This window comes from Lepisosteus oculatus, chromosome 11 (assembly GCF_040954835.1).
Source record: "Lepisosteus oculatus isolate fLepOcu1 chromosome 11, fLepOcu1.hap2, whole genome shotgun sequence".
Classification (NCBI taxonomy): Eukaryota; Metazoa; Chordata; class Actinopteri; order Semionotiformes; family Lepisosteidae; genus Lepisosteus; species Lepisosteus oculatus.
Genome location: NC_090706.1, coordinates 10,594,172 through 10,837,964, shown reverse-complemented (window position 1 = coordinate 10,837,964; position 243,793 = coordinate 10,594,172). Strand labels below are relative to the sequence as shown.

Here is a 243,793-nt window from a genome sequence, read left to right as displayed (position 1 = left end):
ACCCTGGGTGCGAACTCACAGACTCCTTCCTTCCCTGCTAAAAACAAACGGCGGGAAGACCGTATGTTCGCTGCAGATATTCCTGTTCCTGGTGCCAGTCAGGACTCTTTTCTCTCCTTCGTTGCGCTTGTCTTTCCAGAAGTGTCTGACATGCCTCGGCTCGTCTTCGAGCCTGGCTGCGCGCCTCTTGCGCTTCGATGACAATTGAATCCCCAAAGACGGGAAAAGATCAAGGACAGGAAATAAAAATACAGGCTGCAAATGCTTTGAGTGTGTGACTTTTTTCCCCCCCAAAATCACCTTTGTGGGATTAAGATGAAAACCAGTGTGCGGACGACTGTGCACTAGCTGCATACGAACTCCAGGCTCCAGTGGTTACGGACACTTTCGTCCTCCTGACTCCATCAGCTAGTGTTGTAAAAACTGGTTTGCAACCTCTCCGGGCGCACCTAAACTGTATCCAAGGAGCAACGGCTCGACAGCTGGTCCCAGTTTTAGGCGTCAAGTTAAAGAAGCCTCTTTGCCCCACTTAGGGTCTGCATTAAGAGTGTTCTTCCTCTTTTGTGCACAAACAGCTGTGCGTTTGTGGGGGGAGGAATCTTAATAAGCAGTACATTCCTGTGTTGCTTCCCACCAGCAACCAAATAAAAAAAAAATACTGCACACAGAAACACAACTTTAGGAACTTTGAACAAAGCTTAGAATCTTTGGCACACAATTGATAAAGCCTAAGCAACAAAGCCCCTTTGTATTACTATGGAAGTAGTAATGAAGACCACTTGCTGAGGGTTTGAATTTCCAACACAGTCTAGATTTGGCAAAGAAAACTTTCAAGTTCTGGTAATAAAACACATTCAATACTGGACACGATCATCAACAGGTGGGGCTAAGAATGCTTCCCAGTCAAGACAGGAGGGACTGTTTTCTATGGATTTGAACTATCAGGATTCCGCACAGTGTGACATCAGTTTCCAGGGAAAAGCTTTAGTCATGCTCCTTTTGCAGGACAACTGACAAACTTTTTGGCTTTAACACTGCCGAACACCGAAAGAAAGAACTTTCCAGAAAGAGCTGCCTGTTCAGGTACATATTCTAAATCCCTTTAGGGGGCCTTTCTTGAAGAGATCTGAAAGCAGTTCTAGCCGTGTCAAATGGCGGAAAAATAAAGAACTGGACAAGCAGGTTACCCAATACCCTATACGACACTTTGGTCGTAAGGTGCTTTACAGAGTCCCAGTTCCACAAAGCACCTTAAAATCCAGAACTAAACGGACAATATCCAGGGCATTACAAAACAGGTGTATCCGACAGCTAGCAATATGGGGAATGTTAAGATGGTTTTCTTCTTTTATGGAAAAAAAAGAAAAGCTCAATATCCTACAATAAGTTGCCTTCCAAAACAGAATTGGTCCAGTCTGGCACACCAGGTCCACAGAAAGAGATCTTTATGCTGTTCTGACATAGTTTAATTTAAGACCTCGCAGAACCGCTGTATTTCCACTGGTAATGTCTCAGGAACCTCCTCTAACTTGGAGCACATGATGTGGCCCAGTAGGACAGCGACAAGAGCCAATAACATTTGAAACTGCAGAACAGAAGCCAAACCCCCATCCCAAAAAGCAGACATTTCTCTCGAAGAAATGAAAGAGGTGGACTCCCATTGATGAAAGGGATAAAATTGAACTCTACCACCTTACTGAAGCCTTTCAGCTACTCTTTATCGGAAAAAAAAAAGCTCAATATCTTGTCAACTCCATCCTGCAAATAAACCAACGGTACGAATACTTTCGCTTAGTGCCGTTGTTATCCAAAGCAGCCTACCGAGGCCGAGGGCGTTTTGTTTGACAAACGGCTGCTCCAGGGAATCACCAGCATGGGGATCTCCTGTTGACGTCTCATCCAGAGGGTCAGTAACCAGTTCAGAAAGCTAGCCCAGTGCACTCAAAGCCTTCAGAACCACATCTTCATTCTTACCACTGGACCCATCTTCTCGTGTTCCGACTGCTGTCAGGGCTTCGGAAAGCCGTGAAAGAAAAAGTAGGCTTCTGCTATCATCTCTGCCGCCAGAACATCTTCTGTAGCAGAACGCGTTTAGATCCGGGGTGTGTACATGTTTATAGAACTATACTGCAAAGTCTATTATTTGAACAAAACCAGCAGCACCTGGGGTTTTAAACCTCTAACCTGCCTATTCGGAGCGTAAACCCTGGCAACTACTCCACACTGCCACTCAAGTAATTCAAGTGGAAAAGCTCCTCAGTAGACATCCCGGTTCTGTGAAGGAGGACGCAGTGCAATGCTGAGATGATGATTAAGACGATAAAATTAGTGACACGGAAAGGTGGCCCACTAAGTTCCAGTGCAGGAAAAGACTCCACATGTTTCATCATGGCTTCAACGCTTTATTGGAAAATTAAAGACCAAAAAACAAATGCAAAATTTAAGTGCCACACATTGAGTCAACTAAAAAAAAAAAACTTACTAGTATTACAGTAAGAATACTAGAATATGGCAGTCACAATGATGCAGGAAACTGCACAAAAATAATCCATTTTTTTTATAAATACAATCTGTACAATGTCACAAAAAATGACTCCTACCCAAACATCAATGAAAATCGAGCACTTACAATGCTTACAATACCAACCTCGTCCTATATGCACACACACGCGTTACAACTCCGATGTTTTTGCTCATACAGAAAAGAGATTAAAAAACCACTTATATACAATAGGAAAAAAGTTTTACTAAAACTTCAACATCCACACTCTGGCTGAAGGCTAATGCTTATTCCCTTGTTTCCCCAGCAACAGAGCTCAAATTCCAGAATCTTCCTTCTCCCTCCATGAGCACACGGAAGGCTGGGAACCAGCCATCGCTTGTGCAAGCGGAATACAGAGTCGAGGAAGAAAATTGCGAAAATTGCTCGGATCAGACCTCGAAGAGGACGTCTCTGAGCTCTGGGGCCGGGCCAAAAAACTTGAACACAGGCTGCACAATGTGGTTGAGACAGGCGGGACAAGGACTCATTTATTCCTCAGTACGAGGAACCTAAGGTTTTACTTTACCACAAGAGCCCTCCTGCCCCAGTATCAAACAATTTGATACTGTTCAACTCCTGAATATAACTTGGTGACTGGCACCTGGAATGGCTTAAAACGGAGAACTGCTGCCTGACTGCAGGCCAAGACAAGCCTGGAGTTTGACCTCAGTGGCTCCGTGTGTGCCAGTGAGCGACTCCCAAGGCTTTATAACCACAGACCTGAACCAGAGGAGCTTGTTTCACATGGAGGGAAGCATGCCAGCCTGCACACTCAGGTGAGACCCCACACAGCGCTCGCCTTGACATTGCGATTCCAATTCACATAGTAGCTCAATTGAATTAATTACTGGCCCAATTGGAGCAGCTTTCCAAGCTCTTCAGGCGCTGCTGTGTCAGAGCCCTCGGAAACGCAGTGGACTGCGGCCCTGTAGGACTGGAGTTAATCACAACCACAAAGGGAAAAAAAAAACCTTGAAGCTGGGCTCGGTGCGGCCCTTCGTCATCATCTGCCGTCATTTCGACCCACTAGAGGGACAAGTTGCATTGAGACATAACTGATCTTAACTTAATTCAACTCGGTAGTTTGAGTGTTGAGCAAAATGTTTCGATATGGTTTCACACAATGGGCAAAACTTCACTTTTTCACCGCAGCGACAACCACCCAAACTAACAATTTCCATTTTTCGTGCCATTCAATTTACGACTTTCGGTATGGAAAAATACAAACCGAGCAGCTTGATGTATGGAACCTCTTCATAATTCAATTTTAATAAAAAAGTTGCCTTCCAAAACAGAACTGCTCCATTCTGGCACACCAGGTCCACAGAAAGAGGTCTTTATGCTGTTCTGACGTAGTCTAATTTAAGACCTTGCAGAACCGCTGTATTTCCACTGGTAATGTCTCAGGAACCTCCTCTAACTTGGAGCACGTGATGTGGCCCAGTAGGACAGTGACAATAACATTTGAAACTGCAGAACAGAAGCAAAAATCTGTCCCAAAAAGCAGACATTTCTCTCGAAGATATGAAAGAGGTGGACTCCCGTTGATGAAAGGGATAAAATTCAACTCTACCACCCTACTGAAGCCTTTCTGCATCGAAAAAGAAGGGAGAAGAAATAAACTTGCCACCAGTTTTCCCCGGTTTTAAAGCCTTCCGGTAAATTGAATTTTATGCATCTCTCCAGCAGTTCAGCTCGTCAGTTTATCTGTGGTTTTAACTGAAGGGAGGCTGGAGGACATACATAAAATCAAGGCAGTACAGGGTCACTTCTGGCCTTCAGCTCCAATCAGTGCTCAGAGCCTGGGTCTTCCATACAAACACTGAGCAGAAGATCAGCATCTTTCACCGTCGGCTCCACACTTTTCAAGCTTGTGAGCAACTTGGCTCAGAGGGATCCGCAGCAGAGCAACTGCTCCTGCACATTTTGAAGACATTTTTCAAGCACCAAAACATTAAGACTCAAATCATTAATTGAATTCATTAACATAAGCCATTGAGTGATAAAAGCACTCAGCCCTCTTCTATACTGCATTTTCAACTCATAAAACCCCCCAGATTCACAGAATCGTAGCTTATAAAAACATCAGAATTCGCCACCGAAAGAAAAACACTTTTTACAATTTAAAAAAAGAACAAAATCTGTCTTGAAAAAATAGTTTCAGATTTACCACTCAAAGAGGCAAAACTTCCAGAGTGGTTAATTCTTCAGGTGAAGCCTAGCTGCCAACTACTGTCACAACAGGTGAGCAAGACCTGCTGTGAATCTACACCCTGATAAAAACAAGCAGCTGGCACTGATAGACTCAGCGAAGCACCAAGCATATTCACACCGGTCACCAGTTAAAACCAGCTAGAGGTAGCAGAGCGATAAAGGAGATACCATCCCTCTCTGCAGGCTAGTGAGGTGAAGACAACCCAGTATAATTATAGCACCAACATACTCTCCAAGGAGTTAGAACCAAAGGCTAAGATAATACCATATGGTCAGAAGATGGTTCAAATGGGACCATTGACAAGACTGCAAAGGATAACTGGTCACTCTGCAGCTGATCAGTGCTTTGCAATTCTGGTCAAGCATATCGGCTTTAACTATACTCCTGGGCTTCTAAAATAAATCCTCAGTTGAGAAGACATTTTGCTTAAGGCTGCGTAGTTTAAACAGGGCCTAGAAAGTGCCACCATATAAAGACACTTCTGAATTACGGAGTTCACGTTTTGCATCACTGTTTCACAGCTGAATACAACTCAAAACAAGGCTTGGTGAACAAATTATAAGGCAAAGTTTAACAACCTAGCAGAAAGCTACATATAATGAAAACTGAAATTATAATTCGTGAATGAAAGAGGCATTTCACAGGGCGTTTCATGTTTCTTTTGAAATCGCAGATTGTTGAGGAATTGGATGCATTAGTTACTTTCCAAATAACTGCAGTCAGTCATTTCTTTTTCATGTAACCTGTGGCAATGCGTAAGAGATCCTACTGCACCAGAATTACAGCATTGTGAATTATATCCACCATCTGGCCACAGTGAAAAAACAGTTCCTTATTTATCCTGCCTAACACCAGCACAATATACTTTTCTTTTCAGTAGGTTGTATTCAGGATAATTTGTTAACACTTAGTCTAATAATCAGCAGCTGAAGTCTGTTCTGCAACTCTGATATCTATGTTCAAGCCCAAAATATTAAAGGCAGCTATACACACAAAATAATGGCAGTGGTTCCCTCTTCAGAAAAACCTGTAAAAGTAAATGAAAAAAGGACCACTAGCACAGCCAAACTAACGTCCCCCTCTAGTGGCTGAATGTTTACGCAGATTTAAACAAATCTCCCAAGTCTCACCCAGAGTTACACACAAGAAGGGTTACTAGCATCTGTAAGAAATATTATGTATTTTGTCACCAGAGGATTATAGAATATTATTCAATATTCTATTCGGCGTGACTGTTTCTAAAATATCAAGGTCTATTATTCATGTCTCATTTCTACCAGTTGGTACAATTTGACAGAAGTAAAACAAGCTCCTAATGTTTAAAAATGAGAAAATATGTTAGGAAACACACCATAGGAAACTGGAGATCTGAAAGACTTCCGTGATAGCTTGATAAAGCTGGCCAGCCTTGCTCCGAGAGAGAGGGACAGCCCGGCAGATTTATAGATCACCCTTAAACCTGAATTTACAGATTGGAACATAGGCCAACTAAGCATGGAATCTTCTGCAATAGAGGTGCAAACCACATAGTGTATAAGTACTAATATACACTGGAATATTAACTTCATAATGTGTTATTTTAACCAAAACAATTCAAACAGGAAATATTTCTGGGCAGAGCTACCCTGGACTATCAATAACCAAACTGCTCAGAGAGTGAGTCCTCATCACTAGTTTTTTGGGTCCTACCAGCACCATGATTTCACGAATTATCAAGAACGGTCATGAATCATCATGAACTGCGAGATCTGTGCCAACATCAGAGCTGGTTTACACCACAGTCAGGACAACCCCGAGACAGACCTGTGCCAGCTCTGCAGCAGTTCAAGCCTTGGGGTGTTGAAGGCACATCTGGTCACTTTTACAGGGTCCCGAGCTCCCCAATATCAGGGTAAAAGTCTACGTGAGGCTTTAATATGACAAAACATATTTCAATAAGGTGCTTGAACCTCTGCTTAGGCAGAGAAACTTAATTCCCTACAGCAGCAGGACTGGAAGGATTTACCGTACATGGCAGCAGGACTGGAATAGACACAGTAAACTAAACGTGCAAAATATCCAGTCCACACTACCACAGAACCCCTGGGCTACCAGCTCTTTAATTGCCATCATTAACCCAGAAAGCCAATTAAATCATTCAGGTGTTAATCAAAGCCGAGTTCTGTAACCAAGAAGACCGAAGAGGTCTAGAGTATGGGTGGAATATGGAACATCCACAAATCAGTGTCAGAAATATCTACTACACCTGAACACTCAAGATACCACCTCAATCTGTAGTTTTGAGGCTACAATTTTTGAAAACGGGTTTAAGGCGAGATATAAAAATCTGCGCGGTGAGGACTGGACTCCCCTCTCTCAGAACTTTAACACCTGGGTTTCACATTAAAAATAATGTCCATTTAAAATGGTGTCTATGGTTTTGTACCTGAAGCCTCTACCCATGGAGAATCTATTTCCCCACTGTCTGCAAACCACAGTAGGCCTCTCAGTGCAGTGCTCAGTGAGCAAGACCGAAACTACCACACACTGATAAAATACCTGCAGCGTCAGAAACATTAGATAAAGCTGCTGTACATCTTCTGTGTCTTGCACAGTACACAAATCCGACAGACTGACGGTCAGCTACATGCAGATTTTAGGTTTAAGACCTGGAGTTGTTTTCTGACAATTTTAAAAACCAACCATGGCTACTCATCTGAACACACAGTCATCGCGTAGCATCAAAAAAGGTTTGGATTCGGCAACCAAAAACTTTCAGAAATCCACAATCTTCAGTATCCCGCAGAGAAAGTGGATCCGTAAAAACATTTTCACAAAGTGCTCTTCAAGCACAGTACATTACATACAGGCAGATAAAACATCCTAGAACAACTCTTGACAATTTCCCCAAAGCAACAACAATAAAACATATGGCTTAAAAAATTCCATCATACAGTGGCTTATTAGTCCATTTCATTCGCTTGGGGTTTAATTGCAGAGAATTAGGGGTACAACCTAGGATGGGTTAGGAGAAATCAGACCCTTAGTGTGAAAGGACTGCACCCTGCTTTTTAACTCCTGAGTTCTGGGAATGGAGGCATACCTGTAAGAACCTACAAATAAAAAAAGAAGATCCCTTCATCTACAAATGAATCTTTGTATCAGCACAGAAGGGTGCACCACTGAAGATCAACTCAACTTAAGCATTCCAAAATGTCCCATTGGAATATTCTCAGATTCCTGCTTGCTGGATTCAGAAAACACACTGCGATCCCAGCAACTCATTCAGACTGCTGGCAAGGGACAAGGTCTCCTCTCAGTTTCTGAAAGCCCGTTACTCAAGACCAACACTGCTGAGACGAGTAACCTGTTAAAAAGTACACAGAATCCATGATGCACAGGAATCAGGCGGAATTAGTTTTGCTGATGGAAAGAGTTCTCAAGTAATCAGAAAAAAAAAGCCCTCACCATTAAGGCAAGGTTTATATGGGAAATAATTTTAAAGCAATTCTGTTAGGCAAATGGCTACTCAAATCGTATTTGAGCACCCAGAGTAGAGTGTCCACATGAGTCTGTATCACTCTGTCCGATAAAAATGGACTTCCTGGAGAATCAGTGCTGTGACCACAGGAGGAACGTCTCAGGTCACGACGAGAATTTTTGTTTTTTACTTTTCTGGTGTGGGAGGCGAGGAACTTAACTTAATCGGTGATAGTCCAGACACCGACGAGTTCCTATAAGAAGGTGCACACACAAAAAAAAACACAAAAGGAAAAACTGAATCCTGAATAGAGGGCCAGAGACCTAGGAGATCTGATGTCTCAGGATCTGCTGCCCTCAAGCAATGCCATTCAGAGAGCCGCTGAGGAAGCCCTCAGCTCTTGAGTAAGTCACCCAGGTCGTAGGTGTTGAAGAAGTCCGAGACCCCCTCCCCATCCTCCAGCCCCCAGAGGTAATCCTCGCTGTCCAGCGGGGGTGAGAAACAGACGAAGGGGGCGCCGTCAGCGGCAAAAGAAGAGGTCGAGGGCAGCTGGTCCTCGGTTATCTGCAACAGGCTCGGGGGCAGACCCAGGAGCCCCTCCACATCCAGAAGCACGCTGGATGCTGGGGAAGGTTTGAGGGTATCTGCGGAGGGAAATACATCCCAGACAGGGGAGAGGAAGGGGTTAAACTCAAGGAGCAGGCCCGTGGGGAGGCCACACTCTGATGTATTCTGGGACACAGCTGCTAAACAGAAGTACAGAACCCCTGCTCAGCTATCCAGGTCTGGCAAATCAACCAACGCTACCTAGCACAGGCAGCGGTTTCGCTTGCTCTGTTTTATGGCTGGGGTTGTATCTCAGAAGGTCTTCATTTGTAGAATGCACAAGAATAAATCAAATTTAACAGCACTGTCTTTAACAAAGATAATGAAGCCTTAACCATGGCCATTACTTTATCTATCCACTTATACCAAACGGTGTCGTGGGGCCATGTGTACTATTACCTATAAAAAAATCCATCTTATTTAAAATTTAGCATCCATGGTGTCCACCTTATCGTATAGGAGCAGCCTGTGCATACTCTGAAAGACAAAACGACTCCAGTGCTCTCTGCTATACCACGTTTTGGTGCTCCATGGTGAATTTGAAGTGCTGTCGTTACACACCCTCAAAGGTTTTTAATATACAACAGGTATAGGGTGATTACCTGGACCTTTAACATTCAATACACTGAGACAGGCAGGAAAGTCTGCAGTTGCCTTTAAACCGCAAGCACCCTCACCACATCTCCCAGGAAAGGAGGAAACCAGCTGGCAGTGCCTGAGCAGAACCGCATACTGTTCCACTAGGTAGCTCATCAAAAACACGGAGGTGCCCTGTGCCTGTGCTGTACGACACAGCAAAATCCAACAGCCCTTTACAGATCACCCTAAATTAGCTTTTTATTTAAAAAGCATTGATCAATTAAGCTAGGAAAACACCAATTTGTTGGAATTGATCTCTAAATTACTTGTTTGCCCCATCACAGTTAAAATGAGAAATTCAGACTCTGGTGGTTTGATGGAACTGGTAAGGCCTGCCAGAGCTGGAGCTCACCAGGACCAGAACACACATAGATGAAGCAGCTCTCCGTATTTACCCTCCGCAGGCTCCTGTTTCCCAGGGGGGGACTGCGGCGTGGATGGGGTCCAGGGTTCCTCCTCTTTGATGGGTGTGCTGGTCTTGACTGGGCTGCCGTCTTGCAGCTCCTGCTCTGGACACAGGTACACCTCGATGGGGCCGTTCTTGCTCTTCAGGTAGATCTGGAGAGAGCCCTGGAGAAGGACAGACCTGTCACCACCCATGCCACAGCCCTCTCCCAGCCCCTCAGACCAGGCAGGTCTGCAGAGCCTTGTCACATCCGGTGAGGACCGAGAGCCTCACCTGGAGCTTAAACAAACGAAACTTTTCACGATTTAGGCCACAGTGTAAAACAGCTCCCCCAATTCAAAGGGAAAACATTAAGTATTATATCAACTGCATAGAGTACCCCCAACCTGTACACCTAGATTCACATAATTCTTTACTCTTTTATTCACGCTTTTCTGGACACCCAAAGTGCTTTACAGGTAATGTTTAGCAGCCATATCACCCTGCAACTCACAACTGGCAGCCCACTGAAGCTCAGCAGGTGTGAGCCTGGTCAGTACCTGGATGGGAGACCTCCTGGGAAAAACTAAGGCTGCTGCTGGAGGAGGTGTTCGTGGGACCAGCAGGGGGCGCTCACCCTGTGGCACCCACAGTGCACCAGCACGCTCACCACACACCAGCTATCAGTGGGGAGGAGAACAGAATGATAAGCCAGTTCATAGATGGGGATTGTTAGGAAGTCATGCCTGGTAAAGGCCAGGGGAAACACCGAGACTTTTAATGACAATGGAGAGTCAGGAGCTCAGTTTGACGCCTGAACCAAAGGACTGTGCCCTTTTAACAGTACAGTGTCCCCATCGCCATACCGGGCATTAGGACCTTGCCCCATTAACACCTCTTCGAGCAGCAACCTTAGCTTTCCCTTAGAGGTCTCTAGCAAGGAGATCACTAGTCCCATCCAGATCTTGTAGTTGCTAGTAGAAAACTAATTCAATAATCTCACAGAGCTGTTTGTTGAAGGCTCCCAGGTTATTAGTTCCTACATCATAACTCAGGCACCAACACTCCTCTGTGCAACAAAGCACCCAACCAAACACCCTCTACATCCTATAGACTACGCTCCAGGGACAACACTCGAAACTCATACCCCTCTCTCCCCTTGGCTTGTCCACATGAGAATACAAAGTTACTAGGCTGAGCGATAGACAATCCATGACACCTACATCTGTGGACTCTGGGACCTCCAGCTTGGTCTCCGATGGGGCTTTGACAGCGATGACCGTCTGATCCTTCAGGCTGGTGATGGATCGGATGTCTTGATAGGTGACATACCCCAAGGTAGGCAGGAGTTAAGGGAAGCCAAGAGCAAATGGGTCACCTTCAGCAGAATGCACTATTTTACAGAATAGAATCATGGACACATGGGGAGCGCTTGTCTTTGTTATAGTATCCCGAGATCCATACCAGATATTCAATCCTTTTCCCCCAAATCATTAATGAATATTCCCAAACAGACTCTGCCTGGGACCGGTACGGTAAGACGGCAATTTTCCCCAGTACCCTTTCCCCTTTCTTCCGTTACCAGTCCCCCAGCCCACCCCAGCTCAGGAGCAGCTCCTGGCGGAAGGATATCGTTGGTTGTCCTTTTGCTCCGTCAGCTCCTTCAGCTGGGCGCTACTGCTCCGGATAAGGTCATCCAGGGCCTTTTCCGCTTTATCCAGCTCTGCCAGCTCCCTCCGCAGGCCGCGCTGCTTCTCGGGGCCTGCAGGCGAGCCCCCCAGCACGCTCCCGCCCACCCTGAAAAAAATCAAGAAGAAACGGGATCGTAAATCTCCATCACTCGCAAGCCTGAAGACCTAAAACAAACATTTATCCAGCTATCCATTCATAAACCAGCAGTGGGCAACCACCATCAACCTGGCACCAATCTATGCTGCTGGGTTTACGGGACAAAATGGAGTACATTACAACCCCATTTAACAGCTCCAGACCAGGAACTCATCCCGAGTTCAGAGCACTTTGCCTTTCTCCACACAGCTCTGTCTGGGCTGGGATTGCACAAGATTACATTAGAATGGTCACAAACGGGCTATTCAGCCCATCTAGCCTGCTTGGTAGCAAGGAGCTAATTGATCAGATGATCTAATCAAAGAAGCCAGGGTATCGGCTTAGTCCACACGGCCCCCGAGGAATCAAGCACAACGAGACACTTGGTTTGGCTGTAGATTTACACAGGATGCGTTATGGAGAGTATTGCATTTGAACTAAAAATCAGATTCCTTTTCCTTTACATAGGGTTATAGTTATCGTGTGTGTTCTGCAGAACTCCAGCAGCAGCAGCGCTTGAGAATTTCGGCCACTCCTGCCGGAATCCTGCTTGCTGCTCCCAGCCCAGCTGCAGACAGATGCGGGTTCGATGGCCGCCGCGGCGGCCGACCCAGGGGGAAAGCGGCCCAGGCCCAGCGCGGGGGTACTCACACCCACTGGATGTTGTTCTTGGATTTCTTGCGGATGAGCTGCACCCCCTCCAGCACGTTGGTGATGTCGTAGATGCGCCGCTTCTGCACCTCCAGCACCTCGGCCGCCCAGTTCAGGTCCAGCACCCCATCCGCCGACTCGCTCAGGAGCCCCACAAACTTCTTGGTGAGCAGCCCCAGTGAGGTGTCGTACCTGGTGCGCTCGCCGGGGGACTTGGGCGCTGTGAGGCAAGGAGAGAAAGAGAAGAATTGCCTTTGAGGACCTCTTTCTGCCTTTGAATTTTGAAGCATTGGGAAAAATTCAGCGCCATTGTCCATCCATTTTTTAAACTGCCACCATCTTGCACCCATTGCTTGCTGGGATAGGCACCGGCTCCCCCATGACCCTCTATTTAGAAAACGGTTGGAAGATGAATGGATGGATATAGAGGTTTCTAAATGGCCATGCTATACATGAGTACACCAAACATCAATACAATGATGGGTAACACGATATTTAATAAAAACAGAAATTACACCAATATGGGAAATTGCCCAGCTCAAGAGCTGTGATGAAGCCATGCAATCTCTTACAATTTATAGAGCCTCTACAAAAATCCTGATTTTTTTTTACAAAGTACAATGAGTTAAACTGAAGAAGCCCTACAGACAGCCTACATCAAACCAAGAAATGAGGAGGAGACACTGTAACAAAATCAAATATGTGCCAAGTGAAAGGTTCTAAATCCAGTTCCACATCTGGATTTCCAGCCCTCACTCTGCAGATGAGTCCGAGCCCCACGCCCACACTTCCACCTGTCTCCCGTTCCAGGATCACTCAAATGTTTGAAAAGGAATCCATAAGGTTATGGACAGTAAGCCCAGGAGCCCTAACCTAATCTCCACCCCCTTGTACAGCAGGATCTGTTTAGTTTTTAAACAGATCCTGCTGTACTTTCAATATCAAAACTGAAAGAAGCAGCCACTCTGCCAGTCTTCCACCCACTGTCTGCCAGGGAAGTCTCACTGAGCCCCAGGACTGGACCAAGAACTTCCTGGCCTTCTGCACTTCAGGCAAGGAGGAAAAAAATCAGTGGTTCTGCAGTAACAGTCGCCGATTACTGACCCAGTTCAACCTGCATGAGCAAAACTTCTGAGCTTCACACTGGGATTAAAAAACAACAACAGAGAATAGAGATGATAAAGAAAGCTTTAAAGCATCCCCTCTGGGTTAAATGTCCAAGCACAAACCCAGCGCTGTTACCAAACTCTCCCCGATCACTCACTCTTCGGGCTGGGCAGGCGGGGCACAGTCCTGCCCTTTCCTTTGGGGGTGCGCAGGTCTGGCAGATACAGGGGATCATTGCCTTCCAGGTCCAGCTTCCTCTTCGCCTGAGGGAGACAGAACACCCATCACAGTCGGCCCCCCAAAAAACCACAGCCGTCCCCGTGCCCCAGCTCTTCAGCAGAAGCACGACGCGGGCCCACTTTTACAGGTGACAAAGACGTACCGCTTCACAGAGGTGCCACAGAGTGGGTTGGTAATCACCTAGTGACAAACCCAGAGAGCCCCCAGTGCATCTCCATTATGAAACAGAGATCTCACCTCTGGGTTTTACCAAACGGTACACATCATGATCGCCCATCCCCTTTCTCTTCTGCTGCAAATGAATTCCAGTTTGGTCTGCAAGTAAAAAGTATCAAACCTTTAACCAAATAAACCGAGAATACCCATTTCTCTCGCGTATGTTGTCCATCAACCTGGCCAGTTATTTTGCACCGGGTAATCTGCCCTTGTTTTTTGTTTTTGCTTCTCTTTAACACGTGGAGTAATTTCTTTGCGATTCTTTAACACTCTTCCACCACCTCAACCGATTCTCTGGTTCACAACGGCAACGGGCCTCAGACCAGCTCAGCTGGCTGTTCTCTTTGTGGGTTTATAGCCATGGAAAATGAAAAGAACTAGAAAAAAAAAGTTATTGGCCACTTTTCGGCTTGAAGTCTCAAGTGCCAACCCACCACACACACACTTTCTCACCTTCTTTCAACTAACAATAAAGCCACATCCTTAACCACTTAAAAGCACAGCCTGCGCCTGACATGAGGCGAGTTGCCGTAACTACTTCCCGGCAGGAAGTCGCGTTCCCTTTGACTCGTACAGGGGCCTGAATAGAGCTGAGCCCCTCACACCCCCCCCCCACCATGAATGTTTCTCAGCACATCACCGCAACTAAGAGAGGCCCCCCCCAACCCCCAACCCCCAACCCCCAACCCAGATTCACCAGACCCCACACCCCGCTTGTCCCGAAACGTGACAAAATAAAGAACACCCCTGCCGCCGTCGGCAACACAGAACTCCGCGATGGGCTACAAAAAGCACAAACCTCAACAAGCCAGGTGGTTTGCACTGGACCGTTTCTTTATAATGAACAGACTGGAGGGCCAGCAGGGGTTTCTCTCTCTCTCTCCCCAGCAGTCGCTGCTCCAGGCCCAGTACGAGCAGGATTAAAACCTGGGATCGCTCCAAGGCACGCCCCAATCCACGCCGGTCCAGGGGCTACGGTTAACACAACCCACAATCCTCCTCCTCTTGATCTCAGCCCCCCCGGGATGAAACCTACACCAAAAATCAGGGCCTCAGGCTTGTTGCCAAGAAACCGGCAGCAGTGCATTTAGTTAACCCTGTTTAGTCGAGTTATTTCCGGAATGTAACTAAAAAAGGGCTCACAGGTAGCCCTGCAGTGGAGGAACTGATGACTGAACTCATCTGCATAGCAAAGGTGATGGAATTCAGCTGGCGGGCAGGTAACTGAATTGAAAGTTTAAAAAAGAATACTGAAGGCAAAAGGTTGTTTGTTTGAATGCAAATATGCACCACAAGCACACTGGAAAGGAGTAAACACACAGGTATTCCCCAGCCATTAACAGTTTTGGCTTCAGGTAAGGATTAGACAGCAAGGGGGATTAACCACTGTCCTGTAAACTCCATTACAAAAGAAGCATTGGAAATGCCCTTGAATGGATATATACATTCAATGCATGCACATACAGGCATCCAGACATGCTGTAACTACATGAGTGAGGACTGCAGCTATAGGGCATGACTATACCAGCACATCTAACCAATCTGAACAATTTCATCACGCCACAACACCCTCCTTAAAGTACATTGAAACTTAAGGTCCAGACTGTCGGTACAGTGCTTCGACTGTGCAAATCGGAACAAAAGGCCTTAGTCCTGGGAACACATCTTGATCGGAAATTGACCGGTTGGTCTAGGAGGTAAAAAGGCTGCTCTTCCACTACAATCAAGCTGATCGAGTCTGGGTCGAAGAGTTAAAGACCAGCAGCTCACCCTGATGGCTTGTCCCCGTTTAAAAACGTCAGCAGGCGAGAGCCAGCAGCGAGCAGACATGTCAGGAGTGAGCATGCGGCACGGCCCTCCAGAGAGGATCCAGCAGGAGGGAAGAAACGCTTCTTTGTTCCACCCTAGATTCCCAGGCTCCGCTCCGCAGCCACACCTGCTAGCGACATCTGGGGGTTTCCAACAGGTGGGATGAGGGGCCGAGCTGAAGCAACAGCAGGGAGCAGCTTTAGAGCTCCACTTATGCTCTCTTCAAAAGCCCAGTCATTGCCAAAGTAAGAGAGGCAAAAAAATTGTGAATAGAAGGTGTGGTGGTGGTTTCTGAAGGGAGGGAACAGGTAGGGATAACCAGTTTTGCTTGGTGTGCTGGCTATTCTGTAGATCCCCAGCAAAGTCATATAAAAAGGTAGCAAACAGGCAAACAACAGGGTAAGCCTCCTAACCCACCCCGACAAAACGACAACCTGCTTTAGTTGCGGCTGCATTGAAACTACCCTGTTGCGATACAGACCAGGGCATTTCTCAGAAAAATCAGACTCCTTCCTCCCACACACGCACACAGAGACGGCCAACACAGAAGGGCATAGGAAAAAAAACTCACTAGATCTGCTGACTTCACCATAACCAGTACAGCTTACACCTCTACTGCAAAAACAAAAAAAAGACACCCAAGAACAACTGCAGCTGATGACTTGCAGGAATAAGCAGCTCTTAAACATTCAGACACATTCCATCACCTCCACATGCTGTTCTTGTGCAGTCCAGGCTCAGTGCCACAGCTCCAATAAGATCCTACGAAGAGCAAGAAGATTGTATGCCGGTGGCTTACAATAACACAATCAATTTCTATGTTATTGTGTATTTTGTTCTTAGAAGTACAGGTAGAAATCAAGGGTGGAAAATGCCTCAAGGGCAATACCACTGGATTGGTTTAGGATTTATTAACCCATCCCACTGTTCCTTTCTAAGACCTGAGAGCCAACTGCAATACATTTAAATCTCAATAATTTCAATTTCAATAAGTCTGTGCTGTGCACACCAGCCTTTTAATTTAAGGGTTAGCTTCCTTAAATATTCTTAGTTTTTTTTTTACTTTGTTCCAGTTATAATCAAAATTCTTGTTCTTAGAAACAGGCTCCAATATGACTTTAATGAAGCAACTTAATACTTAACTGAATAATTGCTTTATCTTTAGAAACATTCTCCTGCAAGACTAACTGGAGCCCTGCTCCGGTCTCATCAACCACATCTTTAAAACAACTTATCGTGTGAAACGGCACAGAAGCCACCGAGACGTGCCAGGGAGGCAGGAGAAGCAAGATGAGAGTGGCAGGGACAGGTCAGCGCCACAGGCTGAGAGCTGTGCTCAGTTTCAACACCACTGCCAATTGCTTAATGAGTGATGCATAGCTCGGCCCCAGAACGAGCTGGAGAAACTCGGACCGACGCAGTAACCACAGGAAACAACTGCAGCAGCCCTATCACCCGCCTCCAGTCATTTAGCGCCATTTGCAAGCTGAAAAGTGTCAAATCCGTGCTTATGAAATTAAACAAATGAACTAGAAAAGACGTACTGGTAGGTTAATCGGCTTCTGGAAAAAAACGGCCCAGCTGTGAGTGTGTGTCTGTCTGCCCTGCAATGGACTGGCATCCCGTCCAGAGTGTACCCCACCTTGCACCCATAGGCTTGCCAAGATAGCGTTTGACTCCCCCAGTAATCCTGTACTGAATAGAACAGAAAATGGATTACGTGTCGAAGCACAAAACGATGATATTCCCTCAAGCCTGTAAAACACATCTACTGTAACACGTGGAGCTCACATCATGAACTTGAACAGAAGCTATGAGGCCAGGCGAAGCTTTACTCAAGGTTAAGGATTGCAGATTTTTCTGGGAACATGGCAGTTTCTGTTTCATCGGGAAAAAAAAGGAGAGGCACTTCCACCCACTGAAGAGAACAGAACCTCTTACAACAGAATCCATCTGTATTTCGCAGCCTGCCACTAAAGGAACCTGCAGTTCTTACAACATACCTGATGCAGAGACCATTACACTCTCACACGACTGTTTTTCCACCAACCCTCCTACTGCTGCAGTATCAGACTGTGCACGTGGACACGCCCTTCCCACAATCCTTCACAGAGAAACCTGGGGTCTGTGGGACAATCAGCTCCTTTCAAAGTGCAATCGGTCTGACAGTCTTATCAAATTCCTTGAAAAACCTATGATATCCATCCATCCATTGTGTTACCACTTTATCCAATACAGGGAAGCCAGTCTATCCCAGGAAGCAACAGGCTCAAGGCAGGAAACACCCTGGACACGCTTAGGCGCACACGCACACGCTTAGGCGCACACGCACACTCTGAGGCAGGAGAGCCAATCACTGTGCCACCCACACCTGTGACACTAGCAAAGAATATACTGCAGGGGTTCTTTCTTGATCGCCATGACACACCTATGAACAGATTAATCTTTTCCCACTGATCTGCACTTATGAACAGCACAGCCCACTGCTGCTACATCCTAAAGGAGGAGGGCTTTCAGAAGCTCGGCAGGCTGTGACTGGAGAGGTCATCCAGCAACCACATCCGCAAAACGGGCAGGGCGGTCACACTCACACGCGAGCAGCTTCCTTCTCTGAAGGGCACTGGCCGACAGGAGGCCAGGCTAACAAGGGCCAGCCCCGGGATTAGTGAGAAATCCGCTTTGAGCACCAAATCTCTGAGCAAACGACCAGAGCTCGGGATGACAAGACCACGGCACAGGAGAGAAAGGAATGGGATCACCTTCCCACACCAAATATCAAGGAACAGACAGATCCTGAAAATGTATTGGATTTATGTACTAGAATGAAAACAGGTTGTCCACACTTGAGCCTGGGTGCAGGGGGGTGGGGTGTTCAAGATCTCAGCAAATCTGTCACATTAAGCCGACAAGGAGCTGACTGAGCTCGTTTAGAGCCAAGCTGGGATGTGCCAAGATGTCCACCTTGCAGGACTGGGGTTGCTCTTCCCTGATCCAGGGGTGCAACCATCTGGAATTTGTCCAAGAACCTGTGGCTTTAGAGTAGGACTGAGTGATCATGATCCCTCTGTCCTGGTAGGCAAGTCTCTTGAATAATCAGCACTTCCAAGGAAACCCTGAAGAGAACCCATTTATCCAGCAGCCTTTTACTGGAGCAATGATGCTCAAGGCTACCATACCAGTGCCCCATCTGGGATTTAAACCTGCAGCCCTCCCATTAGTGCCGATCACTGTGCCACACTGCTGAACCCCAAACAGCAGCAATACCACATGTACAGCCCAGAGAGCTGCACAAATCGGGGTAGCCCACCTCCAAACATCAATAGCTTTTAGGAGTACAGTGCTTTAGCCACCACTCTGCACTGCCCCAGAATAATAAGGGAGTGTTCCCCACTCTGCATACAAACCTGGGATCTGAACTCCCAATCCTCCAGTTACTGGCCCAGACCCCTGCCCACTGCTGCCCCTTAAAGAAACTTAATTACTATGCAGTTGTGTTGTTCACTGTATTGAGATCCTAATCAAAGCACTTACACTTTTATACCTTTACATCACGATTTTTCTAGTAGCACAACGCAGACCTTTATTTTTCAGTGACTTTCCTGTTTGAGAATAGTAATAATCCATGTTCCTGCAAACTACTAATTTTGGCAGTAGCTGTACTAACAAATGCACCATCTCACAGCTGACAAAAAACACAGAAATTTCAGAATAGTCTGTGAAGAGGTCAAGATGCAGTGCTTTCCTCTCAACACAACAACTTAAAAAGACGACCTGTAATAGGAACAAAGCATCACATATTGCTGTGAGTTTGAGCAATTGAGGACCAGAATACTGCACACCTGTGTAGTTCAATGTAAATCCGGCTGGGACAGATGCAATTACTTCCCTGTGCTTCAATCCAATCAAAGGTTAAAAATAATTGCCCTCTCCCCTTCAGGCTTACCCTATACCAGAAAAAATACAGAGCAGGTTTGAGTGACACACTCCTACATTCTCTCATGCAAATCAACTGTTAGTTGATAGGGCAGACATGAGCACCCAAGAAAGTCAAATCAAGTGCTATTTTCATAATGTGGCACCACCAGGTTACGCTGCAAACATCACTTCAACTGACGTGGTGCACCCAGGAAATCTGATGTGCACCACAAAAAGCTGAAGACCATATTTTTGTAGTTCTTGAAAATTTGAAGTGAAGGGGCAGGGAGGCACCCTGAACTGCGCAAGTTCCAATTGCTTTTTCTAAACATCATCTACGTCCATCTGAGGCTATATACAGTCTCAGCACTTCTACTCAAGCAATTCATTCATAAAGGAGAAGCAAAAAAAACTGCTCATCACACTTCGATCCAGTTACCCCAGAGGCTTTTAAACTGTTGGTTTTTTTTTTTTGTTTGGAGTAGAAACACCTTCGCACGAACTCCGCCTTAAACTGGCTTTTCCTTGCGAACAGCTGAATTCATCCGAACTACACCTGCGCAGACCTACCCCCGAAGCCCTCCTGCCCACTGCAGCCGCAAACAGGGCTTGACCCCTGACCTCTGCACTCTCCACCCTGAAGTGACAGCGGCAGGTTGTGTGGATGTGAACGCACTAGGAGTACAGCAGGTGTCACACAGAGTGGCAAACCACCGGAAAAGGACACCAACAGCTGTGCAGAATGAATGGAGCAAGTTGGTCAAAATTAGCGGATAGCGCACACGATTCAACTGTCTCGTTTTATTCATATTTCATCACGCTCTGCTGTATTATTTGGGAACCATTGGAGAGGTTTCATTTCCGTTTTAATGACGCACATCTCCCGGTCTTGTGCCTCTGTCTCGGGCTATTCTTATGGTACCCCCCCCCCTCTTCAGGCGTGTCTCTGGTCCTCCACTGACCCCCTCTCTCAGGCTGTAACAGCTGGGATGCGAGACCACGGCCTCTATCAAAGGGGAGCCGCAGCCTCCTTCCACGCCGCCCGCGGGAAAAGCCCAGACCTCCTCTTCCATCTTTTTACTGCCGCTTCAGAAGGCGGCCCCACTGACTTTGCGTTCGCTTCCAAAGCGAGTCACCGTTTAGAGCCCTTCGCCACTTGAACGACTTCTGGGCGCCGCAGACTCGAGCACTGCACAATTAAACAAATCTCGCAATTTTTTGGGCCGAAAAATTAAACCATCGCTCCCCCCCACCCCCCGCACATACACTCACATTTAATAACGCGACACGGATTGAGCTCTAAACTTGTGCTCGCAAAATTTACGCATCCAGCCCAGTTAAAGCGATCAGTAAAGTCAATCTGAAATTCTCATATTGACTCGACGTTTCGATTGAGACGCAACATTAAAGTTGCATACAAAACGACACGCCTTACAGCTACGGGGGTACCATCCTAGACCGCAAGGTGTAAGAAAGGGCACTTTATTCAAAATAAAAGGTTAAGATGGAGCGCATTAAATCATTGCGGACTTACCGGTAGCCTCCCGGAGGTAGCTCTGATGGGCTTCGCTTCAGGCCCGTGGGGGGTCGAGTACAGACAGCTCGCCCTCTGATCCCCAGAAGCGGTGTTGCAGATCTGGCTGAGGTAGCCGGACGATAAAGAGTTGATCGGAGGACTCGACAGTTCAGTACCGAATAATTCGGTTCTTGCCCCGGCTAACACCTTCCTCGTCGACCCCGAAAAGCCAACTGCTCCCTTACCGGAAGCCGGAGAGACCCCTCTGGGTAACCGCATCATCTTTTATTCTGCTCTGCTAAAAATTCCCCACTCAAGTCTGCCACTCAATCGGGGGAAAAAAATAATAATGCGGTATATCCTTTTTGTGTGAACGACCGGCTTCCAGAAGCTTTAGCAGAAATGTGCATTCATAAAAACGATTAAATATTAAAAACAATGCAGCTGACTGCTGCTCTTGCCGATTGTCGATAAACAATAGGTTAAAATGCTAAAAATACGCAGAATACACACAAGTAATAAAGTCTTAAATAATCTATCTGTAGTAAACGCCACCTCTTTTAAGATTTCAGTATTTTTAAACTAATCTAAAACAAAATTGCTTCGTAGACCTAGATCTGGTTACTGCATCGAAAAGCAAGAGAATGAAAGTGGACTTCCAACTCTAATAGTGTCAAAAATCCAAAAAATACCGCCTATCCCTTCCAATATAGGCATATCCAGATTCAGCAAAGTCTGCAGATTCACAATCCTGGATCAGAATCCCTAATACAAGTGTATTTTGTACAGGATGCTTCGGATTTTCATCGGAGTGCATGAACAGTCCTGCTGAATTCCTGCTATTTCAAAGTTACAACAGCTTCAACTCCCCAGCTGATCAGACCTGCAGTTTTAGCGCCAAAGTGCGTCCCGCGAAATTTGGATCTCCCGCGGCTGGAGCTCGGCTCTGATTGGTCACAATGCTGCCCGTTTGTTGGTTATTTGCATAGAACTGTTGGAGCGCGAGGGGAGGGTCCCTGTCTTTAAAGAGACAGAGGCCGATATTCTGGACTAAGCTTGAACTCTTTATTTACCTGCTGCATTTAAATTGCTTACAGGCAGCAACTCGAATCAGACATTTGGGGACCTGAAGAAATGCGCAGGATTGCATCGTATTCAGTAGAACTTTGTTAAGAAGCAGCTTGTGGGAGCTGCCTCCCATAAAAAAAAAAATCCGATTATTTACCAACGTAGTTCAGCCTGAATACCACCAGGAGGACTGTAATGTAAATATTCTTCAAGCCTCAGGGGAATCGTACATCCGGGGGTTGACACGAAAAACTGAACGCTTCGGATTTGTTTTTCTTTAAAGTGAATTTCAGGCTGAGCTCGCTTGTCCTGCGCCCCAACCTTTTCTGCTACCTGGCTTTCTGAACGCTTAGCCAAGCAACTGAGTGTGACCAGCTCTTTATATACATGATGTACACGTATTTATTTATATATTTACTTATATATTGCTGTGTGTAGAGTATACATTTTGCAGCAACTGAACGTTTAAGTCTTAATAATAATATTAGTATTAATAATAATGTCCTCTCCTCACTGTGCCCACTAAATCACGGACTTTTGGCGACTGTTGGTTCTGTCGCTACTCCAGCGTTGTGGGATGACCTTCCTCAGACTCTATGAGACAACTTCTTTAACTCTCTTCAAATCTCAACTTAAAACTGACCTTTTTACCAAGATCTGCGTCTGCTTGCCTACATTTGTAAACACCTGTATTATTATTTTTATTCTTGATTTACTTTGTATTGTACTTTTTCGTCTTCTTATTAATGATGAACAGCGTCATTAGAAGGCATTTTATAAATAATACCTTTCAAAGTTGTTCGTACACAGAAAAAGACCCAAAAAGTACAATAAAAACTTTAAAAAAATAAGAACACATGGTATCATATAGATAGAATATGGTGGATGCTGCACATTGGTGGTGGTGGAGGGGAGTCCCCATTACCTGTAAAGTGCTTTGAGTGGAGTGTCCAGAAAAGTGCTATATAAGTGTAAGTGTAAGCAATTAATAAAGGTCAATCAAATAAAGGCTGTGGTGAAAAAAGTTAGTTTTGATTTTGGATTTGAAGAGAGTCTTGAGGAAGGGCTCTCCAAAACATAATGGCAGTGATAGAAAAAGCACAGTCCCCGAGAGTCCGAGATCTAGTCCTGGGTACTGTGAGCGGAGGACCAGTCTCAGCTGAATGGGGCTAGAGGAGGGAGTGTAGACATGCAGGAGCTCAGAGAAGTATGTTGGAGCCTTGAACAGTAATAAGATCTTATCTTGAATACATGATTCTATAGGCAACCAGTGTAGAGACTTGTGGAGGAGTAATAAGATGCTAGCATCTGGTGTGAGTTAGTAGTCTAGCTGTCTAGAGTTTTGAACATATTGCAACTCACTGAGAAGAGTGTTAGGGAGCCCATTGAGTAAATAATATAGATCTAATGCTTTATACTTACCTGAAACAGGACTTTCCTATTGGCCTTTATCTTTTCATCTTTCAGACTGTACCAAGCTGCGCGAGAATCATGCAGGACTGGAGCTCTCAACTTACTCACCAAATGGATTAAAAACATAAAAGAGATCCAGCTCTTTTTGTGACAGTTAACTTGGATCTGAGAATTGTTTCTGGTCAGTTCTTAGAGGATCTCCAAGAGGCTATATAATATAATAGGGCTATATAGCATGGAGGTGCTGCTTATTTCAGACCCCAGCCACTCTTTGTGTAAAGAAAAGCTTCTCACTCTCCTATGGGTCATATGAGCACACCTTCTTAACTTCGATGTGGGTCCCCAGATCCTTGGTGATCTTCTTTACTCCCATTGCTCTCTGGCATCTTCTGTACACAATAAGCACTAAACAAATTCCAGCCTGAAGTCTTCAAGTGCTTATAGCAGGTCTGTGTTTGTCCCTCGTGCAGTAGTAACAGCAAAAGGGAAGGCCCAGAAAACGACCCCATCCCCACTCCCAGTGCATGGCCATGTTGTGATTTTGTGCCTCACAGACCTGGGCTCTTGGGTTCGATTCCAGCCTTGGAACTTGCTAACTTTGCAAGTTCATCCCCATGTTCATGTGGGGTTTCTCTGGTCACTCTTTCACGTCTTAGGCATGGCTGGCCACTCTAAATCGTCCCTTTTTTTTGGAGGGTTAAAGGCAATTTCCTTCATGGAGGGGGGTTTTCTCCATGTTAGTATGGAGACGAATTGAACAGAAATGAATGAATGTGAATATGGTGTGTCATATGGCCTCCTGTCAGTTATGCTCTTTCCGACATATAAATGCACACATCTAAACTGTGCGTACCTGGAAGACGCTTGGGGCCAGACAACTGCACATCAGTGGGGAGACCACAGCGACAGGGTTTCTGAGTGGAAGCTCCTAACTTGCTCGGTCAAGCAGAAAGTGATGCTGCCTCCACAGGGGAGTGATGTGGAGTGGTGTGAGTGGATCTTATAATGAATACATTAATACATGTACTATATATGAATACAGAATAATTGCTTACACTTATACAGCGCTTTTCTGGACACTCCACTCAAAGCGCTTTACAGGTAATGAGGACTCCCCTCCACCACCAACCATGTGCAGCCCAATCTGGATGATATGACGGCAGCCAAAGTGCACCAGTACACTCACCACACACCAGCTCTCAGTGGGGAGGAGAACAGAGTGATGAAGCCAGTTCATAGATGTGAATTATTAGGAGGCCATGATTGGTAAAGGTCAATGGGAACTTTGGCCAGGATGCCGGGGTTACACATCTACTCTTTTCGAGAATCGCTCTGGGATTTTTAGTGACCACAGAGAGTCGGGACCTCGGTTTTAACAGTATAGTGTCCCCGTCACTATACTGGGGCATGAAGACCCACACAGACTGCAGGGGGAGCGCCCCCTGCTGGTCCCACTAACACATCTTCCAGCAGCAACCTTAGCTTTTCCCAGAAGGTCTCCCATCCAGGTACCGAGCAGGCTCACACCTGCTGAGCTTCAGAATGGTTGTCTTTCAATTTTCAAACTGATTAATGTAATACAGGGTGGTGGGGGAGCCGGAGCCTATCCCAGCAAGCAATGGGTGCAGGAGAAACCCTGGACACACCAGTCCATCACAGGTCAGATACACACACACTCACACCAGGGCCAATTTTCGCTAAGGCCAATTAATCTACAGTACCAGTATGATTTAGCTCTCTGGGAAGGAACTGGAGCACCCTGTGGAATCCCACGCAAACACAGGATGAAAATACATACCCTATGCAGATCGCACCCCAGGAATCGAACCCAGGGCCCCAGCACTAAAAGGCAGCAACCACTGCACCATGCTGCGGACTCTCCTGTACTTGATCATATACAGTATAATTCTCCTCCATTAGGAGGACACCTTTAGAAACTTGTCTTCTGACCTTCATAAATAGTGCCGTTAATTAAACATCTCCCTGAAGATGTCAATCAGTTAACTCATATGTGTATGACCTCCGTAAAAATATATATAAAAAAGATGCAATACCTATCGTAGGCTACACCTACAGGACAACTGGGACACAAGATTCGATCTGTGCTACCGCCCTGGGCCGCTAGGTGGCGCTCCAGTCATGCAAGACAAATCCACCGTCCTGGCAGGAGTTATATTTACATTGATTCAGATATAAACACCCCAACTTAGTACGACCACCGAAGCTGAAGGTAACAACAGTAGACATGAATCAAAACTACAAAGGAGACTTGTATAGAATAAGAAGAGTAAAACTTGTCACAATGAGGAAGTCTGGCTGACTGGGCATTGGGATTAATAACAGGACACAGGGTCTCTTTCACTGGGTGGCGCTTAGGCCCGTGGAAAAAAAATACAAAACGCACTGTACTTCGACAGTATGAGGGTATTTACAATACACGAACTAGCAAATTTAGATCAATCAAACATCATTTAACCAAGCTATTAGGCGTTTCGTTTCGAGAATTACTGAGAGTGGATCGCCGCGATCAAAGAAATGAATACATTATTATTATTTGTAATGAGCACTTAAAAACTCAAGAGGATTAGAGAAGACAGTGATGTCACTAAAGGCCTACCCGTACGATCAAAGTAACAAGTTAAAACTACTCGTGTAATCTTAATCTGAAATTGAAGCGACGGAGTTCAAAGGACATAAACGGGGGTTTATAGCAGGAGCCATCACTCCTGTCTTTCCAGGACGCTTGTGACCTCTAATGTAGGGCAGAAACGATGCACGTGGGTCTTTAGCTCACCAGTGGGGAAAAGAGGTTAGTGTGCGTACAGCACTGGGACCAAAAAATAGATTTTTTTTTTGTTTCTGGGTTTTTTTTTAACTGCAAGGCGGGAGCGATCTGAGGCAGACTGCCCGGCGCCAGTCCGCACCTGCGAGCGAGTTACAAGCCCCAAGATGAGTTACACAGGTGCGCTCCGGCCTCGCCGTGAAAAAAAAAAACAACAAACAAAACAAACATCTCCCTGCTCCTCTGTGTCCAGAAGCTCCCGGGACAGGAAAACAGGGGGTGTTAACGACGAAACGACGGCAAATGAATAAAAGCAAACACCGGAGCCGTTAAGTCGTTCACGAGAGTACGAAACGGAGCCCGAGTGTCATAACACACGAGCAGAAAGCGTCGGCTGACACCGGGATCCCACGAAACCGAAGGCAACTTGTGATACCAAACGGGATCTCTCTCCGGCAGGCGGAGCAGGGTGCTGTCTTGGTGCAAAAGTCAGAAACCAGGGCTCTCGAGGAGAAAGGACAGGAACAAAGGGGGTGTTGACGACGAAACGACGGCAAATGAATAAAAGCAAACACCGAGTAACTGCGCATTTGATCTCGAAGCTCTGCGGGATATCCAGTACAAACAACTCGGATCAATGGAGGTTAAAAAGCAATATCTGGGATTAAGGTCCTTCATAAATCTTATTTAAGCCGATTCATGACGTTTCTCGACGTCAGCTTTGCTCACGGAGTGTGACCCATACTGAGTTTTACAGGCTAAAAACAAAGGGTCACTAAATTATTAAACCCGCCTTAAGAGAACCGTAACCCTGCCAAGTAAAAGCAAAACTTGTATCACTTAAAAAGAATGAGGAAGCCACACAACGCAGAAGCCTTTTCCCAGCACAGAAAAAAATAACCAGGCGAGACGGGCAGTTGAGAGAGTTCGCAGAGGAGTCAAATCGCTGAAATGCAAAGAATCAAGGACGGTTTAGTTCCTCATACCAGCTGAAAACAGGAGGCTCCTTCCTCGACAAAAAAATATGTTTCGAGGAGTAGGAGGATGCAGATATTACGTTCACAGAGCAAGGCTTTTTAGCGCAATCTCAGCCATCAACCCATCCACAAACTCCTTCTTCCGACTGAGTGCCACCACAGCCTATCCAGGGGAGCAATGAGCACAACACAGGGTATGGGACACCAGTCCATCACAGGGCACACACTTACACCAGGGCCAGTTTCCCCAGAACTGTGTCTTCTGACTGTGGGAGGAAACTAGCATACAGGGAGAACATACAAGCTCCACACAGATGGCACCAAAGGGAATCGAACCAGGGGCCACAGTGCTGCGAGGCAGCAATGCTAACTGCTGTGCTGCCAGATTCATAACTTATTTGAAAGTGTATTGGTCAGCTGTGGGATTTAGAGAGGGGCTTCCATCTGAAAACAGCACTAGAATCGAGCACTGGGCCATCACCAGATCCCCCCTGTGTGCAAGGTGAAAAACCACCCACAATCTTGGCCTCGATCCTTCAACTGTGCAAAGTGGTCAGCTACACTGTCCCCTGGGCTCTTGCAGCAGAGTAATGTGATGAAACAGAGGTTAGCCATCAAGCAGAAGAGCAGGGGCTGCTGGCCAGACTGTTGCCCACAGAATTTCTGTGTTGCTCAAGACAGAATAGTGACCCCCCCTCTTTAGTCCACTCTGATCTGTAGCGATCCAGTGAAGTGACGTGACTTTCCCGCGGCACATATTCACCTCCGTACCCTGCACAAGTGGAGAGTGTGAACAGGTTTAGTTCGGTGCAAGAAGATGCAGTTTAAAGAAGAAAGTGCCAAGTGCACTGAAGTCTAATGGGACTCTAGCAAAAAGCCAGAAACATATGGCCTGAGCCATTTGAGAGAACTACACAATAAGTATTGCTGCTACTCTTACAACAGCTGCCAAGTTTCAGAAAGTCAGAGCATTCAGGGACACAAGTGCTGTTGAAGAGCAAGTGCATTTTGGCCTTAAAATCCTCCCGAAACTCAGTTATTTGCACTTATCAGCATTAGACTGAGCTTAGTACTGGTGAGAAAACGCAAAAGAACAATCCATATTATTGTGTGTGCAGTGCTGCTTCCAGAGGCAATTTACAAGTGTTCAGTTCCTCTCTAAAAGCTGCAAAACATTCTGAAAGGGACATATTACAATGTACTCTTATGGTCCCGGTGTGCACACTGTATTTCACTTTTCACTCCAGTTATTTGTCATTCAGAAGTAACAGAGTAATTGCCTTAGTCATTAGAATTACTTGATCATGTTTGGTTTTTACTGTTCTAAACATTTGGTTAACACCACACAATGTAATCTTGCACTACTGAGTTTCATGGAAATGTTTCACAAAATAAGTAACGCTGATAATGCCGTCAACGCTGATAAATCTACATACTGGCGAAGAAAAGCCATTCAGCTGCAGTTAAACAGCAAAAAAAAAAGATCAAACTTGCATAAATGTCTGCAAAGAATGTCCTTTGCAAGCACTTTCAACAAAATCCATTCAAGCAATTCCAATGCTGGCCAGCTGCCAAGCACGGCTGCGAGGATTTTTACAGCTGTATCCTAAACGGTTCGGAATATGTGAGAGGAGTGAGTTTTCCTTTTTCCTTAATTTATTCAGGATATAATTCTACATCCTTGAAATGTGTTATATACATCAGCAAGCACAGGGGGTAGTGCAGTGGTTTGCACTGCTACCTCACAGCACAGGGGCCCTGGGTTCAATGCCTGGGGTGGTATCTATGTGGAGTCTGTATGTTCCCTTCAGGTTTGCACGGGTTTCCTCTCACAATCCAAAAAAACACTGGCAGGTTGATCCGCCCTGGTGTGAATATGTGTGTTTGTGTGTGCACTGTGACTGATTGATTGTCCAGGGTGGATCCTGCCTTGCACCTGTTGCTTGCCAGGATAGGCTCCGGCTCCCCCACAACCTGCTTTGGATAAAGCCGTTAAAAAGAAAATGGACAGAAATGCGGCGAGACACACCTACATTTCCACCTTCCGCCAAGAAACTGAACCAATTCTCACTTTTCAGACTAAAATCAGAATTAAACCACACCACTCACATCATACTGAACTATCTCCTGGAGACAATATTTGAGGTGTACATGAGCCATGGTTACATGAATCAAAATGTATAAACCTATAATGGAAAGAACAGTCCAGCCTTAGAAGAAATGTAAAACTTTCTGTGACACTGTGGGAGCATTTCACAAATCGCCTTCCAGTCTTCGGTCTTCCAAGGATTGGTTTCAGCTCAAATGACAGTAGCATTTGCGCTTGGGCAGCCTGATCTCACAGCTCCAGAGGCTGTGCTCCGGCAGGATCAGGTTCGGAGAACGACTTGGAAAACAAGATGGACAATGGAAGTGTTCTGGTGGACCACTAGGTGGCCCCCTTTCCCCCAGACCAGAATTTCTGAAGTAGAGCCCCAGCATGGTGGTGAGAGATTGTACTGCAAGAGATGCTGCCCTTCAGTAGAGCCCTTAAACTGAGCTCCTGATTATATGGTTGTTGAAGATCTCCCATGCACAGCTTGGAACAGCAGGGACATTACACCAGGGGGTGTCAGCCAGAGTGTGCAAATCCAAAATTCTCCCCTTAATTTTCCCCGTTCTACATTGATTCTCACACACAACAGGGATGCTGGCACCTAATGGCCGCCTTGCTATTGGTGCAGCATTGGGGACAGCAGGCCCAACACAAAGCACTTCAGATGGAACTTGAATCTGAAACCAAAAGCCACCATCAGACACCACCTGCAACTGAAGCATGACGATGCTGGGATTCAGCCAAATTCCACCACACAGCCAATGGGGAGCAGAGAGTTTCTGCTTTGACAAATGAAGTAACTAATGCTAATGGAAAAGATTCCAGGAAAAAAAAAAACATTTCATTACAACTGCAACCTACTGGAATGATCAGGTGTCTAAAAATGCACACAATCACCATAGCCTTCTTTTCTGTTTATTATGTAAAAAGGTAAATGTAAAGCATACTTTTATAAAAAGTTTATAAAACTCGGCATATAGACACAGTCTGTAGAAATCCACATCTCTACAAACAGCCAGAATCAACTCTATTATAGAGTTGTAATTAACATTTGGGTAGTATCCCTAAAGCCCACCCACCCCCTCCCACCTCTGATACCCCCCTTAAAAAATTTGGTATATACAATTTCATTGTGACCTAGATGCATTATAGCACAACTCGGGGGAGAAAAAAAAGGGCTCCCCAAAATAACCTTATAGACAAATCAGCAATCACTTTGGGACAGGGAGAAAGATCATACATGGGAAGAACAGCCCTCCGCAGCAACTTACAAGTTTAAGTGGAAGGTGATATTAAATGTATAAAAAGTGGTTTAAAGGGACTGAGGGGGGGGGGGGGGGGGGGGGGGGGAGTCAGGACAAGCTTTGTCGGTTCTTAAAAACAGATCAGGGGCTTTGGAGAGTCCGATGCGCGATAGCCGGAAGTGCGGTCGTTAAGCTTGTCAGCAGGAGCCCACCCCGTCTCTGCCGGGCGACTCTCGCCGCCTAACCCCTCCTCCTCCTCCACACGTAGCCTGGACTGGAGCCTTGTGTCACGGCGCACCTGCACAGTGAATAGGGAGAAAAAGGCAGCAGCCCGTCAGTTCTCTCTCTCTCTCTCCCCCCACATGGCAGACAGATCACAGGCAGGTCCGCAGACAGCCTGGCGCCTGCGAGGAAACTTTCATTAACCTCCAGCTGATAAGGACAAATCCACAACAGCACACACACAATGTTTGCTAATTTGGCAACCACGGCGGACGGGGGCGGGGGGGTAGCGAGGGAAGACAGGGCTTGCAAGCAAGGGGGTGGGGGGTTGGAGAAAAAAAAACCCGAAGATCTTGTGTTCCTAACTCTTTACAGATGGATCTGCAATTATTCTCCTCGGAGGGAGGAACCAGATTCTCGGTGGCGCCTTCCTGGGTATTGGCAAAGCCATTGACTCGCGCCGCTGCCTGAACATCTGCACTGTTAGCAGAAATCCCCCGGCGGATCAGCCTGTGCAGCAGATGTACGCGCGGTGGGGGCCGTGTCGGAGCACGGAGGATTAATTCATTCCGAGAACGGATTCCCGGCCTCGATTATCTTTTGTTGAGCGCTCGCATTTATTAAAAAAAAAGAGGAACCTCCTCCACACACACCTTCCACAAGGCATTTCAAGCCGGAGAACCTGTTACTGTAACCCTGCTCATTCGTCGTCAGGAATATGCAAAAAGGAAGCGAGACAGCTGAATCACTCACCGTGTGTTCTGTAGGAAGCGACGGTGCGGTCTGGTTAGTCGCTCAACCCCCTGCTATCTTCCGATAAATCGCAAGCGAAGTCCGATGCCTGCAATAGAATAAACGTTGTGGGAAAACGTTAAGAACATTCGCATTAGACGGGTTGACAATGGAAAATATTGTACATGACACGCCGTGTACTTGTACCATGCCATCATTCCCCATAGTACAGCTTGTGAAGAGGAGCCCGTCTGCCTTCGGCCAATTAAGAGCAGACAAATCCACACCATCATTCTGGAGCCTGACGACCCCCGATAAACGCGCATCGCGGAATACTTCGGAGGCAACATTTTAGCACAAGTCCGCTCACCTTTAGGGACAGCACAACCTCCGGTGTCTTGTCGGGAGATTCGCTTTCCAAAGCGATCTGCAGGTCGAAGATGTAGTCGATGACGTGCTGCAGTATTTCCACCTGACTGACGGACTTGTTCTGCGGGATGCTCGGAACGAGCTCCTTCAGTTTAGAGTAGCAGTCATTCATGTCGTACAGCACGGTCATGGGCTCATCCACGGGGTTTTTACTTCGGGAGATGGCGAGACTCTGCTCCGACACGCAGCACACAGCTTCGTAACAGCTCCTGACCGACCGGACTGGGCTGATGGCCTTCATCATATAATCCGCAGCAAACCAACAACAGCGACGCACTAGGAAGAGTAGATCACAGAAGCCACAGAAATCGTATTTCTGTACCAGACAAGCGTGTCACAAACAGTTACCAGGTATCACAAATCCCAAAGGCTGGAGTCCGTTTTTTTGTGTTTTTTTTTCCCCCTCGTTCCTCTACACCCACAATAATCGGTGTGAATACTCCGTGCTGCGCGGATGCTGCCCTTTTATACTACACCCTTGCCGTAGCCCCACCCATGCCCACCTTACAAACAAACCCTCATGTTCCTTAGAGCCAATGAATAGGTCGGCCGCAATAGTCCTGGGCGTGGTCAGGCCAGCGCTCGCTTCCCATTGGCTCCCAAATCACGCCGGGTTGCGAGGTAACTCGAGGAATGAGGAAGTAGTGGCGGAGAAAGTGCAGTCAGATGTGAAACCTCGGCACAAATCCCAAATGGCTGCCTAGATAGTCTCCCTGAAAAAATGCCTGCGTTTTCCTCACTTGCTTGTCTCAGACAAACAAGAGCCCAAGAACAGCGCATTAACACTCCTTAAAGTAAGACAGTTTATAGTTCCCAGCCTTTCACTGGCGTCTTGTAAATAATTAGTGACGCCTAGTTCACAGATTTGTTGTTCACATGACCCGTAGACATCCTGGCGTCAGAAAATCTTTTTTCTCCTCGTCTCTTGCCCTTAGTGCACAAAAATAAAAAGGGTCATTGTGTTCTAATGGGAGTTAATGCCATAACACCAAATAGGGATAACTTCAACCGTAATTCTCAAGCAAACTGGAAAAGTAATTCTGACATGTTTTAAAAGTCAGATCGTTCCGCTCAGTTAGTTACTTAAGCATTTTAATTTTAATGAACGGGGAGCTACTGTTTGCTCTGCAAATAAATGCTTCTATTCGGAAAGGCCTTTCCAACTACACTTCAAAATACATAGGTTGGACAGTAAACCTTAAACATTTTCTGTGAAGAAAAGTATGTTAGTGGTATTACTGATTTTGTCCTGCTTCTACTCAAGTGAATTTAAAATATGATAAAAACATCAATTTAAATGAACGAGTCGCAGTCATTAAAATGAGAGATGTCTAAAACGACTTTCCGTGCAATTACTGCAGGTAAAACACTGCTCAGGCATGTTCGCGATTTAAGCGAACCGACTCTGGTCTTCTGATCCACGGCTTCACATCCAACTACTTTCAACGATTCAAATCTGGGATTTATTTTTCCGAGGAAACTTCCACCTGCGAACCGTGCCGAGTGACTTCGCGAACAACCACTCGCGGTTATTTCGCGAGTCACGCCAACCAAAGTTGTTTTTCGCCTCAGTCAACCGCAGGAACACGAGCAACAATTTCATTTCATTTTGGTCTTTTCATTTCATTTTGTTTTTTGTCAAAAAAAAAGCACAACTACTCAATCGCGGGGGAAAATAAAATAATGATCAAGTACTGTGACGACTCTGTTCTCCAGCTGTATTTTAGACGGCCTACAAAGAAATCGTAGAATTTTTACAAAGAAAACGCAGCATTTTTAAGTTTGCATCAAAGCGTTTTCCCCTCTGTTCCTATTTGGTCTTATTTTCCCTTTTCTCACAATCCTGTTTTTGTTGAGGAATGCACTCCCTGGCCAGCTGTGTGTCCTATTCCTTCGCAGCTGTGTTGATCTAACTAGCCAGCCCCAGACAGCACGGCGCCAGTCTCCCGACGTCATCCATTCACCCGCTCCAACGCGTCGCCCTGGCAACCGGCCTGCCTTGACCGACCAAGCCCTCCCATTCGGCCGTCACTCCACGGCCTAACCCCGCCCCAAGGCCGTGCAAGTCAACGGGAACGTCGCTGTCCATCAAACCCTTGCCCCCGCCCATTTCCAGATGTTGCGCTGTGCAGTATTCTCTGCTTTGTCATTCGGTCGGTTATATCTCGCACAAAGCGGATCTGTTCAGTTTTATTGATTTGACAATTAATCCTTTATGCCTATGTTATGCACACATACTTCATGCTGTTATTCTGATTACCTACGTGGAAGCTTCTTATAGTTCTTCTTATGAATGCAGTATGGTCTCTTGAAACTCATGGCACTAAAATGTCTTGTAACATACGATGACAAAAAAAATACATTTTAAGCTCATATAAAGTGTTTAAATATGAGAGGGGAATGATTCGCATCAAAGCTCTGGAATGTGGGGGTATTAAAATATGTTTCGTCTTTTCCTTGACGATGATTCGCCTATCAGCATATTTGTCTCCCAGCAGCAGACAGACAGACGTGTTGCATTAACCTCGGCTCGGATAAGGCTGTTTCGCGGCGTTACGAGATGTGTGTGTGTGTTTTTCTGTTGGTTTTTTAGGAGACTCCTAAATTGAGAGAGCGTGTCGGGCCTGAATGTTGGAGCGGGGGCACCCGAGGTTGTGAAACTGCGTGAAAAAAAACGAAACCCGCCACATTGATATTAGTAATTACGGTAAACCAAAAGAATTATTTAAGTGTGTTGAGCCAGTGATGAATTCATCTGGGCTTTTCTTTCCATGCTTGCCTGCGCAACGAGGTTATCGCTCATGGTGACGAAGAGTCGAACAAGCCTTTATTTCATTGCGTGTAGTGAATAGCTCCTACGGCTACAGAAAGTTCAAACAAACCCTTCCCGAGACAAGTTAATGTGCCAACCGCAGCAAACTGTGCTTGCCCTTTTTTTTTTAATTCCATAGCTGTCTGTCACTAGTGTGACTGAGCAGGAATCAGGTGTTCCGACACAGGGCTGCCGGGAAAAGCCCAACAATCGAGAGTCTTTTCCAATGGATGGGAGAATTTGGAGACTGGCGTCAGTGAGTCTGCCTCCCCTCGCGTCTCCGCCCTCGGCTCTTCCCCCGGTTCCGTGTGCAGCTGTACGCGGACAATCAAGCCATCAGCGATCGCCATGCATAATTAGCAACACCCCCCCTCGCCTTAAGAAGACCTCTCACAGCGGCTTTGCTCAATCTATGGTCAACAAAGCCGCTCTATTCCTTTGCTGGTCACAACAGATGAAAGTGAGGAATTCAAAAACGAAGTGTTTTCACACATACGGACGCGGAGCCTCTTGGACAGAACAAAGGAGACGATTAAAAAAAAAATACCCACGTCTCGAGTGCGTCTCGGGACGCTGGGGCTGTACAAGTGTGTGAGTGTGTGTGTGTGGGGGGACAACAAAAGCAGCTCAGAGCGACGAATAACCGTGTCGCTAAAAGGACGCAGCCCCAACGCCTGGAAGCTGTCATTTGGTGATGGGTTTATTTTCAACGTCAAGACTGAAGAAAAATACATTCCGATGCTCCCCCTCCGCCCTCTCCACTTCAAGATACACAGCAGTCTCGGAGTAACACTTAACGCACTTAGGGACTTGGAGATTAAAACAGGCTACTGCCCTCTTACAAAGACGTTTGACATTATCCTACCCATACGTTACTTCGGAATGTTAAAAACACATTTAACACACATAGCAGATGCCTCTATCGCCATCCTATTGTGCAGGAATTCATTTCAAACCTGCGAAGAAATCATAATTTAAATCGTAAACACTTGATTGTACTTCGGGGAATCTACACTTATCATCTTCATTCATCATTGAATAATGCAATAAAGGCAGAATGAATACGTATTACAGTCGCATTTAACTCATCATAATTAAATACGTCGCAAGCTTGAAATTAAACATTAAATCGCAATACTTCCCGCCTTTCATAAATGATCTACAAGGTTAAAATTGTTGCCCCCTGCGAGGAAAACAGGTACGTCATCAAACATTGATGCCCAACACTCGATTTACAGAAGCCCGCACTCAAAAAAACATGGCATTTTATCCGGATCATACCATATTATTGTGTGTTGATTTTAATTCAAAACTGTGTTGTACTTGTCTGAAAGCCAGAGCGAACCATTTCTTAAGCGCAGGGACATTCCACCCTCAGCTTCCTCACTGTTAAAAAAAATTAAATAAACATTCAGGCCTAATATATCCTAGTAGTTTTTTGTCATAAAGCACAAAAATGTACATACGTGAGATTTTTAGAACACGAGTTACTTTTGAAAGATGTTTGCGTGTTGATTTTAAGGTACACACAATTGCACTGAAGCGGTTGTGGGGTCTCGGTGGACTAACCCGACCTGCAAATTGCACATGAGTCCATTAATGAATAAACAATATCTTCTGCTCAAGTAGAAATTTTACGGCATGATATAATCCAAACAAAAAAAAAGGGGGGGGACAATAATAGATTGTATCATACTTATCTTACTTCAAATCCAACTGTATTTGATTCCGCGTCATTAGTACCGGGTTGTATCTAATTTACGCTCACACGCAGACCTTCGAGCCGACTTGCAGGCTCGGGAAGCGCGCCAAAATGGATTCACGAGTGCAGGTGGTTGTCGCTCCAGGCTACATCGGAAAACGCACAATGTATTGGCTATTGTTTTTGGGATTCTGGGGCTCCAAGATCCTCTTTCGGTAGCATTGAAGCCCCCACCCAAGAAAAACCCAACAACAAACAAACCAGTGTGATCTGTACAACTCACTGAATTTAAAAGGACCGGGAAAAATCCGGAGCAAGAAAACAACAACAGATATTTGTATTTTCTTAAACCGTCCCATATCTAGAAATTGCTGTTATATGACATAATATGATACGGTACTAATGCTACCAGAGGAAGAATTATGAACCTTTTCCAGTCATTCCAAGAAATCATTCTTTAAATCGTCTTCGTATGTCCATCATTGCTTTTCTCCTGGGACACAAATCCAGGGGAATGGGGTTACCGATATCCATCTGTTCACTTTAGATATTAGGAGTTCCAAGGGCTTTGCCCTTGTATTTAAAATCAATGCCCAAAAGAATTTCGCTTTTTGATAGGCAGAGGGTGTTCTTAAATGAGAACCATTAGTTTTGTCCTGGGACACAATTCCAGGGAACAGGAATCCCACTCCGCAGTTGTGTCTAATGCTTGCACGTGGTGAAACAACCTAACTGACCTAAAATATGCATGGTGGCAATCAAGACAGTTTATGTCCTAGTGACACCATCTGCGAGACAAAGTGCATCACTGCAGCACAGACGGATCATATTAACAAAAGATAGTCCACAACATTAAAACGTACGGAAGAAAACTAAATCTAATCACGTAGCTGATAGGCTACATTAGCGATGGGGCGACTGAAAAACTCGTCCCAGAGGCTTCGAAAAATCCACCTGCCCAAGTTTTTGCTCAGGGTTCTGAGTGGCTACAGTGCAGTCCGGAACTGCTTTTAAGCTGCTCTCTTTCAGGGGTGCCTGTACTTTCACCAACACGGACACTGCTTTCTTCACCAGTAGACCATGTTGGCCATAATCCAAAACAGGGTCGTTGTGGAGTTTGAGCTTATCCCGGCAAGTAATGGGCACAAGGCAGGGTACACATCCCTGGAAGGGGATGCCAGTCCATCGCAGGGCACACAGAGACATCGCCACACACTCACACCAGGGCCAGTTTTCACAGAAACCAATTTACCTACTAGCATGTCTTTTGACTGTGGGAGGAAACCAGAGCACCCAGAGGAAACCCACACGAACTAGGAGAGAACATACGAACTCCACACATAGAACCCCAGGAATTTAACCCAGGGCCTCAGTGCAGAGAGACAGCAATGCTAACCAGTGTCACTGTGCCACATAAGCCATAATATAACGGCCATTTTAGTTTGGTACCCTTCAAAAATGAGCCTCTGCCTTCAACGTGTGACCACATTCTTAAAAAACAGTCTTTTGGTTTGTCCTTCGCAGAGCAAGTTGTTATTTAAAAGTAAAGAAAAAAAAACACACAGAACAGGTAGCTCTGATAAGCTTACTCTGCAGTCTATCTCCTCAACCTCAGTCACAGCCTGAAGTTAACTGATCTTAAGATGCTGAAGGAAGTAAAAAAAAAAAACCAATACCTGATAAAAAAACAGAGGAAAAGAAGCAGTTGGTGACTGCAGCCACTGCAGAGGACAGAAAGCTTTTTGAAGTCTGAAGCTGTCCTAGCTGAATGTATGTCACTGAAGCTAACAGAGTCCATGTTTGGATTGTGAGATATTCACCAGGGAAAGCCCCGTGTGATGAGTCATGCTATCACAGAGGTCTGTCACTCAGAGCGCAAGCAACAACTGAAGACACATCTCGTCTGACACCTTAATTTCAGGCCAACTGAAACACGCACACCTAGTGAAATCTTCTGGTGTATCAGGTAACAAAGGTGTGCACAGGCGGCCTCCAAACTTTCAGCTCTGAAAGTCCACACTCTCTCTGCATTTGTGGCAGCTCATTTCTGAGGAAAAGTGGATTTTAAGACGCCTGAAGTGAAAAGACACAGCTCTCTCAGTGACAGGGCAGTAAGAAAGGAGGGGAATGTAATTAGTAATAGTGGTTTGGGGAAGTTAGCCAGACTATATTTGGTATTTGTGGAAAAACTAAAACAAGATAAACTGTCCCTTTTATTGTGAAATCGTGTCACACCCCAAATAATCTGAAAACAATGGTAAAAATTGTATTTGTAATGTATGTTGTAAGATGAATGTACACAGTATTTGTCAGACGTATATTTTGCGGTCAGAAATAATCACATATTCCGATCATATATAAGTCTAATATAGCAATAAGTGTAAATCACTGTGGACTTCCACTGACAAATATTCAGAATGTGTTTCAACTAAAGAAAAAAGCAGATATTGAAGATGGTCCTGCACCCCAGAAGCACAAGTAGTACCGCAAGGAAGCAATACCAAGCACCGTACGGCCGTGCCGCAACCAGGCAGGATAACAATTCATACAAATCTAGATTTGTGGTCATTACACCAAAATCCTCCAAGCATTCGCTGTGTTGCCTGGATGTTAGAGAAAGGTATCTCTTGACAAATATACGATATGCAATCATACTGAAAAGATGAGACACATCCGTGTTCACAAGAGCACCCTTTACCCGCTCTCGCTCAGCCACACCGAGGACCCGGTGAAACGCGCTGCTTGCCTGTTGCCGAGTTTCAGCAGAACCGCACGCCCGGCGAGGTGCGAGCGGAGCTCTCGGTTCCACGCGGCAAGTCCGCGCCGGTCACAAGGACTTCGGAACGGGGGAACTACACGGCGCCTCCATTCGGGTGCTTTTGTAAAGGTACGCAGGCTCCAGTGAGATAGGTACTTTCCAGAATCCGTCGTTAAAAAAAAAGAGCAAAACAGATTTGACCTTTTCATACCAGGATTAAGTGATATTGCAGTTTTCTTACATCAAACATGAGTGGATGCTATGCATTTATACAAACTGCCAGATTTTCATAACACTGCACTAAATGCTGTTGATTTTGGATAAATTGGAATGATATATTCCCCATAGTGTTTTTTAAGGTGTTCTAGGCTGCACGGCGACATACTTAGTGGTGTCTTTTACTGGTCTGTAGTCCTGGGCCACATCTCTGTGGGGAGTTTGCATGTATGGATGGGTTTTCTTCCAATACTGCAATTTCCTCCCACTTCTGAAAGACATGTTAGTTGGTGGGTGACAGTGTGGCAATGATTAGCATTGCTTGGGCTGTGGATTCAGTTTTGTTCCTGGGGTGCTATCTGAGTGGAGTTTGCATGTCCCCCCCCTCCCACTGGTTTCCTCCCACAGTCCAAACACATACTGGGTAGGTCAATTGTCTTGTGGGATATTTGGCCCTGGTGTGAGTGCGTGTTTCTGTCTGTGTGTGCTCTGTGATGATGTGATGGGGTGTATTCTGCCTCGTGCCTGTTTGTTTGCTGGGATAGGTCCGGCTCCCCTGCGATCCTGTACTGGATAAAGCACAACGAAAACGGATGGATGTTGCGAGCTTAACAGCTGAATTTTCAATTCCTTTGAAAAGGGTTCTTAACCTGACTCATCATTCATGCTGTCAGTAGAGGCTGGGGTACAGACGGAGCCCAGAATACTTGAAATACAGTTCAGATAGTAAGGTTTGTTATTCCTCTGCAGATATATGATTCTCTTTAAAGCACAATAGGAATGCTGTACTGAGACATAGTAAAGGTTAAAGCAAGGAAAGAGAAACACCATGTGAAAATGCAAAGAAAAGAATATTCAACCCATTCAATCCATACTCAGTCATGCCAGGAGTGTGTTACTGAACTGGAAGTCGTGCAAAGCTCAAGGACTTCTGCAGGGGATATTCCCAGTCATGAAAAAATAAATACAAACTCAGTTGCAGGCACTGAGTAGGTGGGTTCGGCTCCCTCTTGGACTACTTCTGACTGAGGGAGCAAGTACTTTCCCTTCTCCCTGACTTCTATTCTATTCAAACAAACAAAAAAAAAGCTTATTTTTCAGAAATCATCTACCCACTTGCAAAACAGGATGGGTATGTTAGATATTAGGTATTTATTTTTGATTGAGCAATGCACTTCAGGCAAAAGGTCACTCAACCTGCTAATGCAGAAGTGCTGAACGCGCGCCCTTCCCCCAGCCGAATCTCCACAGCGCCTTTGTGAAAATAAACAGCGAGGATCCAATGTTTTGTTTCTTGGTGTTGTGTACCATGTCACCCCGGGAAAAAGAAGAAAAAAAAGGACTCTTCACCTTTTCTTGAGGCTAGATGGGCTGCTGGGACTGGGCGAAACCAATCTTTCCACACTTCATTTTAGGGCAACAAAGAAAAGTCAGGTTTGATCTGGCCTTTCCCCATCAACAAGTGAGCATGGGGATGAAATTCCACAGCATTTCCCCTGTTTGCCCTGTTTCCCTGGCCTATAGAATTACTGCCATCACTGCACTCTCCTGCAGCATGACTCAGCCACGACTTTGTTGCCTTTTCAGACATTTCAGTCCTTCCTGAAGAAATCAATCTTGTTTGAAATCCCCCCTAGTTTTTCCAAAGGCTTAAACTGGTGCTCTCATAATCATTTACTTTTCCCCCCTCTTTCTTTTATCTCCTGTGGAGTTTTTAGCTGCAGTTTTCTGCAGCTAAAACCTTGCCATGACTTAAAATTAAATTTAAATGAAATCACATTGACTCTTAATTGTAAAAAAAAAGATCTGTATGTCTCCTCATAATCCTGGGGCCCTGGGTTCAATTCTGGATCTGGGGTGCTGTCTGTGTGGAGTTTGTATGTCCTCCCCAGGTTTGCTTGGGTTTCCTCTGGGCACCCCAGTTTCCTCCCCCAGTCCAAAGACATAATGGGAAGTAATATGGCTTCTGGAAAACTGGCCCTGTGCATATGTGTGTTCGTGCCCTGCCATGGACTGGCGTCCTGTCCAGGGTGTAGCCTGCCTTACGCCTGGTGCTTGCTGGGATAGGCTCTGGCTCCCCTGCAACCTTGAATTGGATAAAGGAGTTAGGAGATGGCCGGCTGGGTGGATCTGTATGCCTCCACGCACACGAGGTGCACATTCCCTTCCTTTTCTGTGTGATCTGCGTAAAAAGTCCTATCTGTTCAAAAACGATCGTAAAAATGTGTCACGTGCGTTCCATTTGTTCTGCTGAAGCCGGCAATGCAGCAGACAGCAGGAACTGGGGCTGCATGCAGCACAACTCTGCAGCCCCCCAGGCTCCCTGCCCCCACCCACTAGTCTCCCAGCTTCAAGCATGCCCTACAATGCCTGGAAATTAATAAGACAGCAGTCAATTAGGCAGTTGCTGGCAGTGTTGTTTCCCAGCTGTGTCCAGGAAGGAGATGAACCTGTGCACAGTCTGGAAGGGCTGAAAGACAGAGCTGGGCCAGACTGCTGATTTGCATAAACTGAGAGGGGGGTGGGGAGGCTAGAGCCGAAGGAGACCCTGCCAATTTCCAGTCAACCTCCCTCTCTGGTTTCCCAGGAATAGGAATGTGAAGCCAAATGCTTTACAAAGACGCATCTCAATAACGCAAACTTTATAATTTAAGCTCTGGCAACTTTACACATTTAAAACAGGCATCCGCCCAAAGATTGTGTAATTGTCCAAATTTCCCACCCACTGTCTAAATACCCGCTCCCTGCAAGGCGTCAACAGGCCCCAGGTGCTTCACAAGGCCAGACTCTCAGGTGCGGTTCTGGTTGGGTTTGCTGTTTTGTGTGCTTCAGCTGATTCACCTCTGTCAAATGCCTCATTTTAATATGGCAGGGCTGTGTGTACACTTAGAATGTTTAGCCTACACAAGATCCCATTTGTCAATTGCAGGGCCCTGCTGTTACGTGGCAAGGTAACACGTAACCTTGTTACCTTGTCACGTTGCCTTGTGACGTAAAGTCACAAGGGCAGCCAAAGGAAAAAGAAGTCTCCAGGTCCTTGCTGGCATATCCCTGCGCCCAGCACTAAGGACAAAAGGAACTGAGTGCACCTGTCTCAGGTGGAACTATATTTCCCCAGAGCAGGAATCTAAACACAAAAGAAGCTGCATGCTTCAGAAACGATCCGAAGGTATTGCATTTCAACAGCTGATCAAACTTTCGTTAAAAAAAATGTCACGGTCCGGCTGGTTTTGGCGTTCAAGCTGTTTACATGTCATCCTCCGATTCACGGAAAAACGACGTTCTTCTGAAATTGCAAATCAGTTTCAGGCCTTTTGGAAAACGTCAAGGCAAACAAAGCCACAGAGTGTGGCATTCACGGTGGTGATTTAGGCATTTTGTTTTACTCTTCCATGATACTTCTCAAAGCAAGACGGTCATGATCCTTCTTGTTATTATTGGCAGGTATGTGTGAGACTGCTGTTTTCATGTCTGTGTCCGCGGCAGAGAACTAGGAGAGGAGAGAGCACTGTATTCCTGTAGCAGCACTGTAATCGCTGAACCCTGTCAATGGGCCCAGCTTCCTTGATAGGCCTCAGAGCAAGCTGCAGCAAAAACGCTTCAGGAATGCAAGAGAGAGGGAGAAGCACTGCCAAGAAAGAAATAAGTCCGTCCAAATCCACAGTGGCCTCTCAGCACCCTCACCTCTGCCCCACAGTGGCCTCCTCTCTCCAGAACTGTGCAGATCTGAAACCCCGAGAGCTATCTATTGAGTGTGCACGTGATCTGTCCAGCTCATCAGCAAACTGAAAACTGGAAGGGAGAGAGGCCGCAGAGGGGATACTGTGGCTTCCAGGGCAGACCTCAAGATCCAGTTCCTGTGCGCCGTTTCACAAACAGATCAACAGGGCCTCCCCACCATACCCCTTCCCATCATGCTCGGCGGCGGAGACGAGACGCTGGTTCAGTTCCAGGGTTCGTTTCTTAAAAGAGTCTGCTTCACTCCTGAGCTCAGGCTTTTAAAGGTTTCTGTTCTGTGTGCTGAACCAGAATAAAAACCCTTTGCCACCACAGTCTGAAGACCAGTGTCCACACACCTCATATAAATAAGGCCAATACATTCTGGATCGCCTTAAAAGTCCCCCAAGGCCTAGGTTGCCACACAAACATTAAATAAGAAATTAAATAAGAAGGGGAAGTAGTGGGAAAAAAAACAGAGGCTGAAAAAGAAAGGAGGAGGAGAAAGGGGCCTTGTGGGAGAGGGAGAAGCCCTGGTGGGTATTTCTGCACCTGCATCACTGTTTTATTAGGTCAGGGGTCTCTCTCGAAAAAAAGGGGTGGGGTGCCCCCCTCCCCCTGCCACTGATTAACGGCTGCCACATTCAGACGCCTCAAGTTCAGCACTTCTACACCCCCCTATACCCACCGCCGCCCCCCTCCCCCTGCGATTCTCGTTAAAGAAATGATACTTTGCAAAGAAAGCGCCTGATTGCAGTGGCACCCCTGCGTGGCCGATCTGGGTCAGTCTCCCTGATGAGACAGCCACACATGGGGAGACGGACCGAGGACACTGCCTGACCTGATTAGAGGCCTGACTGCTTGGGCGAGCCGGCTAATCAAGCACCCTCCCCCTCCGGTCTCTCTCCCACCCGAGCTCAGATGCGACACGCAAGGGAGAAGAACAGGACTCAGGTCACAGAATAGTAAAGCCAGGGCAGACTGGAGCAACTGAAACCTCCCAGGCGAGAGGAGCCAGTTCAGGGTTATCCTCATCATTGTCATTCCCCAGAATGGGCAAAGGTCTATTCCATGCTGAAAAGAGAAGAAGAGAAACACAATGTTTTGCCTGTGAAGGCTTCTTCGGGTGTCACACCTGAAGAAGGCCCCACAGCCAAAATGTCGTGTTTCTTTTTTCCCCCTTTTCAACATGGAATAAACCTTTACTTGTTCCTTTGCAGCCTATGCACACTGACACAGCTACTGTACCTACTGTGCTTGAACATTAGCATTCACCCTAGAGTCTGAGAAGCTGTGCCTCCTTCCAATGTCCACGCCCTAGACTACTCCTTGTACCGACTAGAGCAACAGACAACTGGAGCATTAACAGCAGCAGAATTACTCTGCACCAAACAGACTAGGGGAATACTTTCCACTGTATTATGGGAGCATAAACAACACCAATCCCGCCTTACTGCATCCTCTTGAAAAAGCTGAGGGTATATTCCTGTGCATCTGGAATATTTGTGACTGTGAGTGTGCTGAGGGCATTTCCCAGGACAACATGAGAAAATTCCACAGGGGCCACACACACCTGCCAGGAAAAGGATCACATTTTCCGCCGTTATATAAAGATATTAGCATCAGCTGGAAGATGGCCTGTTTTTTTTTTAATCCAATGACATGCACTTTTTATTTACTGCTTATATGCTTACTGCTTATAGGAGAAGTCCATTGCTACAGGCCTTAAAGGTGTTGGCCCTTGATAATGTCATCAGATCATTAAGCACCGGTTCAGTTTGTCTTTAGCGTAGCATTAGCAAGTCTTTGAAATCCAAGGTATGCACCTTCAAACTCTTCGCCTGGGAGAAATGCCCCCTGCTCTTTCACACAGCTGTGAAGGCACTGATCCAGAACACAGTGTCCAGAAATCACAGAAGAGTGATTCCAGAACACAGAAACAAACACACCTCACCATTCCCACCCCTTAGCCTGGTTTGCTGGCTGTTGCCAGTAACAACTCAGGATTTCGGTTTCCAAAATATATCACCATTGGTTTGAACAAGTTAGCTTGAGCTTGTGTGCAATAAGAGATTGCAACAGTGCATTTGGTTTCCGTTCATTTTAAGTTGCATGTAAGATAGAGAAGATTTAGTGCTGGTTGTGTCGGAAATCTGCACCTTGTAGGGCCGCAGGATAGCAGCTAAAAGGTCTTCAAACTGCCTTTCCCAGAAACTTTAAATGTCATGGCTAACGAATCAACTCCCTCAGCAGATTTAAGATCTACTGTGTAGTTTTTCTGATTCTGGAGTGTGGTATAAAGGTGAAAAACGCCTGTCTCTAAATGGCTAACAGTATGAGCCAGATCATGGCAAAAATGATAAGCCTATGCTGTCTGACTCTTGCAGACCACTGGTAACTCCGACACAACTCACTCCAAGGCCTTGAAGCTGAGTTTTGCAGACGCTCCTGCAGACGGCGACGTGTTTTTCAGATTTAGCTATCATCCGAAAGTGAACTCTGGAACGCGAAACAGCGCGCGCTGAGCCTTGGGCAGGCTGATGCAGCTGATACTTGATGACCTTTAAAGTCTGTTGAAAATGTGTCTGCGAGGCCTTTGAAGTTAACCAGCAGCCTCCTCAACGCCACTCGGTGTTCCGCTCACCAAAGCCTACAGTCGCTTGAACCGGCTCTGCCTGTGCTGCTGTTTGTCACATAGAAACAGGGAACAAAGGCGAGGCTCACCTGAGAGCTCGGTGCACAGTGGGAGCAGGTGTCTGCCGGCACGCTATTTTTAATTAGCTGCAGCAGAGCCAACCGCGGCCCGACACTGAGTTCAGCCCCCCTGCTGCACAGAAAGGGCAGAGCCGACAGGCTTGTTTTTCTTCCCCTGCCTTAACCTTCCAGATCAGGTCTCGCTTCTCTCCTCGACTCTGAGCTCCTGTCCCCCCTTTGTGATTGCACCGTGATTATCTTAATACACACTGCCAACAGCAATGCCGAGGGCAAACTCAGAAGGAACGCCTCTAAAATTCCAGACACTGGCCGGGACACCGATAGCGAGGGCCAGAAATTCCCACCAGCACCGAAGCTTCAAATGCCTTGAAATCTGAACAAAACTCAAAAAGGCTTTGTTATTCTACAAACAAATTGACTTCTCAAGTCACGCACCATAGCTCCATTTCACCATACAGGAAAGCATGCGCCACTGTATCTTTAAATCAAGCCGAATATTGGGCCATTATAGTGAGGTGTTTCAGAATCTTGCCATGAATCCTATATTAACACTGGATCTAAAGCAGCAATGTGCTCTTCCTGCACGTCCTACGCTACAGGAATCATCAACATGGTGTCGAAAAGAACATTAACTGATGAGTAGGGAGCCTCAATGGGTATTTATGATTCATCAGAAATGACTCTTGATCTCGATTTTAGGCACAGTTCAGAGATCAGGACCATCGCACAGACGGGCAGAGAGATGCAGCTTGTGGCAGAAACGGGAGGCCGTGAGTTGAGGGGACAGGAAGCCATGCCGTTGATGTTGCAATCTTTCCAGGAAAGGTTGAGAAATGTTACTAGATCAAACAATCGACAAACAACCAGGTCTCCCGCGTGGACTCCCCACCACCATCGGACTTTCTCTCGTCACTGGTTTTTAAAGCGCACGGGCCAGGCGAGCCCTAGCAGTCGCGAGCACTCCCAAGTTCACGAGCCGAACCAGGAAGAGCATTCCTAAGGGCAGCTGCAGCGCCAGCACCCGCGGTGCAGTTCCTCACTCGCTTTCCAAATGCGCTTGTCGTGACAGAACGAAAGAAAGAAGACTGGAAACTCCCATGCCGTGGGGGAAAGATACAGCATCTGGACAGCAAGCATTTAGGGCCTGGCGTGTCCATGCAGGGCCCAGTCGCCATGATGTCACCAGGGCGCTCACAAGCCAAGCGATCAGGTCAGCGCTCTGCCCAGAGAGGGGAAGCATGCTCAGATCCCTCTCAGGCAGCCGGACGCCGTCCTCAGAATGCGCTTTTAACGGCCTGGTCACTATGTGCCTTGCATCAACAGCGCCTCTCTGTTGAAACAGTTGGGCTTGCAGCTTTCACAGATATAGTTTGATCGCATAAACTGGGGGAAGGAACAGAATCAGATACTGGCGGGATATGAGAAGCAAATGAAAGTCATTAACCCCGATCTCATCACTGCTGTCAGCAATCACAGGATTGGATTAGGCTCCAGACTGAGAACATGCTGGGACTTTGCTGAGGGGGGATGTCTGTTCCTCTGTCGGCTGTACCCAAGCTTGGCTAATCCATTCAGTTTTATCTGCTGTAGCTAACCAGATTAGAATCAAGTGGAAACAGGTACCCAGCTTCTGAGTGTTGTCCTTCATCGCAGAAAAGAGATAAATGCTCCCAGCTCAGATAGGATAGACAATGAGGGATTGCATTAGTTGGAATAAAATGTTGACCAGGTTGTTCAGCCTTTAACAGAAGCTTCAGTTTGTTTTTAAAACAGATAGGTTCATCATCATCAATGGTAATTCCTTGCATTATATAGGGTTTTTTATCCAAAAGGATCACAAGGTACTTATCATGTCGAAGGGTGTGTTCAGTGACACACTGAACAGCAAATCAGAGGGAAAAGTAAGACTTTTGGTTTGGATTAAGGGGAAAAACATAGGTAGAGCAGATTTTAGTAACCCAGAATAGAATTTAGCTAGGATACGAGGGTTAACACTCTTGGCTGTGTGCATTGGTAGAATTTGATCGTACTGAAATCTGCACCTAGACTGAAACAATTGGGACAACATGGTCAGATATTTTGTCTCTGCCTCCTTCTCCCTTAATTTTCTGGTTATGTAGATTTTTTTTTGTTAGATCTTCTTGTTTATTTTGTTCTATCTGTAAAGTGTAAAAAAGAAATGGGTTACACAATTAGCCATTTATTTATTTGAAATAACACCATTAAAACACAGATTTCTAGAAGCTGTGAAACGGTAAATTCAATCACAATTGAACCTGCTAGTTTTAGATGTGCAAACAGGCTGGTTACTCATGAATGAACAGCAGCCTCTGTGTGACTTCCTCAGGTTCAGACAGAGCAAGCTTTAACCCTAGCAAGGCAAGCAAGTGTTCGACACTGCCCTGAAGTGAGACATCCAATCAAATATGGAAGCCTGTCTGCAGTTAAACTCTGCGATCTGAAAATGTATCAGAAAATGTGGGCTAGTTAATATTTGATGCAATTATAGATCTGGCTTCTTGACTGAAGTAGTATTTTTTTAACCTTTCATCATTATTGCCATTAGTTAGAATTGTGCTCAGTGGCCAACAATGTCTTTTAGAGGGTCACATAAGGCTAAAGAATTGGTGTCATTTCAGACTAAGCTAAAAACTCTGAGCCCTGTGCTCTGTGCTAGAGGATGGAGTATCTCAGCCAGCTGACAGCAGGTTACAGTGTGAAATATTTACACAGCACAGAGATACACACAGTTCAATGGGCTTTAGCTCAGCCAAAGTCCTTGCTGTGCAGGTGGCTGTCATTCCAAGCGTGCAGAACAATAGCACTTTGTGAGTGGAATAATTCGCTGGTTCTTTCCCCTGCTGAATTCAACTTCCTGTGCATCATTTATGACAGAGGAAGAGACTAAAACCAAAGTATAGTTGTTGCCATTTCATTCTTTCTCTAACACTTTCAACAGCGTTCTTCCTACAGCAGGGTGGGAAATTGAGATGCCTGCTTACATTTTTTCTGGCAAAAGGGTTTTTCCTGAAACGTTCTGTCAAGTATCCTTACTCCACGTGTCCTTTCTAAGTGCCGAACAGTGTCAGTAAGATTGGAACGAAGAACAAAGTCAAAGCAATGTTTTGGACGAGCAGAATTTGATTTCCGAAGAGCAAAGCAAGGACAAGAGACATATGGGCAGGACCGTAGGATGTCGTGCTGAGCAAGTTACTGAACCTCCTCACTCTCTGTCCTTCAGATAAGTAATAAATGGCCCTGCTATCGTCTGCAGCAGTGATGTACCCCCCCCAGTCTCTGTCAGCAGCTTTGGATAAAGGTATCAGCAAATGAGCTATCATTATGTTCTTTGCGGTGAGCTCTGCTCCAGACTGATTGCTGCCAGTCGATTCGCAGGGCGTTGCTCTTGCAATGCTTTATGATAGTAATTTCACAAGCAGGAGGAGAGTAACACGCCCTAACAATGCCTTCTTGACGGATGACAAATAACCCCAGCAGGGCTCACCTGCATCAGTGCAAGAAGGGTTAATTGCCCTCTCTGGGCTTGTCTGGGCCGGACGCAGGCAGAGCAGATTGTACCTCCTGTGGCAATCCACTGACAAGACTCAATTGTGTCTGAAAAAGGAAACCACACACTGCAGCCAGCCTCACGCCACCTCAGCTTTCTGAAAGGGGAAAGGCCTCTTTCACTCTGATGTCGAGAAAAAGAGGTTCTTGGTCTTTAGCCAAGTTATTCCCAAAAGTTATTCTTGAAGTTATTCCCAAACTGCGTGGGCAGGGAATGAAACACCTAAAAACCAAAGAAGAACAAGCCTTCCAGAACAGATAATGTTTGCTTGTGGTAGCATGTTGCCACAGCTCCAGCCCTTAGTAATACAGTTTCATGTGTCTCCTCAATGTTTACTTTCTGATAGCAAACTAGTTAGATCACTTTTCTGCAGGTGGGTTACTTATAAACTAATTTGCTGTGTAAATGTTGTTTTCTCTTTGTATAAGAGATGTCAACCTGTGCATTTCCAGTGCTCCACCTATTGAAACCACAGCTGGCAACATAATTTGCACAAAATAAGGACTGCTTCCAAAAAGAGCTTTTAAGTCAAAAAAGCACGTGGCGTGTAGCCCACCCTTCCAGTTCATGTATTATGACATCGTTCAGTCCATTAATAAGACAGTGAATCTTCCATTTTGCTTGCTGTTAAGCCTTCAGCTTATAGTAGGCAAAATTACTTTGGAAAGACAAATATCAACACCACCCAAATCTGCTAAAAGCTTAAAGTTAATAAAAGGAATGTATACTTTATGGGAGAGTGTATTTTTAAAAATGGAAGTTTAAGAATAGCAAGATAAAATATTTGAGATTCTTCTGTAATTGGTTATTTGCTTCCAAAAGATTGATTTCCCATGTGAATGCAGGAGGCATGTCCTAGTTCTGGAATCTTAATGTCTGTATGGAGTTGTTCCCACTGGCTGTATTTAGTGCCGTTTTCTCTCCAGACATTTCTTCCTCATAGAACAAGTGCTGTTCATTTCAATGCCTTGGACAGGCTGGCGTTATGCATCTTCTGTGGATGCTCTGGCTAAAGAAGAGTTGATCCCCCACCCTGTTTTTACTGCCTTTAGCAGAGATGAGACTCTGTATACTAGCACCCAAATACCCATCCATCTAGTAGTTAATATTCCAATTCAAATCCTCAAAGCCTCCATACAACCAGTGACAGATAAAGAATTCTTTCACTTTGGATTTTAAGTTTGGTTAATTTATTATGACATCTGAACTCTCACTTGCTAGTACTCCATCAACTGACCTGGGTACCAGAGACAAAGTTAGTTTAATCCACAGTATTGATATACTGTATATGTAATAAGTTACTGTTTCGGCAAAATAGCATCTGCTCTAACACACATGCTTTACACATTAATAGAGCACCAATACGAGTTCAAGATTTTGCAGTGAGAAAGATAAATCCTCATAGAACTCATGTCCCGCTGAAAGACCCCCCATGACCACACATGGGAGCGGGCTCTGTTGCATGAGATTGCAGGCCTCAGCGGCTCTATCCCTGTGCTGGATCAATGCGTTGTGCTCTTCTCTGGCTGCCCCCTTTTCTCACTGCAATGCAGAAGCACAGCTGAAGAAAAAGAAAATATTTTGAGGGGCTCCTTCCTGTAAAATTATTACAGGGGGGAATAATGATGGCTTTGATTGGTGTCTGGTTATTGAGCAGTGCTTCCTGTTTCTTTGTATTAGTTTCATTGTGAGTGCGGGAGGGAGGGGGCGGGGGGGCACAGCTGTCGAGATGCCACATTAAGGCACTGCGCTTTTCACTGCCGTACCACACACACACACACACCACCCCCCCACCTGCGCACGCGCCACGCACACACACAGCATGGACCTCTTTATCTTTCCAGCTTTTGTTCTTTCTCCTTTCTCTTTTAATTATCACGTTATTATCATTCTAATGTCATATTTAATACTTTCAGTGGGGGTAACTCTGGTGCATCGGGGAGCCTGGTGGCTCAGCAGTGAAGGAGGTGAAGGAGCAGGACTTGTTGCCGGGCAGCTCCTGGCTCAAGCTGCTGCTCTGAACTCAAGTCTCAGCGTCACCCTGTATGGCTGTACTTTACCTCCTCCAGCTCAAACAGAGTCAAACCGAGGGCCTGCTCTCAGTCACTTAGCAGCAGCAGGGGCTGGTGCACTGTCCACTTGCTGGTCTTTCTTTGGATTAAAGCGTCAGCTAAGAAACTCATTTCAAACACAGAGCAGGTGGGTTGGAGACCGAAGGGAGGCCCAATTGTGTCTCAAAGCGTTAGAATGAACAGACAAAACAAATGCTGATTCCAAAGGGGCCAAATACAGAATCAACTCCACCCCAAATCCATTCCAATTTCTTTTCGTTACACCTAAGAGGAGGGACAGATACGGGGATTGTGAAAGCCATTGGCGAGACGCAGTCTTAACCCATTTTCTTCTTTAAAACTACTGTCTTTGTCTCAATCACAGCCTCTGGGATAGCCATCTTGACCAACATTAACCAGCTGTGTAGTTAGTTCACTAGAGACTGAAAATCAGCTATTAGAAACCAGAGCAGTTAGGTCTGGTCACCTATTCACCAGTTTTCAGACTAAACACAAACGTGCACACCCCATTAAACATACAACAATTATAATACTGGAACACAAGAAGGGTTATGAAGGAGAAGAGACCGTTCTGCATACCTAGGCTGTTTGGTAGATAGCAGTTAATTGATCGGAGGATCTCATCCGACCATTTTTCAAACGAAGCCAAAGTATCGGCTTCAACAGAATGACTGGGCCACACTCCCAGCACCCCTTGGCTGAAGTGTTTCCTGCTCAGGGTTTTAAAGGTCATTTAAGACCTAAAACAGGAGACACATTGTTACACAGAGCATTGTGGAAGGCTCCCAAGCCATGTTGTTGAAGTTGACTGTCTGGAGTCCTTTACAAAAGAGAACATTTTGGGAGATCATTAAGCTACCCTGCAATCACCTGAGCAACATGGCACAGCCCAGTGGCACTTTCCAGTCCGGGGCTCCTCAACTCACTGCCAGAGGGCCTAGTGTCTGCTGGTTTTCTCCCACTCTGAGCAGTCAATTAAACAACCAACTTCATAATTTTATGAGTCAAACAAGTACCGGATGTAACTTAAGGTCTTTTATGGTTGATTACTCAAAACAGGCACTTGATCAAAGGTACAGTTAAGACACCTTAGAGCCATGGTACATTTGTGTAGTATTACACTTCCGTAGTTAAATAATATTAGCATGCCAGAGCTAGAAATGATTCCCGACTGTCTGGTTCTCAAGAGCTACACTGTATTTTTATGCTCTCATTTTCCCCTCTTATTTAATCAGTTGGCTGCATTTTTCTAAGTCCACTTTTGTAACAAAGAGGGAGCCAAAGCCAAGTTGAGAAACAGTGAGATTGTGGATTCAGAGGACTGAACCCGAGCAGACCCGACTAAAAAGCTGAAAAACCATCATTTTAATGAGCTGTTCAATTAACTCATTTAGAGCTTTTAACAACCTAAATCAGCCTTTAACAACCTACAGCTGGCTGGCTGGCTGTGGCTAGGCCTTCATTCTGTGACACTCCAGCTCACACAAACTGACTCGAGCTGACAGTCCGCTTCCCTTCAGTTAAGACCTGAATTTGACTTGCCTTCCCTGAAAGTTTCTTTGTTACAATGGCAAGACACCGCATTGTAATTGAAAAAGAAAAAAAAAAAGCAGAAGAATAAGAAGCAAAAAAGGCCTGAAAAGACCAAAATGTTGGGCTGTTTTTTTCCATGACCACATTGTAACTGACCGAACGTGTACAGCTTTCAAACGACAACCTATCTGGGCCACTGCCTGACAGCGCTGAGTGCAGTACTAGTGGTTAGTAGTGCTAATCAGTAGTTTTTAACCCGCTTTATTTTTAGATAAGGGCAGAGCATTCATATCACAGAGATCTCTCTCTCTTTTTCTGCCTCGACATATTTTCCATTAGCACGAGCAGGCTCACACACTGGGTTTCCTGCTGTGGTGAGCCTGTCAGAGCTCACCCAGGGCAGCTCTATCAGAGTGCCCTCCCTCTCATATTAACCTATGCCGCACTCTCTCTTTTTCTCTCTCCCTCTTCCCCTGTTGCTTTGGCTCTTTCACTTCTTATTCCAGGCTTTGAGTCTGAGCAGATGTTTTTGCAAACAAGAGAAACAGCCCTTTTCACTCGTTCTCTTACTTATTTTGCCTGCCCTGCCAAAGACACACTCACACACCTGGCTCGCTAGTCATGTGTGTCTTTATGTCATCATTTTACGACAAGCATGGTGTGTAACCAACACAGCCCAGACTCCTCTCTGCTCCAGCAAACTGACGCTCATTTATATTCTTACAAATGCATGCCATTACTGTACATTTATTTTCTTCACACTTTGTCATTATGCAGAACTCAGTTTGCATTCACAATAAACATGCACAGCCTGACCCTTGAACAGAGAGGATCCCTTTCCCCAGGCCAGACGGTGTGTTTGTCCAGTTTTTCTGTCCATAATATTTGGATGCCCCAGTGATTTGTATCTCTTACATGAGCATCGGCACAAGACTGTACATGAAGTACAACATCATGTGACCAGATAATGTAGTTTCAATGCTTGTTCCCATCTGAGTTGTGTCAGGTTTTATGCTATCCATTGTATGATAACATTAATAAAAGAGGGTGTAATCTGTTTAGGAAAATGGGACAAAACATATATTTCAATGGTAAATGTAATGGATTCCCCAGCTCCTGTTGAAGAAGAAAAAAATGTTAAGGAGTCAGGACAATTCTCTTAAAGTACCACAAGCTCTTGGCTTTGCTGCAGAAGTTGAAAACCTTCAATTCAATGGTAAACATAGCAAAACAAAACATTGTTTGTATTTTAGCTCCCATGCATAGTGTTATTTTATCTCTAGTATTGGCTTACTGGATAAAGCCTTACCAGCTGTTTCTTATAGAGAATCACACAGAAGCATATATTCCAATGATAAATGCAAAGCAATGAAGCAATTAAGTGGTTTTTTTTCTTTTTGTCTGTATTAAGAAGTGCTTCCTGTTTTCTGAACCGAATGCTCCTAAACATTTGTGTCTTTTAAAGACATACTCCTGTTCTGACTTGGCCAGTGCCTTTTAGGATGTTGAATGCTCAAATCAAGTTAATGTAAAAGTTCTCCATATAAAGCTAAAATGATTCAGTTCCCTTAATCTGCCTGAGAATGACATGCTCTTCAAACCAGGAACGAGGCTTTCCTTTGGAGTGCCTCATGAGCAGCAATATCCTTTTGTTAACCCATCCATCCATTTCTAACTGCTTTATCCAAAACCGGGTCATGTGGGAGAACATACACACTCCTTGGCGATAGCATCCCAGGAATTGAACCCAGGGACACAACAATGAAAGGCAGCAATGTTAGACAATGTGCCACTGTGCTACCCTTCTGCTGGTAATGAGGTGACCAATCCTGAGCACAATATTGTTAGTAAGGTCTCATACAGTTTTAATATGACTTGCCTTGACCTGTTCTCTGTATTATAACTAGAACTTCAAGCACCCATCTTCTGGCTTTACAATGGTTTAGAAAAAAAGCACTGTAGCCAGGGTTCATGTCAGCAGCTGGTACTAGTGTATTCTCCCTCACTTTGGGCTCTTCCGGTGCTCTGATTAATTAGCTGCAGTGTACATTCACACGTCACACCGTGGCTCTGAAGAGATGTAATCTGCAGACTCGTATGCACTCCCACAGTTTGTGGATTTGTTCTCATGTCCTTTTGCAGACATTAGGCACATTGTGATATTAAGGTCTTTCGGTTGTTTCCTGCACTTCAACATCATTGCCTCAAGAATCCCTGCATCTTTCCAGTGCTTCCATTCTGAAAAAGCCAAGTAATTTTATTTAGTGTTCCAAAATCCTTGACCTTGTTTTAGAAACAAAAATTAAAAAACAGACTGTAAGGGTGCCACTGTTTACTACTGTAAAAGCGTATAAATGGCAGTATGGGCACTGCACATCCTTTAGGAGTTTAACTGGGGTATAATTACAGGCTAAAGCTCAGGGGACAGCAAGGTAAATCAGAGTTCAATGTGAAATTTTAAGAGGAAAATCAGGTAGAAGCTGCCAGCTTTCCATGCAAATCTGACAGTGTTAACCTTTCAAAAGAGGGAGCCGAAACTGAAACTCAGCCCTGGCTCCGTTTGCTCAGGTGTGCCGGAGCGTGCACTGCAGAATTCGTCTGCTTGTGTTCCTGCTGCCAGAACACTGCTGTGCCCACTCGGCAGCAGCCTGGGAAGGAAGAACTCAGGCGAAACCAGGCCGCGCTTATTCAAAACCAGAGCAGACACGCTCAGCACACCTGGGGAACTCGACGCGGCGCTTTCACAGGGCAGGCTGAGCGTCGCCTTAACCCCTTCCTGTCCTGCACACAGAGCAGACGCAGGGCTGCCTGGCTAAAACGAGGGAGGATGACTGAGAGGTTAGGGAATGACACAACACCAAGCACAAAACAGAGTAGACTCAAACACACCAAAGGAGTAGAAGTATTCTAGGAAAATCACACATCTCCATCTCTAAAGATGTTCTGTTGCTCAGGGGGTTGTTATTTAAGTAAAACCGTATGATTGTTATTATTACTGCTCATATGATTATAATACGATGGGACTATGCAAATACAAGGTGATGCTGAAAATAACATTAAATGCGCATAAAGCTGCAAACTGAGTGGCACACCTTCAAAGTGTGCTAACGAAAGAACAGCTGATTCTTAAGGGTTCTCAGCTGAGCTAGACAGTTATATTTATTTACCCGAGCTCGCAAGCCGAAACATTACTCTGCCACAAGGGAGTCATGTTTTTCAGAATTGAAATGTTTTTCCTAAAAACGATCAATAGAAACCTAGCTATTTGCTTTGCCTTGCGCAGCAGATCTGCCTGACCTGACGGGCAAAAAGAAAGTGCTGTGGGTCTGCCCCAGGCTGGGGCAAGAGGGGCTCGCTCTCGCCCCGTTCGGCACGACCCCTGCTCAGCGCAGGCTGTGCTGTGGGGCAGAGGCAGGCTGCTAAGATGCACTTGGTGGGGGGAATGATGGATGAAATCTGAAGTATTTGCTTGACCCCAGCTGTCTAGCGGTTATGAGCTCACCCCTGACAACCCCCCCCCCCCCATCCCCTCCCGACTCCGGCCCCTCCTCCTCCTCCCCCTTCCCCCTGCAGATGTGAGATCCAGATGTTGAGGCAGACTGGCTGGAGACAGGGAGGGCAGAGGGGTCTTGGGTTCGTGACAGTTCCCGCTGATCGCTTTCCCTTCTGTGGGGGAGAAGGCTGGGGCAAGGCAGACATGCTCAGCGGAGAGAAAAGAAAACACACATCAGCTCTTTTACCGCTTTGGGAATCAAAAAATATTTCTGACATTGCTTTCCCTCTTATTACTCCTATCAATTTGAGAATGAGCCCCAACCGTACCACCCAAAACAGACAATGGCTTCTATTCCTGTGATGATCTATATACTGTAACTACCCCTATTCTGGACCTGCACAGGGACAATCTGTACTGCACATTTGCATCTGCTCCTCTTTGTGCTTTGGCATTGCAAATATGAGCTGTAATCTCACAACTTGAATCGCTTTCCTAAAATCTTTGAACTTACTTGAACATTCACAACTGAAACACGAACTAGGACAGAAGTGATAATTATGTGAGAGTGCTTAAAAGCAAGAACAGGTGGCACACCTTTACTCAAAGAGTGGTGGGAGTGTGGAACAAGCTACCCAGCCAATGCTTTGGCTTCCTTCAAGGCATGGCTGAGATCCTTAGATCAATTTTTGCAAACTACTAAATGAAATAGATGGGCTAAATGGGCCTCTCATTTTTAACTCTAAATGTAAGAACATAAGAAATACCCTCAGCAAAATCAATTTGAATTATTTTTAAAATGTTTAATTCTAAATTTAAATTATTTATTTTACCATTTAACATCTTTTTCACTTTTAGGAAAATCTCTTTCTAGGGTACAGTTAGACCCACATTACTTTGGGCAATGGCGAATGCAGTAACACAAGGAACAAACCAGCACAGTTAGTACGTGTAGAGCTGTGAATTAAAAGTTAAACACTACCAGTATGTGACTAAAATAATTAAATTGACTAACTTGTGCTAGAATATGCAGACAGAAGCTCACAAAAGAAGTCTCGTCATTTGAGAATCCAGCTCTTTGAAATGAAATTTCCTTTCTACAAAAGAAAATGCTGTGATGCCTTTACTGAGAATGACCACGTACCGCAAATACCAAGACACAATTTAAAATCCAGGAAATGCTGACTCCGTATATATTGAGAGATGGTGGCATCCCTGCCCCATTTTTAAAGTTTGGAGGTTCAGCTACCTACAAGGCGATAAGCAACAGGACACTCCTCAATTGACCTCATACTGCTATTGCTATCCTTCAGTAATGAATACATCAAACAAACAAACAGTGCCCTTCTGAAAGACACGTCAAGCTTAGCGTTAATGACTTTTCAGTGGAAGAGCGGGGGAAAGAGAGCCCAGCTGTTATTTGTTAGCTGCCGAGTCCGAACGAAAGCACTGGCTGACCTCAGAGTAGGTCACGTGACCTCGCTGTGATGACCCCCCCCAGCCCCCCACACACACACAGTGACCTCAAACTCCACAGCCCTGATGCCGTTTCACAGCCCAAATGCTCTCCCTTCCAGGCTGGCGTCCAGGAAACGAGCTGGGTCTCTCCTGCGTCTGACAGGACATCCTGGGACACGGCCCAGCGTCGGCGACGGTGCTCTATCGCTCCATCTCTCCACCCCTCCCTCGCAGCAGCTCACTTCAAAGAGTCCTGCCTACAGGCTGAGCAGCCAGGCAAGCACGTGCCTGGCCACCGTGAAATTGGACAACCCTGAGGGCTAATGGCACTCCATTACAGAGCCAGCCCTCTTGGCTCGCAGGCCGTGACATCAATGTCATTCCGCCTGTAGTGTCCCATGCACACAGAAGATAGCGAGGTCCAAGGCTCTCAGACTAAATTGATATCGTTATTAAGCCATCAAGTTGGTCAATTCAAAAAAGGTTATAACAGCCTTATTTTTTTTTAAGTAGGGAGCTGCGTCAGCATGTGCAGGCTGCAAAGGAACCAGTAAAGGTTTATTCCCTGCTGAAAAGGGAAGAAAAGAAACACAATGTTTCGGCTGTGGAGCCTTCTTCACCCTCCTCCTCTTTCCAGCATGGAATAAAACTGGACTTGATCATTTATTTTAGGCTGGGCAAACAAAAACGGAGTGCTTTTCTACTGCTTTCTGCGTGCGCCAACGTCTTGAGTCAGACAAGGAAAAAAATCAACTTGGCAGAACACTTTATATTAACATACGTATGTGCCATCTCTGGAAGATGAGTGCACTATTAGGTTGTGCAGGATAATCACATAAGGAAGTGGAACAAATATTTATAATCAAATGTTGTTCTGTTTTTCTACCGACATGGCAAAATACAATTAGTGAAGTTGCCTTCTCTTGCCTCTAATTCCCCTAATGGCTCTGATAGTCCTTGTTTGTTAGCACGGCAAACATTTGCATGAAACTGAAATTGAAGTGAAACCAGGTTTTAGAGATGACAGGGACCCTAAGGAGTAACTGTGCATGATAAAATATGTAACCCAAATCTGTCCAGCAGCATTTTGACACACTCCTACACCCTATACAAAGATACGGTGCCATTATGTTTGGAACATGTTTACCAAGAGGCAAAACATTTACACAGCTTTAGCAATTCGGTCTAAAAAACTCAGAAGCAGTCAAGAAATAATTGTTGACTATGTCTCTACAGCATAGAATAACAAAACAAACTGAGGATGTGGTTAAAGAAAAAGAAGAAAAAACTTCACAATTGCATGCCATATTTCCATGAGTCATCACTGAGTTGTCACTCGTGTATTCTGCAACCTAGTACCTGCTGCTTGGCATGTCTTTGCTACTTGTGTGGAGCAGTCAGAAAAGACATCTCTTCTGGTTGGACCTTAAAGGAGACAAGATATCAGCTTAAAAATTGTTATGAACGATCAGATGACTCCTTCTAACCTCAAAGTGAACATGTTCCATTTTTAAACCTGAGAGATGCTCAGAATTAGAAAGTAGTTTATAGCAAAATTGGTTGTCTTAATTTAATAGTACAGTCACCCTCTTGTAATAAAGACCTCATAGAATATTAAGTAATTTTAGACATGTACTTTCTATGGATGGCTATAAATACCATCAGAGGGGTGATTCCCATATTGCATTAAAATGCAATTTACGTAAATGTACATTATGTACATTTACAGGACAATTCAGTGCTGTTGATACAGAAATGTTGGCACTGTAATAAAAATGTTGCTCTCCAAAATACAGAAGAGAAGTTTTAAATGCTAATCTAATACAGATATTACATTTAGAAAAATTTAAAATGTTTTTTGGTTTCAGAGTGACCCCTTGTGAACCAGTAATTGCACTAATTGCTAGCACGTTGTAACTATCTTTTTTACCACAACTTCCATATCTATTTTACAGAGACTAATTTGAATCTGAGCTATGCTGCAATTGCTCAAACTATACCGGTCTCTGCTGTGTTGGTGTGTGCTCTTTTCTGTGGTCGGTGTTGTGCCTGAATTGTATTACATCTGTGTTAACGACTTTATATACAGCATGGCTCGTTATAGTGATACAGTTCTGCTGGAAACACCAACTGGGTGTTGTTATACTGAAGGAAAACAGAGCACAAAAGAAGGTGGAATTGTTTCACATCATGTCAGTTTTTCATGTCTCCTGCCCCTCACTCCCCCACCTGAGTTTAAAGGCCTGACCTTTAACCAGCTCACTTAACCCTGCTGTCTTCACCCATCTCGCTGTGAAACTGGCCCGCACTGGGGAGGAGGTCAGGTCACCAAGGCTCAAAGGCACGAGCCCTGGATTTCAAAGAGATATTGCTCCAGTACCTTTGTTGGGAGCACATCCATTTCAACCCAGACCCCCCCAAAAAATGCAATGAAGGAAATGTAGCGGAAAAAAACAGGGCACATCTATAATGCTGATCAGCTGTCCTGTGGATCATTTAAGGCCCAAGTGCAGATCATACAAAGTGAATAAACAAGCACAGAGAATCAACCTGCTAGTCAACGTAGACCAACAAAGAACACAGCACTGTAGTTATTTGCGCTTCAAACCCCTCCTGTTCTCAGGGGAGGTTGATGATCCATGTGTGGCCTTGGCTCCTAGCTAATGTTCCCGTCGGAGCTAAAAATTCAAAATTAATGATTGCTCACCGCAAATCGGTGTGCAAAAACCCGACCTTGGGCAGAAATTAGTTTGTTGGGAATCTGATCTCCCCAGTTTTGCAGTGCATTTGTGGAATCAGTCCGTATGCATTCGCTTACGAATCAATGTGTTGTATACAGCTTCATGTTTAAATAGCAGGTAACAACAGGTGCGTGATGAGCTTACACGCATTTCCCCGATTGGTTAGACCCACTGCTGCTGGACCCTCTGCTTCTTCCAATGAGTTCGTTCACCCTCCACTTGCCTCAATGGCAAAATTGACACGGACGGCGGACCGAGTATAATTTCACAGAGCACAAGCAAACAAGCTTGGTTTGGATACGGCTCGGGCAAGGACAGCAGCTCTGTTTCACAGCTGAGACGATGCCTGGAAATGCCCCAGTGAGAGCAGATGGAGAAGGCTCCGAGCTTCCTACAGGCCTTTAGCACATACAGCCCTGCCAAGTCACATCACCCTCCCTGAAATGTCCTGCAAGATGCACGTTTTTGCCGGTTTTAGGAGACGCTCTGTATTTTTAAATACATAATACAGTCGATTCGAAACCTACGCGGGGGTTAGGGATTATGAGGAGCGTGTTAAGGCCAAATTCACGTACAGTCAAATTTTACCCTTAGAGAAAAAGCACAACTCACCTCTTACAGTAATTCAAATGATTAAATATAAGTATAAAACAGTCAAAGTAAATAGGAGGACTGTATAGGCTCACTAACTGGCTCTCGCAGGTGTGGTTGATGAATTTCCCAGGGAATAAAGCATTTTTTCAATATTTTTTTTATTTTCCAGAGCCGACAGCATAAATTGAGAGCATCTCAGATGCAAGTCGACTGCATTAGGCGTCATATTCACAGACCGTTTGTGGCGGTCGGCGTGTAACCCATCCTCGGCTTTTAACAGACTCCAACATGACGGCACGTCGACATGCCAAGGGGACACGGCTGTGGAACTGAATGGCATGGTCTGCCATCCGCGAAAAAAAAGGACTGCGGAACACCATGGTAAATCCTAGTAAGTGAAATAAAGCCACTCAAAATTGGAACTTGTTGGAAACATTGCAACTGGAAACACATGGCAACGGGAAAATGCCTCTCATGCCACACAGCCACATCTTGGTAAACTCTGGGCTCTCGAAGTGGGCACCCCACTCCTCAAGGCTGGGAGGTGTGACTCATTCTTTGTCTTTCTTCCAGTCAGCTCTCAAGGTCGTAGCTCCGGCCTAGACAGCTGAACATTCTCCAGAGCTGCCACAAACTGGAAAACTAACAGGAGGCAGGCTGACTTCCCTGCAGGTGATCCGCTCTGGCGGTTTCGCATTATTTCATTAACCAGGGGAAGGAGCAGGGGAGCCGTTTGGGTTTCCATTCACCGGAGAGGGCCTTCCAATCCAGAGCCATGACCTCGCTCCACAGCGGCTGGCACCGGCACTTTCCCAGATACAGCAGCTGAGAGCAGCACAAGGCGCCGCACATTGAAAGCAAGCTTCACAATTTTAAAGAGTCAGGAGGTATTGCAATAATAATAATTCATAATTCATAATTGCTTACGCTTATATAGCGCTTTTCTGGACACTCCACTCAAAGCGCCTCACAGGTAATGTGGACTCTAACCCCTCCACCACCACCAGTGTGCAGCATCCACCTGGATGATGAATAGAAAACGTACTTTCTTCACGCAAAATCAGGCAGGCAATGAAAAAGGCCCATATGGTTGGGGATGCAATTAAAAGTATGGAATTTAAGTCTTTTAATTGAGAATGTTTGCTTCGGTTCTGGTCATCACGGTGCGGGAAGGATATTGCGACTCTTAGAAGCGACACGAGCAAGACTAATTCCAGACTTCCATACGCAGATTAAAGGATCTCAAGAATTTCAGCCAGCAACAACTGATTGCAGGGGGACTCGATCCATCTGCAAGGTCAACCCAAAGGATACCATCAAGATGAACAAGGGTACAAGGACCTGGGGATACAAGCAGTAAATAAAGCTCAGGAGCATTCAGGACGGCAAACAGGAAACGAGAGCCCACAGAGAAAGGCACCCTAGCTATGGTGTCGAAAATCACTTGGTCTGATTCTTCAAAAAAACTGCCCAGTGGATCACTAAAACTACTTGCAAAAAAACAAGAACTGGATAATTTGATGTGCTTAAGCTCCTGCGCTTTTCTCTCATGTTTCTACAATGCATTTAGTTTTCCAATGACCATCTATAAATCATTATCCAAACTGGTTAACCGTTTCATGCAGCTCTGCTGTGATTTTCCACAGGCTAGTTCTGACTTCCTCGGTCGTTTGAGGAGCCCAGAGTTAGAAACTTCCTTTTCATTTCGAAGAAAGGAACGTTTAGGGAAACCGGTTTGAAAAAGGTTACCTGTGGGAGCTGTAACCCAGCAGCTTTCAGCGGCTGCAGTCTGCGCCCAGTCTCTACTGCTGTAGCCATTCGTTGCGTAGCTCGAATGCTTGGTGAATTACAGAGAGCACCTCCTCAAGGTGTTTTACAGCACAGAGTCTTAAGAACATCAGCAAGGTTACAAGCCAGACCAGGCCATGGTCCAAGAATCCCAACAAGCTGTGTCCAGTCAGCTTCAGTGAGACCCGGGAGCTAGCTTCAGACTCCCTCAACCCTTTGTCAAGAGTTGTCTTGTGGCCTGAATGCTCCCAAAATGAATTTCCTGCCTGTCCTAAATCCTAAAATTGTGGCTGGGAAACCTCCGAACCAAAGAAGGCAATGACAAAGCTTTCAATGCTCAATGCACTGCCGCCACGAGGAGATGACACCCAACAGAGTGTGCTAATGCCATCCCTCCATGGTACAGAGGCTCTGCTTTCAGCAACCAGCCTCCCTAAAAACAGATTTCCAATGAGAGGAGCCATTTTGTAGCTCGTAGCGAAACGATCCTAGGATCTCATCCAGCCATTTCCTGAGAGGAGCCAGTGTATCGGCCACTACAGCATGGCTGGGCAGCTTGTTCCGTACTCCCATAGCCCTGCTCGCAAACCTGAACGCTCGCTTCTTTCCATCAAGGTTACACAGTGTTTGCTCCTTTGCAGTAAAAAAGGAAAGTCCTTTATTTTGTGGCTTAGTGAGCTTCATGCAAAGATAAGGTTGCTGTTTAATTTAGGTAAACCCCCTGGATAAAAGAAGATGTGTTTTGCGTACACCTTGGATCCGTTTACAGTAGCACCATTGGGGGAGGGATCTACCTCACACATACTCTGAGATTAAGGGGTTTTACACTTTAATGCCCTAAAGAGGCATTATGTTTTAAAGTCATTGTTAAGTATTTTAAACAGTGGAATTCATTGTTAATAGGGTAATTGCTTGCTTCTGCATTGTGAACTAATGGAGAGGTACTGCAGGTGTGAGGGTTTCCCTCAGGAGAATACAGTGCCAGGAAGTGTCATAACGCTTAATTATAGACTCATGCCAAACTCGAGTTCTCCTTTCCCTGCTTTGAAATGATCCACGCAGGGCATTAATACAATTAGAAAAGACACAAAGGTTCAGGGTTATAACTTTCGTCCTGTGGGCTGATGAACAATTTCAATGAACGCTGTGTAACAGGACTGTAGTGTCCTGAGGGAAAAAAAAGCATTGGAAGGGACTCCTTTCTGAAGGATTTTCCAATCAGAGCCTACATCATTTTATCATTCAAGAAGCTGTGGCACTGCTTTTCCCTCATTCAAGTCCTTGGAGTAGCAGAGAGAGTGTTTTCCAGATTCACAACCCCCTCTGCAGAACACAACGGGAACTGCTGTACTCCAGGGAGAAAAATCCGTAGGAAATGAAGGAAAATCCGGCTGTAGGGATCCGGGCTGCTGTTCACACCTCCGAACACACAGACACGCTCTCCAGAAAACAGATTTTTTTGCAAAGCAGATTAATTGTCAATATTAAAATTTGAATTCTGTTATATTAGGATTGCACAGGTTAATTCTCAGAATATTTGGATGTGCTGTTAACACTAAAAAGCTTTTAAGGCTTGTTTTGTGAAGCATGACTTCCAGGAACACAGGGCTCCTATCAAACAGATACATTGGAAAGCAGTGAAGAAGATCAGCACAAAGATTCTTCAGGATCACTTTGATACACTCAGACTGTAAGCAGTTAGCATCAAACCAATTAGAGATGTGAGTCAGGAACACTTTCTCATGTAGACCAGTTTACCTGTTCCTGTGTCATTTCCTTTGTTAGATTGAGTGTCGGCAAGGGTTTCTTTCTAAATAAAGTTCCTACCAAAAGGCAAAGGGCTCTTATTTAAAAAAAAACATATGTGATTATTTTGTTTTTTAAATAGTCATTTGGGAAGAGAATTGTCTAACTCCAGGCTTCGCAATATCACTGGCACCGTTTAACAAAAAAAGGTTTAGGTTTTGAAAAAGGGAAATAAAACTTTTAAGAACGCTAGTATCCAAGAAGCCACTTCCTCTGTGTTCTTTGTTTGCAGCTTTAGTGGTTATTTTTGCTGAATCCATCAAAGTAACACTCTGTGATATCACAGGGCAACTGTCTCAATGGATTCCCTTTGTTATCTCAGGAACTGTTTAAATCGTGTAAAAATGTACTCAAATAAGAATTGTCACATGCATAACATAGGGCCAGTATTAAATAGCGTTTAAATAGATTGTTTCATGCTCAGTGATGACACAAGAGCCCAGGGAGTCATGTGGAAGTCATAAGGAAGTGTGTTTAGGAGTGAGAAGAGGAGGCACATCTTTACGTGAAGGGTGGTGGGAGTCCAGACAATCTCATAGGGAGATCTCCTGGTTATCATCAGGAAAAAGTTGGATGAGACACTCGGATCAATGGCTACCTGCAACCAAATTTGTACCATGACCTTTTAACGCTCTTATGAATTTCCATGTAGGACAGATGCCAATATTGTTCATTCAACTTCTTCAGTGATGATCATTTCACTATATATCTTTGTACATTGAATTCTGAATCTGAACGGATCACTGCCTCTTCTTTTACAATATGAGGCAGGACTGTGATGAGGAAGTTGGCTTTGTGCGATAACAGGTGCGCGATAAGAAAAGAAGAATGTTGGAATAATGCAAGCGCCAGGGTCAGTGCATCAGGCGTTACACACATCCTCCACAGTCGTGCTGCCCTCCGGCCAAAACAAGGTCAGACTGAGCTGCCATTACACTAAGACCACTTTCTCAATTAAATCAAAGGTTATTTATCAAATGCACAACAATACGGCGTGCAGCAATAGTTGCTGGCAATGAAATGTCTTTTTCTGCGAGCTCACAAAAATCATAAAAATTGAGGTTACATTTTTTTAAATTGAATAAAACTCAATATGAGTAGAGCTGTTATGTGTCCATGGTGTATGCAACATATACATGTAGTGCAGTTATGCTGAATACAGTGAAAACTGTGTGTCCATGTAGCCATTCCAGGTGATTTTCTGAAGGAGCTGTGGGTTGGCTATTTAGCAGGGCTGGCTAGGATGGAAAGGTATGAATGAATCAATGCTCTGAACTGGCCAGAACAATCTCCGGACCTCAGACCAAACCGAGGAAAGAGGTAAAAAAAGCAGCTCACTGGTCCCATCTGAAAGAACTGGAGACTGGAGATGGAGGAAGAGTCAGAAATCCCAACTGAGAGGAGTCGGAGTCTCTTAAAAGGCAAAAGGAAGTGTCTTTTTTTGTCTGTTATTAAAGCCAAATCCATTCTTAATTAAGAGATGATAGTTAGGATGGAAATTATTTTTAAACATTGTATATTTAAAAAAAAAATGAAATTATGTTGGAGAGACTGTTTTATATAGAGCGCTGGTATTTTCATGTCTTTTCATGACTCCCTCTATGTCACAAACACTGAATGTAAACTTGCACATGAGGTTTGCTCCAGCCCAGTCTGAGTGATACTGCATCAGGGGTAAGAATAAATTCGGAGAATTATCTCATGATGCAAATGAACACCAAAGCAAGCTCCCGCTGCTACTGACAATACACAGACGGAGAATAGAGACACTCAAAGTACGCGACATCGCCAGCTCTCCTACTCGCTGCCCCAGCTCTGTGTGACGGTACAGAGAGATCGCCCGGCTCGACACACGGCTCAGTTTTCTTTGGCTCTCGCCGCTGCTGGGAGGGCACAGCTGTGCTCACCAGGTGCTCCAGTGAACAGAAACAGCAGGAAATAGCTCATACCATTTGCAAAATGATGCCACTGTGCCAACTTGATAAGACCGCCTGGGGCTGCCAACCACCAAACTCTGCCTGGTGCTTCCAGAAGGATGGGCAGCTCTCGTGCCACACCGGGCCTATACTAGAACACACCGCACGTCGCCAGGAGAAGAGGAAATAAACTGTACATAGTAACGATGGCATCCTTATGTTGCCAGAGGTCTGGAGGACACTGAGAGGGAAAGACCCCTTAATATGAAACGCTCAAACACAAACACAGGGAAGTAACTATGCTTCCATCCAATTTCTAACTGCTTCACCCAATTACAGGGAGCCAGAGTCTATCCTGGCAAGCAATGGGCAGGACACACATTGGACAGGATGCCAGTTTATCACAGGGCTGATAGACAGACACACTCGCACCAAGGCCAATATTTCCCAGAAGCCAAATTACCTACTAGTATGTCTTTGGACCACAAGAGGAAACAGGAGCACCTGGAGAAAACCAATGAAAACATGCACACTCCACACAGACTGAACCCCAGAATTGCACCCAGGGCCCCAGTGCCACGAGGCAGCAATGCTAACTACCGTGCCAACTTGCCACCCCTTAAATCAGTAAATTCCATACTTTAATTTAACCAGTCTTTAGAAATTAGTCATTTAGGTTGGGCTACAAAAATTACTAGACTGGGGCTCTCCAGGAGCTGTGACTAAGATCAAAGCTTTATAGATACAGTCCCCTTAACAGACTGTCTCCTGGCTTTTATTTCAATGTAGTAACTATGGGCTCGGCAGAACTAATAATTCAAACTATTATATTCATTTCTGTTGTTTGCCGGAGATTTGCAGATCATTCTAAACCTTCATAAATTATGACTAATCCGGTTATGACTCTGAAAATGTTATAAGTGAGGAATTAGAAATGAAGTAAGTCGTTCTATGAAGAGTTTGATTTAGTAACCGAGAGCTTAGCTTTAAGAAAGATGTAAAAAAATACTGGCAGTCAGGAAGCACTGTCCTAGACTTCCTCTGCTCCAGATTAACTGCAAAACACACAGGATCCCGAACTGACTTCGACAGCGCTGTTGTTCTGCTTGCATGGAAAAGGCAAAGATGCACTTCTTTTAAATCAGTGGGTCTATGGATTCACCGTCTACGTGTGAACAATAACAGGTGATTTTGTTTTCCCCGTTTCTGCTTTCCGGTTATTCTGAGCGCCGCTTTAATCGTAATGGCTATTAATACCACAGGTTCATGAAGATCGGCAGGTGTCAAAACCCTCATCTCTGATCTCACAGCCCCGCCTGGGCTCTCCTCCCACGCTGACAGAAAGGGGGACTGACTGACTGGCTCTTGAGGCCAGGCCCAGGGTTTTGAATCCCCTGACCTATAACGTGGGAATCCACCCTCACCCCTCGACCTTGAGTCAAACGTGGGAAGACCACCGAGCGGCAAGCCAGCTGTGTCTGGGGGGTGAATCAGCAGTTATCAGGCAGCACTGAGTCAACCCGCTCAGCCCTGTTCAGAACTGAACTCGGGGCCGTGTGGTCTAACGGCTACAGTGCAAACAAGCACCACCACGCAGGGGGCAGGGGGGGCACATTTCTCCACACCTGTTCTGATCTCCCAGCACCCCCCCCTGCTTGACCATGAAGGCAACGGAACTCGGCTAGAGAAACCAGAAAAACAACAACAAAAAAATCACTTCAGCTGAAAGAACCTGGTTTCTCCGTGACCCCAGCTTGTTTCGATTTCTTCTTCTAGTTTTGTCTCACTTTCTCTGTCCTGCTATGTGCCATCAAGTGCACAGCAAAATAAACAGAATCCCCCCCCAGAGAAAACAACTTCACATATAGCTGAACTAAATGTGCTGGGGCCGGATCTGAGGGGTTTTTCTTGCAAGGGCAAATGACTAAAAACATGCAATATTAGCTTTGCTCCAGTGGGTTGTGGTGATAATACGATGTTATACCACAGAAAGTGTTCGATAAGCCCTACCAGGTATAACCTTATCATGGGATGGCATTAGGGCAGTACAGTGGTGCAGTAGTTATCGTCGCTGTCTCGCAGTGCCGGACGTGAGGGGCCAGCTGTGTGGAGTCTGCATGTTCTCCCTGTATTCAAACTGATCAGTGTATGCATGCCCATGTGTGCGCCGTGATGGCGTCTTGCCGGCGGGGTATCCTGCTCTGCGCCTGCTGCTCACCGGAATAGACTCTGGCTCCATGACAACCCTGAATTGGAAGAAACGCTTCTAACGCAGGGCAAGACAGTAAAAGCATGGTAACAAATAAATAAATGAAGGCAGAATCAAGGTAAAACGGAGATCAGCGTAGTAAAACACCATAGGCAAACTCCCCAGAGGCCACAGCAGGGGGCGAGGGGGGGTTGTCGGTATCTTCTGCTTTTGCAGGGGACCACAGGGTATCTTCTGCTTTTGTCCACTTAACCCAGCTGGTTCTTTTTCTTGCGTTTCCGCACCGGCAGAATCCCCCTCCAACCGCTTCTTGAGATCAAGAACGCTTTGCTCAAACAAAAAAGGGCAGAGGCACCAGCCACTGGGGGAGCTTGCTCCCCGTCAGTCTCCCTGCGGCCTTCTCGCCACCGCCTGCGAGGACGGAGCCCAGGAAGCAAGTTCTGGTCACGTCAGGCACGGGCGCGGGAGGGCCAGTCAGCCCCTGGAGGCTGGGCGAGGCCCTGAGCTCAGAGGGGAAAGGAAGCCAGCCAGAGGTCCAGACGGAGGAAAGGGCACATCCGCTCACAGCAGAGGAACTGGGAGGGCAGAGAACAACATCTAATTGTGGAGGCCAAGAGCGAAGTGGGGAAGTGGCTCGCAGGGAGAGAGAAAGCCGCCCTTTATCAACGGGGACGGCGCTGCAGCACAGCAGTGAGCTGGCTCAAGGCTCGGCGCGCTTTCTGTTAAAACACACCGACAAAAAAAAAAATGCGCCGCTGAGCTTCCTTCTCAAAGCCGGCTGCTCGCTTTGTTCCGTTTTTGAGGAATGGCTGCTAATAAAATTTAAAAAGCCAAAAAAAGAGCCCAAGGCACCACACGTTGCAAAACATGTTCAACGGTGCCGTGTACAGTCCAGTTCATTCAAGAAACAAGCAGCTGCTCTAGCTTCTGAGCTATTTGAAATTGTCAAAATGCACATTGTAATGTAAGAACCAATTAATTATCCAAGAATCAAATCTCGACAATAAACATGAAATTAAACAGGGATATATAAGAAAGGTGCTTAAGAAGAGAAGGCCATTTAGCTTAAAGGCTGACAGAGCAGAGTGGAGTTTATTTCATGTTTTGTCTTTTAAAAACTATTTATTTCAGGTACTTTGTGTAATTGACGAGAACACCCTAACTAACGCTTACTGGCTTGAATGTTATTGTACCATCAAGGCGAGTCAATGACAAGCATGGCTTAAGGAACAATTATTCAGTCAATTATCTTTGCCAGACTGTGTTCTACTTTTATCATCTACTGCTACGCAAGTTTGAAAATCAAAATGGAAATGGTGCACTTATTTTACTAGTATCAAAGTAACCAGATCTGTATTTAAACTGCATATATGCTTACACAGTTCAGAAGACAAGTTATTTCATGTGCAGGAAAAGACTGATTTATGTGCATACTTTCACACATCTGTATCTATAAATGTGAGAAGAATAACAACACATCCTTGATGCTGCATTTTTTATACTTGTAATACCATAGTCTCTAAAATTAAGAAATAAAATTAAACAAAGTAAAAAAGAGAACACTTTTGTACTGTCCTTTGCGTTTCCAATCATGGAGAACGCAAGTGTACCTCGTTCCAAGTCAAAATGGTAAGCTTATCAAATCTAAATCTGAGCTAACTTTTCACACCGATAAAAACACTAAAACTGTTGAGCAGAAATTTACAACAGCAGAGCTCCACAGAGACATCCCAGAAACAGCTTATTACCATGCACCGTGTTGTGGGACAACCAACTGTTTTTGGAAACTTTACCACCAAAACTGAAGGAGCAACACTGCATCACATCACATTTAGGAACGAACGGCAAAGATGGCAAGCAGTGTGCGGCGAAGTGGAGAACAAAAAAATTCTTGAAGAACTAGAGAGGAAAATAAAAGAATGACTCCATCCAAGGCTGGCCACAGGCTGAGAGCGGGGCTTAAAAAGAGACCCATTACTGAGTCATATCAGCCAGGCTGTGAACCACAAGGCGGCTTCCCTGTATGTCTGTCATTCAGTCCTTCTTTCTTTAATAATGCAATAGAGAGCTCGATGCTGTGTGACCGTCACCAGACTACAATAGCTACGACAGGCCGAATTATAAAAAGAAGGGCCAGCAGGTGGAGTGGGTGGCCATGGGCCTGCCAGGAGCTGTAACCATAGCAACCGCCTGTGTGGAACCGACACTCTGGGAGCACCATTTACTGTTCGCCGCCGAAGTGAAAGCCAAGGGATAATAATAACCAGCACAATAAACTTATTAAAGTTTCAACTTATTATTAATCCAGTTATTCCGTGCCACCAAGCACTTTATCTCGCACCGCATTCAGCTTTTCAGGCCGAATCAAGCCTGACGGGCTGCTCGAATTTTGGCGGCGCAAAATACGACGTAAACTTTGTTTGGGCGCTTCGGCTAGGAATCTGGCACAACACAGACAAAAATATTTCATGAACATTTGCCTTCCCCCCCCCACACACACGCCGTCCACGGTAAAGTCAGAATTAACTATAGAGAAACCAAGGTAAAACGGTAAAACGCGAACTGCGGCAAAGACGCAGAAGGGCGGGTCAGACGTCATTGTTAAATGTTAAAACTGTATGTGCCCGCTGCTTATCAACAGTCGCAAAAGCCGCTATGGATTGAGATGAACAGGCCAGGGATGGGTTCGGAATTGGAGCAGAAATGCCCTGGTCTGCTGCCGCGACGCCACTACACTCGTGCCCCCTGCGCTCTTTCGTAATCGCCGAGACTCGCGTCTCGCACAAACACATGAGCGCTCCGCGTGAGGCCCGAGACGAGAGCCAGCCTGCTGGAGCTATTTTTAATAGCAGCCTGCTTATTTTCTGCTTTCTCTGTATTGTTTCGTCGGTGCGCTTTTCAAGTCAACCACATCCTTTCACTGAAACCCCGATCAGTAAATATAGAAAGCTAATCAGGCAAGCACAAAACTGTAGCTGAGCTTTTTCCAGCGCTGAAGACGAGGAGAAAGCGCGTCGTGCTGAGGTCTTTGTCTCTCTTGCGCTTGCTTGTCAGAAAGAGCTCAGAGCAGGCTCTCAGGTTCGGCAGCTGCCTGGTTCCAAAAGTCAGCTGGTCCCAGCGTTTCCACCACTAAAGCCATGATCATTTCGAGTGCTGGAGTGGAAACATACCTCATCCCTCACTGGTCATTTTCTATCAACTCTCATTCATCCATTTTCTTTACACTCATTCTAATTCAGGGTTGCAGGGGAGTTGGAACTGTTTCCTGGCGGGGTACAGCCTGGACAGGACACAAGTCCATTGCAGGGCAGACCCAGACACGAACACGAAGGGGCAGCTATCCCAGAAGCCAATTTACCTACCCATCTGTTTTTGGAGAGGAAACCCACACACGAGCACAGGGCCAAAAATACAAACTCCACACACGTAGCTCCAGAATTGAACCCAGGGCCCCAGCGCTGCAAGGCAGCAATGCCACACTCTCGTTCATGCTGTCCGCTAAAGGGAGGCTCTGTGTTGACCATTCACCCTATGCATGTTCTCCAAGAGTAACATCTCCCACTGCCCTGCGTTTGCCAAAGAACTGACAGGTTTCCTGGAGGTCAGCAGGACGTCCAGTGGCAAGGCTATGTAAGGAATGGTTTTAATGCCCAATCAACACTTAATGAATCGCACGTGTTCCATGGAACTACAGAAATTAACCAAATGGCTTTGCTCCTTTTCTTCAGGTATGTTGGCTCTTTTAGGGTTTGTCTCCTTCAATTCTCGACAGTTCTTTTCAGAAAATGTGGAGAAAGAAAATCACACCTTAAAGCCTGTTTGAATAAACATCACGGGTTTCATTAACGCTGGTGTTTTTAAGTGAGCCATCGGGGGACTGTGGGAAGGGGGGGATTCATGGAAGTTCACAAGTTTGGTCACATGTTTAACGATTGCTGGCCTTAGAGAGAAAGATCCTCCTCTATGAGATATGGAAGAATTCCTTTCCCGATAAAGATGCTCAGAGCGCCAAACACTGCAGGACTTGAGGTTAATCTGAGAAGAAAACTCTTCAGTGATATCCAACAAGATCTTGCCTGCATACATTTACAGCAGTCATTTCCAATCCCATAGAACGTGGTAGCCACTCTACAGTTAAGACTAAAACGTGCTGCTTCATTTTAGCAGTCCAGTATCTATAAAGAATCACAAAGCTAGATGGGGCCAAACTTTCTTTGCAAGCTGTGCATTTCTGGTCCCAGTCTACCCCTCTATTAATAAGCTAACTTAATTAAAGAAAAAAGAAGCTGTCGCCCTTCCTCTCAGCTCCACCCCTGCGCTAATTGTTTTCTCCTGTGGCGTCAGCCTGCCCCCTCCTCACCTCTCCACCTGTTTTCCATCAGCCCTCCCCCCCCCCACTGATGACACAAGCGGACACCTTATCAGAGCTCTGACAGAAGACTTCATTAGGAGGGGTTTGGAGAGAGTCCCATCTGAGCTGATAAAAACAGCAGCTATTTCTGTCTGTGGCTCACCACAGTGTACACACATTCTCTCTCTCAGTCACACACACACTCTCAAGACGGCTTCACCCCAGTCTGCTCATCCGCCATTCTTGAAAGAGTACCACGGTACAACTGCAGCAGCGTGAACACTGAAGTCATGGTCAAGGCACAGAGAGCTAACGGAGGGCATGATATTCATCTAGCAAAACTGGACAAAGGACAGAAAGGGCCTCAAAACCAACGGAAAACTACAATCCCGCAAATCCACCCTTCTCGTCCAGAAAAAGACAAACACACACTCACACCAGGACCAATTTTCGAGAAGCCAACTAGCCTACCAGTATCTCTTTGGACCATGGGAGGAAACAAGAGCACTCGTAGGAGACCCATGCAAACACAGGGAGAACATACAAACTCCACACAGACAGCAACCAAGGAACAGAACCCAGGGCCCCAGTGCTGCGCCACCATGCCACCCAACACCATAATTGAACCTTAACATGTCCTTAGAGACAGAAGTAGGAGTAAAGTATTTGTTATAATATGTATTATCACTCTGTTAGACGCAGTTCAGATCTCTGAGCTATATCCACACATTATTCACATATTGGAACAAGTACAGGTTTATTCCATGCTGAAAAGAGAAGAAAAGAAACAACGTTTCGGCTGTGGAGCCTTCTTCGGGTGTGAGGTTATTCACATTATGATTAGTTTATGCTGACCTTTTGAAATTGTTGGTTTGCTATGTTGTTTTAATTGTATTTCATTCTGTTTACATATATATTTCATGATATAAAGCAGTTTATATCATGAAATATATATGCAAACAGAATGAAATACAATTAAAAACAACATAGCAAACCAACAATTACTTTTAGAAATAGTTTCAATATGTCTAAAAGGACAGTGTCATGTTAATCAGGTTTCCTTATTCTATTCTTGTTATTAAGATGCCTTTGTCACATGTGTATTACCACGTTCTGCTTTTACTGGAGCATGAAGACTTCTTACAGACAGAATCCCTCTGAATTCTCAGCATGAGGTCTTGCTTTGAATAACAGGTGTGTATTTCTTGGGAGACAGATCCTTGATGGGATAATGCTTCAGGACACCTGGGATGGAGGGACAGGTGAATTATATGACTGATGTAAATGAGGGCATTCGTGCATTTGTTTAGCGAGAACAAAAGAGACATCACAGATGTATCTTTATCCTGTTCTCGATTTTTTTTTTCCCCCAATAACTTCCGAGAAATACAGGCTTTGCTCCCATTTTGAACCTGCTGCGTGTATCGTTTTACGGAAACAAAGGTTCTTCAGATCTTACAGTTAACACAACAAATAATGACCCCAACTGAAGTGACCTGATTGGAGGTGGTGACACTGGCTCTTCGGAATGGAAACTTTTGAGTCACCACAACAGACAATGGTTCAAAGGGCTGTGCTGCTGGCTCGTCTTTTTTCCACCCGAGCTTGAGAACGAGCCGAATGACTCGTTGCTGCCTCGATGTGTGACCACAGAGGCGCTGAGCTGCTTTGTTTCCATCCACAGACCATCGGTCTGTCTGCTAGCGGAGGCAAGCAGTGAAGGTCAAGGGTCAAAGGGCACCAGGCACTGAGCATCAGCAACTATTAGCACTGACATGAAACAGGTTCTGTTTGATGTAATGTAATGCTTTTTTTTTCTTGGGGATGGGGGAGGTGGCTGCTTAAAAACAAATGATCATGGACAAAAATTCAAAATTCTTCCAAAGGCATCTTAGCATTTTCCCCAGACTATGCCTGTATACAGGATGGCAGGTGAGGCAGTTCTTTGATAGGATAATGCTTTTAGATCACCTGGGCTGGAAGGACAGGTGAATTCTGCAAGGGATGTAAATGAATTTGTTTATGCATTTGTTTATTGAGAACAAAAGATACACCACACAAGAGCAGTATCTTGGACGTTGTTTTTTTTCCCCAGAAACTTCCATCTCAACCTGCCCTCAAGATGGCCCACTGCTAATGTATGAAATAAGGCAAATAAAAAGTGACCAAGCACTTTGCCGGCATCTACCCAATGCTAAGCCTTCACCACTTCATGAGAAAATATAGAGTATCCATGCAGCCATTTTCTAACCACTTCATCCATTTCAGGGCTGCAGGGGAGCTGGAGACTATCCTGGCAAGCAAGAGGTGCAAGGCAGGGTACACCCTGGACAGGACGCCAGTCCATCACAGGGCACACACTCACACCAGCACCAGTTTTCCCAGAAGCCAACTAACCTACCAGTATGTCTCTGGACGGTGGGAAGAAACCCAAGCGAACCTGGGGAGAACATGCAAACTCCACACAGATAGCACCCCAAGAACTGAACCAAGGGCCCCAGTGTTTTGAAGCAGTACCACTGCACCACCATACCACCCAAAATACAGCGCAACCGACAAATCAAAATGGCAACAGTCCTCCAGAAACAACATGCCTCTTTCAGACATTTACATCCTCGCTTCCCCTTGCGGAAGAGCACTGTACAGCTTTGGTGCTGTAGACTGGTACATTTCCAACAGGATGTGAACAAAAAGAGCTCAGGTAGCACGTTTAAGAGCTAAGATGACACAGGTTAGTATCAGAACAGAAGATGCAGTAACAAACGAGATCATCTTTTTTCTTTCTTGAACTAGTCACTTAGTAACAAACTAATCACTGACTCACCAGCCTAAGCAGCCGGGTTATTGCAGGTTCCCGGCTCATCACCACAGCGGTCAAAACCAAAAGTCACATCGGAGACGGGAAAACTTGTAGCACTTATTTACTGATCAGGTTGCATTGGGGTTGCTTATGTAACTAGAACACATCACTACAGTCCTGAAACAGCCGAGGATGGAGGATGGGAGGTGGGGGTGTTTATACAACATATCTAGTCATTTGAAAATGAAAACCAACCGAAAGCATCCTCGTAAATCTTACGCATGAAACTAAAGGGGATGAAGAATACTGACAGGTGCACAGAAAAACTCCTGAAAGTGTTCCGTTTTTGCATCACCATCATTACATTTTGTACGGCAGCGGGCATTTCAAATTGCTTTACACTTACTGAAACCACTGCAGTGACATCTCAAATTAATTTAACAACAGAGTTAAACGTGAGGAGAGTTAGGCGATACTCATTCACCCGAGAGACCATTTGTTTTTCCCCCAACGTATAAAAAGGCAGCAGCACCGTATGGAAAAGCCGTGAGACTGCTCACTTGACGGAGCTCTTCATGACAGGGGGTCGTGTGGGAGCTACAGGTGGGGATTGTGAATGGTTGCAGCGTGGTTACACATGGCTCCCCGGCGTCGCTTTGGCACCGGTCCAATCCCAGCAAGGTGACAACAGTCGAGCCGACTGCACCGAGCACAGTCCGGGGGCAGCGCCGCCGCACGCAGCGCTGCCTGTCGCGCCGGCACAGGAAGAGAGTGGGTGTTAGGGAGCAGCTGCCGGGAGGCACGTCAATCGCGGTTCCCACCTCCCCGCAATAAACTGGGTGTGCGTGCGGCAGGATGAGAGCTCTCTTTGGAAAGCACTTTTTGGGCGGCGGAGAAACCAGATAGGAAAGCTTTGTAGAATATGTTCAGATATGCCAGAAATCTCTTATGAACACGATGGGTTCGAATAGTAGTAATTTTAAAATGGTCGGGAAAAAAAAGAAGCAGCTTTCGACACGGTCAGTTCTTGGTGGGTACACAGAGCTGCGAAATTTCTAAAATAGGATCATCAGAGCTCCAGGCCAGGGTCCAAACGAATTGTCTAGCAAAGGCGCGCTTTACGAATACAGGGAAGCAGGATGGAATGAAAATGAAAGGGTGGGGGGAAAAAATGAAAAGCTAAAATGTGCCCCAAGATCGACGAGTGGTTCTAATTAAACAGGTGGTCAGTTCCAATTTAAAACCCGTAGGTGTCCAGAGGCGTGTTTGGAATCCGCCTCTTGTAATTCACCAGATATGAAAGCTGGAATTTAACTTGTTGAGCTCCGGGCTTTGCCTTGCAACTCTGATTTCCTCTTTTTTTGTGCTGTTTTTAACGCTTTCGGAGCGGTGCGCCCTCACCGCAGCGCAGAGCGCGCCTCGGGCTGGGAGGCAGGGAGGGAGAGCGCGCAGCCCTGGCGGGAGAGGAGCGCAGGTGAGCGGAGTGGGCGGCAGGAGAGGAGTGACACAAACAGGACGCCACAGCGATCAGATTACTCACCTGCAGCTGAGAACAGCTCGCCTAATAAAAGGCAGACGTGTTTCCTGTTTTCATACGCCTTAACCCTTCGTGTGCCGCACGGTTCGAAAACCACAGAGAAAGAAAAACACAAAAACAAAGAAAATTAGAAAAAAAAAGGAGCTGAAGCAGATTACGATAGCGAACAAAGGGGAAAGAGAGAGCTCTTTTATCCTCAATCTCTTGTCTCTCTAAAACTGCTCTCTTAACTGACCTGGGTTTCTGTCAAGGTGTCTTTCAAAACTACGTTTAAAAACATGGATGTTTTCCCCCATTGATAATTCTGTTTCATTGAAGGATATGGCCGTTCTTCTTAATGAGTATAACAAAACCCTTTGTAACAAAGTAGTTTAGGCATAAACTCATCTTTATACTCCCGGAAAACAAAGCATTCACATAAAAAATACGTTTTTGTGCAAGTAGACGCTTCTATCAGGCCATCAGATGAAACCATTATTTCCCGGAACACACTCAGACATTGATACAGTAATTTGAAAGGCATGGTACTTTTTTAAATGCAGAGCAAAGTAAATAGAGCAATGCAAGAAAGGTTAACATGTAAACGGACAGTTTGTACTGTCTTGCACATTAGCTTGATTAAAGTTTCTCAGTCACCTTTGTGCTTCCTCAAGATCCTTCTGTTTGTATAGCACCTGCCACCACTCAGATCTCAACTACTGGGCCCCATCAGTAATGGGATGGAAGACCTATACAGCAATAGTTCTTAGTCCTCCTGGGGGGTGCACTCTGTCTGCTTTTTGTTAAAACTAGAAGCTTAATTACTTATGCTAATTAGAGCCAAGTCATTGATCTGTTTGTTAGGTTTAGACTTTTGCTGCTCACAGTCGTTATTTACAAAAATGTCACGTCTAACAACTTCAGCACACAGACGTTTATGCAGTGTCTCCTCAGCTCAATGATTAAGTATTTCTTCCCTTATTTCTGACTAAGAGGCTGTTGATACGTGATCAATGTGTGACAGACACAGGTGACAATGATAAGGTATCAGACACTCCTGTTCTTTTTCCCTTTCGCTTGGGTTTGATTGGTTATATCCTAGTTCACACACCTGAAAGAGGAAACTCTTGGAAGTCAATACCAACTACAAACCCCATACAGTTTTTTAAGAGCTGGAATTTTAAGAAAAGTCCAAAACCTGCCTGGAGCCCAGAGTTGAAATCAGGTTGCCTGCGATTAAGAGTTTGGCAGGAGCAACAGCCAGAAGACACAAGGGTCCCCCAGGACCAAGACTGAGTACTAGAGCTCTAAGGAAAACTAGGTTGCTGCAGCAAGTGGTGTTGGTGGACCAGTAGGTGACCTCTTCCCTCTGGGCCAGAATTTCCAGTCCAAAGCCCCAGTATGGTGACCAGAGACTGTGTGCTGTCCTTCAGATGACATGTTAACTGAGGTCCTGGCTACTTGCTCCCCAGGATACTGTTTGTAAGAGTAGAGATATCCTTTTACCGGAACTCCATTCATGGTTTTCACAGTCTGGCCTCCCAAAAGATCCCCCTTAAATCAGCTGCTGAAGCCACATCCCTGATCTGCTGTACAGTCTGGCTGTACATCAGTGGCGCTGAGGAGGCTTCCTCTCATGTGAAGCTCTTGGAAAGCCTCGGGATGAAAAGAGCTGTATATAAGCTATTATTGCAATAAATCCATCAGTAACTCTTGCAATGTTTTATTGTACTAAATTAATTTAATTCTTAATTTGCAAATGTAACTCACTCAATGTATTAGGAAACAGAATGCACCATGTCTACATTTGCAGTTACTATTATATGTGATTCATTTATGTATATAATCTCAGTTTGTTTGTATGCCATTTTCTTTTATTGAAATTTTATTGCAATTTCTCTTATTTGTAACCATACCCAATGTTTCCTTTTGTGCCAGATAAGGGCATCTGCAAAACAAATAAATAATAACAAGCATTTATTGATCCAAGAGTCTTATTCATCTGAAGCACTTAGTTCACTTTTAGCACCTCAGTTCAGACTAACTGGGTAGTATATTCCATACACCAGCTGCCAAGTCAGAAAGAGGTTAGAAATTCAGTCAGAGAGACTAGATTATGAGAGGTCTAGCATCAGCACAATTCGTTATTCAGGTGTTTTTTTTTAAAGATTGGTGTGGGCTTAGTGGTTACAAACCCAAAGACTTCATGAGTCTCGCTTCTCACAAGATTACAAGATGGTCCTTAATCTGCTTCCTACTAAAATGTGAGGATCAGCATTTTCTGTTTCCTTTCCTCAAACTCTCAGCACAAGCTGTTCTCTGGGTTATCGGTGCACTGCAGTTTGCATCGCCAGGGATTCACATGAAACAGTCTGACTTCTGGTTAGAGTCTGAATTAACTAAGTCTTTACTGGATGCTGCTGGAATTACACCCCAATAGGTCTCCAGATCAGTGAGCCCCATGTTTTATACTGTGGAGCACAATCACAAGACCTCAGGTTAAAATAGGTTGATTAAAACTCAACAAGGTCAAATAACAAGGTACCAACACCTGATCTGAATTTATAATATTAGATCAGCTGTGTTCAGTTCTTGTCAATCTTTTGATACGTGTACCAGCTGAGCTCTTGGGCAATGCAATTTCATTCATTAGCTGCCTAATTAAGAAAGGTTCACATGTTTTCCCCAGATCTGTGCTCACTAATCTGTAAGCCTATATATCAAGCTTCTCCAGACCCTAGTCCAAGAGAGCCCCAGCCCAGCTGGCTTTATAGGCAGTCTTCAATAGTAATCAATTTAAGATTGGATTGACAATTTGAACAATTTAACTTTGATCAATTAAACAGGTAGTATATGCAATTAAGTACCTGAATGCTCATTTGGAAAAAAAATCGGAATATCCTTCAGTCCTCAAGCGCTCCCACCATTGAAATATTCCATGCTTGATAGATTAATTACATAAAAAAGTGTTCATGATCTTTATACAACAGGTGATTTAAGGTAACCCATGAAAATAACTAGTTCAGGGCTATACTAACTCACATGGACAATGGAGAGGTCACATCACCTCCTCACAGATTTATATATATATATACACCTTCTGGATGACATGTAATATCTCTACAAAGCATACAGATTATATGTATACCCTGAAATATTATGGTGCTCTGCAATGATGGCTGGAGACCTTTGTTCCAGATGACTGTTCCGGTTCTGGGGTCCCTTCTCTATCTTCTGGTTTGTGATCAAGCTGAGGTGCGCTTACTTATCACTTTCACTAACTGCTTATCCAGTTCAGGGTCATTGTTGCACAGAGCCTATCCTGGGGAGCATCAGGTGAAACTGCACTAAACTCTTTTTATTCTTGCCCAAATATTCAGAAAAGAGAAACGCCCTGTTGAGTCTCTCCTCAAATTGCTTTTTAACGTTCTCTCCTGTTGGTGTGTAAAACAACTTACAATAGAGTCCCAATTAATGATTCACAGACACAGGCTGGAATGAGACTGTATTAAACTCTGACATGATAAATATTTGTTGTTCTGAAATTGATTATATTGTAGACTACTTAATGAGACAAACACTTAAAATCTAGAAATACACTGAAGCCCATGAATGACATGACCTTTTGTCTTTCTTCAATGTTTCAGTATGGCTGGTGATTGGAAAAGCTGCTTTGACAACACATTTGTATAGGTTAATTTCTTTGTTTATTAAGAATTTGCACTGTTATTTCCGACTAAACAACTCCTAGCAAGCGATTCAAGATGAACAGACACAGGTGGGAATGACTGAATCAGACACACCCACCCACTGACCAGTGAGTCAGTGTTTTTTCCTCTGCTTAATTCCAACTGATTACATTTCAAGGTAAAACACCTGAATGAGGGTGGTTGTGAAACTCATGATTTGGCACAGTGCTAATACCAATTACAAATCACATATGCTGTTTTAAGATCGAAGATGTTTTTTTTTAACTCAAAACTGAAATCATCTTGCCTCTGATTAAAAACTTGGCTGGAGCAGAAACCGGTAAACACAGCGTTACCCCAGCTCCAGGGTAAAAACATTGCCCCAGAACACATTCATACACGCACTGTGTCATAATCACATCACTTGTTTGTTTGTGCACAAGATTGTTCTTCTGCATCATTTCCCATCTCTGGCCTGAGCTCTGCAGAATTGTGCTGGATCACTCCAGGACCTGCCAGATCAGTTAGATTTTCAATGTCCTCAAAGTGAAAAGGGTAACAGCTCAGAATGCAGGATCAATATTTCTCTGTCATTTCATCTTGCCCCTTTTCTGGCCTGTAGGTCCAGGTAAATTTCTAAAAGAAAAGCAGTCGATTTCTTCAGTCTCAACAGTGAAATATGAACTAGTGGAGACAAGTGGAAACAGAGAGCATGAAGGACTACTTTGCCCAGAGGGTTGTGGGGATGTGGAACAAGCTATCCATGTTGTTGAAGCTAAATATTCTGGCTTCCTTCAATCAATTAACTACTAACTACCAGATGGGCAAGGTGGGCCTAATGTTCTCTCGTTTTTAAATGTTCTATTGTTTTTCTGGAGCATATGAAATAGGTTCTAGGGCATTAGGTGCAGTGTCATGGTTAAGTTCTGCTCTGGGTTTGCTATCCTTTTTATCCTTTGTGATAAAAAGAACTATACACATGCAAAGGATTATTATTGTTTTGCCCTGTAAACCTTTTCCTTCCTTGCACAGTTCTCCTTTTGTTAGGCAGTTTGGAAAATAAATAAAACACCAAGGACAATATTCCGCATGTAATTTAGTATAGAACAGTAGAAGTTCTCAGTTGCTTCTGAGTTCTTCCTTTTTGGCTCAACGTTTAAGGCTGCTGTTCAGTTCAGTTTCTAAAGTCAAAAAGCAACGCAAAATAACATTGTTCAGAACCTCAGATCGTCCCAAATAATCAATAACATGAGCAATTAATCAAGATCGTGAAGAAGTCCCCACATGCTGAGGCATTCTTCTGCCCTGGACTCGCTGCAGAGTCCCACAGCTCCTGACAGGAGAGTTCAAGCTGACTGGAGGGGACTGATGCCTCTGTCACTGACATTACTGAAAGTCCCAGCAGCCACTGCTGGTCAGAGAGCTGAGAGAGCCCTGGATGGCACACGTGAACCCTAGCCCAGCAGCAGTCTGTCAGTTGTGTACCAGTGCCTCAAGCTGGAGCTTTACAGAGCAAACCTCACTGCATTCTACCAAAATACAAATATTGTTAAAATGTTCTTTGTTCTAATTCAAACTGAAGATGCAATTGTTGCCATGGGCCTTATCACATGATTCTGCTTTTACAGAAACACTATGTTCCTTTCTGTGAATGGCAGATCATTACTGTTGATTGTCCTGAGAGACATCCACTGGTACGTAATAAATGGAACCAACACTTTAATCGTTAGCTTGCTATTTGCTCTAGAAGTGATATCACTGCAACCCAGGACTGTGGTAGATTATATTGGATGGCAAGAAAAATAGCTACTAATTCATTATTGTAAGCAATCAGAGGGTAACAACTTTGCTAACAACTTTGCTAATATCAGGAATAAATTAGAACTAAAAGCACAGATAGTTTTAATAATCAAACAGTGTACAACAGAGAATACATGGCCCGGGATACATTTGTACCAAAAATAAGCTTGCTAAAACAGCTTTGTACACTTGTGAAAATTCAAATCATTCCACAATAACTGACATGTGGAAAAAGGAAACATCTTTTTCCTACACTCCTCCCCTCTCCTACAACAGGAGAGGGGAAGAGTGCAAATATAAACAAGTCCCATTGCTTTTACTTTTACTTTGGGCTCAAACAATATGGATGCTGCTTTTTCTGCGACACATTGTTGACATTGACTTTGTTACCCTGAGGTATGACAGCCGTCGGGCATCTCCAACAATGAAACGCCTTACATGTAGCCTTTGTGTTTCTCTCCTGCAGTACTGTATTTATTAGTAAGCACGTACCAATCAGATATTCTAAGCCACCCGTGAAGAAGGACATTAAGAAATAATTACGCTTGTCAGTGATGCCACTTCAAATATCGCATCAAATTCATACCATGCATAATCAGAAAAAAAACAGCATGCAATTCAGTTGGCTTCAGAATTCCCAAAATTATGTAATGAAGTGCCATTAATCTATGTCTCTCAGCTTGAATGCAGATTGTATTTGCTTTTAGTCATTTTCATAATTTCCCTGTTGCTTAGCCCATCCTTTGGTAACTTGACTGTGTAGAGACTTTGGAGGCGTTGGCACCATACAACTGTGCTAGACAGCACAAAACACATGGTGATTCCTGGATGTGCAGCCTGAGCTGCCATATCAGGGATCAGCCTAGAGGAGAGACGCCAAGGCCCTGCCCAGAGGACAGAGCAGTATGGGAGGTAACGCCAGGCCTACATTCTCTGTCTGCTGGCAGCCAGACAGGCCCATTGTCTACAGATGGAGCTTTGATTAGTGTACAGCTGGGCCCAAAGAAAATGGGTCCCTTCTATCCACTCATACACAGACACACACACACTTAATAACCTGCTGCATTGTGTCTTTATGAGGGAATAATTAAAATTAAAAAAAAAACAGAGTGAGAGAAAGGCATAGAAGAGAGCCTAACCACTTGCAGCTGTCAGCTGAGCAAACAACAACAAGAAGAAAAATATATTTGGGAAAATCATATCTCATCTGAAGCAAATCAATGGCAGGCTCTTTTGTTTCACGGACACTCACGTTCACTAGCCTGAAAAGCTAAAGACAGAGCTGATCAGAGTTAGGGCAAAACTAGGGATGGCATCCCAATTTCAGCCGGATGTTGAAGAGCTGACATTAGAATAACCTGCTAGTGTTCTTCCATTGTACGTCCAGGGCAAGAGGTTATTGGACATTGGTGACTATTGTGTTCTACAGGTCACCAATCTGGCATTTCCTTTAATAGCTGCAATGCTGAGTGTCAAAAGCCAGGAACCGTTTTACAACCTTAAGTGTGCACTGGTTTCCTTTGTCCATAATGACACAACCGAGCTGCACAGCTGAAGACAAATTGAAGGCTCTGCGCAAGTGCATTTCTATTTGATTGGAGCCTGTTAGCTTCTGACAACCGAAAGAAAAAAAAAATCGGTGATGTCAGAAAAAACGTCCAGGGCCTCGAAGGGTTAAGAGGCTTCCATCAGCCCTTAAGACACTCGGAGAAGAGACACTCAGAAACGGCTGTGCAGAAAATTAAAGAGCCACATCAATAGACAGACAGCTCTCAGATAACAAAACACCTTCGTGCAGTGCTCATTGTCGTGGCAGGGCAGGGCATAGCTCTGCAGCTGGGAATAAGATGGCAGGGCTGTGTGCTTCCACAGGGCTCCGGGGCTTTTTGGGGTGGGGGTGGGGGGTTATGAAGATGATCACACATCTCTGCGGGCGGATTGTTGCACTCGCTTGCAGAGATGTGCTCGCTGCCCCCCACCTCTCACCAAGCTAATAGACAGCAGCACGCCCACGCAGTGGTGACAGGCACCCACACTGCGAGAGCTGCTCGGCTCCGATGTTTTTCACAGCTGTCTGGGGAGTCACAGAGCAAGCTGACTGCTCGGATTACTGCATCCACATGGGGAAGAAGACGGGGGACTGATGACGTGAGGTGGTCAATAAGGGAAATGGACCCTTAGTGTTCCCGCTTCCCTGAAACTTTCAAGTACTTTCTTACTTGGAACAGCCAGCAAAAAGACAAAGCATAAACATGGATCAAACCTATCTGTACTACACAGCCTGTAGTTCAGCCCTGTATAGAAAACTACAAACTTTTCGAACCACACTTGAGTATTCTTACCATGTTGTCTCAGGATAAGTATCACATGTTCTTATACTTTTCCACTCTGCATTCATGTTCCATATGTGTATACATCTTAAAATGCATGACTCCTGGGAGCTCCAGTAAAAAGTCTTGCAGCACGAACCAGATTATAGCCCTAATCAGGGGCCTCTGATTCTTGCAAGTATGAGTATTCTGACAGAAAGCCCTCATACTCATTCGGTCATCTGCAAGAGAAACTGCAGTCAGAATTGACTCAGATTGTTTGAAACTGCACTGTTTATAAAGTAATTACAACATCTCTTGTCACATTACTTGTAACGTTCTAAGTTTTTTGGAAACATTCTTAAATGAGAACTATGAGACTAAGCTGATCAGGGGAGGTGTTTCATTCAATTTCTTTCTGAAGCTTTCTGAGTTTTTACTCAAGTCATTTTACAAGCATGACTATTCAGCTGGTCTAACGATTTCAACAGCTCATAGGTACTAGGTCCTAGGATCTCTTGCTGACATTCCTTTGAAGTATCCCAAGTTTTTCACTTTAAACATCATGGAATGCTAGCTTGGTTAGCTTGATCCACACACCAGCCACTCTTTGTGTAAAGAACTGCCTCCAGTATGGCAAGACTCCTCACGATCTTCTCTGCCCAAGACCAGAATGATTCAGTAATTTATTTAAACAAAGGAATTAATCTGCTTGCCCTTTTTTGAAGCAGTTCCAGAGAAGGAAAAGGAATATCCACAACTGAACATTATATTTTAAATGAGGTCTTTCTAATGCAGTTTTCTATATTATAACTAGCTCAGCTCAAAGGAGTGTCCGTTAGTGGCAAGGGATGTGGTCTTAATTTTCCAAAGAGATGTTCGTTTCTAAGGGGCAAATCTAATTTTCACTCAATCCATGACCAGCTGGATTGTGTTTTTGTGTTCTACGGCCCTTTGTCATTTTGTTTCTGTGTTTGCGGAGAGAGAAAACAAAGACGTCCTCTGTTGGACTTCACTCTATTGAACTGTGTTTTCGAATGGAAGACAGCTGTTAAAGAGAAGGTTGGAACAGCAGACAATGACTGTGTGACAGTTTGTAAAATGTAAATCTTGAATTGGACACATGGAACTGGAAAAGATAAAAGAGACCGAGGCATGTCGTTACCTAAAGATACACACAGTAGAGTGAACAATTTTAAGCAGGCGTGATTGCTTACCATGGTAAATTTGAACTATTGTTTTGCAGGATTTCAAGGCCTATAAAATATCCTAAGGCATAAATAAGCCAGTAAATAAGCATTGTAGGTTTCTGCTGCAGAAAAGATTTTTAGAAACCCCCTTCCACCTTGTAAAAGTTTACACAAATCTTTGCTATATCAGTGCAGGTCTCGTAGGCTTGAAGTATTCGTCATCTTTGCTCTGTATTTTTCCATGACTCCTTTCATCTGTTACCATGCGTCTCTATACATTTCCATTCTTCCACTTTGATTTCACAGGGCTGGACTGCAATTTGCTCTCTTTTGGAGAATAAACACCAGCATGTTTTTTTTGTTTTGCAAAGGTCAGACAGACAGCTCGAGTTGTGAAATCAACGGGCCCCTGGTTTGAGCAACGACTCAAAGACACCCCTGTTGTCCCAGCGTTAGACTGTGTAAGGCTGGTGTGGGTGGAAGTTGAACTGCATGATCTCAGCCTTGCGTTTACAACCTCCCCTTCTTGGCATTTGACCTCTGCCCTATGAAATCATGGGCAGCCCCTCCCAGGCCCTCCCCTGGCCTCCCTGGGTAGCTTCTCCACTGAGCTATTGCAGTCACACGTGTGATCTCTGGCTGACTGCCTGCAGCTGCACCTGTGTGAGTGAGAGAGGCAGAGAGAAAGAGGCAGGAAGTGCAAAAATAACTCAGTGTCTTCATCCAGAGTCTCAGATGGGTGCAGAGAGAGAGAGAGAGGTCTGCACCTGGACATTAAGCTGAGGCCTGGTTCATGACTTGGCTCGTTTACACTAGCTGCCTTTGCTCGATTTCACAAATGTTGTCCACAACTTCAGGCGCTTGCCTGCTCCCTCAGATTGCCACCACAACACTGAAAACAACCTTCAGAGCCACAAATCCTGGAATCCCGCCATCTTAAGTTAAAATGAGCACCCTTTAACAACAACACAACACAGCCAGCGCACAACAGAGGGCACACAAACTCACCCGCAATGCGTGTAGACTGACCTGTTGCGTCACCAAAAAAAAAGGCTGGTCAAGTGAAAAGTTGGTGTTCAAACCACAAGAGAGGACGTTCTGAGATGAGATTGGACGGTATCACCATTTTTGGGGGAGATCGTATCACTATAACCACTAAATCACAATTTTGGGGGGAGACCGTATGTGGAGTCAGACAACACCTGGTGCTGTGAGAAGTTGTGTAGGGTGGCTGTCCCAGCCACCTGCCCCCATTTACCATAATTATCTCATTAGCACCAGGTTATGGCAGGCTTAAATCCTGATCTATCCACGGTCAGGTACTCTGTCGTTGAGCTTCCTATGTTTCATGAGATGTTCTCTGAGCACTTACCAGCTGACTGAAGAAGATTATTCTGATGGATTCATCCTGTCTTCTTTTTTCTAAGCCAGAACCTCAAAGCCAGCTGGATCCCTGTTTGCCCCTTTCCCTCTTTACCTTCATAGCAACAGACCGGACCAGCAGGATTGGAAAGCTTCACGGTTTGCATGACTTTCCCCTGTCTGCCTGCACAGCGCAGCCCCTGCTTTGTCTGTCCCCTGTCTGCCTGCACAGCGCAGCCCCTGCTTTGTCTGTCCCCTGTCTGCCTGCACAGCGCAGCCTCTGCTTTGTCTGTCCCGTCTGCCTGCACAGCGCAGCCCCTGCTTTGTCTGTCCCCTGTCTGCCTGCACAGCGCAGCCCCTGCTTTGTCTGTCCCCTGTCTGCCTGCACAGCGCAGCCTCTGCTTTGTCTGTCCCATCTGCCTGCACAGCACAGCCCCTGCTTTATCTGTCCTCTGTCTGACTATGCCTGTCATAGAGACACAGTACTATTCAGCGCATTGCCGTATCAGTGTTAAAGTAGTTGATTAATTAAATAACATTTTACCCTTAAAGAAAAGCTTAGATAGAAAGCTGTGAAAATCAGGTTTTAATTCTGTACTTTGCCTGTATCTATTTGATGATAGTTATGCCTCAATGGGGCCTTCTGGTAAGTTCATTATCTCTGGGTAACGGCTGTGAAATCCGTTCAAGACACAATTGGCTGCTGAAAGAAATAGCCTTTTTTTGTATTTACTGTACTGCAGAGTAGATCCTCCACCATCTCACCTGGTACTTCGCACAAATGACTTGAGAAGCCCGTCTCACTTTTAGGCTGTGTAACAAACGTTTCACCTTCTGTCTGCTTCACTCAGGTCACTTGCAGGTCTTCACTCTTGTCTTCACAGCCTGTCAGCTCCCTTATTACACAGGACCCCTCAACAATGTTACCCAATGTGAATTGTGCCTCAGACCCCGAAAATATCTATCATTTTGTAGGATAAACAGACGGTCAATGAACGTTTATGGTGAATCTTTCACAAATACAAATGCTCAGCTATTAGAGGCGCTCATGTTTCAGTAACTGAGCGCATTATTAGAAATATAGGCGAACTCTTCTGCAAGTTAACAGGCAGCAAACATGCACAGTAACCTCGCCTTGTCCCCCTGGTTCCACAGCGTTTACAGAATCCGTCCACTTTGCTTTGCCATAGTTGTCCTCGGTTTGCGTCTGGGCCTTACCATTCTCTCACCATTCATTTCTCTAGCTTTGCAAAACTTCATTGCACATGTACCAAGGCGCACCACCGCAGACATTTATAAAGGTGTAAATATATAATGGATTATGAAAATATATCTGAGAATATAAAAATAACCCCCCACACCTGCAGTGTGGCCCACACCTACACACAGGTGTCAGGAAGTGAGTGACACACAAAGGTCTCAGAAGTAGGGCGAGTGAGATCAGTCTGCTGCGGTCACAAGAGCTTTTTCTAGATTTCAGTTTTCTGAGGTTTCACTTGAGTTCTGAACTCCCGGCACCAGGAAGTGAGCGATGAATCATGCGTGCGAGATCCCAGCCCTGCTGTGTGACACCCAAGAGGAAACAGAGAGAGCACGCAGGGACCAGGCTCATATAGACAGCCAGAAGCCCTGTCAACACAGGCCGCCCCCATCAAAATGTCAATTTCTATGGCTGTCCTCACCTACCTGCAGAAAAGGTGTTCTTGAAATGCCTTTTTTATAGATGGTGTGAAATTTTCCCAAAGAGGTTAGAGTGCAGAAGAAGTGAATTCCACATCAGCTCGTGGCCCTTACTCTGCTTGCTGAAATACAGGACATTTCATTGTTAGTTTCAGAGTGAAATTAAGATCTGCAAACTGCACATGAGGAGACAGGATATTCTGCCAAGATATTTATCTCTTTCTCTGCTAAACGGACATGAGAAAGATGCATCTTATTTTTCACCCAGGTATTGCTTAGTTACTATTAGATAAGCTGAAATGTCTTTTACTTTAGAACAACTTGCACTGTAGGAGTATCTGGCTGCATGTTAGAAGTGATTGTTGCTCGTTTACTCAGGTGAGTCCACTGTCACCTGGATCTTGAAAGATAGGGCCAATTAGACAAACACAAGGAGAGATACTGACAAATATAGGCTGACACATTTAAGATGTTATCTTGTATTAAGTTATATTCAAATGATGTAAACACTTAAACGTTCCTAGCTCTAGCTTTTTAAACTGTAGCCCATTTCAGATTCACTTTTACCAGAATGGTCGACTTTGGTCCTTTTTCACTTGTTTGCAAGAACATATTCACGTAGCACTCAGCTAAGAACAGGGACTCCCGTATTCCACAGCTTCCTCGTCTTTGACCTTGCGTCTTATGGGTTTCATTCCTGCAGGTCGATTAAATCCAGAATTCGAGTCACGTTACAGACTTCAAATCTCAAGAACTGTGCGGTCTATTCAGGCAAGGATGGGAACGCTGGTTTTGATACTAGGATCTGAGGGGCCTTTGGTTTTCATTGCAAATCTGATCCCCTTTTACTTAAACAGACTATTAATTTGGATCAAAAGTGAAATCAGTTGCTTCTAATCATCATGATCAGTTGCCAATTGAAAGATAACAGTAAATCTGCAGGACTCCAGCTTCAAGGCTGCCCAATTTTCAGTGCATGGGAATGCAAACTGAAATACATGGAAGTCCTCAGGATGCACTGGACTCACAGGCCAGAATATGAGGGGCTCCCATTAAATAAAGTTTTGCGATGTGAGCAGCTTGTGTGAACAGCTGGAATGGCTTGAATGGGATGTGTCATGCATTGTACAGAGATCCATAAGATCTGGGATTCTCAATCAAATTCCATTTTTTTGGCCAGTGTAAGAAGGTTTCAGTCATATAAATTACATTATGATTAACGTATGGCATTAACATAGTACAGACAGCAGATGAGAGGTTAATCTCTTTTTATTTTTCCCTACGTGTGACATCAGCACGGCTGACAGTTTTGTGAGGTGGCTGAATGCTCCGATTTCTTACAGCCTCACAGCTACCGGTTCCTGGGTTTAATTCAGAACAGGGGCATCTTCTGTGTGGAGGTTGCATGTTTTCTCCAGGTCTGAGTGGGCTTTCATTGGATTCTTTGGTTTCCTTCCATGTTCCAAAGACATACTGGCTATGCCGCCCCTTGTAAGTTTGAGTGCTTGTGTGTCCAGTGATGGATTAGCATGTCCAGGATATGACCCCACCTTACATCCTGTGCTTCTGGGGCAGGTTTCAGACACCTGTGGTCCCTACTGAGAATAAGTGGCTTGACAACAGATTAATGATTCCTTATGCCAAAATACACAGCACCACCTGCTGGTGCAGCTGTAGACTGTGGAGATCACTTTAAGTCTGTGTGTGGTTTTCACACTGCTTTTACAGTAAACCTAATAAAAAAGTGGGAAAAAATGAACAGATACATGTCAGGGGCTATGTGCATTTTTATATTCCATCAAAATCGTAAAACATTTTAATCTAAGTCCCATTTGTGATTTTTAAATAAATCCATCCATTTTCTAACCTCTTTATCCATTGCTGGGTCACAGGGGAGCCGTCCAATCCAGCAAGTAACAGATGCGAGGAAGGATACACCCTAGACAGGATACCAGTCCATCACAGGGCAGGACACATTGATATAGACACTCACAGACTCACAGCAGGGCCAGTTATTTTCCAGAAGCCAATTAACCTACCAGCGTATGTTTGGACTATGAGAGGAAACTAGAGGAAGGGAGGGGAAACCCAAGCAAACACAGAGAGAACATGCAAACTCCACACAGACGGCACACCTGGAATTGAACCCAGGCCCCAGTGTTGTGCAGCAGCACTGCTAACCACTGAGGCACCATGCAGCAATGATTTATAAATGTGCCACTAAGTGTCTTAAGAGCCGAATTAAAACATCTTGCAGTGCAAATTCTGGTAGAATGCTTTGTCCTTTGTCCTATGGCCTGCATTGGCTCCATGAGGGCCAATCTGAAGGTTTCATGATGCAGCATGGCCTTCAATCATTATTTTGGAATAACGGTTTCCTGGGAATATCAAGAGACCTGAACCTACTTTGCGGCTACATCTGCTCAGTTAGGGGATTGAGCAGCAGGTCACACTTTTCAATGTAATGTTCAATGCTGGGTTTTACAAACCACAGCCGGGGAGAAGGCCATATTTCTTCCCTTTCCAGAATGTTTTAAATGTCAAGGAGTCGTCTGTAGGAAAAGGCATGTGTTGGGAAACAGCGCGCTACTGCACACCACATAATGTGAAAATGATCCTTGAATCCTGGCTGATTCCTCATTTGTATTCTGAAGCAGATCAATAAAGTTCAAGCCAATCAACCCACTCCATTTTTAGTGATAATCAAGCGTTTTTCATCTTGATATCGTTTCAGGCATAAGATCATTTGAAAGTGAAAAATGGCCATTCAACGCAACTCTAAAATCCTACTACAAATAAACAGACCGTGATAGCAATCAAAGGGAGTTGGGTGGAGTTCCTTTCTAGTTAAACAGGTGTAACGTCAGTAGCAGAACAAAGCAGCACTGTGTTACATTCTGTTTTCCTGCATTACAAACCACAGGGCAGCAAGTTACATATTCTTGTCCAATCCCAAGCACTCAGTCTGATAGCTCTCTTTTGTATTATCAATGAACACCCAAACACTAAAAAGTAACATCACTCTCTGCTGATAAAAGCAAATTGCCATTATAGGATTAAAACCAAATATAGAGAAGAACTGCTGATTATCTGAAAGCTTACAAATTTTAAGTAGATAAGCGCTCCAGCCCCCCAGACTGAGACTCAATTAACCAGCAGGAAAGTGTTCATCTAAATCCCTTCAAAAGATGAGTGTTTTGTTCAAGTTGTTTCCTTGCTGGCAAAAGATAAATATCAGGAAAAGAGCAAACCTACATGTTTAGATGTTTAAACTTGTGTAAAAGAATGACAAACACTCAAGAGTTTGAAGAAAAAGGATCAGCCTGCCACCTAGTGGTGATGGGCATACACTTCAGATTAGTTATTGAAGGTGATTTTTTCAGGGCTGAGCACACACCAGGCACAGCACACCACAGGCTTGGTTTGACTGAATTTCATGAGCTCCTTGTGCAAATAAAATCAAGATCTACGGATCGCCTAAGTCCCTGATTTCTCACTAAAGTAGCCAAGGAAGAGAGAAAAGAAGCCCTTAAACATACTATGCTGTCTGAACATCAACATCAACTGAAACATTGCATAGCTAAAAAAAAATTTACTGAAATTGAATAGCGATGGACATGAGACACTGAAGCAGCGGTCAAGAGACTGTCGCATGCTTTCCAGCCACAGCTTTGACCTGACTTCCAGAGCTGCACTCCTCCAGGAAAGGGGAGTTCTGCCTTAAAACATGCACTTAACATCCCAGAACATTCATAAGGAGGAGCCTCTCCGGAAAGCCAAAAGGACATCCTGCACCATTTTATTCTGGTACAACACGCATAAACTCTGGTAACACTGAGTAAACCCCATCCCAGGGACTGGTTTCTGCGAACCCTGTTCAGAGAAGTCCAAAAACCCTGAGCAGCACACTCACAGACCCACAAGTGATTAGCCATTTCTGTTACCTCCTTGTTTTTGGATATACAGTAGTGGTGGTTACAATTAAGGTAAAGGACTCATTAGCAGGACATCCCTGTTAATGTCATGGCTGCTACTGAACCTCCTTATGTATCTGAGAGTCTTCCAGTCAGCAACCCTGCAACTCACAACTGGCAGCCCACTGAAGCGCAGCAGGTGTGAGCCTGGCCAGTACCTGGAAGAGAATACCTGGGAAAAACTAAGTTTGCTGCTGGTAGAGGTGTTAGTGGGGCCAGCAGGGGGCACTCACCCTGCAGTCTGTTTGGATCCTAATGCCCCAGTACAGTGATGAGAACACCATACTGTAAAAAGGTGCTGTCTTTCAGATGAGATATAAAACCGAGGTCCTGACTCTCTGTGATTATTAAAAAATCCCAAGGCATTTCTCGAGGAGTAAGGGTGTAACCCCAACGTCCCGGCCAAATTTCCCATTGGCCCTTACCAGTCATGGCCTCCTAATAATCCCCATCTATGAACTGGCTTCATAATTCTGTTCTCCACCCCACTGACAGCTGATGTGTGCTGAGCGCACTGGAGCACTATGGCTGCCATCGTATCATTCAGGTGGGGCTGCACATTGGTGGTGGTGGAGGAGATTCCCCATTACCTGTAAAGCACTCTGAGTGGAGTGTCCAGAAAAGCGCTATATAAGTGTAAGCAATTATGATCTGTTTTTTTAATAAGAAACAGAACCAAGTGCCTGATGTCATTATTGAGCTACAGTTTAACCCTTAGTCTCTGCTACTTGCAATAAAAGCTTCAGCCTAACCCAGAGTCTCTTGAAAAAGTATTCCAACCCCTCCAAGACTGTCCAATTTTATAAAATGCTAAAGATTTTTTTAAATTCATTTTTGATTCAAAACGTGAATGCTCACACCTGAAGACCTCTAAGGGTAGGTTGCAGTAAATGACAGCAAGATGTAAAGCGAAAATAAAAACACTAAATATGTCAATTGCAAGTATTTGCAAGTACAAACTCATCATTTGGTGGAAGCAGATGACAGAAATTGTTTGACAGAAATTACTTTTGAGTAAGTCTCTACTTTGCACATTGGCTTGGTGTCCGTTCTGCCCATTTACCTTGGCAGGTTCGCTCAGACTGTCTCAGGGTGGCTGGGGATTGCTTTTGGATGGATCTTGAAACCTTTCCAAAGATTCTCAATAAGATTCAAGTCAGGACTCCGACTGTCCTGCTTGAGTTCACCTGGGAATTGAAACTGCAACCTTCCACTTAAGTTCAAATCCCTAACCACTCCCCCCTTAAAATAATAATAATAATACAATTTGAACTTCTCTTTATATAATCTGGGACTCACGAGAAAAGTCAATATGAGAATTTATAATTCTAAAGTTATAAAGTTAGTTATAAAAAGTTACTCAGTAACATGCACTCTTGTCGTGAACCAGATTTTGTTTTCAGTTTTCAGAAACGGGACACAAATTAGAACAAACAGGACAGGAGGATATTAGAACACAAACACCCCTCTCCAGCCTCTAAACAAGACTCAGACAGCTCTGATAGGAGAAGCCTGCAGTCAGGATCTGATCTTGACAGCTTGGCAGTTCTGCCTCCACTGACCCCCAGCAGGACCACGGAGTGGAGCAGCACAAAGCTCAATCTTAATGACATCGAGACGGGAGAGGAACCGATCTGTCAGGGGCAGACATGTGGAGAATGTGTCTTGCCGAGGAGCGATGCAGTAAAGCTGCCATCTGTGGGATTATGACTCAACACCTCTAAAAGGTGAGGCAAGCTCTTTATCTGCAGTGACTCCAGACTGCCAGGACCGTACTGAGATCAGAACCCTCTTTGGCCAGAGTACTTGGTGACAACAAAGAACATCCTGGTTTAGAATAGGAAAAACCACACTGGAACATTCTGAAACCACACAGCGCCCTCTAGTGTTCACAAGGGACTTCAAACATGTTCCATATGATGGCCTCTACACAGGCTGAAGTATACTCAATGGAAAAAAATGTAAGTGGTTCTGTTGCCAAATAGGGTTTTTCGCAGCCTGACTGAAGTTAGCCCAAATGCTCTCCTACAAAATTCTTTCCTCTGTATTATTCAAGTCCCTGTTCCTCATAGTGACTGCCGTTAGAAGACTGTATGCAACGTGCTGTATAATATCTAAGAGGAAGCAAACCCTTTATTATGTAAGTCGGAAAGATGGATCACTGGGTGTGTGCAGACAAGCTTAATCCACAGGGAACGTCACACTGCAGAACACTGCAGAAAGGAGACGTGGGTATAAACAGAACAAAGAGGCAGGGAGATTGTACTGAGAGTGAGAGCTCAGGAATGAGCACAGGCCAGCCACATTAAACACATCTGCAAGGAAGAGAATCTCTCTGATCCCTCCAAAGCGAAGCAGAGAGAGCTGAATTACCTGTAAGTCTGTGATTACAGAAATAGGAGAGTGCGAATTCCATGACTTCTGGGACCCCATGAGCCACTCTGCCAAACACCAAGTTGTTAATTAATGCATCATTAAAAGGGAAACATGCTGTCTGCCGTGGCTAAGGGGAAGACTAGAATAATATGAATCCTGAAGTCCCTGGGACTGGACTTTCTTGAAGGGGATCTGCAGATTCAAGAATGCTAGGATTATTCTAGACAGCCAGTGAAGGTAAAAAAAGGAAGAGAAGATTTATTTGTGTAGCAAAGCCAGGCCTTCCACAGAGCGTAGTAGCAAAAAAGTAGAAATTCTAGATTGACGGACATCTTGAGATGGTATAACTCAAGATGAAAACCACAGTGGGAGAAGCAGGCATCCTTGAGGAGAACCCCTACAGACAGTAAACTGGGAAGACCTCTTGCTCCCAGTTGACAGCATTGCTGCAGAGTTTGCTCAAAGTTAGCAAGTCAATTGGTCACAAAAGATGTGCAGACACTGACACAGAGTACAGTAACCACATGGGGCCATGGAACATCCGTACACATTCTAGAACATCAGCCAAGAAGTGGGAACAGGATGGCAACTGGTGCGACTGGTCAGGCTGGTCTCACAGCCAGGATGTGTCTCTTCTTCACAGCTCATCCCTGCTGCTGATCGTGGTGGGGCAGCTCACCCCTGTGCCTTTCAGGCCACAGTAGCCCCCCGGGACCTTGTGCAGGTACTGCTGGTGATAGTCCTCCGCATAGTAGAACTCCAGAGCCTCCCGGATCTCCGTGGTGATCAGCCCAAAGCCCCTCTGAGACAACACCTGTCACGAGAAAGGAACGGGTCAGTGGCGATGACCTGACTTCCAGGACACAGGACGTGCCAACAGACCCAACACTGAGTCAGGTAGAGCACACGCCCTGAAACAGAAAATCTGCAAGGGGGACTGATTTTAGAAACACATCGCATACGAGCCACCTGCCTGCTTCAAGGAAAAGAAAATTAATAAACATTTGGAGCTGGATAAACTCCCACAGCATGCCTTCTGCACAGACAGGATCGCATTTAGCTGGCATCAGGCACTTCGGATTTTGCAGGGGGTGCTCACCCTGTGGTCCATGTGGGTCCTAATGTCCCAGTATAGTGACGGGGACACTATACTGTAATCAGGCGCCGTCCTTCATATGAGACGTTAAACCGAGGTCCTGACTCTGTGGTTATTAAAAATCCCAGGGCGTTTCTTGAAAAGAGCAGGGGTGTAACCCCAGCGTCCTGGCCAAATTTCCCATTGGCCCTTACCAATCATGGCCTCCTAATAATCCACATCTACAAATTGGCTTCATTACTCTGCTCTCCTCCCCACTGATAGCTGGTGTGTGGTGAGCGTTCTGGCGCACTACGGCGTCCGTGGCATCATCCAGGTGAGGGCTGCACATGGTTGGTGGTGGAGGGGATCCCCATTACCTGTAAAGCGCTTTGAGTGGAGTGTCCAGAAAAGTGCTATTATAGTAATTAGCAATTATTATTATTATTATTATTATTGTACACCCTTCAGGGAAACAGTACAGAAGTAAGGAATAGGGAAATAACAGGCTTCTGTCCGAATAAGGGAGGCTTTCTTTTCAATACTGGAGCTCAGGGGAGCTACCTTCTGAGGAACAGAGGCAGTCTGGTCCTGAATATTTACTGCAATTGGGGTTAGTGATTTTGAGAATATTCTCCTGCAGCCCTCGGTCAGTTTTCAAAGCACATCAGAAAAATAACAAAACAACTAAACTTATATCCACTTTAGGTGCTATAGAAACGAAAGCTTTTCTGCTACAAGGCATTTCTTCACTGTTATATTATCATCACATTAGCGATTCTGGGTCTGTTATAACTTCCCATCAAAAAGCTGTGTGCTACTCTGGCACAAAAAAAAAAACTTGATGCCATTTAATTGATGCACCTGGGTTTTAAGGTACAGCTAGGATATTCTTGCTTAACTTTTGCATTCTGAAATAGCATTGCAGAACAGATAATGTCACATTTGGTCTTGCAGTTTAATATCCTGACATCCTTCCTTGGATCTATGCAGACAACCCACGTAGGTTCAGTTACGACATTGATCGCAAATAACATCAGTCCTTTTTCTAAGGACAGAAGTGGAAGTACAGAAGCGTGGTGAATGAAATCTGACTGTATCCCCATTCCCTTGTGTGATATTTGTGTCTATAAAAACAAGAATAATAACATTTTACACATGCACCAAAAAAATGCTTAAGTCAGCTAGTTTCATCTTAGGTTTTCAATCTTGACAAAATCTTTCAAGCACTACATTGTGAGCCTAACATCTGGTAAAGGGGATTGAAATACACATCGTTCCACCAGTTGGCCACATGAAGGCGCCAGAGTATTTGAAGTCCTACAACACTGCAGACAACCTCAAACGCCACAACAGCATCCCTCTTGCCTCAAAGGAAAAACACTGGATGGATGGATCCCTAAGCGCTTCATATCAAGCAGAGATCCTTCATTCACCACTGAGGTGATGCTCAGCAGCCATTCATCACTGGGCACCAGCAGCCCCACTGTACAGTGGATTCAGAGAAGTGAGGAAGTATATAGCCAATTGAGGGGGAATAAAGCTCAGCTAATTTACTAAGTCATAGGTGGAATTTACCTATGAGGTCTACTATTCTCTCAAGACGGACAGGGATCTTCATTCACTGAAACTAGTCAGGAGTTGAATAGCAAAAGAATGCCGTCTCCTACAGCACAGCCTCCCAGTGGCGGCACCAGTTTTGGATTTACTGAGACAGTAAGAACGCCACCTACTGAGCAGCCAACTCCACTTTCTGCACCATAACGTAATTTTTCTTACAAGTCTCCCATCTAACAACCATCCAGGCTCAACCCTGTTAAGCTTCCGAGATGAGAACTCCCCTGACTTCCTGCTCGCGCTGAGTTTAGCGGCAGCCTTTGAGGCCAGAGAGGACACAAACTCTTGGACCATCTTTCTAAAAAGGGGGTTTTGGCTGGGGGGGGGGTCTCCATTCCAGAAAATCACCCTCTATAAGACCTGATTGAAATGAAAAATCAAAATAATTGTAATTTTGTTGCAATTTTAAAAGCAGAGCACAGAGGGACAATGCATCATTGAAAAAGCTGTTAGAGTAGACCCAGTGACTGGGAAAGTGGATTTTATACACTGGATCTTGGGTACCCCTGGCCAAGTAGTGGGGACTGTGAGCTGAGAGTCGCTGAGAGTCAAGCCTTTGGCTTGCAAAAACACCTCAACTGGCTTGGTCCCACGAATAATTAGTTTAATTCCATACTTAAAACCTAGATGGCAGAAAACCTGAAAAAATCCGGTCTTCAGTTTAGGGACATTCTTAAACAACCAGGCTATCCAGTTTTCATGACCTACTTTGTGCTTTGCCAAAAGTCTTACTTAAAGAGTACACTCTACTCTGGGCCAGACTTGATATATCAGTTCTGGTCAAACAAGGACAAATCAGAAGCATCCAAACAGTGATTCTCTGTGACAAGACATGGTCAGATACACCTTCAGAGCTGAAAAGCCACTGAGCTTACACTTTCTGATGTTTATCCTCCTGGTGGACTGTATTTCTATTCCACTTCAAATACCCTTTTTTGACAGCTTTAAAGCAATGTCTCAGAAGTTTAAAAACAATGCAGAAAAGTTTTTTTTTCCCCTGGTTAAAAAGGAACTATTTTAAAAGTCAAAGGAAATGAGAGCTTACAGAAGTATTTTTCACAGGGGAGAGAGAACATGATTTCAAAGAATTAAAAGAGTTTAGTTGGTGTCGGGACCAATTCTGAGCATCTCTGTGAAATCTCACAGATTTGTCGGGAAGTGTATGTACTGAGAGTTTAATCTGCCCTGGATTTTTTTTACCTCCAAAAAGAAACTAGAGAAACAATTTAAACACAGAATATTCAGAACATCAGAAAAGTTACATGTGTGAGGAGGCTATTTGGGCCAGTAGAAGAAAACCAGAGCATTCAGTGAATATTGAAACACACATGAGAAGATGCAAGCAGACACGTCCACACAGACAGGCACCCAGAATGAACCTGGAATCAAACCTGGAACACCAGGTCTTTCTGGCAGGAGTGCAGCATATTGCCATGCCATCACTTCCAGGAGTTTTAGAAAACAAAACATAATGAAGCTCCTTTTCTAGTCTCATCCACAGTAAATAAACTGCATGCGCATTACAGCACAAGAAAACTGGCAAATGACAGGAAACCAATCAAGAACATACTCCATCCTTTTCTGGTAGGATATCAGGGACTCATCTTTCATATTGAGCTTGTTTCATACACCTGCAACACTTTGTGTAAAGACTTTTTGTCCATTCGGCCTTCTTACCTCTTTAGTTAATGACGGTACTCCTCCATGTTCACTATGTCCACGCATCTCAGAAGTTTTAAGTGCTTTGATCAAGCCTGGTTGTAATCTGCTCTATTCCAAAACGAGAAAGATGTGGCTCCTTGAATCTGTCACTGAAAATTCTAAGAGCAGGCATGAAGCTCATTGTTCTTTTTTGAATTATTTGAAGGATAACTATCTTGTTTGTGCTGTTTTGATCAACTTTAGTCACAGTACTCTAAATGAGCTGTCAATAATGCACTGAAGAACTTAAAAATTATGTTGATTTAATGTAAACTATTTTAATTTACTGTAGCTTTCTGTTGGTCTGTTTTCCAACCACAGAAGAAATAAGGAATAATTATTCTCTAATCCTATATAGATATAATTTCAACAAAATCATAATTCTCCTTAAATAAGAGTGGCATGCTCCCAAACCTCAGTTCCATGTGAGCTGCCTATTACTTAATTGATGTCTTGATTGAGATTAATTCAATCTCTAAAACTGCTAGATCTTTCATGTCAAACTCTTACATTTTAATTTTGGGGAACGTTAAGGATCTGAAATTGTTAACTGACTAAACTTATACTTTAAAAAAAGGAGAACCCAGAACATGTGGTTAGAGGGAGTAGCGATGCGCAGCCCTTTCTTAAAGGCATGGAGGCTATAGGTGAATCTGGCGTGTGCCATCAGGCCTCGGGTTCGAGCTGCTGTCTCTTAACTGCCCCTGAAAGTGCCTGACCTGCACAGGCTGGACAGGCTTCAACCCCTGCAAAGATAAAAACCCACCTAATTTTGGAAACCTGGGAAGGGATGTTGCCATAACAGTCTCTTACTCTGCGAGACCTGTGACACCACACTAGTGACAAACACAGTCCCCTGACACCCCTGACAGAAGTTTCACAGTTCTCCTCCCAGACACCTGGCTCTCTCTTGGGTCAGGTCACCCTCTTGACTGGTTTCTCATTTGTCCATTAAATGGAGCTGACCTTCACTGTGCTGTTCTGGAGAAGCATTATGCAAGAGACATTTTCCATACAAAGTTTTTTTTTTTTAGGATTGTTTGTTTCCTAACACTAATAAAGCAAAATGGGAGAAAACTGCTCTCATGAGAGCTTTTTCTTCGATCAGGTCTCTGGAATGATTCTTGTGGCCCCAATTTGAACTAATAATTCCTGCACGATAATTAAATTATCGAGGAACGTGCAGGATCTGCTGAGAAGTCCCAGGCAGAGCCATCATTACAAAAAAGAAAGCAGCATCTGTTCCTCGGTCGCAGGGCTAAATTATTCCACGTTAACATCGGCTAGGCCCTTGCGGAGATTTCTAACATCCTGTGCAGTCCCAGTGACATTCGTCCAATGACTACAGAGGAAAAGTTTCAACTAGAAAAAAAAAAATGAAACCAGAACAACAGTGCTAAATGCCATGGTGGGTGGTATTATTCCAACCAGCAGTGTATACCAATAACAGAGGAAAAGCAAATGTCTTGGGTTTTAAAATGTGCGTGTCTGACCACATCAAATGAAAAAAGCCTGGTCCTGTATGTTTCCTTTAAGTTGACCGTAGCCGACGTGGAGATCAGTCTGGAGGGTGCCTACATTGCGAAAGGGGTGCACTCCTGCCGGGTGCTGGTGTGACTGGGCGCAGGGTGGGGAGAGTTCGATTTAGGGATGTTGGAACGGGAGCACAGTGCCTCTCCAGCTCTCGCTTCAGCCTCACAGAGAATGTCACGTGGAGACTGGCTGCCAGCGAGCCCTCTCCTCATCGCTGTCTTCCCCTGCTTACAAAGGCTGGCTTCCTGTCTCGCCACGGGCTGGGGTTTAATGAACTGGCAGCTTTAAAGAAATGCTGAAGGCTCATTTTTCTTTTTTTACATGCCCAGCCCGGTTTGCAAAAGACGCTGCCTTTTGAATGGTGGCCGGGGATGGGGTAGTCTAATCTCCCTCTCTCCGCATTTGGAGAGTGGAGCTATGTTTCTGGCGCTCGGGGTCTTTCTGGAGACCTCGTCTTCTTCCTTTCTTTTGCCTGGCTAATTAAGCAGAACGGCCTTATCAGCCAGCACACACTGCCAGCCCCACAGAAGGAGAATTAACTCTGCCTGCTGATAAGCCATTGTTCCACACACCCCCACCCCTCCCCTCCTCTCCCCCCAAACCCCCACTCCCCCTCCCTCCCCAGTCTCCACCCCTCTGGAGAAACTGCGGCTCAGTTCATTCCACCGCATTAAAAAAAGACCCAAACCCTTTGATGTTCTGGAAATTTCCTTATTATCATATTTTGCTTTCTTCAAAACCGCTTTTAATTCAGTGCTTTGTTAAAGTTTCGAAATTGACAGCTCTGCGCAAAGTATCATAGTGTTTTTCTTTCTGGTGAGCTGTTATGCAGAGGCTTGGCCTTTACCAGAGAAAGAAAAGCAGTTTTCCTACAAGGGAAGCAGGAATAGGACTGTGTCCCTGACTCTTTGTCTTTGGAGGCAGCTTGACAAAGATAAAGGCTTGATCTTTAATAAGTATTTACAACTCGGAAACCATTAGAATGATAGCGCACTTCCCAGCAGTGGCACTTCCAGAAAGGAACATCTTTCAGGATGGTGGGGTCGTAAAAAAGTTGCTGTGAATTATGGGTATGCAACTATTAATTAGCTCCGGCAGTTTCAAGTGCTAGAAACCAGAACTGTCTAATTGTGCTGTGCGTATATATATGTTCCATAAACAATGTGGAATTAGAAGTCTAGACAGCTCTACTTTCTAAAGAAAAGAAGCAGATAAAGATAATTCATATTCATGTATACATGAATGCGCAGAGTGTGGCATGGAGGTTGGTGGTGGGTATTGTTGCCTTGCAGCGCTGGTTTTTGATTCTCTATGCTCACCAGGGTTTCCTCCAAAAGTCTAACGATGAACGAGTAGGTCAATTGGCTTCTTGGGAAACTGGCTCTGGTGTGAGTGTGTGAGTGTTTGTGTCTGTGTGTGTGTCCTTCGATGAACGGGTGTCCTGTCCGGGGTGTATCCTGCCTTGCTCTTGTTGCTTGCTGGGATAGGCTCTGGTCCCCCGTACCCTGAACTAGAAGAAGTGTTTAGAAAACGGATGGATGGACATGAATATGCTGTTCATGCTGCTGAAATACAGATAGTAGGAAAATGGTAGGCAAAACAAACCAGGAGAGGTTTTTGTTCAATGTACATGTACCAATCTAACACAGACCAAAGAATGTTATAAGGATCAAGATTTCGACCATAACTTTTTTTTTCATTTCTGGTCAGATGACAGAAGTGTTACCACCTTCTTACCCGATTTGGTTGAACCCAAATGCTTAGCAAAGCTGGGCCTGGTCAACACTAGGATGGGAGACTAGAGAAAATCAACATGCTGCAGTAAGTGGTGTTGGTGGACCAGTAGGGGGCGCTTCTTCTTCTGGATCAGAATTTCTAAAGCAATGACCCAGCATTGTTGCCAGGTCTATAGGTGTTCTCCTTTAGACAAGGTGTTTAACCATGGTCATTAAAGATTCCATAGCACTGATTATAAGCACAGGGGTGTTAACTCCGGTGCTCTGGTTAAATTTCACTGTGGACTTGTGCAGTCTGGCCTTTCTAAAACTCCCCTTTAATTCAGCTGATGATATAGTTTCTTACTTCTCCACCTGACTGTTGTACAATGGGGCTACTGATGCAGAATGGCTGCTGTGTGTTACGTAGGCCCCCTCCTGTATGGTCTTCGAGATTCTTTCAGATGAAAAGTGGTATACAAATAAAATTCTTATGATGGAACAAGTAGTAGCTAATTTCACAAAAACCTGTAGGATAATGTTAATGTTTCTCCTCATGAGCCTGATTATTTTTAGTAGGACACAGGTTACATCCAAAATTGCAATGAGGGACTTCTCAATGGAAAAACATTTTTTTGTTTTGATTTGTCCAGAACCCTAGATAACTCGTTCAGGAAGAAAGGCCAACTGCGCAGCAGAGGTTTGATGCATATTCCTGTAAGTCAGCAGAGGGTTTTTGTCAAGTCAGGTCAGTATACACCTCAATGGTTTTGGCAGACTCTCCTTGGTGGCCTGTGCCTCTGCTGTCAGATACGCTGAGGCTCTGAATCAGCCTGAGGACTGCAGATGCCACAGGAAAAGTGAGGGGGCTGGAGAATTGTGTTCTAGATCTGACTGAGACGTAGGAAATTTAAGTACAGTAAAAACGAAGGGCAACTGAATGGAGTTCTAGAATCCCTGAGAGCTGGGAGACTTCGGTAAAAACCAGTACCACTATGAAAGGGGTTCTAGAATCCCTGTCTGAGAGCTGGGAGACTTCAGTAAAAACCAGCACCACTGTGAATGGGGTTCTAGAATCCCTGTATGACAAAGGGTGCTTAGACGGGGCAATACAAGAAAGAACTACCACCCCAGTTGAGAAGCCGTGACTGTCCAAGACTGTCCTCACACTCGACATCAGTACACTAATAATATTCGTTATTCCTCTGTTTCTCCACGATAACTGAGCACTGATTTTGTCCCCCATCTAAGAAACATACATTGAAAAGCTGGTAAGGCTTTGTATTGCTGAAAGTGTTCAATGAAGCAGTGCTGATTCTCAAACAGGGCAAATACTAAACACAATGTTCTTCACCCTAAGAAGGCTCCACAGCTGAAACATTGTGTTTCTTTCCCTCTCTTTTCAGCAGGGAATAAATCTTTACTTGTTCCTTTGCAGCCTACGCATGCTGACGCAGCTCCCTACTTGAAATACAAAACACTACACAAACACAAAATATAACTTACCCTAACCTGATACCTAATCTGAAATTAATGGTATGAGAAAATTCTAACACAGTAATAAAACTAAAATCAAACATTAATAAACTGATTACTTAAATAAAAATAACCTACAGATAGCTACTAAAAATGCAAGAGATGAAGTTACAAATCCAAGTAGTGCAAATGTATTATACAGTATATGTACTATATACAGTAAAATGTTCAATAAGCAATCTACCAAACTAACAGAAACAGCATGCTGCAAACTGTTATGATGTATCTGTGTCAGTGTTACCAGTCACCACTCACTACTGGTTCTTTAAAGTTGAATATGTGTTCTTTTAGAACCTAGTATTCACTGTGGGGACTTTGTGTTTCAGCATGAAGTCAGATTCTCCCTTCATTTGGAAGGTACGGCATTATTCACAACCACTGCTGGCTGTTTTATCAATATGGCTGCCATTAAAAAGGTGTTTGCCTTTTCTTTTTGGCTCTTTCAGGTTCTTGGTATGGGGTTCCTGCCCCAGACAATCCAGTTACAGGCTGTTACAGAGATTCTCAGCACAGGTGTTCCAAAATAAGCATCCTTCAGTGTACAGAGTGGAGGGATGACACTGTCAGAGCAAGAAGCCACTAGCAACCAGTACAATAAGGTCCACCTGGCTTCTTCTTCAGGTTTGTCACTGTGTAAGAATATAAAAAGCAGGACAAAAACAATAACCAGAATCTCCTGGAAAGTTTTTTTTATTAGTCTTCCTTGACTGCACAACTGTGCAAAGTGCATTTTCCCCCCCAGCGCCGTAAAGTAAATTAGAGAAAACAATTCAAACCCATGTTCAAAGGAATCCAGTTTTACTCGATTGGTCTTTTGTGTTTGGCAATAAATGGTATCTAGATGTGGTAATAAATGGTATCTAGCCTGCAACACCTGATCTTTGCAAATGAAGATTATCTCAGGTAATAGAGTCCAGCATGACTATTGTTAGAGCTTTTATGCCGTAACTACAGTGCACTGTTACTTCCCTCCTAATTATCATAGTGCAATAGAAAAATCTAATTTGGGAACTAATCACGGAGGTTTGTGCTGCTGTATATATAAGGTAGGGACTTAGTCAGCACTTCTAGCAGCTCTGGAAGTGCTGGGCAAGCAGTGAAGGCAGCAGTGTTATCAACCTGGCAGAGGTTCACAGTCTGTCGGTTTTATTACATGCTCTGATTGCGGCTCTCACTCCAGCTGGCTCCCAGCCTGACCCTGTGACCCCTCGCCAAGGCCAAGGCTGGGGCGTGACGCTAATTGCCATGGCAACCTGACAGCCTGCACCTGCCCCCTGACCTGTGACCCCACACGCAGCCAGTTTCCATGGCAATCTAAGACCCAGAATCCTATTACCCCAGCGTGTTTGTCAGGAGGGAGTTAAACAACAGCAATATAAGTGCAGTAATCTGTAGGCGCAGCCTGCAAAAGTGGGTTCACTTATCCTTTTCTATCAGTGTGCTGCTGACTTTGAATAAGCAGCTATACACACACTGGCGCGGCTGCGAGATGGATCGGTCATTTATGTGCTCTGTATGAATCTGAAGTGGACTGATTGTCAAGATTTGGCTGAAGGAGCACAAGGAAAAATGAGCTATTTCCCTCAGTGTATGTCAGTTTTGCAGGGGCTGGAGCACTGTGTACACAAAAACTAAATGTGCAAATAACCACAGATGTCTAAAATACCTCACCTCAATAAGCAAGACCAAAAACGTGTTGGTCAAGGCTCACAGTCCTGTGAGGTCAAGAAAGCTAAACAGGCCACACTGAAGCCTGCTTGGTAAAAGTGTACCCGGACAGAGACTATCTAAGTTGAGCCCCTTCACCTTGGTTTCAGGGAGCCTGTAATTTAAAGTGAAGCCCCTTACCTGTTGATAGGCTTCTTTGGTCCGCAGCGCCTCCTGCATCTGCTGGGGGGTGTAAGTGTAGATGGCGGAGCGGTACTGAGTGCCAACGTCATTCCCCTGGCGCATTCCTGCATGGAGAACACACACAGCGCAGGGGTCAGGGCCTGGCGCTCTGCAGGACAGAGCCCTGGCCTAGCTGGGCACCACCCTGCACCACAATCGCACCTCTCCTGTGTTCCCAGTGGTGGGTCTCACTCTTTCCATCTTCCACCTGCTCTTCTCAGCCTAGTGAGGGAACCAGCTACGGGGATACCCCGAACTGCTCCGGAGCGGGACTTCTCAGGAGCAGCTATACCTCAACACTCCTACTGACCACTGTGCGGATTTTCTCAGCCAGGCCACTTCATCGTGCACAGAAAACAACATAATGTGTTTGCATTACAATCCATTTATTACTCTCTTTCTGGAGATACCTAAACTCCTCTGTTCTGTACAGATCTAAACCAGCAAACACACTTTGTGCTTTAAAACACCCACCCCAGATGGGGCTCAAGGCTAATCCCATTCTGTGCCCTGATGGCCATCTTCAATTACATCCATCAAACGGCCGACAGCCACAAAGATCTCATTCATCGGGGGCAGCAGATGCCTGTCATTGTCCCCGACGAACTGTCCCTGCGGTGTTCCGAGTCCATTCACCTTTGCTGCAAATTGTCAACAAAACTGCCTGGGACACTGACCTCGCGTGACCTGGTTGGGGGGAGAAAGAGACTAGGTTTGCTGCGATCAAGGTCGGAGAAAGACTGGTGAAACCCAGCACGACTACGTTTCTGAAATGTACTGGCTGTTGCTCATCTAAGCTACAGAGATGTCAGGCCTCCTTGTGATCTGGTACACATGAGGTCTCGTGCACACTGAGACTGGCAGTTCACGACAACCCTAGAGATGTTTTAATTGGAATGATCCAACAAAACTGTTAGGACAGGAATGAGAAGCAAAAGACCCTTCCGTACTTATGTAAGAGAATACAAACATGCTCTAGAACTAATACCCGCTGATTCATGACTTCATTGAATTTAGGATAAGAGGGCTTTCAAAACAATGCTTTGCATCAGATATCATTCAAAGCAATTTGAAATGGAGCTTCAATGACTCACTCTGAGTGGGTGACATCACTGGCTTTGAATCAAACATGTGACATCAACATCTTCCTAACAAAGATGTGACATCACCACCTTTCTGTCAAACATGTGACAGCACCATCTAACAATCAGCATGACAGCGCCGTGCGAATCACAAGGTAAGATGTTTCAAACGAAAGTGCAGGAGGAAGGGGGCTCCCAGTGACACAGCAGGCTGCTCAAAGAGCAGATTGAGCCCCGTGGTCATGATGTTGCGGGTCTGAGCCCCGGTCACAGGTGACCAAGAGGACCTGTTCTGACTGATGAGTGTGTCCAAGGAGGAGGTGTGCAGGTCTCTTGAGTCTGTAGCAGCAAAGTCAAGTCATAAATAACAGCAGAGTAATTCATTAAGATAATTGGTGATTTGAAATTTGGTAGAGTGACAGAAAGGGCAAGACTCCCATAAGACATCACAACAACCACCCAGTAACCATTATGACACACAATACAAAACGTCACAAGCTTTCCTCAGAGACGTTTTCACCCCTTCTCCTCACATAAATCTCTCCCTCTTCTGTGCTGTGCTGCCCATCTTCAAAGGGGAAAGACAACCCCCTTTTCAAACACTTCATCCTGCTGCGCCATCAGAGGGGCCATGAATTATTAATGAGCACCACCCAACTCTTCATTAATTATTCATAAGCGCCAGCCCCCCCCAAGGGGGGAGGGGCAGCACTTTAACCTGCTCTTGCCTAAAGGTCTAGGAGTGCGCTGTCACTAATAAAAGTCCTCTTTTAGGTATAATAGCAAGAAAGTGAAATATGAAGGTAAATTGAAGTTATCAGTATATAATTCCATAAATTATGACATAGTCCAGCCATCTACAGGTCTAAAAAAAAACATTACAAATTTGAGTACTACAGTAATATTTTTGCTGATCTAATAATTTCACGGTAACATCCTACTTTTCAGGCTGACGTTCTATAGAACCTATGAGTCTGTAGCTCTTTGTTCAATGTTCACCTATTTACTACTCAAGTGTTGTTGCCATCTTTTAAGGGGCCGATGATTTAAATAGGCCTGTAAAACCTGGTTTGGACTAAGGGCTTTGTGGACTGGAGTTCCAGTCTTTACTGAAAATAACTAGAAATCCATCCATCCATTATTTCCCAAAAAGCAATGCACCAAGCTACTACTTAAAGCAAAAAGTGTGAGGAATGACCACTCCCTGGAGCACACACAAATGTACTGTATATTGTATTGTATATAGCGTATACACACAAGCCAGCAGGCACAATTCAAAGATGTCAACTCATCTCCCCAAGATAGTGAAGGAGGACAGACTCGTCTGCCCAGCTCGCGTTTTATCATGTCGCCAGCGTCATGGCGCCAGAGCAGAGGTTCCGTGCCAACAGGGGGCGCAGTGGCTGTCGAGAGCCGAGAGAGCCAGTGGCGACTCTTCCGGCCCTACCCTCAGCTCAGCTGGCTGTGCTTTGCTAACTGGGGGTTCCTGGCCGCAGTCGGCCAATGAGGTGGCACAGGCTCGAACCCGTGGTCACAGAGCGTGTGCGAGGGCCTTTATCAGTGAAACACCCAGAAGGCCTCTACACAGCTTTTAACATTTTAGCACAGTTGTGGCTTTCCAAGGCTCGTATCATGCTTCACACCGTGGTACATAATACAAGACATTTCCAAAGCAAAAAAGGCCTTCTACACATGTCTTCTTCAGTGCAGTGAAAGATAACATGTTTCTAGAGCACATAGTAGCAGACTAGAGTATGGTATCTGATGCAAAGCTTATTCGCTAGGTTATTAAAGTGCAATACATATTGTTGGCTCCACTTTCCTTATATACCAATGAGATGTCTTACAAGTTTACTGAACACTCTCAACATCCAAACTGGCAGCAGCACTATAAAGAGGCCAATACTATGCCACAGGGGAAATAAGACCTTTGACATTTAAAAATATGACATTTGTATATACTAGGTTTTCTCATTTGCATCAAGTATTATTCTTTTCATACCATTCCAATTCACGCGGCACGAGAGGGATGAACACTGCACACCCCATCCTCCAAACTGTACCATCAGAGCTCTCCTCCCCAAGACCACAGAGCCTTAATGACAGTCAATATCAGATGGAGGAATGAGACAACCCACACTGACAGCGCAGCAGGCTCACAGGAGCCCCACTGCTGTTCAGCAAGTCAAGGACACACTGGTCAAGTTAAGCCCAACCCAGATCTCACAGCACTCAGGCAAGGACCTTCACAGTGAACAGCTGTTTGTTCCCAGTGCATTTTCTAGACAGCCCGCCTGGAGTTCAACACATGCTCCTCCGCAAAACCAAAAATGGGCTTCTTTCTGTTTCATTACTGAATTAAATCAAAACTTAAACCTGCCTTCCAAAAAGACATTACAAACCCTACTGTACCACAATGTTCTCCCTGATGGAAAAAACGCCACCAGGATCTGGGCATGTCACTTACAATTAGCAGGTTGGCTGAGTGCTTGATTTATTCTTTTTAATGCCTAAGCCGTTTTTCCATTTGGAGTTATCAAAAATGACTTGGGAGAAGCATAAAGGCTGATGGTTCATTCTGATTTTCCAAGTCATCTAGCAGACCCTTTTATCCTCAGCGACGCGAAGAGACCAGAGGGCAAACTCCAACATCAACAACTGCTCCAGTAGAATCACCAGCAGCCTGACTGCAATTCGCAGACTCATCTGAAGGACAAAACATGAGAACATATGAAAGGCTACAAGCGAGAGGAGGCCCATGTATCCTGTTAGGTAGCATGGATTGACCTGAGGATTTTCTCCAGCTCTTTCTTGAAAGCAGCTAGGGGATCGGCATCTTCAACATGGCTAAGTAGATTGTTCCACATTGCCTCAATATTTCTGGTTTTAAATGCATTCCCCATATTGTCTACTTGTTGAAGGACATGGAGGTTCAAGATCAGAATTCCACAGAATGAATGGCAGGAACTAGATGTTGAACTGGATAGCACCTGGTAAGAAAACCTCACGGTGCTAAAACAACTAGCTTCCATCATTCTGGAATCCATTTCTGCTCGAACAGAAATTGAAGACTAAAGTAGTCAAAGTTATCGTGCAAATAGGAATGGGAGTGCACAATTTATAGATCTCCTTTCCATATTCAGACTAGGTTACTACTGCTTCCTTTAGAAGGTATGCACAAGAACAAGCAGTCCTTGTAGGTTTCAACTGGACCTGCTGAGCACAAAAGCAAACAAATTCATGTTTCCTTCAGAAATGACAGTGTCAGGATTCCCTTGCCCCTGAGCACTGGGAAGGGCACAGTTCAGATGTCACATTAATCTACTCCACCTTAATACTTTAGTAAAGTAGTAGAGAACTACACCAATCCTGGTCCCGAAAAACCACAATCTATCAGGGTTTCCTAGGTCACCCTCAGCCACCATTTTATAAAAACACAAGATTCAGCAATCAACTAATTCATTAAAGTTGCTAGTGGACAACTGTGGTCCTGGAAGGACGCAGGGTGCTCATGTTTTCCCTTTAGCATAATATTTAGACTTCTGCACTGAACAGACAACCGAGTGGTAAAGTGGTAAAGTATTCTGCCGGCAATATCAAGTTGTCCTAGTAAACAATGTGGACTACCCCCCATCTCCACAGCTCTCCCATCCAAAATAACCCTTCTGCGTTGCCTTACTGGGTAGGGGAGGAATTACCTATGAGGAAGGAAACCAAATATATTTTTCTTGACATATAAAAGATGTATAAAATCGCTAGAGACTGGACTGGAGAAAACTAGACCCCTGGAGAGAGCTACTATATCAGGATGTGAAGATTTCTGCAGCACAGGAAACCTTCTGGGAGGTGGGGGAGTTTAGGGAGGGGAGGGGTAGGAAGAGATGGAGCAGCTGTCCCAAGACGCCAGATCTGCCCACCCAAGAGAGTGCGGTGACTAACACACACAAGCAGGACAGTTTGGTCCCACATTTTTACTGTCCTCCCCTCATTGCAAGCCCCCAGCCCCCATCACCCACTGCAATCTCCTCTCCAACATTATGTAAGAGTTCAGGGAAATGCGCTAATCCTACCCCACGTTTCCCAAACAGATATTCTCTGCGGGATCGGGCCTTGGGGAAGGAGAGGACGCTGATCGGCAGTGACAATCGCTGAAGGCTGCTCTTGCTCCTGATGGCTCCGTCTAGCCTGTTTCTCGAGTCTTTTCAGCTTTTGCTCCTGCTTCTCGTTTTCTCCTGCTCTCGCCTTCTGTTCTCAGAAACTCCAGGTTCACTCCCCCCCAAAAATCACCGAACAGAAAAAAGGAGCCATCCCAGGGCACGTGGGGGAGGGGTGGGGGGGGATCTCATCTGAACACAGAAAAGAGTTGAAATGGGAAGAATTTAATCAGATTAAAGGAGAGGCTGGATGCTTTGAAACAGCAAGGAGGAAACAGGCGGAGGGAGGGTGCTGTAGATGAGATATGGAAATCAACAGATTTGTGACCCAGTTGAATCTCGAATACATTCTGGTTTCTTAAAAATGGGTGAATTGGCCATGAGACAGTCCTTTTACTAGGCAGTGTCTTTTAAAGGGGGGGGTTTAAAAACAAAACTTTAAAACATGTCAAGGGCACAAAGGGATTTGGTCTGTGTCCATGTGATTGTTTTCCACACTGTTTTCGTTATGTCCCTTCTCTGAAGAGGGTCACACATAGCAGAACTGTCACAAGCGGGTGAGCCTTCCACTCGCCTTGTGGACGTTCGATTCATGGTAAGTTTGAATTCTTTGAAGCTGCCAAATGATAGTCAGGTTTATTTCACCTTGACCGAGTTTAATTCAATGACATAAGTCCCACCGCAAACAAACGGACGCCAACGGGACCTTTTTATTAATTAATTAATTTTATTTTATTAATGATTAATGTTAGCAGAAGGATAAGAAGAAGGATACTGAAGCAGAAGGATACTGCTGAAGGATACTGCAGGTTTCAGTTATGGAGATTCGTTACTAACCAGCTTTGATCTCTCTGTTTCTTCGCTATTTGGGGGAACACAATTAACTCTCACGGGGTAATTTCACAGAATACCAGCTGACTTTGATTTAAAACCGATGGGTGTTGGTCCGGACATTGAGGGAATATCATGGAGAGGATGTCTGCTCCTGCAAGCAGGCCTCCTGTACAACATTTTACACAAACCAGTGTCTTGCTGTGCAGTTTACAGTTCACTTTGAATTCACAAAGATGCATAAGAACGAGAGATAAAGGTCTGGAATCAGTATTAACAGCTGTCGTGGGAAGGACATTCACAGCTAAAATATCTTTCCATCTTTTTTCTAATGACTTTATTCAGTACATGGTCACGGGGGAGCTGAAGCCTATCCCAGAAAGCAATGGGTGCTAGGCTTGCACCCTGGATACCCAGGGATACACCCTGGATAAGACACAGGATGGACAGACATGAACACGCACTTCCTCACACCAGGGCCAATCTTCCCACAAGCCATTGAACCTACCAATATGTCTTTGGGCTGTGGGAGGAAACCAGAGCACCCAGAAGAAACCCATGTGAATATAGGGAGATCATGCAAACTCCACACAGACAACACCTCTGGAATTGAACCCAGACTTCCAGTGCTGCGCAACCATAATTGCAAAGGACTGCGCCACCATGCCACCATAGGTAAATTCATCTAACCAATATGAAACATTATGTCTCATGTGCTGAAGGGTACACACAAGACTGAGGAAAAAGCAGTGTAAAAGCAGCTGGCTGTTAGTGGATATTTTATCCTGTTTTAATGATGCTTAATGTTGCTCACTTCTCACCATCCCATGACATGTTTCCAGTCAATGATGCCAGCATCTTTGGCAGCAAAGCTCTTATCCCATTAGCACGTCAAGCTAAGGATTACACCTCTTTAACAGCAGCCTTCAACAATGTCAGAGAGTTCCATAAGTACCCGTTCCATAACTACTGATCAGATTTGCCTTAAACAAGACGGGCTCAGATGTGCACAGCTACGTGATTTTATTCTGAATGCACTCACAGACAAATGTGTTTCTATTCACTGTACAGTAAGGCTTCATATCTTAAGTAGCCCCAAACCCTTCTCCATTCTTACTGCAACCACAGATTAAATCTTGCACACAAAAAAAACTCAACTACTGTGTCTCAAAATCTCCTTCTAAATTCTCTCTCTGCCATTTCCCAAATTGATTTCACAATCCAACTTTTCGCTTCTACGTTTGCATGACCCCGGACAGACTCCTGCGCTGTCAGCGTTTCTGAACGAGCCGCCTAAGAAGGAAAAAGTTCTTGCAGACATCTACTCTGCAATGCAACAGTCCTGAAACTAAACTTCCCAAGATACAAAACCACATCTGCAAGACCTCCTGTACATTTTAGACATTAAGTGCACTGATCTCTACAAACTGCACTTGAAAGTACGGCCTTAATAAAGTTGAGATATCTGCAGGAACAGTCCTAGAATCAAAACTGTAAGCTTGAGAATGAAGCCCTGTATTTAGGAGAGAACATCACACACAAGGGAAAATTCCACAACCTAATTACAGATGCACTGTGCTGCTTCCCTTCTTTGTGCGCATGCCTGACCTGAAGCTCAGATTCTGGAATGGACTTGCGTGATGCCTAACTGAGATGCAGAGGCCTGTTGTAAGCTATTTATAAAGCTGTGTTATGTAAGAGACTGATGCAGAAGCCGCAGAAGCATTTTGCTGTGACCTACAGAACACACGCATCACCCAAATTCTGAACAGTGCATCATAGAAAACAAACTATTTTTGTCTGCAGAAGTTGTTACTATAACAAAATAGTATATAGGCTTGAGATATAGAATGATTGAGTTGGCAATAAAAGGCTTGAAATCCAAGACATAGGACAACATAGATACATGTGAACATGAATAACTGGGAACAACATGACTGCTCTGGAAAATGACCTTTTCAAATACACTCTGACGAGGCCAGATTTCTGGTCCAAAACTTGGGGCTGAAGGGGTCTCTAGGGGTCCAGTTCCACTCTCCCACCTACCATCTGACGCCAGACACTTGTCAAGTAAGTATGTTCACAGAGAACAGGAGACAAAATGAAGTGTAGAGACATTAGCAATGATTAATCGCTGCAGTGTCAGCACCCAGAACACATGGGTCTAAAAGTGGGTGCAGAAAGATTCCACAAACTCTTTCCACAGGAACCCCTGTGTTATTATCTGTGTACCTACAGAGCAGGAGGATACACATCAACTGAAAGAAGCAGCACAAAATTCAAAGCATAAATGAAAGACTAATTGGGACAGACAAAATGCTGCCATTCACTGTGTACATTTTTAATAGATCCATGGGGTGCAAATCTAACTTTTCCTTTACCTGAAAAACATTCCCAATCAAGGGAAACATGCAAGGTTGGAGAGGCCCACATAGCCAGTTGAGCAGGATGAGGCATGACCTACAACAGAAAGTCTAATTCACAGTTATGACCTGGACAATTAGAAAACTCTAAAGTAGGCACTGGTTTCTGAGCACAGTGTTCAACAGACTCTACTTAATTCTCAGTGAATGCAGAATCAGAAACTGTGTGGACTGTGTGGCTGCAATCCAGCTGAAAAGATGGTCAATTTATTAAGAGTTTTGCTAAATGAAGGATCTTCACTGACTGCACAACAGTCCCGATTTGCCGAGGACACGTGCCTGAGGAAAAAAACTACAAAAAACCCTAGTATCTGCCGGAGTGCCTTCAGGAGAACCGACAGTGGTAACGTGCCCTTATCTTTCAGTTTGGTTCAGACTCAGGGCTGAAGGGGACTTGGAGTAAATAATAAAGCTACTGTACAAATGAGCAGCCCTGTGTGGTGGACCAGGCCTCACATGCCCTGAGGCCTCAGAGGGAAGCACGTGTCACAGAGGGCTGGGGTGAAGTGTTTTTTCCATCGCACAAAAGGGGAAAAATTTACACGCAGACCGATAACGACGACAACAACAACAGCAACAACAACAACAACAAAAAGGCCACGCCAACAGGGCCATCCGTTGCCGCACAGCTCCGCCGGCTTTTAATTGCTGTTGAGCCACAAACGCGCTCGTTTAAGGGTGCAAAAAGACATTAATGGCTGTTTGTGTCATCAGAGGTAATTAATATTCCTGTCACTGGGGGCCTCCCTAATCACCGCCACCGAGTCCTACGTGTACAAATCTGTCGCTGCCTCTGAGCAACTGTCAGGCTCTCTTCGCCCGCTCCGCCATTAATCTACATAAATTAAATTTGTCACAACTGCCACTCATCTGAAGTGACACATTATAATGAGGCTTTCTTGGGACCAGGGAGAAAAGGAGGAGACTGTCAAGGTCATTCGTCGAGGAACACAAACAAACACCAGCCTGGGTCATAAAACCCTGAAAACTTTGCTCGGGTGCAACCGCAGTAGGAAATTAAAATTTGAAAGGGGGAGAAAACTTTTTTGGAGAACTGTAGATGATCCTGGCAATTCTGGAAAAACCCAAATAAATATATGACTGTGTGGTTTATGAAGACAGGGTGAAGGAACTATAATTTCAGTCTAATGGGAAATTTGAATATCTTCAAGATGTTAAGGGGCTAAATAAAGTTAATGCCAGTGATTTTTCAACTGCACAGAACAAAACTTAGGGGCCATGCTGGACACAGGGTGACTTCATCCATCCATTTTTTAATTGATTCATCTAATACGGGGCCACAGTGCAGCCAGAGCCTATCTTGGTGAGCAGCAGGAGCAAGGCGGGATACGTCCTGGACAAAATGACAGTCCATCGCATACACAAACACAGTCACGCACACACTCACACCAAGGCCAGTTTTACACAAGCCAATTAACCTTCCAGCTTGTCTTTGGACTGAGCAGCCCATGTGAGCCAATTGAAAACATGCAAACTCCACACAGACAGCACCCCAGAGCCCAAAGACAGGGCCCCTGGACTGCGAGGCAACAATACTAACCACTGTGCTACTGTGCCACTCTGGCTAACAGTCAATATGAGTAAAACCCATTCTGAACACAGTGAATTTTTACTGCATGGAATAAATTCCAAGGCCACACTATGGTGACAGATATGCTGGGAACCTTATTTTTTCTTATGTATATAAGGTATAAACAGTACAACTATGGGATAAGTGACAATACCATGCAACTTGACAGTGATACAGAATGTAACCAATACATTTTTGTTCATGCATTCCCTACATATGCATCAGACTCTACATAGTTTCAGTTTTGCACCCTTGAACTTGCAGATTTCTAGGACACCACAAATATGTAAAGGGTCTAAAAAGTTTACTCTACTATCAACCTCCTGCCGTGGAACATGATTACATGTATTTTTTTAATTGAAAGATATTTTTTTAAATCTTCACAATAAAAAGGTCCTAACACTTTTCCATTGTTAGGGTCTTATGAAGAGAACCACATCAGGGATGTGGAAAGCTGTGTTAGATAAAGGCAGACAGAATCCAACGCAGCTTCAAAATCTGACACAGGTGCAGAATCTGAGACTACAGAAGCCAGCACACCTACAGGATCTTACGCCCCTACAGAAGCTGTCACAGCCGCAGAACATGACAATGTGACAGGACCTGACAAAGTGACAGAATCCGGCACAGCTGTGGATCCCCATACTACTAGAGAATGCAGAGCTGCTGCAGAATCAGACACCCGCGCACGTTTCATCTGTGACACGAAAACCTGTGGTATATCCTGAGTGGCTCAATTAGGAAAGGAGCTCATTCACAGCGCAGGCTGGACTCTGGACTCCACACACAGCTTGAGCCAGAGGTTCCCAGACGACAGCACTCAGTAACCCTTGCCTTGGTTCTCAGTACTTCCTTCCTCTTGCCACTGGGACCGGGTGCCCTGTCTGTGTTGGAGAACAGCACCACTCTTTCAACTGATGCCCGGTTTCCTGTAAAGCACAGTGCAACCCTAACAAAAACATGTGCATGGCCCTCGATCCACCTTTGCAAGCATGGATGTCACCGCTGATTAGCATCTGGCAGTTCCAAATTCCAAGGAAATAAAGAGACATCGGACTCTTTTAACATTAAAAAGGCACAGTAACGTTATAACTCACCCTGCAGCTTGATCTTGGCAAGCCCCCGAGTCTAAGAAAGAGCAGGCCTGACCCTGACCAGTACTGAGACAGGAGGCCTCAGAGGAAAAGCAGGCTGTTTCTGGTGGACCAGTAACAGGATAAAACCACCAGCAGGAGGTGTCTTTCCTCAGACGACATGTTAACCAAAGTCTTGAAAATGGTGGTCTTAAAAGATTCCATAGCTGTTCTTAAGAACAGGGGAGGTTAACCCTGATGTTCTGGCTAAGTACAGCTCCAGATTTGTACAATCCAGCTTACCTAAAGCTCCCTGTTAATTCTACGCAATGTGTTACGTTTCACCTCATCTCCTGTGCAGTGGGGCCGCTGGTGCAGTATAGCTGCTGTGTATCACCCAGATAGCTGTGGGAACCTTCCTGTGTGGACCTAACCTCAGGTTCCTTTACAATGAAAAGCACTAGACAACTGCAATAATTTTATTATAAGTATTTTTTTCCAAAAAAACATAAAAGATACATATTAAAGATGATCCAAACCATACATGATATCCCTACTACTGTATGTCTTTTTCAACAACAGCCATAAATAAATAAATTATGACAGCTCTATACAGTACATGCAGCCCTAGTGAAGGTGTTATGCTGGCAATCTAACTGCTTTTAAATAAAGAGCCAAAAGAACTTTTTACTTTCATCCAACAGAAGAAAAGGAAAATCTGCTATGTCACCGAGCTTTTTTCTGCATTCTTACTGACAGCGAAGGAGGCAACCTGGCCAGAAACTTGGCTGCTAGCTTGACCGGCCAGGGGGAGAACGCAAGCACACACACACTGCCTTCTGGGATACTGGGGGCGTGGGCCGCCAGGCCTGCGTGGCTGAACACGCCTGGACAGCGGCATCCCGTGTTCCAGATGAAAAGGAGAGCGTGGGACGGGACGAGCAGCCCGCCTGGGGGGGGGTTGCTAATTCCGCTTCTGAAGCACACTGCGGATGAGGAGGAGAGACGCCGGGGGGTGGGGGCGGGGCGCAGGGTCTGGGGACCTGCGATGGAGGAACGTAGGCTGTGGGTTGAAGCAGGGAGAGGGGAAAGGAAGGAGAATATTCTACCCCCCCCCCTCCCCCCAGACACAGCAAGATCCCAGAGTCCACTGGGGAGCAGGGGAGGAGTTGTGTGCCTAGAGTAACTGCATTGCACACTAAGACAGTAAAAGGGGCAGTAAAAGGACGAGACTCTTTTATTTTCTTTTTCCTCGAGTCACCGCTTCTTTATTTGACTCTCCGTTTCCAGAATATTCCGCAGCGGAGGATGGAGGGGTGCTGGCCCTGGAGTGATGGGGGGTTGGTCAGGTCCGAAGGAAGCAGCCCCCTGTGAGGTGCGGAGCAGGGAGCAGGGAGTTTGCTGCTGGACCTGGGTGTTGGAGTCCTCGCTTGTGACTTGAGGAGAAGGGAGACATCTTCCGTCTTCCGTCTCCTATCACGGCACTCTTTGCGGCATGAATTGGCCATCTTAACCGTGACACAGGAGATAGCTTCATCCAATTCTGGGTCATGGGAACACAAACACACGCGCTCACAGCTGGGGCAGTTTTTTTGACAGAACCCAATTAACCTTCCGGCATTTCCTTAGGCCGTGGGAGGAAAACCGGTGTACCTGGAGGAAACCCATGCGAACAAGGGAAGAACATCCAAACTCCACACAGACAGCACCTCAGAAATTGAAACAATGCTAACCACTGTGCCACTGTGCCCATGTCTTACATCCTACCTCTGGAAATCATTGTATGCACACAGATTAATTTCACCCGTATACCTTTTTCATTCTTCCCAAATTCCCCTCACTGACTTGTGGGAGACTGACGATAAAGCTTTGCACTGCCGGAGCGCATGCAGTCCCTCGACAGACTTCAAGAGGAGTTTCTCTGCAAGTAGAGAACTGCAGGAGTAATGTTTTCTGAACCTTCCCTGACACCCATCCATTTTGAAATGAGCCCAAAAGACACACCAACTGGGCCCGCCTTCAGCGCAGTGTTTGCCGATTACGAAAGAACTTGCGAGTTAAAAAAACAAACCAAATAAATGCTTCACTCCTATCAGCAGGGGGCAGTGCGCAACACAGTCTCTGCGCACCGTTGCAAAGACGGCGTCGTTCCAAAGAGCTCCTATCGGCAGATACTAGGGTCAGGCTTCATGAATCTTTGATCAGACTCTCCCGGGCTGTGCTGTGTGGGTGCGCAGAGTGGCTGGCAGCCTCATGGAATTTTTATGCCATTACATCACCTCCTCAGAAGAGCGGGAGAGGAGACACAGCCCCCGCAGGTGGCCTTGCTCTGCCTGGTGCGTCAGCAGGCACAAGCCTCTCTATTTCACCTGGCTGCTTAATCCTTTCTCTGCTCCTGCCAGACTGCAGTTACCCTCACACACAGGCCTTGCCCTAGCTGAATCAGGCCTCCCTGTTGAAATACACATATATATATATAAGGGTCTTGGAAATCCACGGCTGTCGAGACAAATCAAAGCTTTTTTCTGCATCACAACTGCATCGATTCACACCGTAGCACTAACCATTTCAAAAACAAAATAGGGCAGAAGCCAAGCAGTGGGAAACCGAAGACCTGCACTATCTACAACCTTTCACTTTATTTCACTGGTGTTTAATCTGCCAATTTCTCTATGCTTTTTTAAAATGTACAATAAGAAATATGTATTATGTATGTTTCTGGGGAGTTTCTATCTTTTCCAAACAGAAATATTTCATCTCAATTGCGTTCTTAAAATGCAGATCACGTTTCCGTCAACTCCTAGCCATTTTCAATTCAAAGCTGGGATCAGTTCCTTTAAATTATCCAGACAAACCCATTTTTTTCCACCTTGATCTTTTGCATGCAAAGCTACACAAACATGAATGGAAGATGCGAGAGTAATTCAATATTTAATCGTTTTTTCTTCTGTCACTGGCGGATCAGCGAAATATGCAGCTCGGTCACAGTAGAGTGAATGTGTCACTTATAAGAAAACACTGTAGTTAACTGTACTCTGTTCTGCTACTGACATCGCACACATTTCATTAACTCTTCCCAGTTTCTGTTGATCACTTCAAGGTCCAGTTAACATACAGCACTCCAGCAGGTATTTAATTTTCTATGTTTTTCTCACTGTTCTGAATGGGAATGGCACCCTCTCCTGCATGCCCCCAGTGTCTCAGAACTTCTTGGTAGATAACATGCTAGCCTGATCACTGCCTCTGCCTGAGGTGCAGTTCAACCTGAAATGTTCTACTGCAGTACACTACATCGGTATGCCATGGTAAAACCCAAAATGTACACCACACAGAAATCACATTAACATAGGTATGAGGAATCAAACGACTGTACAGGGAACTACAGGAAAGTTGAGGCAATGTAGAGTATTGGGATGGTGTAGCAAGGGGAAGCTGGCACAGTCCTACCTTCTGTGGGGTTGTGGCTCTCCCAGAAGATCTTCAGCAGGTCCGCGAAGCTGACAGTCTGTGGATCGTACACCACGCGCACCACCTCAGTGTACCCCGTCAGCCCTGCCAAACAGCAGACAGGGAAAGTCAAGCCCCTTTCCTCAGAATGCCTCGAACCGCATTTAAGATAAGATAAGATCACTTTATTAGCCACATACAATTTCTTGCATTGGGAATTCATCTTTTCGCATACACCAACTTGCTCTCCATGAGACACAGACACACAGACAGGGAGAGAAGCTTGGGGTCAGAGCGCAGGGTCAGCCATTGTACAGCACCCCTGGAGCAGTTGGGGTTAAGGGCCTTGCTCAGGGGCCCAACGGAGTAGGATTCCTCTGCCAGCTGCGGGATTTGAACCGACAACCTTCCAGCCACAGGCGCAGATCCTTAGCCACAGTGCCACCACTCCACCCCTTCAGCACGTCTGCACCCGTGGGCAATTCTAGAGACATTAGCTTGTGTAGGTTCTTTTTCTGAATGTGGAACAGCCAGTTCATATTTTTTATGTGCTTCTAGTTTTGAGATTGCCAACCATTAATCGGGTATAACTGAGGCACTTTGTGGCTGCTCTGTGGTTTCCTATGATTCTGACATGTTTAACGAGGAAATCACTGTGCGTTAGGACACTTGGGACTTGGCAATGCTGCTGTGCACAACATGACAAATTCAAATGATCTATGTAACTTTACACAGTGTTGTAAAGTACATGTTTTAACACTCAGAAACCACTGCAAAACTAAGGTAAACCCACACATGATAAAAGTGTAATAATCCTATGGTAAATTCACTAATGAACGCTTTCATATGGGTATCATCTAAGTAGATCTACCTCTGCTGTCATCCTTTATCAACCTTTGCTTATTTGCCCATACTCCTCTGTAACCTAAGCAGAAAAAAAGCAAAAGAGTAATATTTAAAATACCTTAGGGTTGAATGGGAGCAGATCTGCTGTTTCTAGAGGGAGAGGAGTGCCAAAAGCAAACAGGCACTGTGGGGGGCAGCCTCCTTGCTTAGGGCTGAAAGGACCCCTGTGTTCTGACAAGCCGCCCACGGGCATGCTCAGGGAAGAGCCTGCACAAGGTCAGCAGGGCAGCACTCACACATGCCAACACACACTCCCACACAAACACACTGTACACACACCCACACCTACAGAGTAAGCTCTCAGACATACACCAGGAAGGCCTCCTGCTGCTTCCATCACACTGCTTCAAAGAGGCAGATACTGACTTGTGAGCAATCCTCTGCTGCACTCCCTGACAAAATAAAAACGTAAACCACTTTTTTTATTGGATTCAGTCAGGGGTTTTACAAACTCAAAAAGTGTAGCAAATTTAAGGATCTGCTAATAATTATTAAATCATTATGAGGAGCACAGCAGTGGGTCAAGTTCGATGTAATCTGTAAATGTGATGGATGACCTGCTACAGCACTTCGTATTGGCCGTTCCTGTACAGTTCACCTTGAGGAGCGAACGGGTTCTGGAAATTTCTGAGTCACAGAATTGCTCAATTGTCAGAGTTTGTGACAATTCTATTCTCAGCCTTGTGCTCTTCTATTGTTTGACAATCTGAAATAACATCTCTCGACTAGTGACGTTGCAAAGACAAATTACAGATTGGAGATTTGTTCCCATTTAAAAACTTCAATTGTGCCCCAAGAAGCCACACCAGTAAAGATGCCTATTTAAAGAACAGACTGAGCCCACAGAGCAGCGTTCACTGGTTTCATCCTGAAATACTGACATTGCCTGACTGACTCGAAGCACAGCGCCGATGCTCAGGCTCGCCGAATGGAAAACACGCGAATAATCTGGAAAAATAACTTCTACCAGAAGCACTAATTGCGTCACCTCTCTACTACTCAAGAAACGAAATAATTCAGATCTGTCCATTCCCAATGGAGGCCACCAAATAACTACAATCAATAATTTACTTTAAATAAAGAAACGGCACTTCCAAATGGATAGTATTTCTGCAGTTTATCAGTTCCAAACACAAGGCACATGTACAGTATATCCCATATATCAAGCTAGAAAGTGCAGACAGATTGGAGCAGACATGCCCTGCAGAATTTTAAAACCCCATTGAGGACAAGTTTTACATCAGACATTGATATTCCACTTCATCCCCTTTTGGGATTAACAGATTAACACCATTAAGATTAAGTGCAAACGCAGCAATGAAGGGATAATCCACAACCGGTCACTTTTTGGAAGAGAGTTAGTCACCGTCTGTCATTATGGACATAAAAGAGTCACAAACAAGGACCGTTACTGCCCTGTACCCAAAAGGCTACTTGTCTGGGGACTCCCATCATTCACATTCAGAGAAAACAAAGGTTTTAGGAAGACTAAGTGGGTATTTTTGTGGGACAGATGAGAGACTCAGAGTTTGACAAGAAAACACCCATGATGACAATCTGCTCATGAAGAGAGAGAGTCAACAGGTTGCAATCTGTCTTTGGGTGCACCCAAAAACACCCTCCTTTAAACGACTGCAGCAAAACCAGCGTGAGGCGGATCTTTTAAGAAAAGAACCAGGGTTTTCCTCTGCCTGGTTATCCTTCAATAATTCCTAAAGTTACACGACTGCCCCCTTAATTATAAACTTCATTTTTGATAGTGCCTTTAAAAGCAATCGTTTCAAAGTGCCTGAGAATACAGAAAATTGAATTCCAAAGAGAATAAAACAAAGACGGTATACAATAAAAGAGAGAATCGATCACAAAAAATATTGCTTAAAATGCAATTGTTCTGTAGTAACAAAACAAGTACAAAGTCAATGGCAGTTTTAGTAGAATAGCAAGATTTCACCGTGCAGTTCAGCTCTCAAAATCGAGACTACAGAGACTACATATTCCCTATCCTCCTTACACAATCATATTGTGCGTGATATGTCAAAGGCTCATGATACTCTACATTGTAAAAATCAGTAAAAGATTTGTATCGTTTTCATTTTATTTACTGATTATAGCTCTCCTAGTCATGGGCAATGAGCTTCATCACTACACAACACCTAAAAGAATCTCAGCAAAGACTGAAATCTCACAATCTCAAAAATGCCAACTCATTTGGGCTTAATAACAGCTATGGTGATTCTCCCAGTCAGCTTTGTAATGTAACCAGTAATTTCTGCTGCATCTGCCATGCTTAATGTTTTACTTTTTTACGCATGCACATACTACTGAGTAACTTGTGCTACAGCGTACTCGCAGGAGGACATTAAAAAGAGAGTAGGGTGATGCACGAGGCCAAAGCAAAACAGACATCCAATTTTTGCGCAGCGGATCTTTCGAACCATGTGCACACAGCAGTGTTTCATACAGATGGATTATCCCAGCCATCACGCCCCGGTACTCTCAGCGGCCCTCTAAACCCTTTGACAGATAAAAAAACCCCCGAAAAAGCCTGCTCTCGCTCTCTCTCTCCCTGCATGCTAACAGATTAGCGCCTGCAATTAAAAACATTGATACAAATATTATACCTCCTCAGAAACTGAGCTCTGACTACTGCGGCTCCTAGATTATTCAAATCTGCAATTAAGCGTGAGCTGAGAAGGAGGCCTCAGGGAGGCACAGCACAGCTTTCCGATGTGCCGGCTTTCTGGAAGTAGGTCACATGGATGGGACAGGAATTGGGGGGGTTAACAGTGATGCAGGATAATCGTGTTGAAAAGAGAGGGAGGCAGCCGCAAAGTCTGAGGTATTACTGACACCGAGGTGCAGGTCCCCCTCACAAACTCTGACGATTGAGCAATTCTGTGACTCAGAAACTTCCAGAACCCGTTCGCTCCTCAAGGTGAACTGTACAGGAACGGCCAATACGAAGTGCTGTAGCAGCTCATCCATCACATTTACAGATGACATCGAACTTGACCCACTGCTGTGCTCCTCATGATTAACATCACTTTCTCCTGACACGTGAAGAAAGCCTAAAGGCGACGCCTTGTACTAAAAAATACAAATCCCACATTAACTGTTATTTTAAAATGAATAAAACAAAACTTTCAGTAGTTGGCCATATAATTGTTACAGCATGAAGAAGAACAAACCGAGTTCTAATACAGTATTGGAACAATCCTAAAATGTATGCAGTAATGCAAGAGCATTATAAAGTTAAAGAACAGCACGAGCTCTGCAGTACATCTGAGCACAGAGCTCCGCAGTGTGGAGGAGCACAGAGCTGTACAGTATAAAACAAAGGAAATACCTAGTGTAGTAGTCTATGATCGCTGAACACAATAACCAGCAAATTGTTGTGGTGATTTTTTCGTCTTACTTAATTATAATGAATTATAATCTTTCAGGGTTTTTTGTCAAACTAAACCTCAAATCCTGAAACATTAGTGAAATGTGATTTTATGTTCTCTGCACTGCATCCTCATAAAGTATAACATAAGTAGCTTTTAGACAAGAGACGCTCAGTTATTTTGTCCCTTACATGCCTAGCATGGCACCTGTCGCAATGAAGGCAGGATACTTCCGTTCTTACGGCACCTAGTTGCCTAGCAACAGGAGCATGACAATCATCATGAATAAATGCATGCAAAACCTCAGCTTGTTATCCTCTGAATTACTGATCACTCTTAAAGGGACAACACCTGTGGTGGAGCTGAGGTAACACTGGGTGGCCCCTGGGAGAAAGATGTTTTTTTCTGTATAGAGGAGACATACACGTGTTCAGAAACAGGCCAACATTTCAGTTACTCAATTCTGAAGTCAGTTTTCACATTCTGCTACTACTTTTAATAGTGCTTGTGAGGTGAATTCAAGTGTCTGTTATTTTGAGGAGATTTCTATTTCCCCCCCAAAAAACACTGCTTTTTTTCTGCTGTAGCTCATGAGGTATCAGGTAAAACAACAACCAGGAGCCTATTCAAACTTCTGAATAGTTTCTCAGGCAGCCAGGCCGTATTCTACTTCTACAGCAACCACAGTAATAAGAAAAGTGTCTTTTGCCAGTTGGAATTTAGATACTGTGTTAACAGCTCATTTTCAGAAGCTAAGATCTGCATATGTCAATTAACACAGCAATGAGAAGCAACCGAAGGATTTCAATGACATGTTGAACAACACTTTCCAAGGGCTGGTGAGTTTTTTCCTCTCTAGATAGTTAAGCAGAAAGTTAGCCACTATGTAACGACAACAACACAGATTGTTAAATGGTGAAAAGACAATTCCCAACTGCACATTGCATATATAATTGTCGTAAACTGTATTCTTTTTCTATACTGAGGGCTGTGCACAGGGACTTTTAATGATGATTACATGTTCATCCACAAGCCTTTGCATGAAGAAATGAATGCTGGAGATACTACAGTGGAAGTCTGCAGCAGGTTGAGATGGTGGTTCAAACATACCTGTGCACACCTCCTCGTAGGTGGGGTTGGGCGTGATTCCTCCAGAATATCCGACCTGGGTGGAGAATACACCTGGCGTCCTCCAAAACCTCCGTTCAGCACCCCAGAAACAGCCCATACCTGCAACACAGAAACTCATCTCAGGCAAGAGGTGATGGCAGGCTCAGGCAAGATGGTGGCTCTAGCCTAAACTACATTACCCAGAAAGCTGTGGAGGGGGGTGATGCCCTACCGCTATCAGTCACCTGACTAGTTGGGAGAAGAAGTGAAGACATTTCACACTGGCTTTTAAAAAACAATGAAACTGAGGCTTCCAGGAGAAAAGAGGCAAAAGAGATAACAAATGCAGAGTGAAGTGAAAGAGCAGCAGAACAGAGGACCCTCTGAGGACAAACCTCTAGGTGGAACTGTGAGTCTGTGTGAGGGTTGAATGTATTGAAGCCAGTAATCAGCTCACACTGTAAATAAAAAGCATTACCTGGTACCTTACGGCTAAGATTTCAGTTTTCCTGGGATCCACATATTAAAAGATTGCTTGTTATGACTCCCCAACCTTCTGGCATGTCACAATATTATGAAAATGATATGACCATGAGGGACATGTTCCCTGCTAGAGATACTTAGCTCTTACTTACTTCTCATCCTTACACTGGCACAGTGGAGACAGGGAGAATCCTAACATCTCATGGCTGCATAGAAAACAATCAAGCACATGTATCTCATCATCTCCCTTACTCTATATTTACTCCCTTTTAGTTGATCTCTGTATTCTTTCAAGAGAAGAATAAAACCTCCCCCTTTTGTGTTAGTGTTGTGCAGGTTTTCCTTGTTAATCCTCTCTTTATGCTTCCAATGATGAAGGCTCTTTAATAACAGCTAATGCAATCAGCCCGCATTGATCGAGCCCTGGAAACAAAAGCAATCTAAACGGAGTTAACAGACCCACTTGAGCCTGCTCTCGAGACAAGCTGCAGGCAGAAGCTCCTCGTGCAAAAGGGAAAGCAAACTGCAGGCACTGGGAAGTGCTCTCAGTGTCTGATCTTGTCTGTCTTACCGAACATGACCAGCTCCATCCCGTCAGGAAACGGCTCAACAGTGGGGTGGCCACTCACTGCGTGCTTTTCTGCGAGAAGAAAAGAAAAGACAAATAAAGAACTATGAAGCATTATAGAAGTTGGGATGAGGTAAAAAAGGGTCGTGTTGCTCTGGAATCAGACCAGAGAAGAGCAATTGGATACATTCCAGAGCTTAAGGGAATGCCCTGCACTGAAGAAGCTGAAATTCTAACTGCTTCATCCAGCCAGGGGGAGCTGGAGCCTATCCCAGCAAGCAACGGGCACAAGGCAGGATACACCCTGGATGGGCACACACAGACACAGACACAAACACACACTCACACCAGGGCCAATTTACAGAAGCCAAATAACCTACCAGGGTGTCTTTGGAATGTGGGAGGAAACCAAAGCACTCAGAAGCAACCCACACGAACATGGGGAGAACGTGCAAACTCCACGCAGACAGGTGTACAATTTCATCCAGGACCCCAGTGCTGTATAGGAGGGAGGGGGGCACACAGAGGGTCACCGGGCCCCACATCAGGTGAATAAAAATGAAAGATTAGCTCAGTCTCGACAGGGGCTCTGATTAAGCAGAATCAAAACAAGTGCTTTGTGTCATTCATGCTTAGATCATTATTTTGCTTTAACCTCTCTTGCGCTGTACCAATACCAACACCTTCCCACCACTATCTGGAGAGAAATGACCGATCATCCATGCTCTCTTCTTCTCCAGTTTATCCCACAGAGATCACTGCCCTCCCTGCCTGGTACACACTGTGGACACTGGGCCTGAGCTACAATGGGGCACTCACCCCCCTGCCCCCTCCTGCTCTTAATTTGTAGAATCTATAAAAACACAACCCGGAAACAGCAGACTGGGGGTAGTGTGATGACTGCCAGCCCTATTAAACTGGAATATTTTAAATCAAGCCAAACACAATCACAGATGTGCACTGGGATTAAAATAATCCACTCTATGCTGAGATCTCGGATTTGGCTATTGTTTTACCCATCACAGCACGAACCACATAAAACAGTATTTCGCATTTGCGGAGATGTTAAGGGATAAACTCGCATGATCCCCACGAATCCAAACAATGGGAAGGAAGCAATTTGTTTTTGTTTAGATGTTAATCGCTTGAGGTGCACTTTTTTTGACATTAAATGAAGCCATAGAAAAAAAAATCAGTATCCACCCCCACCTTTCTTAGTATGAGGAGGCCGAACGGAGACAAACCGCCAGGTCAGTGTTGCTGGACAGAAGGCTGACCTCTGAATCTCTCAGTTTGATTTAAAGCATGACCACCCCCAGCTGGCATGATGCACAGCAGGAAAACTGCTGGGGACAGAGCTCTAAAGACAAACACATTGGCCCATGTAAAGACAATCAAAACTCCGCTCTGGAGCATGCAACAGTTGTGAAATCACCAAGGTATATAAAATCCAAAAAGGAAGCAGAAATGAAAGACACTGTAAAGGCTTTCAGAACATGTTGAACTGCAGCTTACGAATAATTGATTAAAAAAGAGGAAGTCGTAAATTAATTATTTAAATCTAGAGCACAACATCAAAACTTCCTTTTTCAAGTAAGGATATTGTTTTGGGGGGGAGGAAGGGAAGCAGAGATGAGACCATTTTTGTAAAAAAAAGTGAGATGGTCAAATATTCTTTTGTTTCACAACCTCTGACCCTAAGGAATCGCCAACCCAAACCCAGAGGAAGAAATACAGAGTGTGCCTTTCTCCGCTTGCCCTTGTACACAGTGAGCTCAAGAAAGAGCTGAGCTGTGCTGCAGTGCTTGCCGAGATCACTGCAGGTTCACCGATACCAGCAGGTGACAGGAGTCACGTTTTTATGTCTCCCTGGCTGACTCAGTCCCCTCTACCCCCTGCACCATTCTGCAAGCAGCTCTCTGTAGGGCTGGAGGATCCTAGTCCCAGCTGGGCTAAAAGCAGACACAGCTCAGGCAGCTGTGGATGGAGGGGGCCAGGCTGCACTCTGAGCAGTGCCATTGGAACAGTGTCACTACCCCCACCATCCTGTATTTGATCTGGAGACCCATTTTCGCCGTGCTGGAACTCGAGGCTGAAACTCGTCTCTTGAGTTCGTTTAAGTTAATTTAACTAAAACAGCAGCCTCCAAAAGGAAGTTTACTGTGACAGACGTTTACAATCCAACACCACTTGAAAAGTGTCATCATGTACAGCGACAACCAAGCACAGAGAGATAAGGAATGATGAGCCTCTGAGAAGCTACTGTAACCACTGGCAGACCACACAACTACTTTTCAGAAGAGAACTGTCTTCACAAAATTAATACATACATACAGCATGTTATATATTTTGCCGAAAACATAAAGCAAGCAGGCATGATAAATGACACAAAGAGAGCAAATGTTAAATTTGCAAGACAAGACATAAAATAAAACTTCTTCATGTATTAGGTATTAATTATTCAGCAGCCTGATCTATTAATTATACTAAGCCTGTAATTAAATGGTTTGGCCATGCTGTAAAAACTGGAGTTACCAACCTGCAGACTTGCCTTTTACGCTGTTTCACAATTCCAGATAAACTGACTGATCAAAGGCAACACTCAATCCCTTACATAAAAATGTGCTATAATAAGACATATTCATTAACTACAGCTCGTAATTACAAAACAGCTTAAACCATCCCATCTCAAAAAATACTGTCATGCCTGGTGTTCAGTCAAGTGCAGAAAAGGCTACAGTTTCTTCGGAATATTAAGGGAAAAGTCATTCACTTAACGAAAAGGTATTTGTTTAGGCTGCTCTGTAAATCACTGCTGATAATGCATGCATTGTATTTAATGAAAGCACAGCATATCAAGGATGCAAAAAGACCAAATTTAAGGATGTAAACTGCTCAGCTGTTAGAAAGAAATCATGCTGGTCAATACTAGTCCTTTGATTCCCATTTATTAAAGAAATTTAACTGAAAAACCATTTACCAAAAACTGCATGTTGAAAAAGAGCCAGGGAAAATAATAAATACTGTAGATTAAAATATGCTGGCACACGGCCACTTGAATGCAAGGTGAAGCTTGCCAGTTTGTGCACGAAAAAACTGGCAACAAATGTGTCTGCACTTTTTTTTTTTTCCCGAGCTAGAAAAGATGGCAGACAATCTGCTGACTTCAGCCATGAAAAACAAAGAACAGGAACGTTTGCTGGGAGCAGAGGCAACATGCAACAGATGATAAAAGCAATAACTAGCCAAAGAACCCTCTGAAAAATGGTGGTTTCCAGCTTGCTCTTTCCTGAAACGCAAAGCGGATCCAATGTCACACGAAAGAATGCCCCCAGTGTCTGCCAAGCTGTGTGTTACTGCTGCATTCTCCCAGTAACACACCCACCTACCCACCACCACGGCACACACACACACTTCCCCTGCCTCTCCTCCTTCAGTACTTCAACTCATAGTCGGCTCTCCACCACCAGCATACCAACCTCTGCAGCCGGCATCTCTCCCAGTCAGCCTTGGCAGCCCTCCAGCCTGTGCCAGTCTTTGGTCTATTCAGTGCTCAACTGTTCCCTTGCCAGTCAATACAGTGCCAAACAGCAAACAACAGGGGAGAACAAGAAGAATAAAACAGAGGGAGCGAGAGAGAGAGAGAGACAGAGAAAGACAGCGAGAACGAGAAGCCTTTTCATTTCAAACTTGAGAGGCAGGACAACAGCATCTTTTTTTTTTTGTAGTTGTTGTTTGTTTCCCAGCGATAAACATCCACCGGACATCTTCCCAGGGACAGCGAGACGGCCAAGTGGCATCATCCGTTTTTTTTTGTTCACCTTTCCGGAATTTCTACAACCCAACCCCATCCACCACCACCAACCACAACCAACACCAGCCAGCACATCCCCGCTGCCCCCTGCACCACCCCCACCCCACGGGATCCTTCTCTTTTATCTCTTCCTCGGACGACTCTCGTTCCAGCCTGGCACCGTCTTTGTGCGACCCTCCTACCACTGCCCACGCGCTCTCCCAACACCCCCCTCCCTCCCCCCACCACTACCACTGCCGAAATCCAGGACAAGTGGAACCGAATCCAAGAAAAGCCAGGGTCCCTGTCCGTCCCCTTCCTCAAACAGGAATCTCCCCCTTCCTGCCTTTAGTAACAGCCTGGCTCTGGGCAGAAATGGAGGCTTGCTTTCTTATATGGCACCCACCCCACCGTGACAGCACAGCATCATGGGATACCGATCATTTTGGGGAAGGGTGGGGGGTTGGGGGGGGGGGTGGGAGAGAGGAGAGAGGGGTGAGGAAGGTGATGTTTGAGGTAGGAGGTAAGAGGTAGGTGTTAGCAAGAGAGGGGTGAGAAGGAAAATTGTGTCTATTTTCTTGACTGTTTGGCATTGAGACAACGCAGGAGCACTGCTGCAGAGAAGCTAATGAGCGCAGAGTACAGAAACCTGATCTGTAATCTTCTCACAAACAAAGGCTGCTGCCAGTTTCTTTATTTGCTCGTTTGTTCAGTCTGATTCGGGATAGTCCACCGGGGCAGCCTGCTCTTGCGGAGACAACCTGTTGCCACACTGTGGAGTCACAATGGCGAAGTCGGCTCTGCTCGGGCAAAAAAAAACCCAAAAAGAACAAAAATGTGTTTCCGCACACGTGTCTCGGAATGCCGGTTGTGTTTTAAGTGTCTGCAAGGAAGCTTGTGCTGGTGTGAGGGCTGCCCTAGAACTGTAAAGTTTTTTTTTTTACATGAACGAACCAAAAATGTGGCCACTGTTCATGGTAGGACACAAACTCTCAACCCTACGTGCCTTCTTCAGGTTACCCCACTGCAACTCAGCTGAAGCACACAAGAGAAATCTGCACGGGAATGAGCAACCCCAACTTTTTGAACACAAAGGCTTTCTGTTCCAAAGTCATGCTAAACAGATCTGCTGCCAGAGCCAGAGCGTGTGACACTCCTAAACGAGAGATCGACAAGGAGGAGGGAGTGGCTGGAGCACACTGCCTTTCAGCTTCACCGGATTGCCAATCCGGCGATTGTTTTATCAATGCAGAGAAGCAACTTCCTGAGAGGGTCTGTAGGTGTTTCTTCACATAATACCTTGTGCCCTGCTAACAGGGATATTTGAACCCACACAGATACAATAAGGATTCTGCACAACTTGTTTCCAAAGAACAGATTGGGGAACTAAATCTATGTCACACAATTCTTCAGGGAATCCCACGGTGAGCTGCTGTTATGCATGATCAGCAAGTCAAGGTACAAAGTCTTGATTCATGGTGAGACTGTAAATCTTCACACAAAGAACAGCATACAGTACTAAAGAGACTCTTCACGCAGACTTTATGACCTGGGCTTGTTTATCGTAAAGTCAGTCACAAGAAATATTGCCCCTCAACCACTGTCACACATTTACCCTGCATTATTTTATTATGATGAGAGCATAAAGAAATACCTTTTTTTTCCAGAATTGCACGAAAGGTATTAACTCAAGTTGTTTGTTTAAACAAAACAAAGGAATAGATGTAGTTCTACACAGTGTTAAAGGAAACACAGAGCAATGAGTAATACTCTCATTACCACATGTAACTCTGGGCATTTAGGCCAAAAGGTTTCCAATTCAGTCTTTTCTGAGCAGAACACCTTTTGCTACATGTTTGCAGTATCCCATAAACGTTCTCTTGCAAACTCTATGCAGGATCTGAGATGGATTTGCCAGTCAGCCACACAGGCCATCCCTGAATGGTGACCAAGATGTTGTTAACTCAAAGACATTTTCTCCCAGCAACTGAACTGTGTAGCTCTTTAGAAGTTGCCACGCCTCACTGTAGCATCTCTAACCTCTTTTCTCCTTGTGTTGTTGTTATACTTGGAGAGACACCATGATCTAGGCAGTGTGTAATACACCTTCCACTCCTTCATGACCAGCCTTATCAGGCACAAGGGCATATTGGATGTCTTTCAAATTCTTGTTACACTCTTCTCTTGAGCTGTGCCTTCCTATAGCTTTGAGTTGTTTTGAAAGCTCATTCCTCTTTATGGTTGAATCTCTCTTTGCAATTCACTTCCTGACTGAGGTAGCACAGCAAAGGGTTTGGACACTTGCAATCCTGACTTTTCCATTTTTATTTCAAATCATCTGTTGACTTCTGTTAATCTTGCATTGATTGTGTGGAGTAGTTCGTGTATTATTAATTCCTACCTCAAAGTGTCATGATTACAGGTTTTAAAGCAACAAAATGTAAAACATGTGTAAGGGACTAAATACTTTTGACCTTAAGACCTTGAACAGAAGGCACTTTATACAAAAGGTTGTGGGAGTATGGCACAAGCTACACGCTACCCAGCCATATTATTAAAACTGATACTCTGGCTTCTTACAGATGAGCTCTTTCGATCAGTTCAATGGCCCCCTCTCACCTGTAACCCTGCAATGGACTATCATAAACTCTTAGTTTAGAAAATGTTACAGAAATTGGGAAAAATCTCCACTGTTTAGCCTTTTTGTATAAAGGTGAAACAGATGGGGCCCCGATACAAAGCTGCATTCCTGCATTAACAACATACAGAGAATTGCAGGCATCCCACTCAAAGACACACCAAATCCACTATGACACTTGACAGGGCAAAATATCCCCTTTTGCTATGAGTTTATAATCAGTAACTCAATCAAATCTCTGCCAAACCTGCAAAACAAAACCTCAGACACAAATACATGACTAGTTACAACATGGGAGTACTGATGTTTCTTGTTTGAGTTACAGTAAGTGTACTTGCTATAATAATATGCATCATCAAGCTTTAAAGTTAGGCTGAACTGTGGGTTAACAAGCAGTATCATAAGAAGCCTCTTAGTCCTACGTATTTATGAAAATTGACTGATTATTAACGTATTTTATGGAAGAGCATCATAAAAACAAAAAAATATATAGTGCCACAAGCCATCTTTCAGATGAGCAGTTTTTGGCATGGAAGCCAATGTTAATAGGCGGTTAAAATTGCCCAGCTCTGTTTTAATGACTTTTTTGATGCAGTTGTTTTTGCTGTTCCTCACGTCTTTTTAGCGTTTGGTGCCAGACCTCCAAGGCTGCAGCCTTACTATTACATCATCTGGTGTCAAGGGCATCTACTCAGGACCTGGAACAGACATCTCTGACGCAATGGACAAATCCTAAGACTAGATTTCTAAGAGGCAGAGGTATTGGGAATCTTGGGGAGAAATGTTACCACCACAGTCTATGAGACCAGTATTAAAACTGAGAAAGTGCTCTCATATGGACCCAAATCTCTGATCATTGATAGTGGATTTTAATTTGTCAACATTTCCTCTCCTTGTTGTGCACCAGCCTTGCCTGTGCTCTCCCGGGCACCTGCAGGCTCACAGTGTTTTCATGAGACTCCATCAGAAGCCTTAATTCTGCTGCTGGATTCAAATAAGCTGTGTAGCACCCAGGATGCACGTTCTTTCTTCATTACTAGTGCGCCTTATACAAGCCCACTATGGAACCAGAATTTTCAAGTATGGAGGTTGCCTCAACAGGAACAAGTTATTGTTTCAGTTTCACTTCATGTCAAAAAAGCTCAGAGGGCACCCCTAAAAATACTCACTGATGATCCCCCAAAATGTAAAAACAAATCCACTACGAAACTTGACAGGGCAAAATATCCCCTGCTGTGAGCTTAACATCACTATTTCAGTCATTAAATCTCTGCCAAACCTGCAAAACAAAACCTCGCACACAAATATGTTAATAGTTATAAAATGGGAATACTGATGTTTCTTGTTTGAAATACAGTAAGTGTAAAGTGAGATGTAAGAGTGTGATGGACAGGTGCTGTGCTGCTTCTTCAGCTGCTGTGACACACTGATTCATCTCACATTAGCACAAAGCTCCTGACTACTCGCTGCTGAACGAGAGAAGGACAGAATGTCATCCCTGATTGTGCCGGTGGCATTTCCATCACTGCTCCACAAGCCTCAAACAATCAATCACAAGAATCAATATCACAATGGGGCAGAACCTTCATCTGCCGAGCCTAATGTACTCAAGAGAAGAAGATACTTTACAACCCACTGCCAGCAAACTCTGCCGGCCTGTGATGTCACTTCAGTGGACTGCAGTCGGGCACGGTATGAATGATCACGTGCTCTAAGAGTAACCGAATGGACAGGAGCAATGGTTGCTTTTGTATGAGACTACAGTAAGACCAATGTTTAAATTAGGCATGGGTCTTAAGTTAAATTGAATTACTTCAATCAATCCTTGTAAAAACATTTACACACCCCAGACTTACAGACAGATGTCTTTCTCTCAGTAGGGAACAACCACTCACAGACTGTTTGCACAAAGGGAAATGTAGGCAACATTACAAAGCCGTGACCTTTGAGTATCAGCTTTGGTGAAATCTTATGTCCATCAGAACGCTTACAAACGAGAGGAGGCCATTTGGCCCATATAGTCCGTGAGGTGGTTAGCAGTCATTTGATCCAAAGATCTCATCCAGACATTGTTCGAAATGGTCCAGGGTTTAACATGTTCCACCCTACCACAGTTCTTTGTGAAAAGAAGAGCCTCCTGTTCTCCTGTTTTAAATGCAATTCCACATCATTTCTACAGATTCCTGTTGTGAAGAAGTCAGTTTTTGTTTGGAGATGTCAGTACCTTTGAAGAGTCCGACTACTGAAATCAAGTCCCTTTGTCACCTCCTCTGTTTTAAGATTCACTTCTTTATGCCCCTCAATGTCCTCAAAATAGGACATTCCTGTATCTTGTCACACTTTTCTGGATTCATTCCAGTGCTGCCATACCCTCTTTGTAAGGCAGTTACCAAAATTGAGCACAACATTTTAAATTAGGTTTTACCAATGCATCCTACATTTTTATCACAATTTTCTTTGAGACAAATTCTACTCTTTTAACTACATATCCTAAGATTTTGAACCCAGGAGTCAGCATTACCAGGAGAGCAGCTTCTTTGTGGTGTCTCTATAGCGACTGACATTGCAAATTCAAACAATTCAAGATTACAAGGTCCTCCAAAACTGAGAGATGCTCTTTTAACTCTTTATCTTCTGTACAAAGACAGAACAAACACCTACTCACACCCTATGTGACTGACGGATGTTAGTTAATGGCGGACACTTCAAGTACAAGTACTGATCATTTCTGCAGGGGTGCCAACAAGCAGATGAAACTTCCACATCAAACCAAGCTTTATCCCTTTATCCCTTCTGGTGTTTGCTTGCTTGGGGGTTGTTTTTCTAAAATATTTAAGTATATTATATAAGTTACCAATCCCTTTTAAATGCTGAACCCTGCAGTAAGCTCTTACTGCAAGATGCAATGAGATCAAATGCTGGTTTATGCAGGAGCTAGGAAAGAAAGAGACTGCTGGGCATCTTTCCCATTCTCTGAATCAGAAGCAGTATCCTAGCAACCTTTCTCCGTTGCCATGGTGAGATCCAACCCCCAACCCCCCCCCCCCTGCGTCCTCCATCCCACTTGCCATTTTAACTGCTGCAGTCAGCAAGATGGAGTCCTCTGAGCTGGCTCCTCCTAAAACAGTGCAGCCTCATTCCAATGCAGCACTGGCCCAGCACTGCGCCTGCTTCTCTGAACAAGCAGCCGCCCTCAGAAACAGGGCGCCTGACAACACACAGGAGGTATGCGGCCTCGGTGGACGCTGTCTCCTCCAACCCTCCACCACCACCCTCAGCAAGCCTCCAGGTGTCCTTTACCTGAGTGCCTTATCGCATTCCAATACACAAGCTGCAATTGAGCGCTGCACTGTCCCAGCATTCAGGCATTCACAAATAAACCGTCCCCCCCTTTATAAAAACTCTCACACGCATTTGTCACTCTCAGCTTTTCCTTTCTGCTGTCCTTCCACGCCCGGTCTTCTCAAGAGTGTTTTTAAGCTATGTTTCCTTTAGGGTGTTTTAATGCAGAGCCCCGTGAGCTGGGAGTCAGGGTTATCTTCAATTCAGTGTAGCTGGGCCTGAAAGATGCTAACTGTAGGTGAAACAAGAAAAGCTTACAGTTCTCATTTAATCCTTTACTTCACCAGATAAGTCATCCATCCATTTCCTAATCGCTTTATCCAGTCCGGGGCTGCGGGGAACCCAGAGCCTATCCCCACTAGCAACAGGTGAAAGGCAGGGCCTGCTCTGGATGGGACTCCAGTGCATCGACGGACTAGATAAGTCAATTGAGAACAAATTCTCATTGACACTCATTACCTGGAGAGTACGTTTTATACAATGGGACATTTACTAAAGCAATCTGAGTGAAGCGCCTTTCACCAACAGCACCCTTCTTGGAAATTGGTGTGGTGGCACTGGGGCTAAGGATCTGCGCTCGGTGCTGGAAAGTTACCGGTTCATACCCCATGGCCTGTAGAGGAATCCTACTCCGTTGGGCGCCTGAGCAAGGCCCTTAACCCCCAACTGCTCCAGGGGCGCTGTATAAATGGCTGACCCTACGCTCTGAGCCCAAGCTTCTCTCCCTGTCTGTGTGTTTCATGGAGAGCAAGTTGGGGTATGCGAAAGGACAAATTCCTAATACAAGAAATTGTATATGGCCAATGAAGCGATCTTATCTTAATTTGAACCCATGACCCTCTAGTCTGGTTCAACTACTCTGTTCCGCTGCCCTGGTGCACAAGAAAAGCCCCTGTGGGTCATCCCTTTCCAGTGACGTGTATGTGCATTTGAAGACTTTTTAACATAAATATTTTGGCTTTCTCTTTAGGAAAAGTGACACAGCAGGTCTCCTGAGATAGATCAGACAACAAACACAAATTCTAAAATAAAAACAAATGAAACCCTATAATTGGTAATGTACTCTATAAACAGTAATTCTTAACATTAGTAGTACACTATCTGTGACCCTATCTTCATGCTGTGACTTGACTGATTGACTCAAAGACGTATTTTAACATCACAGTGATCCACCATTTAAACGCACCCTGATCAATTTTCTGTCCTGATCAGGGAGAGACACAGTCACATGTTAATTCTGGAAAGCTGATTTGAAGGCAACAATTGCAGAAAAAAAAAATCAGTGTGAGCCGGTGACCTATTTTACTTCAGCAGATACAGAAAGTTTTCATTTCTGCAATGCAAAGCTTTCATTTCTTATTTTAGTTTAAGTTCTCTAATTATGTTGAAGAAATGGTCTCAGAAATATTTTTAATTCTACTTTTTTTCTATTTTAACACACAGTGCTCGTTTCACAATTGTGTGCTCTACTACAATGACTGAGCAGTGCTGGAAAAAAACAAGCAGATATTTTTTTCTAAAAGTAGGTTCTATTAAAAGTTCAGCCTGTACTCTAGTCCCACTGGGGCTAAATGTGCAATGCACCATTGTATAGAGAGACTATGGGAAATGGGAAGAGACCACTGTACACAGAGATAATGACCCTGAGGACAGACCTATGAGATAGACCGTTGTATACAGAAATGACAGCCCTATGAGATGGATCACTGTATACAGAGATGATAGTCTTATGAAATGCACCACTCTATACAGAGACTAAATCCTATGAGATAGGCCACTATATACAGTACAAAGATGTCGGTGAGATGGACCACTATATGCACTGATGACAGTCCTATGAGAAGTATCAGTATATACAGAAATGACAGCCCTGTGCAACTGATGACAGTTTACAGATAAGAGTGCTATGTAATGGGTGACTGTATACAGAGATGGCAGCCCTATGTAATGGATCACTGTATACAGAGATTATGGCCAACAGTGAAACTTATGTTAGATATGCAAACCATGAGCTTGCTGTTTTCTCCATCTCCCGCTCCACGTTTATAGATTACACTGACAGAGAACAGTGAGCACTGAACAAATCATCATACCTTCTATATCATAGCGTTATGTTTTTTGGGACAGAGACAAGCCTTCCAGATCACACCTGTCCCCAGTCCCTGCAAATGGCAGAATTTATTAAGGCTTACTACTCACCTTCAGTATCACAGTGACAGGTTTTAATTAAGTATGTTCTAATACTACCAGAAGCAGGAAGTTGCTGATGTCATTTGCTTATTTTGTTATCCTGAAGGCAACAGTCCTGTGGCATAATCCAAATATCTTTATTTAAATTCCATTAAAATCGGGATAACTCTTTCCATCACTTTTAACTTTGAAAATGTGTAGGTATTTAATCAAGAGTAGCTTTAACTACAATATTTAGCTGGGGTTGTGCCCAAAATCTTATAATGAGGTCAGATCACTTCTGCTGTGAAGACTTTTGACTTTATAAGACTATATTACAGGATCATGCAAGTATAGATCAATTAATGTTCCTCATTCTTAAAAGTTCAAATGGCAGAGCAAAGGGGTTGGTAACAGCTTTGATTACAGAAATGTAACCATTTGATTTGGTGATTTGCAGTTCTATGATTCGTTTCATACAGAAAAGAGTCATGTACACTAATGAATGTACCCTGTATCTGTACTGCTTTGAAATAAATGGTCTTCCACCATTCAGATGTACACAGCTTGGAAAATGATAGAGAACATAAAGCAAATCCATGTTTGAGGAAATGCAGCCTGTTGGAACCATAATTTCATATTAATAAAAAGTGACCGATCCTTTCAAACTCAAAGGGCAGTCTGCAGATCAGTCAGGTGGAAGCAAATTTTCATTAAGCAAAGAACGCATGCTAATTATTACGTACAGTCTATCACTCATTTCAGCACTTACCGTGCTTTTCTTGAAAGAGTCATGGAATCACAAGTCTACCTTAGCCCCCCAAAAAACTATTACCACCCTGGATAAAGCTGAGCAAAAAAAGCTGTATGAAATAAAGAACACAGGTAATGAGCTATGTTGTAATTTTCCCAACATGTGGAATAAATTTGACTTTGATAAGGATTCAATGAAAGCAGACAAAATCACACATTTCTCAAATTACACATTTATTTCTCAAAATTAAGTGCTACGATTATTGGTACCCCTGTTTTCAGAACTTTGTGCAGCCTCCTCTTGCAAGGACAACAGCACTGAGCCTTTTTCTATAATGGTTTTGGAGGTTAGAGAACACATTGGGAGGGATCCTATACCATTCCCCCCTACAGGCTCTTTCTAGATCCTTGATATCCTTTGGGCTGAGCTGATGGACTGCCCTCTTCAATTTGAATTCAAGCCACAGGTTTTCAATGGGGTTCAAGTCTGGAGACTGATGTGGCCATTGCAAAATCTTGATTTTACTGTCATTTCTCTATGGGTTGTAATGTGTTTTTAGGGTCATTGCCTTGCTGGAAGATCCACCTGCAGCCAAGTTTAAGCCTCCTGGCAGAAGCAACCAGGTTTTTGACTAAAATGTCCTGGTATTTGGTAGAACCCATGAAGCCTGAGACCTTGAGAAAGGCCTCAGGACCAGTAGAAGCAGAACAGCCCCAAAATATCAAAGATTTAGCACCATACTTTCTACGTAGGTGTGATGTTCTTTTCTGCTTACATCCTTCTTTCAGCACCCAGTTTCAATCCAAGCACTAATGACATTTAGCAAACTCCAGACACTGATGTTTGTTGGTTGCTCTTGATGACAGATTTTTTTTCTGACTCCCCATTCACATAGTCTACTGTCATGGAGGTGGTGTCTACCTGCAGACCGGTGACCCTGAAATACAACCAAGCTGTGTATTTCTCCAACTGTGGGCCCTGGGTTCCCCTTTGCCTCCTGAACCATCCTTCTCCTTGTATCCTCTACCAGGAAACTTGACCACTGTTGCAGTGGTTTTATCTTCTTAATCATTGGTCTAAATGCAGTAAGAGATATATTTCATTTTTGTTTTTATTTTTTTGTACCCATTACCTGATTTATGAAGGTCAACAACCGTTTGTCTTTTTTCATTGACAAGATCTTTGCCTTTCCCCATGGTGATGGGTGACGAAAGGATCTCACATGCATGTTACCTCACATGCATTTGTAGACTCCAGGGGAACAGGAAACCATGGAGAGAACATAGTTCTTTAAGACTGAAATGAACATAAATGTTTATTAATGTCAATGTAGCTTTAATTTTGTTGGATTATATTTATAAGAATCTTTAGGGTTGCCAATGACACCAGTTTTTTGAAAAATAAAATTATTACTTGTAAACAATATTGTTTTCTCTGAGCACTAGAATACAAGAATGTTTTCTGAGCATAAAATACAGCTCGTTACCCTTGTTTATTTTATACAGAAGTTTTAGCTCATTTTTATCAAGGGTGCCTATACTTTTGTAGGGGACTGTACATGTGGACAGACACCGTATATTTAGGAACACTGGGTCAATTCCTTTTACACAAGTGAGTTTTGCACATACATATGATAAAATCCACCAGAGAACAACCATAAAGTGCAAAATGCATTCACTGCGAACATTTACTGAGGAGTAAATGGAGTCACTGCTGCTCCACTGAGTGACCAATGGGGAGCACTTTGTAGCGCATAACAAATCCTTGGTAAGACGCAATTGAAGCTAAAGCCTTCCGACTGCAGATAGATCACAGCACGCCACCACACATCTCTCAGCAAGAAGCATGACAGAGACTCAGGCCAGGTTTCACACAACACTAGGAAGACGCAAATGTAATCTATTATTTAGAATCATATTAAACGACGGGCTCATGACAGCAATGGCCAAAAGGACCACAGCCTCTCCCTCACCCCCTCCCCCGCCCCTCTTCCCTCCCTCCCAGTTAAAGACAGAGACAGATGTCCACCACGCACTCCCAGGGCTGCTCTGACAGACTGTTAGGAATTTATTACAGGGCAGAATCATCACGCGCGGAACGCACAGATGGGCTTTTGGACAGCGGAGCGTTGCAGAGCTCAATAATTGTTTTATTAGCTCTGAGACCTTTTAACGAGGCCAAAGCATGGAGGCAGAAGCAGCTCTTCCCCTGTAACATTTTGGAGCCTCTGAAAAGCACAGCCCCCAGAGAAGTTCGGCAGAGAAGTAAAGTCGTCCCCGCAGAAAAAAGGCCCAGAAGGAGGGACTGGTAGCGTTTGGGCGGTCAGAGGCTGGAGCAATCCTGGCCATTTTGGACCACCCTAAGGGTACTGCAAAACTCCGCACCGAGGAGCCACAACAGACACCCTGGGTGTCATTGTCTGGCCTTGGGCTTCCTTCTGTGGGCATCCTGTCTCTCTGCCTATGTGTTTCAGGCAAGATGACTGGCAAAGGGCCCTGGCACTAGGTGGCACTGTCAAGGCCATGATGGCTTATGCTGAAAGGAGCCTACCCTATGATGAATTCACTAACACAGGAACAGCATGTCAAGAGACCCAGCGCTAAGAGTACAAGAATGAAACACCCCCCTGCTCAGGGTAGTTCTCTTCACTTACTTAACGGCACTCGTGTGTGACTAAAATATGGCCTAGCCAGCTCCAGCAAAGCACAAGGTGAGCCGCAACTTAACACGGCCTAGCATGCAAGTCAGACTGCGAAAGAAAAAACTGTTCACCTCCACAGGAAGGATGGAGCACATCGTGCTTTCAACAAATGAGGCACAAGAAATACACAACAGTGGTCTTGTCTTAACCCTAAGTCTGTTTTGATCTATGGTGAGGAACCTGTTGAAACTGAGTACAATAAAATGTGAATATACACAGATGAAAAGCTCATTTGCTAATGTATTAAAGGCCTTAAGAACCAGCTGTGAAACACTGTCCAGTATATTATAGGACCCAGTAACGTATGTAAGAGATCTCTAGAAAGTTGCACATTGGGTATCCAGTCTCTAGCTTGTTAATTTACTGGAACATTTTAAGTATAACTCACTAGAATGTTTACTAATAACTAATAAAAAAATACTTGAATTCTTTATATGAAGAACTAGGTAGTGTCTTCCAAGCACTTACATATGACATATTCTATTCTTTGTATACTCCATGTGTTATCTCAGCACTCATGCTGGATTCAATTATATTTAATGTGATTCAAAAGAAGGAGCTTAAAACATTGATGGGATTTAGTCAGATCTAGGGTTGTGCCAAAATCCATCAGAATGCACACATACAGTGCTTCTCCTAAAGGATTTATTTATTACACATAATGGGTTAGTGCATAACTTTGTTTCTGTTGCATGGTCTCCAAGTTCTGTCTGCACTTGTAACTTCAAGCGCTCGGTTTATGGCAGCTGTCCACGCTGCGGAGCTACGGGGCTGCATGGTATTGGCAACCTACCGTGAGCAGACCCTGGGCAAGAGAACAAGGGCTTGTAGTCTCATCGGGCACAGAACCCAGGACTCACAGGAAGCATATGCTACATAACTAGCAAACACAGAGGCGTCCCAAGACTCTTGCGTGCAAACAGTTCTGAGTGATCGTATTAATTACAGATTTTGGACAGTGATGAAACAGTTGCAGAAAATAACACTTTGTGTGTCTTGTACTAAGGAAATGATCGCCGATTGTGCCCAAATCGAACAAGCAAACAACACGGGACATTACCGCTTTAAATAAAAGTTGCATAGGTATAAAAGAAGCTGCCGACCGCTAGGTAGCTGCCTCTCATTGTGATTGCAATAAAGAAAAAAAACATTTTGTAGCCACAACATTTGCAACTTAGCACCTTTGATCCAGTGTGAGCATGTGGCTATTGGTCGCTATAGCCGGGAAAGGGAACTTCGTGACAGCAGAAACTCAGCGTAGCACGGAAATCAAAACCGATGTGTGTATTACGAAAGCGTGTTTACCTGAAACAACCATTTTGTCTGGCCTGCCTTTTAGGGCTTGCTCTTTGCTGGGCAACTGAGTCTTCGCTGCCATGTCTGCGAGCTGGCAGCGGGCGAGAGGCGCTGCTAATAGCGGAATGACTCCGAACCACAGCAACATGGCAGCGGGACTCGGCCGGAAGCGTCACTCCATTTACATCAACGCAGAGGAAAAGCAGCAGCGGAACCCCACGAACATGAATATTCATAGTTTACCGGAAGTTCGGCATCTGAATGTTAATTAGCTGGTATTACATTCTGCTTTGAGAGACCAATACACTCTTCGCTGTAGAAAAGAGAATAATAAATAGCAACATTAAAGACATTTTGTGGGGTGTGTGAAAATGAACTGGTGTGGTGTCAGTGTACATGGTTCGCTAAAAAGCGATTTTGAGAAAAGCGAAGAGTCTTCCACTGGTATTTGCAATGTCCTTTAACATTCTGTATACGCTGAAAATGAAAATAGTGGAAATTCTGCTCTGAAATCATATTCAGTACATTACAGCGTATTAGAAATGACTTGTATTGTCCACATTCTGACAGAAATCGATAGTTCCACCAAAAAAGCGATTGAACTGCAAGTTTCAGTGGGAACTCAGTTTCAGTTTCAGTGAGCACACAATAGGTCGTTCTTTATAGAAGTCATTCTGTGAGCACATTTGCCTACATATGACAAGTTGACATTGAGTAGTAATAGCTGGGATTTCCATACAAATTACCAGTGTGCATCCAATGTTTTTCATGTTTGCTTTCCAAACAGTTTCACTTCAAAAGTCTTTTTTTTAACAGCTCAAGGTCAAAGTTCCTTTTCTTTGTCTCTTCTGGAAGTGGGAAGACAAACATCTAAATACACAAATACACAACAAGGCCGAAGGAGTATTGAACAAACAGCCCAGCCAGACTGCTGGTCTAATGTTTGGATATGTTCCTGGGATCAATAAGCTACTAGCAAACAAATGAGTAAGACGGGCTGTGTGGCCCTCCTCTCATCTGTAACGTTTCTTATATCCTTAGGAGTAAAGAAAAAGAAAACACTCATTATGTCCTCTTGGCCTGACGCAGCTCACTGTGCTCCAGCTGTGCGGAATGGAAGTGAAATTCCGCACAGGCAAAAAGGAAAGATCTAGTATTGTGGAAAGAAAAACATAATTGAAGTTGAGCAAGGATCTAAAATGTTCCAAACAAGAGGCCATTCAGCCCAGCTAACGTGTTAGGCAGTTAAAAAACGAATGAATTTGAGGATCGCATCTGGCAATTTCAAGAAAGAAGCCAGGGCATCGGCTTCTTTCAACAGCATGTCTGGGTAGCTTGTTCCATGCTCCCACAACTCTTTGCATAAAAATGTGCCTTCTGTTCTCAGTTTTAAATGCATTCCCACATAGCATCTACTCATGCCCTCTGGTTTGTGTTTCACTGTTCATTTAGAAGAAAATGACATACAGTTAAAGTGCAAAGGAGGCTATGTGAGAGATGAGTGAAATGTTGGGGAACGTAAGCAAGAAATTAGAGGGAATACAGCGGAATTCAATTCATCAGGTGAAGACACAAGTTTATATCACATCTATATTTCTACTGTATAGTCAGGTGCTTTCAGTTATCAGATGTGTGCTAGCGAGTGTGTATGTGCCCCCTCCTGCTTTGGCGTAATAGATGCAGAAGACAGATCTCCTACCTCGCATAACGTACACACAGAAAAAAAACAGAAGAGCTCAGTGCAGCTCTAGAATTAAGGAAGGGGCTTGCCACTAAGTCTCACAGCACAATAGCTCCCAACTGTCCTGAAACAGGTTCAGACTTTAACAGGTTCAGGTACCAGATGGGAGGTCCTTTATGGAGGGTTTGATGACCAATCAGGAATACGAAATCCTGCTAGCCTGAGCCCCGTGTCTGTGTGTCCTGGTGTATTATATGATGTTTTCCCTGGCCGTCCTGAAAGAACTCCAGTGCGGTAAGGACAGAGCCCCTCCTAACCTGTCTTCTGAGACCTTGCAGCAGTGACAGAAAGCAGGGAAGCTGAAATAAATGGTACATTCCCCAGGTTCGTGTTCTGCACTCATTTTGTTTCTTTTCAAAACAAAACATAGAATAGTAATAGTGATACTACCTTAAAATCCTCAATTTTTAATCAGTAGAGCAAAATCCAGTTATTACAGGGGATAGCTTAGGCTGTACATGCAGGTAACAAAGCTCTACAGGACACTGCCCAGATGACAACAACAAGCATAAATACAAAGTGAGTTCATGTCCTGACTAATTTATATTTATTCTGTTTAAAAGCTGGACGTCCTTCTGTTCTCCTCATCACGGCATTATTCTACCCATATGATGTAATGAACCTGAAAATGTTCTCTCCTGTTTACGATAAAAGATACACTTATCAACATGCACCATGCTGGAGGCATTGTTAATAGTGCTGTAGTTAATTCAGTTCTTAGACCTTTTTGGCACACAATTTGTCCAAAAAATAGGCCTATTTTCTTCCAAGTGTATTTCCTTCTGTGATACAATCAACATCAGCCTCAAGAAAATAAAAATCAATATTCCATTCTAACCCCAGATCACATAGACATTCTCAGTTTGGCCTGTTCATCTTCTATTTTTAAAGGAATGACTTTTGATTATATTTCAGGCCTTAATGCAAACCATCTTAAATGAAAAAAACGACAACAAAATACCTCGATCTGTTTATAGTGAGTGTGTCACAGAAGAGAAGACATCCAAACTCATTGTTTGCAGGGTTAGTTATCCTCAAGAAATTCCTTCCCTAAATTTGGTTGATTTTCAAGTAATAATAATCACAGGCCATTAAAAAAGCATCATGCCTCTCCACAGGGGGCTCAAGAGTGGGGCAGAGGCGGTGTCATTAAGGCAGCGAATTCCACTGTGGCAGGGCCGAATCTTGAATGAAATTAATCACTGAATCAGGGACTGGATTGCCAGCGCAAAAACTACTGATTCAGGTCAAAGGACCGCAAAGAGAATTTTAAATGCGTCCAAGAAGGACAATGGGAGCAAAGAGGACTCAACTAAATGAGACCCATGGACGTCCCTTGTAGGTACAAAATCTGATTCATCAGCTGCACTGGAAATCTGGGACTTTTAGAAGGGCCTTCCTCCCCACCCGTGATCCCCACCCAAATACACAGGTTTCCTTTCTAAACGCGTCCAAAAAACTGTTGGTTAATGTACGGCTATGCTCTTTGCTTCCTCTACGAGCCCAGCCTGCACTGTTTGCTGGTCTTCTGTTGTGACATACGCAGGATTTTGCAACCGTGAGGGCTTTACGCTTGCAAGAAAAGGGTGCCAGCCAGCACAGGCCTGAGGCGGCCTTGTCTCGGCAGCAAGGTCAATCGTGAAGACAGGCTGTTCCAAGATGGCTGCCGTTTTCCACTCCGGCCAACACAAGCCGACTCTGAGCAGCAATTCCATAACAGAAGGAACAGATCGCATGACTCCTGTTCGTCCTCAAGGAACTACTGTTTCAAGTACTGTCATTTTTAAAAAGATTACTGAAGACTTGGAACGGCTATTACAGTTATCAGAAAATGAAAGCAAACTTTAAAACAACAAAGCAAATTTATTAATGGAAGCATATACTCCAAAACAATGACTGTTTCAAACAGAAAACTGCAGGAATGAAGCTGCTCGCTCATGACTGACCTTACAACTTAGAAAACCTTTTCCCCTAGTCAGAGTGAGACACCATTCTTATTGATGATAATTATCTTGGCTCCTCCAGGTTGTCACCACTGATTTTGGAACGTGGCCTCATGTTCACTCAAAGAAAGCCTGCGTAATATAAAGGCCCCAGAAGCCAGTACTAATAATAATTTAACAAGTCGCAATTAATAAGGCGGCATATAAGTAAATGAAAAGAGAGTCACGGAAACAGAAGGCACAGAATACATTTCTGTGCTATCAGCAGTATACCCTGACCCTTGTTATACACCCTTTGTGGGATTGAAACCCCCATCAAGCTCTGCACCTTCGTTCTATATATATATGTGTAAAAATCGTTCCCTTTCACAGCTCTTAGATCCGAGGTTCCCTGCCTTCAGGAGTCCTGAGCCCCCTGTGCCGTCCTCAGTTCCTCCCCTCTCGGTTCTGGAGCACTGTCACCCAGTCCCCCTACAGAGACGATCCCTCAGTGTCACCATCCATCCTCAGACCTGTAAACACTGCGCTGCCAGATCCATCGGAGGGCTGACAGACATGCTACACAGAAAGGATGCTTTGATAGATGGCCGACGCCGGGTCCCTGTGAGCACCGGGGGCTGTGTGAGCTAAGCGCCCTGTCCGTGCATGCTGGGAAGAAGCAGGTATTTACAGCAGACTGCTAAAGGCTGGGGGTGAATAGGTTACCTTACAGAGCTGCTTCTCCTCTGTCTCCTTCCCTGCCTCCCTCTCCCTCTGCCTGTTTCTTTGTCTGCACTGGAAAATGAAGCCTCATCACCTACAATGAAGCTCAAAGGCTGCTCGAGGGACTTTGCAATGCAAATGCAAGGTAATTACAAAGCCACAAGAGTGTGAGTAGGGAAAAACAGAGCAGCATTTTCTTCTAGGAACCTCAATTAGGGTGTCTGTTGATGTTGACAACACCTTAGGTGATGTGAAGTGTGTTACCGAGTGGCTAATACCCGATTTTCTTGTTATGTGCGGATTTGTTTTCTTTCTGCTTTTTTAATGCATTTAATTTGATAAGACGATTGCCTTTTCTCTCCCAAACAACTTGTTCGGGATATTGTTCAGCTCCTGCAGTTCGGATACAAAAGAGGCTGTGATGTTCTGGGGGAGAATAATGTGTTAACGTAACGCTGCATTGTGGAGTTTAATTGTTCACTCGGGTGGGAGAAAAGACCAGGTTTGGGCTGGAGGATGCAGGGTTTTTTTTTTTCTGTTTCTGCACAAGTCTCGAAGGTCCTCGCAGAAATGCTTGGCTTCTTGAAAAAAGATCAATCAATTAATGTAGCATTTGCTGGCCATCATTCGTTTCATTGTTTCCTCGTTGATGTGGGCTCGGACCGTAGCCTGGATTTTGTCCTTCTTGGTAAAGAAATATTTTAGAAATGAAATTCTTGTAGCGATGCAAAGCTTAGCAATGCTTAAGTGCTTCCCATAGTAAATTCTGATCGAGGGGCATTAAGCTGCCATTTAGTTTTCAGAGGCCTTAAGGCACAAATACCCTTAGGTATTTTGGACACAACTGTGTGTCAGATGAAGAACCAGGAAGGGGTATTTTTCTGAAACACAAAAGAAGACACGTGCAAAAACTAAAAGCTTAATGATTTTTTCCATAGCTTTTCCTCATAGTTATCAGTAGCTCTGTGCTTGACTGGAGTGTCCTAGGAGGACTATGCAAGGATTTTGTCCTGCAAGTGACCTCCAGTTGCCCATGCGTGAATGGGCAGAGTCAAGTCTGTGCGTTACAGTTTTGTTGATGTGTCCAGAGGTGTCTGAGATTGTGTGTTGATAGTAGACATCTTTTATTTATAAAGCGAGGAAAATGCAATGAAAAAGCAAAGTGTTGTCTGTTAACTTTAATAGTGTTAGAAAAACGAAAATAATAAACTGTATCTGCTTTAATTGGACTGTCAGTCTGCTTCCAAAGTACTACCTAGTACTGCTATCAGCATTTCCTGATTAGAATTACATGCCTCACTGTCACCTGCTCCAGAATCATCTCCTTTCTGTGCAACAGATGTACTCAAAAGGGTTGTCCATAGACAAAAGACCTGATTGTTGTGAAATAATCCATTGCAAAATCGCTCACATTACATCTGGGCCTGTTTAATCTGGAGGTGCTTCTGCAGCAATAAGACTGACAAAGACGCAACAGTAGTCTTTTCAATTTGTCTGATCTGCATCACATTCCCTTTTAAAAACAAGAAATAAATTAATATGGCGGAAGGGTGTATTTAAGGTCTTGAGTAGATTCTTCACATAGCCTTCTATACAAGAGACTGCAGGGAAGCAGGAATTCTAGGCTTGGGACACACCTGTAGAAGCTCCTTTTTAAAAGGTTGATCCATACATTGTCAAGGAAATATGCCTGTAAACATCACTGCAAATGAATAACCCTGTATTTTCTGATGGACTATTTTACATTCCTTAGCTGGATGTTTTGTCTGTAGCACCTTGTTCAGATAGAGATTTGACACAAGCAAGAACACATCATCAGCTTCATTGTCACCAGTCTCGTGGTTCTTGCAGGAACTGCTTATTTGTGACATGAAACTCCCTTCTCTTTCCATAGCCTGTAGGAGGGAGGAAGATGGGAAATAGGACCACTGATGTAATCGGGTATGTGCTGCAGACCATTTAGCAAAGGTTCCTGCAGAGACTGGCACAATTTGATATTTATACATCCTTAGATACCAAGGTTCAAAATGTAAATAAGCACACAAGAATGCAGGATCTCAAATAAGCCCAGATGGATTTGTTGGTAACAGTATTTCAAGATTTCTGGGAATCACAATACCTTTACACTCAATGGTCTTGTGTGTCCACTCGAATGTACAGTAATACAGGTTCCACAGGCTCTGTGGAAGAGTTTTATTATTTAGGACTTTGGGAGCCAATCCAATCTAAATCAAGCATCATAGTATTAAAAAATCTGGACGCCATCACTAAAGCAATCGTTTTAGTTTTGATTTTTCTAAATGCGAGCAATATGGCTCAGAATTCAGAGAACAAGCTTTCAAAGAGCAGCTGTGATGCACATAAAATGCCATCCTCACAAAAACAAAGACATGCGATAAATCTGCATTCCAGAGCCAGAACCCATTCCTGCAGCTTTGTGCGACATGATACTCCTTAAAAAGATGTCAAATGGTGGTCAGATGGTGTCAGAGAAGTTTTCTCAGGTACCGGAACCTGTCAGTGCATTTCTGCAAGTGTGGACTTCCTGTTAATATATTTTTAGAATGCCACCACCTCATCTTGTTATTTAATTTTAAGATCAGGAATCAAAGGAACCTGTTTAGTCAAAGAGTGACCGAGTTCTACAGAGGCCATCTTGCAGCCCAACGGTGGTGGGCTTGTGCTCCAGTTGTCTGCAGCTACAGGGCTTTTTAAGCATGATTTTCCTTATAGCTCCTCATAGCTACAAGACGAACTGTTTGTCGGAGATGTTAGCGAAGGTGGAAATGGGGTTTCGCTCAGAGGAAGAGGTGCAGGAAATGAACATTTCAAGGGAGGAAGAGGAGACACAGGAGAGAGCTGGAAAGCTGAGTCAGAGGGGAGAGGCACAGAATGACTCAGCAGGAATGGGGAAGGCAGCTCCTGAAACCTGCAACAGGGCTTTCACATATTGAAAGACGGTTTCAAATACTGCAATATTTCACATTATATTCTTGACAGTGGGTGGCATGGTGGTGCAGTGGTTAACACTGCTGTCTTACAGCGCCGATGCCCTGGGTTCACTTCTGAACCTGGGATGCTATCCATGGGAAGTTTGTATGTTTTCTCCAGGTTAGCGTAGGTTTTCCCCAGATACTCCGGTTTCCTCCCACAGTCCAAAGACATGCTGGGAAGGTAACTGGCTTCTGGGAGAACTAGCCCTGGTGTGTGGTTGTGTTTGTGCGTCTGCCCTGCAATGGCCTAGTGTCCCATCTAGGGTGTACCCCGTTTGCTTGCCAGGATAGGTTCTGGCTCCCCCACATCCTGTCACGGATGTCGGAAGGGACGAACCGTGGAATGGCAGGAGAGCGGAAAAAGACCCTATGCGTAGCGGCGAGACGGGTGTTGGCCCGTATATGCCGTATAGAAACCTATGCCCTCAGGTAGCGAACGTGGGGCGACAGTGCTAGGCGGGTTTCAGGACATCCGAACCTCAATGCTGAGCGAGGAGCAGAGCAGAAGCAGGAAATAAATGGGCTACACAACAAGACACATCAGAAAGAAAAGAATAATCACAGAGAACTAGGAACAGGAGAGAAGTAGAGCACCCTCTAGGTGTACCGGGCGTGACACATCCCTCATGTGAATTCAACCCTGAACAGGATAAAGCAGTTAGAAAATGGTTGGATCCATAGCTCTTCATTATCACATGCAGCATTGAAGATATAATGTAGATGACAAATATAATGTTGGTATTAAATATTTTTAAATACAGTCGTTTAAACCGTTGAACATTCGAAATCACTGATTTGGGTAAATATGGCCCCTCGACTAAAGTCGTTTCCTTAACGTTTTGTTGTTTGGATTCTGAGCTCACCGCTCTTCAGGGAGCTGCTTAATGGGTGCCTTCAAGTCTCCCGTGTTTGTCTCTGGCTTGATCAGTGCAGTGCGAGACAGCACCTTTGTCCGGCTTCCTAATAGCTGACGAAAGGAGGCGTCGGCGGACATCAATCTGCCGCTCCGCGCGGCGCGTCACTGCGCACCGACATCAATGATGAGTTTAGGCTGGCTGGAAAACAACAACAAAAGCACAGTGGGGTGAAAGGCCTTAGGGTTTAGGAGCGAATATGAGGGAGAAAGGGAATGAGAGAGGAGCAGAGAAATGGGACATTACGTGGGCACAGTGACAATGCCAAAATGTAATACTGTTGCGGAAAGGAGCGCTTGCTGAAGCAAAAAAATAATAATTTTAAGAATTAAGTATGATTACAATTATCTTTAATGTGTTTATTCCTTCAGAAAGGAAAAAAAAAACAACGTTGTAGGAGTCATGGGGGCACAACTGTACCCGTACCCTTATTAAACGGCTGGGGTAGAGTCGCTCAGTTTCACGAGCTTAAAGGGGTTTGCGTGGTATTTGCTACCCGTGTTATCGAGAAGCAGCGAAAGCACGGTCTGTCTGAGAGTCAGGGCGAGCCTTTATTATCCCCAAGGGGCAGAAGACACCTCGCCGTCAGCCATTGACTGCACAAAGGCAGGCGCTCGTTCTGTGAAAGAGAGAGAGGAGTTAACAGCGACCCAGCGGGTCATCCATCATCGGCAACAAAATTCCACTGGCCCGCATTTACCGATACTGTACTGTCCGTAGTCTTGAGGTCAGCTCTACACAAAGTCACTACCCAGCAAAAGAAAAGACTTCATTACTGTGTCTACTGCGTTACAGCGTTTCAGGGAAAACCTGCGTAAGGCGCACAAATGTCACAGCAACGTAAAAACTCCTACACGTTTAGCAATATTTACAAAAATGGCCAAAAACATACTGAAATGCATGTTTTTTTCCCCACAAATAATTGACATTTATGACGCGATACGCTGCAATATATTGCAAAATATTGTGAACAGAATATAACTACCGATTTCTTTTTGGAAAACCAAAATGCACTTGCTATGGTGCATGTAAAAAGTGCTGTTTCTTAGGAATATACTGTAATATACTGTTAGAAAAGATGCCACAATACGTAGGAAGTAGAAACATGTTCGGGAATCTTCCATTATATACAATGCTGGAAAGGAAGTGAGACATATTGCATTTTAATGCACTTTAAGTGCTTTGATCTGTGCTGGGATGTGTGGGTGTTTCTGAGTCGTTTGAAAATTTCGCTCTGTAACATACTTTTTTTATCTTTCCGAATCCCACATTCCCGTTCCTTTTTATTAAAAGAGATTGAAATTAAGTAATCGGAGTATTGCGATTTCTTAGAAGGGCTGAAAAAGAGACGTGTGTGGTTTGCGTTGGCTGTATCAATCCCCGTTTTGTAACACTGCAGGGAGCTGGAGTAGCCATGAGGGTAGAATGCTTAAACTACCGAAAAATTGAGAATATGACAGTTTAATTCAGAGGCCAGTCCTCCTCTTAAATAAAAGCCCCCCACCAGTCTGCCACATTCAGGGAGCGAAGCTACGCAGTGAATAAGGTCTTTTTTTGTGTGTAAAATACCACGCATCATATACAAATAGAGCGGTGGGGAATCAAAATGAGCGGTTAAAACACTCAGGTGCCACAGCAGCTCTGAAGAGATTCAAAACTGCCAAGTATTGTCCGTCTGCAAAACTGGTCTCTTTTAGCTGTCATTTAATGGCCTTTACCATAGAAATGTCTGCCTGCACATGACATCAGAAATCACTGTCGCGCAGTAAAACTGCGTCGTGTCGACAGGAAGAACCGTATTCATCTACATTTCTACGGCTCGCCAGGTCCACATTTTTTACACGTGTAAAAATTTCTGCTCTCCAAACCTTTCGCCACCACTTGTTCTCGCTTGTCTTTATAGCCAGATTTAAAGGGACACTAAACATGAAACATAGTAAGATTGACGTTCTTTCTTTTTTTCCCTGGTCACGAGTTTAACCTGCGCTGCAAGCAATACGAGAATTTCTGTATATTATCTGAAGGAAAACACTCAGTGGCCCAGAAGAAAATTCAGTTATTAAACATCACAACTTTTGGAACTGCTTGCAGCTTTACTGCCAATACTCCGCATCTCATTTATATGTGGATATACAGGTATATGTACATTCACGGTCATATATAATATATACACATATTGGCACAGAAGGCTCTTCGACCGCCCCGCTAGCGTTTTTTCTCCCGGGCTACCCAGATCCATACCGAGAATAAACGCTGACAAATTCACTTTGTGCCTTGCGGTGCGCAAGACTCCGCTGCCTTAAACGCCCCCCGGATCCAGAGATTATTCAGTTTTAATCTAGAAGACACCTGCAGACAGGACACGTGCCTCACAACACCCCCTCCCCGCCCCCCGGCTCATTGTCCCCACTGGACTCATCAAATTAACCCCTTTACCACCTGCCAGCCACGCGTCTCCGCCATCTGATTTTCTCACCCAAATCTGCGGCGGGAGCGCTCACGATTAGGGTTAATCTGAGTGTGTGCGGGGCTCCTCTGAAAGACGCTTGACTAGAAATCCCCCTCTGTGAGTCAGCCAATGCCTCATTAAAAAGGGTTCTCTCTCTACACCTTTTCCTAGCTGTTGTTTCAGATCGGGCTCAGTAAACAGTTCACCCAAATTTGTACGCCGACCATAACTCACATCTAGATTCAAAACCTTCTTCTTTCGAAGAGCCTTTGCTTAACTGGTTCTGTTGTTCACCCCTCTGCTCCTACTGTATTCAGTCCCCTCATCTACTGTCTTCTCTCATTGTGTATTCTCATTATGCATGTGTTGGATTTTTTTTTTAGTTGTTGCTGTCGTTCTGTAAAGCGCTTTGAGAAGCCACCTTTAAAGGCGCTGAATAAAATAAAGTTTATCATTATTATCTCGGCCAACGCGAATTTACATGTCTTCAGCAAAGAACCCCTCCGCCTGTCTGTCAGTTCAACTCCTAGGCTTCTCCAGGTTGCTTCTCAAATGCACTTACAACAGCAAATGAACAAGAAATAAAGGAGATAAAGATGGAAAACAATAGATGATTACAGGGAAATGGCTCATGTGTTAAATGAATATTTCACATAGGTTTTTACCAAGGAAGGAACAGATAACATTCCCCAGGTTGTGGAAAGACCAACTTCTGGATTAAACAATATCAGCATAGAAGGGTTCGGAGGTGTGATTCAGATGCCAGACATGCTTCACAGAAACACATCTCCAAGACCTGAAAAGCACAAGAACAAGAGTTATTATCCAGAAGAGATCAACAAAACTCTTCCAGCAGTCTCTTGAGACAGGAGGGGTATTGCCCCCTAACTAGAACTTTACTAATGCAGCCCCCATCCAGCAAGCAATTATAGGCGAGTAAGTCCAGTTTCTACTACATGAGAGGTTGTGGAAACAACAATTAGCACTAAACTAGTGGAACCTTTAATTGCAATACAGTCCAAGGGAGAGTCAACATGGATTCAGAAAATGTATAAATCAATTTTATTTGTATGTAGGGCTTTTCAATCTGAGCATTCTCACGGCACCTTAAGTGAGTCTTACTTAATTGACTTGTTAAATTGCTATGAACAAGAATAAGTAGCATTGGATAAAAACAGTGTACATTAAATGGTATATTTAGCTTTTCAGAAAATTCTTCATGAAAGATGAATTCTCAAATTGCAGTCAGTAGGAATTCAAGGTAATGCACATACTTGAATTAAGGCTTGGGTATTGGGCAGAAAATAAAGTACAGATAAGAAGTAATTGCTCGAATTGGATGAGGTAATTAGTGGAGTACCACAGGGATCTGTATTAGAACCACTTCTTTCCCTAATTCATAGCAATGAGCTAGATTCTGATATAGTTGCTATAGCAGTCTCTTTCAGTCTGCAAGGGATACCAAAATGGGAGGAACAGCAAACACTGCAGAAATTGCCAAAGAAATTCAAGGGGGCTGTGATCAAATTCATGAATGTACAGTAGTAATCTCCTAGCAGATGATACCTAAGGTAGAGAAGTGTATCGTGCTGCATGAAACATAAGCTAATCTAAGATGGGAAAACTGAGATTCAAGCCTCCGTGTAATGTGTGGCAGTGTATATCCATGCATTTAAGTAACCCCATGGACTTCTCGAGTCCAACAGTGAAAGACATACTACAGGACACAAGGCACGTGTAGGAACACAAGGCACCTTTCTACACAAAGGGTTGTAGGAGTATGGAACAAGCCACCCAGCTATGCTGTCGAAGCTGATACTTTCAAAAACGTTACTGGTCTTATGTTCGTAACATTTTGCAGCTTATACATTATGCAAAATGGTTATGTAAAGTTAAGGTCAACAACATCTCATCACAATACATGCACATCAATGCTTATCCACAGTCTCACTTCATAGCATATACAAAACACTGTTCTTTCTGAACAACACAAACCCGACTACATAACATGCTTTAAATGGCCTGCTTTACTTGTAAGCCTTGTTACAAGCAGCTTTAATTAAACATTTTTTCTATTAATTGAATCCTTTTGGATATTAAATATTTCATGTACAAATTCAGCTGAGGTCTTGCTTGAAGAGAAGACTTGGGAAAACTCTTGTTTGAAAATTCTTGAGTACATCTGGTGCTGGCATCTGATTGCTATGCTCAACTGAGTCATCCAAGAAATCAACATACAGTTCTTGAAACTCAGAAAAACATGGCAAACGTATTAATTTAGTTTAAAAATCAGATGAAAAAGAGATTACAGATCTGAATACCCAATACTGTCAAAGCTACACAACAACCAGTTGTTGCCTTTTTCCCTCCAACAGAACTCAGTGATTCATAGATCAAGTGTTTCCATGAGCTACTTCCCATTTGGATGATTGTGGCCACACAGATGATCTTGCTGCATTGATTCCTGCTTTTCTGATTTCAATGTCTAAAGCACGCCGATGTCTGTATGTCCCTGTGACAAGAAAGATAATACGAAAACGTATGTTAGGGCAAATTATTTTGTAAACGACTCTGTCCTTATCACCACAGCGTTCAGTGATATTTCACGACAGAAAATTATAATTTGATATTTCTATTATTTCCCTGCGGGAGGGCTGGGAGGGGAATTCTGCTGTGCTGTAGGATCTTGTTCACTGTGCTTTGACATGCTTCTGTTCATTGTTTTTGGCAAAAAAAAAGCCTTTCTGTGTTGATCTCAATAGGCAGATCCGGAACCTTAAATGCACACGTTTCACAATAGCAAAACAGACACAGCCTGCGAAAACATGGCTGTTAGCTCACTACCTCTACAGCTATGCTTGTGTCTTCTAGCTGGGTAGGGGGTGATCTATTTAAATGTAGGAGAGTCCAACAGCAGCGGCTATAAAGATTTAGGATAAACAGGAAATTATGTGTAAGGGAGTTGGTTCTGCCTGTTTTTTGGAAGCATACAGTACATCAGTGATCAATGAGGAAAAGCTTCATAGTATGAGAGTTAGCCTTGCTATGCTATATAAGACTAAGGGGTTGCTTTGAATGCTATTTATGACATATGTTGAAAGTAATACCAAGGAAAATCAAAACATACAACAGATTAATTTGATAAAAGTCCTAATAATCTATTTTCTTCAATTCCAACCCCACCCGCAGCAAACCTCACTTATGGTTCAGAACTCGGAGTTCAAAACCCAAAGGAGGTTGCACCTTTTTAGTGTACCATCCAGTTAACTGCATCACCCGGTATGTATTCGAATTCTTGATCTCCTTATCTTCAGTGTTCAGCTCATTCCAAAGGATTCCTAAATGAAGAAAAGTACCAGGATGCACACTCTGGGTTGAGCAGAGCACAGCTATTTCCTAAATACAAATATCCAAATCTAGCCACGCACAGCAAATCAAGGGACTTGGTGCTCAGTCCCCAGGCTGGGTCTTTATTTTAATGCACTCACTCATGTGGGAATACAGCTCTTGCACGTGGCGGCATTCAGATTGGATTTAATAAGATCAGACTGTCAACCCCAGGCCATCCGCCCGTGCAGGCTGAAGCAGAGCTCGGACCATGACATCACTGCACAGTCAGCTCCACCGCAGTGCATTAGAGACAATTCATTAAAAGAGACATCAGCTGGGCTTTTTAACTCCTCGCTGCCCGGCTCAAACCACAGCCATAACAAAGGAAACAGAAACATCTTCCTTTACTCTCGCAATGTATTTGGCGCTTTCTGGTCAACTGTACATTATCCGCAGCTCCAAAATGGTTTTATATTAGCATAACAACTATGTCATTACTAAGCAATGTTATCTAAGCTGTGATTACAATGAAACAATCCAGTATCTATTGGCTTTAACCCTGTAAATCTGAATCGTATCTGAAAGCACCATTATAACCATACTGTATGTCGCTCCTGCTGTAATTACAATGAAACAGAAGAAATGGTATTTACGAATTAAATTGCAATTATTACCATAACATTTATATTACTCGGTAACTCTATAATGATGGCATTGGAAATAAAAGCATTACCACAACACTCCCAATTGGTATACTATGATGTAGTAAAAGTTCTCCAGATTGTATTTTAGACATGAAAAATGTTTTGTATTAAGCAAAAACCAAAGAAGTTAAGACCTGATTTTACATAATAGCTTTAATATACAGCCTGTAATAGGAACGTGCATAAATAGCAGCACTAACATGAAGAGGGGAATGAGGAAGAAGAGGACTATCTGTATTTTTCTGGCAGTCAAACTCACTATCAATTTTTCTTCGAAGACCTGAATGTGAAATCCGACTCAAAAGAGACTGGAGGAGTCGTTTTCTGCAAGACTACACCTCTATGTCAATAACTGTAGTCTTGTGCTTTTTGATGGGTTACGGGCGGGATCTGTGCCACAGTGCGTCTGTCCTACCCCAGTCCCACATTGTCCTCTCACTGACAGTCAGTTTGGTGCAGTGCCCACTTTCTGGTCATTCTCAGCCAGAAAGGCCTGATTTCTCTTTCCGAACCCCCGACCCCCCTGCTGTGCTAGAGTCACCATTACTGGAGCACTGTATCTTATTTCCTGCTTCACGTGCGCTGAAGCAAAACTGTTCAGCTCAGGCACACATGGGTCACAGTATTCTTGACCCTCGGCGTGCAGATGAAGAATTCCCGGTGCTCTCCATCTCTTTTAAAAAACTAAAAACCCTGTGAGGTCGTACACCAGCGTTGTGCTTTGTCTACGTTTTTAGAATGGCTCATCAAAAATAATCTGAAACCTCCAATCTGCCCGCATGTCAGCCCGTCTTATTTGCTCTTTGGCGACAGCAGCGGCTGTCCTTTCCCATCCCACACGTGCTACGCCTTGAGGTGCACACTTTCTCCCCTGCAGTCTGCGTAGAACCGCTGAGCGAATGATTTTCCAAGAAAGAGGGGAGAAAAGGGAGCAGAGAAGCTTCTGCAGGAGGGCAATCGTTGCCTTGTAGGATGGGACAAAATCAGGAGAGTTGCATGTAACTGAAAAGCATCCCAGGAGCATTATCCTGATATGCCCCCCCCCCCCTCACCACCTCATGGAGTGTCACGCAGGAAAAGCACTATATATAAATGCTCTGTTTTTTAGTATGACCTGGAAATAAATGGAAAACGTACCCTTGAGCAGCAGTCCCCTGGTTGGAGTGCCACGGAGAGGGATTTTAGTTATTCGGTAAAAAATGTGCAGAATGATATAGGCCAAGGGCTGCTGATTGAAGAGAGAAATGTTTTGCTTTGGAAAGAAAATCCTTATGGTGAAAAACACCCAAAGCCGGAAAGATTGGGGCAGCAGGCTCGACTAGAAATGGCACAAATTGCTCGAGCGGATCAAAGGCGCAGGATCGGCTGTCCGGGCCTGACCAGTGTCACGTCACCCTTACCCAGAGTGAGAAGTCTCTGCTTAAGTGTAACGTCCGGGACAGGATGATAGATGTGAGCTCGCGGAGGGGGCAGATGTACAGAAATGAATTGCAGATATTGATTGGGCCCTCATCTGCCTTTGGAAAAAAAAAAATGGGGTGGAGGGGAAGGGGGGAGGGGGAGGGGAAGGGATGTCGGGGCTCAGGAGAGCGGACGCAGGGAGACAGTTAATTCGGGAAATTAATTGCTGTCAAGTGGATTCTGATTCCAATCAATCAAGGTCAGGCTCGTCCCCCATTCCCGCTTCCCCGAGAGAGCGCAGGCGCATTTTGCTTTCACTGCAGCACTGCTTCCACACGCACGAGCGATGCAGAGCCCCGGGGCCTGCACCGAGCACACACACACACACACACTCCCTGCAATCCGCAACATCGGCCCCGACACCAAGGGCGATCCCGATTAGGAATAACAATTTTAATAACCCCTCTTCATAAACGGCTAACTTTCGACCAGTCGGTTTGCAGATGTTCGGCAGGCTGCAGCGGTGAGCCTGATTTCATATAATTGCGGATCTTGTGTGATCATTTGGGGTCGGGACGCTCCTGCAACTAAAAAAGTAGAAGTCGACCAAGGAAGCTGATATCGCGGGGGCTACACAATCCTCATTTTCCTGGCAAAATCACAAGGTGTTGAAGCTTACCCTGGATAAAAGATCACTTGGGTGGGAAGTGGTTTGGTCTGTGCCATTTTCTGTCGCTAAAATGCGGAGAGAAGATTATTTGCTTTGTGAAATCACTGGCGAGTTGCATCAGAGCAGCAATCACGCACACAACAATAGGGTGGCGTGCCTCCAAGATGCTTTTAATCCTGTTTTACTCAGTTTGTTCTGGGACACAGTGCATTAGCTTAACGTTCCTTCACATTCAACCATGTTACGTCTGGAATGGTCTGTCTAGCCTGTGATCCTGTGCAGAGACAGGGCAGCGCTCTGCATTCGCTGGCTGCAGGGAGTGATCTTAGTCCCAGAGACAGGTGTACCCAGGAGAAGTCCTTGACAATCATTGGAGGAGAATTTCCACCCCGAAACGACAGGCAGTCTTTTTCACAGAAAACGGGACCGAAACAGACGTGTGCTAGCAGTGCCTTGTGAGATATTTCTTTCCAGATTCCAAGCACATCTCATGAAATCATCACCCTAAACAGAGCTCAGACCTGGTCAACACAGGTTGACACAGTTTGAAAGAATTGTTTTCTCTCCTCATTTCACGAAAACAGCCTGAAGACCATGAATAATGTGTGGAACAGACTTCAGAAAGTTTCACGTCACGCCACTCCTATTTTCTGAATACAGCCTTCTCATCTAATCCAATGTATGAATAACTGGCTGCAGTAATGTCTGCACATACTGTACAATTTCTGTTAAATAATTGATCATATAAAACAATGGTTCTACTGAGCAAGATTTGGATTAGAGTTTTGAGATTTAGCTTTATAAACATTAATCTCTAGAATACCGTCAGTGGTCTCTAACAGGTCCACCACTTGCAATAAACAATTAATAGGCGACAAGTCAAAGTAGTGCTTGCAAAGGGATAAAACACGAAGCTGCTATTTCACATAAACAGCAAGAAAAAGATTTAATGCATCTATTCAACCTCTGGAGATTCTGCATGTTTGACGCTAATCTTTCTGGCCTAATGTTTGGACGTAAACGTTACCAAGTTATACATGTTGCAAGATCACGGACCATTGAATTAGCATTAATTATTATTACCAATTCTTTCTGCTTTAACGGGCTGCATAATTTCTTTGCCTAATCCTTCGCGTGTATGACAGTCCCAACTACACTGAATTATCTTCATCATCTTAAAATTCGTTTTTTTGTGAAGCGCTTGTCTTTTATCTCTTCTTCGCTAAACGATAAAAAAACAAGATTCAACATTTTGAAAGGCAACGCGCGTTAAAGTGAAAACATGTTTTTTTCCAAGATGCATTTTGATGTGATCTGGGGTTACCCGCTCAGTTGGGTTAAAGCGGCTTCAGCAAAGCAGCTCAGCTTTTGAAAACGAAGAGTCGGTAGTGGTCAGGCTCCGACTGGTCACTGATGATCGACACCCCGCCTCGAAAATACACTTTCCTTCAATCTCACCTCTACCAAGACGATGGAGAGAAAAAAGCTTAAAGAAAATGAATTGTTCCCCTATGCACTGTCATTGAATTTAATAGGCCACTCCAGTCTTTGAACCGGAAACGCTCGTTCAGCACATAAACTCACGTTTGCAAAAAAAAAATCAGTGAAAATGAACTAGATTATTATTTTACACTGTCCGAGTTAGGACAGTGAGGACACCGCTTTCAAAGGGTGTGTGTATACTGTAACATGCAACGCTTAGCCTGATACAGAGATACAGAGTAACAGTATAAGAATCGGGTATTGAGGGAAAAAAAACCCATCGTGAGACATACCTCCTTGTTTGCCTTTTATAAAACTCACGCACGTAAGCGTCCAAGCAATTCTTTACTTCGCTATACCGATTTTAACAACAACAAAAAAAAAACCCGTCTAGACGATACGTCTGTTAGGATGTGTAAAAGGTCAAACAGTTAAAAAACAAACTGCAGTGATTTTAATTACGCGTGTTCCTGTGTACACCAATATTTAGAAAAAGGTGTAGTGTATTACAAATGACATTGCCAAAAAAATAGAATAGTAAATGGACAAAATATAATATTCCTGTTTCGTTTGTTCCATTAATAAATGGGAAAAAAACCACCGAGCCCAGTTCCCTCTGCAAACCCAAGTTTTCGTTTGAAGGACAATGCTCCCCAAAGTCTAGTGTTCGTAGCCCGATGAAGGCGGGAGACTCAATAAACCTAACTGGCGGTCTTTCAGAGCGGTTGCTGATGGAAAATGGACTCAATTTATCTTTAATAGGTACAAGAAAGTCACACCTGCTTCTTCTAGACCAAATTAATTTAAATAGTCATATAGTCACCCAGGAGTTTATCTGCATGGTGATAGCGCAATCTGCCACTTCTCATAATCTTGAACGGCTTTGGATAAAGGGGTTGAATCGCTTGGAACCTGTGTCGCAGTAATCCGTCGCATTTTGTGGTGTGGTGTAGGTTTTTACACGCGGGGACGGGAAATCTTTAAAAGGGGAAAACGCATGTCATGGATACGTGAACATGAGCTCAGTTTATTTTTGGAAGGGGAAAACGAAACATCTTTTAACAGCGCAGACACTTCCCTCTTAACAACAACAAAATCAACACAACTGGCATTAGATGTCAGACCAGACCCAAAGTAAACATATGTTTTTGGATATTTGAAGGGGTCTTTAAACACGCACACGCGTTTATATATTCATAACATGTACTTCCAACTCTTCTGATTCTATAGAGAAGTCGAAAGCGGAACATCTCCCTCAGAAGCGCCCTGGTCACAAAATACAGCACAGCCAACCAGACTGCAGGAAAAATCCGACCGCAGGAAAACTGGAGCATTTCTAATGCGTCGACGGCAAAATAACACAGGGCTGTCATGCAAGTCAGAAACTCAGTTCTCGCAAAATGAATGTGGAAAAAGCGACCGCACAGACGCGAAAGGACTCCCTTAATTCAAGCGACAGAGCAAGACGCTCAGCAGCACTCGGTGATGACTGCACCTGAAATTAAAAACTATTTGCTATTTCGACACGCAGGCGAAAGGTTAAAAATTGTCTTTTTTGATGAACGCTAAAAGTCAGATGGTTAATTTCTTCAAGCAGAAACCCAGTTACATGTATCTGTAAACGTTCAATAAAATTACTCCGTCACGCAGCTAAACTATATGCGTCTTTTCATACAGTTTAGGGCCTGGAGAAGTAATACTTACAAATACATTGTGATAATACCCTAGCCTCGCCATAGAAGCGTTTGTTCTTACCGAAATAATGGCCTGGCATTTGAGAGTTAAATTTTCTTAAAACGACATTCATCCTCCCTATCAGAAAGCTGGTCATTACTGCTTGAACAACATATTAAATGTCAAAGAGCATACTTTCTTTCAACCACACTACCACAGTCACTCCAAGTCAGAAATATACAGTAGGTCACAGTAGGGACACAATGACTAGTTACACCACTAGTCAAATTGTTTGAAGTGGAAGGTAACCCTAAGGTAAAGACAAAAATGATTGAAAGAAATGATAGAATTATAAAATTATTGATATTTTCAGAGGTTGGCATCAGTCAGGGGGAGGTATCCTTAGCTGTAACATGAAGAGATTCTGAGGAGGCGAATGATGTCAAGCCTGCAGGACCTCTTCATTTTTAAATATCGCAAATATCAAGAGATCTTTCTTTACAAAAATATAATTCTGAAGTCCATAAATGCTTAAAAATATAAGCACACATCACAGATAGAACAGTCTCAGTTTGACCACATCACCTTTAATCACTGGATGAAAAATCCCACATTTCTACAGCAAAGAATGCCTGTGGGAAAAGCAACATCTCAACCCCCTATACAAAAGAGATTCTCCTGGGCCATCTTGGCCAGTCTTCAAAGTAAAACTGGTTTGGATTGTTCTGATTCACATATAACCCCTTTGCTTCTGTCATACGACACCACTACACTCTATCTGTCAGGACCTTTGCTGTGATCAGCGTTTTTTTGGGGGGGGTCAAAATGAATGAAAACAAGTTGCATTTTATACAGCAGTGAAGCGATTTTTTTTACTTTAATGTAAAAAGTATTAAGTAAATTCATACTCAAAGTATAAAGCAGGAATTTGCTTTTCAATTCACTCAAGACCATTTGCATCCTACGACAGCCCTTGATTTTTCCCAAGGTGTTTGGTAATCCCCTTTGAATCGGTGATATTGATAATACTGGGGACGATCAGCCATCACAGGAGTGGCCCGGGGAAATAAAAGCGCTGTTGGAATGAAGTAAATCTCCCATCTGACGATCCACATGTGACATTACAATAACTGCAAGGGTTTCAGAGAGGCAGGTGCTAATGCTTTCTTAATAGTCACAGGCACAATGCAGCCTGCAGCAACGGGCCTTGAATTGTTTGGTTAGGCTTATTCAATATTCCCACAATACGGACTAAGTTATGTCAAAGCAAAATGGCTCCAAAGGTGTCTGCAATAGTATTTAAGAACAAAAAGATGCACCGCAATAAGAGCCAAGATAGCTCAATGGGCTAAACCACTGTCTGGTACGTCCAAATACTTCCAGGAGCAGAGGTTCAAGGGATAAGCTCCAGCTTCCTCGTAACCCAGAACTGGAAAAAGTGTTTCAGAAATGAATTGATGTATTGACTATATTCAAGAGAATGGGAAAATCAGAAGAGGATTTAGATAGAAAACCATGGTGGTGCTATGGTTAGCATTACTGTGTCACAGCAGTGGGGCCCTGGGTTCAATTTCAGAGCTTGGGTGCTGTCTGTGTGAAGGTTGTATGTTTCCCCCATATTCGCGTGGGGTTTCCTCGGGGTGCTCCGGTTTCCTCCCCCAGTCCGGCGTCCCATCTAGGGTGTCACCCTGCCACGTGCCCGTTGCTTGCTGGGATAGGCCCTGGCTCCCCCATTGACCCTGTATGGGAAGATGCAGTTAGAAAACAGATGGATGGATATAAATGGCAGAAGCTACAGTATATTTCAGAATTTGCTGAAAAGGCGTTTTATATTGTGCATCTCTTGATATTCTGTTTCACACTCCTTGTGCCCCCAACAGCAGTTTGTGCAGCAGAGGCCCCTCTAAGCTGCAGTTTACAATAGCACCCTTAATTACTTTTTTAATTACGAACACATCATTTTAATTAACCTGTGCATGAGATACAAGGGGAGGTCTGCGATCTTTCATTTTACTCCCAGAATTAAGTGCATGGGGTCCACTCGTTAATAAGCTCAGGAAGAATTTACAGTTTGTGACACTTCCGAAACTAAACACAGAAGCCCAGCACACATCCGCACAGTGACTGTGCAGTCACATCGGCAGCTGACCTTGGGAGACATCCACTGGGGCAAAAGCACATTTTGTTTAAGAAACTCAAACCAGTATGGCATCTCTCATGAAAAGACCACAAAAGATGATCAAACTCTACTCTCAAAATAAATAATATGGGTAAAATGAAGGGGGCCGCTGTTTTTAGGAGTTCTTTACTGCAAGTGCCTTGTGTCCTGTGTGCCCAGGAGAGATTCTGGCTTGTTGTAAACTAGGATAAGTGATTTAGTGATAATAGAAGAAAAGCTAGATTGGGCTCACTGTAATTTGTTGCAAAATGCACAACAATTAGTTTGGATGACAAAAGCACAGAAAAAGAACAATATGTTGTAGTTTTGATTGTGGGATACAGCATGTAGATTTGTTTTTGTTCTTAGGAGCAAATGTCGAAATCCCAAACCACAAAAAATGCTAACATGGTGAATGACCAAAATATTTAGGAATTAAGGATTCCTTAGGATTTCCGTGGGTAAGGATTTTTTAGGAATTTCAAATAGAAATCTTTACATTCAGAACAAATTCATTTTCTTCCTCTTGTGGGAGATTAAGTCTCACATTTCTACAAATCTACACCACCGTTAAGGATGTTGCTGCATTTAAATCAGTGTCTGATGGTAGTACCTCAGTCTCACTACAAGGCTCGAAATGTATTATGTATGTACTGAGAACGTGTCTGTCTGCGTGCATGCTTGCAGGAGAACAGGAATGACTCTCTCTGTGTATAATGTAGTAAGCAGGTTCATACCAGCTTGGGGGATATGGCTTTCTGCTATGTTTGCATGCTACAGATTAGACGTCATCAAAAGCCTATTGCTGTGCCCTGCAAATCCGCAACCTTAATTTGCTTCCTGTATTCTTAATTCAGATTTTATCATGTGAGTTAAAAACGATAGCGGAAAGAAACCAAATAAAAAATCAGAAGCTTAATTCCAATAAATGTAGGACAAGAAGGCACAGGGCTTTTAGAAGCAGGTCAGGCCTGGCCGTTGGTGTTTGTGTGACCAGTGACCATGCACGTGTCTGGATAAAGAAGTAGGAACATGCCCAGAACTGCTGTATTAACCTCCCGTCCAAATTATTAGGACACCCAGATTCACTGTTCCACAGCTACAAAAATCTCCCCATTTCTACATCCTTTTTAGCAAGCCACTTACTCCTGAAATGGGCTGTGGCACTATAATATACAGAAAAGGTACATATTCTAAGGTAAAATATTCTGTAACAGAGCAATTTCAAGATTTTTTCTGCACCTCAAGGCACTCTACAGAAAACAGTACATTTCACAATTAATCGCAAACAGATTTGGGAGCTGAGATCACCATTTGGTGGGTCATTTGCTATTGTCACGTTTTTAAGCCAAAGTAGAAACAGCGATCTGTAATTGTTTTTCATGTGCAAACTTAACTGCAGTGGAAAATGTTCTTTTTGAAAAAAGGTTAATTCTGTTCTTTGTAAAAATGTAAAAGTGTACACCGCTCACATTCATGGTATAGTTTATATCTATATATATATTTCTTAAATTATTTTAAAATGACATTTAAGCTTTTTGTATTTTTTGTATATTTTAAATCATGCCTGTATAGTGTTCATTAAAAGGAGTTTAGGAACGTACTTGATAAATATGTTTAGATGAAAACTTCAACCCATAAAAGTGACTGCGAACTGCACAAGCAGTTAATATACATGTGCTATATTATGTGTGATAATAAGCATGTGATCTGGCACTGCAGGCAGTCTGAGACAAATCAGAATTATGAATGTGTAGTTGTATGAATATGCATACATTTCCAGTCCATGTCCATATACAGTAATCACCTAAAACAGACTTTGCAGACGCCTGTCCTCTCAAAGCCAGGGAACGCTTTTTGCAAAACTTTAAATATTTTATTTAGAATTAAAATTAAACATCGATTCATTTCAGAAAAAAAGGAAAATATCATATGAATCCCTGTAAAGCTAAATGTAAAATGTATTTTTAATATAAATTAAAAATTAAATGAAAGCCCTGCCTGCACGACATCAAAAACAATGCATGGAGCAGGCTATCACACCAATTATGTATAATCTCTATCCTGATCGCTGATCGCCACGCCCTCAGAAGAGCAGGCAGGAGCTATTCTTTAACATAGCTATATGGAAGGAAAGACTGGTAATGTATATGAACTGACGTGAATACAAATGTCAGACAACTCAATTTACATCGCACTGCGTAAATCTCGCACCCATAAATAACATCTCCGACACAAGAGTAATTAACAAAAATCAGTAAATGCACTGCACGGTAATATTCAAAACTCTTCCACAGTCTCGCAGAACTAAACGATGAAATCTAGGTTCCAACATGCAAAAGCAGAGCACTGACTAAAATGCTAAAAACTGAAACATCACGAGGCCTGAAGCAGACAGATACAATACAGTGAAATATGAACAGATTAAGGGGGGCTCTCACAATCAGATGCTACATACATAAGTCAATATGAAGGGACACAGAAAGAACACACAAAATGTACTCTGCTCTAATCACATAGTCATTCTTTCAGTACTCAGCTACTTCCATACCCTAAAGCTCTGTTTTAAAAAGAGACACACAGAGATCCCTATCTGTCAGAACCTATTCAAATCTCAGTAGATTCTTTTTTACAATTTTGTATTAAGATCATCAGTAAATCCCAGAATGCTACCCTGTTCAGGAATTAACTCTGTCTCCTCCTTTTTTCACTTTCCTACCAATCATACCATCATGTCAAGAAGCTGGAATAAAAAGGAGGCTATATTTTCCTTAAAATCCAAACACTGAAACCACTGAAACCATAGCCATGTTATTTATTGCCTGTGAAGTACTAGATTTGTGTCAAACGTTCTTTCATTTAAGGTTTATTAAAATCAATACTAAAACCTTGAAAAAACAGCCATACATTATCTAACATTCGGTAAACTGCTCATATTCGCTCATGTTAAGCACAAAGTTAAGATTAACTCTATCTTGGAAATTAAATGCAGTTTCAATCCTTTTTCACAAACAAAAAATAAAAGGAACAAGGCTTTCTTTTATCAAAATAAAGAAATCTAAAAAATCCAGCAACATGGTAGAGCTGATTTTGAAAAAGACCACGACTCTTCAATTCAAGGCTTCATTTTAACTGGAAGAGATGAGTTCAAATAGAAATAGAAAATGTGCAAGTTCCATTTCCAAAAGCAAAATGACAGGTTGGTTCATCCTCAGAACAGGGCCGGCATCTTTCATCTGTTTTATTTATGTGCTATAGCACAGAAACCTGGGGCTCCAGCACAGAAAGGTGATCTTTTTGAACAAATCCACAAAAACTGTCATTTTGCGTGCAAATTCCGGAATTAAATTCATTACTTCAAAACCTGCTACTGCACAAGTAATTATACAGCTACAGCCCACCGTGTGCCATTCTAACATACACTTATAAAAAGCACTGTAGCCAGAGGACTATGCTGTCCTGGATCAGCAGCTGTATCTTAAGGAAGCCATTCTGACACCTTGTTATTTCTGGTTTGGTTCCCACCTTTAGAAAGGAGCTCAAAAAAACCAAAGCAGGCGACTGGAGATTTACAGAAGTAGGACTTTCAGCAGTTTGGTCATGGGGGGTGGGGGGGGGGCACACTTTTGATGCCAAAGGGAGGAGTCAGTGCTAAGGCCATCTTTTCCCTGCTATGTCTTCCTCAGTACATAAATAGGAAACGACTGCAGGGGCCGTTTTCCGAAACGGTCCGCATTTTTAACATGAGGGAGGCAGAAGACCGCGTAAAATGGGGACACGCCAAACCGAGCCACATTCTACAGAGGGCCATAGGGACCGTACGCCCGGCACCTCGGTGTCGTCTCGTTATGTCATGACGGAGCAGGCCAGGGGTCAGGGGTCGCCCTGCTGTGCTGATCTCTCGGCACATGTGCCTCCAGCCTCCAGCCCGCCTGCACCTTCCCCTCGTCAGGAGGTTGCTGCCGTCTTCACAGGGGCAGGACATCAGTCCTCCTGGTCCTACTGTCCCTCATTGCCTGTGTAATCCCTGGCAGCTGGGGCTCCTTCATTAATCCAGGCTGGATCAGCTGGGCTGGGGGGAACAGGCAGGATGGGGGTGGGAGAAGAGGGAGGGTGTGCTTATGCGTGTGTGCTACGGGGGGTGGGAGAGAAGGGGAGGGTGATGGGAGGTGGGGGGGATGGTATCAACCAGAGAGCATAAATTGAAGCACAAGGCACCTCTCTGCTCAGTGTCTGCCTGGGCGCCCGTGCTAGCCAGCCGGAGTGAACTCCCCATCTTTCTCCTCGGACCGATATTTTGTTTCCTTTTTTTTTTTTTTCCTCCTGCGCTGACCCACTTACATAAAAGGAATTTTCGGGAACAGGGCAGGGGGGTGGGGAGGTGGGTAGGGGCAGGGTGGTGCTGGCATTGGCGGCGGCGGTGGGGGTGGTACTCGTGCGGGGCAGGGTGGGGGCTAACACTCAGAGTCCAACGGAATCCGACTTGTTTTTTTTTTGTCGGCAACCTTCAACACCCCCCACTCCTCACCCCCCCCCTCCCGCCTCCCCTACCTTGGACCCACCCCGTTCCCCCCACCTCCGCGCCCAGCCCCCTCCATGCTGCAAGCCCTTACCCCCCCCACCCCCAATCCTACTGCCCCCTCCTCACGGCGCACCCCTGTTTTCTACCACAGAAGACCCTATCCGTGACACCAGTGCAGAGGTCGGCTTCCACGGACCCCTGCCGCAATGGTCAAGCCGAACAAGACCAGGATGGATGGACCTGCGTGCGCCTGCCTGTTTTCGGCAGAAAACAACGGATTTTTCCCCGACACTTTTCCGAATCGAGTCCTCTAAAGCTGTGGCGCAGATGATGGCAGTGGACTTTCTTGGCTTCCTTGCGATGACTAAGACAATCCTGAATAGAAAGAGTTCTAGAGATGAGAATGTTAAGGTACATATGTTAAAATATGAACCTCTCCGTGCGTTGCTGTATTTTTTTTAAAATTCCTTTTTGTTTTTACAGATTCTCTGATACCAGATGGAGCTTATATCCTACTCTGGACCCTGAAGCCTATGTAGGGCTCTTTTTTTTTTTTTGCATCGTTTTAAAAGCTACGTACAGGCGTGTGCAAGAATATAGCACAGGGGGAGAGAGAGAGAGAGAGAGGAGAGAGAGAAGAGAGAGAGACAGCAATCCCTGCCTATTAGATCAACATTACTTCTAAGGCATATGCTTACAAACACCAAAACAGGGCTGACTTGCAATGTTCAGGAAATTTGAAAAGGTATAATAAGAGCATAGTACTAATTGCAATGGTGTTACTCTGTTATGTATGATAGAAACTGATCATGTCCTCCTCTTTTGTTTTGCGACAATCCAAGAAGAGATCTGCAAGAATGACTTAGCAACCAGGTACCTCTACTACTCTTATTGTCGTACAACAAAGGTATATAATATCTATTATTCTCTCGCTCTCTCTCTCTGTCTCTCTCACACTCTTTCTCCTTGTGCATCTGCAATGGTATCCTGCTCTTTACCTAGACTAACATCGTCCGTCCGTCTACTGTTTATTTATAAAGTAGGTATACGTGGGTGTGCTGAAATTTAACTTCGCCTTTTTCTTATCTCCTGCAGTCGCATGTTAAGATTTGGAGACTACCATGACTGTTTTGTGCGGGAAAGGCAATTTCTTTTTTTTCCCCTTTTCGATTCCTTCCTGGTGTTGTTGATTCCAGCCCTGCTGGCAGTGCGCACACAGTACAGTGCAGGCAGCAAGCGAGGACACGGGGCTGCTCCTGTGTGTGTCGGGGATCGCCGGCGTGTTTCCATACAGAGACCTGCATGGATATATCCGATCGATCTGTGTAATGCAAACACGCGTGTGGACGCATGTCAGCGTGGGGGAGTGCAGCGAGGGGCAAACTGGTCAGTTGGAAAAGACGAATGATGGGTTGATCTATGCAGGCAGATGGATGCTGGAACAGACAGGAGAGGGGATCTGTGCACATGTGTTGCTATGCAGGAGCTTAGCAGGGCAAACCCGACAGGGATGTTTATCTTGGGTTTGAGCTCTTTGTGTTCACAGTGGACCTTGATTTAATTTTATACAATTAAGGCACGCGGTGAATGCCAAGAGAGAAGCCACGAGCACCTTTTATGTTCAAGATCTAAGGGAAGGAAACGGAACAGGTCAACAAGGGAAACAGCAGGGCAAACTAACCCTGGTGCCTACGGGGAAGAGAGCAATTTCTGCATTTATATTATACACACACACATATCCAGTATAGAAAACGAACAGGTTGCAGTCTTTGTTGAGGACAATACTAATGATCCTTACTGCAAACTCCAGTCTGCGTTGAGTGTCAGGCAGTGCATATACCAGCAGAATACTAATGCCCCTTTCACAGAATCTGCGGGTGTAATAGAAATTTATATGATTAAATAACACAGTGTAGGGCTGTTGGAGGAACTGGGGGAGGGGGGGCAGTTTTATTAATGGACTGCTCTTTTTTTCCCCCCGTCCAATTAAGCTGGTAAATATTCAAAGGCATTTCTGGCGAAAGGCAAAGTGGTATTCTGCTAATCAAGGTGATTGAAATAGGTCTCGGCACCTCATGCCTGCCATTGTTCTGAGGGTTTTGGAGGCTGTGGGAACTAACAATTCAGGTTTGAACATTCTGGTTGGAAAAACTGCTTAAATTGTCATGTCTCACAAATTATTTTTGCTTGCCTGCTATTTCCCAGTACCGATAATGCTCATTGTTTAGCTACGTCTTTAGGCTTTTGACGTTAAATTACAAAAAAACGTGGTTAAACTGATGCGCACTTAATATAAGTTGTACAAACCACAGTGTGCAGTCGGCACAGGTGCTGGTCTGAGTCTCGTCACAGGGTTCGTAAAAGCCGCCCGGGTTGCATGTTAACAAACTACAGTTAGAGCTGTCCGCTCTGATTGAGGTCAAAGCCTAAAACAAGAGGCCAACAAGAACACCGTTAAAACAGCTGGCGATATTCGAAGTTAAGCACAGGGGGAAAAAAACATAGTTCAGTGCATGTCGACTATTTGTTTTGAAATACAATAAATTCAACATAGCCAACCCAAGGAAATCTTTTTTTCTTGTGTCAACAAGTTTAATTTCCTAATGATACTAATTTACTGACCAAGATATTTGTTTAATAATGCAAGAACCCGCCCAAAAAGTTGCAAAGCGCTGCGAGTTTGACCTACATATGCAGTCTTGCGCGACTGGAAGATTCTTTCAGTCACCCACCGATATTTCTGCATTTAAACGTAGACTCGCACTTTTAACACCTACTTTCTGTATTTTGGTGTCATGGTGTCATGCGAAAAGCTAAACCTAGGAATAACCCTGGAAATTCATGTTCGGAAGCAATAAATACATTGGATTTTTGTTCGGTAGCAGTAGTAAAGTATACAGCTTTACTGTTAACAGATCCTGAATGAGATACCCCAGGCCAGTGTGGATTTGAGAGAAACCAGCAAGCGCACCTTGGTGTGTTGTTAAAGCACTAATATTTTACCGCTGATAAAAAGAACAACAAAAATAACTAGCAAAAAGTGAATCCATCTAAAACCATGTCTAGACGGGTATGAAATATTAAAGAGACAGTCGAGTCAAACTTGGCCTAAATATCTCCTCTCTTCAGTACTTCGAGGAGACGACGTGCTCGTCCGAGTGTACAGATATATATTACCTGACAGCGGGGAGAAATGACTAAATAAATAAGCGAATTTTCTAGTGCTCAGGACAGAACACAAAACCCAAGGGTTTCACTGAGATGGGGCACAGGCTACACCAAGACACGTGTCGCATTTGCTAGGAGGGGTTACGCATGATCCTATATGTTTACTATTAATTTTACGCATTAACTATTTGCTGTCAGGATAAAAAAAACTCTATTTGCTAGTCAAATCCTCGTAATGGGAGCGGCTGACCGATTACAATAATAAAAGAACAACTGCAGCCGGGATAAAGGCAGGAAATAAATCATAATGACAATCAGCTCATTCATTAACGTTTCATTTTGACAGACGTCTGTATCGGGTATTAGCTTTTCGTGTTACCCTGAACATACAAAAGTTCTCCAGTGCAGGATATTATATTTTATACAGTGTTCTTTGCATAGAACACACAACACATTGTGCTGTAAGTTCAGAAAGAAATAACAGTACCTCGGCGTGTGAGTTTTCTCCAGGTCTATCATCAGTCGAAACAGAATGACCGGCCCGTTTTTACCAGCTAGGCCAAACTCGGCAGTCAATAAAAACTATATTTGGGATCCGATCTATAAATTCGAGATTCTGAGGGAAAAAAAGACATTACATTATGTCATTAAATAAAGAAAATTCAGAAACAAAATACTGACATTTTAAAAATCTAAAGATAAAATATTTTTTCTCTCTTTTCTTTGGTCCGACAGATCAAGCCGGATGGTATACCTACAAATCCCGGCGATTTGTCAAACCTAAATCGAAGAATCAAGGCCTAGGCATTCACTATTAGATTAATTTTATAATCTCTTCAGCAAAATCTTAACACGTTTCAGGACCGTTATTTTCAATTTGTAATACTATATTTCTCATTTCTCGCTGTAGTTCCAGCAAACGTGGAAATAAAATCTGCTGATTCTCGTAGTTTTGTTTACTCAATTAAAATAGTCCATTAAAAGAAAAAGAGATGTAATTAATTGTCCCTGAATAAAATTTAACATCCCTAAACTATGGGATATTTTCGATTTTGGCACCGATTTCGCTTGATTTTCCGTTGCCGAAAGGAAGCTAAGAATACCGCAGCAGGCCTAGTGGAGACAACAATTCATTTTTAAACTGCAAGGAACCTAATAAATAGTGTCCATATAAATTAAAATAAATAATAAGATCAATAACTCTCACGTATATTCATTGAGAAAGCATCACGGGATACCGTGATACTCAAAAGTGAACACAACAGCAGGAAAGAAGTCTTTATGTAGACGATTTGACAAAATTAACAGGATGAGGAAAATTAACAAATTCTCTACATAAATTAATAATTTCAGTAAACAGACTACCTACCGACAGTCAGATATGGTTATAGCTACGTAAATACAAAAGTGTAACAATACCACAGCCAACAACTATTTTTTAATGCGGTCCTGTAAGTGGCCTTTTCCATTTTGCCATTTGTATTGTTTTTCGTTAGTAATATAGGTGCCTCTTTACGTGATATTACATTGCACACCTCATTAACCACGCACACTTTAAGTGAATTGGTGTATTAATCCAAAGGCGACTGGACGAATTCTGGAGATGTGGTTTTGTTTATTATTATTTTTTTTTGTAGTTTTGTTGTCTACCGCTGTATCATTCACATCTTAAAAAATCTAGGAAACGACTGCTGGTTTTAGTGACAAGGAGGAATTATGGTGAATGAATTTCGAGGTTGTTTTTGAAGACATTTACAACAATAAATGCATTTTTTAGTCATAAAAATTGAAATTTCAATTCTTTAACTTTTAAATGTAGATTTTAATTGTATTTAATATTATCCACGTTTTCTTAATTCCATAGTTTACAGTATCAGCAATATCGATCGCATGGGGATATAATATTATCTTTTGTACGTTCTGTACCTTTTCCTTTGTTGTAATAAAACAAACTCAAACACTTAACAGGAACAGCCAACGTGCGAAACTAATAACATTTGTTCAACAATTTCTAATTTTCCCTCTAACATTCACAGGAGAACACATGGAGCCGGCTTCTGAAACGTTTGGAACCGCCTTTGTATTGTAACACTTTTATCTGATACTTTCGTTTTGCCAGGAAAAAAAACCTCATTTTGTAATGTAAATGGAGGTCTGGTGAGGTTTTCCGAAGCGTAACTAATGGAAGAAATAGACGGATGTGTTTATGGTAATGAGGGGTGCGCACCTAGCCGAGGCGCACGTTATAAATGAAGGAGTAATAACCATGTATTTTGACTGATGTTGCACACGCCGAAGTGAAAATAAGAAGTTAACGGTTAACGGCCCTTATCACCTATAGCTGCTTCTACCGATACCTTTGTCGACTGCCTACCATACGGTTTCCTTAACGTTTACCGGGGTAACAAAAACAAAATTGCCAACTACTTTACCTCTGGAGATTTTCCTGGTACAGTTTTATGTATTTTTTTTTTAGAAAACCTATAATTAACTCAACTAACCCCACTTGTGATTAAAAGGGGAGTGTGCTATTTTATACATTAAAAATCGTTTAAAGATCATTCGTTTGGTTTGTACAACTTCCAGACTAAATGAACGCTAACAAAACAAAAATGAAAGGGAAAATTGTCTTCGGCTTTTCTTGGCTCATAATAACAGAATCGGTTTTACAGATGGACTTCTTTAAGTGGTGTGTGTGGATGAGATTAAAAGCATGCAACACTTGATGAAAGTCGCAAAAAGCATGTAAAAGAATCTGTAATAGCAAACAATTTACCCGAGAGAGTTTCACCAATTTTGGCTATTCTGTAAGAGTTACGAAGTCTAATGCCATTTGTCATGGAAACCAATAAAACCGATTACATCAGTTTTTGTGTTGTGCTTTATTATTGACGTCTGCTTCGTCCTTTTCTTCTGCTAGGTAGCCGTTGTAAATACAGTAACTGTGAACCCGACAGTGTTTACAAGATTGAAAGCTTCAGCTAGCTGTCAAACTCCTGTTAAAGGCGTTAGGAGGTGGAAGGGTCTCTCCCTTTGAATGAAGTTGCTCCTGCACCCTTATTGGGTTAAAGCCCCCCAAGATGTAAACTGGGCTTGGGGTGTGTGTGAAGGTATACAATTGTACCTCAGAGCTAGGAGATAGACGCTTCAATTCATTACTGCTTTCAGTTCAGGAACTGAACTCGATACGCCGCGTTAACCATCCACTCCATTACAGTCCCTTGTGCAGTTTAATTGATATATTGATCAGCTGAAGAGCAGGGGGACTACGTGTTGTAAAAGTTTTCCAGTGGAGTGGATTGAAAGGGGGCCAGGTTGAGCAGCCCAGATCTAGGGCCACTCCAGACTTCTGGCTGGATTCCCTCGTGCTGCTATTTTTTCCAGGTCAGAGGAGTTTTGGGAGGTGCCACTATGGACCTCTCAAAAGGCTCGGTTTTGGGGAACTCGGTACGCACGATTCCCCCTCCCCAAACAGAGAAGATCTTCAAGCCGCCTCTGGTGATAAAGCCTGAAGAGAACTCCTCCAGTACCAGTCTTACTCCTCTCTGTGCTTCCTGCTCACCATAAGAGAAGCAAGCTTGCACAGACCAAAGCATTCAAGATTCAATTGGTGGAAAACCATCGCAAAGCCAAGTTCGTCTACTGTAAAACCATATGAAGTCTATAGATTACCATGCAGATTGACAGTACCTCAGCAACCTTTTAGACAGGAAAATCCAAGATGTCTAAACCACAGGCTTCCAGCCCAGCACAAGTCTATAGGGGTCTCCAGGAAACTAGCTGCTGAGAAAACGAAGGAAAGACTGAACATGAAATCACTACCTGAGTAGGAAAAGAACATTGCAGCCCCCTTATGGTAATAGCACACAGGCCATAGTCACACGAGGGCCAAAATGCCCTACAAACTTGTGAAAGCATATACAGTACACGAGAGGATGAGGAATCGACTCCTCACACTCCTCTTCAAGCAGGTGAGCCTGTTATTCAGCCTATTAAATATGTTTAGGTCAGCATCTGGCGTTAAAGGAATTTTTAGTTTATGCACTGTATGGATCTTTGAACGTACGTAGCATCTACAGTACCAGTGTAAAATTCCTTTTGAATTTTTACTGGATCGCTTGAGAAAGAGGCACTCCTCAGGTATGAAGTAAAATCTTTGCTGCTCCATCTCGGAAATGGGCAGAGAAGCAATGGTGCCGCATATTTTGACATTTTCATTCGCTTTGTCATAAACCAAATATTTTTCAAAAAGTATTAGTACATAATGTATAACGTATTGCCTTATTTACCTTTGTTAAATTGTATTTGATATTTCTGGATAGTAGGGTTGCTAACGAAACAAAAATATATACTGGTTTTAAGCTTTCTGCATGTATTTTTTTTTAATGCAAGTGAAGAGCACCGACCGGTATGCACAAAGAAAATGTTTTTTTCTGAAATGCTGCTTTAATAATGTCACCACACAAATGAAGTGACCTAGGAGATGTTTGTGTGATTTGGTCATTTCTAAATGAATATTGCCAAGGCGCTCAGATGCTATCAGCACTCTGAGCTTCAGGAAAAGTAACACCCCTACTGTACTGCTAATAAAATAATATTACATTCACTCCTATTGGAACAGTACTGGGATAAAAGCTTTATATTTCCCCTTTATCCCAGGAGCTGCCATCTGGAAACCTGCATTGTGGCTCAGGACGGAATATTATAAATGCGGAAATGAGCTGTGCCCCTTCTTCCCCTGCAGTTGCTTTGTTCTCTTCTCCCCTCTGTGTGACCCCCTTATTGGCATTGTTCTTCATTTTTGGGGGGGGTATCTTTGACATCTTTTTGGGTGGGGCCAGTTTGAGCCAATTCCCCACTGGAAGAGAAGAGACCCAGTTGGGCTGGATTCTATAAAGAACAACGAAATCCCAAATCCTAAAGTTATGTTTTATTTAACCATGTGCAGAGTCATTATTTGTTTATTTCGGAATAGATTAATTCATGTGAATATCAAAACATTAATATTAACAATTGAGGCAGCTTAAGGGAGCGTTTTATAGACCTACCTTTAAATCTAGTGTTGCCTACTGTCAATAGAAATTCAGAAATGAAGAACAAAACAGCTATACACTGCACTGATGTGATCAGGGTGAAAGCAACTTCATTTTTATCTTTCTAAACACTTCATGTATACATGCTTAACAGTTCAGATATTATAGCTACTGGGTGCTCATGGTTCTAAAGTTGGCCTTTTCAGACAGCTGTATGGTGGAAGCCAAGTCATGTCATTTGGAATATATTCAAGTGGAGCCACAGGAAACAGTTTACCATGGATAACACCAGGTGTCACACCCTCATTGTTTGATGGCTCCTGGTTTTCACTGTGCAGTAAATCCCAAGTCCTGTTTAAGATACCTGAGTGAGACCATGGATTCACTCAGGTGGTGGCTGTGGTGTGTAATATGTTGATAATGAAGTTTAAAGGTTTCTTAAAAATGCTTTTGTATCAGAAATGTCAGTCGGCTGCTGGAGTCAGAGGGCTGAAGCCAGGATTCAGTGATGCAGTCTGGTTAATGTTTCAGGCTTTAGTGTGTACTTTCTTATTATTCACACCCATCCATTATGAGAAAGCCACTTTTTCTGTTCAAGGTCAGATCCCCTCCTGGTAGGAAAGTGTAGGAGGTGGTTATGGGATGCCAGTCGAGCGTACGGCATGCTCACACACAAGTGTGAACCCAAGAAGACATCGGGTAGCTTGGTCACCAGTCTTTGGGTCAGTGGAACCCAGAGTACCTGGAAGAAACCCACAGAACCCACTGAGAGAACATGCAAACTCCACACAGAAGGCATTTAAATCCAGATTCAAACCCAGGACCAAAGAGTCCCAGCTGCCACACCATTTTGATTTCTTTATACTACTTATAAATCATCCAAAAGCAACATACCTGTCTGTAACTCTGAAATGTGCTGCCTGGGAGCAAATGAAGAAGTCAGTTGCATTATTTGATTTTGAAAATGAATTTCCTGCATCATTTCCTTGACATTCATTTCTGTTATCCAACTTGTTTTTTGGTATGTGGGTTTTTTTTTGTGAAGATGCACTTCAATTGGCTTTTGTTCTTGCAGCATGGCCTTGAATTACTAATAAATTACAATACTAAAATAATTACATACAAATCAAACAAAATTATAATGCTTATAATAAAAACTAAATAATTCAAAAGGGCTTTGAAATGAAAAGGGCCAGAGGAACAAAGAATCTTGAAACAACTGAGGTGTGTAATATGTTGATAATGAAGTTTAAAGGTTTCTTAAAAATGCTTTTGTAAGACCTTTAATGCAATATAAATACTCAAGGTCACTAATAAAAAACTGCTCGCTGCCTGTTTTGTCACCAATAAGAGAACAATAAACTGCAGTAGTAAAGCATCATATAAATTCTTCAGTTTGCTAGTTTTAGAGTCTCTGTAGGCAGTTTAAGTGTTTTTATTTTGTAACATCAGGAGATTGCTTTTCCACTTAAAAAAAGCAGTAAACATAGCATGATGAAAGACTACGCATTTGGCCCTCCTTTCCCGAAACAGTAGTGTCTGAGTACAACCGCTGCTAAAAGAGGCAACAACAGATTGGCTTCACAGTATCTGTGGAAATTGAATTGCCTGGTGTAATTCTGTTAAAATGTACAAGCATGTACCTGAAACTACTGTGGTGTTCTGCATTGTAGTGCAGCTGACACGCTGTCAGTACTGTCTCCCACATTGCAGGATTACAAAAAGCACCCCAATGCGTGGCTCCTGAACAAAGCCTGTACATAGCGTCCCTAGAAATTCTCTTTCTGGGACATTTGAGTTTTCATTAAAGAAGCTTCTGCATCAATCGGTAGAATTCGAAGGTAGGTTTTCACAAATGGAGCTGTGATATATTTACTATTATTTGCATGAACTTTATAGCCCAGCCTTGTAGAGATCGGTAATTCTTACAAAACAAACGCAAGCATAAAATGAAACTGGCAAAAATCATGGCCTCAACCAGTGTGCAGCTTAAACTTTTGCATGAAGCAGAGCCTGGCGCAGCTGACGATAGCAGCACTCTAGGTAGAAATGCCCTGATAAAATCTGCCTATTTTGTTATGTTTGCCGCTGCCTATTTTGAGCTGCACAACTAGAAAGGCTTAAAAACCCACAGAGCTGCAAATTTCAACATCGGTCATAACAAATTCAGAATCCCTCCTGCTGTTCTGCTCGCTTTGCATCTGATTATAAGGACTGGCCTTAACCTTCTGTGGAGATGATATTAATAGAGAGCCAGCTGGGCTTTTTTTTTCTTTTGTCATTTCACAGTGATACTTATGTAGATCGGCGCGAAAAGTTAGTTCCCGAGTGTGTCCAATCATAAAACTGTGAGTTGCATTGTCGTGGTCCAAACATGATGTTTTTAAACAAGCTGTTACCAAAACCCTGCAGTACTCCCCCTTTATTCCCGCCGAAGCAACTTTAAGATGTTTGTAATGACGTTGAAGATGGTCATGCTTTTTCCCCGATTGTCTCCCTCCAAACCAGCCAGGCCACCTGGCACTGAGAGCTCTGTGCCCAAACATATTGACACATGGCTAATCCCTATTGTTCTCTTACTCAGCTTGTGTTTGACAGAATTGCAAACAACCTCAGAAGAACCTCATGTATAAAGATTAAGGCATGGTTCTGGGACACTTTATGGGCAAATCTAAACTCATTAAGTCATCCATCAAGCTGCAGGGTGTTTTGACACACAACGTGTGTCACTTGCTCAACAGTACCATTTGATGTGACCTGCATACACCATTTTAAACCCTTCCCTCCCATTTGCTTTTTTTAAAAGGTGCCTGAAATTCACCAATACAGTAGAACTGAAAGTTACACAGGTCTGCTCTCTTAAAATAAGCAGCTTTGACAGAAATCGAACCCCAAGCACAAAATGGAGCAGACACATGTAGGTTAGGCTATCTCTGTGCTTAGTGCAGTGTCTGATGTACAGTAGATCATGCACGAGGCCGATATTTGCTCCGGAGCTGCAGGAAACACTGTAGAGAAACAGGACACGCTGTAGGGAAAGAAAACATGGGAAAGTTTATTGTGTTTATTCTAACATGACAGCAGAGTATGTAACGCAAGAACTAGCACTTCAGCATTTTTGCCTGAAGAAGTGGTTCTGATTAAATTAAACATTTAGGGTCATCTAGACATCGCAGTATATACCTAAGGTGTATAAAGTCAAGGTTAAAAGCCGTGGATAGGTGGTTTGCTATTAGGGCTCCTGAGCACAGCTGCACAGCTGACCCTGACCAGTGTATATACAGTATATCATGCAAGGAACACCTTGTAATTCATCTTTCTATTAACAGGACAGACCAATTGTCCATGACTGCAAATTTTGACTTTATATGTTAAAAACAGAATAAGAAATCTCTTCAGATGGCTCTAACTCCTAGTGTTGTGAAATGGTAAGAGCTCATTAATATTCATCCCCAGAATACATAGCAATTCAATGCCCTTAAAATACTATGAAAGCTGTTTCTTGTGATAGCCTTTAAGCTATAAATAACTATTCTTTACTGGATTTAAATTTGGTGGTGGATGTATTGAATATTGGTGCACATCAAAAATGTCCCCACGTTGGATTTCAGGAACAGAATTGCAAACTGGAACTATTCCGATGGTTGAAAATTAATTTTAAATCCTTAAAATGCCCTTTAAATTAAAATTCCCTGTTAAAATGAAACATGTATATACACATATATCGTGCTTGGAGCCTGCATATACAGTACCTGCTGACTGGATGAAACCTTACTCATTATACAACACTAACATTCTTGGACATGTTTGGCCAGGACACCAGGGTAACACCCCTACTCATTTTGAGAAACACTCTGGGATTTGTCATGTCCACGGAGAGTCAATGTATAATAATTATTAGTCAATATTCATTAATAGTCATTCCAGATAGCATGAACTACCTCCCTGACATGTTGACAAAAGGAATTCTTGTTTCTTTAAGTAGTGGTGCAGAAAATGCCAGAATTAGCTTGGCACAATTGTACTTCGCACTTCTTTAAAACTGAACAGTACATTTACAGATAAACACATTTCCAAGAATAAATAGGAGGAAGACGATCTGTGTTCATTAGAAGCTATCTGACGTGTTGTACACAAGCTGAGCCAGGACTGGAGGAGTGTCACAATTCATTTCCTTGGATTAATAGGAGAGCACAGGGTCTGGGAGTTTCCAGAAACAGGTGAGCTTCAGAAAAAACAAAAAGGACAAAATATCACTTTTTTTTTTGCCTTTTACACATTCCTCCATCACTGTACTCACTCAGGGCCAGGGGGTGGGGCTGTGGGTTCAAATCCTTAGCATGACACAGCTGTTCTGTGCTCAGAAGATGGGTCCTTCCCTTCACACAACACTGCACCAGTGAGCGGCCAGCCACGTAGCCTTGTAGGTCATCGTTGTAAAAGAGCATTGGGGTTTTTTTCAAAACCGATACTCTTCTAGGTTAGAGGAAACATGGAGAGGGGATCCAGGAATAGTCACTGTCCTTGAGAACTTAGGAAGTAGTCCATAGGCTCTTCCTCAGCTGCTGGCCAGTATTACACTAACTTTATTATTGTTCTAAATGGTCATTTTCTTTACAGGCAGGTAGAAGACAACATAATAAATACACAATACATTTAACACAACATGAGCCATTAATATCAGCACTTCCAAAGAAAAAAAAAGGATTAACGACACATCTTGTGTTTAGCCTTTGTAAAATCTAGGAATGCCAGTCCTTTGGCCAGTGAAATCCCTTCTGTTCTGAAGGCAGTATGTCAGAAGCCAAGTTACTGAAGGTATGAAGCACACTGCCAACTCAAATTGTTTTTCTCTCTTGCGCAAAAAAAAAAAGCTGGAATCAGTGCCTACCAGTCTGATTCACAGCCAGAAGAAAAATAACAGGATAGGGAACAGTGCTGCCAGGCACCAGGGCAAGACAAGGGAGGGAATTCCACCGAGAGGCATGGCAGAGCTGCCTTACAGCACTGGGGCCCTGGGTTCAATTCTGGACCTGGGGTGGTGTCTGTGTGGAGTTTGCATGTTCTCCCTGTGCTCAAGGGGGCCGATGTTGCGGCTTGCAGGGGGTGTGTGTGTGTGTGTGATGGACTAGCATCCCAGAGCGTATCCAGTCTTATTCCTGTTGCTTGACCGGAGAGACTCCTGCTCCCCTGTGACCCCAAATTAGATCAAGTGGTCAGAAGATGGATGGAAGACCGGAAAGGTCAGAGTTCTCCAGTTTGTTGTTGTTACTGTAATTACTTGCTATTGCCTTTCTAGACAGGTATCAAAATCATTAAAACATTGTCTACTTTCCTCCTTCAGCAAATAAATGATGTTTACATCTGCAATCATTTTATGTTGGTATTTTGTTTTCTCCAGAGTAGGTCTCAACCTACTGTATGTACATACACAGCTAAGGAGTACCGGAAACAAGGCGATTTCCAATCTCCGCATCCCCGTCATTAAATATCCACACGGGTAAATTGCTGTAAGAAGGTTAAGCCTTGCATTCAGCATTGAATAAAAAGGAGGAAGAGGGTTATACAGTACAGATAAAAAAGGGAGGTTTGGAGTAAGGGGTGTATTTGGAGAAAGGCGGCAATGACCACTTCTTATTTACAATTTGTCTTTGAGAGAGACGCACCTACGCGCCAACAGCTGACGATCTCCTCATGTAAACGATCGAGCTGCGCAGTGTTGCTGAAATACGAACACAAGCGAGACCAGCTGCTCAGGTCTGTCTAACGATCCTCTGCTGCCACCGTGTGGTCACCCCTTGACCACGAGCGAAAGCTTGTACAGCACGTCAAACGGCTTCAAAATGTCTATGCGAAATTTACAATGATAAAACAATAACCCCCGAGCCACGATATGAAAGCCTGACTTGCCTTCAGAAAAAGAAATCCTAACTGTGTCTTTGGCGAATTTAAATATATCTCACTTGAAAACCACACTGAAAAACGTCCTTTGCTATCAATAAAATTAGCTAAACGGTAAAACCTTTGTCTGAACCAATATTTGTATCAATACCGCCCCCTTCTGGACAAACTCCACATAACACCTCTGCGTGCAAACAATTTTAAATAGTATCAATATCGCATAAAGATTATTCAGAGGGGAAGAATTTTCTCATCAAACCCTTGCTATGATTGTGTAAAGTGCTTGGTGTAGTTTAGAAATATTTATTTTTAAAGGTCTTACAAATCACACTGAATGCATTTTCGCTGTTGAGTTGTATGAGTTACTTTATAGCTTCCAACCCGGGACACTCCGATCGCTGGCAAAGTTTAACACTCTTCGAGCACAGCAGGCTAAATATATATATTTTTAATCCTAACTTTCCCTTACCAGAACCTTATATATCTCGGGTGTGCTGCATTCCTCTTCCATCTTCAGAAAAACACACTTAACGGGCAGGAAAACAACACCAAAGAAAAACCCATGACAGGAGAAAAAACGAAAAGGTATTAATTTTAAAGGACGGCTTTATTTTTCATAACCCCAGACGACGGAAAGAGTGGATGATTTCTGCAAAACATTCCTGATCTGTGATGTTTGCATTTGAAAGCCGTTTTTGTTGCCAAATGCCATTGCTGTACCACACAGAAAGGCCAGAAATCAGACCACAGACCGCGACCTGTAGCTGGGTAGCCTACCCTCCATTCTGCCTTGTGAATGCGGCTACTGGCTGCAGAGTGATGGAGTGGGTGTGAGACAGGACAATGCTGCATGGTTCCCAAACCAGAGAATTACCCTTTGCAGAGACAAACCGGTTTGAGGCTCATCTGGCTGCCTTACAGAAAAACCCAGAAACAAACAAAAAAAAAACTTCCAAAACATTCGAGCAAAAGGAGGAGGAGGAGAGAGGAGGGGAAAAAAAAAGCTTTTGATGGCATGTGCCCTTTGTTCAGAAGGAGATGAGGGAATGGGGAACTGGCTGAATTTCACTCTCAGCTTCTGAGATGGCGAGCCAGCCATCTTGCTGCAGTAGAACGGGACTTAGTGTTGTATTTCTGACTCACCAGGACAGCCGAGGAGCAAGGACAGGTGCCAGGAGCTGCAGTGCTTAGAGAAAAACAGCAGACGTGGGGAGAGGGAGTGGATGGAACGGAAGACGCCAAGAAGAGGAGGAAAAAGGATCATGGCTCATGTTTGCAAGGCTTCATGAAGGACCTTTCATCATCAGTCCTTGATGTGCCTACACCAAAGACATTTCCCCAGTTCTTTCATAAAGGGACTTCTGCCCGGGTACTTTGCAGGAAAAAAAGCACATACAGAGAGGCTACAATCTTGGACCACAGAGCACATCGCACTTAGAGCTCACAGCTGTAGTGAGATAGTGAGCTGTCGCACTCGGCTACAACAGTAATTGCCCAACTCTTAAACTTCCTCTGTAATAAAGCGCCAGATGACACTGAACAAAATCGGCCTGCCTGTAGGTGCTGGGACTGCACTGAATTGAAGCAAAGCTGGTTTGGTTCGTGGCCGCTGGCAGGCTCCTGCAGGAGTTCTGCAAAGTTGCAGAGCAGTGGTGGTGCAGAACGACGAGAAAGGAGGGGAGCCACGGCAGGCCAGCGGTCCACGAAGGATTCACATAAACGGAGCTGCAAGGACGCAGTTGGAGCCATCACATGGTGAATGCCCAGTGCAGACGTTGAGGAAAGTGTACATTCACTTGACATGCTCTCTTCCCAGGATTCCCCCATGCAATCCCCACCACAAGCACTGCTGAGCTCACACACAGTCCACATGGGTAGAGGAGAAAAGGACACTCATTTCACCAGTTTTGTAACGCTACTAAATGAGCATGCCTTCAAAACCCAATACACTCTGTACAGAGTGCACCAACCAGTGAAACACTTCAAGATTGCACACAGGCAGGAAGTGCGGTTGTATCAAGGCAAAAACCAACAACAACAAAAAAAAAACTCAACTGGCTGGTCAAACCCGATAAAAGAAAAATGACTTCTCATAATACAGCATCACTATCTTAGGCAGTATGCAGAAATGAGGATGAAAGTTCAAGTTGATTCCCTAGGTAAGCATAGATATCTACCACTTTCAACCAACGAGACTGCACCAGATACCTCGAAGGTCAATGCCTTGCTGCTGTTGCATCAGGTTTGGCTGCAGACGTAAGGAGAGCCCGTGATTTTCTAATAGTTGTATAGAGTTCACTTGCTTTTGACTACTAGTCAGCTTTCATTTAGCACTCATGCTCTGGATGACCACACTGAAATTAAGTTCCATCATTAAAAATGGTCTCAAGTTCCTGCAGTCCCAGGGAAGCTCAAAACAATGTGCTTGGTTTCTCCCCCCACCCCAGCTTTTGGTCAGCCACAAGAGGTGGAACAAATGACCATTAGCAACTGTTGCTTTCTTCACAATCACAATACAAGCAAACACATGGCTATGAGGCACTGTTAAAATTCTACTCGTGGTATTAAAAAAATCGGAAGACATGGATAACAGGTTCTTGCTGAAGTAATGTACAAAATCATTCCACCTCCAGGACCTGGCCTTGATTAGGCAATTTAAGTTACTTTCATCTTTGGCATTAACTAGTTCACCAACAGCTGCTAACAGTTCATTTTTAACTAAAGGTTGCATGCTGATTGAATGACTTTGTCCCAAGAGCAGTTAAGTACATGTTCAATAAACCTAGGAACAAATACTGAAAGTCTACACATCCCCATCCAGGTCAGCATCGATACATGTGAACATCTTCCAACTAGTGGCTTTAAAAAGAAAACCACAAACTTTTCTTGATGCAGCATCTTTATTATGCCACTGACAAAACCCCATATTTCCAGAAGAGGAAATCCCGGTCTTGCACCAACTTCTACATTCAGGGGAGTGGGAGGGGGAGGAGGAGGAGGAGGGAAGGGAGAGGGGGATGTGTGCGTCTCAGTTGAGGGCAGTAAACATTCATTTCCTCTTTATAACAAGATGCGCTGCATGACAACACTCATGCTTATCAAACAAGGGGAATGCACACAGTATTCTGCTGAATAGGATATCACATTTATTACGGAGAACTGATTAATAGAGATAGAGTATGGCAAAGCCCGTCTCCTCAGTGACTTGACAAGAAAACGGAGAGAAAAACAAAAAGCAGCCCATAGCAACAATTCAACTTTTGTAAAAAAAAAAAACTGAGTGTTTTTCCTCGAGACAGCAGAACACAGCCCATTTAAACAATAAAATCAAAACAAGACCAAGACTAACATGTTTTTGCTTTGTTTTCCAAACCAATACAATAAAAATAAACTCAGTACTCTTCTGCACAATTAATTTCATTCCTTCCTTGAAGTTTTTTTTTCCCCAAAGGGGGAGGGGTTCTGACAAACAGGTATTCCTCATCTGCTCAAGACGCGATGCACTGAGAAGGAGCAGCCATTCTGAATCCTTGATGTAAGAAAGTCTCCTTGGGAAAGAAAAGACATCAGCCAGTTTCACAGGCTGACTAAATCTGGGCTGTGGACACCTGAAGTCACTACTATTTTATATCCACACTACATTCAGTGTGAAGGAAACAAAGCCTGGCTGATGGACTGTAAAAATCAGATTTCATTTTAAAAAAAAAAGAAAAAAGGGGGAAAAAACAAAACAAAAACATATGCAGTGGAATCACGAAACCAAGAAAAAAGGCGAAAATAAAATGACCGTTTCACCTAAAGAAGCTATAGATCTTTTAAGTTTTTGTAGTCCTATGAATAATTGTTTCTTTTTAAACTACAAGTTCAAAGTAAGTCTTTAAAGTCAACAGAAATCAAGAAAGTCTTCATTTTTTTTCTTTTTTTGTCCTTGGTTAATTTTTTCCACGTGAATTTCTGAAAAGATCTGGATGGGGTTCATCACAGTCTTTAGCTCAAGAGCAATCTGTTACTTGACACGTCCTTGGCGATCCTGCAAAAGATAAGAAAAAATAAAAACCATCAGCAATGCTGCATCAGTACCTTGGACAACATTTTAAAACCTGAGCATTTCAACTGGACGTGGCACACCATGGGCTGAACGACCTCACATTCATAACTTTCTACATCTACATGGAGAGTAACAGCCCGCAACACACAACAGTTCACGAGTTCAACATTAAACAGTACAGAACAGTTGATCAAATCCTTGCAACCAATAGAACTTCAATGTCAATACCATGGCCTGATCTCTAGCTGACAACTTTTTAAATGTTTTAAAACTTCAACTACATGACCAAGTTTAAAAAAAAGTGCTCATTTCAACTGAGCAACTGATCTTAATTACATTGAAGGTTATTTTGATGGGTATGGTTAAAATTAAGGTTAAGAGCTCAATGTTAGTAGCCGCATTTTTCTACACTTTACCTAAGAAAGCACACTTCCTGTAGTTTTGCTAGGGTTGTAGTTGCAGGGATATGAAGGTATGATCAGACAAGCACTCTGGAAATGGAACACGCAGTCTCATGCATCTGTGGTGCATTTGTTTTTAGTCCACACAGGTCAATAATGTCTTCCTAACTTTGTTAGTTCATTTAAGACAGCTTTGCATTTTCAAAAGAACACACCCTTTAATCATCCCTTCTCAATCATCCACAGACCTGCCCTCTTTCAGATCTCTCCACCCTAAAGAACTCCACTCAAAGACAGGTTACGTACATATCACGTAATACACAATTATATTCTCTTTCAATCAATTTGTACAAACAGATCCCGAGGGCCTTCTGGTTACTAGACAATGAGCCATCATTGGCATTCATTTGTCCTTGTTCTAGTTAGGCAGCTGAGAACACCTTACAAGGAGGAATGACAATAAAAAAAACATAGAAAAAACAACCAAACTTGCACACCCAATTCCAGAGCTATGTGACAGCAACTGTACAGAACTAGATCACCAGCAGTAGAACTAGTCTTTTAGTATAAATAAAAAATTCATGGGATTCCTTATTGACATCACATGCAGGCTGTTTACTTATTTGACTGCAGCTCAGTTACAGACCTAGAAAACGTACAGTACAACAGAACCAGAAAGCAGTATCACCTGTACCCAGGCCTGCAACTTTAAGATGGGCCAACAAGGAAGGGATCCTGAAATTAGTGACCCATCTTGCCAGGAAAGCCAAAGGTTCAAATTTAATCTGGCAATGTCTTTATTATAAAACAAGATTAAACTGCCATGCCATTTTTATAATTAAGACTTATTCTGGAACTACACATCAGGTGTGTTGATTAAATTGTCCACCCCAAATCCACCGAGAGCAGTAGTAAGCAACACGCGGCCTATTGGATTCCATCCAGGAACCCATAAATGTAAAAAATGCCGAATCTTCTACAGCTTGGAAAATCTTCCACAGAATCTCAGACGATTCATACAGGTGCACTGTGTGTCCAGAGCACTGGGGCAGATTTCTGGTTGGGCCAAGGCAGCCCCCCCACAGTTTCAAGGCTCAGTGGTTTAAGCTGGTAAATGCCACAGACCTTACTTATTTGATTAAACCCAGGATTACAGTAAAAATGTTTTCAAAACAGTATTTTTTTTTAATGCAGTTTATTTATTAGGGAAGTTTTTTTTTTAATTCTACTTACAATTGTGGACTAATACTCTAAGCAAACCAAAACAAGAATAACTATTAGTAGCATATCAAATCAGTCTTTAAAAAAAGGATATCTAGTGACATCAAGTAAATGTTGCATATTGTTCATATAAAGTGACACCACTGATGACCAGACTCCATGCTTCACAGGGCTGTGTTCACAGGAGATGGGACCCTTCACCAAATATCAGATTTTCTCCAACACTTTGCAGTCATCTCTTAGATTTTCGCTGAAAATTTCAATAACCACTATGTAACCAAGTAACAAGACTGATAAAGAGAAACTACACCTAAGTTTTGAAGGGCCCCTGAACTGGTTGCTAAGTAACCCACCTAAGAGTTTTTAATTTGTCATTTAAAATGGCATGGCAGACTATCAGTGAAATTATATATTCAGGACAAGTGTTATTTAAATAAAGAAAAACAGGAGAACACCCACACTATTGAAATTATATAAACCTTAAAGTGTCCATTATTTAATAACTTCTTAATGCCTATTCTGCTTTGCTCTGCAGACCATCATTCAGCACAGCTGCTGCTCTGGACAAAGCGCAGTTGGCATAGATGTCAAGTGCGGTGGAGCCTGATTAACCTCTCTGAGCTCAGAAGTGAAGGGGAAAAAACAATTAAGGGAACATTCCACACAAAGAACAGAAAGAAACAAACAGTACCTGCAGTCGGTAATGGCTCCTGTTTGGGTTACTGGTATAGGGATCACTTCCCTGAACTTCTACCTGTTGAAGTAAGAAAATTACATTTAATTCATTTAAAAAGACAATTTAAGGTGAGAAAACATGCCAGGCATTATTACGTTGAAAGCACTTCCCAACTTAAAGAGATCTGATTTTACTTAAATGGTCTCTCAGTCTATAATGACTTGAATAACTGCTGAGGGCAACCTGATGTCTTCTGAAATGCAACAAAGGGATCAGGTAGTTCCTCACTTACGAATACCAAGCATAGAGCATACAGGATGCTGCCAGTTATTACAAGTGAGCAAGGTATTTCCACTGCCACATTTCACAGGAATTACCTGACGTAAAGCTGATCAGAGATGAAGTCTGGTAATTGGACCAAATGGATAACCTGAATTTCTACTGAATCCGAATGTTTCCAGGCAAAGTGAGAGAAAATACAGCTCCAGATCATTTTGCTCAGTCTTAAAAACCCTGTTAAACTTTAAAGTAGGAAACACTAGCAGAATATTATCCATTTCTTTATCCCTTTGTATGAAAATAAAAAAAAATACGGGAAATTTTGTACTCAAGTCAGCCAATTAATCAGTCAGAAAAAGAATGTATTAAATGTACATGTGAATAACAAACTTTTATGGTCTAGCTACAGTTCCTGGAACCACACAAGTGGTAGCGACACTGCAACACTATCTAGATTAAAACTTCAGCAGCAAAGATATTAAACCACACGTCCTCGTACTGCACTCTCAAAGCAGCACCAACTGCACAAGGACTTTTAAAGCGCACTCAGGGGTGATCCACTGGTGACGGCCACTTTCAGTGCTGCTGCTGCTTTTAGTGCACCTGTGCACCTCTTTGCTCAGGTCTTAGAACATGCCTTCTTTTATCAGAGCTCAACTGCACAGAACCTGGATCAGAACTCCAGGGCAGATGTGTTTCACAAATCTACACAAGCAGGGGCAGCCTATTTTTTATCAAAAACTCAAATCCTGACCTACAGCTATACATAAGCCTTGGAATCATGACACTGATAAGATTTCCCTTACATGTTAGCACCAGGAGTACCAAAAATTTGAAGACTGGACATAATCGGTAATGTTTCCCAAAATTACCAAATTATAACCATGTCAGAGAACACCTGAAAGTTCTCAATACTAAAAAGTGGGAAGAGGCAAACAATAAGAACCCGAAATTACAGTGCAGAGATATACCACTGATGCTCTGCATCAACTAGTATGATCCCAGGTCCTACAGTCTTGCATATTCTCCACCAACAGATGAAAAGATTCCAGCAGTGGACCTGTGCTGTTCATAGTAACTTGGCTTAATCCACAGAAGACTAAATAAAAATGGGCACTACCGCTACCCACTGTACACATAGTGCAATTTGAGCGCCATGTGGAGAATTGAGCACAATGACCTTTAGCACAGCCTGCTGTACTGAACTGGCAGAGCAGGAGGGATCTTACTCTAGGTAAATTAAGCTACAGATATCCACGCGTTATTAACCACAACGTGAAACTACATAATAAGGTGCTGTTTTTTATGCTTCGATAAGCAAATTTGTTACAATATCACGTATGTGGACTAATAAACCACACACAGCAGAGGGGAACTATTTACAAAGATCTGACTTTAATTAAAGTGACACCAACTCTGTCAAGCTGTAATTACACTGTACAAATAGTTCAACTTGAGAGCCCCAATTAACTAGAGCTTTTGTAATTCACAACTGATCAATTAAACATTTACCGTAAATTCCACCACGGCAAAAATCCATCAAAAACAAAAAAAAAAAAACAGCCGTGACTGGTATGTACAATAGCCCCTGTTTACATTAATCTTTAATTTTGATAAAGGGCCTTCCTTTAGAAGAGATAAAATCTCCTGTGTCTCTGCAGCAGCAGACCGTAAAATCACATATCTCTAAAATTCTCAGACAAGTAAACTCATTAGGTCCCAGAAGGTCAAGGGAGCTGTGAGAAAACCCAGGCAGTGGTTTTGAGGGGAGCAGTAGAAGGCAGGTTTTCCTTTAACCCAAGAGTTTCACAACAACTCCCCTGTACTGAGACAGGGACACTATGAAATACAAGGTGTCACCCCACAGATGAGGTGCTAAAAGGTGTTCCCGACCCCTTGGTTATTTAAGGTTCATGAATGGCACCGTGCACTACAATATGGGTCTGAACTCCAGTGCCCTGGTTTCATTCATCTCTGGTCCTGCACAATTCAGCCTACCTAAGGCTCAATCTTGGATCTACTAGTGAAGCAGCTTCTCACTTCACCACCTGAGGTACTGTGGCAGGTGGCTGCAGCACTTCAGTACTGCATGAAAGGGGTCTTCCTCCCAATACATTGAGTGCTCTGGGACTAAAGGTACAACATATGCAAATAATTGTCGAATGAGAGCATCTCTTGGGCAGTACAGTGGATCTGTGGCTAAGGATCTGTGCCTGTGGCTGGAAGGTTACCAGCTCGTATCCTGCGGACAGCAGAGGCATCCTACTCCGTTGGGTCCCTGAGCAAGGCCCTTAACCCCAACTGCTCCAGGGGCGCCGTATAAATGGCTGACCCTGTGCTCTAACCCCAAACTCCTCTCCCTGTCTGCGTCTCTCATGGAGAGCGAGTTGGGGTATGCAAAAAGAAATTCCTAATACAAGAAATTGTATATGGCCAATAAAGTTATCTTATCCCTGATCTCTCTGATCTTTTTTACCTTTATTAAAAAACAACCCATTTTTAATTATTTCCTGCCCCCCTATCTGGTGTTTTGAGAAAGTGCACATGCTCTACAGTGCCTGGTGGGGTTCGCAGAGCGAGGCAGAAGTTACCTTTTTGACACTCTCCTCCTCCTCCTGGCGCTTCTCGTAGTGCGAGAAGTCGTCGAAGATGGAGGTGGTGTGCTTGTAACTGGCGATGATCTTAAGCACCTGCCGGGCCTTGTCCAGGGGCACCTCCTGGGTGTCCCGCGAGTTGGTCACCGGCTTGTTCTCGTTATTCTCCAGGCGGATGTGCCGCAGCTGGCTGTTGGGAACGTCCTTGACGAAGATCCAGCGCACGTCGAAGCGGCCCTTCCACTTGTCCTGCGACCACACGCCGGCGCACGTGTTGTAGTCCACCGGGGAGCGCATCTCCGCCACGCCGCAGAAGTGCCCGCTGCCGTTCACACTGAACAGCAGGTAGAGGGGGCCCTTGGCCGCCAGGGAGCGGTACGCAGCGTCCAGCCGCTTGTTGCCGTGTTCCGTGCTGCACCAGATGTTGTACTTGATGGAGCGGTGTATGTCGTCCTCCGAGTAGCTCTTGATGATGAACACCCGCCCGTGCTTGGGGTTCCAGTCAAAGTCCTTGGGGTTGTAATTGTTGACCGAGCGCAGCTTCTCCAGCACGGGGTGGGGCTCCAGGGAGGCCGACACCCCGCCGGCCCCAGAGCTGGGCGGGGACTGTCCAGCCCCTCCCCCGGCATCCCCAAAGCCGTTGGCACGGTTTCGCGGGGCCGCCCAGCGGGTCGGCGGCACCGGCTGGGCGGAGGGAGGGCACGTGGGAGGCTGCTGTGGCGGCTGCTGCTGCTGCTGCTGTCCCCCCAGCCCAGGCTGACCCGACGGAGGCTGCTGGTGCTGCCCGGGCTGGCCAGCGGGAGGTGCCAGCTGGCCGTTGCTAAGCGGCTGCGGCGGCCCCCCTCCAGCAGCGGAGGCGGGCTGAGGGGAAGCTTGGTTGGGCGGCTGGCCGTTGGCAGGGATGGCAGCCTGCTGAGGAGCAGCCGCCTTGGGCATGGTCCCTTTGTTGTCCCAGGTGCCAATGTCCATGTTGTGTTTTATGGGAGGAGGGGGTAGGTTAGTCCCTCCTGCCCCACCCTTGGTTTTCAGCTTGGGCTGGGGTTTGGCTGGCTTGCTGGCGATGTCTGCCCAGGAGGCGGGTTTCGCGGGGGCTATGGAGACCGGAGGCATGCTGGGAGCCGCGGAGACTGGGTTGGGGGGTCCGCCAGGCAACCCAGACCCTACCACTTTGGGTGCCACATCCCCCGCTCCAATCTTTAGCCCAGCCATGCCCTGATCCAAGCTGTTCATCCCCGGAGCCTTGTTGAGCGTCTCGCTGGCAGCGAAAGGAGACTGTCCGTCGATCATAGCCCCCCCCAGGGAGCTAGGAGCGTAGGCGTAGCTGCTGCTGTAGCCCGAGCTCTGTGTGGACTGTCCCTGAGAACTGCTGTTGCCCCAGGCTGAAAAGTCGATGCCGCTGGGAAAGAAGTTGAAACCATGCTGCCCAAGGAAAGGCGTGCTCCCCAGTGCCCCTGGCTGCCCAAACATAGCGTCCGGCAGGAAGTGGTGCTCCCCATTGCTCAGCTGTCCATAAGAGGTCAGGTAGGGCATGGGAGGGTCACCACCAGTAGACCAGGCCGCTTCATTCAGGGAATAGGAGAATCCTATAGACGGGCTGTAGTAGCTGGGCATATAGGAGTCTGACATGGCCGTATAGGCATTGCTCTGTGGAGAAAAAAATACATTATTCAGCACTGTGTGCATCTGGTATATAATAACATTGCTCAGGTCAACCTACATGAAGGTGATATACCTAAATGCAGCATTACTGTTAGGCAAACCTAAATACCCCAGGCAGCATTACTATCAGAATGTCCAATAAGAGCCACAGCTATTTGAGCAAGAAGCAACAGAGAGCTCCGGCTGCAAGAAATTAATCCAGGTGTGAGAAGCACAAATATCCCAATTAATGCATGTATCGAAGTGTATAAATATCAATCTTGTGCTTTTCTATTGTATTTTAGCACATTTTTGTTAAAAAATGTTGAGCATTCTTACTTCAAGAACAACATTAAAACAACCGGGAAGAGATTAACATTGTAAAATTAAATGAAACCGTTCCTCAGAGAGACGCTACCAGACTGTTCCATCAACATACATCAGTCAGAAGACTATTCTACAAACCTGCGGAAGTGTAGCATTGACAAAAACATTCCTTTTAAAAGGATGCAATCAATTACTATGAAAGAAAACGTATAGCGTATCCAAATACATTTTAGAAACGTATTTCAACCTAAAACAAACCAAAGCTGATGTAAATCAACATAATATAACATTTCATTTGGTGTATCATGGCTTCCTGTGTAATGGCACAACTACAGGATCGCAGCGAGCGTCAGCAAGGGTTATTTACAGAGGTTTTTTGTCTCCAAGATATGAATCATCGAGCTGAACCTCAATTTATACCAACAGCTTTGCTTTATTCACAAAAATTAAAGCTTTCTTTCAAAAAGCACCTGGATGAGGTCTTTAGATCTACTACTAGCACAGTTGGCTGCAAGCATCACATAACCGCCTCCTCTCATTGATAACCTCAGGTGACTTATATTAAATTAATATTAGCATATTCCTTACAGCACTTCTGAGCAGAATTGCCTGCTTGTAGCCTGATCTGATCAAATCTCAAAAGCCAAGAAAGACTGGTCCTGGACAGCAGTGGGATAAGAGACCACCAACAAAACAATTGTTTGCTGTATGTGGTGTTGGTTTACTAGTAGGTGGCACTCTTTGGACCACAATTTTCAAATCAGTGCCCCAGTATGGTAACAGGGGAGGCATAGGAGGTGACATCCTTTGGGTAAGCCATTAAAACAAGGTCCATCCCACTTGACCATTAAGGAGCCCATGACACTGTGCATTACAAGTAGGGTAGCCAACCCCAGTGTGCTGCTTCATCTGCACTCTGGGCTTGCAAAATCCATTTAATCGTCCCCCCCCCTTATAATTTGAATTAATTTTGCACTTTTCCAAATGATCTGAGAGGTGGAGCAGCATTTCAGAGCCAGATAAAGTAGGCCCCCTCTGGGATTCTTTGGAATGCCAACCACTAATGCGATTATCCTATGTTTGATTACACACAGAGGATGTTCCAAAACACGCAGCACACAGAGTCAAAGGAGCAAAGTATAAAACTAATGCAAACTTAAAATACAACAAGCCATTCTGCCAATCGATGCTCAACTTTGTCTACAAAGTACAGCACTTTGGAGAACAAAACCGAGCATAATGCTTTCCATCAGCTACATCATGAAAATGCATCTGAACTACAGTGGCCATCCTTATTTTTAGCTGCAGACTAGTCTAGTGAGGTGTATTGACATGGCTGCCTCAAATCCAGTCTCTGGTTAAGTTGCAAAAAAGGAATTTAGAAAGGAGCCACATTAAGTACTAACATCCAAGCAATTTAGCCTTTTTCTAAACAAAAAATAGTGTACCCTTTTACAATAACTGCACTATAACACTTCCTGAGTGGGACCCATTTCATTAAATGAAATCAGTTAAAGACGCCCTATATGCATGTGTAAAGCTAAATAGAGACACCAAACACAATGGTACTTTTAATAAGATTATAAGAGGCAACCTTCCAAACCAAGAAACCAGAAACAGTATATGGGTGCCAATTCTTGGAACTGAACTTGCCTTCTTTTTTTTAAACACCTGAAATAATCTAAGACTCCCTGTTGGTCACTGGGCCTAAGGATGGGAACACAGACTAACATGTCTGGCTCAGAGGCTGTACATTCAACCACACACCTGACTTCCACCTGAAGACGAGACTGAAGGCTTGGCACCTAAGGATGTGTGAGAACAATGCCAGCCTGCCCAGAGAGGGCGTACTGCAATCCAGACACACAAGGCCCCTGCACATCTTGAGCTTGTTTTTGGAGCCTGTGGAAATCGTTTCATCCAAGAACAAGCCCACAGCTGAGCAGTCACAGGGCACAGAGTCACAGACTCCAAACAACGAAGCAGAGTCCTTTATCAGCACCCGGGAATGTCTGAGGACAAACAGATACTCCCTTTGTTCATGATATCAAAATTGCTTCGGATTAGGCCTTAAAAACAAAGCAATGCCTCGCAGAGAGAAAATTTTGGATGATCTGTTGTTTTCACTCATCACAACCCTTATTAGCCTCCAGCTTTTAAAACAATCAAAAATGATTATACAAGGAATTAATTGCTTGATTATCCTCAGAAAATTTAAATCTAGGAAGGCCACTTCAGTACACTTATCTAGAAAACGTTTGGCTAAGATGTTTTGTGGATGTTAAACTATGAACTTAATGCTTGTACATTATTGCACATCACCCTCTTGCCTGGGAATTTATAGATAACTTGCAAATAGACCCCAACTACTGTAGGAAAAGGAGAATAAAAACTTACCTGTCTAGCCTGAGTATTCAGGTAAGGCTCAAACTCGTCATCATTTAAAGTGTCCTTTTGGTTGACAGCTCCGTTTTGCACTGCAAAGAGGAAGAGAGGTACATTTAACAGATTATTCACATCCATTTAAAAATATACTTCACTTTATAAAATGTTTTTGTTCTTCCTGTAACACTATGGTCCAGGGGGGGGGGGGAATCCACAGAAGAATAACTTCACAGTTTTTACATCAGTTCAAAGAGCTACCAGAGTATCAGGTGTTTGTAGGATGCTACTAGACATTTTTCAAAGGTCCTGCAAGGCAGTGAGTCTTCAACAAGCCTTAAAGGAGGGATATTTTAACACCAAACTTAGTTCTCAAGATACCCGGACCTACTTTCTATTACTTCAATCAGAAACATCTGAATCATCAGAAACTCCTCCCCTCTGGAATTCAACATCGGTGATTACATTTCCTTAGCAGCATCAAAGCAACAAACCTGTAGTTCTTGTGCATTTAAATGCTTCACAGCTGTTTGCTGTAAGGCCAATAAGTTATGTACATGCCTCCTCACTCCAGTTGAACAGAAGGATCATAAGATCCAGTCTTAAATCACTGAACTGAACGTCGGTCGATCACAGGCTCAGTCACCACATCTCACAACTGAAAAAGCCCCCGGTACTGGAATTTCCTTATCCGGAAGGCTGTGTGCGTCGGCACCACTGACTGGCTTTGACCCAGCCGAGTCTTTAAATTGTCGCTACCTGCAAAACTTGGCACCAGCAAGCCTCCAATATAGGCTAAACTGAAGACGACGGTACTGATTCTACACAGTTGCATCCTCCTACGGCAGTTGCCCAACTTAAAGGACAGACACGATTTCTTCCGGGTTCCGATTTAAATGGCGTTTATTAAAAAAAATCAGACATGGAAAACACAGCTAACGCTATTTTTCAGGACACAAAACGGTTTAGAGAGGCCTACTGATTCCAACCCCCCGTCCACCTTTCCAGGTAGTTTCCGAGAGTTCAAACACGAGGGAGAACTAATCATGGCAAATTCCGAATTGAAGAAATGCACAATCTATTTTCTCGTTCGGCTAAGCGACGGAAAGCGGAAACCAGGGAAATTGCTTTGTGCCAACTGACGTAATTACGCGAAAAATATACACGTGTGAATTAATATCTGCACGGAGCTGCGGGCAGGCAGCAAATATTCGAAGAGGTGTAATAGGTGAAAAATGAGGAATGCCCATCGAACTGGCACGATTCTCACTGCCGATCCCCCAAGTTGTAGCCCTTCGGGCTCAACTAGTTTTCTAAAACATAATCGATCAATTTACAAACCATTCAAAAGACGCGAAGCGCCTGGAAACAGTAAATTAAAGTTTCGGATTAGATCTTTCACTCATACAATGAACTTATCGTCACTCGCCACTCCCTTACTTCCAGCCACAGGTAGAGAAGTCAGCCGGGATAGCGCGATACGACAAAAACCGAGGGAGGAAAAACTCCCCAAGTTTAAACTTTAAAAATAAAAGCCCGGCTCACAAAAAAGCGAGGTGCGGTGGTACCTGCGCTTGGAGAGGTCGAGCTCCAAGCCGCCTCATGCTGCAAAAATCTTTTGGCACAAAACCCGGGGTTTCGCAAGCGGACCGAGGCCTAGAGCAGCATCCGGCCACATACGCACAGAGGCCCGGTCCCTCCGCTAGGCGAGCACCGGCACCCACCACACCAGCCACCACTCCACGCCAACTCACCTTTGTTTCCTTGGCCTTTCGGTCTCTGGATTGGGTCCAGGTGATTCATGAAGGTTTGAGTTATGAGAAGAAAAAAAGAAGGAAAAATAAAGAATTTTTTTTTAAAAAAAATTCACCCAGCAGTCAGTCTCTATAGCAGGTGGTCAGGCCTACTGTACTAGAGAGAGTCACGGCTGATTCTGCTACTACGTCTCGCTGTTTTTTTTTCCTCGTAAATATTTAAAAAGTGCCTTTCTTTACCTGTTCTAGAAGACTGCTGGCTGACATTTCTTTCTCCCCCTGAGGCCTGTGTATCTAATTTAGTTTATATTTAGTACGGCAGAGTGTGTAAAATGCCTGTTGTGAGAGCTAATTGCCCCTGTCTCTATACAGAGCCTATTTCTGCACAATGGCGGGCTACCGCTTCTCTGCTCTCTCAGTACTGCCACAGGCACACACACTATTTTAACATGGCCGAGCAACACCACACGCCAACTGCCTTGCACTGTTACAGCGACACCTGTCGGTGCGGAGGAATACCGAAGAGCGTCTCTGATTTCTGCCAGCAGTTGACCAGGAGTGTGCAGACACTGGGGGAGATGTTTTAAGACGTCCAGCGCTGTGTAAAAACACAATTTTCTAAGATTTTCTTCTGTTCTCACAGCACTTGCTGCATTTGCAACTTCTGATGCAAATGCTGCCTTTGCTAAGAATAATAGCATTGCGTGTTATAACTAAGTGATCTCTAAACAAACGAGTAAATAAAACACAGCTCAGTCCTTCTTGTGAGAGTCAACAGACAATATTTATATAACACACCAGCAGCAGATTTAATGTATTTAATTGAATCTGTACTAAGGTCAAGGGAATGCTGTGTCATGTAGACATACACACCGTGGACAATAAAGTTCCCACTTGGAAGTTGATTAAATCAGATTTCAAAAGCTAAACCATGCTGTGGCTGTAACTGTGATGGTGACATAAAAGGCTGCTGCTGTAAGCAGTCATGCTCAACCAGTAGGTGGCTGTCTTCCCTCTGAAACAGAATTATCTAAAAGCAATGCTACAGCATGGTGACCATGGAAACTGTGCTGTAGGAGGTACTACTCTTCAGATGAGGTCCTGAATGCTTGGTAATTAATGACCCCATGGCACTTTTATTTCCTAAAAGAGTAGAGGTGTTCACCTGGGTGTCTGGGTAAAAATATGGGCAGGAGGGGGTGGTGGAACAGACTGAAGATGGCAGAAACAGAGCAGTTGATACAGAGGCTGGTGCAAACTAGAGTTCTGAATCAGATACAAGCAGCAGTGAGTCGAGAAATTGCCGAGGATCTAGAACAGTGCAGCAGTGTGAGGAAACTGAGGAAGAGGAAACAAAGAGAACTGCAGGATTCTGGATAAGCGGGAGTGGGCAGAGAGCTTTGACAGGGAGGCTGAGGAAGAAGTCCAAGTCCAAGAGAGAAAATGTGGTTGGAGCTGGAGAAGGGAGGTCACAAGGGACTCAAGACTCATGACAGGGCAGGAGGGCAGGAGGGCAGAGGTGGTGTTCAGAAGGAAATAGAGGAAGGGAAGAAATTTTGAGATTTCAGAAGTGCAGCCAGGAGGAGATGGCTGTGAGACAGGCACAGATGAGACAGGAGACAGGAGTATCAGAATCAGTTATAGCAGCATCAGCATTCAAGATTATATGAAAATCCATAGAAAGAAACTACCTAAGAAATGGGTGGCGCAAGATCAGTATTGGACCCAGAATGGAGCCCTGGGGGACACCAGTGGAGAGAGGATTAGGAGCAAAGACACAAACCTGCCTTATACATGATATGTGTGATCTGACAGGAAGGAAGAGGCACAAGTTGCAGCAGTGCCAGGATTTCCAACCTCAGCACTGACAGGAGAACAGGACAAAAGACAGCTCAAATGGACTGAAGAGAATCAGTATCAGAAAAGAAACTTTTTGCATGAGTCTTTATCAGATGTTTGGGGGGGTTAGTGAGTGGTACAGTGGTTAGCACTACTGCCTGTTAGTGCTGTAGCCCTGGGTTCAATTCCAGCCTTGGGTGTTATCCATGTGGGTTGTTTGTTCTCCCCATTTTTGCATGGGCTTCCTCTGAATGCTCTGGTTTCCTGCTACAGTCCAAAAACATACTGGTAGCTTAATTAGCTTCTGGGAAAAGTGGTGTGAGTGTGTGTGTTCGCCCTGCTATGGACAGGTGTCCCATCCAGGCTCTATCCTAAATTGTACCTGTTTCTTGCTGGGGTCAGGCTCCAGCTCCTCCTTCTTCCTGCATTGGAAGAAGCAGAGAGAATAGGATGGATAGTATCTGCTAACAATGTGTAGATTAGGCATTAATTTTATTAATATAAGGGAGGTTAATTCCATCTGGTGAATCTGCAAAGTCAGTTGTACAGTACATACTGTAAAAAATACTGGACCACGAGCACTTTAAACAGCACTGAAAGAAACAGGCGACAGAAATTCCTGGGATTAGAAAATCACCTAGTTTTGCAATTAAATAGAAGTCTTGACTCTGTGTTTGGGATTATCAATATACTTCTTGTGTTTCAATCAATGTTTGTTTATTCTTCATCAATGCATTGCAGTTTCTAAATTGAAAAAAGGGGAAAGCAGCCAGGTGACATGGGGCCACAGTGGTTAACATTGCTGGCTCACAGCTCTGGGGCCTTGGGACCCCTTTTCCAACAGTACATCCATTTTCTAACAGCTTTATCCAGTTCAGGGTCACACATACATACTCACCTACTCCCCCTGATATTGAAACTCCTTATTATCATTTAAAGAAAGAGAAGCTGGCTGTTATTCTTGTCCTTCGGTGTAGTAGCTCAGGACTATAACAATAATATTGGGGAGAAAAATAATAACATCCACTAAATTCAAGTCACCTCAGCTTCAGAGCTGTATAACATCTGGGGGCAAAAGAAAAATCCTAATCATGTGATGTTCAGGAAGTCCAAGAAAATTGTTAGGATCATCAATTTTTCTCTCTCCGTCTGGGTTGGCAAAAATTGCACGAAGCTTTCAGTACGATTGGTTCATGCATTTACAGTATGTCTAAGGGTTACTTCTGGTTTTTATTGCAGCTCTACGCTAACGAAATAATGATATTTTGGCTTCACAACTGTTTTTCAAAAGTGCCTGTAAAACCCTGAATACCGCTGCACACAGAGGGGCTGCGATAGAAATGTGTCCAACCCCGCGCGTGGTCGTATAGACGTAATTTTCACCTCTGATCACAAGATGGCGCACGTCCAACTCGTATCGGTTTGGAACACGGACAGCACCGTGAAGTTGCTTTGAAATGCAGCCTGGCACAATTGAAACACAAACACGCGTTTGACAAAGCCTGCGAGACTTGCAAGTGAGATTTTTATTAGGTGCTTCAGTATGACGATTAAAAAATGTCTTGAGTATGAGACACCACCAGCGTGTTTGAAAATGCTCTTCTGAAACAGTAGAAAACTCACTAAGAGACAGCCTTCTATGGCATTAAGTTCACAACACGTTTAAAGGTGTTCTTGGAGACAGGGAACCAATTAACCAATAGCAGCTGACATGAATCTCCAAAGAGATTCTGGTACAATAGCTGTGAGCTGCCTCTAACTGCATCTCTGCAGTGTTCCAGAGCAGATGGAGTTCAATGGGGTTAAGGTCCAGGGGCGTTAGACTCTTGGCATTGTTTGAAGTGACATGCTCCACCAGGTCTGTGGAACATGCAGTCATGCCTTTTATGATGCAAGTTACATGAACCTTTTTTTTCCCCATAGCACAGCACACTGAGGGAAAAGGCCTGGTCTGCTACTACTTCACAATCCTCAGGAACTATTGGATAGATCACGAGCTGGGGGCATTCCCACTGCTTAAAACTGGAGCTGTCACTCCTATAGCACATCCCATTACTTAATTTTGTGGTAGTGAAGCATACTTCCAGTTCAGACTTACAAGCAGACACATTTGTAACATAGCTCTTGGCTACATCAGACCTTTAAACAACAGGGGACTGAGATTTTAAAAGCCCCAGTGCTCTGTTTTGTATATCTTAAATCTGCATCTTTAATCTGAGTTTTGGCACTATTTTAGCACTTGTCAGAAAATACAGTCATTTCCTCATAAATGTAAAAAATATCAGATGAGGGAAAAGTTTGGGACTGAACATATGCTTTAAAGCGTTCTACCACTTTTTAATGGGACTGAGACTTGAGGCTTGAGACTTGTTCAGGCCAAATAAGGTGTCAGAAGTTATCTCCTGCTTCTCAAGTTCATAAAGCATTGCCTGTCACTTAGAAGGTCTTTTCTCTCAGCTAGGCTTGCTTAATATTTTGGCCAGTGAGCTGAGTACTCTGATGTGCTCTTACCCCAAGCTTCTCTCCCTGTCTGTGTGTCTCAGGCAGAGCAAGTTTGGGTATGTGAAAAAGGCAAATTCCTAGTACAAGAAATTGTATATGGCCAATAAAGTGATCGTATCTTATCTTACTCAAAATCACACGAGCCAGTTACAAGGATGCAACCTCAATGGGACTCTCAGCCTCAGGCTAGGCTTCTGGCATTGTGGAATTCACCACTGTAAAAGAGGCACAGTGTGACTTAGGGCTGGGAGCCCGCCTGAGAAATGGCAGCCATGTTCTGGTTGATGACAAACTGCACACATTTTATATATGAGGACATGAATACAAGGACACTGATACCATATTTTTTATTTCAACATAAAGGCAAGTTGTAAAATTCTCATTTACTCTGCAGCATTACTATGGCAAGATCTGAGGCACAGACGGATATGGCTTGGCATGATAATGATAATAATTATAATTTTATAAGAAAGTACAAATACATGCATACTTTTCTGCCTTCTGGTGACAGGGTGGTGTGGTAGGTAGGTCCACTGCCTCACTGGTTTTAGCTCCTGGGTTCGAATCTGGGTTACTTTCCTTGCAGAGGTTACATGTTATCCTCATATTTACATATGATTTTGCAGGATGCTCTGATTTCCTTACACATTCCAAAGATATATTGACAAGGTATGCAAATACCAAAAACTGGCATCCTATCCAGGGCGCCCTGCCTGTGCCCCGTATTCCCAGGATAGGCTCCAGGTTGTCCTGCCCCTCGCCATAAAGAACTGCTTTATCACATAAACATATCACAGTGAGTTACTGCTTTGTTCCTGATGTGAGATTGGGAAATACTGCAAGCCCTGGAACATTTACGATCAATCAATGATGGATGATCAAGTGGATGACAAAAAGAGCCCAGTCCAAAATGCCATCCACATTTATGACCATTTTTTTCCCCAGTGATGTTGAATCATATGAAAACAGTTCAGGTGCAGTTAAAAAAGTCATCAGCGTACCCAAACAAAATACGGCCTTGCAAAACTTGTCACAAAACAGCAACCAATCCAAGGTTTCATTGCACAAAGAAGTAGATGGACTTTCATTTTTGCAGGTCATACATACTGTAGGTTTCACAGTGATCACAAGTTTACTTTTGCATGACCAGTGCCACATAATTTTGACACATAGAATGCAGAACTGCTAGGTCACACGCCATTCTAAAGCTCATTTTATCTCATGCAGCTGTACATTCTGACCTTAAAACCACTGTTGGGGCCTCCACTTGGGGCAAATACATTTGTAATCTAAACCATTAATTGGCAGAAGCAAGTAAAGAACAACATTACCAGAAATGACTCCTTTTATTGATATTTTTTTTCAAAAACAGCATCTCCTGCTGAATAAAGGCATTTGACTTTATCATTTCTTGTGTACCAAAAATAAAACAAATAAACAGACTTCAGCGTGAAACTGCAGAATTTGTTGGGGAAAAAAGTATCATTACTTTTTTTTTCTTGGCAAAACGTGCAGAATTACAGCCACGTTTCGACTGTTCAAAAGATCTGGCTGGGAATTCTTCTGGGTTTCAGCATAAATGAATTGTCCACATGCTGCAACCTCCTGCATGAAATAGATAACAGACATCTCTAAAATACAAAGCTAATAATACTTTTCTTCTTAGCAGAGCCTTTTTTTCCCATGCATATTATACATGAATTCTATTCTGCAAATAACTTTTAAACAGAAGACAAACCTCTTTGCATCTTTTATTAGCCTGTGGAGTTTTTCATAAGTGTTAAGTAAAAAACAAATGACCTTTTCTTGACCTTTTATAGGTATGTTATGGCAAAGGTGTACGTACTCCACAATGGAGTTGAAATGATGGCAGCTTTAAGGTGACTTACATAAGAGGATAATGAAAGTGTCAGATTCTCAAAATGAACAAGTGCAGATCAGAACTGACAAATAGACTGTTAACTAAACATCACGCTGCCAAAATAATAAAAAAAAACTCAGTCACATGCATAAAACCAAATGCTGTCCATTTTTTTCTCAGGAATACAGTCAAAACAGGATGATTGCATGATTTTAGCAGACAAACAGATGAACTAGAGTTGGGGCATTCAGAAAGTCATCTGTATCTTTGTAGCAATAGGTTTCTGGAAACAGCAGGCTCAGAACTCCCTCATCAGCCAAACTGTGTGTTGGAGAACTGGAGCACTCTAGTGTGGCATTGTCCACTCATGTATTTAGTGTACCAGATATTGTTTATTCAAGCCTATTTCTTAATTTCTTAGTCTCTTCCATGTTTACTGAATATCCATTCATCCAGGGTAGAGATAATTAAGATGAGCTGGTGAATTAAGTGTCTCAAGATACTGAATGTCAATTCTATGTCCGCAACTGTATTGTTATATGTTTATCCCACAGATGGACTGCGTATTTAGATACTAACAAATCTTATTGGCAGAATAGCAGGGATTGTCTTTTCAAAGAGTTCTGGTAAATGAATAATCACGAGTTTAAGATACTGCGGGATCAGCTCATTTTTTAAAACCTTCAAAACTAAACACTACCAGAAACCTGAACAGTAGCAGCTGCCCTTGTGAGTACTTCCAGATCTCCTCCCTTGCATCATGGGGTCCAGTGTGAGGATCTACAAGGTGTCCACAAAGTCATCGCACCCCATGTTTCTTTGGCAGCAGTACAGTGTTGAAAACTTCATTTTCAAGCCCAAAGGTTATGATGCGCTGTCCTTTTTAATAGTAAGGAATGATCTGTTCCTTCATTGTTCTTGGCCTCTAAGGGACAGACTGAGAAAAATGAGGAAAGGGCATTTTGTGCCTGCACACTTGTCATTTTGTGGCCACATTACAACCACTTTCTTCACAAAGGAGCCTCAGGTAGAAACAGAACTGTGTTGACACCCTGTTCATTACAGGCCCGTCAAATAGAACTTTCCAGAACCATGGCGCGATCTCTGGATTTACAGAAAAAGTTCCTGCTGGCACTTATCCATAGTTTAAAGCAGGTAAACAAAAGAATAACGTTATGTGACAGATAGTTATACACCTCAGCCATAATTTTGCACCCTTTTTTCTTTACTGAAGCAGTCTAGGGCACACAGCAACAGCTGCAACACAACCCCTTCTACCAATAGAGGTTCAGCACCTTGAGTTTTCAGCAAATCTGCTTGAGTATAATTTATATTGGCAGACATACAAATACATACATATAAATATAAATATTAAAAAAAAACAACAGCTTCCAACCCTGTCATTGCACTTCAGAATAAATACAAAGGAAAACATTACAGGTACGCGAAAATGACTTTGGAACGTCATTGAGAAAATGCAGGCAAATAACGCCCTCTGCTGGTCACCTCCTCCCTGACCATTTTGGTCTCCCCTCTCTCGCTCTTGCTCAACGTGTCTGTGGTTGTTCAATTTTCCGGGGTCAGCGCAGCTTCACTCACAAAGATGGCCGAGGGATGAAAAAATAAAGCAAACCCATGTTCGGAAGTGTATCTCCGGCGACGTGCTCCTCTTTCGCTGTTTGCTCTGTCTTTGTGGTACTCACAGAACAAAAGATTGAAAAAAAAAACACACAGACAAAAGTTACAAATGGGTTCCAAAGACGAGCTGGAATTGTCTTATAGTCTCCATCAGCTGGCTGGGGGAGTTGTGACAGAGGTGTCAGAACCAGTACAGTTCTTTGGCTTTCTTGTGGTGTTGCAGCCCTGAATCGGAATATTAAACAAGAGAAAGGCAGCAGGTTAGACCAATCACAGTTAAAGTGACATCCTACCATCTATCCATATTCAGTAATTTGACATCAGTGCCTCACAGAAACACATTTTCAAGTCTAGTTTATTTTGTCTGTGCATGGCTTCAGTCTGTCCTCCATATTTACAGCCCTTTGAGGTTTGTTTTCCAAAACGCCACAGGGTTACGTTTGTACAATTTACTTTTGTTTAAAAGCATGCCTTCTTTTTTTTTCAAGCCTGGGCAATGGGAAGGCAGCGCTTGTGTGCAAACGTCCCCTTACTGACACTCCGTAAAGGGAAATGGACTGAGATGAGTCTCTGTGGAAACTAGCCTCCATGCGAGCAGAATGTCCATTTGAAACCTCTTCTCTGTTCTTGTGTTTTCAATTGTTGCTTAAACTCTCAGTAAAATCCGAGGACCTGAATATGCAGTATGACTCACAGCAGTGTGTTTATATGTGTGGAATATTGTGATTTGTTTCAATTGATCCTTGTTATTTTAATTAACTTAAAGCCATTTACTCTGCAGCATCATCTGTGGCAGGATCTGAGGCACAGAAGGATATGGCTTGGCATGATAATTATAATGTATAAGAAAGTATACTGTACATAAATGTGCATTAGTGCTTTAATTATCATCATAAGAGAGCACCTAATACACACTACTGTATACATTGTAGTACATTATGTTACAGTATAGAGGTGGACTTGGCAACAGGTGAATTTGGCTATTTGTGATGCTTTTTCTGCACTAAACCTTCACAAATGTTGAGACCCTAATGTACTCATAAGCTGATACTGTTCTGAGTTTCATAATAATTTTGCATCAAGATGCTTTGAGCACCCTGGGTCCAGTTCCGGACTTGGAGTGCTATCTGTGTGGAGTTTGCATGTTTGCTCCATGTTTGCATGTGTTTCCTCAGGGTGCTCTGCTTTCTTGCCACGCTGGTAGGTCAATTGGTCCTGGTGTGAGTATGTCTGTGTCTGTGCCTGTGTGTGTCTGCCATGGACTGGCGTCCCGTCCAGGGTGTACCCTGCCTTGTGCCTATTGCATGCTGGGACAGGCTCCAGCTCCCCCCTGACCCTGAGTGGGATGAAGCAGCCAGAAACACAGGCTGCAGGCCCCCTACCTGTGTCAATGTTGAGCGTCAGGGTCTGGGCGACGTCGCTGGCGGGGATCAGGCCCGGCCAGGCGGGGGTGGCGTCCAGTTTGGTGACATCGTAGTGGCCGGGGAGCGGGGGCAGCCGGCTGGGCCGCACCGTGGGCATCAGCAGGGGGCTGTAGTGAGGCTCCAGCCCCGCGGGGGAGTAGAGTTCATGCAGCGGGCGGGGCGGGGCGTAGGCGGGGCTCGGCGGGTAGGCCCAGGACTCGGAAGGGTGCGGGGGAGGCAGGCCAGGGTGCAGGGCAGGGGAATAAGGGTCTATGGAATATGCTGCCCCATCGGAGTGTCCTCGGTTCGACGGGGAAGGGTAGCTACTGTCCCAGAACGAGGGAGGGAAGCTTCGTCTGCTGCTCGGGGAAGCAGAATCTGCGGAGAAGCAGCACATGGAGTGATGAGCCTCAGTATGAAGAGGAGAAAAGGATATGAATATTGGCACCCTGTAGTATTGTCCACTCCCATATTTAGTGTACGGCATGTTGTTTCTTAAACCCTACTTCTTTCTTAGCCATACCTATCCCATGTTTACTGAATATCCATTCATCCAGGCAAGAGGTAGTTAGGATTAACTGGTGAATGAAGCGTTTCGAGATACTGAATGTCAATTCAGTACGCATTGTGTTTCCTGCTCGATCTCTGTACCAGTGGGCGTGAACGCAAGACTCAATCAGGTTGAATTCTCGTCGGGGTCACTGCAAAGCTGCCGTCTGCATCCAAGCTGCTTAATTTGGAAAACAAACTGTTGGAAAGTAGGGGATGAATAAGCTACGGGATTTTATTTAGAACGACAGATGACCAGGGATTCATGCACTCGTCACCAGAGACAATTAGCCATTTAAAGCATCTGAGTGCGTGATTCCTGTGTGCATTCAACACTGATGGCACAACGTTTTCTATGTGGTGCATTGTACATGTTAAACGATACACAGATGGACCAATGCAACACTTTTATAACGTTTGCGACATGGACTCATCAACATGTTTTTTTAAACAAAACATTGATTTTTTTTCTAAGTATTGCAGTGAATCGCTGAGGTCATTCTGATTTACTTTCACTTTTCTATTTTAAGTTGCTGAAACTATCGAAAAAGTAGAAGTGTTCCCTCTGACGTCCTTGTCGCTGTGTAAGCCTTAGGGTTAAATAATAACAGAGGAGCATTTTTGTAGGTTTTTTTTTTTTTGCTCTATTTTCTTTTTTCTCGTTGTCTGGAGAAGGATCGATGGGCACCGCACAAATCACTGCTGCCTCGCCGGTGTATTGAAACACCAATTGCAAAACATTCAACAGCGCGGTTTTCGCCAAAAAACGGTGCCGCGTCTTCGATGGTGTCAGAGTGTCCAGCAAAGGTTTATTACTGTTCCACAGCAAGTGTGTGAGGGAAAGACCCTTCTGTCCGTCAGTACACAGCGGCTAATTTGAGGAATCGGACAAGGTGCGAAATTCTCATGCGTGACTTCACCGAAGTGCTAAAACCCTCGCGTAAACTTGTAAATAAACTAAATGGCGCATCCTGAAAACGGTCGCTGGGTCACCGGTTCTCCCAGCCTATATAAGGAAGCAGAAGCGGTATTTAACCTGAGAAACAGCCGCTCTAAATCACTTCTGTGGCGACATCTTGTCTTCTGACAGCGCAGGCCTCCCACCTGTTGTTTTCACTGGACCGTCTGCCCCTACTAGAATGTCAGGAGTCGGTTTATTTTTTAGCTGTTCCTTTTATATTTAGAATTCCACTGGAAAAAGACACCGGGATAAAGTCCCGATCAAACAACCCTAGATAAGTCACCAGTCGGTATTGTCTTTGAACGCGATACGCTTTAACGTTCTACATTACAGCGTAAAGACGCACACATTCCGTTTATACATAGTATCTGTAACAAGGCGCTGCGTCTTCCGTCAAGTTGTCTTAAATGTAGGCTATAGGAAGTATACGCGTCTACTATTAGTAAGTGTACAAGAGTTTTCACTTACTACGAAGGGCTCTAAGGGCACTGTCAGATTTACAGTTTTTTTGTAGGTTAGTCGTTAATTGCTGATGGACTTTAAGCAGAGATTCTTAGACGTGTTGAAGGCAGATTACCCCACCAGCCGACAAGAGCGCCGGCCACGGCCTCATAGCAGAAGTGTCACGGGGGATATGAAGCTTGCACAGTATATATTCTCACCCCACACAGGAGGGATGATATTAACTGTACGAATTTGTAGGAATTACGACATTTACAAAGCAATAAATTAGGACATTGTGAATTCTGTTTTGCGGGACTCTTCTTGAGAATATATTTTTCCTTCTATTTTTCTGCTGGTTTCTTGAAAGGGACCGGTGATCTCCAAAAGGCTAAAAATGTGACAAAAGTCACAATCCACTACAAAAAATGTCGCCCTTTCTCAAGGTTAAGAGAAGCAATGGGACAATGTGCCGTATTCACAAAACGTTTTCTATAAATTCAGTATGGTCATCATTCCCCCCCGAGAGCTGCAAACGCCCATATAAGCCATAAACTAAAGAGGTTATTCACATTAGCTGTAAAAGAAACAGTATGCGCTGTGACTTGTTGAATGTTTAATTTGTCTTGCATTCCTTCAAGAAAAATGTGTCTGACAGCGAATTTAAGTTGAACCCTTTAAGAGCATAAAGAAGTCACACTATTTGGGGAGAGACCTGATTTCTTCAGGATACGTCTCCGGTGTTGGCGCCCCGATCTCACCTGATCCCAGCTCCGCGACACGTTTCTTGCCGTCTCCTTCCATGTAGGAGCTCAGCGCTCGGGAAAAGTGCTCGTCCACCACGCTGCTTATGTCGCCCTGGTAGTAGGTGAAGAGGACGCAGCGGGAGCTCAGGTACTTGGCCTCGGGGGCCTGCTTGTCCTTCTCCCCGCCTTCACCGGAGCCCGGGAAAGAGGCCGCGCCAGTCCCGAGAACACTGTCCACCCGTTTCTGCATCCTTCCACCGCCCCCGAAAACCTTACCGCAGGGGGAAAAAACAGGGAAAAATGCGCTTTAAAAAAGGGTCTGTGATGCCTTTTCCTTTATTAACCTTCAAATCCTCCCTTTTTCGTAGCCCCCATCATGACCCCACTTAGGTCAGGTGAAGACCGCGGGAGCTCAGCCTTCCCTCCCGAACTCCAGTGACCCAGGGAAGAGAGCAAGAGTGGAAGTTAGTAAGCCATCACAGAGGGCACCGGGTATCTCCTGTTCTCCTAGCCTACACCTGGAATTGGAAAAGTTAGCTGGGATTTAACCACTAAACCGTCTGACTGAGAAGGAGATATTACTGAAGATTAAATTAAAATGAGGGATTTTAGTTGCCCAGATATCTGACAAGGCAATTGCGGTTTTATCTAGATATTTACTATGGGGGAATGCAATCAACGGAAGAGTCCGTTCTTTTTTGATGTTGTATAGCACCTTTTTACGGTGATCACAGTTCAGAAAATTAAAAACAGATTTGACCATTCAAAACAAGGATCCACGCACGCCAGGATCCACTTTCATTCATGAAGACAAATCCTCCACTTAACACACGGAACAGCTTTGTTGATACAACTAAGCCGAGTTTAAGACACCAGATAAAAATAATTACTGTCTGGAATTGTAGATAAAAACGTGCAATAATTATGAATATACAGAACACGACAGTTAGCAAAATAAGAAAAAGTGCTTTAACTGCTCTTTAGACACATGAAAATACATTTAGTTGCGCTTAAAAAGCAAAAGCAAACAGCCTTCATAAATTATAGGCTATCACCCAAGCAATCACCCCGTAGATTGCTAAAAATAAACCCCGTTCCTAAAGAGCAAACTAAAACGCGCTTATCTTTTCTTTTACAAAACGATTAATTATGCAAAGCACGGAGGAAAACCATCACCACCCATTTTGAAAGTGCGCTTGTTCTAGTGGTGTTATAAATGAAAGCCAGTCACACAAGCAGTTCTTACCTGCAGGCTGTTGACGCTGAAAGAAGAGGCTGAAGTATAAGGTGCGCAAGGTCCATGGGCTGGGTACATAACCTCCGCGCAACTCATGATCCTTTTACAGTCTCCAGCGGAAAGCTTTGTGGGACGGAATGGCTGGACTCACCCGTGGAAAGCGCCCTTTTAGAGCCGCCGGACATTCCGCCGGCCGGCAGAAGAAGCTGGATGTCTTTTACAGCAAAGTAGTATTGCTGTATATCACGAGCCCTACAGAACGACAGCTGCGCGCCTGCACTAGTCCGCCCGGTGGAAGAGACAACACGTTTTCCCTACAGCTCGACTCCTCCCCTCTCTTCTCACTCAAGAGACTCTAAACTCAAACCCAGTGTGCTCCTCGCTTGTCATTCGGCGTGCGAAGTATTAAGTCGTGGTGGTCCTTAAACGTTTCCGCCCGATTCCACCTTTTTAGGACACCTTTCACTAGTAGGCTCAAGAAAACTTTTTTTCTCTCTCCTCCAAACATGAAGTTAAGAACATTAAATTTGCTCCCCTTGTTTATCTAAAAAAAACAACAGAAAAAAAAAACAAAAGAAAAACTGAAGGTCTAAATAAGCACATCTATTAACATTTTCTAGAGCGTCTAAGAGCGATACGGTTATATTTTTGGGAAGGAAGAGCAATAATTGGTTATCCAGGCGTTTTGTAACATAAAACAAATTACAAACAAAAGGAGGCTATCTGGCCTATCCCAAACTGTCCTATCCTAGCTAGTCCGTTTGGTAGTTCAAGAGGAATAACCCAAGAATTAGGTGCTTTGCGAATGTTTGATTATTTAAGTATAGTAAGTTTGTGTTTATCCCGCTTGGTTATGAAGTAACCCCCCAAAAGAGACAAGTAAACCCCCAAACCAGCCATGCAGAAACAGGGGCGTAAGGAACAGTATGGAAACATGGACATCACAATAACAAGAGAAGACAGACTTTAAAACCTGCGGGACACCTACTGATTGAACTGCAGTTAGGACGCCAGACTGACCTGGGTCTGAGCTGATGGCATCAGGAATAGGAAAGAACTCAGGGTCGCTCAAACCCCAAAAGGAACAAGGGAACCCCCAAACCACCAGTGTGGAAAGAGCGATAAGGAAGATGCATGGTAAAGGAGAAGGCAGACATCACAAGTCAGGATGCCCACCGACTGAACCAGTGGCAGGACACCGGACATAAATGCGAAAATATTTGAGGAGTGTGCAAGAGTTGCAGTATATAGAGTGAAAGTCAGTAATGATCGCAATAGAAAACAGTTAAATGATTGGCTTAATGTCTGTCATTATCTCTCCTACAACTTCAATTTCAATAAGAAATTGCTGCTCTTCACTAAGAGTTTTAATTTCTCGAAAGATACCAGGATATCAGTTTGACAACCTGGCTGGGTAGCTTTTTCCAGATTTCTCCATTTTAAATGCACTTTCCTGTAGTATCCAGGTGTGTTTTCAGTTTGTGTTTCTCTGTTGATTCTGAAGAAGTCAGTTTTTTTACTCTTGTCAATACCTTTGATGGTTTTGAATACTTCAGTGAGACCTCTCATAATCCTGTGTGTGGAGAGTCTTGACTTCCTTCAGCCTTCCAGTGCAGGGCGTTCCTCTCAGCCTACAGGCCAAGGAGTTGTGGGCAAACCGCTGTTTGAACTCACTGTTAATTCTCCTGGAACCTTTACACCTACTTACTGGCGAAATATTTTGAAAAGATATCATGTTTCTTTAAGTAAAGTAGTGAAGAGTGTTGTTTCTGCTAAAGAATGCAAATACTTCCATATCGATTTAAGTCCCCCTGAATATAGGCAGTACATCAGAAGAATATATTTGTACTTTAATTTATGCAGAATTCTGTCAAAGACTCATTAGTTTACTCACTAATTTCAATTTACAAGGACTCTTACTCCTACTCAATGGACACCTGCTAGCTCTAGGATTGTAATTTGAAATGAACGGATTGGCTGAAATGTTGACTAATTCCTGTCTTAGATTCATAAGGTGACGTGGGATGTCCCTCAAGTTGATTTGGTTAATAGCTTTTGGCCCAGAAGGAGACAAGGGTATCGCATGAAAGTGCTGTAATGTAAATGATGATTAGCAGCATTGCAATGTCAATTAGTATTCCACCCTAGCTTAGCAGCGTTAGAAGGGAACAGGATACTCCATTAACATGCTGAGTTCTTCACAGCCTTTTTTTCTACTTGGAGAGAAGACAACACTCATTAGAAGACTGGCGAATTAAATTGATGGACTTTTGGAATCATGATGGCAAATTTGTCATGTTGCAAACATTTGTACATAAAAAGAGACCTGTTTATTATATTAATGAGTTTATTTATAGACTTTATAGATACTGGACAATAAAAGTGAATTTCCTTTAACCTCAGTAAGCAGACAAGATGATGTGCCTGATGATGTCTCAGAAAGTATTTACATTTTCAATCCATTTCAATTCCATCCATTTTCTGACCTCTTCTTCCTCGTCTTATACAGGGAAGCAAGGGAGCTGGAGCCTACCTGCTATGCCCACCATAGCACCCTCCATTTCACTTAGAATTGTAAAATCCCTTTCCAGCAGTATTGCACTAATATCATGCCAGTACTTTAGTCATATTCAAATTAATGTGACGCAGAGATGAACACTTGCCTGGCAGCAGAATAGGGCAGCCTGCCCGTAAGAATCAGGCTGACAGGACCCTGCTACGCCTCTCTTCATGAGGAATGAGCCAGGGAGCTGCTGCAAGAGTGAAGAGGGGGTGGAATGAGGGGTGTGAAAGGAGGTTTGAAAGCAGATGAGATAAAGTTTGTCCTCCTCCCAAACATCTGTTTAAGAATGCCGTTTAGATGACCTGAGAAAACTCCAATGTAAAGCATTGGCCCAGGTGGAAGTGCGTGTCTGTCTGTGTGTGTGTGTGCCTGTGATGGACTGGCGGCCGATCCAGAGTGTATCCTGCCTTGCGACTGTAGCTTGGCTCAGCTCGTTGACTGAGCTCATTGTGCAACACAAAAAACAGTGAAGAACTGAAACAAGACAGTGGTTCCTGAGTGGATGAGAATACTTTTGAATTTCAGTCAACCAGGTGGTGACCTTTGCTCTGCAATTGAAACTGTAAATATCCTTCTGCTCCAGATGTGATTCTCAGTCCTGAGATCCACAGCCACTACTTCTTTTCCTTCCTTGATTCAATTGTGTCTTGGTGATATTGGCCATTCCCAAGTCTTTAGTTTTTGAGGAGTTTGGGGTTTCCACAAAACCTGCTGGGCTGTGGCTCCCCAGGACCAGGAGTGAAGATCACTGTGTCACAGTACACAGCAGGCTTGTACACAGTGTCCTATCTCCCCACATCTCATTTATTTTAGTGCCACTGACAAATGAGTCTCTAAAAATAGTTCTTGAATAACCTTTTTATTTTAAGGCTGGTTTTAATAGGTTTACATTAAACCTAGCGTGCATGTTACAGGACCAGGAGCAAAAATGGTGCGAAACCAAGGCTCTCGGCCGAGTTAAGAAATAAATCTTATCCTGATCCTAAATTATTAAAACTGTGCAGGACGAGAAGTGGGAGCTGCTGAATCAGACAGCAGCAGAGGGGAGTGATGCAACTCTCGCCCCCCTGTGCTGCTGCAGGAATGACAGCTGCTGACAGCCCAGCGGCAAGCTGGGTGTCTGCAGAGAGCTACAATAACACATGTTATGGCAGTTCCTGGTATTAATGACCCTGACCTGCACTTCTTCCCATGCCCATAACAGCTGTTTCCAGTCATTTGTCTTTGTGGGCCAGTCCCATATTTCATGTGGGAGTGGGGTGGGGGAAGAGGGGAGGGGCGGGTGTCACCTGACCACCGTCCCACAAAGTGACCAAACTAGGGAAGGGATGAGAGAGTCCTAGTGGAGGGCTGGAGTGCGTCTAGAAAAGACATCTGAGCGGCCAGTCAGAAGACAGGCAGGTAAAAATAAGCCTGAGCCCGTGTGAGTGCGTGTGTTGTATGTGTGTGTATCTGGGAGAAAGTGTGAGTGGACCGAAAATAAACTCAGGTTACATCATTGCCTGGATATGTCTGTCCACAGATCCCCACAAACCCCTTTGCTTCGTTTCGCAGCGCCAGGGCTCTTGCAGCCGTGTAAGAGATGCTGTAGCCAAAGGGATCTCTGATAAATACAGGGAAATTCCTTGGCCCTTTTCCGAACTTTTGAACCTCCCGCAGTAGGCTTTTACAGGTTACTTACAGGCTATGTCCGTGGTTTATTCTGCCATTTTCCCAGTCCGTGTGCTTCAGCCAGGCAAGTGCAGATTGTCAATGATGCTTTCTTGCCACCCCACCTGCTCCACTGCTCATGTGGTCCTCAAATTGAAGCCCTGATCATGCCTTTGCGAAGCCTGTCTTCACCACAACGGTGACCTCTGTCAGGCCACACACTACTGAAACACCTCCCTGGGACTGATGTCCTTTTCTTCTTGTCCTGGATCCCTATAAGTACCAACGAACAGGCCTCCTACCTTTAGATTTTGCAGTTTGAAGCTTTACGTTAATGTCCCGGGTAACCAATCTTTTCTTCGTCTCGGTTATTTACGCTATAGCTTCCCCTGTCTTGTGCCCTACAGAAAGAAAATGGCACTAGTGAGTAAGCATGTAACAAAAACACCAGCTAGACGTTTCTACTAAAGGGCTTTATAGACAAAGTTCGGCCTGTCTCTGGAAACCCTGCCAATTTTCCCAGAATGCAACAGTATAGTTGTCTGGCCCGAGCAAGGGTTAAAAAACGTCAGCTGGTCATACCCAGTGTGGTTTGACTGCTGAATTCCTCTGAGGGTTCCACTGGTTTAGCTGCTGCTCTGCCAGATTAACCCTGTCCCTGTGTGAGCTCTACAGCTGTTTACAGTCCCTTTTATGCCTCCACAGCTGTCTGGCCCCTTCTCCACAGGCCAATTTCTAAACCTGTCAGGTGTCATAACAACATGCTGATTTGTGGGCAAGCAAAAAGGGAAGGGGAGCTCAAACTCAGCATGCAGATGGGGATTATCTTAGAATGGGAACCCACTTAAAAACACAATTACTGGACCTGCAAAGCATGCATTTGATGCAAATAGCACGTGGTAATATGGAGGTTAGCCTCTGGAGGTGGTGTGAAGAAAGTGTGATTCTCTTTGCATGTCAAAATCCCAACAGGCCTGGCAATGCAGGGCTAGGAGTGCTTCTTTCAGGACCTGCGGGTTGACACCATGGCGTCTGAAAGAGACAATGCAATGAGGGACTGTGTGCTTTTTAATACACATTGGCATCATATTCAGGAGACCTCATCCTGATGAATGTGCCCACATCTTAACTGCAGAACTCAGCCCATGTAGCGATGAAATCCATTTAGAGTAATTTCTGACAATTGGAACACATTTTGTCACTATATATGTACATGTAAATCTGGTTATTCATAACTGCATACAGCCTTGGTGCTCTCCTTGTACTGCTCTTCTTGGATTTATTGCATTTCTACAGAACTGTGTAAGTAACCACACTGCACTATTACCACTATTGAACTATGTACTGCATGGAGCATATTGCGCTTGGCCTTTCTCTTGTTTGTATTTCTATTTATGATGCACTGACGTCTAGATGGATATAAATTATGGGCATGAATATTAATTAATTAAACAGCTATTAATATTCATTCCCTTAACTCCTAATAACTGCAAGCTCTTAAAACATTCCATCTCCCTGAAAGGTGTTCTTTGTTATGAAAATAGTGCCTTCGGGAGACATTAAGAGGTATAATGTAGGGGTTTTTATAGTGCACTGAATAGGGCCTGTGCACTGACTCCTTATAGTTATTCCTTTCAACTAAAAAACATACAGGAATGTTAATGTTATAAAAATTGTATTTTCTGAAACGTTGGTTCACAGCTCATTTCGATTGCCTTCGCAGTTGCTATGGTGTGACCTAGAAAGCACAGAGTGCACTTAAGCAAACAGCAAAGGTTACAAATTAGAGGAAGCAGTCCGTTTCACTCATTTGGTTACTTATTGATCTTTTATCGTTTCATCCTGCCCTTTGTTGAAGCAGGAAATCAGTTACAGCAATACACTTGGTCGCTTATTCGCCTGTAGTGGAGTGGTGTGCCAGTGAGGTACATTCCAGTGAAATGATAAAACCATTGTAGAGCACAGAGCAATTTGGTGAAGCGTGACACGCTGTGCAGAGCTGTGTTGAAGCAGGTGCAGACACAAGCATGGGAATGCTGCGGAACTCCCAGACCCTTGCATCCTGCTTGAGAAATGAGGGTGGAGAAACGTTATTGTCTTGGTTCCTGGTCCTGGTGTCATGCCTATGACCCGTAACATGGCTTTCCACAGGCAGCTTCACGCCTCTGTCGTGCAATTGGGGTTCAGGTTACATACTCGTTGGACAAAACAACCGATTGTCACTTTTGCGTCCTGCAGTTCCTCTCGAATTGCACAGGGGCGGAGCCATCAATTGTTCACCCCGCGATCTCCGGGCAAGCTTAGCCTCCTCTCGATGTACGCGACCCGTCACATGCTAAAACAATAATAATTTACAGCAGGTCGGGTTTCCAGAACGCCCCTGCTGCCCCGGCGCCTAAAATGGCCCCGGCTCTCGGATGAGATCACTTTCCGGTTTTGGGGACCGGCGGCCTGTTGCCAAGGCCTCCACACCTGGCACCCCGGTGACATCACTCCCTCTCAGGTGACTGCCATGTCTGGGGCCTCGTACAGACAGGCCGTCCCGCGGCGAGAGGACAACTGGGGAAACATGAGCGCAGGCGGCAGGCTCCGCGCGCTGAGGGGAACCGCGGCGCTTCTGCACACGGCCGCTGGGCTGGGGCTGAGGGCTTCATGCAGGCGTCTCGGTTTCTCCCGGAGTGACATCATGCAGGCCCCAGCTATTTTTATTGCATGTTAAACTGCTGAACCAATGCACATAAAGTACTTGCTTGTTGCGGTGTGCTGCCAGAGGTTAAAATGGCCATATAAACATGTAGCCCTGGTCAAAATTTTCCATAGCTCTAACTGTCTTGGACACTTGAGCAAAAGATTCTGCCAGATGACTCGTTTGCTGAAGGAGAGGATTTATTCAGTAATGTGCGTTTAAGTGAATCTTTAGGAAAGTTTGTCCGAGTCAATTTGAATGATATATTCCAGCTGTGGCACGCTTGTATTGTGCTTTGACTATATCCCATTGTGCACCGTGCTTCACTTTACCATGCCCCACTAAGTCTGACCATGCTGTTACTTCGATTTCACCATGCTTTACTTTCTTCCAGCTGTTACTCTGGCGTAAAAGAGTAAGCACGGTAAAACTGTCAGAAAGGAACGGACCGGGATATTCCCCCCAAAAAGTGTGAGTTTATATCCAAGAAAGTAAGAGTGAGGAAGTACCATGCAAGTCACTGCCCCTACTGAAATGAAACCAAAGAAACGGAAGAAAAGTCTCAGTTTGGCTTGGGGCTTCATCGAATTCTGGTCTAAACCTTGGCACCATCCCCACAGACTTCAAGTTTTGTGATTATACACTTCAATTATAAATGTACGCACACCACCTTTACGGACAATCATGTGACGGATGGGCCCTCGAGAATTCTATTTATAGTCTCCAGCCCTCAAATCTGATGCGAGGGTCACAAGTTGTTTGTCTCTATGCAGCCTCTTCCCCTAAAAATGGCATACAGTACCAGGAGCATGTGAGGCAGTTCTCACTGAGTGATGTCATGCTTGTCTACATTACCAGTAATCCTCCGGGATCTCTTGGCCAAGCAATCGTTTTTCAGAGACCGTGTAGATACATATCTCTCTCCTTGATGTGTGAACGCTGAAAGCCTGTTATTACCGCGGTTTTTTTTTTTGAGAATAGCCCTCAGGTCAACACAGGGTGCTCCTACAATTAAACAGCTCCCCCCAGTCTTTGAGGAACACAATCCTGGATTTTAGTTCCTCCTCAGCAGGTATCTCCAGACATGAGAGCCTTGCTTTTAATCTGGCCTTTTTCGTGGAGGAAATAATCCCCTGCACAGTCTGTGCCACCCTTCAAAACAAGTGAACTCCACCAGAAGACCTCCTTTTAGACAATAAAGCCATTATACCAAATGTACTAATTCAATAAAAGTGGTGCCAAAATCTTTGAACATTCCTAAGAATATAATACAGGATTATTTGGGAAATCAAACTGCAACTACTTTGCTTGGACTAATGTTTCCAAAAAAAACACAAGGATTACTGACAGCCCTGCCTGACATATGGAGTGATATTATCCCCTATGCATTACACAAGGTTTTGCTTCTGTACCATTTTTCCTTTGCACATACATCCTTTAATATACAGGTGAAACTGACTATAAATATGCAGTAATCTCCCAACGGGTGTCTTGAGTTTGGAATGGATCAGCTGCTGGTTGTTTCTGGGGACTAGAACGTGCAGTGGCTACCATTAATGCTTCACAAAGCTGGGGCCCTGCGTTCAGTTCGTAGGGTGGTGTTTGCATGTTCTCCCTGTATTTCCTTCAGGTGCTCTGGTTTCCTCCCACAGTCCATATACATACTGGTAGGTATATGTTCTTCTGGGAAAACTGGCCATGATGTGAGTGTGTGAATGTGTGACTGTGTGAGCCCTGTGATGGACTGGTGTCCCACCCAGAGTGTATCCGACCTTGTGCCAGATGCTTGCCAGGACAGGCTCTGGCTCCCCCATGACCCTGTACTAGTTCAGTCCTGTAAGTGGTTAGAAAATGGAATGGATGAATGAATGACTGTTTCTTCAGGTGGGCGTATCCAGACACAGCTTCGTGGATGCAGACACCATTGCAAGACAGCCTTAAAACAAATTGAGTAGCCTTTAATATAAAAAGGTTAATTGATGTTTCTACATTAAAAATAAACACACCTTGCATGTCTAAGTAGTAGAGTATTCTACCAGCAGCCATATCACCCTGCAGCTCACCACTGGCAACCTACTAAAGCTCAGCAGGTGTGAGCCTGGTCAGTACCTGGATGGGAGACCTCCTGGGAAAAACTAAGGCTGCTGCTGGAAGAGGTGTTAGTGGGGCCAGCAGGGGGCGCTCACCCTGCAGTCCATGTGGGTCCTAATGCCCCAGTATAGTGATGGGGACACTATACTGTAAACAGGTGCTGTCCTTTGGATGAGACGGAAAACTGAGGTCCTGACTCTCTGTGGTCATTAAAAATTCCAGGGCGCTTCTCAAAAAGAGTAGGGGTGTAACCCCAGTATCCTGGCCAAAATTTCCAATTGGCCCTTGCCAATCATGGCCTCCTAATAATCCCCCTCTATGAATTGGCTACATTACTCTGCTCTCCTCCCCACTGATAGCTGGTGTGTGGTGAGTGTTCTGGTGCACTATGGCTGCCGTCGCATCACCCAGGTGGATGCTGCACATTGGTGGTGGAGGGGAGTCCCCATTACCTGTAAAGTGCTTTGAGTGGAGTGTCCAGAAAAGCGCTATATAAGTGTAAGCAATTATTATTATTAGTGCATTATGCATGCATAATGCAATATGAGATATTGACTGGAAAATGTTTGCCAGATCTATTGATGATAGTGACAATCAAACATATAAACCTGGATGCTGCCTGGAACCTTTTATGTGGGTTTGAAATCCTACTCAATAGCTTAGAAAAAAACAGGTGAAATAGGTGCATCGTCTGTACTTATATATGCACCTTCCACCCTATATAGCCTTGGAAGTATAGCATGTATGTATATTGGATAATATAAACAAGAATATCTGCTGTTTTTGATTACTCCAGTTTCAGCCAACTATTAAAGTTGGATTAAAACATATTTTGCTCACATATGTGTTTCACCTGCTGCAGATCCCAATTTTGATTGTGGGAACGATGCCCGGGGAACCGGCGAGTGTGACATTAAAGCCGACAAAGGGTAGGAGAGCGCCCCCCGAGCCCAGTCTTTGTTTTAAGGCCCAGCGTGCTTTGCAGCGGCTCGGCAGGCCAGTTTCTGAGATCGGGGGAAGTGGAAAACGGGACTGATTGTCTCCTCTGAAGGAAGGCGAGCGGCTCTTTGTCCCTCCGAGGAGCTGGAGGAGACCCAGTGTGTGCGAACCGCGTTAATTGCGGCGAAGCACAAAGGGCACGGTAATGAGCCCTTGGCAAGATAGAGGCTCCGGGAGCAACGGAAGAGCGCGTTCGTCGCTGGCCTGCCTCTCTGAAGAGGTGGCAGCATTTCAATGCAACACAATGACCGCTAATTAAAGCTCCGTCATTACAGGAGCCCTACGCAGCTCTCTGGCAATGTGTGTGTATTTCCTTTTTTTTCTCTTTTAAACCAGATTTGTTACCAACGTCTCAGAGTGTGTAATAATGAGGCTGCGCCGCCTGGTTTCTTAGTTACCTCTGCTAAGCTGCTACTATATTCCGTCTCTGGGCCCACGTGTTTCCATTGTGCTCAGAGGAGACTGAAAGAAAGCGAGAAGCAGGGAATAGATTTTTCTCTTACCGATCTACCAGGGTCCTTTGGAAAAGTAGAGATTTGGGATGGAGGTGCTCGTGGAGTCACTAGTTCACAATTGATTGACCGAGCAGCTTATTTTCAATAGAGGTACAAAGACATAGATTAAAGTATTAAAACAAGAGCAGTTGCAAAAAAAAAAGTGTTTTTGTCTGGTTGCTGCAAAACACCCCCATGTCTGACATTTAAACCCTTAAACATCTGGCTCCTCATGCAGTTAGGTATGCCAGACAATGCAGTGTTTGGGTCTGCTCTGTGTTGTGCTTAGTGTTGTGTCACATGCTCATCATCTCTGTTAAGAAGACCACATTGGCTGTAGCATGGTAAGGAGTTGAGAGACAGCAAAACACAATTAGTCAAAGCAGCACAAAGTGTGTGTAATTTGGGTGGTGGCACCAAGTTGACAGTTCTCCAAATGTCTAGGGAATTAGTTGATAATAAGGCCCATTTGAAGAGAAAGAGTCTTGGGGTTTGAGCAGAAAATAAATCATCCTTCAGTCTAATTGTTTTAATTAGTACCTTTTCAATTAGGCACCATGCGACTGGTGCATCAGAGTTAATTCATGATTAACCTGATCTGAAGATCCCAGCAGAAATGTTCTAAATTAGATGTAGTCTACTGTTGAACATGGATTACCTTTACTGTACTTATTTAAAACAATGCCACTGAGATTTACTTGATGTTAATCTGCTTTTCCTTGATATGCCTGAGGAGCAAAAGCCTGTTAGGGATGCCAGTGGGTGTATTTTATAACAGTGTGTCAGACAGGAGGAGTGCAGATTCACAGTGTGTCCTCAGTAAGCAATCTGGAATCTGCCAAGACGGCTCTGTGATTGCAGAACCTGTGCTGCCCTCTGCTGGCAAAACGGATGAACTGAAGTTTTTGTTATGATTGACAAACAACACAAATATCTGATTGCACCGAATTCTCTTTTCATGTTGTCAGGTATTTTAAAGTGACTGCAGGACATTGAATCATCTGGCAGGCCATTTGTGGGTTTGAATCTTCTGAGGTTTGGTAAAAGACGCCTTAAACTTCTAATCAGGCAAAGGAAGGAATGGTGAGGCATGAGACGCAACTGAGTAAGGCCTGACTTCACTTTATGTACACTTTAATGCTTTTTAAGATGCCCATACAGACTCAAGGCCCACTATACTGTATGGTGCTGCTGAATGTGTAGTAAATCCTTGGTGCAGATGTGAAGACCTACAGCCCAGCTACAGTAATATCATTAGCCCACCTATGATAACCATGCCAACTGACTGCACCCCTTGTCCAAATAATATAACACTGATAACTATAAACTGACATCAAAACAGAATCTAAAAACAAGAATGAAAAGTTGAATTGTATTTGTGATTGTGCAGAGGAAATTGTGGTTTTTTAAAGGAAAGAGTGATATCGAGTTGCAGATGAGAAGAATTGTGATAACATTCTTTCTGTAAAATTAAAGTAACAAACATTTTGACCTATAAAGACGGTACTATAAAGATCATACCCCACACATATTGCCTATTTCTGTGTTAATGTATAAAACAGAAGTTGACATTAATTGCAGTTGTTTTTTTTTTAATCTGTGTGGGTTGCGTTTATGTAGATCATGAACATTTCTTGGCACTGAACAAAAAAAAAACATTTTGTAGTGTATACAAAACACTTCAACATCAATGTCATGTGCAGTACAGTCCCAGGCATTGTCTGAATGTTGCATTTTACATGTTAATCACATGTTAATCATTAAAACATTACAAAGTGAATCATTTATCAATTACAAGGCTGTTGAAGTTATAGTTCATACCAAGTGCCAGCAATTCATTCAGCCCACAGGTGATCATGATTTTTCAGTACGGTGACATGATTGCACACTGGCAGGAGTGAGTGTGAGTTTGTTACGTGTGTGTGTTTGTATCTGTGTGTCTTCCCTTTGTTGGACTGGTGTCCTGTCCAGGGTGTATCCTGCCTTGCACCCATTGCTTGCCAGGATAGACTCCAGCTTTCCAACTAGCCTGAATTTTAAGAAGAGATCAGAAAATGGATGGATGGAAAGATAATTTTGTTGTGTTGGTGTGCAATTTGCTTTTTAACAAGTTTTAATTTACTGTAATGTTCTTGGCTATGGGGAAAACTGCATGTAGATAATACAGCCATGATAAGCATTTAGTGAGTCACTATAACACGGAATGTCAATAGTCTTACAATGATTGCAATACAATTTCATACATTGTAATTTTTAAAGTGGAAATTAATGTGGGGGTTGTCTTAAACCCAAAGGCGTAAGACCAGTTTCCATCAAAGAATGAACTAAGGCTTTTAAGCTGATCTACAGTACTTTTGAGAATTTGAGAAGTTTTCTTCTCAAATTCAATCAACGACCAGAGTGGGACAACACATGGCCAACCATTTCCTGGTGGTTAACAGAAGAGAATGGAAATCATCACAGCTCCTACAGTATGTATGTATCATCCCTCCCAACAGAGAAACCACAGAACCGAAATGTTTGGAAAAGAGATGCTGTTCTTTTTGGAGGAAATGTGCAAACAGAGCCTAATAGAAAAAAATGAGCTAGAAAGAAAGACCAGGTTCTATGTTTGCAAAGCTTCCAGGTGTGCATTGACAATAGCAGCCTCTTGATGGTGCATTCAAATGAAGGAGTGCTGTGTCACAGAAAGGTCACCTCTCCTGCTGCTGTTCGGCCAGATGTGTATTTGCACTGACCGCGTGAGAACAGGTTGATACGAGGAGTCTTTCTGTTTCAGATGTATGTTTGCCCTTTAACACAGAACATCTGACTGAAGAGTATCAGGAAGAGAGAATAGTCATAAATCACTTTGAAAGCAGCATGTCTCTAAGCATGCCTTACAAACTACCAAAGGAGGATTTCAGACGCAAACGCCTCCTCTTCTTACCCGATCAACACAGTTTTGAAAGCGCAGTGTCTGATCATTCTTTCGAAAGCTTTCATTAGAATACCGTGACCTTTCAATGTTGTCCTTGGAGCAAGAAAAGGTCCTTGCCTGTGATAAGAAATCCCTTTATTTAATTAAAACACGAGCACTCATTGGCATAGAGGCCCTTGTGAAATAATTATTTTGCGATAGAAATAATCTCATCTGAGGCACTGGCAAAAAAAAAAACAACCAAAAACAAGATGTATTGTAGAATATGGAGCAATTAAGAAAACAATTAAAAAGACAGTGCAGATGACAGAAAGTGCTCCTTTGAGGAAAGGCACTTGGCTTTCTATCTGAGGGAACTGATGCACTTTCAAAAGCTGTTATGAAGTTAACATACTGAACAATCAGATGCATAACACATGACATAACAGGGCTCAGGACTTTGCTCTTCTGGATATTCTGGAGTCTTCTGCATGACAATCACATAGAGAGTCAAACAAGAAGATGAGATGCCTTCAGGCCTGAGGATAATGATAATGACCAATCGGTTCCATTGTTGAAACTCAGCACAAGGAGGCAGGTGACTAGGTCCACAGAGAGTCTGAGAGTCAGGGTCCTCTTCACAATCACAGCACTGGCCTGACCAGTGATAAAATACTACATTTCAGATGAACATTTTTGTCCAGCACAAGAGCAAATATGGAGGGGAATGAAAGAAGAAGCTTTAGTTAAAAGAATGTATTATGTGCAGTCCCAACACAACTGAAATGTATGGATTGAAAGCAGAATGAACAGATTAATACATTTGCATACGTAATAAATATAATCCAGATTTTCTGGTGTGGGACATGAGACAGCTCATTATGTCATGTGCATCATGACATTATTGTTCAGATCACAGTATGGTCGATATTTATAATAAATCAGAAGCAACTTTATTTTCTGTTTCATCATATACAGTAACATTGTAAACATTAACATTCTTAACAGGTCAAAGCAGCTTTGGGAATATGGTGTAGGAATTTTTTTTTTTAATGCACAATACTTTGTAAGTGCAAGATATGTAGAATTCAACAAGTCAGATACAGGAGTGGACTGTTTCGGTGTCAGATTAAGTCATGGATGAAAAAGCTTACATTTATGATTCACAGAAGGTAATGGGATTCAAACTCCAGTCTCTGACTCCAAAGGAAAGCTCTTTACCTTATTGCCTATTTACCTGTGCTCACAAGGAAGAAACTTCACATGCACTCCAAGGGGGCTTGGCTGTTGATTTCTGGTTAGGCCTCAGTACAAATTATTAAAACTGATGACCATACCAAATGGATTGCATGTGCTCATAAGAGAAGCAGAACAGGAGAGGTTTAATAGTGGGTTCACAATAATTTCATCTTCCTCTATTTCAACACTTCCCTCAGACTGCAGCCTGTACACATTTGGCAGATTACACCCAATAATGAGTCAGATGCATTTCTCCAAAAATCATGTCATTTCGTTTATCCCTTACTCATATTTAGTTTTTCCAGTTAATGATTTACAGTAATTGGTTTTAGATTCTCTGTGGTTGAAGGGTGTGAATCATGCAGCTATGCAGAGAGAGAAGAGGAATATGTCTCTAATGAGAAGATGCACATCAGCAGCTTGAGCTTCAGGCCTGTTCAAATCAGCATCTTGAGTTTCAGGTCTACTTAAACGCTTACCCTAACCCTTATCTGCAGGGTTCTTTAAGGAAGGTCTGATCACACAATCATATTGAAAGATCTGCAATAATAAGTATGGGGGTTCGAACAAAGCAACAGTAAATGCCTTTTCACTGAAGTTGTGTTTCTGGTCACTTTGAAAGTTTTTCGAGTTAACCTCCTACACACTAGGACAGATTTCAGTGAGATTTCAAATCACTGCATGGGGGGCTTCAGTCTCACTAGTGTAAAGAACAAAGCATGCAAGTTTCATATGTCACAGTTCAATCAGCGATTTTCAATAGACTTGGAAACAATTATTGGTGATCAATTAAGCAGGTGGTTCTTCAAAGGAAGTAATTTAGAATTCATTGGAACTGAAATTATTTTAGTAACACCTCAAAGTTCAGGTGTCAAAGATCATTTTATTCCATAAATGACTTGATTAATTGTTAAATGATATACCAGTATTCCCAATCTACAGAAACCTGTGGACCAGGGCCGGAGGATCCTGCTGTATGTTAATACAGTCAGACTCCTGTCATTATTGCTAACATGACTGTGCAGATCCAGACATCATGAACGTCAGTAAACAGCAGGCAGACGCAACCTAACTACACAAACGTAGCTTTGGTTGGTTAGAAAGAAAGCAAATTAATAAAACAGGAGGTGAGTCTTTATCCAAAATGGTAAGGATGTTTGGCTCAGTATCAAATTGGAAAGTCCCTGTAAGGGGTTCTTAGATTAATAAGTAATCAACTGAAGTAAAACTGCAGTGCAATCGTGGTGTCAAATGAAATGCCCAAGACCTTTAAACAAGTGTTAATAAAACAGTCCCTTTAGAACTCTGATACACCTGTGACAAGCAAGGTAGCAACACCTAAGCTTACACATAAATCAATAACCTTGAATCAGGTCATAGAGCGTCTGAATGCAAGTTGGCGCACTCAGAAGACTGTCACATGGGACAGTGAATTGACAGAATTTGACAAGTTGATCTCAAGCGCTCCTCATGACTTGCTGATTTGAAACAGAAGTGGTCATGAAGGAGAGCACATGAACAGGAGGAACATTAACTTGGGTTGCCCTTAACTCAGACGATCTCAATTGTTTTACAGTGCTCTGAAAATGTTGTAGTCATTTGACCACGCCGTAAGCACCTGTTACATTGCTCAGTTACAGTTATTACTGCAGCTACGATGTTTCCAGAGACAAGGCACAAGAATTATGGGTGGGCTATGGTTGGCGAAAACTTCTATCTGTACTTCAGTCATGCTTCCTGTGCTGTGGCTGAAAAGCTTGCCCCCTCATGTGGTTTTTCACTACGTATTGCAGCTTCAAACCACTACTGTAACTCACACGTAAACCTGGTGGTTTGGTGAATGTGCTGTCTGTACTGAGGAACATAACAGGGAATTCTTTGCAAGGTCTTCCCATTTCATTCGAGCTGTTCAATTCAACTTTTCCCTGAATCTCCCTGTAGGAGTTACACCTTAAACCTCTGTCTCAATATGTTATTTTTAGCAATGCACATGAAAACTGAAAAAAAATTCTTACACCAGTCTAGGTTGGACCCATATGCTGCATGTTCCTTTATTCATAAAAGATGCATCCTTCAAATCAAGTGCTTGTCAAAATTCTGCAGACTGCTCTAAGCAAGCAGTTTTGTTTATCACTCCCCATTACGTTTTTAGGGTGGCATGGAGGCACAGTGGTTAGCACCGCTGCCTTATAGTGCTGGGCCCTTGGTTTAGTTCTGGACCTGGGATGGTGTCTGTGTGGAGTTTGCATGTTCTCCTCATGTTCATGTCGGCTTGCTCCGGGTGCTCCTGTTTCGTCCCACAGTCCAAAGACCTACCGGTAAATAAATTGGCTTCTGGGGAAGTTAGCTCTGGTGTGAGTTGGTGTGTCTGTTTGTGCCCTGAAAAGCACTGGTCTCCCACCCAGGGTGGGACATGTTGCACATGTTGACTGCTGGGAAAGGCTACACCACCCTTCAATGGGATGAAGGGGGTCAGAAAACAGAAGGATGATGTTTTTAGAATGTGTGCAAGATGACTAATTTAAAATGAAGCTACAAGTGTGCGGTAGCCCTCTATGCTTGGAATGCAAACTGACCCATCAAAAGAGAAGACTCTTGATCCCCGACCCATAATAAAACTCTGCTCCTTATTTGTTTCCATTTCCCATTTTGCTTGTGCAGTTTCCTGTATTCTGAAGGTCAGTTCTGACTGACTTACAGACTTACTGGAACAGTGTGCTCTGGACAAAGGAGTCAAAGATGGACTGCACCTGATTCTACACTCCCTCTTAATTGAGATGGTAGAACTAAGGTTGCCCTTACTTTCTCACGCTAATACAAAGATACTGAATGCTGGTAGATTTTCTAATTAATAATGACAAATTAGACATTTTGTGGGTCATATGTCAGTTGAGATGCGTTTTATCTACAATAAGAACTTGGTGAGGACCAGGTGAAAGTCAAATATGTCTAAATATATCAAATCTTAAGGTGGCATACTTATTTTTCACCTCACTGGAGAGCTTCAAGAAATTTTCAAAAGACTTATTTTCATCTTATATGCATTTCAGTAATGCATTCAGAACTGACCTTCAGAATACGAGAAACTGTATAAACAAAATAGGAAGTGGAAACGATGAGGAAAATAGCTTTATTGGGGAGACTGGGGGATTTTGGGGGGATGTTATTGATGTAATGCAACGACAGGGTGAATCTCAGTTTGGGGTATTCTGAGTTGGAATGAGGGGAGACTACTCATTTAATTGTCATGACCTGTGCCTGAGGTTGCACAGATGAGTGAACAGAGACTTGGGGATTAAGAGTCTTCTTTTCTCAAACTCTTCTTTTTTTATTTTTCTCATTCTCTTTTAATGGGTCAGTTTCTATCCCATGCAGAGGGGGCAAACCAAACTCTTGTAGCTTTTTAAATTAAGTTGTCGCACACATATTACACTGGCAAGTCAAGTGTCATTGTAGAAGGATAATTCAGCCCCATATACTGTACTGTAGCTAAAATTTCGTAAGGGTCCACACCCCAGTTATATTTTTAGAAGATGCTGCTTGGTTTCTAGTCCCCGTACTGTACCTTTATAAGAGACTTCTGTATCATATCATGGTAAAAGCAAAGAAAGCTGTAGTAAACCACAATAAGATTCTATTAAAAGCAGTGTCAAGTGTATGGTCATGATGTCAAACATTGATACAAAATGTGAGGATTAATATCAAATGTTGATCTGCCCTCCACCCACAAAATCATACACAAGGACCCTCTCTTGTGCTACGAGCCTGTAGTTTCCATCCAGTAGAAAGAGGCGATTAGATTGCCCGAATACAAGATCAGCGAGCAGGCAGACATTTTAATTTGTGTGGGCTCTAAATGCAAACTGAACATGGGAACAAAAAGGCAAAACCGCTGACATGTTTAGTGGCAGTGATAACAGAACCACACTGAAATAAAAAGTGAATTTTTAACACATTTATAGCAAGGGAGATTATTTTAGCCTTGAAATACCTTTATGGTATATCATTGTTGTTTGACTTTGTTATGGGTCATGCTCAGAGTCTTATGACAAAGATTTTCAGGATCACAGATGACAGTGTAGTCATACTTAAATCTTGATTGATGATACACACTTTATCTACACTGATTTGTAAGAAATAAATAGATATCTTACAAGAAACTGTTTGATTTGTTTTTACACAAAAGCATATGCTGTTGTACTTAACATATATCTACAGTATATATCCTCCTTGCAATATACATAAAGAGTTGTGGGGGTGTGGAACAAGCTACCAGCCATGTTATTGAAACAAGTTCTTCTTTCATGAAATGACTGGATGAGATAATTGGATCAATTAAGCACTAACGATCCAATGTTTGTCAGATGGGCTGAATGGCTTCCTCTAGTTTGTAAGTTTTTACGTTGTGCTAAAACATAAATACAATTTTAAAATCTTATCTCCCAATGACACACAAAGCTAAACAGGCTAGACTGAATGCAGTCACCTTGCCTCCCAACAATTATTCTGGAGTAATTTCTTTTAAGGTTACATATTCTATTTAACCCTTTAGGGCTGCAAATAACACTAGAAATAATATAACAGTTAATTGAAGCCCAATCACTCCTGAATTTAAGATTTACATGTTTTGTTAACAATTAACCATAAGTAGGAGCTAAAATGTACCAGGACTATTAATTTTCTCTTATATGAAGTATATCATAAATGGAATTTGTAACCACTTATCTTAATTGTTACCCACTTCTTTCCAAAATGCAAACCTATAAGAAGCACTTTTAGTTTTGTATCTTAAATTAACAGTTAACCATTAGAAGTATACAAAATATTATGTAAGAAAATAATGTTTGAGCTACACTGTATACCAAAACTAGACTTGAAGACACTTATGAGTTTGTGAAATAATGTGGTAGTTACTCTGCGCCTTTGTGGTAAAAACTGTAACACATTAAATTGAAAGATAAATATAATGCAATAAGCTGGGCATTAAAACACAAAGCATCTTGCAGAAACCTTTGATGATGTGTATTACAGTAGTGCATGTCTGCAGCAAACTAAATCAACAGTCTTGAAACAACTGTATTATAGCCCTACCTTTCCTTCCTGTGATTTGTCCTAGATTTGACAGTTGTGAATGGTCACATACAGAAGGCTTAGTGCTATCTGCACTGAGGATACCAAGAGGTCACAGGGGATATCCTGTGCACTGTGCAGGATTTGCTCAGCTTTCCTGTAGGATTTGAGGCTGTCTCCCAAGACACAAGCATATTCTGCTTAGTGTGCAAATCGGATATACAGTTACCTTTACAGTAATTGTTTTGCTTTCAGATTCAGTTTTTGTAGATGTAAGAAATGAGGACGTAACTTTTGCAGAGGGGAGAAGAGTCAGGTTTGGTATTATTCCTTTTTACTAGAGCACTTAGTTTCAACTATTTTTCTCCCTTTGGGAAGACAGAAAGTTACTCTCCTCATTTTTTTACTGTCCTGAGATGGAAGGGAGCACACAGAGATCTTGGCTGAGTTGAACAGTGTTTGTTCTGTAACCTCAGTGAGAGATAATAAGATATAGAAGGGTGCTCATTTCAAAGGGCACATACACCTGTCAATACAATATTAAATGCTTTTAAATACTGTACCTGTTTCCCCAAATTGGATTCAAAATTTTTCCAAAACTCTGTATTCTTTAGGACAATTTTTAATGATTTATACCTGTAAACATGTGCTGCCATTCTGGATACGAAACACAAATGCGGGCCATAGCATAAAAGGCAATCCTGTTTGTCTGTGCTATGGTCAAGAAAACAGAAAAAGGAAGCACAACACTTTTTTACAGTCAGTACTCTGTTATTACTGTTTGTTTCTTTTGTTGAGCACAAACTGCACATTTTTCTAAATGACATTTTTTTGGTTGTGTCTGCACAAGAGGTCACAAGTATGTACATTCTTCTGCATGGTTTGGTCAGTTCACAAAGAGGACTTTAGCCTCTGAATTGGGAGGCAAATATTTTCATTTCAGAATGTAAAGTTTTTGAAAAGTATCAAATCCTATTCAGAACAATTGTGGCTCCTGGCAAGTAAGACAATGTACATAATTTTGCATTATGAGCCTTTAAGAGCATAACCATGTTTTCAAATGGGAGGAGGGAAACTCATCTGGATTTTAGCAGTTAATTGATCTGAGGATCCCATCCAACCCATGAAAGGCCTATGAAAGGAGACAGGGTATAAGCTTCATCTAGAGGGCTGGGCAGTTTGTTCCACACTCCCCCATCCCTTTGTGTAAAGAAGCACAATCTATCCAGACTGCAGGATCGCATGCAGTGATGTCTTGAAAGAAGCCAGGGTATCGGCTTCAACAAGATGGCTGGGTAGCTGTTTCCTGTTTCCAATGAGCTTTTCAGTACAGGAGTGCCCGTTGTATTCAGTTTTATGCACTCTTCCCCTATAAATCCCCTTTAAATGCAACAAGAATCGCCAGTTTTAACTGGAAGGAAGTTTCAATTAAGTTGCATCGTATTGTTTTTCAGGGCTAATTGAGGAAGAAGGCAAAGACAGCAAAGGTTGCCCTCACATCACATCCAACAATGTGGCCTGCTCTCAGAACAATTCTTTTTTGAGAATCAGAGTGAGAGTGTTCTGAAGCTCCATCTTTGCCTCCTGCATACAATACTGAATCCTCTACTTTGTTTCCCAGTGCCGGTTATTTACATGTATGACCAAAGAACATAAGGAAGGTTACATGAGAGGAGGCCATTCAGTGCGTCAGGCAGTTTGTAGTTTATTGGCTGAAGCAGCAACTGACTACCTAACTAAATTACTATGCTTGAAGCCCATGCTCAATGAATGTTTTTAGTTTTGAGTAAAAGAAACCTGAATGAACAGGGAAGTAACGTATTTGCTTGCATTCTTTTTTTATTCTGTGTACGTTCCCCAAGGAAAGCCTCCCACAGTAAAAGAACAGTAAAAGGTTGAAAAGTACAATGTAATTGTTGTACAACATGAATCTGGTGCACCAGGCCTTAATGCCAATATTGGTAAATTGCAGTATTAGGAAGCTAAAAACAACAGATGAGCTTTTGTGGCCACCTGTCACAAAGGTTGGTGGCCAAGCCATTTTGCTGTAGTGCACATCTATTTAGATTTCCAAATGAGAGCTTAATTAAATTTCTCCAAAGTGTGAGCAACCGGGATCCTTTGGTTTGTGAGATGAGTCACTCAGCTCATCAGACCTGGATGCATATGACTGATCAAATCCCGACTCCAGCCACCCTCAGATCCATTTGTTTCAATGAGCAAAGTACCACCTGAATTTCATTGTCCCTGTTGTCACTTGCAAGATTATTGATTGTCTTTTCACTTTTTATGGTAACTTTTAGAAAGTCAACAGAACTGCCTTTTGCCCAACAACTTAGGTGCTAGCACACATACAGTCAGGAAGAATCACAGGAATTTAGCCATTCAAAAAAATAAATGGCTGTGATGGTTGGAGGAGTCAGCAGACCATGTCAGTTCTTCCCCATTCCTAACTAGTACTGTGCAAGGAGCTGGTACTGTCAGCCAGCGGGTCTAGAAACTCTTGGCAATTCAAAATCAGGTGGATATGTAAAAAAATAAATTATCTGTTGAGAGGAAACTGTAAAACACCCCGTTCCATTTTACAATTTGCTCATTAGACTACTCACTGAATTCCACAGCTTGGTATGATGATAAAATGGAGCCAGCGCTTCAGATACATACAGTAACTGACACTGGAGAGAAAAACAGGAAATTGAGATCCGCGGCAACAGGAAACACTGGTAGGATTAAGTACATACAGCAAAATAATGTCACCCTACTTTGAAAGAAAAGGAGAAAAAAAACTCAGAAGTGGTAGAGTTTACTGTAGCGCACACGATACGTTTTCTCAGAACTGAAGCACATAAACACACGCCTCTCATGTTATGATCATAATTTCTCTGCCCTTCAAAAGCCTGAGTATTTTTCATGTGTCTTTTGATCTGCGTGACTTTGCCTGTTTCCTGGTAAAGTGTAAAAATGGAAGAAAACCAGCTTATGAGACATTGCTCCTTCTTATTCACAAGAAAACTGAAATCAAACACGTGACCTCTACTGATTGTTTGAAACCACACAAGGAAACACTTCTACTGTTCATACAGTGTAATATAAGGGAGTTTTGATGCTTCTCAATGTCTGTAAATTTGCTATACACAAAACCCTGTTATAAAACACCAGCCTTTTAATCTCAAGGGCCCCTTTCATTTTCTCAGTCCAAGTTGTTTCACTGTTTCTCAAACAAGTAAGCAAGTTGGAATATGCCCTTGTCTTTTTAAAACTGGTAACAACTAAGAAGTTAAATATTTTTTCAGAATATTCTGAACATGAACTTCGGATGACCTCCTCCCCCCTTTGTTAATTAACACATGCAGCTAATTAGTAGACAATATACCCCAATAAACTCCCCAGTGTCACGATCGTAAACCCCTCCTCTTAAGGACGCTCCAGCCCTTCCTTGTTTTATACTCATCTCCCGCACCTGCCTCCAGTTCCAGCCCCTCGTGCTATAAAAGCCAGACGTCCCTGCCAATCTGGGCTCATCTTTGGAAGATGGACGCTCGCCTACCCGTGAGTCCAGAAGCGACTCGACGGCACAGGCTTCATCATGATGTCCTGACCTTCTGAGTCCGGGATTAGGGAGTGTCTGGTCCCGCACCCCTCTTTTATTCCCCTGACCCTCCGCCGGATCCCGCTCCGGCTTTTAACTCAGTTTGTCTGTCAGGATGGATTACCCGGTCTTGGACATTTGCTACACTCATGGATTTGCCTCAGACTCCCTCGGACTGTTTGCCTCGGCCACACCTCCCCCGGACACCAGCGCACCGTGGACACCCCCCCTTTCCTTCCAGCCCCTTTCCATGCCTTTCCCCCCGTGTTTTCCTCACTCTTCCCCGGATTGTGTTGTCTGCATAGGGTCCCCTGAAAGAACTCTTCGTGACGCCCAGCCTCTGTTCAGACAGGGAAAGCAACTACCAGATGTTAAAGTCAGCTGACATCTTTAAAAACCATATGCAAGTTACGAGACCTATTCTAGTTAAGTTGTCTATAATTGTTGTTATGCTATTTTGTGAGTAACAGCAAATATTAGTTCTGAAAAGTGCTGTACTGAATCGAGGTATAGGCCAGTAATTGTTGGGAACTGAAAAGCAAGAACGCAAATCCTGAGGCTTTGGCTGGGGTTGGCTGCCAGAGGATGGCAAAATGATACAGTGGCTATCATTGCCGTCTTGCAGCCCTGGAGACCTGGGTTCAGCTCTGGACTTGGGGTGATATCTGCATGTTGTTCGTATGTTCTCCCTCTGCTTGTGTGGATTTTCTCCCACAGTCCAAACACATACTGGTAGGTTAATTGGCTTCTGGGACAAAGGGGCCCTAGTGTGAGTGAGTGTGTCTGTGTCTGCCCTGTGATGGACAGCTGTCCTGAACATGGCGTACCCTGCCTTGCAGCTGTTGCTTGCTGGGATAGGCTCCAGCTCCAGCTTCAACTGGACATTCAACTGGATAAAGCAGTAAAAAAATGAATGCATGCATGAGATGCAGATAAAATTTTCTAACATTCCACTTCCGGAGTTACAATTCATAAAAGCATCAAGGTAGGCTGTAAAAGCATCAAGGCCGTAGATGTTCTGACCCATCATCCAACAGTGCAAGGACATGAGGCACTACAATTTACTGTCCCAAAGAATTCACAGCTTTGTCTTTTGAAAACATCTTTGAAAAAATAACTGTGAGGACTACTTTCAAACACATTTTGACTTTTGTCTCATAAAAGTTAGCCCATCGCCATAATCTAAATCATTTATAAAAACCTGTAGAATGCTAAAGTTTTTTTTATTTTATTTTTTTTACCTTTCTATAAGTTAAGCACAGCAAAACGTCACATTTTCAATCCTTATGTCTATCCTTATGTATCCTTATATAGCAACCAATTTTCCGCATTATGAATCCCTAGTTGTTCAGAAGATGCAGGGAATTCTTAAATGGTTCATTCTTCATCGAACTTTATAGAAATAGAAAAAAAAGCCTTTGTTTTCAACAACCCGTGATCCAGGTGTAACCCAAAATGTGGCAAACAGGATTTAATGTATTTAGAGCTGCATTTTTTCTTAAAGAATCTGCACAAACCTGTCCATGCTCACGTCATTTCCCCGTGAGTTTTTTTTTTTGTGGGTCATAAGCTGAGTTTGTTATTCTATTATTTTTCATGACAAGCAGCTGACTAAGTGGAACGCGCTATAAATGCCCCCGCTCTAACAGCTTCCTTACTCCACTGAAAGAGGCGGTGAAGGTTTCTTAGCTGTGCGAGAGTCACGCCAGAGCTCAGGCAGGTAAGGCGCAGCAGATTACATTACTTTCCGTGTCAGTCGAGCGCTGCTTTCTGTGTCACTTTGGCAAGAGACAGAATCCAGTCAGATCTTTTCTTCAGTTTTTCCTTCTGTATCATTCCATTAGGATGAAACTCTTCATTGTAGCCGCTGCTGTGGTGACCGTGGTCTACTCGGCCAGCCTGTCCCTAGAAGATCTCGAGTTTCACGCGTGGAAACTTAAGTACGGTAAGAAGCCACATTCCGCTGTACTACATGTGTATGTGTACAGTGTAGGAGTACAAAAGGTCATTTCTATCATTCTCAGCAAGGCCTGCGATGCAAAGGTTTCAAACTTATTTTTTTCTATCACTCAGCGAAGACTAGTATCTTTAAATACATTTGTAATGTTACAGGGAAAACCTAAAGGGGCTCTTTTTACAGTGTAACTGCACCAAACTGCATTTGAGAGACCAGTGCTTCAGTTTTTGTCATTTTATTGTCATTGGTTTTATTGTAATTGTTTTTGCTTTTAAACGAATATTTTGGAGAAAACTTGCATTCCGTAGCCCAAATGTTTTGAAAGAAACCAAAAGCAACCAAAGAACGAAATGTCAGAAACATGTTTCATTCATTTTTTTAAAGGTATTTTTAAATGTTATCTTACGGATGGTAGTGTTTTTCTTCTGTTTAGACGCTTACTGCATGTAAAGGAGGCCATTAAGAACAAAATATATCTAATTCCTCAGAAATGCACGAATGTCGAATTTCATTTTTTATTATTATAATTTGACGTGAACGTACAGAATCCTGCAATTTGTTAAAAGAAACTTAAGTCTGTTTTTGCTGATTTTAACAATCTGAGGAAGTTCAAAGTAACGAGCTGTTTCTGTTTTGCGCGTTTTGTCATTCCTCTACTAAAAAACAAACTTGTAATTCAGCTTTCTTTTACTTGTTTCAGTAGTTGTGAGTTTGTACAGAAATTATATACAAAAATATATTTTATGTATGCAGCCTGAAAGCAACGAATATTAGTGGATATTCCAGGAACATTTTCACCACACATGCCGTTTGTTTGCTTTCTTAGCATCTGTTCTGAGTGAACAAGTGCAGTGAAGAAAGACACACAATTCCGCTTTCAGTTTCTTCCTAATCAGAAACGGGAATTAACAGGGCTTCTCTTTGCTGAGTTCTGGTAACAGCTCCTTTGCATGTCTCAAAGCCTGGGCTTGATGTCAGGAAGTCAGTTGCATGGTTTATTATTTCTGTACAAAGTCCTTGAATATGTTTTTCTTTGAACAGACTCACTGTCACATTTGCAGTTATTGTCCCTCTCATGTTTTTTTTTAGTTTTAGACTTTTTTTCACCCTCCGTATAGGAAAATTTCTAAACATGTCAAATATTGGAACCAGCTAAAACAGGGGTCCCCAGTTCTTATCTTGAAGGGCTGCCATGTCTGAAGCTTTTCTGTTTTTTTTTAAGGTAATGTACCTGAAGTCATAGGAGAAGATGTTAAATTGGGCTTACTAAGCCAAAAAGGAGATGATTGATGTTAAGAGCCCAGCTGGACTGTAAACATCATTCAAGGCCAGTCCTCGCACAAACTGCTTAGATCATTGACTCCAGTCCCATGCAGTCTTCCTGCTCCAGGAAATTAAAGAAGGGAGATGGAGGGGTTGTATTGGATGTGTTAATTGCCTGCAGGATTCAGAAGTCCGCAAACAGGCTTTTGGCACAAACCTTATTTCCCCTAGCATTCCCATAGATAGATACATTTTTTAGAGTATGTTTATAAATACTGTACATAAGCTTTGCGTCAGAATTAGAAAATTCATGCAAGACTGCATAATTAGGTTAGTAAAAAAGTCTGAAGTATTTTGGAAACTGTGTCAACAACAGATAGTAACAGATTGAGTAAACAGAACACCAGGCTCAGCAATACAGGAAACCACCTAAAAAAATGGAACTTTAATGCAAAGTTCACTTGACATCAGTGTTACTTGTTTGATCTGTGACACAGGCTAAGGTAGCTGACAGAGATGTGAGATAAAGTCATCCTCGCCTGTCTATTATTCTAATCAAGTGAGAATCTGGAATGCCCAGCTAACTATTCATGCTGGTGAACAGTGTTGCTTATCAGGTGTTCTGATAAATCAAAACCGTTAAGCGTGAGGGCAAGTACATACTTCAGAACCGTCTCTTACTGACAAGCATGCGTAATAAAACAGGGTTTTAAAAATGAATTTGAAAACAGGATCCATAGACAAAAATCGCAAAAAAATGTATTAACGTTTGGCAATTAGGAAGAACTATTAGTTGGTATACAAAAACACTGTAACGCTCTCATTATCCATTGACCTGTGTGTGAGTGTCTTGATGGGACAATAAATAATCAGATGAATGTGATTCTTTACAAAGCCTCTGTGTCTGAGACTGTAGGTCAGAATGTGTTTTTGACTGGGAAGTCGGTGCAGATGCAACACGAATGTCACTGCTAGCTAGGAGAAGGCAGTGTGGCGTGTTTCTGGGCTCTGAGATACTGAGAAGCTTCTTGATTTTGCTTCAGCAAAAGAGGTTTGATTGTCTTGCTTTCTGCAGGAGTTGCAGTAATGTCTTTCCTCGGCCTGTGATGCACCCATTTCCGTTTTCAGGGAAGTCCTACAGCTCCCATGCGGAGGAGGCCCGGCGTAAAGGGACCTGGCTGTCCAACCGCAAGCAGGCTATCGTGCACAACATGCTGGCAGACCAGGGCATCAAGTCCTACAGGCTGGGGATGACCTTCTTTGCAGATATGGTAAGACTCCCTTTTAAAACATCCACAGTTAGTTACCAGGCCTCATGGCACTGCAGCGGAGAGGGAGCAAGACTGCAGATCTTACTACCTCCTCCAGACACCCATGGGCATGATCTTTGCCCGGCCAATTTCCTGACAGCGCACATCATGGAATGTGCCTTTCTGTTACGACGGTGTTACAAAAACAAGTCATATACTTATATACACTGCCACATCCATAAGGATGGAGATGGTGGGAAATAATGCAGAGAATCTCAAGCAGTCAGCCCACAGTGCTTTTTAAAGTGCATTACAACTCCGTGGCACCTCCTGCAGTGCTGTCTCGGAAAAGATTAGACTGCCACAAATGGGGTCAGAAAAGGCAATTGTCATGTTTTTCTTACATTACTGGAGATTTACAATATAAAGATTTGTTTTACATGTATAGAATGGTGCAACTTCCATCCATCTATTGTCACAAAAAAGCCACTTCCTGGTTAGAGTCATGACAGCCCGCAGCCTGTTCGAGGAGAAAGCAGTCCCTCTCAAAGCACACACACAGGGACAAGGAACCTATTAACTTGCCAGTGTCTGTATAAAATGGGAGAAAACTGGAGCACATGTGATCACAGTGCAATGAAATGTGACATCGACGCAATGCTCAGACCTAAGGGGTCTCTCTCTGTCGCCCCCCGCAGGACAACGAGGAGTACAGGCGCGTGGCGTTCCGGGGCTGCCTGGGCCGCTTCAACACCACCAAGGCCAGGCACGGCTCCACCTACCTGCGGCAGGCAGGGGGCGCCAATCTGCCCGACAGCGTTGACTGGACAGCAAAGGGATACGTCACAGAGGTCAAGGACCAGAAGGACTGTGGCTCATGCTGGGCCTTCAGCACGGTAAGAAGATAAGAGCTTGAGGAACATTAATAGCCTCAGGTGCCTTCCAAGCACATCAAGGACTTCAGGCCTCCTAACGGAGAGCAGGCTGGGCAGTATAATTGTAGATGTCGCTGTTTTCAGTAAGTAGGGGGTGATTAGGGTTGTCCAGGTGCTCCAGCTCCAGGATTAGGTGCAATAGAGCAGATCAGGTTATCCCTGCCATGCTCTATAACTGCATCTCCTAAACCTGCAGTTTTACTGGTGAGAGCTGCACCTGTCTCATTCACTGAAGAAGAGGTGGATAGCCTGGCAGTGTCTTCCTCCCTCTGGTGCTCACGCGAGGCTTAAAGCCGGGAGATGACGCAATGGCACTTTGAGACACAGAAGTGGGGAAATTGTAAAAAAATATAGCGGTGAAGAAAAAGTGAAAACGTCCATCAAATGTTACTTTGCTCAGCCAAGAACCTCTTTAACCCAGCTCTTGAGTGGTCTTTGAAAACACACAGACGATTACATTGGTGAGAAGTTTACTTCTGAACTGTCTCTTCTGTAAAGATGTTTCAACTTTCTAGCTTCCCTAGTCTTAATTTCCTAGGTACGTGAAAGAGCGGCCCTCTACAGCCCCACAGTACTGCCCAACACTACTCATCCAGAGAGACGTTAACCACAAAAGAGACAAAGAGATGTTAACCACAGTGATAAAGGAAATAATGTGAAAACGTATTGTGGTAAAATTCTAAAGGAGAATGCCTCTTTAATTCAGTACATAATTCTATAGTGCAGATCATTGTGATTTTATCAGCAGGAACGTGTTTACCCAAAGGGTTGTGGGAG

The 243,793-nt window shown here is 43.8% G+C and overlaps 6 protein-coding genes and 2 long non-coding RNA genes across 11 annotated transcripts in view; 1 reads left to right on the top strand and 7 right to left on the bottom strand.

Annotated features, from left to right (window-relative positions):
* Positions 1-2,392: 2,392 nt before the first annotated feature.
* e2f2 (E2F transcription factor 2) lies at positions 2,393-21,994 on the bottom strand. Its single transcript, XM_015348865.2, has 7 exons — positions 21,147-21,994; positions 13,590-13,695; positions 12,326-12,545; positions 11,480-11,644; positions 11,071-11,185; positions 9,858-10,032; positions 2,393-8,861 (listed from the first exon to the last, which is right to left on the bottom strand). The coding sequence occupies exons 1-7, from the start codon at positions 21,408-21,410 to the stop codon at positions 8,611-8,613; spliced, it is 1,296 nt and encodes a 431-aa protein (XP_015204351.1). The 5' UTR covers positions 21,411-21,994; the 3' UTR covers positions 2,393-8,610.
* Positions 21,995-30,364: 8,370 nt separating this feature from the next.
* Positions 30,365-33,360, bottom strand: id3 (inhibitor of DNA binding 3). The gene is made up of 3 exons (XM_006631511.3): positions 32,032-33,360; positions 31,683-31,770; positions 30,365-31,005 (listed from the first exon to the last, which is right to left on the bottom strand). Exons 1-2 carry the CDS (start codon positions 32,332-32,334, stop codon positions 31,717-31,719), a joined length of 357 nt encoding a protein of 118 aa, XP_006631574.1. The 5' UTR covers positions 32,335-33,360; the 3' UTR covers positions 30,365-31,005; positions 31,683-31,716.
* A 4,288-nt stretch (positions 33,361-37,648) lies between these two features.
* On the bottom strand, positions 37,649-78,602 carry LOC107077544 (uncharacterized). Its single transcript, XR_001478571.2, has 3 exons — positions 78,513-78,602; positions 77,880-77,944; positions 37,649-39,849 (listed from the first exon to the last, which is right to left on the bottom strand). It is a non-coding gene; the product is annotated as an uncharacterized lncRNA (long non-coding RNA).
* A 17,865-nt stretch (positions 78,603-96,467) lies between these two features.
* Positions 96,468-145,264, bottom strand: msrab (methionine sulfoxide reductase Ab). Of its 4 annotated transcripts, XM_069195569.1 has the most exons (7): positions 131,836-132,508; positions 128,737-128,854; positions 128,360-128,428; positions 127,306-127,425; positions 121,904-122,008; positions 107,261-107,367; positions 96,468-97,049 (listed from the first exon to the last, which is right to left on the bottom strand). In XM_069195569.1, exons 3-7 carry the CDS (start codon positions 128,376-128,378, stop codon positions 96,873-96,875), a joined length of 528 nt encoding a protein of 175 aa, XP_069051670.1. In that variant the 5' UTR covers positions 128,379-128,428; positions 128,737-128,854; positions 131,836-132,508; the 3' UTR covers positions 96,468-96,872. The 4 variants fall into 4 exon arrangements, with proteins under 4 accessions (XP_069051670.1, XP_006631514.2, XP_015204685.1 ...); XM_006631451.3 differs by lacking the exons at positions 128,737-128,854; positions 131,836-132,508 and adding an exon at positions 145,059-145,254; XM_015349199.2 differs by lacking the exon at positions 128,737-128,854.
* Positions 145,265-148,694: 3,430 nt separating this feature from the next.
* LOC107077541 (uncharacterized) lies at positions 148,695-164,312 on the bottom strand. The gene is made up of 4 exons (XR_001478568.2): positions 164,202-164,312; positions 156,457-158,303; positions 153,839-153,961; positions 148,695-153,483 (listed from the first exon to the last, which is right to left on the bottom strand). It is a non-coding gene; the product is annotated as an uncharacterized lncRNA (long non-coding RNA).
* Positions 164,313-188,715: 24,403 nt separating this feature from the next.
* On the bottom strand, positions 188,716-201,595 carry ythdf2 (YTH N6-methyladenosine RNA binding protein F2). Its single transcript, XM_006631449.3, has 6 exons — positions 201,395-201,595; positions 201,155-201,179; positions 199,416-199,495; positions 195,051-196,697; positions 192,196-192,258; positions 188,716-189,864 (listed from the first exon to the last, which is right to left on the bottom strand). The coding sequence occupies exons 1-6, from the start codon at positions 201,419-201,421 to the stop codon at positions 189,841-189,843; spliced, it is 1,866 nt and encodes a 621-aa protein (XP_006631512.2). The 5' UTR covers positions 201,422-201,595; the 3' UTR covers positions 188,716-189,840.
* Positions 201,596-205,825: 4,230 nt separating this feature from the next.
* Positions 205,826-214,678, bottom strand: vgll2b (vestigial-like family member 2b). The gene is made up of 4 exons (XM_006631510.3): positions 214,341-214,678; positions 213,110-213,365; positions 210,377-210,775; positions 205,826-209,219 (listed from the first exon to the last, which is right to left on the bottom strand). The coding sequence occupies exons 1-4, from the start codon at positions 214,425-214,427 to the stop codon at positions 209,176-209,178; spliced, it is 786 nt and encodes a 261-aa protein (XP_006631573.2). The 5' UTR covers positions 214,428-214,678; the 3' UTR covers positions 205,826-209,175.
* A 24,546-nt stretch (positions 214,679-239,224) lies between these two features.
* The window catches only part of ctsl.1 (cathepsin L.1), a 9,937-nt gene continuing 5,368 nt past the window's right edge, over positions 239,225-243,793 (top strand). Inside the window, exons 1-4 of the mRNA XM_006631448.3 lie at positions 239,225-239,331; positions 239,456-239,556; positions 241,960-242,102; positions 242,780-242,977. Coding sequence (XP_006631511.2) covers positions 239,457-239,556; positions 241,960-242,102; positions 242,780-242,977 — 441 coding nt within the window. The 5' untranslated portion in view covers positions 239,225-239,331; position 239,456. The remainder of the gene's footprint in view (positions 239,332-239,455; positions 239,557-241,959; positions 242,103-242,779; positions 242,978-243,793) is intronic.

What these genes read in the sequence shown, in the direction of transcription:
- e2f2 (XM_015348865.2), bottom strand. Translation starts at nt 21,410, where the DNA reads ATGATGCGGTTACCCAGAGGGGTCTCTCCGGCTTCCGGTAAGGGAGCA. An exon ending in CCGCCTGCCCAGCCCGAAGA is followed by an intron (nt 12,546 to 13,589) that starts GTGAGTGATCGG and finishes CTTGCCTCACAG; the next exon opens with CGCCCAAGTCCCCCGGCGAG. An exon ending in GAAACAGGAGCCTGCGGAGG is followed by an intron (nt 8,862 to 9,857) that starts GTAAATACGGAG and finishes TTCCCTCCGCAG; the next exon opens with ATACCCTCAAACCTTCCCCA.
- id3 (XM_006631511.3), bottom strand. Translation starts at nt 32,334, where the DNA reads ATGATGAAGGCCATCAGCCCAGTCCGGTCGGTCAGGAGCTGTTACGAA. An exon ending in AGGTTGTGCTGTCCCTAAAG is followed by an intron (nt 31,771 to 32,031) that starts GTGAGCGGACTT and finishes ATTCTATTGCAG; the next exon opens with GCATCGGACTTCGCTTGCGA.
- msrab (XM_006631451.3), bottom strand. Translation starts at nt 145,197, where the DNA reads ATGTTGCTGTGGTTCGGAGTCATTCCGCTATTAGCAGCGCCTCTCGCC. An exon ending in GATGGAGCTGGTCATGTTCG is followed by an intron (nt 127,426 to 128,359) that starts GTAAGACAGACA and finishes TCTGTGTTGCAG; the next exon opens with GTATGGGCTGTTTCTGGGGT. An exon ending in CTACGAGGAGGTGTGCACAG is followed by an intron (nt 122,009 to 127,305) that starts GTATGTTTGAAC and finishes GCTGTTTGGCAG; the next exon opens with GGCTGACGGGGTACACTGAG.
- ythdf2 (XM_006631449.3), bottom strand. Translation starts at nt 201,421, where the DNA reads ATGTCAGCCAGCAGTCTTCTAGAACAG. An exon ending in CCAGCAGTCTTCTAGAACAG is followed by an intron (nt 201,180 to 201,394) that starts GTAAAGAAAGGC and finishes GACCCAATCCAG; the next exon opens with AGACCGAAAGGCCAAGGAAA. An exon ending in TGAATACTCAGGCTAGACAG is followed by an intron (nt 196,698 to 199,415) that starts GTAAGTTTTTAT and finishes TTTTCTCCACAG; the next exon opens with AGCAATGCCTATACGGCCAT.
- vgll2b (XM_006631510.3), bottom strand. Translation starts at nt 214,427, where the DNA reads ATGAGTTGCGCGGAGGTTATGTACCCAGCCCATGGACCTTGCGCACCT. An exon ending in TGTCGCGGAGCTGGGATCAG is followed by an intron (nt 210,776 to 213,109) that starts GTGAGATCGGGG and finishes GCTTCTCCGCAG; the next exon opens with ATTCTGCTTCCCCGAGCAGC. An exon ending in GACGCTCAACATTGACACAG is followed by an intron (nt 209,220 to 210,376) that starts GTAGGGGGCCTG and finishes ATTCCGATTCAG; the next exon opens with GGCTGCAACACCACAAGAAA.